The sequence below is a fragment of the Triturus cristatus genome, chromosome 7 (assembly GCF_964204655.1).
Source record: "Triturus cristatus chromosome 7, aTriCri1.1, whole genome shotgun sequence".
Taxonomy (NCBI): Eukaryota; Metazoa; Chordata; class Amphibia; order Caudata; family Salamandridae; genus Triturus; species Triturus cristatus.
Genome location: NC_140590.1, coordinates 1,217,420,418 through 1,217,708,775, shown reverse-complemented (window position 1 = coordinate 1,217,708,775; position 288,358 = coordinate 1,217,420,418). Strand labels below are relative to the sequence as shown.

The window sequence follows — 288,358 nt, the reverse complement described above, 5'->3', positions numbered from 1 at the left end:
CGCCAAGGGGCAATGCGTTGGTCCACTTCACTAGGAGTTACAGATTGCTGCCTTTTTATAAGGAGCACATCCACTTACAAAGTAGTCCTCTTCAGTGCACGGATTACTATTGTAATCTGTACTTTTTTGGAGACAAAAAAACATTTTTGCCTTAAACCAATTATTTTATAGAATTGATGAGGGCCCAGCAGCTTCCAGAAAAATAAAGTATTGCAAAAATAATGACAAAACAAAACAAGAATTGCAAAAAGGCGGCAGTCAACGCCAGACATAATGGCTTTGCAATGCTTGTTAATATGCTTTTTGCTGTACAAATTATAAATGTAATGTAAAAAATCTTGGCTTTTTTAATATTTCTCATTTTAAGCCTAGTTCAACAAACACTGACAAAGCCAATAAATATGGCTTTTTCATCAGTGCAACTGCTTCTCCACGTTTCAGATTTGCACTATCATTGCACTTAGCTGCAGGGCCTCATTGCATCACCTTTCATTAATCCTTAGCACATGTTCAGGTTTGCACAATCACTCATCACTCCTAGTTTGTGCTCGCATTAACCATATAAATTAGTTTTCATTAGACCACAGCAAAATGTCCACTGTCACCAAGTGCTTCTTTGTATTTGTACCAAGACTCAGAAATATTTAACGCATGCCCAAGTTATTACTGTTCATCTAAAATATTGACTGTTTGCTCTTTCTGTTGTGTTTCTGAAACTCCAGGGCCTTGCAGTGATGACTGTTGTATGACTAATGCACTATCATCATGAGTGTTTGGATTTTAGGGTGAGTAATAGCAAATCCCGTTGTTTCTCTCGGGGTTAATAATAACTGTGTTTCCTAGTATTACTCAGGATCACAAGTTGACCCCCTACAGCCTATGATGCATGGAGAATAATGCAGAAATTGGTGTTTCAGTATCAAATCCTGCATGTAAACCCTTATTTGTGGGCTTTTTCGAAGGGACATCCTCTAGGTAGGCACCACCCTACCTAGACACCCACAGGCAGCTGTAATAGCTTGTCAATGGCAATCCACAACACCACAGCAGCCCAAACACACAGCAGCAGTAGCAGGACAGCCTGTGGCAGATAGTACGGCTCAGAGTGGTGTCCCACCACAGCTGACTATGGGTAATGAAATGTGTTGGGTCCTCATCGAACTTGAGGAATTTGGGCCTCGAACATATATGTATAACAGTAACAAATTTAGGGGCACATGCATCAAAGGTAGGAATTGCGAATACTTAATAGCGATTATTAAGGAATCGCTATTAGGGAGTCATAATTACCTATGCATGTAGGTTTCGCAAAAAAAAATTGTGATTCCTACTTATTCCTTAATAGCGAATGTCAAATTGCGATTCGTTATTAAGGAATGCCTTCCCATTCCAGGCCCATAGGAATGAATGGGAAGTGTTAGAAATGGGGGTCTCTAGTTGGCAATGGCTGGCCACTGTCCAAGTGTGGGACCCTTCTTCCTAAGTCAGAGTAAGCGGGCTACACCCTTTGATAACCCCTGCTCAACCCTGTGGTAACGTAGCACGAGCAGCTAGGCTTATCTCAGAGGCAGTGTGTGAAGCATTTATGACCATACACAGTAACGCAGTGAGGAACACTACAGAGGGACACCACACAAGTAGTTAGAAAAAATAAGTATCTTTATATATGGACTTAACACAAGACCAATAACAGTAAAAATTCTCAATACTAATACTAGAAAAATAGGGTTACTCTTGAAAGGCTGCAAAAATAGTTCGAAGTGTGCAAAGAGGAGTTCAGTTCAAGGCAGTGGTCTCTGCGACCCTTTTACTCACAAAATACCTGGATTCTGTAGCAAAGCAACCAGAGGATGATGCGCCGAGCCTGTTGCGTGTGCGATCTTGTTGCGATGAAAAGAAATGGCTCTCCGCGAGGGAGCGACGATCCGGATGCGATGCGATGAAAGTGGCGGACGCTCAGCGTCCGCGCTGCGATGTCGTGAAGCGATGAACTCGAGGCAATGATCTCTGGTTAGCGAGCCTTTGGCAGCCCGCAAACAGGTGATGCGATAATCTTGAGGTCAGCGAGCATTTGGCAGCCCGCAGACATGTGATGCGATGATCTCTGGTTAGCGAGCCTTTGGCAGCCCGCAAACAGGTGATGCAATAATCTTAAGGTCAGCGAGCATTTGGCAGCCCGCAGACATGTGATGCGATGATCACCGGTAGCGAGCACTCAGCGACAGCAGCGTGATGATTTTTCGTACGCGCTTCAGCTGCAGCGGCTCGCAAACGGGCGTTAGTGACGATTTTCAGCACTCTCTTCTCCACAGTAGAACTAGAGGCCCTGGAACTCACAGGCGCCTCACCTGCAGATAGAAATCCTCGCGGGGAGGAAACAGGAGGCTGATGGTGGAGTCTGATGTGCCTGAGACTCCAACAGGAGTCTAGCTCTCTTCTAGCCCTTGGGTGATTGCTGTAGCAAGATAAAATAAAAGTTCCTTCAAAGTCCTTTTCCTCTTCTTCCAAGTCCAGTAGTAACCCCTGCAGGCCAGTCCAAGAAACATCACAAGCACAGGGACAGTCACCTCCTTCAGATTCCTTCAGTTACATGGACAGAGGTTTTTCTTGTTGTCCAGGAGCAATACAAATTGTAGGGGTTTCAGCACAGATATTTATACCCCAAAAGTCTTTGTTCGCAGAAGCTACAAGTCACTGAACCCACCCAGAACCAGTTCTGCCCCGCCCTGGAGCACTTTGTTTACCAGGCTGTATCCTTCCTTTCAGAAAGAGGGGGTCTGCCATCAGACGCACAGTGGGAGGTGGAGCAAGTATTCTCCTGGCCAGGCACAGCCCTATTCAGGTCAAGGAGCTACCCCTTCCTATACTCCAATGCAGATCTCTCTATTCAACCCAGGTCTGACTCAGCCTGCCTTGTCCCTCCAAAACCAGACAGCCAATACACATAACAGCAGAGCACACTGGAAGGCTTAGGCAAGAAAATACCTGCTTTCTAAAAGTGGTATTTTCAAACACAGAATATAAAAATAAACTTCACTAAAAGATGTATTTTAATATTCTGAGTCCAGGCAAACTAAATTCATTTTTCTACCATGTTCTTTGGGTCAGTTAGGACTATAGAATGTAATAGCCAAACCTCCCAATCTGGCCTATGGTGAACAGGTCGCCATAGAGTAGCGAAAAACGAAATTGGGTGTAGTTCACTACCAGGACATGCTACACACACCAGGGCATGTCCTACCTTACACATACAATGCACCCTACCAGAGGGGTGGCTTACATGATGCCAAGGGAAGGTTCAGGGGCTGGGAAGTGGGTGCACTTCACAGCCAAGATGGCAGTTCTGGACTGCACACAGACTCTGCAGTGGCAGGTCTGAGACACGCTTTACAAGCTGCTTCTGTGGGTGGCGCAAACCAGCGCTGCAGGCCCACCAGCAGCATTTGGTTTATCAGCCCTGGGACAACACAGGCCACGCTACTGGGGACTAACAGGTAAACCAAATATGCCAATCATGGATATGCCAATTCACATGTCATATTTACACAGGGAGCATTCGCGCTGTGGCACTGAATGGCAGTGGCACAGCGCCCAGAGCATCTATTACCAGCAAAAACAGAGGAGACAACAGCGAAAAATGGGAGGGAGACCCACGCCAATGGTGCCAGGTCTAACAGGAAGGCATTCGCAATTTGCGAGTACCTTTTGTGAATGCAATTTGATGGGTGATAAGGGGCCAAAAGGCCACCCTGATGCACCCCCAAAGCAGGTAAGTGTGCACATGTGGAGAACATACATGCTTGATTCATCCCAAATGGCAAAATACTGATCGGAAAGGGTCCGATTCTGCGAATCGCCCATTTGCGACCGGTATTTTCCTTGATGTATGTGCCCCTTAGCGCCCTTAATATTCTTAAATTAAAATGTTTTGAAGGCCTTTTTTATTACTCAGGAAATTTGAAAAACTGTAAGAGTAATTTTGGATTGAAAATGCCACATATTAAACGTCACACGTTTCTTTCAATTATTGCCAAAAGGTCAGACAAAAACCCCCCACAATTTAGCTTTTTCAAATCATCAAATTCAGTTCAAAAAGTGATAAGGGAAACCATGACCAGTGAATAAATCGCGAGTGTTTAATGTGAACAAACGTCATGTATATAAGAAATGATGTGAAAACAGAAGAAAGTGGAGCACATCCTCGGTAGCATCAGTAACTTACTTCAGAGGCGTGAGGAGAGGAAAACGATGGAAAACTCGTCTGGCGCAGAGACAAATTGAGGGCACATTTATGGCATTGTTATGCAGTGCAGTGCAACAACTCACCTTGCTGCAATGCAATGTGTGACAGGGAAAGGGCAGGAATGTGCTGTATTTAAAAAGATATAGCGTATTCCTGTCTTTTCCCCTGCCCTGGCACCATTTCAGCTGCTTAGCGCCAATGCAGGCACCCTTGCACCATGGTGCAAAGGTGCCTGTGTTGCATAAAGGATTGTTTTTGTGCAGGAAGCGGCACCTTCCTGCACAAAAACAATCCTTAGTGGCATATTCAGCACACATAGAAAGAGGAAGTAACAAAAGGCAATAAATGATATTTCTCCTTGTTACGCCTCGCCTGTGAAGTCATATCTATTTGGCGCATTCCTAAATCTGGGAATGCATCAAAAACCATGGGAGCTTCCTGAGTATACCCACGCAACACCCATGGACCGCTCCCTTTCGCAGAGTAAGTCAATGCAGCGATTTGTGCAATGCTGCTGTACTCGAGATTAATGGAGCCATTCAGGGCCTCGCAAAGTGGCTTTGTGTGGCATCATAAATCAAATTTTTTGGTTGTGGCGCTCTTGCACAATGTTGGGAGGTGCAAAAGCAATGCAACTGGGGTCATAATTATGGCTCTCATTTTGCACGATGTGTGTGACACTGTGGTTAAGTCATATGTTGCCCGTAACCTCATTCTATGCTATTCGCGTGGAGGTGAAAATATTCTGTATATCATTCAAAATGCTGGACTTGTGCATCTTTGAGGAATGTGCAACCTTCGGGAATAGGGAAAGGGGAAATTATCTGTATGTTTGAGAATATCTTGTAAACTCACTGACTCTTTTCGACTTTAAGGAAATGGTCCACTGCTCATTACAGTGATGGTCTTAGATTGGGACTTGAAGAATACGGGAAGGTTCCACCAGTAATGGCGGCTGGTGACTTTTGAAAGTGGTAGGACGTATAAGTAATTTGTGACTTCCACCCAGAGAGCAAAGTGAGTGACACCAACTGACTCAACAGTGTGTCTGGCTTCTGGCTGAAGGGCATTGTCTCCACATTAACTAGGAAGGCAAATGAATACCTATATGATCTACAGTAGCACAAGTACAACAAATGAACTCACACGTAGTAGAGACAAATTGGGAGTGTTATGTTAAGCAGCATAAAAAGATAAACGATGGAAAACATTTAGCACCTTCAAATAATTCACCCAGTTACTGCAAGGACATGTTACTATCCAGTCTATTACCTGCAAACTCATTGCATACCAGTCTGGCTACTGAAATCATGCTATATCCTGGTAGGGCCCTAGTATAGGACAGTTTCAGGTCAGGTGTACGACACAGATGCCTGTGAGTGACTAACTCGCCACTGAGAAAGAAGCCATTTTTTCATCAACAGAAAAGGGTAGTTAATGGCTCCTTCGTAGCAGTGATCAACTGCTTCAGACAGCGAACCAAAATGAGGAAAGGACATAGCTTCAATACCCTATAGCCCCCCTTACTCCCCCCACCACTTGCAAGCAACCCCTGGATTGAGAAACCTAGAAAAAGACAAGGACACCAGAATCTTGTTGGAGAAAACTTGTTGTAGGTTTATTATTGCATATGTAGGCAAGACACAATTTGGTTAACTTATAGGTGACCCAGGATGGCCAGCGGATGAGCAACCTATGCTGACCGCCCACCTGATTGGCCAAATAGCACCTGGACTACATACCAACTAACGCTATGCCTTTTGGGGTCCTCTACTCTGTGACCCCTAGACCTGAACTCATGTGCAGTAGGTGAGAAGTACTGGGCAAGCCCCCAGCTGCTAAATTTTACAACTGCCCATGGGACTAATGGGGCGCTGTCCCTTTTTTCTTAGGGTCCTGCCTTAAGAACTTGTGGGTAGTTGGCCTGGAGCCTACCCACTGTGCTCCGTCTTTAATTGCTTTCTGCACCAGAACCCCTTGGATTGCCCTGTAACTCCACCAAGCCCCTAGGGGAGTCAACCATTGACCCTAGCCCCCCCAATGCTGCTTTTCCAAAATTGTTGCCAAACTTTTACCTGCATCCTGCCATCTCCAGGATCTCCTGCAAGTCCAACAGAAATATATCGGTTTCCACATCCGAAAAGTGGACTCTGTCCTCTGCAAAGAAACCTTTGGTGTGCACATTTATCAGCCTGTGCCTTATGAAACCCCCTCCCCTTTGTTTTGTGAATTTCCGCATGATGCTGTTAGTATGTCTGCGGGACACCTTATTTGCCTTCTCAGATGGTGCCACCCTCCAAACCCTCACACGAACCCATGGACCTGCTGATATCTACCAATTTTTCTTTCATGGCCTGAACCAGGGAGTGTCTGCTTAATGTGGTCAAGTCATTACCACCCAGGTGAATTATTAACATGTCAGGCCCTTGGGGTCCCTAGAAAGCCTCTGGCACAGTTTATTCACGAAGTCTGCCCATCGCATGCCTGAAAAACCCTTCCATGTTATGTTGGTAAGGAAAAATCATGGTGCCAGTTCCTTGTCTTAGACGGTTGTACCGCTCCTTCGATGAAGGAGTGGCCGATGTCCCAGACTCTGACCTCTAGCAAGAAATAAAGCAAAGGGCACTGTGTCAAAATTGATTTGATAAATGGATGCAAACTGCATCACATTGTTAATACACACTGCAATCCACAACTCATCTGTCAAGTCAACCACAGAGCATAGCAACGACCTGTCAAATGATATCGGTGCCCAAGACCGACCACTGCAAGCAGAAACATGGCTGCATTGTGTAATCTAATACTGGTGCTCATGACAAACCACTGCAAACATATTTACATGTGTGTCGCATAGACTGCTCTGCGTGTGGCAACTTCCATTTAACATGCTCATCTGAAGTTCCCACACCTCAACTGGGATACCCCTCACAAGGCCTAATGTTTAGCATGTAGCGGTCGACTCCCATCGACCCAGTTTCTTGATGCTGTCAGAGTGGAGACCTGTTTTGTGTGCTGTGGTCGCTGCTCCTTTCCTAAAGTAATGGGTGTAACAATGTTTTGTTGTGTGGCCAGCCAGGAGCACGCAGGACACCATAAACTGGCTGAACTGGTGGCAGATGAGCGGGGTGCCATCCGCATGGCACAATAATTAGGATGTCTCCGTGGGGGGGCAAATGACCAAATACTCTCTAACCAGTGCCAACAAGCAGTAAGCCGAGTGACACCGGGTGGCCAGTCCAATGGTCCTGTCCAGCCCCTTTTGGTCAGTCCTGGATATGCAAACTTTTATCTCCAAGGACCCTTCCCTGGCTAAGATGTCATCCAGGGCCAAGGCATCCAAGCTGTTAGCTCCCTTTGGCATGGCAACCAGTTCCCTGCACCTGAATGCTCCAAAGAAAGCTAATGCAAAGGCTGGATAAAAGGGCAGCTTCGTAGCTAGAGTTTGTGGCACTGTGGACCCAATTTAGCTTGCCACCAGCAGGGGGCGCTACCGGTGCTGCTAGCCATTACCTTTGCGAATGTGCTGATGTAGTTCCTGTACCTAATTTGCGTTCCTAGGGCAAGCAATACCTCACCTAGGCTGGCAAGCCGTGGGTCCACTGCAGGGGGTGCCAGAGATGGGGCAGGAAAAGTACCATGAAGGGGTTCTCCTGCAGCCATGCAGCCCAGAAACATTGCCACTGGAATCGAGAAAGACCATCAGCGGCATTATTCTTGGTCCCTTCAATGTATCTTACCCTCAATTATGTATTCCTATACAAGAAACCTTTCACCAGCTACCACAACAGACTCAGTACCACTCTCACTAGATTGTGTTTCTGGGTGACCTTCGAGGTTGCCCGTGCCAATCACCCGACACAGACCCTTCCAGCCTGCATGATTCTAGCTGCGAGATTCAGTTTACCCAGCAGCCCATGGATGGCCCTTAGAGTTGCCTTCTCCTTTGCCAAAACATTTCTATTCTAGCCATCCTCTTTGTCCCCCGCTGGACGCGCTGTCTGGCGGGTCGCGTCCTCTGTTCTGGCAACTCCACGTGTGTCGGTATCCCTGCGGTGAATGCGGCAGCATTAACAGCACTTCCCCCCACACACCCTACTCCTCTCCCCTTCTACCCTGTGGCTCTGACCTCCCGGCTGGGGAGCCTGGTTCTGGGTGGGAGTTTGGGCCCCGACTCGGGAGCACTTTCACAGGCCTCGGGCTGTCCCAGGTCCCGACTTGTGATGTGAAGGGGGTATGTCTGCAGGATCTGTCCAGCCCAGCAATCATCCGGACGGCTGGGGTTGGGCGGGTGCATGTGGCCACCGGGTTCATGGTTGTGTCGTGATCAGGCCCCGTAGGTCACGAGACTGCCCACCGAGGCCTCTTTGTTCCCCACTGGACAGCGGTGTCCATGTCTCGCCATTGGTGACGTGTTGCACCTGAGCCCAGCGGAGGCTCTGATGCTATTTAGAGTCCATTCATGCGGTTTGAGTGGCTCGTTGGTTTGTACCACGGGCATTAGGTGTGTTAGGCCTATTGGTCCTGCCCGGATCGTATTGGGGCACCCCTGGTCCGGCGTTGTATGTGGGATAAGAGTGAGTGGTGCGACCCAGGAGCTGTAGCTTCAGGGCGTGGTTTGAGCACTTTAAGGCGCAGGCGCCTGGTCATTGCAGCACTCAACTTTGAGAGGGGGCAGCCTCACACATTGGCAACAGGATTCATTGGGATTGGTTTCCAAGTAGGGCCTTTATTGTACTCCGTCTGAGAACACACACTGCAGCGTGGTTGCTTTGAGCTTGGCACAGACGTGTTTCGGGCTCTGTGCGTCCCGTCAAATTCTGTTGTGGCCATCCCCTCATGTTGTTATTCAGGGTGCATTACCTAGGTGGAAGAGTGTGACGCCTGCTGGGGTGCTTGTGTGGGGCACCCAAAGCTCATTACTATTGTATTTCTGCCATTGCAGTGAGTGAGGATTGTGCTAAATTGTTGTCTACTGATGCAGCAGTAATTTCACGGTAATTTCTGAATACAAAACCTCTAATTCACCGCTGTAAAGGTACTGGATCCTTGCCACTGTATATTACCTTCAGGAGACTTTACATAAACATGAAAAATCAAAAATGCATTTAATATTTAAGCCAATAAAGAGAGTTGTGAGTATTTTAAAGGGTTTTATTTTCTTAGTTAAACGTGAAGTTTTTCTGACCCTTTATTCATTAGTCAAATATCAATCAGGTTACAGAATTTGGAAATTAGGAAAAATAGCATTAATACAGAACATATTACAGTCTGCATAAAAGCATCACATGTAGATAAGAAAATAAATGTGGCGCAAAATGTCAGTCAAAACTCTTAAAGAGTTTCTAAGAAAAGAGTGAGTCTCGAAAGGCTAATCAATAATTAATAAATGGCAAAAATCTCCCATAAAGAGAAATTAATGCATAGGATAAATACATCTTTTTAAAAGCAATTAGTCAAAGCATAAAATTTAAAGTTTAGCACCTAAAATCTAAACCTGTTCTGAACCTCTCAGCTCACTCTCTCTGCCTCACTGTGCTGGTCTGTCTGTCTCAGGAGCTGCAAAATAGCCCCCACAGATGCAGCTCCTCCTTCCCTCTCCTCCCCGTCTCTGTGTCCAGCACGGAAGCTGGGCCTGGCCCTCAGGAAAAAATGAGCAAAAAGCCACCCCTCCCACTTGTAAGCCATATTTCAAGCAAAAGTCCACGTGCTTGGTCCTCATAGCTGATCCAATCAGAACTTCAAGACACATCGTCTCCCCATGGGCTGACTGGATACGTCATTAATCAGGCGTGTTCCTCATTACATGACTTCACATCCTTTTACATTTTACAACAATTACATTTTCTGTAACAAAAAGTATTATTTATGAGGAAACAGAAAAATACATTTTATAAGAAAAATGTGTGCTCTGCAGTTTCTCTTCACTCCACTGTTTAAACAGGCTACAAAAAAAATAAAAAAAATATGCAACTTATTGAAGGTCGAAGAGACGGAAACAGGAGGGCGTGATTTATTAACAAAGCCCTTTCATTGAAAGTTGGTAGGGAAGAGGAGCACATTCCATTCTAATCTTCAAGAGCAAAAACTGCAGTAAGCTGAGTCCACTAAAGCAAACTGAAATCACATGGTTTTCTACAGTGCAAAACCACATTTCTACTCTTGCAAAAATACATGTTAATTCAGTATAATTATGTGCTATTTTAAAAGTACAAATATATTTTCTAAATTAATGTGCATTCTATAGTGAGATTACATATTGATTAATCACATTTAAACATGGCTGTTTAATCAATTGGTACAAAAGGGGGTGGTGACGGACGGAGCATCAGAACCAATCAAACACTCACACCCAGTCAAGAGATCTGGGTTTGATCCATCACCGTTCTTTAGCCCACTCTGCCACCCCAGTTCAGACATGGCCATATGCAAATCAGTCTGACCCTGTGCCTCATGGGAACAGTCCAGCCCGAACTGCCAAGCTATGCCTTCCCTGGACCGGAAACAAGCTTCCTAGGACCGTTTTCTGGCATTTCAGCCGTCTTCAGCCAGGCTTGCTTGAATCCAGTGGCAAAGTGAGCAAGGGACTCAACGTCTGAGCAGATCATTTGACTTGGGGTGAGTGCTTGCAATGTTTAACACTCCGTCCATCATTTCCTTTGGTTTCTGCTTTGTTTGCCATACGTTGGCAGGGTATGCTCAGACGTGAGTCCCTTGCTCACTTTGCCACTGGATTCAAGCAAGCCTGGCTGAAGACGGCTGAAATGCCAGAAACCGGTCCTAGGAATCTTGTTTCCGGTCCAGGGAAGACATGGCTTGGCAGTTCGGGCTGGACTGTTCCCATGAGGCACAGGGTCAGACTGATTTGCATATGGCCATGTCTGAATTGGGGTGGCAGAGTGGGCTAAAGAACGGTGATGGATTAAACCCAGATCAGTTGACTGGGGGTGAGTGCTTGCAATGTTCAACACTCTGTCCATCATTTCCTTTGGTTTCTGCTTTGTTTAATCAATTGAGCATGTTTTTTTTATTTTTATTTTTTACATGAAAGTACTTTTTAAACTGAAAGCATTCTGACTAGGCCTTATTTTATATTTTCACTTGTAGTTACCCTTTAAAAGCATCTAATTCATGTTTTCACTTTTCATGCACCAAAATCTGCCACTTAAAAAGAATACATTTGACCAGGCCTTATGTCACGTTTTCATTTTGCTTGTGCCATAATCTGCATCATTTTAAATGCAGTCTGTCTGAAGCACAAAAATAAAGCAATGCCTAATCTTGATGAAATCTAGCTCTATCAATCCTCCCTTTTGATGATATCAAACCTTGATATCTCAAATAATTTGTAAATCATCACACTTATTTAATTTCAAAGGTTACATTTTTATTGCAAAAGCTGAGCATACAACAATTTTACTTCTATTTCCAAGGCAAACACAAGTCTGGTCTGAAATCAGATAATATATATAGCCAAGCTCAAATGTTTAGTGCAGAGTTCTGTAAGTAGCTTCTTGGAACTGTTAGTCTTCTCTAAAATAAGTTACTAAAATAATAAAAGGAGAATTCAACAGAACAGTTCTCTTTTCTATTTTCTTTTCTTCTTTTTCTTTCATCATTCAAAGATTCTTTTTCTCTTCAGCTCTTGACAATTCTCAGTTATTGTTTCAGCCTTTCTTTTTCTCTTTGTCATCAGTTTGCCTTCAGGGTGGCTCAAAGAGTGTGGCATTCTGTACTTTTTCCATGCAATTTGACCACTCAGGTGCTGAAAAACTCTGACAGAGCACCATCAATTCCGTGCACTTTTCCAATCCAAGCCTTTCACTTTTATTTACACTTTGATCAGATTCAGATGTTTCAGCTATGGGTGCAAATGATTTTTCAAGGGACCACTGCAGATGTTTTAAATACCCTTTCATCCAGCTTATTCCTACCTTCACTCGTAGGCCCACAGCACTAATTTCTTCTTCAGAGGCTGCATCTGACTCTTTCACCCTTTGGACACCGCTTTAATCTGAGTCAGTTTCCACTTTTTGCTTTTCCAGTGCCACCTCAGTTTTCTCTAGTGCTGCTTCAGACTCTGTGTGTTCCCTTACAGCTTGACTGACCCTCTTGTGTGGACTTTTGACCACTGCTGGCATATCTTCTTGAAGAGGAGCTGTTTTATCAGGGGGACACAGGACCATACGTGTGTGAGAGGCATGCACCCAATTTAGAAGGCCGCCACATTTCACAACAGTCTTTGCCAGGATCCTTTGGAACAGGCCTTTCCATTTCACAGCATCTCTCAGATCAAAGTTTTGGCACCATTCATTATGTAGATCGTGTGTAGCAGCTGCAATCTGGTGAGAAACTACATGTTCCACATCAGTCAGACCTTCACAGCAATGGCTAGTCTTTTCATCTGTGTTTTTCACAAGTGCATTTGCATGTCCATCTTCAAGCCACTTTGGTGATGCTGAAACACAGTCTTTTGCAAAGTGTAACTCTGTACTGTCTTTGTGTTGCATTATTATGCTTGAAACTTCAGGCAGATAACTACAATTCAATCCTTGTTCAATCTGTGGTTCTGCACACATCATGTTTGAGACCTCATTATGATCTGATTTCAGAGAAACTGGCAATCTATACCTGGGCATCAGCTTTTGCAATAACACATTTGAGACTAACAGGATACAATATTGTGCAACGGAATTAGCATTTCTATTTCCCAGGACAACGGTGACTCCCAATTGAGAAATTAAATTGCATGTTATGGTAAGGGCAATCAATTTCGAATTTTGGGCTGAGGTAACTGCTGACAGCCATAAAACTTTGACAACATAATGTATAGGAAGCACAGCATGTGCTGCTCTTAATGTGTCATTGTTACCTTTCAAATATGGGCCATCTACAAAATGGTTGGGCTGAATCCGACATTCATCATTAAAGTCTAACTTTGGTTTCAGGCAGAAATTCATGATATTTAAACATTTAGGTTCAGTTTGATCACAAACAATTTCATTTGCTGGCAGTAAGCTAAATACATTTGAATTTAGACATTTCTTGGTCATAGTATTTTCCCAAAACAACTCCACAAAGGAAGCAACCATTACAATAATTGGAAATTCCATTATTATAAACTCACTCTTGTTATGACTGACATCTACCACAGCTACTAAATTAAGGCACCTGGGCATTTTTGTGACTTTGGGGTCAAGGGTCATTGGGAAATACGTCACAGACCTTTGAACACATTCATGTTTTTGAACAGGCACTGAGAGAGCGCAGCCCTCCCTCTCATTGCAAATTGGTGTATTTTCTTTTAAATAAACTTTCATTCCTAGTGCTGGGGCGCGACACCTTTTCTCTTTAAACTCTAGGAATGCTTTTTTGCAATTGTTGTCCAATGGAAGCGGATCAGACACACCCTTGTGTGTCAGCCTCAGTAAAGGCTTAGACACTAGGGAAAGGTTTGGTAACCACTCACTATAGCAACCGACCATTCCCCAAAACATCCTGACTTCTTTCTGAATTTGAGGTGGAATTATCTTGTGAATTATTTCCACTCTCTCTGGTGACACCTTTCTAGCTCCCTTTTCAATTATGTGTCCCAGGCATTCATTTTCTTTTTGACAGTACTCCTGACTATTCTCATGCAATGGCACTGTGACATGAACTTGACAAAAATCAATAACCGTAAGCCATTCTTCAGCACATGGAATGTGAAAAAATATATTGGCTGGATTCGGTACCACAGGACAACATGGAAAAGTTATGCTATTAATCTCCTGCACTAATCTGTTCTTTTCATTTAGTTTCTGTGAACCTGTGATCAGAAACTTACATAAACTTCCAATCAATTCCATACAAAAATCCTTTAATCAGTTTATCTCCAATTATGGGTAAAATTTCTGCAACTGATGGTGTTCTTGAATACATGTCATCTGATTCTAATTTGAATAAGACGTGCTCTGCACATTTTATTAATCTGACATCTTTCTCTGTGAACTCCTTTACTTCTGTTTTTATTATTTCTTTCAAATCATAAGGCAGTTTTTCAACTGTCTTTTCTGAAAACAATGCTACAGCTGTCTCTTGTTGGGCCATTTTAAAATGTGCATCCTCATCAGGAATCTGAAAATTAACATTATCTGGTGTACAGTAATCTGTGCTGTTTAATTTGCAAAACAATTGTTTTCCTGCCAGGCCTGAGTCACAAACAACAAATTGGTGACTTTCCTGGAATGGGCCTATTTTTGGTGCAAATTCTTCTAAAACTGGGTTTGTAATTTCTTTGTTTAAAACTCCAGCTAAGGCGTGACCTTCCACTGCTTTGACAATAGACTTGGTAAATTCAGAATTGTTAGGGTTAAAACTCTCATTTTAAAATACAGCAACCTGTTGAACAGGGTTCTGATTTTGTGTCTGTAAATAATTCACATTTACTCTGGACAACTTATTTAAATTAATTTTAGCATTTTCCATCTTTTGTGGGACCATTTGGGCTTGAAAAACTCCTGTCATTGGTACCTGTTTCTGAACTGACATTTGCATTTGCTTGGCTGACACATCTTGCACCTGCATTTCTCTCTGTTTTTGCACATTTCCAACTGCTGCATCATGTTTAAATCTAAATTTCTTCTTCCAATGCTCAAATCTGTTATAAAGATGGCAAAAGAATACTTTTTCCAGCAGTGCAACATCCATACCCGAATTTGCACAAAGCAAAACACCTTTACTTCCATCCTGTGGAATCTGTGCCCAATCAACATCCTTTGCTGGCACTCTGCCCTTCAGGAAAGTAATCACTGCTACTTTTTTCTCCATAACAACAGAAAATGATGGTGCATTCATGCAAACCCTTTTCATTGTCTCCTCACCTGGCAGTTGCACACCTTTAGATTCAAACCACAATTCAGCCTGCATGGCAATGTCAAAGAACATTTCCGAATTAATGCATAACTCTTTAAAAATTTCAACAAATCCATCAATTTGTGGGTACCACGGCATAAGTTTGTCTCTCAATTGTGGGAATGTGTTCAGAAATGCTGCAAGTTCACCTTTGTTCTGTGGCCCATGCACTTCTCCCCCCTTTTCTCTCAATGGGTAAGCAACAATTTCTCCCTCATTCTGCTTATTATTTTCCTCAACTAGATCTGGTGGTTTCTTTTTTTTATCCAGTTTCATTGCTAGGTCTGGTGGTTTCTTTTTCTTCTCATATTTTCTTGCCCACTTGTCTACTAATTTCTCAACCCCATTGCATTTGAAAATATATTTTAATTTGTTCTGCAATGTGCAACTGCATTCCTGAAGAATACATTTTCTCATTTGCTTCATCATTTATATGTACCCTAAAACTTTTCTGAAATGGAAAGCTTTCTGAAACATCAATTTAATACATTTGAGCCAAGTCAGTCAGTATAGCATGTGTAGTTACTGCACATGTTGCTGTTTCCTTACTCAGGGAAATTATTTATTTTTCCTGACACTGGTTCACATTTTCATGATTTAAACTGCAGGGACTGTTATTTTCTTCATGTTCAAATGTTGAATTTAAAACACTAAGCTGTTTCTCTTTTTCAGGCTCTGGGTTAATTTGTTCCCCCGTGCTTTTTATCTTTTTTATCACTGCTGCTTCCTCAAAGCAGGCTTGAAAAATCCCATCTTCAAATATATTCATTTTATCCTGGGCTGCAGATGTAAATACCATTTTCCCCCCACCTTACAGTGCTTGGACTGTCTGGGGTAATTTATGTTCAATAATCTGTGAATTCTGAATTTCTGAAATAAACCCTGCCATAATCACTCCTTCTGCAGCTCTTTGAACCTTTTGAATAGGGACCATATTAATTGGGACAGTCACAATGTTTCTAGGCACTGTCTGTGCATCTGCAGCTTGTAGTTTTTTCACTGAATCAGTCGCATTTAAAGCAGTAACACCTGGAGGTACTGAATCAACAGGTAGTGGGTCAATCTGAAATGTTTGCACAGTTCTCTCAATCTGTGTTTCTCTCTGTTCAAGTGAAGCAGTAGCCACTGTAGTACTTACTGGTACACTATTTTCAGTATTTTTAATGGGAACCACATGAAGTGGCGGACACTCAGTTAACAATGCATCCATTATTTCATCCCCTGAATCATTATTTATTTGAAGCTTTTTATCATCATTAATTCCCTTCTCCTGTATCTGGTGCTTTACCTTTTTATCCTCACTTGCTTTGTCTCGTGCTGTCTTTTCCCACATGCTTAAGGCCTCAAATTGTGCAGCTCTAGATGATGTCTTTATTTCACATAACACTTTCCTTAATTTGTCAATAACTTGCAATTCAAAAGTACCATCTTTTGGAAACCTCAAAGGACCCTCTTTTTCATTAATCTTGCACCATTGGCGAACCAACATACATGAATTTTGTCCCAAATTGGTAGACATAAAATGCACAGGTGTTCCTTCAGGAGTATCACCAATTAAAAACACATTTTTCACTTTACCTCCCAACAGTTTCTTTAAACCTTCAAATATTTTCATTTCTGCAATAGTTCAATGCAATTTCTTTTCTTCAATGCTGTCAGTTTCAATTTCAGTCAGTTTAACTCCTACCACTGACCCTCCACAACTCTCTTACTGAAATATTTTTCTGAGTTTTCTTAATCAAAATTCTGTTAATAACAACATAAAAACATTTGCTACTCTGTCTGTTCCACTAAACAAAGGATAGATTTCTTTTCACTGCATTCCGCTTACCCTTCACAAAGTAAGAACTTCCGTTTACTCTTCAAACACTGTGAGTAAATCCCTTCCGCTTACCGTTCACTCAAGTTCAGAAGACCCTGCTATTCCTTTGGTGTTACCCTTTCTAGGTGATATAACACCAAAGTTTCACCAGCGAACTCTTTGCTATCAATCACTCTCACTTTTACACAGAAAAAAGTCCCTAATTTAACACTGTCAGCCCTACCTAACTTCTCAGTGTTATTGCAACAGACGAGTAACCTCACTGCAGTGTGACTTCCAGTTACCACCCGCTATTCCTTCCCGGGATTCCACAGGTGTACATACCTGTTTTTCCAGACAACATAGAACAAGACACTAGGGGGCATATGTATCAACATCTCCATTTGCGATTCTCAAATAGCGATATTTTGAGAATCGCTATTTGAGAATTGCAAAACGGGTTGTATTTAAAAAATCGCACAAATTTTGCGATTTCTTAAAATTCCTTATTTGCGATTAGCAAAATGCGAAATCGCAATTAAGGAATACCTTCCCATTCATTCCTATGGGCCAGGAGGCCCATAGCAATGAATGGGAAGTCCTTCTCAATTTGCTATTTGCTAATCGCAAATTGAGAATATTTTCAAAGGTGCAAGGGTGTCATGATGACACCCTGATGTACCCCTGAAATCAGCATGTGTGCTCACATGGCACTTTGAAATATGTAAAAAAGTGCATATTTCAAAGAAATCGCAATTTACCACCAACTTGAAGTTGGTGGTAATTTGCGATTCTTTAAGGAGAAATCGCACAACTTGGGTGCGTGTTACATTGCATTTAAGAAATCGCAATTTGCGATTTCTTAAATGCTTTCGCAAACTTAAGAAATCGCAAATTTAGCGATTCATTAAGATTGCGAGGCAGAAATGCCTCATACATCTCCTTTTGCGATTTTGTATTCGCAAACCGCTGGTTTTTTGCGATTCCCAGCGTTTGCGAATACAAAATCGTTTGATACATATGCCCCTAACTTACTTAACATGAAGAGTTAAAACATGTAATAAATAACCAATAAATCCTGTACTATGAAATTACCAATATAATCAAATAAACCAAAATGAGCAAACTTTTCATCAACAGTCAGCACCCTTACTATTTTCAACCCTTCAAAAATACATCCTAGCACATTAACAACATTTCACAACCCTATTGATACTCATACCACTCCAGCAATCGCCTTCTTGCATCACCTTCCAGTACTGCTCTGCCAGTCTTCAGGTTCTGAGCATTGGAATCAGGAATCAGGACTTGGACATTTATCTAACTTGGGCAATTATTTTACTTCCCTCCTAAGGTCAATGATCCATTAGTTGAATAGTTGGTGGTGATACTAATAATAATCCTTAATCACCAAACTAATCAATAATGACCATCCTCTTGCTACCAGAAACTGATGCAGTGGTAATTTTATTGTAATTTCTGAATGCAAAGCCTCTAATTTACCGCTGTAAAGGTACTGGACCCTTGCCACTGTATATTACCTTCAGGAGACTTTACATAACCATGAAAAATCAAAAATGCATTTATAATTTAAGCCAATAAAGAGAGTTGTGAGTATTTTAAAGGGTTTTATTTTCTTGTTTAAAAGTGAAGTTTTTCTGACCCTTTATTCATTACTCAAATATCAATCAGGTTACAGAATTTGTAAATTAGGAAAAATACCATTAATACAGAACATATTACAGTCTGCATAATAACATCACATGTAGAAAAGAAAATGTGGCGCAAAATATCAGTCAAAACTCTTACAGAGTTTCTAAGAAAAGAGTGAGTCTTGAAAGGCTAATCAATAATTAATAAATGGCAAAAATCTCCCATAAAGAGAAATAAATGCATAGGACAAATACATCTTTTCAAAAGCAATTAGTCAAAGCATGAAATTTAAAGTTTAGCACCTAAAATCTAAACCTGTTCTGATCCTCTCAGCTCTCTCTCTCCGCCACGCTGTGCTGGTCTGTCTCTCTGTCTCAGGAGCTGCAAAATAGCCCCCACAGATGCAGCCCCTCCTTCTCTCTCCTCCCCATCTCTGTGCACAGCACAGAAGCTGGGCCTGGCCCTCAGGAAAAAATTAGCAAAAAGCCATCCCTCCCACTTGGAAGCCATATTTCAAGCAAAAGACCATGTGCTTGGTCCTCATAGCTGGTCCAATCAGAACTTCAAGACACATCGTCTCCCCATGGGCTGACTGGATACGTCATTAATCAGGTGTGTTCCTCATTACATGACTTCACATCCTTTTACATTTTAAAACAATTACATTTTCTGTAACAAAAAGTATTATTTATGAGGAAACACAAACGCCTTTCATTCCTTATATGCTGGCGTCTGAAGCGCTAACTGCCCTACTGACTGGCCGGAAGTGCAGTCTAATAGCCTTCCGGTGGGTGTTGCTCCCTCCACTCAATCGGAACGTTCCGTGGTGGACCGGGGAGACACCGACAGCGCTACGCGGCTATCGTCAGGTACAGTGCAATCAACAGCGTTTAATCAATGTTTGTGCAAGAGCGACTTGGATGTGATTAAAAATGAATTAAAATCACCATTAACCAAATGGCTGTGCAAAATTATTAGTGCTTAAAATCAATGTGCAAATAAGCAATTAGAGACAGATTAGGTTTCAAAAACATACACAGAAGCGGAGCCCTTTACCAGGCGCTCTCGTTATCGTCTCTGCCAAGGTCTGCCTGCTATGAATAACAGTCACAGGCGCGTCCGCTGCGTGTCGCGCCTTTCATTCCTTATATGCTGGCGTCTGAAGCGCTAACTGCCCTACTGACTGGCCGGAAGTGCAGTCTAATAGCCTTCCGGTGGGTGTTGCTCCCTCCACTCAATCGGAACGTTCCGTGGTGGACCGGGGAGACACCGACAGCGCTACGCGGCTATCGTCAGGTACAGTGCAATCAACAGCGTTTAATCAATGTTTGTGCAAGAGCGACTTGGATGTGATTAAAAATGAATTAAAATCACCATTAACCAAATGGCTGTGCAAAATTATTAGTGCTTAAAATCAATGTGCAAATAAGCAATTAGAGACAGATTAGGTTTCAAAAACATACACAGAAGCAGAGCCCTTTACCAGGCGCTCTCGTTATCGTCTCTGCCAAGGTCTGCCTGCTATGAATAACAGTCACAGGCGCGTCCGCTGCGCGTCGCGCCTTTCATTCCTTATATGCTGGCGTCTGAAGCGCTAACTGCCCTACTGACTGGCCGGAAGTGCAGTCTAATAGCCTTCCGGTGGGTGTTGCTCCCTCCACTCAATCGGAACGTTCCGTGGTGGACCGGGGAGACACCGACAGCGCTACGCGGCTATCGTCAGGTACAGTGCAATCAACAGCGTTTAATCAATGTTTGTGCAAGAGCGACTTGGATGTGATTAAAAATGAATTAAAATCACCATTAACCAAATGGCTGTGCAAAATTATTAGTGCTTAAAATCAATGTGCAAATAAGCAATTAGAGACAGATTAGGTTTCAAAAACATACACAGAAGCGGAGCCCTTTACCAGGCGCTCTCGTTATCGTCTCTGCCAAGGTCTGCCTGCTACGAATAACAGTCACAGGCGCGCCAAAGGCAAGCCCGTCTGCGCCCGTCCGCGCCAGGTCGCGGCCAGCGGCCAGTACCCCTAATAATGCAACTTCTGACCTCCATCCAAACATCCCGGTACTCATAAAATATTCCAAGACTGATCTCAAAACCATCGGACTTCAGTGCCTTCAAAGGAATCCTCATAGACTTTCATGTTCATTCCCAGCAGTCCTTGATGGTCCTGTCTCCTGCAGACACTGCAGATTCCAGTGCTCAGGTTATAATGAGATCACCACGAAGGTACTACCTTCCCAACTAAAGCCTCTAAAAGTGTTACATAAACCTACACTAACTTGGAATTGCTTCCTGGCCAACGTGCGCTCATTACCCAAACATGCTATCAACATTTGGGATCTGTTGGCCTCTACCCTTCCCCATATTGGGTTTTTAACTGAGACATGGACTAAGTCCCATTCTAATCCCGATATTGCTATCGCTCTACCCGAGGGCTATAGCATTCAAAGGCAAGACAGGCCTATCAGATCAGGCGGAGGTCTGGCAATAATATTTAAGGACCCTATTAAAGTAACAATCATTGAACAGCATTGCACTAACACGATGGAAATACTGATTTTCAGAATTGACATACATCCACAATTATGTTGGAAGGGTGCCTTGATTTATCGACCTCCGGGGCCTTTGTCCAACTTCTCATGTCGCCTACTGGAAGTAATTTCTCCGCATGTGATTTCCACTAATAATTTTCTACTACTCGGAGACTTTAACGTCCAGGGAGAAAATCTCAGCAATAAGGAAACTCATTCCTTAATAACAGACCTATCTACTTTAAATCTAAGTATAATAAACACCGATGTGACTCATCAGGCCGGGCACATGCTCGACCTTGTCTTTACCAACTCCCTGGATATCCGCTATAATGCGACGACCCCTCTTGAGTGGTCCGATCATTATCTGGTGGATTTTTCAGTCCTGAGTAAACAAGAATTAGGAGGTCATAAAACCAGACCCACCAGAGTATTCAGGCAGTGGCACAAAATCACTCCCCAAACTTTTCAGGATTCCTTCATCCCCCCACACTTTGATGGGTCGGAAGATATAGAGGACCAATTAACATCCTTGAATACCAACCTTATGGCAGCCATTAATCAGTTAGCTCCTTCTAAATCACAACCAAACCCCCTCAAACGTGCGCAGGCCCCATGGTACTCACCTGCTCTGAAAACAGAGAAATCTCGGTGTAGAAAGCTCGAACGCATCTGGCGCCTCTCACACAATCAAACTGACAAAGACTTATTTAAAAATGCTCTGACAACCTATCACAAAAATTTGAAGCTTGCTCGAAAAACGCATATTGCATCTGAGATTGACAACGCTGAAAATTCCTCCCGTACGCTCTACCAAATATTAAATACATTCACCAATCCCAAAGCTTGCAATACCGACGTTGCTCCCTCACAACTCCTCTGTGATAACATAGCAAACTATTTAGTTCAGAAAATAGAAAAAATATACCAAAAAATTACCTCGACCACGGGGCTCTGCCCTAGTCAACCCCTTAGCTCTATCCCCGCTAAGGAGACATTACAAACTCTAGATACCTTCCCTACATGCACAATATTGGAAGCTGACGCCCTTTTAAAAAGTACCAAATCTGGATCGCCTCTAGACCCCATGCCTGCCAAAATTGCAGCCACTCTGTCAACTTCTCTCGCTAGTCCTATTTGTGCAATCCTTAATAAATCCCTGGAGGAAGGTGTCCTTGCGGCCGAGTGGAAATCAGCCCAGGTCATTCCCATTAAGAAAAACATGAAGCTGCCACCAGAGGACTTTACCAATTACAGACCTATTTCTGTACTTCCCCTCATCAGTAAACTTCTCGAAAAACATATTAACAAACATCTCTCCGAGTTTATTGAATCTACCCACTGTCTAGATCAATCACAGTCTGGTTTCCGTCCGAAACATAGTACTGAGACTACACTAGTGGAGGTCACTGACAACATCAGAATGGCAGCAGATAAGGGTCAGGCAGTGATGTTGGTCCTGCTCGACCTGTCTGCTGCCTTCGACACCATATCCCATCAAGTTCTTATCACGCGCCTGGAGGAGATTGGTGTAAGAGGCAAAGCACTGAGTTGGTTAACTGACTTCCTGACCAACAGGACGCAAACTATCAATCTGGGCCCCTATCGTTCGTCAACCACCGATATCAGCAAGGGTGTCCCTCAGGGCTCCTGCTTAAGCCCTACATTATTCAATATTTATGTAGCCCCCTTAGCAGAACGCCTTAGACGGCTCGGGTTCTCACCCATATCCTATGCCGATGACACACAACTTCTGTTGTCATTCGACAAAGCAAATCCACTTACCCAAGACATTTTTTCTGAGGGCATGAAGGGCGTTGCGCATTGGATGAGGGAAAATTTTCTACAACTCAACACTGATAAATCAGAAATCATGCTGTTTGGAGAGGCAAAACTTAGATGGTCCCCTAGTTGGTGGCCAGAGGAATTGGGCTCTGCCCCGTCCCCTAAAGAGGTTGTAAAGGATTTGGGTGTGCGCTTGGACAACGATCTTACTCTTGAAGAACATGTAAACAGCACCGCTGTCACCTGCTTCCACACTCTCCGCATGCTGCGGAGGGTCTGTCCCTTTCTTCCTATTGCCACTCGTAAAACCCTGGTCCAAGCATTGATAATTAGCAGACTAGACTACTGCAATGCTCTATTAATTGCAGCCAAAGAAAAATCTTTAAACAAATTGCAGGTGGTCCAGAATACTGCAGCTCGCTTAGTCAACAACGCACTTCCCAGGACCCCTTCAGCCCCCTTGCTTCGTGACCTTCATTGGCTCCCCATAAAAAAGAGAGTCAGATTTAAAATCTGCTGTATGGTTTTCAAATCCCTACACAACCTGGGTCCTGGCTATCTAACACGGAAACTTGTAAGATATACTCCTACAAGACTGCTGAGATCCAGCCAACTTGCATACCTGCAAACCCCTCGCATTAAATTGGCGCGGATGGGAGGGAAGGCGTTCTCCCATCTGGCACCTCACTACTGGAATCTCCTCCCTCTACATCTACGTCAATGTACCAACCTAGTGGCCTTTAGGAAATTGTTGAAAACAGAACTTTTCTAATCGTACTCTCTTTATTGGTCAACCGGCAGTCCTAAGCGCTGAGATACCCCGTATGGGGTGATTCAGGCGCTATATAAAACCCATAAATAAATAAATAAATAAGAAAAATGTGTGCTCTGCAGTTTCTCTTCACTCCACTGTTTAAACAGACTAAAAAAAAAATTTATGCAACATGGTGAAAGTGAAGGTCAAAGAGACGGAAACAGGAGGGTGTGATTTATTAACAAGGCCCTTTCATTGGTAGGGAAGAGGAGCAGATTCCATTCTAATCTTCAAGGGCAAAAACTGCAGTAAGCTGAGTTCACTAAAGCAAACTGAAATCACGTGGTTTTCTACAGTGCAAAAACACATTTCAGCACATTTCTACTCTTGCAAAAATACATGTTAATTCAGTATAATTATGTGCTATTTTGAAAATACAAATATATTTTTTAAATTAATGTGCATTCTATAGTGAGATTATATATTGATTAATCACATTTAAACATGGCTGTTTAATCAATTGAGCATTTTTTTTATATGAAAGCACTTTTTAAACTGAAAGCATTCTGACTAGGCCTTATTTCATATTTTCACTTGTAGGTACCAAAAGTGTTACCCTTTAAAAGCATCTGATTCATGTTCTCACTTTTCATGCACCAAAATCTGCCACTTAAAAAGAATACATTTGACCAGGCCTTATGTCATGTTTTCATTTTGCTTGCGCCAAAATCTGCGTCATTTTAAATGCAGTCTGTCTGAAACACAAAAATAAAGCAATGCCTAATCTTGATGAAATCTAGCTCTATTACTACTGTTAATTGAGAATGTTCACGACCGTGTAGCGCCGTGCTGCATCACACTCTTTTGCCTGCAGGCAGCATCTGTGTTTTCTGGTGTAGAGTTTGGGGCCCGTTAAGGGAGTTTATTTAGCCTCATGGCACCGTGCACCCCAATCCTCCTTTTGGCGTGGACTGCGCCTGCCTCCAGGCATTTTCCCTGCATGCGTGACTGGCCGCATGGGGGGAACAATTGAGCTCTTTTCTTCCCACGAGCAGCAGCTCCAAGGCAAGGTTTTACGCTGGTCCACAGGAAGGGTTCAGGTCCCACTGCGGGCACAAATATGCGGGAGGGTTATCTTACTTCACTCGGGCAGCGGGGCACATGATATTCTGACTGCTCTATCACCATGGTGGTAAACTCAATCTAGAAAATAAATTGCAGCTCAAGGGATGAAATACTAACCCTTTCTTTCCCTAACACACTTGTATTCAATTTTCAGCCGTGGAAGCATGAACGTTGTTAGGATGTCTTATCTTTACCCTGGTCTCCTGAGCCTTATTATATATTCATTGGTGCTATAGCCTCCCTCCTCCCAGCTTGCTCTTCTTGGGTAGTTCTGGTTTTCTCCTACGTTTCGGGGTAATTCTTAAGGTTGTTACTACATGTATTTGGGTGACATTATGGTGCATTATTCAGCGGCAATGTACCTAAAGTACGGTACTGCACTCGCATCTCCATTTCGGAAAATATCTTGGGCCGCGTTACTTCTTTACCTCCCATCAACCCCAGAAGTCTTATTTTGCACTCTTCGTTTAGTAGATGCACCCTTGCATAACTAGTGTGGTATTTGGATGTCTCCACTGTGCCCTCCTGACCCCATGCAACATCCTCAGAGGAGACTGAAGAGCTTTCCATCACTTCTTGAACATTTCACGAGCGGTTTCGCGGTCTCTCTGCTGGGGGAAGTATATGTGGCCAGGAAGTGTAAGAAAGGAATTCATGACACATTGTGGTGTACATGCACTGTTTTCTGCACCTTGCAGAAGTAGGGGGTGGCAGACTTCTCCTGAGCGGCGGTGATTGTTCCAAACTGCCACTCGGGGCAAGGCGCAAGTAAGGGGGAAGGATAAACTTTGTCCTCCTGTGTTTTATTGCATGCTTTGCCATGCACTGCACATTGCCTCTTCAGTTGCTTACAGGACCCGTTCCTGGGGCAATGCACACTCGGCAGACTTATCGTAAGCATGAGCTGTAGCTCAGAGGCAAAGGCTTCTGCATTGGGTGTCACAGACTCCTGTAATGCGAGGCTTCAAGTCTTGCCAGTCCATAAAGGTTGGCAGAGTATGCGATGCTATGTAAAGAAAGACTTATTTGATGTTCTTTCTTAAAGCAAGAGCCTTTGGGGTGCCATAATGCGCTAGGCCACCTGGGTGCACTGCAAAGCGTTACTGTAAACGTGCAGGAGAACTATGGTAGTGATGCATGTTTACCATTCTTGAAGGCCTATCCTGCCTCAGTGAGAGGGGGCTATGTGCTAATAGTTGATACTGTTCTTTTAAGTCTCTTGGCTTGGTGTTCAGTTATATCTATCTTGTTTCAGATAAAAGGGATGAGTTGCCTAATATCTGATGCCCCCTTTTTAATATCCTTTGAGTTTGATACTCGGTCATGCCCAGTTTGTTGCAGTTAGCCGGGACGAGTTGCTGAATTCCCAGCCATCTATCCTTTGAAATGGATGTTTTACGACTCGGACAAATAGATGGGATTTGCAAGCTTTTATGGCCCCTTTATTGTAATAGATACACTGCATGCGTAAATGTGGATAGAATATTGGGCCACCAGGAGAACGGTGGTTTAGAGTTGGATACCATGGTTTATGATCAACTGTTTGCCTGTCCGGTCCTGGACCCGGTGAGTAGGGATTAATGTTTGCAGAGTCTGTCTTCGGCATGGCTGAATTACTCTATTTGGTGGCAATGTTGTTAAAACTAAGCGTATATCACGATGTGTGTGCCTCTTGCGCTTAGGAAGGCCAGATGGACAGGGTAAATTAGTTTGCCGTTAGGTCCACACACTTTGCCAGTTTAAAAACCCCTCAGTGGTAGTGACGTTATCCCATATGCATTATGACAGTGAGAGTTAAAGTTGTCATTTCACCACAACAAACTCACATCTGGCCACAGTTTCTGACACCTGAGTCCCGGTACCATTGAGAGTCGTAGGCCTCATGTTTTAAGAGTAGAGTGTTAAGGTAACAGTTAACACTGATTATGGTATCTTTGAGAGTTTATAAATCCTGTTGGGGCAAGGCCTGCACCAGTTCCACTGGAGCAATCCCTGCTACTTAGGGCCAAGGCCTCATCAGTAGTGGCCAACAGTTACGCTGTGTCGGCATGGAAGGTTCTGCACCACCCACATCAGGACTCCTGACAGCTTATTCGACAATACTGGTTCAGCGTATCAGTGTGAGGCTGGAGGTGCAGCCATTTCAGGGGGGCACCAATGTCACAGTTTCAGGAACTTTAAGAAATAATTACTCAAGCAGAATTTAGAGTGTTGGGATAACAACCCTGGTCTCCAGACCCCAGTAGTCTGCAGTTCCAGGAGCTTGATGTCATATGAAGTAGGCACAATTCTTTACAGCACCTGGGAATTTTCAACCCTTCCATTGGGTATCACAGACTCCACCCATCTGGACCCTGCCTTTACCCACAAGGTGTCTGGCATCTGGTAAAAGTCTTAACATGGGGTAGGCACATTAGGGGCTGTGCGGCACCCCAGCACCATCTAGTCATGTTTTCGAATGCAGGTATTAGTGCCACCCCTTTAGACATCTCTCCACAAATGTCCGAGTATACAGTCCCTCTTAATTAAAAAGTGTATTTCATTAACATGTGTTCATCCCTGGCAAGTTAGTTAACACAAGGAACCCTATGGATTGTTGGTTGTGATGATCGATGGACAACATTATAGTATAATAATTCAAACACAAAAGAAAGTTATACAGCGGATATCTTGACCACATGTATTTCAAGGTGCCTTTATGTCAAATAGAGGTACAAGTAAAAATTCAGACAATTGCCTAGGATCACACAATTTAGTCAAGCAGGGAAACCATGATTAACCCCAGTTTTATGGTTTTATATTACACAAGATGTCCCTCCTCAAACAAAGAAGTAACTGCACAGGAACTCTATAATAAGGCTCCAGGCCATCCAACTGCTTTTAGATACCTCTCTAGCACCAGCACGCCCAGTTGTTGCTAGTTTGTCTTGAGTTACATGCTAGTGCGTCAAGTGAGCAGATCTAAGTGTCTAGGTCACACACCGTGGGGTAGAGGGGTGCTAGCAGGATTCACACAAATGTGGGCTGCCCCAAAACATGAAACAGCAACTCTTAGATTCTGGCATAATGTCTCCAAACCACTCCTATCCTGTACAAAAGGAGGGACACATGGCAGTTACAGAAGGACTCTCTTTGCTTAATATCACAAATTTCTAAGCTCATCTAAAGTTTACCCGTCACACATGATGGTGGGATAGTCACCAATGTAGAACAGGCTGTTGGGTAGGCCTTGGCATGACAGTGACACAGACTTATACGAACTGGAGCCTCTATAGTGTATAAAATGCAAAAACAAGAACTTTTGCTCTGAACTGTTAATCAACACAGGTTTTACTGGCAGCCAATCAGGACCCAATTATCTGCTGGGTTTGTTGGCTCAGTGGTCTACAGCTTCCACAGCGGGGGCCTGGCTTCGACCTCTTGGTCATGGATCTAACCCTTGTGGGTTCTCTCTGCCTTTCATCCTTCTGAGGTCATTAAAATGAGTATCATTGAGTAGGGTATCAATAAACATCTGTTATTCAGCACCAACATGCCCAATGGTGTGCCCACCAGGTTCTTAGCCAAATGACCACTTGCGCTGGGAGGATAGATGGTGATTTCAAAGGGCACAGGACGGGGGTGGATGGCTACGCCGACACAAGACTGTCAGTCTTATGCTGGGTGAAATGTTTTGCATCATTAATTACAATGTTACTTGCAATGTTACTTGCAGAGGCCTTCAGTGACGGAAAGTCAAAGCAGTCCAGATCACACCACTGAGGGCAAATGTGAGGCTATGTACCCCGACAGAATAGGCACTGGGATTGGTGCTGGCTATCTTCTTCCATTTTACAGTCAGAAAAGGGAAATGGGAAGAAATACTGTGAGTGAACTGGGCACACTCAGCAGTCAAGAAAGCAAAAGCTTAGGCATATTTCTTGTATTGCTGAACTGTGACAGGAGCAACTATTTTAACACAGCCAAAACAAATCTGGGTACTTTCTGGCATATGCACAAAAGACAAACATTCACTGAAACCAGATTTGACACATTATTTATTTGTTCACCGTAGTTTGTCAATAAAGCTGTCTGTGCAAATGTATTGGTCATTGTAACAGAAAAGGTGCTCTCCGTAAATGAGTGCGTTTAACAGGATGCTTCAATTAAGCTAAAATGTGCCCGCCTTATCAAAATTGTAGCTAGGCGGGATGCGTATGTTTGCTGTCCTAAAAGTGTGGTTCCATAGTTTTGGGAAACACTGGGCTAGAGGGCAACAGCTACAATTATTAGAAGTCATTCAGCATTACCATAATTGAAAAAAGGGCAGGTGATCTGTACAGATTGTTTGCACCATCCCAGAAGCTTTTCCATCCACTTGTCTGCAGTCTGGTATACATTAGAAGAAGTCTGGCGCTGGGCTACTTACGGCAGGGTGGAAACATCAGCATTGCAAAACAGCATCTAATGATCGCAGCATGACGGTGACGGGCCTGCAGGTTTTCCTTTTGGCCATTTCTATAGAAGATGTGCTCTCTGTAAAGATGAGTGTGGGTAACAGGTTCTTGCATTCAAGCAAAAAAAAAAAAAACACATTCAGCCAGGTGGGTTGCGTTATTTGGCCATTCCAAAAAGTGTGCTGAGGCTCTAATGGTATTGAGGGTTCAGTGACTAAATATCGAGGGACAAAATATCGACTATACAAAAAATCGACACTAAAATATCGAGGGACAGAATATCGACTCCCTATCTACAAACAGGTAAGTACTAAAATATTGATTCCAAAATATAGACTGTCAAAATATGGTTAGCCAAAATATCGAATTTTTTAAATGTATTAAAAATATTATAAAAGTAATTAAATATTAAAAACAATTAAATAAAACATACATAATATAATATAAAATAGCTTAAAATGTAAACATAATATAAGTAATTTAAAAAAGTCGAGATTGTGTTGGATACTGAGAGCGTAAAAATTACTATTCCCACTCCAGTGAGTGCAACAGTAGGGAAAACGTTGGATAGCGTAGGGGTAAAAATTACTATTCCAACTCCAAACAGTGCAACAGTAGGGAAAGCGTTGGATAGCGTAGAGGTAAAAATTACTATTCCCACTCCAGAGAGTGCAATAGTAGGGAAAGCGTTGGATAGCGGGAGGGTAACAATTACTATTCCCACTCCAGAGAGTGCAACACTAGGGAAAGCGTTGGATAGCGCAGGGGTAAAAATTACTATTCCCACTCCAGTCAGTGCAACAGTAGGGAAAGTGTTAGATACTGAGAGCGTAAAAATTACTATTCCCACTCCAGTGAGTGCACCAGTAGGGAAAGTGTTGGATAGCGTAGGGGTAAAAATTACTATTCCCACTCCAGTTAGTGCAACAGTAGGGAAAACGTTGGATAGCGTAGGGGTAAAAATTACTATTCCAACTCCAAACAGTGCAACAGTAGGGAAAGCGTTGGATAGCGTAGAGGTAAAAATTACTATTCCCACTCCAGAGAGTGCAGCAGTAGGGAAAGCGTTGGATAGCGGGAGGGTAACAATTACTATTCCCACTCCAGAGAGTGCAACACTAGGGAAAGCGTTGGATAGCGCAGGGGTAAAAATTACTATTCCCACTCCAGTGAGTGCAACAGTAGGGAAAGCGTTGGATAGTGGGAGGGTAACAATTACTATTCCCACTCCAGAGAGTGCAACAGTAGGGAAAGTGTTGGATAGCGGTAGGGTAACAATTACTATTCCCACTGCAGAGAGTGCAACAGCAGGGAAAGGGTTGGATAGCGTAGGGGTAAAAATTACTATTCCCACTCCAGAGAGTGCAACAGTAGGGAAAGCGTTGGATAGCGTAGGGGTAAAAATTACTATTCCCACTCCAGTGAGTGCAACAGTAGGGAAAACGTTGGATAGCGTAGGGGTAAAAATTACTATTTCAATTCCAAACAGTGCAACAGTAGGGAAAGCGTTGGATAGCGTAGAAGTAAAAATTACTATTCCCACTCCAGAGAGTGCAACAGTAGGGAAAGCGTTGGATAGCGGGAGGGTAACAATTACTATTCCCACTCCAGAGAGTGCAACACTAGGGAAAGCGTTGGATAGCGCAGGGGTAAAAATTACTATTCCCACTCCAGTGAGTGCAACAGTAGGGAAAGCGTTGGATAGTGGGAGGGTAACAATTACTATTCCCACTCCAGAGAGTGCAACAGTAGGGAAAGTGTTGGATAGCGGTAGGGTAACAATTACTATTCCCACTGCAGAGAGTGCAACAGCAGGGAAAGGGTTGGATAGCGTAGGGGTAAAAATTACTATTCCCACTCCAGAGAGTGCAACAGTAGGGAAAGCGTTGGATAGCGTAGGGGTAAAAATTACTATTCCCACTCCAGTGAGTGCAAAAGTAGGGAAAGTAATGATTTAAATCAAATATAAGATGACATTAATTATCAATACCGATAAAAAGTTAATTAAAAATAATTACCAATTAATAACAATTAATTACCATTTAAAAATATTAATTATCAATTGATAAAAATGTATTAGCAATTAATAATAATTAATTACCAATTACAAATTAATTATCAATTATCAATACACATAAATAAAAAATTAATATTTACTTTATTACAATTAATTTACTTCCCACTCAATTCCCCTACAAACCCACAACCCACTCCCAATAATAACAAATACAATTCACATTATTATCAATTAATCAATTAATAAAAATATTTTTGCATATAATAAAAATTATTTAGCAATTCATACAAATTATTTACCCATTAATACAAATGTATTACCAATTATTAATTAATTATCAATTAATTATCAATACACATAAATAAAAAATTAATTGTTTACTTTATTACAATTAATTTACTTCCTACCCAATTCCCCTACAAACCCACAACCCGCTCCTATTATTAACAAATACAATTAACATAATTATCAATTAATCAATTAATATAAATTAATTACCAATTAATAAAAATAAATTACCAATTAATAATTAATTATCAATTAATTAATTATCAAAACATATACATATAATTAACATTTAATTAAATTACTTCCCACCCTATTCCCCTATAAACCCACAACCCGCTACGGAATTAAATTACGCAATAATTAAATTACATAACAGTCATTTCTTTAAATAAATTAAACATACATTACAACCATAATACATCATTTTAACACATATACTACCATACATAACACAATTTTTTTTTTTGATATTATGATAATCTATATTTTAAAATTCGATATTATGGTATTCGATATTTTTAAGGTCTATATTTTGGTAATCGATATTTTGTACCCCAATTTCGATATTCTGACCTATCTATATTTTGATGAGTCGATATTCTGTCCACTCTATATTTTAACTTCGATATTCTGGGCAGTCGATATTTTGGAATCGATATTTTGGGTGTTTACCGGTATTGAGATGTATGGGTATGGAGCACGAGTGTTGACAATTACTAGAACACATTTTGCATTCACATATTAAGAAGGTGCAGGTAAATTTGACCATATGTATATACTCCATGTTGTTACCAGTCAAAAACATTGTCATACTTTTCGGCACTTTGGTATACCTTTGCATAAGCCTGGCTATGGCTACACACACTAGGGTGGGAACACCAGCATGGTGACACAGCATCTGAAGAATGCAGTCATACCGATGGGTTTTGCAGGCAATAAGGACACAAAATGTAACAGAATATTTGGAGTACACTTAGGGGACCTCAGGCCTCAACCCCTGTTTTTAGATCCACCTTTGTCTTAGTTAAGTTGAGGCTCACCTGGCGTCCTCGAAAGGACATGACACAGCTTAAATTTGATACATGTCATATGATTCTATGAGTGAGAGGACCATGCTTAAGGTGCAAGCTCAAGCGGTTGGGGGGTACCATTGGTCACAAGACTCTACCCTGTCCCTGCCCAATGACCCTCTCCAGGCAGTCCATATTTCACTTGCAGGTGTGGCACATGGTTATCAGTTTGAACCCTCAAATTTGGGACTCGCCAAGTAGGGGGGTTAACAAGGGCTTAGTCAACCCCCAAATGTAAATGCACAAATTTGCACACAGTGCACATGGATTATATCGCACAGAACTGTGGTTTCGAAGAGAGCAGTAGTTTTAAATCCCCAAGGGGTCCTATTTCTTGCTGGCGCTGTACTCCCATACAAATGGAGGTCAGTGGGTATAGATAAGGGTATTGCGATGGCCACAAACATTAACTTATAAACAAACATACCTGGCCTTGAAGGCGAACTCCACGATTCTTCCAGCGACTCCTGAATTATTTTCTCTGGGCGGTGAGGGGTAAATACAGGGCTCAGCCAACCCCTAATAAGAAGTACTAAATTGGCACATAGGGCACCATACAGACATCATTCCGAACTGTGGTTAAAGAAGAGAACAGTAGTTCCCATCTTCTGGGAAGGCCATCGACCTTTCCTACAGAAGGTTAAATAATGCCATGTACAAGCCACCAAGCAGAGGGCTTGGTTCAACTCAATTTAAAAATTGAATAAAATAAGAAGGGCTTGGTAAATTAGGTGTGGCCTCATTAGTGCAAACACCACATGGTCCCGAATAAGGAGGGGGCAAACCTGCCAGAGGTAGATAGGGAATTGGTCCAGCTAGATGGACTGGTAACTGCAGGTTGCAGGAGGTTGTGGAGCCAGCCATGGTGGGGGGCCCAGGATATGACGGTGGCCACATCCTGGGTGATGGCAGAGTTACAGGGCGATCCGACGGCTGATTGGTACATAGAGGTACCCTCTTCAAGAGCACAATAGGGGTGCATTATGCCAAACCCCAGGAGTCTTTACGGTAGGACCCTGGATGAAATATTGGCACGCTGTTAGTCCTTCAGGTGGTTGTAAGCCTGAGCAACTGGGGGCTTGTTTTGAACCACTCCACCCCTAAAAAGGCATGAGTAAAGTTATGGACTGGTGGGCCACAGTATTTAAGGGGGATAATCCCCACATAAATGGCAGCTCCGATTGGGTTGGCCATGGTGCAGTTTGGATCATCAAGCGGGTAGTCACCGCTGCCTGCCCTTGGATCGCCGTAAGGTAACCCACCACTTTGGCATACTCCTTGTATGAAATAAACCTGCAGCAAACTGTTTCCCAACAAAATTTGTGTGGACTGATTATTTGTGCAGAGCAACCAATTACTGCTAAGCGGGGAAGGGTTGCAGATATCGGCACTCAAGTCCCCACATCCTTCATAGCCACGCCCATTCCTTCATCCACCTTCACCCCCTTTTACTCTCCTTTCCCTCTTTTACCATCCATCGATCGCACCTCCTCCTCACCCTCTTTCTTCCCTAGCTCTCTCTCACTGAGACCTACTCATCCCTTTCTCTCACCACCCTCCGTAATACTAACTTACAACACGCCCACCCATTCTTTCACTCATTCTGTGCCCTCAGTGTTGTACTTGTAGCATGTGCTCTGCGTTTAAATTATATTGTTTGTTTTACTCTGTGTACTCTCTTCTACTGGTACTTGATTTACATGTACTCAAATGTTTGTATGTCTGTTCGCCATTTTTGGAATGCATCAACACCACCTGAATGACCTTGCTGTATGTGTACTCTGTGCTGTGTATGTGCTTGTGCTTTGTGCTTGCCATGTTTTCTGTGCAATATACTACCATGTGTTTCATGGCCTACTGTGTTCTGGACATCTACTACCTACGTTTGCTGTGTTTTAGATGCACCCTTTTCTACCACACACTTTGCTTACACTAAGCTCTAAGTGTGTATTGCTACAACTGGGCCCTATGTGAACTCTGCTGTACGTATACTTTACAATATATTGCCACGTGCTCCATGTGTACTGCTCTGTGGTGTAAATTCTATTTTATACACGTACTCTGTGCTGTACACACATGCACTCTGCTCAACATACACTATGTTTCCTGGGTTTTACATGTATTTGTGCTCAATGTACTATGATCTACCTGTATTTGAATTTTTGCGCTTTACGTTTCTCTTTGTGCTTTTTGTGTAGACTGTGCGCTCTGCTCTTAGTTTTTTTTCTACATTTATTCTACACTTAGGGCATGATTGGGGCTCTTCATGTACTATCTGCACATTAAGAACTTAGCTTTGTAGTCATCATGCACTTCACTCTGGGTGTGCTCATGCATTCTGCTTTTTTTGCATTCTCTGCATGTGCTGTGCTTTATGCCCATTGTTATGCTCGCCATGTGTTCTTTGCTCTACCAGTAATATCTGCCCCAGGATAGCATCATTCTGCATACTCTACATGTACTCTCCACTCCGTGCACTCTATATTTCTCTTCCTCATGTACTCTGCCTTTCACCTACTCCTCTGCTCAATGTGCCTTACTGTTTTATCAGTCATCAATGCTCTATATGTAAGGAAGCCAGCCAAGACCCCTGTTCTCCGGTTTCCTGTTGTTTACATACATGGCTGCAGGCAGCCTTGTCTGATCAAGTGGACTCCTTGACGTCGAGACCACAGCAGAAGACGGACCCGGACTTAAAAGCTTTCTGGTTCCCCACCTGCCCATTTGGGTTAGATGTGGCTGTGTTTGGGAGTTTACTTGTGAGGCCTAGCTTGGGAAACTCTTTTAACTTCCAAGTGGCCTGGAGGTTCCATAGCGCCTCCGTGGCCTAATAAGATGCAAGAAGCGCGGAGTCAGAGATAGCGCGCTACGGGGACGTCATTTTGGGTGTTGGGTAAACATCAGGCAGCGGGCACGACTAGTTTCTCCAGTTGGAAATACAAGCACTGCTCCCTGGATTCTCATCATTAGGAAGGCATGTGATCAGTAGGGGTGAGCGCGAGTGCGCCTGTAAGATCTGCTCCACGGTGGTTGCCGGAATGTTTGCCAAACTTCACTGGCGGAGCGGGGTTAACAGCCCTCGCCTAACCTTGACACATCTCAGCCCTCTTGGGTTTGGGTGACTCTTGCTCTCGCTGGTGGCGCTGAGGGTTGGCTGGATCCACGTGATCCTTCGCTGGTGCCACCCTTCTATTTCCTGGGCCCTTATGATGGCCCCCGCCCAATCTAGGCACTTTGCTTGAGCTATCTCCATAAGCGCTGCCCAGGCCGCCACTGTAGAAGTGCCTTGTTGGGATTCATCCACTGATGTCAGCTGGGAAAAGAGGGGGGAGGGTGAGCCCTTGCTGTCCATTGTGTTGAAGCTTGGAAGCTTGGTAATGGTATACCTGTGGACATTGACTGGAAATCTCCCAAGAAAAAAATTGCCACTTGAAAGATAAAAATTGGTGAGACAAGCTGCCATTTGTGGCTGTCCGTGGACCCTGCAGGTGGCCATTCCAGCGGGTGGCCCGTTAGTGCCATTTGGGCACAAACGCCACCCACTGGCCAAGGGTTGTACTCAGGAAGGAGTTTTTCGCCTTGGCGCGCTAGGCACATCACTTCCGGCGGACAGAGGTCGGGGGAGGGTACGTATGCCTCCCCCCACCTTTCTGGAATCCTCTTTGCGCTACACACGCCATCCTCTCTCTCCTCACCCCTGATGCCGTTTAGACATGTCCCGTGGGAGCTGCCGAGATCTGTGCCACGGTGTGTGCACACCATATGGGCCCTACCCCCCCGCCCGGACTCCCCATAGGGGTTGCAACCAGGGCAGGGTGGCACGGGCATGCCCGCGAGCCACCTCTGGGGTGGGGAGGGTTTTTGGCAGCACCCTTGGGTTTTTCAACACAACGTCTCCTACCGGCTGCCCCGGGCACCGAGTGGTCCTAGGGGGCTGGGGTCGCACCTGTGGGGCTCCAGCTGTTCTACAGCACCCCGTGCCTTTGTCTGTCCCGGGGGCCTTTGCCTCGTGGTGTCTGCCATGGCAGCAGGGTCAGGGGTAGTCCTCAGCTGTGGCGGGAAGGAAGAGTGGGTCGAGGAACAATGCACGCCACCTGTGGGAGTGAACCCTGTGCCCAGGAGGCACACCGAGGCGCTACCCCCTCTCCCCATTTCAGGGGCAGTACCGCAGTACCGAGGTGGCGGAGGTGGGGGTAGGAAAGCTCCCGTGGGACACAGGCAAGCATTACCTCACCCCGGGTTAGGGCCGGCTCTTGACCCCAGGCCCACGTGGGCCCCTTGTTTGGGTGGGTGGGGGAAGGCCAGCTGTGGAGCTCCCTACGCTCTTGAGCGGGCTTTCGACATGAGCTCTATTTGGCAGTTCTTAATGGAAGGCTGGAAGTTCCAGTCTCCACCTGGTGAGCGTCAACCTTCCGATGCTCCTCAGGAGTGGGCGGCTGGGCAGGGCCTTTGCTGCACGGTCTCCGCTGAGCTTTATGGTTGGGGCCATGACACACAGGTGCAGGTTGCTCATGGGGGAGGGCTTTCACAGTACAGGTAGCAGCCGTGGCTTGCATGAGGGGGGAAACCTCAAGGCCTCGGCCCTCGAGGTTGTGGCGGCACGGTGAGGCCTCGGCGACCGCAAGTGGCATGACCGTTTGGGGCTCAGTACTTACCCATGGCTGGGGCGGGTGGGGCTCCTCCTGGTCCCGGCTGTTTTGTTTCCCGGGTCATCCGGCTTGCGCGAGTGGGGGGAGGGTCCGGTTTCCAAGATGTCCCTCGCGGGCCCCCCCCTTTCCTGAATTAGGGCGTGTGCAGAGGGGACACGGTTCGGAGCTGCCATGGAGACGGCCTGCTGCGGGGCCGAGGCTTAAAAAATTGGGTGAATTATGAGTGCTAGGGGGCGGGGGTGTGACTGGGAAGCCATTTCCCTCGGGCACGGGTCCTTTTGTGTTCTATTGGGAGAGGAGCACAGCACCGCTGGGCCTCCTCAGGACCCGTTGGCCACCTCCTGGTGGGCTCCCTCTGCTCCCAGTTAGCTTTGCCGCGGCAGGGAGAGGATGCGGCATGAGGCCTAGGCTGCCCAGGGTGGTGTCTCGTGTGGCTCCACAGCTTCTAGCGCCCCGGCAGGGTGTGGCTGCTGCACAGGTGAGCGCTTACAGCTCGTCACAGTCGAGTAGCGGGGATTTGCTGTGCAGGGACAGGTTCTGTTGAGTGTCCTTTCCCTCCACGGCGCTGGCTTCGGGGAGCTAGACTCCAAGCAGGTAGCTGTCCGTGGACCCCGCAGGTGGCCAATCCAACGGGTGGCCCGTTAGTGCCAATTGCGCACAAACGCCACCCACTGGCCAAGGGTTGGACTCAGGAAGGAGTCTTTCGCCTTGGCGCGCTAGGCACATCACTTCCGGCGGACAGAGGTCGGGGGAGGGTACGTATGCCTCCCCCCACCTTTCTGGCATCCTCTTTGCGCTAGACACAACGTCCTCTCTCTCCTCACCCCTGACGCCGTTTAGACGTGTCCCGTGGGAGCTGCCGAGAACTGTGGCACGGTGTGGGCACACCATATGGGCCCTACCCCCCCACCCGGCCCCCCCATACGGGTTGCAACCAGGGCAGGGTGGCACGGGCATGCCCGCGAGCCACCTCTGGGGTGGGGAGGGTTTTTGGCAGCACCCTTGGGTTTTTCAACACAACGTCTCCTACGGGCTGCCGCGGGCACCGAGTGGTCCTAGGGGGCAGGGTTCGCACCTGTGGGGCTCCAGCTGTTCTACAGCACCCCGTGCCTTTGTCCGTCCCGGGGGCCTTTGCCTCGTGGTGTCTGCCATGGCAGCAGGGTCGGGGGTAATCCTCAGCTGTGGCGGGAAGGAAGAGTGGGTCGACGAACAATGCACGCCACCTGTGGGAGTGAACCCTGTGCCCAGGGGGCACACCGAGGCGCTACCCCCTCTCCCCATTTCAGGGGAGGTACCGCAGTACCAAGGTGGCGGAGGTGGGGGTAGGAAAGCTCCCGTGGGACACAGGCCAGCATTACCTCACCCCTGGGTTAGGGCCGGCTCTTGACCCCAGGCCCACGTGGGCCCCTTGTTTGGGTGGGTGGGGGAAGGCCAGCTGTGGAGCTCCCTACGCTCTTGAGAGGGCTTTCGACATGAGCTCTATTTGGCAGTTCTTAATGGAAGGCTGGAAGTTCCAGTCTCCACCTGGCGAGCGTCAACCTTCCGATGCTCCTCAGGAGTGGGCGGCTGGGCAGGGCCTTTGCTGCACGGTCTCCGCTGAGCTTTATGGTTGGGGCCATGACACACAGGTGCAGGTTGCTCATGGGGTAGGGCTTTCACAGTACAGGTAGCAGCCGTGGCTTGCATGAGGGGGGAAACCTCAAGGCCTCGGCCCTCGAGGTTGTGGCGGCACGGTGAGGCCTCGGCGACCGCAAGTGGCATGACCGTTTGGGGCTCAGTACTTACCCATGGCTGGGGCGGGTGGCGCTCCTCCTGGGCCTGGCTGTTTTGTTTCCCTGGTGCTCTGGCTTGCGCGAGTGGGGGGAGGGTCCGGTTTCCAAAATGTCCCTCGCGGGCCCCCCCCTTTCCTGAATTAGGGCGTGTGCAGAGGGGACACGGTTCAGAGCTGCCATGGAGACGGCCTGCTGCGGGGCCGAGGCTTAAAAAATTGGGTGAATTATGAGTGCTAGGGGGCGGGGGTGTGACTGGGAAGCCATTTCCCTCGGGCACGGGTCCTTTTGTGTTCTATTGGGAGAGGAGCACAGCACCGCTGGGCCTCCTCAGGACCCGTTGGCCACCTCCTGGCGGGCTCCCTCTGCTCCCGGTTAGCTTTGCCGCGGCAGGGAGAGGATGCGGCATGAGGCCTAGGCTGCCCAGGGTGGTGTCTCGTGTGGCTCCACAGCTTCTAGCGCCCCGGCAGGGTGTGGCTGCTGCACAGGTGAGCGCTTACAGCTCGTCACAGTCGAGTAGAGGGGACTTGCTGTGCAGGGACAGGTTCTGTTGAGTGTCCTTTACCTCCACGGCGCTGGCTTCGGGGAGCTAGACTCCAAGCAGGTGGCTGTCCGTGGACCCCGCAGGTGGCCAATCCAACGGGTGGCCCGTTAGTGCCATTTGGGCACAAACGCCACCCACTGGCCAAGGGTTGGACTCAGGAAGGAGTCTTTTGCCTTGGCGCGCTAGGCACATCACTTCCGGCGGACAGAGGTCGGGGGAGGGTACGTATGCCTCCCCCCACCTTTCTGGCATCCTCTTTGCGCTAGACACGCTGTCCTCTCTCTCCTCACCCCTGACGCCGTTTAGACGTGTCCTGTGGGAGCTGCCGAGAGCTGTGGCACGGTGTGTGCACACCATATGGGCCCTACCCCCCCACCCGGCCTCCCCATAGGGGTTGCAGCCAGGGCAGGGTGGCACGGGCATGCCCGTGAGCCACCTCTGGGGTGGGGAGGGTTTTTGGCAGCACCCTTGGGTTTTTCAACACAACGTCTCCTACGGGCTGCCGCGGGCACCGAGTGGTCCTAGGGGGCAGGGGTCGCACCTGTGGGGCTCCAGCTGTTCTACAGCACCCCGTGCCTTTGTCCGTCCCGGGGGCCTTTGCCTCGTGATGTCTGCCATGGCAGCAGGGTCGGGGGTAGTCCTCAGCTGTGGCGGGAAGGAAGAGTGGGTCGAGGAACAATGCACGCCACCTGTGGGAGTGAACCCTGTGCCCAGGGGGCACACCGAGGCGCTACCCCCTCTCCCCATTTCAGGGGAGGTACCGCAGTACCGAGGTGGCGGAGGTGGGGGTAGGAAAGCTCCTGTGGGACACAGGCCAGCATTACCTCACCCCTGGGTTAGGGCCGGCTCTTGACCCCAGGCCCACGTGGGCCCCTTGTTTGGGTGGGTGGGGGAAGGCCAGCTGTGGAGCTCCCTACGCTCTTGAGAGGGCTTTCGACATGAGCTCTATTTGGCAGTTCTTAATGGAAGGCTGGAAGTTCCAGTCTCCACCTGGCGAGCGTCAACCTTCCGATGCTCCTCAGGAGTGGGCGGCTGGGCAGGGCCTTTGCTGCACGGTCTCCGCTGAGCTTTATGGTTGGGGCCATGACACACAGGTGCAGGTTGCTCATGGGGGAGGGCTTTCACAGTACAGGTAGCAGCCGTGGCTTGCATGAGGGGGGAAACCTCAAGGCCTCGGCCCTCGAGGTTGTGGCGGCACGGTGAGGCCTCGGCGACCGCAAGTGGCATGACCGTTTGGGGCTCAGTACTTACCCATGGCTGGGGCGGGTGGTGCTCCTCCTGGGCCCGGCTGTTTTGTTTCCCTGGTCCTCTGGCTTGCGCGAGTGGGGGGAGGGTCCGGTTTCCAAAATGTCCCTCGCGGGCCCCCCCTTTCCTGAATTAGGGCGTGTGCAGAGGGGACACGGTTCAGAGCTGCCATGGAGACGGCCTGCTGCGGGGCCGAGGCTTAAATGAGTGCTAGGGGGCGGGGGTGTGACTGGGAAGCCATTTCCCTTGGGCACGGGTCCTTTTGTGTTCTATTGGGAGAGGAGCACAGCACCGCTGGGCCTCCTCAGGACCCGTTGGCCACCTCCTGGCGGGCTCCCTCTGCTCCCGGTTAGCTTTGCCGCGGCAGGGAGAGGATGCGGCATGAGGCCTAGGCTGCCCAGGGTGGTGTCTCGTGTGGCTCCACAGCTTCTAGCGCCCCGGCAGGGTGTGGCTGCTGCACAGGTGAGCGCTTACAGCTCGTCACAGTCGAGTAGCGGGGACTTGCTGTGCAGGGACAGGTTCTGTTGAGTGTCCTTTCCCTTCACGGCACTGGCTTCGGGGAGCTAGACTCCAAGCAGGTGGCTGTCCGTGGACCCCGCAGGTGGCCAATCCAACGGGTGGCCCGTTAGTGCCATTTGGGCACAAACGCCACCCACTGGCCAAGGGTTGGACTCAGGAAGGAGTCTTTCGCCTTGGCGCGCTAGGCACATCACTTCCGGCGGGACAGAGGTCGGGGGAGGGTACGTATGCCTCCCCCCACCTTTCTGGCATCCTCTTTGCGCTAGACACGCCGTCCTCTCTCTCCTCACCCCTGACGCCGTTTAGACGTGTCCCGTGGGAGCTGCCGAGAACTGTGGCACGGTGTGTGCACACCATATGGGCCCTACCCCCCACCCGGCCCCCCCATAGGGGTTGCAACCAGGGCAGGGTGGCACGGGCATGCCCGCGAGCCACCTCTGGGGTGGGGAGGGTTTTTGGCAGCACCCTTGGGTTTTTCAACACAACGTCTCCTACGGGCTGCCGCGGGCACCGAGTGGTCCTAGGGGGCAGGGGTCGCACCTGTGGGGCTCCAGCTGTTCTACAGCACCCCGTGCCTTTGTCCGTCCCGGGGGCCTTTGCCTCGTGGTGTCTGCCATGGCAGCAGGGTCGGGGGTAGTCCTCAGCTGTGGCGGGAAGGAAGAGTGGGACGAGGAACAATGCACGCCACCTGGGGGAGTGATCCCTCTGCCCAGGGGGCACACCGAGGCGCTACCCCCTCTCCCCATTTCAGGGGCAGTACCGCAGTACCGAGGTGGCGGAGGTGGGGGTAGGAAAGCTCCCGTGGGACACATGCCAGCATTACCTCACCCCGGGTTAGGGCCGGCTCTTGACCCCAGGCCCACGTGGGCCCCTTGTTTGGGTGGGTGGGGGAAGGCCAGCTGTGGAGCTCCCTACGCTCTAGAGCGGGCTTTCGACATGAGCTCTATTTGGCAGTTCTTAATGGAAGGTTGGAAGTTCCAGTCTCCACCTGGCGACCGTCAACCTTCCGATGCTCCTCAGGAGTGGGCGGCTGGGCAGGGCCTTTGCTGCACGGTCTCCGCTGAGCTTTATGGTTGGGGCCATGACACACAGGTGCAGGTTGCTCATGGGGGAGGGCTTTCACAGTACAGGTAGCAGCCATGGCTTGCATGAGGGGGGAAACCTCAAGGCCTCGGCCCTCGAGGTTGTGGCGGCACGGTGAGGCCTCGGCGACCGCAAGTGGCGTGACCGTTTGGGGCTCAGTACTTACCCATGGCTGGGGCGGGTGGCGCTTCTCCTGGTCCCGGCTGTTTTGTTTCCCGGGGCCTCCGGCTTGCGCGAGTGGGGGGAGGGTCCGGTTTCCAAGATGTCCATCGCGGGCCCCCCCTTTCCTGAATTAGGGTGTGTGCAGAAGGGACACGGTTCGGAGCTGCCATGGAGACGTCCTGCTGCGGGGCCGAGGCTTAAAAAAGTGGGTGAATTATGAGTGCTAGGGGGTTGGGGTGTGACTGGGAAGCCATTTCCCTCGGGCACGGGTCCTTTTGTGTTCCATGGGGAGAGGAGCACAGCACCGCTGGGCCTCCTCAGGACCCGTTGGCCACCTCCTGGTGGGCTCCCTCTGCTCCCAGTTAGCTTTGCCGCGGCAGGGAGAGGATGCGGCATGAGGCCTGGGCTGCCCAGGGTGGTGTCTTGTGTGGCTCCACAGCTTCTAGCGTCCCAGCAGGGTGTAGCTGCTGCACAGGTGAGCACTTACAGCTCGTCACAGTCGAGTAGCAAGGACTTGCTGTGCAGGGACATGTTCTGTTGAGTGTCCTTTCCCTCCACAGCACTGGCTTCGGGGAGCTAGACTCCAAGCAGGTTCCAGCTAGGATGAGTCTAAGCACGCCCCATGCTGCGGGAAACAGACAGCAGAGGTGTGCGCGTGGTATGTGTCTGGCGTCATCAGGAGTCACTGGGGGGCCAGATCAGGGTCAGTCACAGCCGTGGTGGGATCGACTGACTTCTCGTCCTACACCGTTCCCGTGGCCACATATCAGGAACAATTACCACACACAGGGCTGAGGTGCGAACAAGTGTTGCACAAGTGAAGATACGGCAGTTGTTGTGAAATGTGTGAGTCTGGCAACTCCCCCTCCTCCCCCCCCTATTTTCGTGGCCAGTATTATTATCGCGACGTGCGGGAGGCGGGGCATAGCCAATTACAAGCCCCGGCTGCACGGGAGGGTGCGGTGCGCAGCCAATTTGTTAACTAACACAGGTGAGCGCCAGGCCTATTGGGGTAAGGAGCTTTCTCCTGGGTATGGTCTGGTGTGCCCCCGATCATCAGGGAAAGAGGCTGCGAACTGGAGCTCCTAAGGGGATAAAAGTTGCAGGGCAGGTCAGCTGCTCCAATGGCCTTTTAGGAATTTGTCAATAGTACTTGCCGCCCTATTAACACGTCGGCATGTTTGTGGGAGTACTTGTTATGCTTAGCTCTTTCACTGTTTGGGATTGGGTCCTTTCATAGCACAACACGTGCTACGGGGGCTGGAGACTGCAGGGTCAGGACCTTGGGGGAACCGGCCCAGTCCAGGGACTGCGGTCGTGCACACTGGGGCGGTAGCAGTCTGTGATGTTCTCCCTCCCGTCATCAGAGAGTGTGGAGGAAGTACTGGGCAGGTCATCAGCTAGTCAAGCCCACATCGCACTAATTTTATTTGCGAACGACGACCGGATGGGGCAGGGTCACTCCGCGGGGACACCTAAGGCTAATGGGATTCGGTATGTCCCTCTATCTTAGTTATCAAGCTACTCGGGTTATGTTTTCTTTCACACAACTACTTTCACTCATGATAAAAGGGGATGTGGTAGTTGAAAGTTTTAAGACGGTTCCATGTTTCTGCCAGAGTATTGAACTTGCATCCATTGTGACTCGTTCATAATTAATACCGCCATGAGTTAAATCAAGCTGTAATATTGGAAGTGTTGGAGGCATTTGGCGCGGCCGTCGTTTGCATTATTTTGGCTTGCCGTTGGAAGCAGCGTGTGACCTCAATCTTGCCACAGGAAATTGGCTTTTCTATTTGCCGGTGCATTTTGGCCCTCAGAGTTGGGGGCTCAGGTGCTGATATTTAAGTCACTGGCCCCCAAAGATGTCAAGATACACGATTGTGTAAGCTGCACGTTTTACCATATATAGAATGTGAAGGTGCTCTAGGGCAGGGGAACTTGGGTGCAGTTCCCTCTTTCCCCTGTGTCTCCAAGGTATGGCTCCTGTACTCACTGGAGGGACACCAGGGGCATTCACACTGGAGAGGTCACTGGGGGCAAGTATACACAAGGTGTTACGGTTTGCAAGTACACAGGAGGGGACCCCGTTGAAAGTACGCATGTTTAGACAGGGTGCAAGCACACATGAGGTGACTCGGTCCGCAAACGAGGATGGTCTGGGAACGGACCTCCAGTGGACGAGATTATTTCAAGCATTTCATCCAGCACCCTGAATACTTGAAGTAATTATGCTGCTGCTCAGACTGAGAAGAGCTTCCACGAGGGAGAAACAGCTACCCGTTTTACTATGTTTAGAATGTAGAGTGTGCTCTATGGCGGGGACAACAGAGTGCACCTGCCTCTATCTCCCTGTGTCTTAAAATGAATGCTCCCTCGGGTACACATGAGTTAACGCGATGTGCATTTATACATGAGGTGACGCTGTGTGCATTTACGCATGAGGTGACGTTGTGTGCATTTACGCATGAGGTGATGCTGTGTACATTTACACATGAGGTGACGCTGTGTGCTGTCACACATGAGGTGACGCTGTGTGCTGTTACACATGAGGTGACACTGTGTGCAGTTACACACGAGGTGCAAGTGCACATGAGGTGACACGGTGTGCAAAGTAAGGATGGACTGGGAGGTGGCATCCCGTGTGCCGGGATTATTACAAGCATTTCAACAACCTTGGCATGCTTGAAGGGAATATGCAGCCGCTCTAATGAGAAGAGCCTGACTCTGATTAAAAGTATAGTTGCTAAAACAGCTTGGGCCTCACATGTTATACGATGCAGGTGTCTGTGGGCACCCACACGTTATGAGCGGGGAAGGCATCACACGTTTCAAGGTATTAGGACCAGCAGTCCAGGGCATCTAAGTTCAGGGTAAATAGAGGGGCGTTCTAACTCTGTATTGGACTTGTCACGTTGCTGCGCTTCAAAGACAGAGGTTGAATGTCTCCTGACAAGTTCTGATTGCATTTTAGTTGTTTCAACATTGGAAATGGGGCCTACAATCTTCTTGCATTTTGCAGTTATAGAAAGAAAGAATTGTAAAGGAATAGCAGTGGAACCAGGCACATGGGTTCCTGCCTGGGCCTTTCCAAGTAAGGGTCCAAGTGCTAGATGCCGGCTCTGGGATACAATTTCACTGGCCTGGGGAGCGGGTGGACAGAGAGTGGCTTATTTCAACCCTTGGTCACAGGCTCAGATCCTGGTTGGCCCACCCAGCATTTCATCCTTCTGAGGTAGATAAAATGAGTATCGTGGAGCTGAGTAACAATAAACATGTTGTGCACCGCCAAGATACCATGGGGTGAACGTGTTCCCAATTACAGTCAGAAGCAGAAATTGTGAAGGAATTTGGTGGATACATTGGGCTCAGGCCGCAGTGTAGTAAGCAAGAGTTATGCACTATTTCCATGGGGATGTAGGGTGGCGCAGGTACCAAAGTTGACACAGCCTAAACGACGAAGTTTTTATTAGTGCCTGCAAGTGCAGTGACATGGGGGCCTCAGGAGTGTAACTAGCCCATCGCACCCTTACCAGGTACTGTGCAGCTTGATGGGAGGGGGGTAGTTTACTTGTGCATAATCGACTGTGAAGCCCAGTAGACATCGCAGGGCTCTGCTCAAACTAAAGGAGGCCAAGATCACACAAAGCATAGGTTGAGAGTGCATATATGGCGAATTATTAGAATTTACCAGAGGTAGCGAATATGACATCACAGACTTGATCAGTGATGATATAATGGTTCATCTTTTGTCCCCATATAGACAATAGTTACGGACAGGCTTTACCATTAAGGGCATGTTACCACTAAAAGTGCCCCAAAGTTTTGGGGTCAAACTGGGTGGGAGCAGTGAGTCAAGAAAGCACCAATAGGCTACAATGTAGTAAAGGCTACTTGGCACTCCCAGTATTTAAGAAAGGGCAGGCACTGACACACATTGTTCCCCTCCTGTCCCCACTGTCTTGTCTGCTCCCGGGTATAATAGCAAAAGTATGGGAGGGCCAGACTTCACCTAGGGTGGTTACTGGCTCAATTCGATGGACAAATCCGGACTGAAGTTTGAGGGACAAGCCCTAGGTGTCACATTTACTAAACGTCCAAAATGTTCTAGTATCTCGCAGGCTTGCACAAGCTGTGGTGCCGCGATTTGAGGCAGGTTAGCATCCCCACCATGCATCCAGCACTCCAACAGCCCAATAGTTGATAGAACATGGGATACGCCTTCCCTAATCCGTCACCAGAGCACAAGGTTAGTCAGGGCAAACTTGTTGTTGGGCGACTCGTGCAGGCGAAGGCTCACTACCCTTCTTGCACAGTCACACTAGTTCGGAATTGAAGCATCACCTTAGGTATCCCTGGGCATATAGGAAGGCCAGACAAGCAATTTCAATATGCTACGCAGCAAAGCCAGAATTGTGGCTTCAGTTATCTTATACAACTAACAAGCATTGTTAAAGCCAATGGTACTGGCGTGTTGTAGGTGTAGTGCGGTTTGGTAGTATATATCCGGAGGCAATGACAGAAGCCGCAAAATACCAGCCGGTGGCACACTAAGCTTAGCACTAAATGCCAGCGCGGGCTGCTCCGAGCAGAGCATTTGCAGGCGTAAGTAACAGTATCAGCCGCCAGATCAAACGTGCATCTTTCACTAATTTACTCAGATAACTGGGACGGGAAGTAAGGTGGGCTGGTTAACTCTTGCTTCTACCTGCATTGGCACATCTTGTCAGGAGTGTTTGTCAAAGGGATTGCACTTAAGCCGGGTAATGTTGGCACCCATCGACACCAAGCCGATTATTTAAGGTCACCCTGGGCCGCACTTACACAGCCCAGCAGTAGGCCCTTGTGGTTGTCAGTGCCATGAATTACTAAATTGAACTGAACAGGAGGCGTGTCCGTGGGTTACACCAGCAGAAGTTTGGGGAGAGCTAGACTCCACCCATGGTCAAGGAGTAGGTTTAAGCAGTTGGAGTTGCACTCTTAGTTGACCTGGGGTTCGATGCTACACGAGGGCATCGCCGCGTTGCAGACAGAGCACGGGCATTGGGTGTTTCCTTGGGGGCAGCAGGTGGAGGCAAGGCTCTTCCCAAATCTGGCACCAGAACAAAAGGTAGTCAGGACCAACAAGTCTGTTGGGGTATTTGTGTAGGCACCTGTGTAGTTGTCACTCCACAAAGGGGTGAGTTGTCTCCAATAGTGGGCACAATACATATATGTGTGTCTCTGGCCTTACAGCTGAGTGGAGCCTGTCTCATTTAGAGGTACGCCCAGGTGAAAATTGTGTATTTAAGGTTTGCATGACCAATGCGGTTTGTGATATCTCCTAGCGGACCCACTGAGGGTGTACTGCAGCTAAACAGGGAACTGGGAATCTTGTTTTCCGTCCCTTTGGCAGGTTTAAAGCATCCAGGGTCGGAGATGGACAATAGGTACTGTGCAGATGTGATCCGACGGCAGCTAGGCAAGCGGGGTGCGCTGCATAAGTGTCATTGCACGAAAGGGTGAGGTGCCTCCAATAGTGGGCACAAGACATATATTGTTTCAAACCAGCTTTGATACCATTAAGGTGTTCACCAGGGATTAGCAATCAAAGGGGTTTGTGCAACCGTCTGGTCAACAGGGGAAGTAAGTGCACCTCAGAACCAAGGGTAGGTGACAAGTTCCTGCAGTTAAGCTCAAATGCCTGCCCGGTTAGCTATGGTAGCCTCTCTGGGTGGTGAAGCTGTCAGCCAACATAGGGTGCTGCCGTCCCAAGAAATTAGGAAACAAGGTGTCAAGCACAAAAGGCTACTATGTAAAAGAACATTTGGCACGTCCAGTGATCAACAATGATCAAAATTTAACGGAGCAAGTAAAATTCCACCTATGTGGTTGCCCAAGGGTGGGCAGTGTGAACGCCCCTGCCCCCCTTTTCGGGAATATTCTAGGAGGGGGGTTAGGTAGGACTTAGTCAATCCTTAATGTTAGGCACCATATCGCTCAGTGCGCACTGTATTAAATCAGACAGATTCTCTTAGCTGGTATGCCTAGGGGGTTTCACTAGAGGGAGTTGAGCTGGTAAAATTCCCATAAGGAATAAGGAATGCATGGCAAGGGCAGAAGGGCACCCTTGCTCATTGTCACATACTTCTAGTTATGAACATTCCTGTGCATCATGATTTAGAAAGCAAAGGGACTGCATAGGTTAAGGATTATCCTCCTCGCCCGAATAGCCAAGTAGGCAGGCGGGGGTGGGAGCGGTTACCTAACAAGTGGGCTGCTGTCCCATAGATGGGGGACACAGGGGCTCAGGCACACACGGTGCTAGAAGGACGGCAGCTAGGTGGGATCAGCAAATAGATGGGGCAATGTGAGCCTTGGTGTCTGAAATCATCCCGCCCAGAGCTGGCACGGGGCTAGGTCATGTGAGGCAGTGGAACCTTCCAGCAGGAGGTTGAACAGTTCTTGGCACAGGTTCACAGGCCAGAAGGCTCTTTGGTTTCATCAGACACTAGCTGATCCAGGCTAACGTCAAGGGCTATTGTTATATAGATGGGGTTCATCCATCACCAGTAGGGAGGGATCTCTTCCCTTAGATTTGCAGGAGGCCTGGAAATGAGCAGTCGCTTGTGTGAAATGTGCTGTTTCGGTGAGATCAGCAACTACATGGGTCAATGTGAATTCTGGTGGTCTGTGAGGATCCCCCGCAGAGGTGGCACAGAGCTAAGTCAGAGGAGGCCGTTGAACATCCCTGTAAGAGGGAACTTTTCATGGCGTACGTTCGCAGACCAGAGGGGTCTGAGTTTCATCAGACACGAGCTGATTCAGTCTAATGGTAAAGGCTACTTTGCTAAAGATGGGGTCCATTGTCACCGTTGCCATCCAGGCGTACGCCTAGGTGAGGTTAACATACATGGGGTGCATTTGTCACAGGTGGGCATGGACACTTTCCACTGGACATGCACGAGGCCCTAGAAAGCAGGTTGCAGGTCAGAAATGAGCTGTTTTGGTGGGGGGGCTCTGGTGGCAATGGGGGCTGCCCCCAGAGCTGTGGCGGAGTCACAGGGTGATCTGGAAGCAGACGGGTACAGTAGGGGTACCTCTGCGGCAGACGTGTACAGTAAGGGTACCTCTGTGCGGCACAGTAAGGGTGCCAGAGCAAAAGACCAGGAGCCTCAGGGCAGGTTACTGGAAAACCGAGACGGCGCCCCATTAGTCCTTCGGGTAGTTGGGGGCCTGACCAACTGGGGGTTTGCCCTGCTATGCTCCACCCCGAAAAGGGCATGAGTAATAAGAGACCAACGTGTCACGTGATCCGAAAGAGGATCACCACAGGTGTAGCACTGTCTGGGTGTCCCACAGTGCTGGCTCATCAGTCGGGCAGGGGCAGCATAGGTTGGTACAGCTGCCCGCCCTTGGATCACCCGTAAGATAACCCACCATATTGCATACTTTGTATGGAATAAACCTGCAGCAATATTTCCCAGAACAAAAGTTGTCTTGGGTATTTATTTATTCATGCATGCTCAGACGGTGGGTGGAGGTAAGTTGCCTATAATGGTACTATGCCCTACCCCTACCAGAAAAACTCACTGTTGCTGCAGCGCCATCCCTCTGCCGCGGTTGACACTCTGTTGCGCGGTGACATGCCTGAATCTCTGCTGCCCTTGCGGCCCAACTTCTCCCTTCACTTACCCTATGCGAGGCAAATTCTACCCGGTTGTAGCTAGGATAACTGCTCTTGAATATGACCACTCAACGCCACCTTGGGGAGAAGAGGAAAGGGCACACATTACCAAAGCAGCAAACAATGTGTGGCAGCCCACCTAGGGCCATTATATCATCACCAGTGTCCCTTCAGGCAATTGCAAAGTAAGCAAGTTAGCAGGCTATTCCTGCACTGTGCCAGCCATGTCCCTGCAGAGACTACTTATCTTCCCGGGCGATACCCGGTGCCCACGAAACCCACTGTTACACTCCTGAGACCCTATTAGCTACACACTATATCCCTTAGCATAGGTGTTCATGCCATGCCGCCATGGCGCTGGCCACATTATTCATTACTGCTTGAGTTGCAGGCAGCCCTATTGGCCTACAGCAATGCAAAAGTACCACCATTGTGTATGCACAAAACATGAAAAAGACTGCAAAACATCCTTACATAGCCCCCCAAAACTCATTATATCTAATATTCCACGCCGTATTTTTGCCACACGATCATGCCTTCACTGGGGTAGCAAGTGCTACATACATTCAATTTACTCTAACTGATCGAAAATTGGTATCCCCTTGCGGCAGCGGGGCAGTGGGGAGTACTGCGTCCAGCCCATGCACGTGATGCTGGTCTCCCCTTAACTAAGGAACCTAGTCATCGATAAATAGATGGCGAGGGAGCAATAAAAAACAATTAGCCCCCAGTCCTATGTCTGGAAGTGGCCAGCCAATCACTTTCCTTGTGTGCCTTTTCTGCTGGCATGTCGGGAGCCCATGTCGACCTTCCTGTGACCACACTCATTGCCTTTGCATCATATTTAGTGGCTAGTTCCCAGAGGAAATTCAATTTGAATTATGCATCCAGAGCAGCATCCGAACCAGTGCATGGGTACAAAGGTGTCAGTTTAGTAGCCAAACCGCGACTGCTCTGAAGAACAGTTGCAGGTCAGGTAGATACCCAGGAGCCTTCCACCTCAGTCTGCACTGAAAAAGGGACATGTTTCATCCATTTTCTTGCCCTTCACTACATGTTCCTGTATCCAAATGCCCGTTGTAGGTCAGTCCTTGACATGCATTCGGCCAGATCGGTGTCACTAACCATTCTGTAATAGGGGCTGCACACATGTAATCGCACCTATACCCACAACTGCTGTTAACGCTGCCATGCAACAGCACCCGGCCAAATTACTTGCACCGATTGCTTCCACACCTCCGCTGATGCTGTTGTTCCCCTCGTTACAAAGGATATTGACAATCCTATTTATCTGTATAACCCCTATACCCCCTAGCCCTAGAAAAAAACCAACACAAATAAATTAGTCTAAACTACAACAATTAAAAGTCTGAGTTTATTAAACACAACTTAAATCTTGATGTATTACCTTCCTTATACATGTATACACTCCACGTACTTATGTATCTATATATTTATTACTTTACTCCTACCGCAAAATACAAAAAAATAATAATTAAAAACGTTTGAGTCTCTCCAAAGCACTACTCTATGTTTCACCCTATAGATCTCTCAATATATCCACTACCTCCACTCTTTGACTTATCCCAAACCTCACTCTACTACTAAGATCTCCAAAATAACCATTTCTAGACTTTTCACTCCTCTATCCCTCCTTGCATCACCCCAAACCTTATTGTACTACTGAGATCTCCCAAACAACCATTTCTAAATTCTTCCCTCGTGTATCCCTCCTTAGACTCATCCAAAACTTCATTTTACTACTATGATCTCCCTAATCCATTATAGAGTCTCTTCCCTCCTCCATCTCTCCTTTTCTCATCCCAGACCTCCTCCTACTACTATGATCTCATAATAAACACTTTCTAGACTCTTCCCTCATCTATCCCTCCATTAACCTTTTCAACCCAACTAACAGATTCAGATGTCCACCACTCAAATTAATTCATATTTCCCTATACTAATTAACCACTAATCCTTTGGGTTCCGGAGTAGCGTGCTACCCGCTGAAAAGTGCTTTGACTACTCGTCAGGGGTGGTAAGAAATATATAAATACAATTACAATGTAAAAGTGCTGTCCTTGTTTCTGATCACAATAATATGACCTTTTTTTCTTCCCTCTGCTGTAGTATTTCACAGTAAACTTGTTCGTTCAACATCGTGCCAATTCTTTTTCCTGACACATGACTGTAACATATTAAGCAAAGAAAGAAATCCTAAATGTGGGACAGCTATACACATCTCAGTGTTGATGTTGCATACATTGTGGCTTTATTTCAGTCTCTTGCGGCATTTAACATGCCCAGTTTTCAATCATTGGCCAATGCTATATCCATCTTTTAGACAGAAATTGGTGAAAACAATAAGCACGTTGATTTAAAAGGCATTTCTCAAGGTGTCTGTTTCACAGACTGTCTGTCATAAATATGGAAGGCAGACTCAGGACGTTTGTTATAATTAATACAGCCCCCAATTCAGCTCTCTTTAACTTTTAAAAAAAAGCACCTGCTTGCGCTCGTTTGTTACGTGGCTGCAGGCGCCTTTCTTTTCCCAACATCTGGTGCCTGTAGTGTCACTTTAGGAGCAGTTCAATGGTGTCTTTCCTGAACAATAAAGAGCCAACATGTGCACTCTAGCACATCTGGTGCATGCTGATTATTTCAGAAATAGGAGCTGCTGAACACTCCCACAGCCCACTCCCCTAGCTTCTATTATCCATTTAGGAGGCCTAAATAATGGTGCTGAGGCAAAGGGGGTGCTTTAATTGTTGCCAGCCACTGCACTGTGTTGATATAAGCCAGCCCTGCCCCTTACCCTTTGTGTGAATGGCGCTCTGCTGACCCAGCCCTGGTCCACAGCATAAGGGCCCCACTTCAAATCTGAGCATTGCCATTTTTGTGCGGTCACTCCCATCACTCGGACGTCCCTCTCCTCACTTGTGCCTCGTGGGCGAAGAGCACATGTGTAGAAGGACTCCGACCTCACCCCTTCCTCCCAATCAAGTATTTGCAATGCAATAGGTCTTGCACTTGCAAGAGTTTAAGCTATTGGCATTGTAAATGACAATGCCTTTCATTTATCTGTTTTGATAATTAACACATAAATAAAAGGCATTGTCATTTACAATGCCAATAGCTCAAACTCTTGTAAATGTGAGACCTATTTAACTTCAAAGAAGCGTCCGCCATTGTCCTGGACGGCTTGGAAAGTGAAAGCGTGCATGGCACGCTGAATGTTGCAGGAAAGCATGTCGTGTCTGCAGTAGGAGAAACTCATTAAAGAAAATAGTGCTTACAGACCAAATAAGACATACCGTTTAACAACAGAAGTAAAAGGGCCAGTCCTCATGGGAGTTTACAAATGAAGACAAGGAGGTACTAAGGAGGGACTAACACGCCTATTAATCAATCAGAAATCAGCATTTACAAAGGACAATGACACAAGCCAATGAAAAATATGGGCGGAGCTTAAAGTCCATACTCGAATACAGCATGCCTCGAAGAGTAGCACATGCGCTGCCCAGGCTCGACCCAAAAACAGTTTTTTTAATCAGTTTCACTGGGGAGCACCAAGCAGTGAGCATTTCTTATGAAGCTGCTCCATGGTGTTCATCCCTTCCCTCATGTCTCCTCCCTGACGATGGTAGGGCAACACGCCTTTCACTGTTAACACCAGCCGCCAGTGTAGCAGCTCATGGGCAGAGGGCAGCCTAATGAGCAGCATAGAGGGAGGCAGGGAGAGGATCGCCATGACACGGGATCAAGCCAACTACGACATCAGCCACATAGTCTTCATTTTTAAAATACAACAGCATAATGCTTCTGTCAGCTGATCTAAGGTGTGAAGGACACTTCTAACAAGCAATTCCTGATGTTGGGTGAACTCAAAGAAACTAAAACTTGAAAGGGGGCTGACCTAAAGCTTATCTGTGATCATGATTAATGACAATATGTTGTTGGCTGCGAATGGCGTAAAAACTATTGGATCAGAACATTTTAATTGGAACACCATGGTGCAAATTACCTCATTTATTAGATACTTTATCCATGAGCAACGTCTGTTGTTCTACCATTAAACACAATTACTGCTTTAAAAATAAAAAAAATATTATAAATTGTTGTGCATCATTTGAGAAGATTTGTTTTTGGGGGAAACTTGTAACTAAAGATGGGCAGGCTATTCATTACTCTAGACTTCCTCTAAATTTATAGATTAAAAAAAAACGAATTTTGCTTTTCTAGATATCCAAAATTCAAAACTCCCAGTAAAAAATAGCAGATATTCCAGAAATACAAACACTGAAATGAGACAGGCAGGAAGGTGCTAGGGTTAACATGGGCATGGCTGGGCGGAAAAAGCTGCCAAATAATTGTGTGATGTGAATAAGTGAGCGTGTGAGCATTGTGTTGCTCGTGTGAAATGTCAGAAAAGAAAATTAGACAGTTTCTGGCAGGTCTGAGATTTTGAGAGGCCAGCAGTGTTGAGCTAATCAAATACAGATGCCTGGTATCCTTGCAATGTATATGGTTCTTCCCTCAGTCTTCTGGTCATTTTAAATGTCTTGGTCTGTTGAGAGATCTCATGATTGTCTAGTTCATCAGCAATGTGATGAAGAGATGGCAATGTCAACTGAAGTTCTTGATGTCTCATGGACTGACTGCCAGTGTGATGTTGCACTTCTTCATAGGGCAGTGTGATGACTAACTCCAGTCCCTTCGTCCTCTCTCTCAACAACTCCTAAGTGGACATTACAATCAAAACTGGTAATTATGATGGTGTTTTAACTAGGTGGCAACTGGTCACTAGAATTGGGCGCTAACTAGAGATAATAAGGGTCTGATTTAGACACCTGCCACTTTTTAGCAAGTGTCCCTCATTTGCTAAACTCTAATTCAGGCCTCAAATAACAATAACATTGGACTTTAAAAGACTTCCAAAGAAGATGTCTTCAAGGCGAATTTCGCACTAACCCTGTGCCAGATTATTGATCCATCCTAGTGTTGTGGGATGGACAGTGCTCGCGTTAAAAAAACTGGAGGCTGTAGCCGTTGTTACACTGTGTGCTGTGATGGTCTCTGTGCTTGGGACAACTCCTGTTGGTAAGACTGAGAATGACGTAAAGTTCTCTGTTTTTGTTGCTGAGATGGTTTTGCTAGAGCTTGTGTTATAGAGCATTGTACTGAAAGGGATAGCACCAGTAGTCATAGATCTGGAACTCATGGTAGTCTCAGGTGTCAGTGCGGCAACTGAGTGTTGGGAAGAATTATCAAGTAGGGTGGTGTGGAATCCTATGGCAACAGATGCATTAATTATTGATGTGCTGTTTGGTGTTATGGTTGTATGAGAAGAAAACAAGCTGATTGATCTGGGATTAGCTGTAGTGGTCGCGTTCCGTGTTTGTGTAGGAACTAAGTTAGTGATTGTTCTTGTGGTTAAATTAAGGACTGAGGTGGACGCAGTGTGAGTGTCTAATGTGGATTCATTAGAAACAACTGTACTGGGGCTGTTATTTTTAGTGGCTAGAGTAGAAATGAGATTGGTAATAGTTTTGGAGTAAGCCATTGCAGAAAGGTTAGTAGTTAGTGTGGTGTGTGTACTGTGGGGTGTTTCAGCAGTTATTGTAGAGGCAGTTGTAACAGGTCCATGTGTGGTAGCTGATACGCTTGAGTGGTTGGCTGTAGTTTCTCTGGAAAAGAGGATCATGCTTAACAGTGAGGTAGTTGAAAGGGATATTTTAGTGGTATTGAGTTTAATGGCTGATGACACTGAGACCATTGTGGGAGAGTTGCTAAGTGCTGTGTGTTTGTCCAAAGTGGATACTGAGATCAGACTGGAAGAGGTTGTGTTAAGTAATTTAGTGACCGATGTAGGTATGGACATAGTGCTTGCGTTGGACAATGCGTTAGTGACAAATAATGAAGTTGCTGTTGAACCGCTGACGGCCATAGTTAGGTTGAGGTCATGGTTTGAGACATGCAGAAGGGATGCGGTGGAAGAGTTTGGTGTGTTTGGAGTGCTTAGTTTGGAGGTGGCAATGCTCGTTGAGTTGAGGGATGCACTTGAAGCAGTCGTGTTGGTAATTGTGGCAGGGACCGATGCCAGAGTACGTGAGACAGGCTTGGAAACAGTCACTGCTCTAGTTGATGTGTACAATGCACTGAGCGCAGTTATGGACTTAGACGTAGCCCTGGAGCTCCACACGGTTGTGGTAACAGGCTTAGGAGGCGTTGTGACGGTTGCACTTCCTACATTGCAGTTGACACCAGGTGTATATCCCTTAATCCAGCTAACGTATGACGTGATCAGGGTGTAGACTCCAGGCGCAAAGGGTGAGGCACATTTTGCGGCTTCCCAGCTCATCACTCCGGTCAGAAGCCAGGTGCCGCTGACACTGCACACCAAGGGTCCTCCAGAGTCTCCCTGGAAAATAAATTTCATGAGGTTAACTTTTTAACTGCCTGACCTCATTTAAAAGAATTAATACATGAATGAATGGATGGATGAATGGGTAACTTATTAATGATGGAATGAACAACTAAATCAATAGGCTTACAGTAAAAATCAAAGTCTGTTCACATATTTTATCATATATCGAGGTATGCCTGTGTAATAAAATGATTGTTCCTCCTTGCAGTGATCTAACCCCTCGTGCTTCAGCTTTACCTGATTGGTTAGTGATTCTCCAGCAAACCAAACGGAGAGAAATGCCAAGAGTAGGACCTTTCTTGGGGTGGGGGTAAACAGGACTTGCACAAGGATCGACATTCTAATGCAGGAATTACTGCATCGCCTGCATTTTTCCCCGGACAAATTTCAGCAACGCAAACCTGATGAAATGAATTGACTGATATTGTACTGTAAATACCATCACATGCACAGTTTGGGGAGAAAAAAACGGAATTTGCACTTAATTTTCCATTTGTGTCACCCCTGAATATCAATATTTACTGGATGCAGTAAATATTTTACCGGCTTCCTTGTAATCAGGGCTTTTGTCTTTATTGTAGAGTAAGTTTTTGTCTTTCATCACCATCTGGCATTTACACATTGTATCAGTACAAAGTCACCAAAAGTGACGCAAACTGGTGCAAAGTGTTGGGATCTTCATTCCATCGCAATCAAATTTGGACTGGAAAGTCGCCTAAAAGTAACGCAAAGTAGAAGTGCGCTACTTTCCTAAACTTTGCATCAGGAGGACATCTTAAGGATGCTGCATGGGTGTTTCTATGATAACTTTGTGACACAAACCCTAACTACTAACATTTGTAGGCAGGGCTTTGCACCCCGTAACATACACATCCTTGAGGCATGTGCAAAGAAGGAGAAACGTTTTCTGTACTCCAAACCTTTCTAACATAGCATGGGGCATATTAGCAACAACCGGCGATAATTATCGGTAAGCGCACTTAGCGCTAGGATAATTATCGCCGGCTAACATGGATTTTTATCGCTGAGATAGCGTGCTATCAGCAACGCTTATCTCAAAAGCGATAAAAATCCTAGCGTTAACTGCCTAATGTGACATTATCACTGGAAACCCAGCGATAATCTCACGAAATGTGGCGTTAGCTTGTTGATAGGGCCCCACAAACTTAGCCATGATATCCACCTTCCATAGGATATCATGGCTAAGTCAGTCCTGAAGCAGGCGTAAGGAAAGTAGCGATAACAGGGGTTATCCCTACTTTTCTTGCCGCTATGCTTCATAGCGTGGGGCTTAATGATAGGAGAAATGTCGCTTAGCGACATTTCTCCTGTAATGTCAGGTCAGGAACGCCCACTTTGCATCTCATTAGAGATGCAAAGCTGGGTGTTAAGAATTAGTGCATTAGCGTGACCTTGCTAATTAGGCGATAAAATTATCGCCACTTTTCGGCCGAAAACGGCAGCAAAAGCCGCGATAATTTTCTATCGCCGCCTAGTAAATATACCCCCATGTCTTATCATGTACTGCAGACAAAGTTGGAATAGTTTAAAAGTCTATGCATAGTATTTTGCATTGGGAAGGTACATTTCCAGTGTAAAACCTATGCTGGACTCACAGACACCTCGGCACCATAGTGCAAATATGGGTACATGGTGGAAGGCAGCTAGAAAGCGAAACAGAGCTTAGTAAGAGAACAGCATAAGCATTTCTTTGTAGATATTTACTGTCCTGCCTCTCACACAATGCAGCACATCAACATAGGTTACTGTGCCGCGTTATTGACTTTAGTGAAGCTGCATCATAAAATTTCTGTTTAATATGTTCCTCTTCGACACAGAGTGAAATTAAAATGTTGTTGTGGATTAACCACATAAATAGGTGTTGATAGCCACATAGTAGAAAAAACAACTGTGAGTACTTTAGAGTGTCCTACAAAAAGATTATAGCAATTAAAAGTTGCTGTTAATGTACAAGTGAATTTTTAAGATTGCAAGAGTTTTTAGTTTGAAAAGATTCGAGCCCTCATGTACTGGAATAGCAAATATATTTGGTGACCCAAACCAAACACAAGGAAAGCTGCCCTTACACTAACCGTTATCTATTGAAAGGAAAATATTTGGGGATCACAAACAAGGTTTGCTGATGCAAATGAAAACTGTTTATAGCAATATGTTTTGTTGTTGCTCCTTCTAAAGTGTTTTTTGGTATGTATTCATGCATATATTTGCATTTGTCTTTTATCATTTAGCTAGGCACCTATTGGTTCATTGGTTTTCCTGAACTTGGTAGCTCCTTTTGAGCTATGGTGACTCTTTCTTCGGGGCATTAGGCCTGCTCATCACATTCACCAGCTAGTAGTCATCAAATTCAATTTGTCTTCCAAGCAACATGCAATGCTGCCCGTGACTGGCTGCCTGACCCTCGCTCCGAACAAGCTAGAGTCAGGCAGTAAATCACTGACGGGCCACGTATTGCGCACATGCCCGTGGGTGGGAAGGTAGTAGGGCTAACCTCTCTCCAGGTCTTGGTTCTTATAAGAGAAGTGTTCACAACAATGACACTGATGGACTGTGCCTGCAGGAGCCCGTAACCAGTACAAGTTCAAGTCAGACCCCACATAGTCACCTATGCTCTTTTACTCTGTATAGGGGTGCCCCCCCCCACCTTGACGTTTGGTAAAGAGGGTCAAGGTTCGAATCCTTGTCTAACTGGCTCCACCAAAGCTCCTATTCCAGAAGGTAGGAAAGCAAAGCTAGGGATTATTCTAGACGCTGCTTCATTGGCTAGCAGCTTGGATTGGCTAATTCTCAGGTGTACTCCGGTAACACACAGAGTAATAGCACTGGGTCATTTCTATGTCAACCGAACACAGCTAGAGCACAGGTGAGTCTAGTGAATGACATTGCTGCTTTGCATGGGTGTCAGACAGCTGGAATTGGTAGAATGTATAAACAAGTTTTCAGTGGTGTTATGTGTATTACAGACTATGCTTGTAGGTGTGTGTGTGTGTGTGTGTGTGTATAGGTCTGATGTGTGTGTGTGCAAGACGTGTGTGTGGTTGTATGTGTCTGTGGGTGTATGTGTGTCTGTCTGTCTGGGTGTATGTGTGGATGTGATGTATACAGTACCTACCTGTGGTACCATGTTGTCCATGACATAATGGTGGTCATTCTTGGCATATCATTAGCATCCATTACCATTACTGAACTGCTGCTTGCTTTTTTTGTATTTTAAAACAGTTGGTTTTTAATGTGAATTTTGAAATTTCTTTTAAAGATATCTGTGTTATATCTAAATAAAGATTATTACCTACCATTAGCATCCATGGTATGATAGAGTCCACTCATGTTTTAGTGCTGATCCTAATAGAATGGTAGTATTCTCTGCATGTGTTAGACCTAGCAGCATCCTTAGGATTGTCTTCCTCAAGACTATTTGCCTGCTTACCTCCTCTTTTTTTTTTTTTATTTACCTTATAAGACTCTGAGGACTTTACCACTGCCAACCAGTGCTAAAGTGCACGTGCTTCTCCTCTAAAGCATGGTTTGTTTGATGTATCCACGTTTGCATATTTAATTTACCTGTAAATCCCTAGTACAGTGCACTACATGTGCTCAGGGCCTGTGCATTAAATCATACTAGTGGGCCTTCACCACTGATTGTGTCACCCACACAAGTAGCACTCTGAATCTGTCTCAGGACAGCCTTTGCAGAGCCTGTGTTTTCCGTTTACACTGCCACTTCGACTTGGCATTTAAAACACCTTGTCAAGCCTTAACTCCTCTTTTATTACATATACGTCACCCCTAAGGTAAGCCCTAGGTAGCCCTCATGGCAGGGTGCTGTGTAAATAAAAGGAAGGACATGTACTTTTATGTTTTGCATGGCCTGGTAGTGAAAAACTCCTAAACTCGTTTTTCACTACTGAGGGCTGAGTGTGAGTTACTGCTTCTTCCTGCGGGAAGGAGGGGAGGGGCTGGGCATAACCTCACACTTACACCTGAATAGGCTGTGCTCTGACCACACACAAAGATCTGCAACGCCCCCTGTAGTGAGTCCGAAACCAGGGCAGAATGAAGAGATTTGTGTGGAGTTCAAAGCCCTTCTTTGAAGTCACCCTACTTCAAAGGCACAATTGGATATAAGTACTAGACCTCTGACCCTCCCAACTCACTACACTGCTGGGTTTCAAACCACTTTTGACAAGAAGGACTGCTGTGCTGAGGATTGCTGCTTGCTGGACTGCTGCTCTGGAAGACTGCTGCCTTGCAGTGCTCTCTGCTGCCTTCTTGCTCCCTCTGACTCTCCCAGAATGTCTCCAAGGGCTAGCTGACTAGACTCCTGTTGCGAAAGACTCAGGGACTTTAAAGTCTTTAATCCAGCTCCTGTGCCTGGGTCATTGGAAGTGACTCTAGGTGCTTGCTCCAGTAAAAGTGATGCATCTTCCGCTGCGATGAGCAGAATGACGCTTTGCCACTGAAGGGGGAACAGAATTGGTGCATCGTACTTGGGGTCCGACCAGCATCACCAAAACTGACGCATCACCACCACCACTGAAGAATGATCGACTCATCCCTTCGAAAAAAATGTAGAAACCCTGCTCATCGGCTATGGGTGCAGCGTAGAGAGCATCACATCGCCGCCACCACTGAATTATGATCGACGCATCCCTTCGGCAAGCGTGGAGATACCCGGTGCATCAGCTACGGAATCAAAGCATCGTGGATCTGATGCTCATCTTCGGAAAACGAGACATCGCCATCAACGCGTGGAGAAAATCAACCCATCCCATTGACTGTGAGACTGACATCGATGCATCGATCGATGCATCCCGCATCTCATATTTGCGACCAAGGATTAAGGTACTTTTGCTCAGCGGGCCCTGCGTGGAGCCTACGCTCCATTGCAGTTGGCCTGAACTCTTGCCTTTGTCCTGGTCCAGCGCAACCAATTACCTCTAAAGCACTATGTGCTTCTAAGCGCTATTTTTGCATTTAGACTTTTTAAAATTCATATCTCTTCTTCTACTGATTGGATTTTTGTCATCTTAGACTTGTTTTATTTATAGAATCATAATCTATGTTTCTAAACCTGTTTTTCTAAACCTGTGTGGAGTCTTTATGTGGTGTTTTCACTGTTGTTCTATTGCACAAATACTTAACACGTTGCCTCTTATGTTAAGCCTGTCTGCACAGTGCCAAGCTACCAGAGGGTGAGCACAGGTTAATTTAAGGCGTCTATCTGACTTACCCTGACAAGATTTGTGGTTCCTGCATTGACAGGGTGCATACTCTGCAAACCAGAAAACCCATTGAGGCAACAGGCTGAAGCCAAGGCAGTAGGTGATGCCGCCGGCAATCAAAACATTTACTGGGAGGACAACCTCCTTTACAGTGAGCCTAAGGCAGCTGTGTATGGGGCAACAAGGGCCCTGGTGGGCCCTAATGCTATAGGGCCTTCATACTGGAGCTGGCTCATGAAATACCAGTTGCAGGACATCTGGGCCAAGACATGACTGTGCAAGACTTGCCCACCACTTTTATTGGTCTAAGATGAAGATTTCCTCATATGAATTCTGTAGGACTTGCTTAACCTGCCAGGCCTGCCGGAAGACAGGTCAGAGGCTAAAAGCTGCCCTTAATCCCTTGCCTGTCATCGGCACACCCTTTGACAGGGTGGGCATCGACATTGTTGGGCCTACGGATCCCCAGACAGCCTCTGGCTGCAGGTTTATCCTGGTGGACCATGCCACTAGGTAGCGCTAGGCCATACCTCTAAAGACCGCAATTGCACCTGCAGTAGTGAAGCCCCTAATGGGGATTTTCACCAGAGTGAATTTCCCCATGAAAGTGGTGTCTGACAGGGGCACCAACTTCATGCCTGCTTGCATGAAGTCAATGTGGATGGACTGTGGTTTGACTTACAAGTTCTCCACTCCCTACCATCCACAAACCAATGGGCTTCTTGAAAGGTTCAATAAGATGCTGAAAGGCATGATCAAGGGCCTGCCTGAGGCATACCTGGGACGTCCTCTTGCCATGCCATCACTTTGCTTACAGAGAGGTACCACAGAAGGGGGTTGTATTTATCCCCTTTGAACTTCTGTATTGTCATCCTGTAAGGGGACCTCTGAGTCTGATGAAAAAAGGATGGGCGCAAGCTCCCAATAATCCTCCCCAGGATGCAGTTTGCTACATGCTGGCCTTCAGATGCAGATGGCCAAGTTGTGGAAGCAAGTTTCTGAGAACTTAGACGCCATCCAGGAAGTGATAAAGCACTAGTAGGACCAAACCGCTACCCCTGTGGAATTGCAATCTGGACAGAAAGTGTGGGTGATGGAACCCTTGGAGCCCAGGGCACTCCCAGACCATTGGATTGGGCCATATGAGATAGTTGAGAAGAATGGTGAGGTCACCTACCTGGTAGATCACAAGACCCCTGACACCCCAGAGGGTTCTCCACATCAAACGTCTCTGGCCACACTTTGAGAGGTCTGAGGTCACCATGCTAATGATGACTGATGGAGAGGAAGAGGAGAGTTAACCTCTTCCTGATCTCTCAGCCCTCAAGAAGAAGGATGGGTCAGTGGAAGGTGTGATTCTCTCCACTACTCTGACAGCATAGGGACTGTCACCAGTTGCTGGGATAGTTTACTTCTCTGTTTTCTCTCACTCCTGGTACTACCCACTTGTGTACCCATGATGTGGACACAAGAGACAGCCTCCCTGTCAGAATAAATCTTATAGGCTGTCTGACAAAGTGAGGACTAGCATCAAAGTAGGTTTCTAAGATTTTGGAGATCAAGGCTGATAGAAATCTCCAGTTGTCCAGCCCTGTCCTGCTGATACCAAACGCTGCCCCACTGTTGGCTACATCTGAACTTAGGTTCTGTATAGACTATAGGGGGCTCAATTCTGTCAATGACACTGGTGCTCTTCCCATTCCCCTGGCTGATGAGCTTATTGATCAGCTGGGAGCTGCCCAGTACCTTAGTACTTTTGCTCCTACTTCAGGATACTGACAGATTGCCTTATCTGATGGAGCTAAGGAGAGGTCAGCCTTCTCTACTCCAGAGAGCCATTTTCAGTTTAGGGTAATGCCCTTTGACCTCAAGAATGCCCCAGCCATCTTCCAGAGGTTAGTCAACCAGGTCATATCTGGGATGGAGGCCTTCAGTGCTGCTTATCTGGATGACATAGTTGTCTTTAGTAGCAGTTGGAAGGGGGGAAGCACCCTTTCCCATGCAGTCTAAACCACACAGTGCCTTTACAACATGGGCACTACATTGAACGTGTCATTACCATGCGTTCCTTTAGCCGTTGTTACAATGCCTTGCTTTAGGGAACGCAGTGCTGGACTGGTGTTGGATTTATAGTCCAACATCTTTCCTACTGATACACCGAATGGAGTTGGAATAGTAAATTATAGTATTCCAAAGTCCTGCATCCCCCTAAGGCAAGTCGTTGTACCAACTTGAGTGCTAAAGGAACATGTGTTTACGACTTGTTCAATGTAGTGCCTGCATTGTAAAGGCATGCATGAGAAAGGCAAGCGTGGTTCTATCATACAAGCGCTGGAAGGACCACCTTTTCACCTTCAGGAAGTGTTTCAGGCTCTGCAACAGGCAGGCCTGGCTATCAAGGCCAGTGAGTGCCAGATAGGGCAGAGGTCTGTGGAGTACTTGGAACACCTGGTGGGGCGGGGTAAGATGCAGTTCCCCAAGGCCAAGAAAGAGAATATCATAGCCTGGTAATCCCCTAAAACCCAGACTGATGTAAGAGCCATCTTAGGTTTCACTGGGTACTATAGGCTTTTTGTGAAGAGCTATGGCACAATTGTGGCCCCTTGACAGTGCTGACTTCGAAGAAGAAGCCCAGAGATGTGATTTGGACAGAGGCATGCCAAAAACCTTTGGCTCCCTGAAGCAGTTCATGCGCGCAGCCTCTGTGCTCAAGGCTCCTGGCTTCTCCAAAGAATACATTGTTCAAACAGATGCCTCAGAACTTGGCAGAGCGGCAATTCTAGCACGCCTAAATGAAGAAGGCCTAGACCAACCTGTAGCCTTCATCGCAGAGGTTACTTCACGGGGAACAAAGGTGGACTGCTATTGAAAAGGAAGCCTTTGTTGTGGTCTGGGCTCTGAAGAAGTTGAGACTATACCTGTTTGGGACTCACTTCCTGGTTCAGACAGACCACAGACACTCAGGTGGCTAATGCACATGAGGGGCGAGAATCCAAAATTGTTGAGGTGGCCCACAGATAATGTACTTTATGGAGGAACACAGACCTGGGGTTCACCACGCCAATGCTAATGGTCTTTCCAGGTTCTTCTGCCTTAGTGATGAAAACTCCCAGGAGGTTGGGTAGCTCTTCTCACTTTCAGCTGGGGGGACACGTGTTAGGCCTGGCATCCTTAGGTTCATCTTCCTCGAGACATTTTCCCTGCTTACCTCCCCTTTTTGCTGATTCTTTTTGTTGCCCTCGCGACACTGAGCACTTTTTTCGCCCATGCTAAAGTGTATGTGCTTTTCCCCTAAAGCATGTTTTGTGTGATGTATCCAAATTTGGCACATTTAATTTACCTGTAAGTCCCCAGTACAGTGCACTACATGTGCCCAGGGCATGTAAATTAAAGTCTACTAGTGGGCCTGCGGGACTGATTGTGCCACCCACACAAGAAGCACTTTAAACTCAGGCCTGCCACTACAGAGCCTGTGTGTGCAGTTTACACTGCCACTTTGACTTGGCATTTATAACCCCTTGCCAAGCCTTAAACTCCCTTTTTATTACATATACATCACCACTAAGGTATGCCCTAGAATGCCCATAGGACAGGGTGCTATGTAACTAGAAGTAAGGACATGTACATTTAAGTTTTGCATGTCCTGGTAGTGAAAAACATCCAAACATGTTTTTTACTACCGAGAGGTCTACCCCTCCCACAGGTTAACATTAGGAATTCTTTATTACGCATAATAAGCTGAAATTCCTAATTGAGAAAAGGTAGAAATGTCATGTTTAGTACCTCTGGAAAGGTAACGACCTTCTTTGAAGTCACCTCCACTTCAAAGACACAACAGGGTATAAGTACTGGCCCTCTGGCCCTACCATCTCAGTACACTTCTGGACTTGACAAAACCTTTGACAGAAAGAAGGACTGTTGTGCTGAGGATTGCTGCTAGCTGGACTGCTACTCTGGAAGACTGCTACCTTGCTGTGCCCTCTGCTGAGTGTTTTCTCCCCCTGACTGTCCCAGAAAGTCCCGGGGATAGCTGACTAGCCTCCTCATGTTTCTAAATGTCATTGGAAGTGACTCCAAGTGCTTGTTTCAGTTAAATTGGCACATCCTCTGCTGCGATGTGCAGAATCAAAGCATCACCACTGAAGTGAGAACAGAATCGTCACATCGTACTTAGCGCCCAAGCAGTGTCAACTAAACCACTGCATCGACTGCCGCATCGCCGATGCCACCACTGAAGGAGGGTCAACACTTCCCTTCAACATGTGTAGAGAAACCTGGTGCATGGGCTACGGACGCAGTGCAGAGACCACCGCATCACCGCCACCACAGAAGGATGATCGATAGATCCCTTTGACAAGTGTGGAGAAACCCAGCGCATCAACTATAGATGCAGTGCAGAGACCACCACATCATCGGCACCACTGAAGGAAATCAACGCATTCCTTCAACAAGTATTGAGAAACCCAGTGCATCGGCTACGGATCAGCACATTGCGACAGCCACACACATCATTGGAAACAGGCGCTTTGCCATCAACTCGTGGAGAAAATTAATGCATCCCTTTGACTGTGGGACTTACATCGACGCATCGATCGACGCATAAGATACTTTTGCCCAGTGGGCCGTATGTGTGTCCTGTAGCCAACCTGCACTCCATCGCAGGTGGCATGAACATTTTACTTTGTCCCGGTCCAGCGCAACCAATTAACTCTAAAGTGCTATTTGCTTCGAAGTGCTATATGTGCATTTAAACATAAAAAATGTATATCTAAACTTCTGCTTTTTGGGTGTTTGTTGTTTTGGTTTTGTATTATTTATAAAATCATAATCTATTTTTCTAAACCTGTGTGGAGTCTTTCTGTGGTATTTTTCTTGTTTTACTGTTGTAGAATGCACAAATACTTAACACATTGCCTCTTAAGTTAAGCCTGACTGCTCTGGGCCAAGCTACCAGAAGGTGAGCACAGGTTAATTTAAAGTGTGTATCTGACTTACCCTGACTAGGATTGTGGTTTCTCCTTGGATAGGGTGCATGCTCTGCCAACGAGAAACCCAATTTCTAACCGCATGATTCTTGCCTTAACGTAATGGTGGTAATTTATGTCATATCTTGTTCAATATAGCATGAGGTGGGGAACCATTGACAGGCATGTGATCTGTAATTCTCCATAACCTGAACGACAGTACTTATGAAAAAGCCTGTAAAATCAGAAACTCTGTTGTTTATAGCCTGAGATTGCCAAATGTGTCTGGCTTGACAGAACAACTGTCTCAAGACTATGGGGCCGCTTACGATGTCATCAGGAAAGGCTACAAACGGCATTCGTTTAGTTTGAATCCAACTCGGAAGCCTTGTTTCTGACTGAATCCGTCACCTTTCCGGACGGCCGAGTACGATGCAAGGAAGCCGTCCGGGCTGTCCTAATTGGTTTCGAGTGGGATTCAGGCTGCCCGAGTCATTTGGAGCCAAATTGTACAGCCTAATGGAGACGGTTTCCGAATTAGCAAGTATGATGACCCATTCGGACAGCCATTCTGAATTGGTTTGGCCGAGACAAAACAACTGTGGGAATCAGACATCGGGGGCCCATAGCAGGCCCCCTTTCACCCGTGGCCCTCCGAATCAGGCCCGTGGGAGTACCCATGGGTGTCCCATACCCATGCATGTACAGTTTGGCAGGTACCATGGGTGCCAGCGACAGGTTTCCCGACTTTTCCCAACCATCCCTTTTTTCAACGGGAGCCTGTGTTTACGTTCGGAACACAGGCTCCCATTGAAGTCAATGGGATTCCGACCGAATCGTATCCGGATGCATCCAAATCGATCGGTCGGACTCCCTCGATATGAATCGTTTGGAAAGCATTACAGAACCGAGTCGGTGGGAATGCTTTCCTAACGACATCATAACCGGACCCTATATGTGACAACAGAAAAAGTGCTCTAAGAAGGACTGCTGAGATAAGGGTCTTTGACTGCCAGCATCTTGACATTCCTCACTATAGCATTTGATAGATTAGGGTAGATGTTGTGTGCTTCCACTGAAAATGAGTGCTTTTATTGCACATATTATGCTCCAAACAGGGGGCTTAAGTTGGTTAGGAGAGTAAGTCTATGATTTGTTCATTGGAATAAGTTAAGTCAGAGTTCATGGGCATGATTTGTTCAATATGAAAAGTTATGATAATGGCAGTAGGTTTGAATCATTATGAAAAGCATACGTTAAAGACAACAGGCATTTAAGGGTGGAATGCTATTACACTGTGCCAAAGCCACTGTGCCAAAGCTACATTGTAATATGGTTTCCCACAGGCAAATTGTTTGGTGTCGGTTCCCTAGTCTGCCAAACTTTGGGAGTGGAAATCTAGCACTCAGGTAATATTTCTTTGGCCCTCATTGGATTAATAATATATTGTTTTGAGAAATATATCATTGTATATTTCTGTAATTTTATGACTGAATGCCTGATGGCTAACATGTGAAAAAGCTTTTTCTTGATACAGAAGGCCTGAGTTGGTTACGGTGACACACCAATGATAAGGGTTTTGCCTGGTTGTTTCATTTTGCAGTGCTATATTTGATGACATAGGTCTGATGCGTTGTTTATGGAAACAAAGGAGGTAGTCCTAACTTATTTATTATGAAAAGCATATTTTAAAGCCAATAGGCGTCTAAGGGTACGAAGTTATTCCACTTTGTTAAAGCCTGAACACCACTATTTCAACACACGGAAGCATACAGATTACCATAGTAGGCAAGGGTTTAGGTGTTGAGAATCACTCTAATATATCCTTTTTTCCAGAATGTGATTGTTTTTTAAGCATGGCTTGAATGCACAGCTGTCTGCCAGGGTGTATCTGACCACCATTAAAAGAGCTGTAAAAAACAGTAGTAAGAGAGGTGGTCCCCACCCATATGTTGATCATATTTATTTTTACAAGCATTTGATTTGGTTTGATTAGAAACTAGTTGTGTTAGCCCATCTGAGAAGTGGTTCCATTGCTCATGACTAGTAAGAAAATTATTAACACACAAACACACCTTGTGTCAAATTCAATAGGAAGGGGCTTTGCATGGTGTAACCCTTTCACTAATACAGTTGGTTTGGGCTTCACATTGTAAACTGTCCAACAAACATTGGGAGGGGGTTTACGTTGAGCTGCTTACCAAGCACCATATGGAGGGGATTACATTGTTAATGCTCTGACAAATACCAAAGGAAGGGGTTTTAGATTTCGAACTAAAGGGTATTATCGTGTGAACTCCATGACAGCACCATAGCATGACAGTTTATATTTTGAACAATTTAATAAAAACAATAGGAATGATGTTTAGATTGTGAACTTTTTGACACAAGCAATAGTAAGTGGTTTAATAGATAGATCCAATTATAGATCTATCCACAGTAAATGATTGGTGTCTCCAGAGGGAGAGTTAATGTTCGATGTATACTTTGGGTATACATTGGGTCAATCTACATTGTTTGGTGGGTCTCTTCAGACAGATATAACATGGCCATATTTATATTAATTTTACAGTAAACAAACTCGCCTTATTGAATATTTATTTGGTGACAAAGACTGTAGACCCCTCATTCTACATTGTAAATGATTTGGTAATGTCTTTAGACTTTTTGTCTACAAAGTATATTACCAATATTACAGTTCTCATATGTATATGCCTAGGCATATTTGTTCAAGCAACATTACATATCAAATCTTACGAAGCATTGTATTATATTAGTTTACACTCATATGCACTTGTACTCAATTGCGACTAGTAAACAAACACTAATAAATTCAGTGGTTATGGGGCTGGGTGAGTAGAGTCTTCTAACGTGTTACCCTGCAGAAGTATGTGCATTTTACTTTCCCTTTTCTGGTGACATTCAAACCAGAGTTCAGGGTGTGATCGGGACCTTCTCAGTTTGTGGCAACTGAAGGCAAAGTGATCATGTGGGTTGTGATTGAGCTGTTTACACTAGGTGGTTCCACTCTACTCAGGAGTTCTAAGGAACTGAGGACATAGGGCTTGATTTAGAGTTTATCAAACTGGTTGCTCCGTCACAAACATGGTGGATATTCTTTGTGCCTAATTGTGTATTATATCCTACTCTAAATCAGGCCATAATTTTATTCCATGTGCAGAAATGTTAGGCAGTATTTGCAATTTCCAAGTTGTGATTGTCGTCCTCAGTATGCTCCATTTCAGAGTCAGTAGAACTGGATTATGATCTGACCAAGTCCTAGAACAACATTCAATGTAGTTTATTTTTGCATTAGTTTGTGGGAAACACACAAACTCATGTAGTCTGACATGTAGGTCATGTATTCTTGAATAACAAGAATAATCCCTAATGAAGGGGTGGTGAGCTCACCAGGAATGTGCAGAGCACTTTGAGTAGTCCTTATTGGAACTGAGGTGGGCAATGCTACATTTTTACACAATTAAAATCACCCTCATCACTGTTGCCTTGCCAATAGGATGAGTGGCAAGTATAGAGTTGCTAATCTAATAGCTCGATTTCATTGGTCACCGGAGCAGCTGGAATGTGCGATGATTGATCGATGAAGGTGAATGTAAGCACTACTGCTCACACATTCAGGCAATAATAGCTGGTAATTACCCTTGCCAGAGTTATGGGCCTGAGCCGCAAAGGAAGCAGTCTTCTTGGCTGGTCATCTCCCAACATTCCACTTTGAGTGCTAATTATCGTTCTGCCAATTGATCAAGGTATTCAGATAAAATATCGAGTCAGTAATATCGACTGACACAATTATCGAGTAAGAAATATTGTGACAAAAAAATATCGTGAGTTATTAGAGACAGCGGTCCCTTTCAAGAAGAATACATCCATATAGCCACAAGACTACAATCAGGATTGGGTGTATTCCTGTCCAAATGGACGGTATTAGGATTTATTAAACAAAAATAAAACATGGAAACAATACAATAACATAAAGTGAGCAGGACGTGATGGGGTTTCTGCAAATCGACAGATTTCCTTACCTCAAGCATGTAACTTAAAGTGTCTTTTAAGTGAATATAGTAAATAACACCAGTCACAATAAAAAGAACATCTTGTACTCTGTATAAATCATAAATGAAGGTAAGAGTTAAGACGTGGTTGTCGACGACGTTTCGATCCCCAACAACGGTTATGGGATCATCATCAAGACTAATGAATCAAAAAATGCCTGAGAAGTTGCTATAGATGCAGTGAGTGAGACACAATACAAGCAGAGAGTAACGGTGTCCTAAGCAAGGCTGATAGATCCAGCGTGGACTTCGAGGTTCCTGGTAGATTGTCAATTGAGAGTCACGTGGAGAGGATCAATGTCCCATCCAGGGCGATATCATGAGCAAGAATTCTCGTGGATAATAATATCAATTTGAGGGTAAGTAATATCGATGATAAAAATATTGTTGTTAATAATATCGCTTTGTGATTATTTTTGTGAATTTTAATATATATGTTAATTGTATCTGTTTTAAAATGTTTGTTGAAATACTTTTAGTTTTTTAATATCGTTTGTCTATTAATAGTAGCTTTTAAATGTAATGTAATAGTTTTTTGTTATTTTTAGTATCATAACGGGTTGGGGGGTTTTTAGGGAAATAGGGTGGGAAGTAAATTAATAAAAAATAATTAATACTTTTTTTTAAATTAATATTTAATTGATATTTATTTATGTTAATTGTATAATTAATGGGTTTTTTTAAAGTTTCAGGTGTGGGTTGTGGGATTTGTAGGGGTATAGGTTGGGAAGTAAATTAATTATAATTAATTAATATTTTAAAATTAATTGCAATTGTTTAATTGATAATTATTTATGTTAATTGTATAATTAATATTTTTGTATTTGAATTTTAGGTGGGGGTTGTGGCTTCTGTAGGACGATAAGGTGGGAGGTAAATTAATTATAATTAATATTTAATTAATTTGTAATTATAAATAATTATTTAAATTATTATTATTAATGTAAATAGTATATCTATATATATATTTTTTAAGTTTGAGTTGTAGGTTCTGTGTTTTGTAGAGTTATAGGGTGGGAAACTAATTAATTATAATTTAATAATAATTTATTTTAATTATTTATGTTCATTGTAGAAAAAAAAATACATTTAGGGGTCGATCCTGATCCTGTATTTTTTTTTTCCGTACGACTCGTATCCGTAATTTTTTCCTTACGAATCGTACAAGTCATGTCCGACCCGTGAAGTACGATTCGTACGGGAAAAATACATACGGATTGGCCCGATCCGTACGAATCGTATCGGGAAAAGTTGTACGAGATGGACCCGGACACTTTTCCGTACGAAGCATAAAAATACAGTCCGACCGTACAAGTACGATCTGGACCGGCATTCCGATTTACAAATTATGCGGAAAACGTCCCGTACACGGGGAATGACTTGTACATATGCAATGTCGGTGTACGCACCGTACATACGCAACGTTGTTGTACGCACCAATGTTGTAGTACGCACCGTACATACTCAATGGCGGTGTATGCACCGTACATACGCAATGGCGGTGTACGCACTGTACATAGCAATGTCGGTGTACGCACCGTACATAGCAATGTCGGTGTACGCACTGTACATACGCAATGGCGGTGTACGCACCGTACATACGCAATGGCGGTGTAAGCACCGTACATAGCAATGTCGTTGTACGCACCGTTCATAGCAATGTCGGTGTACGCACTGTACATAGCAATGTCTGTGTACGCACCGTACATATAAATGTCGGTGTACGCACAGTACATAGCAATGTTGGTGTACGCACCGTACATACACAACGCATGGGGGTGTGTGCCTGTATGCCTCGTACCCCTGTACCGTACTGAACCACGGACACTGTAAAACAGCACAAGGAGGGTCTATTCGACTCGCACAACACCACAAAACACGTCTACACTGCACAAAAAATGGAAATGACTAACCTGGACACATCCAAACAGGCAAACAGAGGGGCAAACTCACAACCACCCCTTATAACACACCCACCAAAAATTCAAACTGAGGCCCACCCACAAACTGACCAATAAAAAGGGCCCACACACACAAACCATGAGCCTTTGCAACAGACTCACTGCAGCTAGAGAGCACACCCCAACAACTGCACCCATCCACCTTAACATATACACCTTCACACAACCTCCTTCACACATACCCCCTCTTCACATTCAGACCCACACCTTCACATTCAGACCCACACACCCACAACCATCCACACCCTCACCCCACACCATGCCCACAGACAAGAATCCAAAGTTCACAAGGGAGGAGCTGGAGATCCTTGTCAATGAAGTCATCAGATTCGAGCCACAGCTGTTTGGAACATTGGTCAGACAGACCAGCATAGCCGAAAAATCACGCCTGTGGCAGAGGATCGTCGATAGGGTGAATGCTGTTGCACCCATCAGAAGGACCAGGACTCAATGCCAAGCCAGGTGGTACGATCTGCGGAGGGCGGTAAAGCGCAAAATGAATGATGACTACGCCCAGCGCAACATCACTGGAGGTGGTGGGCCCCACAGACCAGTACATTTCCATCCCTGGGAGGAGAAGGTGATGGCCCTGCTTCTGCCAGTGGGAGTACATGGACTTCAAGGACTTCCAGAGCCTGGTGAGTACACAAACAACTCATGTAACATGGGGGTAATGGCATCCACACCCCAACTACACCAAATGCACACAACTACCCCCAAGCCCTCACCGGCCAGAACCACAGTCAAAAACCACGCTAATGCAAATCACATGTGTATGCCCCATTGAGAAAGCAAGGCCATGCTATGTCACATGCTACACGAAGCACCAACCCAAGAATGGATGTCCGGTATGCTGGGAGGGTGGGTGGCACAAAACACATTGTTGAAGTCCAAATCAGACACAATTGCCCTCATCCCATATGGCCCAGGTGCATACCCATGCACCATGCGCAACGCACAGGGATTGGGAAAGTACTGACAAGATAGCTCACACTCGGCCCGGGTGTAGGCAGCACAAGGCCCTCCTGTGACCAGTGCAAACACAAACACCAAGACAACAAGGTCAGATATCTAGGACAGGAACTCACACTCACTGTCATGGCAGCATGCTCCATGGGGGGACAGCTACATCACCTGGGAGCCCCAGGGCCAAATCATGCTACACACACCAGCAGGCCCTACCACACACACCCCTTACACAAGCAGACACCCCCGGGACAGGCAATGGATTTACCCACTGTCACAATGGACATGTAACACAACAAGACCAATACATAGCCGAAGAAGCATCCAAGCCAAAAATCTACATGTCAAAGACTCAGGAGAACATATCAATCTGTCCCCCGCAACATACCCATCCACAAGTGAACAGTGAGGAGAATGCTAGGCACATACAACTACCTGGAGGAACAGTGCCAACTTGAATGTGTATGAAACATGCATGTTGCATGAAACAGCATTAACATTGTTTGTCTCTCACACACAGGGCAACATGATGATTCTTCCCCCAACAATGGGGGTGAAGAATCACAGTCCCAGGCTCGGGAGGAACCTGATCCCACCGGCAGCGATGCCTCAACACTCCGCGGATAACCCCAACCGACCTGGACCCTCTGGTGTCCAAGCCCCTGCAGAACCTGGTCCAGGAACATCTGTGCCAACCACCATCCACATTCCTGCCACATCCCAGGAGACACCGAGGAGCCCTGCCCGCAGTGAACAACTGAGCCAGTCTGAGCAGGAGGGACAAGGTGCAGCGGGCACCCAGGAGGAGGCAGACAATACCGTCACTGCCATCCCTCAGGGGTCCCGTAGACCTGATGTGCCCACAACGGCAGGCCAGGCTCGTGTGGGCAGGGGTGGTGGGAGTGGAGGCAGGTGGAGGTGAGAACCTGACCAGCCAGCTGAAGGGACCGGTATGTCACACATACACAACATCACGGATGCATACCGGCGTGACACCAGTGAGATCAGCCAGGTAGTGGTGACCCTCACAGAGATCAAGAACCAGCAGGCCGGGCAACACGCCAGTCAACAACAGTCCAAGGATGGATGGTCCATTCACTCCGTCGGATCACCGACAACATGGGCAACCCTTCCTGTGCCACCAGGCGAAGAACACCACCAGCCACAGGGAGGGAGGAGGAGGAGGATTCGTCCGACGGAGCGTCCCAAGCATCATCAAGGCCTGCATCCGAGGGTCCCCACGGAAAAGGCCGTGAGAGGCAGCGGCCCATCCACATCTCCCAGGTCACCTGGCCTGGCACCTGGCCTTCATGTGCAACAGCATCACCTCATTGACTGACATCATCTGCCACATGGACTTGCTGGTCACAGTCTGACCAATGATGCTAAACACTGTCATCTGGACTCTGATGACTTCAAATGCCAAGGATCCCATCTCCCCCTGTGAACTTTGGATTCTATGGTCCCTGCATTGCACCTTTTTCTGTGCACAATTGACGCCCCAGAGCTATAATTAAAAAATTAATACTTGAAATTTTATGTTGCACTCATTTAGCATGAGTCCACAACATATGTGTGGGGATATCTCAAAGTATGCCTGAGTGTGGAACTAACTCCAGCCATCCATACACTTGGATCTGAGTCCGGTCGAGGACACACATGGGTCACAATGTATCACCAAATACAGACATGGAGCCCAATACTCACCCGTGATGGCCCCAAGCTGCTGAGGGGTGGCTTGCAATACTGCTCAGACAGACCAATTTTGAAGAGTATCATGAAGGTGTAGAGGTCATGGGTCATGTTGATGTGCTCGGGGAGGGAGTCCCAGGTCTGTTTGGCGAGGTGGGAGAACTATCTCCTGCATGCAGTTTTTATGTGGATGTGATGAATGGTGGCCAGGGCAGGGTGGGCTGCATGGAGTTGGCCCAACGGGGTGTTGGATGACAGACATCCAAGGTCTGTTTTGGGTCTGGGGTTGTGGACTGCCTCCTGAGTGTGGTTGAGGAGTCTGAAGGTAATCCTGCAGCAGACAGTGAGCCATTGTAGCTATCTCAGGTGGACGGTGATGTGGCTGGGGCTGGGGATGTTGAAGATGAGGTGTGCGGATGCACCCTGGATGTGGACAAGTTCTCCTGCAGTTTTGCTGGTGCTCTACGTAGAGGCCGGTGTTGTAGTTGAGCCGGCTGGTGTCGTGGACCTGGGGGACGGTCTGTCTTGCCTTGGAGTGGATCTATCTGTGGATCATTTGCAGCATGCGGAGGGTGTTGCAGCATGAGGTACAGATGGTGGTGAGTTGCATGGTAATTGTGAGCGATGGGTCCATGATGAACACCAGCTTGCGTGCGTGGCCACTGGGTGCTGGTGCGGTGCCCAGGCCAGTGGGACACAAGGAGTTGAGCCAGCCGTAAGGGGACAATCCTCAGATGATGACCTCAGTCCTGTCCAAGTCCAGCCTCAGGCGGCTGATGTTCAGCCATTCGTCAACAGATCTCATGCCTTCTTGAAGTTTGGATCTGGCAATGGCTGGCTCTTTTGTGAGTTTGAGGAGCAGCTGGGTGTCAATGGCATACGAGATGTTGATGAGGTCGTGTGCGCATGTGATGGTGGAGAGGGGGGTCATGGAGACACTGAAGATCGTCACGCTGAGAGATGAGCCCTGGGGCATGTGCCACATGACCCCAGTGTACTACATGCTGCAGGGTAGAGGCAGACTCCCTGGGCCTTGCTGGTGAGCTACTTTCTGATTTAGTCCTGGGCCCTCCTCTGGATACCAGTGTTGGAGATGTGTGAGCTGACAGTGTGTTAGCACATGGTGTACAATGCCGTTGAGAGGTCAGGGGGGGTGGGCTCACCATTGTTGAACAGGGCAAAGTTGTTGTTGGTGGTGGCAATGATGACGGTTGCAGTGGTGTGATTACTGTGGAAGATGGTCTGGTGCCGGTTGCCTGGATGTGGTTGTGTGGAGGAAATTTGTCAGTTGCATGTTGAGTGTCTTCCTGATGACATTTGCTGGGTAGGGAAGCAGGGTGATGTACCAGGAGATCCAGCGGTACTGCCTTCCGTTGTTTAAGAAGGGCCTGGGTCTCTGCATGCCTCCAGCACCCATGGAATGTGGCAAACTCAAAGGAGACATTCATGACGCGCTGGACGTGGGCTTCAAGGATGGGGAATGATGTGGTTGAGATGTTGTGTGGGAAGGGGCCTGATGGAGAGCCAGAGTGGATGGTGCACATGAGCCAGGTGGTGTACTTGCTGCTGACGGGAGTCCAGGACCTGAGGGGGGTTTGTCCTGCGGATAATAGTGCTGTCTGCCTCTGTGTGCCAAGGCTGTTGTGTATGGCCATGAGCTTGCAGTGATACAAAGTTGCAAGGGATGTGATCTGCCTTGCAAGGGTGGGGTGTCTGGGATGGAGATCTGCTGTCAGTTCACTCACAATGCTGATGAGCTCCTTGATGTCGTGTGTTTTGGTGTCTCAGCACTATCTGAAGGATCTCCACTTGTCCTTGCTGATGATATGGTGATGTCTGTGTGTTGTGTTTTCCAGGCCTGTAAGGTAAATGATGGCTCTTTGTGTTGTAAGGTTTGCACAAGAGTCCGGCTAGGTCTGTAGGAGTCCAGTAGGTCGGCCTTGTCCCAGGTGCCTTAACTGTTGTTGTGCTTCACAGGAAAGTCCGTCAATGTGGCAAGATTTTTGGATCAGTTGCTGATCCAGTGCGTGAGGTTTCAGGGTGTGGCAGTGGTGTTGTCTCGAGTGTCCCACACAGCTTGTCTGTGGTGACTTACATCAAGCATCTTTGGGGTATCGTTAGCGGGGTGTGGGACAGTGTGTTGCTTGTCGGAGACGTGGATTAAAATGTTGATGGACCAATGATGGATGGTGGTGTGGTTCTCCTCCAGCAAGAAGTTACTGGCCCCCAGCCACATGTAGCCTGTGGAGGTGAGGGCGTGCATGCAGATGTACGTGTTGATGGCTTAGCGGAATTGTGGATGTAGGCCTGGAGATCTGTAGATGAGTGTTACTCTGAGGGTTGCCAGGGAGTTGCTCCAAACCCGGATTTGTGACTCTGAGGGTGTACTTGTGAATAAATTGCAATTCATCCTCCAGGATTGTTGTTGCCGTCCCTGCGGGTGATCTTGTATCCATCTGAGATGGCAAGGAAGAAGTCGTGTGATGAGGATGCTTTTGTCCAGGTTACTGTCATGAAGGTAATGTGTGGGGCTGTTGTGTTGAGGAGGTAACAGAGTCCAATGGCGTGCTGGTGGACGGAACGGGTGTGGAGTAGGAGGCACATGACCTGGTTGTTCTGACAGGGTCTGGTAGGCTGGGCAGCGCTGTGTAGGCAGTTGGAGTTGCACTCTCAGCATGCCAAGGTGTCGTGTGTGCGCTTAGGGGTTGCCTGATAGCAGGCGGATGATTGCCTGGAGGACATTGCTTGGAGGTTGGCTGCAGCATGAGCCTGTTGTGTGACGTGGGTCATTCAAAGACCAGAGGGTCGTGCACTGTGCACGTTGCAGGCGCAGACGGTCCTGCCTTTGGCACGGCGTTGGCGCAACAGTGGCACCGAAAAGCTGCTGGCTGCATTTAGAATGGGTGGAGGGGGAAGGGCTGAGCATTTTGGAGGCGTGTGGGTTGCAGAATCAGGGCACTCGGTGGGGCGGTGCCGCAGGTGAGGCAGCAGCAGGTGGAAGGGGTGAGAAATTAGGAAAAAAGTAGCACACAAAGAAGAGGAGGTCAGAAAGGCACACTGCAACAGGTGTATGTAAAGGAAGGAGTGTCAGGTTACTCATGGGTCACTCAGAGAAAATGTATGAACAATCAGCAAAAATGACGGCCACAGGATCAGGCAACAAAATGCGGAGCTGCGCACAGGAGACACACTGTCAACAGGCGTTCACGTCCCGTCATGGGGATCAACCTGCACAAATACATACACAACCAGGTACTTCATGCACAATAGATATTATTAGCCATGAAGAACTGCATGCATGTTGCCGAAGTATACTTACACACATATGCTCAATCTTTGACAACTATGCCATAGATGACGCATGCAAACTGGCAAGAGAGCTGCAGTGACAGAGATGAGGCACTTTGGATTGTGCTGAACACCTTTATTCCACATACACACACAAAGGGAAATGCATCCATATGAACAGACTCACAGGTCAGTTAACAGAACATGTGGGACATACGCTGGACCCCCCCTTCACAACACGGATGATGTAAATCCAAGTGAACTGGCACACAAGTTAAGGTGATGAGCCAAACACATCCTGCTGCACACGGAGAGGCTGCAATTCCCCATAGAGCCTGTTGTTGTGATGTCCCACACTATGTCCACCCGTAGCATCCGCAATGTTTCAGAGGCAAGGTTTACACACATTGATGCCTTCATCAGACGCCACACTCCACTACAGATGACTGTCAAGAAGGGTGACTATCATGTCATGGGAGTTATGCTACATGTTATATGCTCCATGGTGAAAAGACATGTATGCATGTTACCACAACATGCACAGAAGCAGGTCCACACATTCCCAACCTGTACCACCACCAAAAAGCCTTTCTGCAATCCTTACCCAAACTGACATTTCCACATGTCCGTGCATGGAACGCTGATTCAGCACACGTTGCAATCCTCATGAGGAATAGCAGGAGGCGAACGATGACACGAGCAGACAACATGCGCAAAAACCTGGGAATGACAGACACACAAGAAGTCACCTAAAACAATTCTCGCCGCACACATGGACATTTACAAAACATGAACAATGTTGGACACATGTAAATTTCAAAGAAAGTCTCTCCGCAAAACTGTGTGGCATGACATCATCACTCGAGTGACACATCAGAACACACATCAAAGTCACTTTGCATTCAGTCAGCTGGACACACACATTGCAACACATGCCACTCAATGCTACAAGCCTGCACACTCATACCCAGTGACTCACCATTATGAGAAGAAGTTGCGTATGAGCTGACTCCGGATATCATCCTCCTCCTCCTCCTCATCACTAGCCTCGTGAGCAAGCCCTTGATCCTCCACGGGTGGATGTTCCTGCTCATCCGGATCCAGGATGAGTGGCACTGCGTTCTGAACTGTCCTGTTGTGCAGCATGCAGCACACGAGGAAGATTTGGCAGACCTTCTCCGGGGCATAAGGGAGGGACCCGCCTGTCTTGTCCAGGCACCGGAATCAGCTCTTCAGGAGTCCAAACGTCCTCTCAATCACTCGCCTGGTCTGCCCGTGTGCATTGTTGTACCGGTGATCTGCAGCTGTTCTTGGGTTGCAGAGAGGTGTCAGCAGCCATGGCATGTTGGGATAGCCAGAGTCCCCTACATGGAAACATCATGTAAATAAGTGGGCCAGGAGATGCCGTAAGAGCCAAAGATACCGCAACACACAGGACAAACAGAGTATACCCACCAACAAGACATGCTCGTTCGTTGTGCAGCCGCAGCATCATTTGTGGCACCCTGCTACGCCTCATGATGTAGGCATCGTGTGCTGATCCTGGAAAACGTGCACAGACATGGGAAATCAGCATGTTAGCAAGACACACCAGAAGGGCATTTATCGAGTGGTAATGTTTTCTATTGCGAAAGGCTTGTTCCTGTGCCTGTGGTGGTACCAAAGCCACATGTGTACCATCAATGGACCCAATTACATGGGCCATCCCTCCCAGGGCATAGAAATCACCCTTGACATCTGTCAACTCCTCAGGAGTAGGAAATTTGATGAATTCATCTAGGTGCTCCAACATGGCTGCTAAAACATCACGCAGGACAAGGCTGAACATTGTCTGTGACATCCCACTAACATCAGCTATGGTCAATTGAAACGTACCTGTGGCAAAAAAATGTAGGGCTGCCATCACCTTCATCTAGGTGGTCAGCGCAGTAGGATACCTGTGTCGCGCTTGGAGGTGTGGTGCCAGCTTGTCTGTCAAGTCCCCAATCAACTGGGGAGTGAATCTGTAACGGCGGATGCAGGCACGTTCCCTCATGGCACCCAAGTCTGTCATTGTTCTTGGGACAGGCGGTGCCCTGCAAGACATTGTTTGTAAGAATGAAGATTGAGAGTCTGCCAACATCAATGTCAATGAACATAGCACATGCTACACTGCTAATACACATCAGGTAACTATGGAGTCGGGTGTGTGCAATACATACAGGACACATATTCCAGCTTGCTAGCACTCCTACAGAAAGCCAGATACACCTGTTGATTGTCAAATCTACATGACATGCCCTGAAATGAGCTGGGGGCCAGTCTGAGTGAAGAGCCACAGATATCACCGGAGTGATACACAAACACATAGCTGCATTGGAAGGATGTCATCTCATCCAGACAGCTGACTGCAAGGCACACGCACAGGTCACATGGAATGTCAAATGTACATATCAAACACATTATGATGAAGGGGTACACGTGACAAGAGAAAGGCACAGCCATTGAGACAACGCAGACATGTATGACTGGGAAAATATGATGTCCGATGCACACAGACCCTACAGCCGTGGGAATCCACATGTGGCATGGTGTGCGTAGATGTGTTCCATGCCCATCTCCACACAGACCCATGTTGGATGCACCAACAGCAGATGCAGTTGACGGAACACTGACAGCAAGCTCATGGGAACACATAACACACACCTGACATAGTCACAAAGGGGCACGCTGATCGTGACATGTCAGTTGATAGAGTGTCCCTGTCCCTGGCATCAGGAGACAGGTGCGGGTGTTGATGACTGTGCCATCCCACTGCTGCTGTGCATGACACAGTTGGACTACAGACACACATGTGGCAAGCGTCAAGGTGATGTGTGCCACATAGTGCCCCATCACACATGACATGTGTCCACAGGTCATCACACATCAATTGTGCAACTAGATGAGATGACCGGCATTATCACTGGCTGCCACACCTAGGGCCTGCACATGAAAGTATGCAATTACAAGTACTTGATGGACATTCTTGTGCGACTCGTAGCCCTCCATTCCTGGCATGTGTACGCCTGTATTACCATTGCAAGCGTGTGAAACGCACCTTAAAACTAGTGGGTAGCTGTACGTGTGAAGTAGTGCGTACCCGTATGTGTGAAACGCACTGTACAACTGGTGCGTACCCGTATGTGTGAAACGCACTGTACAACTGGTGCGTACCTGTACGTGTGAAGTAGTGCGTACCCGTACGTGTGAAACGCACTGTACAACTGGTGCGTACCCGTACTTGTGAAACGCACTGTACAACTGGTGCGTACCTGTACGTGTGAAGTAGTGCGTACCCATAGGTGTGACATGCACTGTACAACTGGTGCGTACCCGTATGTGTGAAACGCACTGTACAACTGGTGCGTACCTGTACGTGTGAAGTAGTGCGTACCCGTACGTGTGAAACGCACTGTACAACTGGTGCGTACCCGTACTTGTGAAACGCACTGTACAACTGGTGCGTACCTGTACGTGTGAAGTAGTGCGTACCCATACGTGTGAAATGCACTGTACAACTGGTGCGTACCCGTATGTGTGAAACGCACCGTACAACTATTGGCGTAGGTGTACGTTTGAGAAGCACCGTACAACTATGGGCGTAGGTGTACGTGTGAAACGCACCGTACAACTATGGGCGTAGGTGTACGTGTGAAACGCACCGTACAACTAGTGCCTACATGGACTTTTGAGAAGCACCGTACAACTATGGGCGTAGGTGCACGTGTGAAACGCACCGTACAACTATTGGCATAGGTGTACGTTTGAGAAGCGCCATACAACTAGTGCGTACATGTACGTTTGAGAAGCACCGTACAACTATGGGCGTAGGTGTACGTGTGAAATGCACCGTACAACTATGGGCGTAGGTGTACGTGTGAAACGCACCGTACAACTAGTGCGTACATGTACGTTTGAGAAGCACCGTACAACTATGGGCGTAGGTGTACGTGTGAAACGCACTGTACAACTATTGGCGTAGGTGTACGTGTGAAACGCACCGTACAACTAGTGCGTACATGTACATTTGAGAAGCACCGTACAACTATGGGCGTAGGTGTATGTGTGAAATGCACCGTACAACTATGGGCGTAGGTGTACGTGTGAAACGCACCGTACAACTAGTGCGTACATGTACATTTGAGAAGCACCGTACAACTATGGCCGTAGGTGTACGTGTGAAACGCACCGTACAACTATTGGCGTAGGTGTATGTTTGAGAAGCACCGTACAACTATGGGCGTAGGTATAAGTGTGAAACGCACCGTACAACTAGTGCGTACATGTACGTTTGAGAAGCACCGTACAACTATGGGCGTAGGTGTACATGTGAAACGCACCATACAACTATGGGCGTAGGTGTACGTGTGAAACGCACCGTACAACTAGTGCGTACATGTACGTTTGAGAAGCACCGTACAACTATGGGCGTAGGTGTACGTGTGAAATGCACCGTACAACTATTGGCGTAGGTGTACGTTTGAGAAGCACCGTATAACTATGGGTGTAGGTGTACGTGTGAAATGCACCGTACAACTATTGGGGTAGGTGTACGTTTGAGAAGCACCGTACAACTATGGGCGGGGCGTAGGTGTACGTGTGAAACGCACTGTACACCCGCAATCATTGTGTGTGTATGCTTCGTTTCACCATTGTACTGGTGCCGTAGGGGTACGTGTGAAACGCACCGTACCTGTGTGTGGATTTCAAAATTACATAGGGGACACATAAGGGACAAGTCTTAGGCCCTAAATGCATGCTGGTTGTCATCGAGACAGAGTTTTCAGTTGAAAAGTGTCGATCAGGTGTCCTGGAACAGTCAGTTGGCCACAAAATATAATGTTGCAAAGTGGTTGTTGACTTGACATGATGCTCAAAATTTGAACGATGCGAATGCTGTCATTGGTGTATGTTTAAAGGGATTGGAGTAAACGTACAATGCTAATGAGTCTGACCAATCACTATGTACTCCTCAAAATGAATGCCCCTCAGCAATACAGATATAAGGCAGCCAGAACCCATGAGAGGGCACTTGCCTGCACAACTTTCCAGTCGACCACACTGCTGCTGTCACTGCTTCCTCTGGATCATGTCACGTACTGTGGAGAGGACCCAGCCATTCAGCCAGGAGGAGAATGAGGCCTTGCTGGACTGCCTCCTCCCACAGTACACCAAGCTGTATGGGAGACCAGTGGAGCAGGTGAGTGCAGAGTCCACTACCTTTGTCTATGCACCTGTTGTGTGACTGTCAATATTGTGTCCAGGTGGGACAGGCATGCAATGTTGTTTAGAGTGGGTCCCGGGGGGGGACATGCTGATGTCTCTCATGCAGAGCATGATGTAGTTCCTGTGTGCACTCCTCACTTGCATTGTGCTTACTGTGACTTTCACTGCATAGTGCGTGACACATTCAGCCTGGCAAATCCTTGGTGGCTTTTTTTCCTAATGTCCTGAGGTGATTCAGTGGTCCCCCCGGTGTGACAGGTGACTGTACCCACAGATGTGTATGAGTTGAGTGGACCTGTGGTGAGAGTGTCCAAATGATGTGTATGAACTCATGGACATTGATGTGTGTGAATGTTCCTTTACATGTGGGCGATGTGAAGTGTTGCACCACGGCTGCATGGAGGAGGCAACAGATCAACCCATCTGATGTCACAAGTAAGCCGTGCTGTGTGTCTGACTTGCAGAGCTAGCATGACACCTGTGACACCCCACAGGCAAGTGGCACATGTGCAGAGTGAGGGTTGTATCCGCTGTTGTCAATGACAGGTGAGTGATCTGGGCTTGGGTGTGTCTGTCTAGTATGCTGAGGGTGCGTCAGTGTAGTGGGACATGTGACTGCTTGGCATGTGCTGGCCATCAGCCTGCTGTTGCATGTGCTGCTCAGTGTGTGGCATGATCAGTGAGTGTGTCGCGCCCCTCATGCCAACCTGTTGACTTTCAATGCCATGTAGTGCATTGGGGCTTGCACACAGGCCAATTTCTTATTGTGTATGATGTAATTCCTGTCTGCATCCTATGCCCTGTTCAACATTTCAAAGATGTTCAAATGTGTGTCTCTGGGACATGGAGCAGGTGTATTGATGTTGTGTCACTTTGTCATCCTGACAGGTAACTGCCTACGAGAAGGGGGTGATCTGGAACAACATCGTCAGGGCCGTGAGATCTGAGGGGGAGCGTAGTCGGCAGCTGCCACAGGTCCGCAAGAGGTGGCAGGACATCCGGTGCTGGACCTGGCGGATCGCCCGGGTCCAGCTGGGGCTCGACAGTCCTCGCCCCCACAGCGGCCGCCGGCGCCTGACCCCCACATGAGACGTATCCTGACGGTGGTCTTCCCTGACCTCGATAGGCAGTTACAGGAGAGACTGCAGCAAGGAGGGGGTAGGTACATGTCTGTTTTGGAAGTGCTCTGTAACCTGGATACACTCCCAGAGTGTATATGTGCAGTGCATTTTCTGTTCCCCAATGTCACCTGGTGCTCTTTTTCATCCCTTCCCCTCCTTGACATATGTCCCCTGGTCTGTGTGTAATCACATTTGCACATGGTCATCTAGGGTGCCAGTAAATCTAAGTGCACATTGCTTTCTGTATCATGTGGGAGGGTGGTCTGTGACTTGTGTTGGTACCTTGCCTGTGCCATGACCTGTTCACTATGTTGGGTGGCCATATTTGTTGTCACTGATGATGATTCTCAACATAGGAGTGTGAGGTTTCAACTGAACACCCTTGCAGCATGCATGACCAATGTTGTGGCCTCAGACATGATGTGCATGAGTGGAAGATATGCATAGTGCCATGACGGTTGAACATGGTACAGTCAGCTCATTCCAGGACAACAGAGCAGTGTGCCCACTACAGTCCCTGAGACATCCCTGGCCTACTAATCATGTGTGTCATCCAACACTGTGCACATTCTCTGTGGGTTCAGCATAGGTCTGCCTCTGTGGCATTGTTCCATGGCCTAGTTTGTATTTTTAAAATGTGTGCTACATGTGTCCACTGGACAGGGATACACCATTTTGCTTGTGCATACTCACACTGGGCAGTGCCTGTGTGGCTATTCACAACAATCTGTTGATGGTTGTTTGTCACAAATATGTGTTGCCAGCCCCACAAGGTGATGTTGTGTAAATGTAGCAATTTTTCCTGCACAGTTATTGTAACGCTGAATAAGAGGTGTCACTTCTTGATCTGTATCAATCACATTGACTCAGGTATGGGGGGTGTGTGGGAGAGGCATACATGTGCCACTCTGATTATTCCTTGCCAGGTCTGACCTGTGTGTGAGAATAGGCTGTACAAAGAAGCACCGTGCAGTGCCCTTGTGATGCTGGCCAGTGCTTAACGTTCGTGCTTTGCAGCCTGTGTTAGTTTTTTGAACACATGATTCCTGCTCATACATTTTTTGCACATGTGTGTGGTTGAGATGCAACGCAGTTTGGACTTTGTGTGCTGACATCTGTGTGTACATTCTGGCTTGCCATGAGGGTGTCTCCACAGTACAGCTATGCTTTTTTACAACCCAATTGCAGGCCCATTAGCTTATGCATTGTCCTGGGTGTGGACATGTGTGCCACTCCAGATGACAGGCAGAAGGTCATATGTGTAGCCAACTGTGTAATCAGGTGACGGATGGCCATGTGACAACTGACATAATTCAAGTTGTGTACCTTGGCACTCACAGCACTTGTCAACAGTTCTTCATGTTTTAAATGTGGTAATTTGATGATTTGTGTTAAGAACACTGATGTGCCTACATGAAAAAAGTCTGCCAAGGAAGTGCACACCAAACGACATTTTCACTTTCATGGAACACGCTGGCACCTTTTCAAAGAAGCCACTGTTAGAATTAAATGGTGTTGCAGATTCTCCATATACATGTTCCCACAGTGGTCTTGATTTTGGGAGACTCCTTTGTTGTTGGTGATACAAACTAACGAGTCTCAAGACATCAAGACCTCCGTGGGCCCATGTATACGTACTTTTGGCAACACCATTTATTTCTAACAGTGGCTTCTTAGAAAAGGTGCCAGCTTCTTCAATGACAGTGTACATGTAGTTTTGTGTGCACTGTCTTGTGAGACATATTTCACGCAGGCACATGAAATGGCGAATTGGCACATTCAAAACATGTCGATTGTGTAAAGTATTGTGAGTACCAAGGTAGCAAAAAATGTTCGTTTTGAGTTCCAAAGTACTTACGGGTCTCTGAGTGTGGTGACACCTTGAGTATTGAGGAGTGTTAGTTTACCATGGGTGCACCACTACTGTTTCTTTCAGGGTAAACAAGAGGTGGCATGACTTCATTGTATTGCTGTGCTCACCGGTTCACAGACACTAGATTCTCAGTGTATTTCTCATTCAAGTTGTGGCCTGGTGTGTTCCTTTTTTTCCTGGTGTCCAAGTGGCATAGTGGGTCTACCAACTGGGCAGTACAGGGCTTACATATGTGCGGAGTGATCTAGCTGTTCCTCATGATGCATTGCCTGATATGCACTGTGACCAATTGTTTTTGTGCTCATGTGTCAGATGTATACAGGTGACTGATGCATTTCTGTTTCTTCTCCTTGCCCACAGCATCATCATCCGCAACCGAGGGAGACACCTGCATGGACCTAGAGGAGGGACCCAGCGACAGTGCCACCAGTGCTGTGGAGTCAGCAGGAGCCAGTGTCACGGAGGGCGAGGGGAGTTAGTCGGAGGACCTGTCTGGAGGCGATAGCAGCTACGACGCCGGCAGGTCCGACGCTGACCTCCTTGAGGAGGCGGAGGCTGAAACACCAACTGGCAGCATCCCCACATCTGTCCCCGCCTCCTCCGTTACCAGCTCCGCCCTCCCAGTTGCTCCCGTCCCTTCTGTTCATGCAGAGTCCCACCATGTCTCCTTCGGCCCAGGCACCACACCCCCTGCCCCTGTCACCACTGCTGCCCTCAGTGAAGAGTCTGTGGACATACTGCGGCAGTTGCAGGTTGGGCAGGCATCGGTGCTGTATGTCCTCCATGAACACACTAAACTGCTCACACAGATGGTGTCGTTCATGGAGGGCATGTCAGCAACGATGTCTGACCAACGCAGGATTCTGCGGTCCATGGACTCTTCCCTGATTGCAGCAGTTACTCTCCAGCAGCACTCCGTCCCCCCCTACCCTGGAACCATCCGCACTGCCCTCTCCCATGCCTGCCCAACGCACACCCAGACAGTCACAGGCACGCACCCCACCAGACACAGGCAGCACACCCCCAAGTAAGGCAAGGCGCACACCACCTGGCATGCACACTCAGGGGGATGTAGGCACACCCACAGGGTCTGGGGGCAGACGACATACACGCAGCCACAGTCGCAGTCCGCAGTCCTCACAACCCTGTTCCTCCAAAACCACTCCCCTTAACTCCCCTGCCAAACTCTCACCCAAGGATATCTTTATGGGTGGGCTGGACCTCGCCCCCACTGAGCCACCACCCCACAAGCGGGCGAGGAAGTCCCCGGGCACGGGAGTTGAGTCCCCCACCATGTCCACCCCCTCCCCCAAGAGCGCTGCACCCCATCCCTTACCCACCACACCCTCCGTTGGCCCTGGGGAATTTTCAGGTGCAGGGGTTAGAATGGACGTCCTAGCAGCAGTGTGCAGCGCCGAGCTCGCATCCAACTTTGGCGCTGCCCTACCCCCTGTGGTGGAGACGTCCACCCCTGCACCCACCACACCTACCCATCCCACCCCCCGGTCGACAAACCTTGAGGTTCCATTGTGCAGGCAAGGTAGGGGTGGACGCGGTCCCCTACGTCCCCCATTGGACTTGAGAAATGGACTGGCCATTGGCCTTTGTAAATAGTCTATTTGTGGTTTTTGTTTTTGTGCTGAATAAAGCCTTTTCTTTTACTTTCAACACTATTGCATTTCAGGTACTTGATGTTGGTGATGAGGCTCCTGGAGTTGGTGTTCTGGTAATGTGTTAGGGTTCTGAGAAATGTTTTTGTATGATGGTCATGAGGTGGACCATGGTATCTGTGTGCCATCACAATGTCTCTGCTAAGAATCATTGGGAGTGTGTGTTCATTTTGTTTGGAGACATTGTCCCAAAGAGTGTTCCTTCCTCTGTGGCACCTGACATCTTCCCTGCAAACAGTTGCACAATTGTTGTGCTGACCTGTGTCAACATTTCCTTTTTTTTAAATACATTTTTTATTAGACAACTTCATTACGTAGATTTTACATAGAACAAAATTTCCATTATTTTAACTACAATTAGGAAATACATAATAGGTCCTTACTAAAGAATGAAAGAGCAAAGAATAATAATAATCTGTGGCTTAGGTATATCGCAGATACATATTACATTTTGATTATTCAGAACAGCAGGAAAAAAATCTGAAAAATAGGAAAATATAGGCTAGAACCTGTCTTTCCAAGAGGAAATTGGCAACCAAATTAGAGCACCACGTTGTCTAGCCTTCTTACCTTTGACTGCATAGATTGCCATTTCTTGATTAGCTATTCCCAAGAAACGGGTTATCCAAGCTTGGAAATTAGGGGGATCTATATCTTTCCATCGTGTAGCCAATATCAATCTATATACTGCCATACCCAGAAACAAGCATGTCTCTTCCTCCTTACTATGCCCAAGGGTGTTATCTTGCCCTAACAAAAAGAGAGTCGGAGACATTTGAACTTTATGCCCAAAAACCTCTTCCCAATAATCTGATATTTTAACTTTAAGAGTAGTCAATTTACTACATTCAGTGAACATGTGCATTAAATGGGCCTATCCCACACCTAGGACATTTATCATCTGTTCGTTTTCCCCATGAGAACAGTTTCTCCGGTGTATAATATAAGTTGTATATGGTCTTATAAAATTGTGCTTTAAGAGTTGCTGTTAGAAAAACTGTTGGAAAGGCGTTCGCCGGAGGGGGGTTCGATACACGTCTGGCCCACCCCTTTGACCCACCTCTCCCAAGTGAGCCGAACCAGGCGCGCACACCCTGAACGGCACTGCGGACAGAGGGACACCACACGTATGCTTTGTAGGACGATAGGTTCTTTATCGATGAGTTCACGGGATCTTTATGACCCAAAAAAGGCAAATGATACAGCAGTGGCACAACGTACCACAAGTTAGTCGTGGGGGATGGGGGTAGCGGGACAGTCTTTCAAGATAGTGTCTCTGCGAAATACCCTGCGGAAGCTCACAATCCTCGAGCTGGAGGGTGTCGTGTCTCTGGGCGATCTCTTACCGAGTCGTCCTCAAGGGGAGCGCCGCGAGTCTCTCAGCAGGCACAGGTGGTCGGAGTTCAGGAGCCGCGATTCCGTCAGCAGGGCTCAGATGGTTCAGTAGCTGGGGGCCGCGAGTCACTCAGCAGGCCTAGGTGGTTCTGTGCTCGGGAGCCGCGACCTCGTCCGCAGGGCTCAGATGGTTCAAAAAGCAGGAGGCCGCGAGTCACTCAGCAGGCCCAGGTGATTTCAGCGCTCAGGAGCCGCGACAGCGTCAGCAGGCTCAGACGGTTCCAGGTCTTCTCTACCTTCGTTCCTCCGGCACCCCTTGTTATACTCCGCTGGCTCTTTGAAGTCCGGAGTCCTCGCAGAGGGGGGACTGGGGTGACGGAGGGGGGTCGGCGGGATTTCCTGCCGCTCAGTCTCTTAGTCTTTTCAGGTGGGTCTGGGAGGGACCCCAGACGCTCAGCAGGGGAGGCGCCTGCTCCCCAGGGGCCTGGTGGCCGATCGAGTCCTTCCGGGGAAGGCGACCCGAGGTGTGACTGGGCTGGCGCCTCGGGGTCTGGCTCGAGGGTTCCCGCTCCCTCGGGTGGACATGCGTGGTAGGGTGTTTGAGTCTGTCAGGCCTCTGGCCGGCCCGCGGAGCGGGGGTGGCTGGGGCGTCCGGAGCCGGAGATGTCGTGTCTTGAGGGTGGTTGCAGGTTGGCTGGATGATGGAGAGGGCAACGCCGTGAGGCCGGTCTCACACGCGTCCCCCCCAGCTGAAAGGCGTGGAGAACTACCCATCCACTGGGGGGTTCTCCTCGCCGAAGCGGAAGAATCGGGACAGGCCGTCGGCGTTGGCATGATCCGCCCCGGGGCGATGCTCGACCGTGAAATCCATTCCTTGGAGGGAGATGGACCATCGTAGTAGTTTGGGGTTCTCCCCCCTCATCCGCATTAACCATTGCAAGGGCCGGTGGTCCGTCTGTACTCGAAAATGGGTTCCGAACAAGTAGGGCCGCAGTTTCTTGAGGGCCCAGACTACGGCAAAGGCCTCTCGCTCTATAGTACTCCAACGCTGCTCCCTCAGCAGCAGCCTTCGGCTGATGAAGGCTATGGGCCGATCAATGCCCTTGTCGTCGAACTGGGAGAGTACGGCCCCGATGCCGTGTTCGGATGCGTCTGTCTGGACCACGAACTCTTGGGAGTAGTCGGGGGCCTTGAGTACGGGAGCGGTGCACATGGCGGTTTTCAAGGCGTCGAACGCCTGCTGGCACTGGGTGGTCCACTGCACCTTCTTCGGAAGCTTTTTGGAGGTCAACTCTGTGAGGGGCCCTGCGATACTACCATAGTTTTTAATGAACCTCCGGTAGTATCCCGTAAGGCCCAGGAAGGCTCGAACCTCGGTCTGCGTGGTGGGGGGCTCCCAGAACTTGATGGCATCGATCTTCGGCTGGAGAGGAGCGACTTGGCCGCTGCCCACCTGATGCCCCAGGTAGACCACGGAGCCTTGCCCGAGCTGGCATTTGCTGGCTTTCACTGTTAGGCCTGCCTTGCGCAGGGCCATTAGTACTTGTCGGAGGTGCTGGAGATGCTCGTGCCATTGAGAGCTGAACACGGCGATGTCGTCAAGGTACGCTGCGCTGAACTCCTCGAGTCCGGCCAGGACCTTGTTCACCAACCGCTGGAACGTGGCGGGGGCGTTCTTCATTCCGAACGGCATGACCCTGAAGCGGTAGTGGCCATCTGGCGTGGAGAAGGCAGAGCGCTCTTTCGCTCCTTCCGTGAGAGCGATCTGCCAGTATCCGCAGGTCAGGTCGAAAGTGCTGAGGAACTGGGCGGCCCCCAGGCGGTCGATGAGCTCGTCGGCTCGGGGAATAGGGTGAGCGTCTGCGCGGGTGACCGCGTTGAGCCCCCGATAGTCTACACAGAATCTTAGTTCGGGGGCGGCCCCTGGGGAGGCCGCCTTCGGGACCAGAACCACCGGGCTGGCCCAGGGGCTGTCGGAGGGCTCGATGACTCCTAGGGTGAGCATTTTCTGTACTTCGGTCTGGATGCAGGTGCGGACTCGGTCAGGCACCCGGTAGGCTCGGTGTCTCACAGGCGGGCAGTCGCCAGTGTCCACGTCGTGGACACACCAGTCGGTCACCCTGGGAATGAGGGAGAAGAGGTCTGCGAATTGTCCGAGCAGCTGGCGGCAGTCGTCGGCCTGTCGGGGAGTGAGGGTGGCCGACAGTTTCACTCCCTCCACGGACCCGTCCAGTTCTTTCGTGCACAGGAGGTCGGGCAGGGGTTCGGTGTCTTCTTCTGCCCCCTCATCGGTGGCCAGTAGCAAACTCAATTCTGTCCGTACAAAGTGGGGCTTGAGACGGTTTACGTGGAGGACCCGGAGGGGGTTCCGTGGGGACTGTACGTCGACCAGATACGTGACCTGGCTCTTCCGTTCGACCACCTTGAAGGGACCAGTCCATTTGTCTTGCAGGGCGCAGGGTTTCACCGGAGCCATGACCCAAACCTGCTGGCCCGGCTGGAACTCGACCAGGGTTGCGTTTTGGTCATACCAGCGCTTCATTTCTTCTTGGCTGGCCTCGAGGTTAGCCTCTGCAAGTTCTCTAAACTTCCTCGTCTGGTTGCGGAGTGCCAGGATGTAGCGGAACACATCAGGGGGTGTCCCCCGGGGGCTTGTCTCCCAGCCCTCCTTGACCAGGCTCAGGGGCCCTCGGACGGGATGTCCGTACAGCAGTTCGAAGGGGCTGAACCCCAGAGACTTTTGGGGAACCTCCCGGTATGCGAACAGGAGGCAAGGGAGGAGGATGTCCCACTTCCGGCGTAGGGGCTCTTCGAGGCCCAGGATCATTCCCTTTAGAGTTCTGTTGAAGCGTTCCACCAGGCCGTTGCCCTGGGGGTGGTAGGGGGTCGTGAACTTATACGTGACTCCGCACTGCTGCCACAGGGACTTCATGTAGCGGGATATAAAGTTCGTGCCGTGATCACTCACAACCTCGCGGGGAAATCCGACACGGGAGAAGATCCCCATGAGAGCCCGGCCCACCACGGGGGCCGTCACGGTGCGGAGGGGGATGGCTTCGGGGTAGCGGGTGGCATGGTCCACCAGGACAAGGATGAATCTGTGGCCCTGGGCGGTCTTCGGGTCCAGGGGTCCCACTATGTCGATGCCGACCCGCTCGAACGGGGTACTCACAACGGGGAATGGTTGTAAGGGGGCTTTGCGCTTTCCGCCACTCTTCCCACTGCCCTGGCACGTGAGGCAGGACTTGCAGTGTGTTTCTACATTCGCCCGCATCTTGGGCCAATAGAAGTGGGTCACCAATCGCTGGTATGTCTTGTCTTGGCCTAAGTGTCCTGCCAAGGGTACATCGTGGGCCAGGCCCAGGAGGAGGCTCCGGAACCGCAGGGGTACCACCAGTACTCGTGCTGCGCCTAGCTCCGCGGACTTCTGCTCGCTGTAGAGGAGGCCATTGTCCCAATAGACCCAATGGGTTCCGGTTTGGTCACCGGCGACCTGGGCTGCGGCTTGTTGTCTAAGTCCCTCGAGGGAGGGGCAAGTGGTCTGTTCCTGGCAGAACTCTTCGCGGGAGGGCCCCCCTTCGCAGCGCCACTGGTCCAACTCGGGCAGTTCTTCGAGTTCCATCGGGGCCTCTGGGGCGGAAGGTTCCGGTCCTTCCCCTGGGTTAGTGTCTCCTTCCCCCTCGGAAGGAGGGTGGTCTGCTTCTGGTAGGGGGTCCCTGCTCTCGGGGACAGTGTTCGGTAAGAGGGCTTCCCCGCCCTTGGAGAGAGGCAATCGTGCGGTCATGGAGCGCGTGGTGGCGCAGACCCATTCTGGTAGGCCCATCATCTCCAGGTGGGCTCTTCGTTCTACCTGCCCCCACGGGGAACTCTCCAGGTCGTTGCCCAGGAGGCAGTCTACGGGCTGCGAGGTCCGGACCGCTACCTTCAGTTCTCCGGAGACCCCTCCCCACTCGAAGGGCACCAGGGCCATCTGGCAGAGGCTCTCAGAATTGTCGGAGGATATGACCGGACAGAGGGCCCCGGCCAGGATCTGGTCTTCTGAAATTAGGCTGCGGTGGACCGCGGTGACACTCGCCCCGGTGTCGCGGAGGCCCTCGACTCGGTGGCCGTTGATGGTCACCCGCTGTCGGTACTTTTCTGTGTTGGCGGGCAAGGGTGTCCCGGGGACCATTTCACGATCACCAAGGGAGACCAGGGCCATGGCCGCCGGCTCCCATTCCTCGGAGTCTTCCATTTCTTCCCCCAGAGCCACGGAGGCCATCTGCCGGGCCGTGGGGTTGGTCGTCGTGGTTCGCTGATACTGGGGACACTGGGGGTCATTGGCGTAGTGCCCGGGCTGCTGGCAGCGGAAGCAGGTGAGCCTAGCTCGTGGACCTGGTCGTCCCGGGGCTCCGGTGCTGGCGGGAGACTGGGCCAAACCCGCCGCTGGTGGGCTGCTGGGGGGGCTGGTGGAGGACCCCCCGGCAAAGTCTCTTGGTCGGCCGTGGTTCCCTCCGCCCCTCTGGCGGGGGGGACCCTGACTGTTGCGGCCGTAGTCCCCCACGGGGCCCCGGGTGGCCCGGGTGTTCACCCAACGATCAGCCTCAGCGGCCAGCTTCCGAGGGTCGGTAAGCTTACTGTCTAGGAGATGCTGGCGCAGTTCTACAAAGCAATTGGCCGCTAAATGCTCCCAGGCGATCAGATCGAACAGTTCTTCGAAGGTGGAGACCTTGCTGCCCTTGATCCAGCCGTCCAAGGCGCGGCTGTAAAAGTTCACGTATTCGACCCACGTGGTGCCCGGTATCTTTTTGCAATCCCGGAACCGTTGTCGGTACATTTCGGGGGTGAGTCCATACCGGCCCACGAGGGCTTCCTTCATGTGGCTGTAGGAGTTCATGACCGCGGAGGGCAGATCGAGCAGAGTGTCCCTTCCTTCGCTTAAGAACCGGCCCCATAGGCCAGCCCCCCAATCCTTCTGCGGGATTCGATGTGAGGTCATGGCGACTTCATAGGCCTTAAACCACTGCTGGATATCATCGTTCTTATAATACTCCTTTACCACATCCTTGGGGATGTGAACTTTGGTTTCCCCGGTGGGAGCGGGCGGTGGATTCCCGGGTGGCTGTGACTTTTCGTGTCTAGCCCGCCACTCAATCTCCTTCAGGCCGCGCTCATGTTCTAGCTGGAGTTTCTTTTCGTCGTGCTCCCTTTGGAGCCTCTTCTCTTCGAGTTCCCCTTGTAGCCGCAACTGCTCGACGGCTAACTTCTTCTCTGCCAGTTTTATTTCTCCCTCGATTTTTAGTTTTGCCAGTTCCAGTTCGTGGTTGCGGCTTCTCTCCCGGTCCGCTAGTTCCTCGGGGGACAGGTTCCCCTCTGGCCCGTTGTTTCTCGCCAGGGTGCTTGGTGGTTCATGGGTAGAGTCTCTTTCCGTTTGGGTCGGGGGCGCCCCCGTCTCGACCCAGGCTTTTAGTACTTTCTGGAAGTCTTCCTTTGTGCTTAGTCCGGTGGTAGCGATGCCAAGGTCTTTGCAAAACTGTTTTAGTTCCCTATGCGTGTAGTAGTCCAATTGATCCTCTCGGAACGGTGAGCTTATTTCGGTACCTGCGGCACCCATGGAGGTTTCTCCTTCCATCTCTGTTTGGTAGTGCGTCGGTCGTTCACTGCACGCTCTCTTTCGGTGTCGGCTCGGATCCCGTCGTCTGCCACCAAATGTTGGAAAGGCGTTCGCCGGAGGGGGGTTCGATACACGTCTGGCCCACCCCTTTGACCCACCTCTCCCAAGTGAGCCGAACCAGGCGCGCACACCCTGAACGGCACTGCGGACAGAGGGACACCACACGTATGCTTTGTAGGACGATAGGTTCTTTATCGATGAGTTCACGGGATCTTTATGACCCAAAAAAGGCAAATGATACAGCAGTGGCACAACGTACCACAAGTTAGTCGTGGGGGATGGGGGTAGCGGGACAGTCTTTCAAGATAGTGTCTCTGCGAAATACCCTGCGGAAGCTCACAATCCTCGAGCTGGAGGGTGTCGTGTCTCTGGGCGATCTCTTACCGAGTCGTCCTCAAGGGGAGCGCCGCGAGTCTCTCAGCAGGCACAGGTGGTCGGAGTTCAGGAGCCGCGATTCCGTCAGCAGGGCTCAGATGGTTCAGTAGCTGGGGGCCGCGAGTCACTCAGCAGGCCTAGGTGGTTCTGTGCTCGGGAGCCGCGACCTCGTCCGCAGGGCTCAGATGGTTCAAAAAGCAGGAGGCCGCGAGTCACTCAGCAGGCCCAGGTGATTTCAGCGCTCAGGAGCCGCGACAGCGTCAGCAGGCTCAGACGGTTCCAGGTCTTCTCTACCTTCGTTCCTCCGGCACCCCTTGTTATACTCCGCTGGCTCTTTGAAGTCCGGAGTCCTCGCAGAGGGGGGACTGGGGTGACGGAGGGGGGTCGGCGGGATTTCCTGCCGCTCAGTCTCTTAGTCTTTTCAGGTGGGTCTGGGAGGGACCCCAGACGCTCAGCAGGGGAGGCGCCTGCTCCCCAGGGGCCTGGTGGCCGATCGAGTCCTTCCGGGGAAGGCGACCCGAGGTGTGACTGGGCTGGCGCCTCGGGGTCTGGCTCGAGGGTTCCCGCTCCCTCGGGTGGACATGCGTGGTAGGGTGTTTGAGTCTGTCAGGCCTCTGGCCGGCCCGCGGAGCGGGGGTGGCTGGGGCGTCCGGAGCCGGAGATGTCGTGTCTTGAGGGTGGTTGCAGGTTGGCTGGATGATGGAGAGGGCAACGCCGTGAGGCCGGTCTCACAAAAACCTTATCAGCAAGGGAGAGCATCTTATCTAAATCGACGTTTGGGTTATTCAATTTGGATGCCCAGCGTGTCTCCGTTCTCTCCAAGTCATCCTGGTGTTGTTCCAGCAGTGAGTGATATAATATACTTATACTAGATTTTTTCTTACCCCCAATAAATTCAAAAATGGAAACATTCGTCATTGAAATGTTTGAAAATTTCGCGGAGAGAATAGAATTTATTTGAATATATTTGAAGAGATCAGAGATCGGGATATTAAATTTAAGTTGAAGATTGGAGAACCTCGTGCTGGGCGGAGCGTCTAGAAAGTCGCCCACTGATAACAGCCGAGGGCCTCCCACCTTTTAGCAATATCATCGTTGATTTGCCTAGAGAGAAGGAAAGAGTGCCATAATGGTGTACATCTATTGATTTTTGAGATATCAAAATGTTTGGCAATTTTCCTCCAAACCCTCCAAGCGTTATCTAACATTTTTAATTTAACCTTCTTATAGTACGATGGTTCAATTTGTCTTAGTAATAGCCCTTTTGCTTTCTCCCCTACAGCTAACTCATATATTGAAGGGATCCGTGTCCTAACTGTGTTACAGTATACTGGATTTATATTAAATAAGGGAAACATCCCTTGCAGAAGGCTAGCCCAAAAATATAGAGTTATGTTCGGAAGCCCAAGACCCCCTCTCTCCTGTGGAAGGGATAAGAATTTTAAGGATCTCCTGATTTTACCGTAGCCCCAGATAAATTTAGAGATTTGTATTTCTAGAGCTTTAATCATCTTATCCTCGACCAAAAAGGGAATCGCGCGGAAGAGGTACAGTATCCTCGGGAAAATATTCATTTTGACAAAATTAGTCTTGCCGATAATTGAGAGATTAAGGCTGTTGACCCTCAGTAGGTCCTTTTTTATATTTGCAAGCATGGGGTCATAATTAAGTTTGTTAATGTTTCCAATCTGTGAGGATATACAGACACCCAAATAAACTGCATTGGTTGCCTTCCTGGGATCATTGAATAAAATGTTTTCGGTACAGATAACAACTGTTTTTTCACTATTCAAAGAGTATCCGGACATAGTTCCAAAAGACTGGGTTACTTTCCCAATTTCTTCTAATGCCTCACTGGGATTAGATGTCACAACCGCCACGTCGTCGGCATAAGCCAATATTTTGGTTTCGTAAATGCCAGTTTTAATTGATGTTATCGCAGTACTTGCCAATAATTTCTCAATCAGAGGATTTATATATAGTGCAAATAATATTGGGGAGCAGGGGCACCCCTGTCTTGTGCCCCTTTGGATTGTAAATGATCTTGATTCTAGACCCATCGTCAGAACTTTCGCAGTCGGTTCTTGATACATAGCTTGAATTGCTTTAACATAGCCGGGACCAAAGTTGTTAGAGTCCATTATTGCCCACAGAAATCTCCAGGACACTCGGTCAAAGGCCTTCTCGGCATCAAGGAGGATCATGGACATCCGGCCCCCCGTCGCAGCCATAATGTCAAATAGTGAGATAACCCTACGGGTATGATCCGTGGTTCCCTTGTGAGGAATAAATCCATGCTGCCACGGGGAGACCAGATGCTCAACCACCCTCCTGAGCCGATTAGCCAAGACCTTTACATATATTTTTGCATCTGAATTAATTAGAGAGATAGGGCGATACGAGATAGGAAGTTCCGGAGCCTTACCCTTCTTGAGAAATATCATTATATTAGTCTCCCTCCAAGATACAGGCGTAATTCCATTTCCCTGTATCCCTATGCAGAGATCCAATATATATGGTATGATTACTGATCCCAGAATTTTATAGAGGTCTATGGGAATCTTGTCGGGGCCGGCGGCCTTACCAGACGCAAGATCCATCACCGCCACTTGTACCTCCGCAAGGGTAATGTCTTTATCTAATTCTTCTCTAGTACTTGCGGCAAGAATAGTGCTCCCTCCCCAATCCCGTAGCGATTCTTGCAAATCGTCTGGCTCGAGAGAGTCTTCATTCTTATAAAGGCTTTCGTAATATCCCTTAAAGACGTCTAATATTTTAGCAGGTTCTCTATATATCATACCATTTGCGTGGATGATACTGATTTTATTGAATGACTGTTTTTGTCAGGTACGAAGAGCTAATTGCTTTCCAACCCTATCCCCGTCCTCATATAATTTATTTCGGTTAGTTTGGAAGGTTTCTGCGGCTTTCTGATTAATCCTACTGTTAATTGCAGTTTTCAGAATTATCAATTTACGTAATGTGGCTTGGCTGTTATCACCATTGATTATAGTGGTTATGTGTTCCTGCTCTCCGTTTGCTAACTCCAACATCTGCTGCTGGTTAATCAGGGCTGCCTCTTTCCTTAGTTTAGCTACAAAACTCATAGTTTCCCCCCTGAGAGCAGCCTTGAAGCAATCCCATACCATGATCCTCGATGTACTATAGCGATTGCAGTCAAAATATCCCTGTACCCACTTCTTAATGTGTTCTGTATATTCTTTATTTGCCAGACGTTTTCTATCAAATGTCCAATTGAATCGGGGCTTATGCAAATTAGTCAGATTGATGGTTAGGATGAGCATATTGTGGTCCGAAAGTACCTTAGGGCTTTTCTCAATTTCAACACCGGATACCTGATCACTGACCACCCACATGTAATCAATTCTTACATATTTATTGTGTGGAAATGAAAAATACGTGAACCCAGGATCCGATTGATGTTTAAGAACCCAGATATCTATTAGATCCAAACTTCCCTTGAGTTGTGAGAACGCTCTATAGGCTTTAGGTTTTCTTCCTATATAGGTGGACATATACTGATTATGTGGCATTCCTACATGTTTAAAAGAGATATTAAGATCGCCGCATAGTATCAATAACTTGGGCCAGGAAGCAAGCTCAAGCTCTAAATCTTCAAATATCTTCGGGTCATCTAAGTTAGGGGCATAAACTGAGCAGATTGTAATTCCCGGATCTAGTTCAACGATGACCCACCTTCCAAAAGCATCTACTAACTTATGTTTAGCTTGTCCCAAGAAGCCTCTAGCAAAGATAGCCACACCACATGTTTTGGAGGTCTGTGAGGTGTTTGCTAGCAGATTGTACCCTGGAATTCTTAGTACGTCTCTATCCTCCCATGTAATATGGGTTTCTTGAAAGCAAAGAATATCATAGGGGGCTTGTTTAACTAATTCATAGATACAAGCTCTTTTAGCCCTATCGCTCAGGCTCGCCACATTCCAAGAGCATATTTTTAACTTCCCCATAACTTCAAGCACTTGATTCCGGAGATTCTCTCTTCATAATAATAGAAAGATAACATATTCTTTATTCCTTTAGAAAGCACTATACGTAAGAAGTTGTCTTTTTTCCCCCTGCTTATTTCTCCCTTCCAACTAACATCCCGCCTACCACCCCCGTGGTCAGGCCCCCGCCCCCCCACCCCCACCCCCTTGATGAGGCTATTAGACTCTATGAGAGTCTATGTGATGAATCTGCATTCGGGGGACCGGTGCTGGAGTTTCACGTCTACATGTTTAGCCTTTGCCCAAAAAAAGAAAAAAATGTCAATGTCTCATTATAATACTAAAAAAAAAACTGAAGTGACTGAAGTGTATACCTTTCACGTTACATCTAACAGCTTATTCTTAGATTTCTTTTCTACAATGGATGTTTTTTTTCCCTACTAGAAACTTAGATAAAGACCAAAACTAATCTTAGAAAAAAAAGAAATATAAATCATAAACCGTCCAAATATTCCTTGGCCTTAATCTCGGATGTAAAAAATTTAGTTATCCCCTTATTAATTACTTTGAGGCGAGCTGGGTTATTCAAATAGACCATCGCATTTTTCTCCTGGAAAGGTTTAATCAGCTGGCGAAGGTGCCATCTTCTTTCAACTGTGGCATGGCAAAAATCAGGATGCACAAAATAAGAAATATTGCCACTAACGCGCTTTGCCTCCGGCCTTGCTTTGTCCGAAATTGCCTGCCTCAGGAGAAAGTTACCAAAGTACACCAGAATTGCTCGAGGAAACCCCCAGGGCGTGTAGACTCTTTTAGATACATAGGCACCCGATGCGCCCGTTGTATTTCAATATCCCAATTCCATGAGGACAGTTCTGGTAGGGAGTCCCGAAGTAGTCTGATGATGAAAGAGCGAGCGTCCTCCCCTTCTAAGGACTCCGGGATTCCAAGCACGCGAAGATTGTTTCTACGTAGGCGATTTTCGCAATCCTCTAACTTCCATCTGACGTCAGTGAGCTCTGCTTCATGTGCCTTTGTTAATTCGTGGTTTGTAGCTATCCCAGTTTCATTGGTCATTATACGAGATTCTAACTCAGTCAGCCGATTACCAAATGTGCTAACAGTTTTATTTAATCTCCGTACAACCCCTTGTACTTTACGAAGAGTATTCTGAGCCTTGCGCCCATCCTGTGCTGTCTCTTCCCTATGTGCTGCAATAGCTTGCAGAACAGTCTCCATTACTGTATTCAGGGTCGCCGCTGATCCTGAGGGCTGATCGATAGAGCTAGGCGGAGCCGATTGAAGAGGGGGACACAGGGCACTAGTCGGAGTATTTTCTATAGTTTGTTGCGCCGTAGGATGTATGGTAGGTCCCATACCAAGTCAGTTGCACCATGATGGACTTTTCTTTTCCTGACTACTGTTTTTTGGGCTCCAGAGTCATCCTCATTATCGCTACACGTAGATATGGAGCTCGTCTCGTTCGATGTAGCGTAGTCGTCTGAAAACGAGTAAAAATCGCTAGGATCCTTTTCTACATCTAAATCTGCAGTTTTCCTATTGATTGTCCCAGCAGCACCATCCGGTTTATCATTAATTAATTTCTGGACACTAGCAGAGTGGCTCGTTCCCTCCAAACTGGGCATGATGTCCATTTGGTTTTGCTCAGTCAGATTGCTCCCATCAGAACTGGCAGCGGTCCCCTTGGGTAATACCCCGTGAACTGCTACAGGACTTGGTCCACACCCGGTTTTATCCTTAGTTTTAGCCGGGCTCAGTTGTTGCAAAATAGGCATAGAGGAGGCATTTTGTGACATTTCCTCTAGATACCCATTTGGGTCTGAGCTTAACTCGATTGCCTGATTTGGAATCACAGTAAGGGGGGCATCCTGAAAAGATTGACTAGCGTTTGGTAAGCCACTAGCTCTACATAAAAGATTATCCCCCTCAGCTCGATCGAAGCATGTTGCGCTTAGTTCGCCCAGCTCATTACCTACAGCTCCAAGAGTCTCCGAGCTCGCCCCAGAATCCCGAGACACAGCCTCCGCACTCACCAGCAGACTCTGCCTCGATTGACCTGGAAGCACTCCACTCGGGACACGGCGAAGAAGGAGGTCAGCTACTGTCGGAGCCGTCACGGCCCCCTTCCCCATAGATGCTGCCCCGCACTCGTAAGAGCCTTAGCGCCGACGCTGAGTCCCACGTCTGTTTCCTTAGCGGCTCGCCTTCCAATCGCGGCATCCTCACACTGTGCCTGTCTTACCGCCGCCGCTGCAGCCGCCCTTGCCTTAGCGGCGGCGATGGGACCAGCATCTTTTGGGGGCATCGCCAGATTCGGCTGTTTGTCGTTCTGTTGAGGAGGCTGCCCTGCGGCCCTAGCGACTGCTTTAGCTCGGGCACCATCGATCCCCTTCAGCCCCCCTGTGACCAGGAGCCGGCCACGACAAAGAGAGCGAATGATGGAGAGGCCGATGAGCGTTGCAAATGTCCTCAGGTAAGCTCCTGTGTGCCCGTTTGAGCCGGCATATAACGCAGTAGTAATTTGGAGTACCATCGGGGAAGTTTTCTAGTGGATATATTCGTTTTCAGACGTTTCCAGACGTTTCAGACGTTCATGTGATGATTCCTTACGACATCTCTGGGTTCTCCTCTGAATTATTACTCCACGCTCAGCACCAGCACCGGTCTGCTGCACTACGGTCTCAGTCGACCGCCATGTGTCAACATTTCCTTTGTTGGTGACGGATCCCTTCAACAATGGCCAAGCCTGCTCACCGATGTCTCCTGCTGAATCGCCTGTGCCATCCTTGCTAGTCACTGTACTTGTGTTTTGGGTATGTAGGGATGACTTCAGGGACAAATTGCCCCTTTTCAGCACTATACATGTGTGTAATCACGGCCTACCACACAAATAGTACTTGTTATGCAGGGTATTTGGGCACCTAACTCTCAATTGTGGGCATTGTATCTAGTGGAATTCAACCCTATTCCTTCCATGAGAGACAACATCTTGGTGGCTGGACCAGCACCTGAACATTCCTATCACTCCTGGGATGTGCGTGACAGTGTGTGTTCCTTTTGGCTATCTTAGTTTTGTATGCAGTTACATGACTATACAGTCCACTGCTGGTAGTCATATGCACCCACCCCTCATATATCTGTCCACTGCTGGTAGTCATATGCACCCACCACCCATTTGTCTGGACACTGCTGGGAGTCCTCTGCACCCACCCCCATATCTCTGTCCACTGCTGGGAGTCCTCTGCACCCAACACTCATATTGCAGGCCACTGCTGGTAGTCATATGCACCCACCCCTCATATGTCTGGACACTGCTGGGAGTCCTCTGCACCCACCCTCATATCTCTGTCCACTGCTGGGAGTCATATGCACCCACTCCTCATATTGCAGGCCACTGCTGGTAGTCATATGCACCCACCCCCATATCTCTGTGCACTGCTGGGAGTCCTCTGCACCCACCCCATATCTCTGTCCACTGCTGGGAGTCCTCTGCACCCACCCCCATATCTCTGTCCACTGCTGGGAGTCCTCTGCACCCAACACTCATATTGCAGGCCACTGCTGGTAGTCATATGCACCCACCCCTCATATGTCTGGACACTGCTGGGAGTCCTCTGCACCCACCCTCATATCTCTGTCCACTGCTGGGAGTCATATACACCCACTCCTCATATTGCAGGCCACTGCTGGTAGTCATATGCACCCACCCCCATATCTCTGTCCACTGCTGGGAGTCCTCTGCACCCACCCCCATGTCTCTGTCCACTGCTGGAAGTCCTCTGCACCCACCCCCATATCTCTGTTCACTGCTGGGAGTCATCTGCACCCACCCCTCATATTGCAGGCCACTGCTGGTAGTCATATGCACCCACCCCTCCTATGTCTGGACACTGCTGGGAGTCCTCTGCACCCACCCCCATATCTCTGTCCACTGCTGGGAGTCCTCTGCACCCACCCCATGTCTCTGTCCACTGCTGGGAGTCTTCTGCACCCACCCCCATATCTCTGTCCACTGCTGGGAGCCCTCTGCACCCACCCCCATACATCTGGACACTGCTGGGAGTCCTCTGCACCCACCCCTCATATATCTGTCCACTGCTGGTAGTCATATGCACCCACCCCCATATCTCTGTGCACTGCTGGGAGTCCTCTGCACCCACCCCCATATCTCTGTCCACTGCTGGGAGTCTTCTGCACCCACCCCCATATCTCTGTCCACTGCTGGGAGCCCTCTGCACCCACCCCCATACATCTGGACACTGCTGGGAGTCCTCTGCACCCACCCCTCATATATCTGTCCACTGCTGGTAGTCATATGCACCCACCCCCATATCTCTGTGCACTGCTGGGAGTCCTCTGCACCCACCCACATATATCTGTTCACTGCTGGGAGTCATCTGCACCCACCCCTCATATTGCAGGCCACTGCTGGTAGTCATATGCACCCACCCCTCCTATGTCTGGACACTGCTGGGAGTCCTTTGCACCCACCCCCATATCTCTGTCCACTGCTGGGAGTCATATGCACCCACCCCATGTCTCTGTCCACTGCTGGGAGTCTTCTGCACCCACCCCCATATCTCTGTCCACTGCTGGGAGCCCTCTGCACCCACCCCCATACGTCTGGACACTGCTGGGAGTCCTCTGCACCCACCCCTCATATATCTGTCCACTGCTGGTAGTCATATGCACCCACCCCCATATCTCTGTGCACTGCTGGGAGTCCTCTGCACCCACCCCCATATCTCTGTCCACTGCTGGGAGTGCTCTGCACCCACCCCCATGTCTCTGTCCACTGCTGGAAGTCCTCTGCACCCACCCCCATATCTCTGCTCACTTCTGGGAGTCATCTGCACCCACCCCTCATATTGCAGGCCACTGTTGGTAGTCATATGCACCCACCCCTCCTATGTCTGGACACTGCTGGGAGTCCTCTGCACCCACCCCCATATCTCTGTCCACTGCTGGGAGTCATATGCACCCACCCCTCATATTGCAGGCCACTGCTGGTAGTCATATGCACCCACCCCCATATCCCTGTGCACTGCTGGGAGTCCTCTGCACCCACCCCCATATCTCTGTCCACTGCTGGGAGTCCTCTGCATCCACCCCCATATCTCTGTCCACTGCTGGGAGTCCTCTGCACCCACCCCATGTCTCTGTCCACTGCTGGGATTCCTCTGCACCCACCCCCATATCTCTGTCCACTGCTGGGAGCCCTCTGCACCCACCCCCATACGTCTGGACACTGCTGGGAGTCCTCTGCACCCACCCCTCATATATCTGTCCACTGCTGGTAGTCATATGCACCCACCCCTCATATGTCTGGACACTGCTGGGAGTCCTCTGCACCCACCCCCATATCTCTGTCCACTGCTGGGAGTCCTCTGCACCAACCCTCATATTGCAGGCCACTGCTGGTAGTCATATGCACCTACCCCTCATATGTCTGGACACTGCTAGGAGTCCTCTGCACCCACCCACGCACCCCCTTGGAGCAGTACACTGCTGGCCTGGACCTACACACACACCAATATGAAGGTAACATGCAGGCCCAGTCCGTAAGCCCGCATTCCTGGCGAAGTATCCCAAATGTACTGCTGCCGTAACGAGGTACGTGTGACACGCACTGTACCAATGCATTCATTGCGTGTGTACGGTCCATATCACAGTTCTATTGTGCCGTAGGGGTACATGTGGTACGCACCGTACCCACGCATTCATTGCATGTGTACGGTCCGTATCACAGTTCTAATGGTGCTGTAGGGGTACGTGTGACACGCACCGTACCCACGCATTAATTGCGTGTGTACGGTCCGCATCACAGTTCTAATGGTGCCGTAGGGGTACGTGTGACATGCACTGTACGCACGCATTCATTGCATGTGTACGGTCCGTATCACTGTTCTAATGTGCCGTAGGGGTACGTGTGGTATGCACCAGACCCACGCATTCATTGCGTGTGTACGGTCCGTATCACAGTTCTAATGGTGCCGTAGGGGTACGTGTGACACGCACCGTACCCACGCATTCATTGCGTATGTACGGTCTGTATCACTGTTCTAATGTGCCGTAGGGGTACGTGTGGTACGCACCGTACCCATGCATTCATTGCGTGTGTACGGTCCGTATCACAGTTCTAATGTGCCATAGGGGTACGTGTGGTACGCACCGTACCCACGCATTCATTGCGTGTGTACGGTCCGTATCACAGTTCTAATGTGCCGTAGGGGTACGTGTGGTACGCACCGTACCCACGCATTCATTGCGTGTGTACGGTCCGTATCACAGTTCTAATGGTGCCGTAGGGGTACGTGTGACACGCACCGTACCCACGCATTCATTGCGTGTGTACGGTCCGTATCACAGTTCTAATGGTGCCGTAGGGGTACGTGTGACACGCACTGTACCCACGCATTCATTGCGTGTGTACGGTCCGTATCACAGTTCTAATGTGCCATAGTGGTACGTGTGGTACGCACCGTACCCACGCATTCATTGCATGTGTACAGTCCGTATCATTGTTCTAATGTGCCGTAGGGGTACGTGTGGTACGCACCGTACCCACGCATTCATTGCGTGTGTACGGTCCATATCACTGTTCTAATGTGCCGTAGGGGTACGTGTGACACGCACCGTACCCACGCATTCATTGCGTGTGTACGGTCCGTATCACAGTTCTAATGGTGCCGTAGGGGTACGTGTGACACGCACCGTACCCACGCATTCATTGCGTGTGTACGGTCCGTATCACAGTTCTAATGGTGCCGTAGGGGTACGTGTGACACGCACTGTACCCACGCATTCATTGCGTGTGTACGGTCCGTATCACAGTACTAATGTGCCATAGTGGTATGTGTGGTACGCACCGTACCCACGCATTCATTGCGTGTGTACAGTCCGTATCACTGTTCTAATGTGCCGTAGGGGTACGTGTGGTACGCACCGTACCCACGCATTCATTGCGTGTGTACGGTCCATATCACTGTTCTAATGTGCCGTAGGGGTACGTGTGACACGCACCGTACCCACGCATTCATTGCGTGTGTACGGTCCGTATCACTGTTCTAATGGTGCCGTAGGGGTACGTGTGACATGCACCGTACCCACGCATTCATTGCGTGTGTACGGTCCATATCACAGTTCTAATGTGCCGTAGGGGTACGTGTGGTACGCACCGTACACGTCCACTTCTGTTGTTGCGGTACGCAGGGGTTGCTGGACACGCCCCCCCAAGTGACCAGACCCTGGAGCTAATTTATGGCCTACATATTATAGGTTTGGCTTTGAGTATGGGGTATGTTTCCGGCCCCTCACCCCCACCCTGGCCCCTGGGTGTTGTTCTCACCTTCTGCAGCGTGTGCGTCGGGTGCGGTGCACCAGGTCGTAGGCCAAGAGGACCGGGATGACACGTACAACGGGGTTCATGGCGTGTACGTCGCGTACCGGGGCTCCGTTGCGTAGCGGTTCACGTAGGACTCTGCTTTTCCGGCTGTGTTTGGCTCCCGTAAAAAAAGAGCCATACAGAGTGACGTAGGGACGAATCGCACTAGCTGGGCCAGAAACCGCTGCCTGAATACGTCCAGACGTCGCGTACAAGCTGTTCCGGATCAGAATCGTAGGTTTTTTTCACACGTACGGGCTTTTGTACGAAACGTACGAAAATAGGCTTTCTGTACGAATCGTACTTCCTAGGTTGTACGGAAAGTTTACCGGGTACGAGTCGTACGGGGAAAACGCTCCATACAACGATTCGTACAGCCTTTTTCCATGATTGGAATCGGCCCCTTAATGTGTGGTTGTGTTTTTCGTATGGGTATTGGGTGGGAAGTAAATAATTATAATTATTTAAAAATGATTTATTATTATAAATAATTATTTAATTGATAATTAAGTATGTAAATTGTGTACTATATATTTTTGTTTGAGGGTGTTTTGTGTTTTTTGTATGGGTAAGTGATATGTAAGAAAATCTAATAATAATAAATATTGTTCATTTTTAATAATTGTTTAAATGATAATTAATTATGTAAATATGTAATTAAAACATTTTTAGGTTATATGTGTGAGTTGTATATGTAGGGTTAAAGGGTGGGAAGTTAATTAAATATAATTAATTTATTCTTAGCGGGCTAGCTTGGGGAGGCTCTACCACTACTTAACACGCATGCCAAAGGCAAGCCTCTCTGTGCCCGTCCGTGGCCATTCGGGGCCTGGGACCAGAACCCCTGCCTGTTTCGCAGTAATTCTAAACTATACTGTGGAACAACTACGTAAATTATGCCGACCTATCCTAGATCAATGTACACATAACATATCTATGTGGTCAGCTTCCCTGGAATGCAGTAATTGCCTATATAAAATGACTGCTTACATGAGAGGGCCGGGGGCAAGTCACAAGCTCAATTTAATACTTATCAATTGCAGATGCGTCAATAAACACAAATACGAAATCCATGATTATATTGTAGACAATCAGCCAGATGCTCTATTCCTGACCGATTCGTAGATCCTCAAAGCCCTCCCGCAGAATTAGGGCATTGTCAGATTGGACCGCCAAATTAAACGAGGAGGGGGAATAGCCATTATTCATAAACTATCCTTACATTGTACCTTAGAGATGGCTAACATTGATGCAAGTGAAGCAGCCTTTTTTCTCGATCCCGGCTGCCGTGATTTGCATCATAAATGGGTTCCTAATCTACCGGCCCCCGGGTCCTGCCACTCAGTTTGCATCCAGCCTAATGGAGCAGCTGATACAACCTGCACTTCGGTATAACATAGTGGTTGTTTTGGGGGATCTTAATCTACACCTCGATGATATGACTAATTCTGAAGCTCAATCTCTTTGTCAGGAATTGGCCGCTCTACAGTTAGTATTGAAATCGACTCTCCCGACCCACCAACTCGGCCACATATTAGACCCGATCTTCACCAACTGGTGTGATCTAGAAATTGAACCTCCAATCGCAGTCCCTTGGTCAGCCCATTTTCTTATTCCCTTCACGGTCCCTTTACCATCCCACCTACTGGCACTAAATGTTTAAGTAGGCCACAAACGAAATGGGTTAGATTTACATCTGCAAGCTTCAGTCACAACCTCCAGCAGTACTGCCCTCTCAGGGGTAACGATATCGAGGCAGCGTGCAGCTCAGTGGATGAATGGATTGCGGAAGCACTGGATAGAGTAGCCCCTTGGACCTCCAGTGCTCCAAGCAGACAGTTAAAATCTGCACTCCCTTATAAGAAGAACTCGCGCCACCTACTATAGTGACAGGATAGAGCAAGCTGTGAGCTCCTCCAAATAACTTTTTACGATTTATAAAGACATATCCTCACTTGCAAGAACTGTATCTCCCAATGCCAGCTTTGAGGATTCATGTAATCAAATGGCGGATTTCTTTGAGGAGAAGGTATGAAAAAATCTACACTAAATTTCTGCATGAGGCACGCAATGAGATCTCCTGCCAGGTGGAGAGGACCAACGTGGAGGAGGCAAACCGCCTCTCCAGATTTGATCCTCCCTCCTGTGAGGACCTCAAAGGCATAGCCTTAAGTATTAAATCCGGTTCTCTAAGAGACCACACTGCACCCAAAGTTATGAAAGATGGCTTGGAGATCCTAATACCCCACATCAGGCAGCTCCTTGAACTCTCCTTTGATGCTGGTGTGGTCCCAAAAAGATGGAAGCATGCAATTGTCCCCTCCATAAAAAAGAAGCTGGGTGCCAACTCGAGTCAGCTGAAGAACTTCCGCCCTGTCTCACTCCTGCCCTATTTTGCCAAAATAGCCGAAAAAGTGGTCAATACTCAATTAACCACCCACATTAACCGGCATAGTTTACTTCACCCCATGCAATCGGGTTTTAGGGCCACGTACTCCACAGAGTCTGCACTGCTCTTGTCAATGGAAACAATTCACAGACAGGTAGATGAGGGCCAGACAGTAGCTCTGGTCCTTTTGGACCTCAGTGCGGCCTTTGACACTGTATCTCATACACTGCTCCTACAGCATCTCAGTGAGGGCGGTCTGGATAAAATGGCACTAAATTGGATGGCTGCCTTTTTGCAAGACAGGAGCTTTCAGGTGGCCCAACAACCTTACTATTCCAAAAGTATTGCGCTCGCCCAAGGGGTCCCTCAGGGCTCCATATTGAGCCCCACTCTTTTTAATCTTCATATTGCCCCGCTGGCAGACATTATAGAAAGGCATGGAATCAACATCGTGTCGTATGCAGACGACACGCAATTGGTGGTCTCTCTGTCACAGTCCCCCAAGGCAGCAGCCACTTATTTTTCTACCTGTCTACAAGACCTAGCATCTTGGATGACAAATAATTGCCAAAAACTAAATGGCAGCAAAACAGAGGTTCTAGTGGTGGGAAAATCCCCCTTGATCTGGTCATCATCAGCATGGAGGCCACATATACTGAGACCCACCCCTTCCCCAAGCAATCAGGTTAAAAACTTGGGGATGTGGCTAGACTCCAATCTCTCCTTTGAGACTCATACCAGAATGGTGGCAGGGAAGTGCTTCGGAGTTCTGAGAGGGTTACGGAAGACTCTGGATGTGCTCCCCATCGCAGCCAGGAAAACCCTAGTCCATGCGTTAGTAACCTCTCACCTGGACTACGGTAATGCTCTATACCTAGGAGCAACTAGCAAATGCCTGCATAGGTTTTAATGCATTCAGAACGTGGCTGCCCACCTTGTTCTGATACTTCCTAGGAGAACCTCTTTCAGGAAAGCTCTCTCTGTTCTGACCTCACCCCCTGCACAGACCGCACAGCAGGAAGCATCCACCACCACGGCTGTCTCCCCGGACCCCCAATAACAACACATGGCCTTCCAACACCGTGTGTTAGGGTGCCAGGAGAAGATGGCTGATCAGGTGCGGGTGGGGTTCGACCGCATGGCAGCCAAACTAGATGCCATACGTGGGTGTCTAAGTCCCATCACGGACCACTTACAGTCCCTAATGGACACCCACAGTCCGCTCCATGCTCTCCAACGATCCATTGCTGACATCGCTGGAGTCCTGACTCTGAGACAAGAACAACTGTCTAGTCAGAGTGGCTCCAGCAATGTCATCCGGGAGCTGGGACACAAACGGAGGAACATGGAGAACATGGAGTGGATGCATGCGGAAAAAATGGCTGACCGCTGCACACCAGCGAGATGTAGCTGGGATCTTCCATGCCCTGCAGACCCTCATCATGGCATTGCTGCCACGAGGCCTGGCACCAATGAATGCTGCTGCTACTACTCCATCCACATCACTGCCCCCTGAAGTGTTAGTGCCTCACAGTGCGGCAGACAATCCACCTCCGGCCCCTGATGTGTTACTGCCACAGTGCTGCAGGCAAAACCCCACCACCCACATGTGAGGCACATGAGACATCAGAGGATAAAGATGCGGATGAATCTGCTTTAGTGGTAAGAAGGAAGCGGTAGCATTCATCTCCGCCATGCCTGTTTCTGCTTGGTTCTGCCCTCTGTATCATCACCTTCCACTGTCCCCCGATACACTCTGCGACACTCACCTTGGACCTCGACATGGACTACCATATTCTGTTTGGTTACCAATGACACAGCCATTAGACTGCAGACTGAACTCTTCCTCTTCTGATGAACTTGTCATTCCCTAAAGGACTCTGCCTGGCCCGTCAGAGGGCAACAATGTGAAGTGGGGTTTGCATGGCCCTGTACTGCTCCAGCTTCAACACTCCACTGAATGTGAATAAAACATTCAAATTCACACAGATGTGTCATGTCTATGATCATTCTAGTATGAAAGTATGAATGAATGTAGGGTCAGTGATTCCACCTTACGTCCATGTTGCTCATGTTGTGGGACTTGAGTCACAGGGTGCAACATTGCCGATTGCGGTCCGGGTGGCGCAAACACTACAACAGAGACACATGCATTTGTTACTTTCTTGCCCAGCCCAGAACTGCAACACGCCCAGAGCCCCAGGCTCATTGTTCACACCCCTACGCTGGACTGGCATACTCCAGGCCAGCCCACTCCGCTTACGCTTACACGGGACGACGACAATGCTACATGTCCCAGGTCTTCCCTGTAGTGATCTGCTGATCACTGGTCTAGTGTCAGCATGCCTCAGCCACTCCCTGAGGGCTGGTTTATACTCACACCACACCCATCCAGCACAGGCGTCACAGGACATGTGAGCCTGCTCATAAAAGGGGCCTATCACATCACATCCCCCACTGCCGGAGGTGACATGATGGCGTCCGCACCACTAGACTCAATCATAAAGGGTCCATGACTTGTGGCGCACAGAGTTAGTGGCACCCGATGCACTGCGCCCAGCACGGGCCTACCGCCACGGGACGATGACTTGCAGTGCACAGAGTTAGTGGCACCCGATGCACTGTGGCCGGCACGGGCCTACCGCCACGGGACAATGACTTGCGATGCACGGAGTTAGTGGCACCAGAACTGAGAGGGTGTGCAGCCAGCAATGATTTGTAGGCCTCGATATGCCGTCCTGCAAATCAAGATTCAATTGGAATTGTGAGCCCTGCTGGACCGCAGTGCACGCCGAAGGCAGCAGTCGGCACACACATGTCTCCACGGTGCGGTGTCGCAGGGTGCGCTGGGGGCCTGTGGCGCAGAATCCAGTGCTCGGCTGAGGAGGTTGCAGCGTCACGTGGTGGGCCCTCTTGGAGACATGTCGGTGGTGGCAGGTGAGCATTGAGGCCTGGGTGCGCAGAGGCGGCCAGTCATCGCTGGGGGGTGGACGGGTCTGGGGACCAGGGCTGGGGTGTAGCAGGTGCACAAGATCGTGCAGGCACCACCGGTCATGGCGGCGACCCCATGGCTGGGTGGGGGGCGCCACCTTGGCAGACACGACCCTGCATGCAATGACGAGATGTGCGCGAGTTAGCTTGAGATGTAGCCACCTCGTCTCCAGTGTCAATCTAGCCGTTTAAGGTGGTCGGCCACGTGTGTGTAGGCCTATAGACAGGATATGGCAGACACAGAGACACACGCAGTAGTTACTTTGGTGGCCATCCCGGAACTGAACCACGCCCAGAGCCCCGGGCTATTTATTCACGACATATGCCGGCCAAGGCCACTCTGCTCATGCTTACAGGGGGGGGACGACAAAGCTACATGTCCAAGGTCTTCCACACTGCCTGAGGTAACCTGTTTGCCTCCACTCTCCTACAAACACCAGCAGTATATGTCCACATGGACATGTCTGTGCTCTGCATACTGAAGTCTGTCCAGCACATCACCGCCACACTTGCCATTGTGCACATTCTCATTGATGGGTCACTTGCCTCCTTCACACATACTTGTTTCCACCTCTCCCCACATTCTGCAATTGTGTGACAGAGGTGCCATGCCATGGATGGTTTATCTGCATGCCTGGCCACGGTTGCCACAGTTACTTATGTTGTTGTGTCTGGTAGTTGGGCATGTTGATTGGCATGTTGTATGTGATTTTCTAACGTGTGCATTCCCACAGTTGTGAGTTGTATGATTGTGGAGTTGAGGTGTGTGGTGTGTTCAGTTGGTACTTACCGACGAGCAGTGCATTTCCATAGGTGCCACCCTCAAAAAAATGATTGGTGATGGACTTGCGGAAGATGTAGGAATCATGCACACTGCCTGGGAAGTTTGCGACGACATTGATGAACAGGCCCCTGTGGTCCACTTTTGCCTGCACATTGATGGAATGCGTGTGGTTTCTGTTGCGTTAATTGTGTGCAGTGTCGGCAGGGGGCATAAGTAGTACATGTGTGCAGTCAATTGCCCCTAACACGTGCGGGAAGACATCTATAGCGTAGTTCCCTTGCTTGGTCTCCAGCTGTTCCTGCACAGTGTGGGGGATGTGAAGGTGCAGGGGTATCAAGCTGATACAAACCGTGATGCTTACAAGTGTAATAAATCCTGCATAATAAGACTGTAACAGAAGTTTGTGTGGTCGTAACCTTCCTTTTCTTTCCTACGAAGGTTACGACCACATGAACTTCTGTTACGTTCTTTTTATGCAGGATTTATCATACCTGTGAGCATTACGGTTTGTACAAGTGCAATACACTGTACAAGATTACGTTTGTGACTATACGGACGCTTGACCATTGCCACCATTTATCCGACAGGTTTCTGAATACTGACTTTCGGACTATGGAATTGCATTGGGGAGTTCCCGCAGCATATGCAGTTAATTGAATCCACACGTTGCCCTGATGAAGTTCCCTGTTGAGAATAGAACGCGTTGGCTGAGCTTTTCGGATTGTTGATTTATGTATTTGTAATAAAGAAATGTTTTTACACTACTGTTGACTACTGGACTTCATGACCTGGCGAACCCCCATTTCAGTAACTACAATGTTGGATCTGGAGCACAGAGGCGTCAAGCAACGGCTGGCATTGGGGTTGGTTGCGCAGGAACACTACGAATTGGAACTAGCGTGTGGTGTGGATACAGGGGCCCGCCTTTGCTTTTGTGGACATGCATCCAAGACATGTGTGAGGAACATTGTTAGGGCTGGCTGAGAGACTCCTCTGACTCAGGCAGTTGTTGGTTGGAAGGTACCAGAGGCTAGCAGGTGCAGCACAGCCAGCAGCTTTGTCTGCGGAGGGATGTTGGTTCTCCGCTGTGTTGGTACCATCAGCCTGTGGGCAATGTGGGTTAGGATGCGGAGGATGGTTGTCCTTTTGGGTCTGTAGTGAGCAATGCCATCCTCTGGCGTTGAGTCTCTGAGGCTGGTGCATTTTGGGAACGTCCACTGTCTTGTTCTGTGCTACCTAGGTGGTAGTCCGGAGGGTGGGTCCGGGGGGCGGGCCTGGGGGTGGTGGCGGTGGGTGTTTTGGCCCTCTTGGGTCTCCGAGGTGCATGATTAGTAGCTCCATGACATGTGTTGGTCTTCAGATGTGGCTCTGGGCTGGGCTCCCTTTCATACTGCAGGTTGTCGTCCTGCTTAGCACCAGTAAAAGGCAGGTGTTAAATCCCTGCTGCTAATGCGCCTTATTGCTTGTTTTTGGATTGCTTCGCCGATCTGGCTGGTCGTTGAGACTATCCCAAAGTGGTGTTTTTGTGTGTTTTTGCACGGGAACACCTACTCTGCATATCATTAGCGTTAGTTGTCGCTCTCATCTGTGGCGATGTTTTTTGTGCCAGCTATTGCTGGAAAACTGGCGATATCAGCAGTTTGCACCAGCTTGAGAATGGGGCGATAAATCTATCGCCACTTTTGCGGCTCTAAAGTGCCAATAAATCAGCGATAAGTCCTTGAGAATATGCCCGTTATTCCCCATTTCTTTGCACTAAATACTACTTCTTTATATTATAAGCACTCCACAAAATTACCTTAGATGTGCTCGGACTTAAGCCTTTGAGACAGAGGTATCTGCATTCATGCACTTTGAGTTGGATGGAGTATATTTTTTGTTTAAAGAAAGGTTATAGAAGAGTTACTGAGAGGGGTAAAGATAACCTAAGCTTGTTTAATTAACCGCAGTCACCCGATCTTGCATAAGGAGCCTTGGTTACACTATTCTTTACTTACATAAATAATTGCTAGTTTCAAAACATCTTTTTACTCAGTTCACCATTTCTAAAGGTGGAGAACCATGCAATGCGCACATGATTATTTTGCTGTATTACACCAGATGAAAACTGAATATCGATCCCAGAATATCGACAAGACGCAATGTTGAGGACAAAATAATTAAAACAAATAGTGACAAGTAAGTTTAGATATTCTATAACTAACTCCACATTTATGTACCATGTGCAGTACATATATCTGTATAGGTATGTAGAAGGGGAATTTAGGGATAGTATTTCTATACTTTCCTATATTCATTTGCCCTTTGATATTTTGTCCCTCGATATTCTGTCCTCGATATTCTTGTATCACGATATTCTGGGGGTTCGTTATTCAGTAGTACAATCAACCCGTGAGTAGTCTAGAACTGCCTGTGTTAAAAAGCTCAGGCCATTAAATCCTGTCCCCATTCTTGCACGAGGAATACTAAGGGGCAGATTTATGAAAAAGTCAAGCAACGCAGCAAGCCACCCTGCTACGCTGCCCTGCATAACAGGGAAAGGGCTTTTTCTGTTGTGCTCAGAGGTGTAGCTTGGTCAGTAAGATTGGGGGGTGCGAGCTTCAGATTTCCAAATGGCTAGGCTGGTTAAAATATATTATACGAAAAGCAGGGGAGGAGGGAGGGCCTTACGGAGCAGTAGGAATGGAGAGGAGGGCATATTGTGAGGGGTACTTCTAACTCAATATTCTGTCAAATAAAATAGCCATTTTTAAGACCTTTAAAACATAGACAAGCGTGTGAGTGTTTGTCTGCATATGCATGTAAATATTCAAAGTCCTCACCATACCCGACTTAAAGCACTTGAAACCAACTATTTACTACAGAATACACTTATTAGGGGCTATAACACCCCGAACACCCCCGAAGCTAAGCCCCTGCCTGCACTGGTGTCCTTTGGCTGCCTAGTGCCAAGGCAGACACCCTTGCACCACAGTGCAAGGGTGCCTGTGTTGCCTCCAGGATTGTGTTGTGCAGGAAGGTGCCCCTTCCTGCACAAAACAATCCTGAGAGGCAAATTCCTTTTTCTATGTGTGCTACAGGATGCAGCACCCATAGAAAGAGGAAGTAACGCGGAGAAATAAAGGTATTTATCCTTGTTAAGGCATATCTTTTTGGCGCATTCTCAGGTTTACCAGCTCTTGTAAATCTGGGAATGTGTAAAAAAACATGGGATTTGCATGGGAACACCCACACAACGTCCAGGGAATGCTTCCCTAGTGTAGAGTAAGGCAAAGCAGCCATTTGCGGTGATTTGCTTCATTCCATATATATAGAGCCACTCAGGGCCAAGTAATGTGGCCTTGCGTGGCTTCATAAACCTCACTTACGACTTGTGTCACTCTTGCACCATCTCACAACACAACTCCACTCGTAAATACGCCCCTAAGTGTACTAACTCCTGCTCACTAAGGCAGCAATAATTTACTTGTTCTCCTTGAGGTGTTGAAAATGTATTGCTTAATGTAGTGTGTTACATTTCTACTGCTTATAAATAATTAGTACAGCACTAGAAGTTAGCTAGAATACATTAAAGCCCCCTCATATGTGGTACTGCCTCATGATCTCACATGCATTATGTCAGATGACTAAAATATTGCATCACCTACATTACCTAATCACTTCATTGCAAGTGAAGTATGTGAATATGTAAGTACCTAAGGGTAGTAAATAAATATTTACCCAGAGGATGTAGTGCTAGGTGATGTAGTGGCAGGGATATTTCTGTAGGTAAATATTAGCGACCTCAGTATAGTGTCATACAACCTCAAATGCACTGGCCATAACTTTACACATATTATTAAACATGACATCACAAGATACATCCATCACTGGTACTGGGGTGGCAAAGTGAGCTAAAGAACGATGATGGATTTGACCCAGATCTGTGACCGGGGTTGAGTGTCTGAAAAGTTTCAGTGCTCTACCCATCATCTCTATGTGTTTGTTTTGTTCACCCAAAGTTGGCAGGATAAGCCCAGACGTGGTTCTCTTGCTCACTTTGCCACTGGATTCAAGCTAGCCTGGCTGATGAGGGGTGTTACCCTGAAACCGGTCCCAGAATGCTTGTTTCCTGTCCAGGGATGACGTGACTTAGCAGTTCGGGCTGGACTGTTCTCATGAGGAACAGGGTCAAGACTGATTTGCATATGGCTGGATCTGAACTGGGGTGGCGAAGTGAGCTAAAGAACGATGATGGATTTAATCCAGATCTATGACTGGGGGTCAGTGTCTGAAATGTTTCAGCGCTCCATCCATCAACTCCTTGTGTTCACAAGTGATGGCACTGCATTTGACATCATTAATAATAAGTGATTATTTTAATGATGATATGAGCCGGATCATTAAACCTGACCAATCATATCAGGTCCCCACAGACCATATTTCTCTTTCGGGTCTATATTGGCACGCTCACCCATTCAAACAATCACACACTCAGTTAATGATGATCCATTCAATCATTCACTATATTCCCATTCGCTGAGCATATTTCCTATTGATACACACATTTACCCTCTTCTCTCACCACTCACCATACCAGCCACGTTTGCCCATGGCCTGTGCTCAAAACATGACAGGTTATCTTCCATAGCCTTCATCTTTTTACATAAGGCAAAAAACCTATTCCCTATGACCCCTATGAAATCGAGTACAACAATGATCTACCTACAGCTGTACCTTATGCACTGCCTATCACCTCATTCAAACTGAGGCAACTGATGTTTGTCATTAGTGATGTCATTGATGGTATTTGTGAGGTCAGTTGTACTTTCATTGCTAACCGTAACAGTGATTTTTTGGGAATCTTTTCGTTTTAGTCCAAAAATTCAATACCCTTTCGTCTGAAATATTTTTATGAAATTTCAATGCTTTATAAATAAAAATTTGAAACCTAAAGAAGGCTTGGGTCCTAAGCTAACTGGATGGGACCACCAATAGTTATATACTCAACAGTATCCAGTAGTACTGTTTATAGCTAATTCAAAAACCGAGCCAGTGGAATCAATTCATAGGCTTGTGTGATTTATTTCACAATTTTTTAGATTATACCATAGATTCATTAATATTCAAATCATGTCAAACATTACGGGCAACACAAAATAGTGACATTTTTCGACATGTGAATCACATAAACAAATAGCACATATAAACAATCATTACAAATGTGTGTAATACATCAGTGATTTATGTGCAATTACATAAACACACAAAAAAATAATTAGAGCACCAGTCCATAAATCAAAGGTAGCAATTAGGCGGAGTAGCAAGTCAAAACTTGCAACCCACTATACATTCTCCTGCCTGTATGCACAGTTCTGGGGATCATATGAATCAAGTTAAAGGTAACTGGGGAGGGAAATTAGTTGAACCTTCTCCCTAAATTATCAAGATTAACTTTTCCCAGATACTGTTGTCAACGCGTTTCCAACCCCATCAGCATTCAGGGGTTTTCATCAGGACTTGGACGTGGTGAAATCTATTAAAAGAAGTCAAAGAAAGACAAAGTGTGTGTTACTTACACCTATCAATCTAATGAAAGAGTGTTGATTCTCCATTGTTACGCTAAGCACATAGAGAAGAGTACCTTGTATTATGTTAACAGGATGCTCATAGTGTTCAGAAATATCTGGTACTGGATTAAATGATGAGGCCTGTAGGGGAATAATGTTATATGTAAATGATGTGTTTGATATGAAAAGGAGCGTTCCTATTTGTCTTTTGTAATCAAAAACGACTTGCCTGCGTCAATGGTGGTTCTTAATTATGCAGATTGAAGCCAACGGTTGCTGTGTCAGTTCAGTTTGAATACCTAATTGGGGGAATACAAATGTTTATCATCCCTTACACTCTTGCGCGATGGACTAACGCGCAGTGTGTACGACATGTTACTGAAAAATCTCATTGTCAGTTAGTCTTTATGAGATTTATTTAAAAAACAAAACACACATGGTGCTTTTAAAAGCGCAACGCTTACAACACTTTGGGGTCTGGCTGCCACGAACATTTCCGAGCCTTAGTCACACATCTAAAAATGGAGAGAATCCCCATACGAGTATTTTTAGAGGAGCAGCAGGCTTGTGAACGGATGCGCATCTCTAGGCTACGCGTCTAGATAGAACTTAATGTTAAGTACGTGCTGTAAAATCCAGCTTCCTGAGTCACGGGAGCGTTGCTCATTAAACATTTAACAAAATGTGAAACATATTGTTTTTTGATGGTAAGGTTAGATAGTTACCTGACCCGCAGCTCTAGGGAGGCATAAAAAGTGGTTATAAAAAAAATAGCACAGCTATTGCCCTTGGTGGAGATACATAAGATTTCTTAAATAAAATCTTTAAAAAAAAGTTATTGGACATTAGACATGACAAATTCTATCTGTTCACATTGTTCCATATATGCACCCAATATTGTATCACTGACTGTACTGTGAACCGGGTATAGTATATATGTGCTAAATAGCTAGGGAATCCCTTCAAATCAATTTGATCCCATCTGGATCCATGGATCTAGATTCAATGAACCACCTTTCCATCGACCATAAATGTGTCAGCATATTTCATAATTCACATTGCCTCATCAACTGGATCCATTGCTGGATCCATTAATTCAGTAATCAAATTTCCTCTCCTAAAACTCCTATCATTATCAGTGTTATTTTTGTGCTTAGTGCCAATTTTTCAACAAAAATGCCCACCAAACAAATCTGTGTATTCAATGTTAGGTCTACTGCTTCAGCATTATGGACAGACAGAATACATTCATTCAACTTTAACAAATCAGAAGTCTATACTGAAATTTAAATTGCAGATCTGGATCAATAAATACCAGATAACAGTCAATAATTACATTTCATATTTTATGCCCTTCCTCGTGAGCGATTTGTCAAAAATTTTAGCTGGGGTTATATCATTCTAAAAACACCTGTCTATAGACCAGCCTCTGGCTGCATGACAAATTTAGCATTGACCTATATATTTATGTGCCATTTTTTGTAATGTAACACCAAGAAATGTCCATATTACAGACTTCACGAACACACATCAAGCCAAATCTGCACATAACGGGTCCAATAAATAGGAGATTCAGTTATTTTAACCTCAAACTCGTGTCCCACCTTTCTCTCCTTGGAATTTGACACTTTATCCAGAAAAGATTAATAAATAATCACATATTGTACACTGGCAGCAGGGCATGAAAAGTAAGCTTTATTTTATTCTCCTTATATGTTAGGGAGAACTTAGGGGCGATTACGATGGCGGACAGACTTCAGTCCGTTCGGCATCTTATCGAGGAGTGGGACCACCCGCCTACAAGGCAGCGGTCCCACGAGGCTGATTACAATGCGACCGCCACCACTGCAGTCGCACTTCCTATATTTTACATTGCAGCGGGAGCTGCTGGCTGCAACACCCGCCGCAATGTAAAAATGGCACATTTCACATTTCCCTGCACTACATTGCAGGCACCATGGATAAGGGAAATGTTGAGGGGCACCATAGGTGCCTCCCACCTCCAAACGAAAGGGCCCAGGGTGAAGGGGGGCCCGCTACAGCCCCCCAATGTCCATCTCCGCCAGCCTTTCCATGGTGGTTGAAGCGCCATGGAAAGGCTAGCGGGGATGGATCATCGTAATGCCTAGGGCGGTGCCTGGATGGCACCACTGCTATTTCAGGGATTGGGAGGCCTCCGCAGCATCGGCGGGCTCATGGAGCCTGTCGGATGCATAGCGGTCTGAGTTTTTGACCACCACGGACCCATCCGCCATTATAATATGGTGGGCGGGAAATGGACTCATGATGGCGGTGAACCAGCCACCGACAGCCTGTAATCAGCCCCTTAATTCTTATGGGCGGAAGCGCGTATAGTTTTTATGTTCTGATTTAAGCTTTCAGAATGAAATAACACATTTCAAAGCTTTTCAGATTTATGACACTTATGGGATTTCTGGTGTGATATGTTATTGGTGCTGAGAAAACTTTGTTGTTGTGTAGTGCAAGGTAATGAATAGCTAGATGTGCATTTACTTCCGTCTTTGAGCATTGGTTGATCAACACATACCTGTGGATCTGGGCACAGAGGACAGAACACTCAGGTAGAGACCCTTGCTACAATTTCCCCGGTAAGAAAACAACAGCAGGCACAGGTATGGGGTCATCAACAATGCTAAGAACCATCTAAGCACTGCTTGTTGGGGAGCACTGGGGCTCTCAAACCCCCTTTCTTATACGGATTCCCTGATGTTATCTTTTACCGAGGGATCTTCCTTGTTTTGGACTAGCTCCACAGACAGAACCATGGACCAGGAAAAGTGGCAAGCATGGAGATAGGAAGAATTCACAGACCCTTAACAGGATGGTGATGTTTGCTGTAGGAAAATGCCAGAAAAGAAAAGTATTACTGAACATTTAATCATATAGAGTAAGTGCGTAGTCACGTGTAGTGGAGTTCTTTTGTTTTACCAGTGTTTTACTCGACAACACCCCAAATCTAATGCAGTGGTGAATGATTCGCAATGTTCCCTTTCCTTTCAGACATGAGCCTTGATTTTGACATTGTACTGGATCCATGTGATTTGTAGACAGTGAGGTTCAAGCGCTTACCCAATTTTCTGGTTCTTTGCCATAATAAGGGAATGAACCGGCATAATAGTGAATGCGGTACTCACGTTGCAGAAGCTCTTCTGACCAATGGTGTAGCCAGCACAGACCATGTCATCTCGAATGGGTTTGAAGAGGGAGCTCTGTCGTAAGTGTGTCTGAAACATGGCATTACAATCCTTGGTATCGATGAGGGGGGCTTGCCCCTCCTGAAGCATCTGTGGTGGTGGCAAAATTGCTGCAAGATGAAAGGATGAATGAATGAAAGCTGAATGACAAAAGAGGCATATCATTGTTTTCTTAGTGCTCCTTACCCATGTACCAAAAGGCACAGTTGAAGTGATATTTTATAAAAGGTTCTTTTACAGAAGAAATGTTTTTGAGAACCTCAGTGCTCGCATTTCTAAATTCCTTTTTCCTAAGTATTCAATGCTTCATCTTTTTATATTTAATCCTAATGTTGTAACATATCAGCATCCACTTATTGGAAAAGATGCCTTACAGTGGGTCCCACTAGCAAACAAGCACTGGCAAAGCCAATAGGTCTTATATTCACAAGACTGAGCTTTTGTCTTTAGAAATGTTTTTTGTTAATCCAAGGCATGTGACAAGAAACATGAAACTCACAAAAGGTGATGGAACGATGCTTGCAATAAGTCTAACCATTGGCAATTACTTGGTGTAGCATTCCAACCCATTGTTCTTTCACCCACCTTGCCACCTCAGATTATACCTAGCCAGATGCAACTCAGCCTTGACCCTGATGCAATAGGAACACTACCACTTGAGCTGCCAAGCCAGGTCCTCTCTGAACCGGATCACAAGCAACCCAAGACCTTCTTCACCCTGATTGGGGCTCTTCAGTTGGGTGTTGATTGGTCCAGTGGCACAGTGAGCAAGGATCGCATGTCTGAGCATACCCTTGGCCACTTAGGGCTGTACATCAAACACACAAAAGGTGAAGGGAGGATGCATGAAATATCCTAAACACTGGCAATTGCTAGGGGTAGGTTTCCAATCCATCGTTCCTTTTTCCCACCATGCCACCTCAGATTAGACCCAGCCATATTCAAATCAGCCTTGATCCTGTTCCAACAGGAACAGTCCAGCCCAAACCGCCATGCCAGGTCCTGTCTGGACTGGAACACAAGCAACCCAAGACCAGTTTTGCCCTGATTGATGCTTTTCAGTCTGGTGTGGCTTGACTCCAGAGGCACAGTGAGCAAGTGGCCTACGTCTGAGCAGACCCTTGGACATACATGACTAGCAGTCTTGCAATAGGTATTCAATTAAAGAAAACTCATTCCAAGATGGTCTTTGTGACTCATGCACATGTGTGTGTCATGCCATGCACACATGACAAAGACTTCATGATGGGTGCGCACACATGCATCACGTTTCATGAGTGCAGAAGTGTCATGACGCCTGGAGGCCATTTTTTATTTAGCTTTCTGAAGTGGCAGACATCCATGTTAGAACTGTAAATTGTAATGCAAAAAAAGTTTTAAAAAGCGCATGCGAAGTGCAAGAATGGTAGCAAGCAGCCCAGTGGGACTTTACTATTATTGGGCCCATGTAAAAAAAAAAAAAAATACAAATATTAACTGGCGTAGTGAGAGAGAGCAGGGCGTGGAGCATAGGGGAGCAGGGGAGTGAAGGGACTGCACCAGGGGTGAGGTGAAAGAGAAAAAAGCAGGGTGAGAGAGAAAGGGAACACATGTACTCCCATGAAGTGCTGAATACTAAATGAAAAAAGAGTCCCCTGGGGTATGCAGTAGAAGGATACAATGAATCCAATAAAAACACTGTGAGACAAACAAGAATAGGGAAGAAAGTCATGGACACAAGAGCAGGCAACTGAGAGAGACAACAAATCTATCCAGCCATGAGCAAGGGGCTGATGCAAAACCAATTTGTCTACATTGCCCACAGACAGTCCACAGACAGCAGAAGCGGTGCAGGTCCGGACAACGGCGGACACAATGATCGCACTTTCCTGCTTTGTTCCCTTTGTGTTAAGTTTTTCTATGATCATTCGGGTTGGGTGTGCATAAGTTACTCCAGCACCTGCCGTTGTTTGGTGCTAACTGCAAAGCAGAGAAATGTAAAACCAGAGAATGGAGTGGTGCACCACCCTTTTGTGTAGGAAAGTTCTTGTACAATAAGTCTTACAGTCTTTGTTGAGTTGTTTTTCAACAGTCTTTTATTTCAAAGAAAATCCAAGTTAAAGGAAAATTTGTCAGCCAACGCGTTTCGTTCATAACAATGAAATTCTTCAGGGCATGGAGTTACGTTGCGTCAAAATGTCAGTATGCTTGTACAGTGTGGCTGTGTGGGCCTCCGTGATAAGGGCTAGCAAGCAGTAGATCTGTAAAAGTAGAGAACTGCAGCCGTCTACTCCGTCAAAAGACTGTTGAAAAACAACTCAACAAAGACTATAAGACTTATTGTACAAGAACTTTCCTACACAAAAGGGTGGTACACCACTCCATTCTCTAGCCCACAGACAGCGGAAGCTAATGATATTTGTAGTCAGGGATGTACTGGCCTATAGAGCAATCAGGTAGTGACTGACAGGTTGACCGGAAACCTCAGTGTGAGACCCAGTTTTTGGGCTGTTTGTGGGACTGTTTTATGAACTGCTAGGCTGGTTTTTACTGTTGATTTCCCTATTTAAACAAACTGTGCATGTAGCAAGATCTATGTAGTCTTCCATACCTCAAAAAACCCTTACACGGCGTGCCTTTATGAGTTTAGAACTGCCTCAGTTTGTGAACATGGACTACTTATTTAGGTTTCTAATTCATTAATGGGGGGTCAGTTTTATTTTGGTTCCTAGACCTATTTTCTATTGTAGTCCAGCCTTGCTTGTAGTCAAGACCTAAAAAGAAAAGCTGCTTTGGCCGAGGACCTGATTGATTCATTTTTACAATTACTCCAAGTCTTGGATCATTTACACTGAAGTGCAAAGCAGGCCCTGTAAAAACCAGAGTATTGCTAACATTTGTGTTGGTTCTCACATTTTTATTAGCACCCTATTTACATCAAGATATAAAAAAAGTTAATAAGATGCACAAACTGTAAGTGCGTCTGTTTTGTAACATGCTTGTTTCAATTTGCCACTACTTACCCATAAAATTACCACCAAGGAGACCTAAGGGGAACTGGTGCTAATAAAGGTGAAATGCAATTTGTATCTGTCATTCACAGTACTTGTTTTTCTTGCACTATTTTTGGGCAGAAAATGCACCCTCAAATTGGTACGAGGACTCATTTCGTACTAAAATGTAGTCATATCGGCTACACATATGAAGTTTTTTTGAGATCGCAAATGGCCAGATTCACAGTATCGGGCCTTTTGCGACTGAAAAAAAGCCTCTTTTTGATGTACAAATACCAAACTGCAATTCTACAGAATCATAGTTTGGGTTTGCAAATCTGTAGTAGGAAGAGGTGTGTTAAGGGCAAAATACCGATTTGCTGGAGAGAAGAAAGAGGAGCTTTCTCACTGATTGTGGAAATGAGAAGTCGGATGAAGATGGCTGCGGGACTGCGCCGAGGAGCAGGGTTGGCTCCTCCATTAAGGCTGACGACACCACCCCACTAAAAAAATGCCTCCAGAGATGGAAAAATAAAATGGTAATAAAGTTAATTTATTACCATTTTCAAAACCCAGTCCCGAGCTCAGTGTCAGGACAGGGGCGGGGCTTTCTGCTGCTGCCAGTCAGGCAGCAGCAGAAAGCAGTGATAGGCAGGTTACTTTAAGTTTAAAGTGTGCATGTCTTTTTGGCTGGCCATCTTGCAATGGCCAGCCAGACATGCGCATTTTAAACTTTTCTAACTCAGCTGTCTAAGAGGGCTGGGTTAGAGACAGTATAGGGCACCAGTGTCCTCTGGAGCGGCAAGAGAGGCCACTCCCTCCAATCTTGGTGCTGCTCTCATACAGCATGAGAGCAGCATCAGGATTGGTTACTGCAGTTTCCTGGAACCTGCCTGCCTGGAAAGAAGACCAGAGGATGATATCGTGCCAGGAAGGTAAGTGGAAGGATTTTTTTTACTTATTGATTATTTTTGTCCTCCACGCCCCACCATTCTCCTTACATACCAGCTGCTACTGCCTAGAAGGTAATGCAGCTGATAGAACTATGCCTTACCTTGTATCTTGAGCACTGTGTGAAGCTATCCAGTAGGGGATGGCAACCACATTCTGTGGATCAATCGGTGTGTTTGGGGGGAGCTGCTGGTTCATATGCCACCCAGGACGCCTGTGGCGTGCATAAAGTCTCTATCGCACTGGACCTGCGCTGTGGGTGAGCTCTGTCACCTGAGGAGGGCTCTGGTGGCAGTCATGGTTAGGGCGAGCGCCAGCAGAGTCATCACTAGTGCAAGCTGTCCGAGGACGCTGGGATGGACAAGCCAGTAAGAGGAGTCAGTAGGAGGGGAGCAGCTGACAGACTTCCCCTGCTGCACTTTTCAGAGGAGTGAATGTAGTAGGAGGTAGTGCCTATAGCGAGCTTGTGGTTACAGCTGAGTGGGGTCAACTGGATGTATGGAGACAGTGAGTGGTGCATGCGCAACAACGAAAGCCTATGCATGCTGCAAACCTGTCAGCCTTAGGGTCTCTCTCCCCCTAACCTTTTGCCTGCTTCCCTCCAATTTTGCTGAGTTCATTTTTGTTGGCCTTAGGTCTCTGTGCACTTTACCAATTCTAACCTGTGCTAAAGTGCTTGTGCTCACTCCCCTAAACAAGGTTTCATTGACATATACCAAATTGGCATTTTTTATTTACTTGTAAGTCCCTTGTAGAGTGGTATACCACATATCCAGGGCCTGTAGATTAAATGAAATGAAATGAAAAAAGGTATTTGATAGAGCGCACTGTGGCCAAGCGGCTTCCTGGCGCTGGGGACCTGAGTCAGAACTCCCTGGATCAACTCGAAGGACTAGGAGGGGAACGCCTGGGAGAAAAGAAAAGTTTTGAGGGCCTTACGGAAGTGAGAATAGATGGGAATAGAACGAATAGAAAGGGGAAGACTATTCCAGAACTGAGGGGCCAGGACTGAGAACCGCATGCCACCCGATCTGGATTTGCGAAAGCGGGGGATGTGCAAAAGAGACATAGAGGAAGAACGAAGAGTGCGACAAGGGGCATAAGGGGAGATAAGAGAAGTGATGAAAAGCGGAGCAGAACGGGAGTGAGCTTGAAAGGCTAGGCAGGCCAATTTGAAAAAAGATCTAAAGCGGACAGGAAGCCAGTGAAGAGACTTGAGCGCAGGAGTGATGTGAGAGGATTTAGGGAGGGAAAGAATAAGTCGGGCAGCTTGATTTTGGATGGCCTGAAGTCTGCGGGATTCAGAGGCGGGAATACCCACATATAGGCCATTTCCATAGTCGAGGCGAGAGGTGACAAGGGCCACGACTATGGTTTTAAGAGCGTCAGTAGAGAAGAACCGTGAGATCTTCCGAATAAGACGGAGGGACAAGAAACAAGAAGAAACAACGGAGCTGATCTGGTTGTGCATTGAAAGGTCATGACTGACTTTGATGCCAAGAGTACGGACGGAGGCAACAGGAAGGGGGGGGATACCGAAGGAAGGGGGCCAATGAGCAGGGGACCAGGGGTTGGAGGGACCACCAGTGAGGACAAGCTCCGTCTTGTCCGGATTGAGTTTCAGGTGATTAGCACTCATCCACTCAGAAATAAAGACTAAAGTAGAACAGAACTTAGGAAGAGAATCAGGAGAAGAAGACAGATCGAAGATGAGTTGAAGGTCATCTGCGTAGTTGTACACAGAGACCCCCAGCTGAAGGAGAGATGTGATAAGAGGTTGAATATAGAGATTGAAAAGAAGGGGAGAAAGAGAAGAGCCCTGAGGAACCCCACAAGTGACCGGGCGGGAGGGGGTGGAAAAGCCGGAAAGATGAACCGCCTGGGATCTCTCATGGAGAAATGCTACCAATGGTCCTGCAGCACTTATTGTGCCTCTGTTAGAAACTGGGCTTCTGGTTGGCAGAGGTATCTGGCCTGTCCAAGCAGGAACAGCAATCCTAGCCAGGGTAAGTCAGATGCGCACCCTAAATAAACCTGTGTTCACCCTCTGGGAGCTTGGCACAGAGCCGTCAGGATGCAAGCCCTTTGAGTCACTTTGGTTCTGGGTTGGAGAGATGCAGGTCCAGTCCTTCTCACTCTCAGGCAAGAGGGCAGCGGGCAGCAGGTCAGCAGGAGTCCAGCAGAGAAGCACATGCACTTTAGCACTGGTTATAAGTGGTAAAGTGCCCAGAGCCCTACAACCTGCAAAAATGAAGTCAGCAAAAACAGGAGGTCTGAAGGCAAAAGGTCTGGGGAAACCACGCCAAGGATGCCAGGTCTAACACTCATTTCCCCCCCAGCTAAAAGTGGGGAGAGTTACCCAACCCCTTGGCAGTTCTCTTCACTAAGGCTAAAAAACCTGGAGAGACCATCAGCATTGATCTGGTCTTTTCTAGGGCAATGTTCCACCGTAAAGTCTCCCTGTAGGGAGATAGACCACCTCAACAGTTTGAGATTGTCAACCCTCATCTTCATTAACCATCTGAGAGGTCTGTGGTCTGTTAGAGCCCAGAAGTGAGTACTAAACAGGTATGGTCTCAGCTTTTCAATGCCCAGACCACAGCAAAGGCTTCCCTTTTGGAGTAAAAGGGAGTATTGAATCACTGACACAATATCGAGGAGATAAATATCGACCTACAAAAATGTCGGTGGCAAAATATCGAATACCAGAATATTGAATTCCTATCTACAAACAGGTAAGTGCAAAAATATCGAATCCTAAATATCGTTGTAAATAATATAGTTTGCTAAAATATCAACTTTTTTAAATGTCTTAAAAGTACTGAAATAATAAATATAATTAAGTAAAACATACTTAAAAATACTTAAATAGCCTTAAAATTAATAAATAATAAAAGTTAAAAATAAAAATAAATATGCATTTTTATTTTTATGAAATATATATTAACCTAATAATATAAAAAACATCAATATTTTTAATAATTAAATGTCAAAAACATAATTGTAAATATAATTACACATATATAAATACATCTTAAAATTAATTATATATAATAAGTTAAAACACTAAAATTATTTATTTTAAAATAATATTGTACACTACATTAAATATAACAATACTGAAAAGATTGCATAGCGTAAAAGATAAAATTACTATTTCCACTCCAACAAGTGGGACAGTAGGGAACGTGTTGGATAGCGGGAGGGTAAAAATAACTATTCCCACTCCAGTGAGTGCAACAGTAGGGAAAGCGTTGGATAGCGGGTGGGTAAAAATTACTATTCACACTCCAGTGAGTGCAACAGTAGGGAAAGCGTTGGATAGCGGTAGGGTAAAAATTACTATTCCCACTCCAATGAGTGCAACAGTAGCAAAAGTCTAGGATAGCGGGAGGGTAAAAATTACTATTCTCACTCCAGTGAGTGCAACAGTAGGGAAATTGTTGGATAGCTACTATTCACACTCCAGTGAGTGCAACAGTAGGGAAAGCGTTGGATAGTGGGAGGGTAAAAATTACTATTTCCACTCCAGTGAGTGCAACAGTAAGGAAAGTGTTGGGTAGCGTAGGGGAATAATTTAATATACCCACTCCTGCAATATAATTAACATTAATTAACAATTAATTTTTTTTTTTAATTAATTTACCTTCCACCATTTTACCCTATGAACATTACCTACAATATTGTAACATATTAAAAAAATAATGAATTAACAATTCATTAACTAATTACAATTAACAATATAATTAATAACAATCAAATCTAAATTAATTCACACAATTAACACTATAAAACAACTTAAAAAAATTATAATATTACAAATAATAAAAATTACATTCAAAATAAAGTACTTCCTACCATACTCCCCTATCAACCCTCAACCTACTGATAAAAAAGTACACAAATAACATATTTACAAATTAATTGTTAATAATTAATATGTAATTAATTACTCATTAATAAAAACAAATACACAATTAACATAATTACCAAGTAGTATTAATTGGTATTAATTAATTTATAATCAATTAGTAATAAATTAACTAACTTAATTAACAATATAAATTATTAAATATTAAATTATTAAGTAATACATAATAAATTAATTCATTTCAATTAAATTACTTCCCATCCTACCCCCTATAAACCCACAACCCGCTACAGACTTAAATTACGCAAAAAATAACTAACATATAATTAATTAATTCTAAACAATGCTAAAAATATATATAATAATTAAATTACTTCCCACCCTATTCCCCTATAAACCCACAACCTGCTATGGAATTAAATTACACAAAAATTAATTAACATAAAATTCATTACTGTTAGAAAATTCAAACATACATTACAGAAATAATACATACTTTTAACACATATACTAACACTAAAAACACTAAAAAAAAATGATATTACTAACTTCAATATTATGGAAATCGATATTTCTTACCTGCATTTCGATATTCTGCACCACTATATTTTTGCAATTAGATATAATAAACTCGATATTCTGTCCAGTCGATATTTTTTTTCCAATATTATGATTAGTTACTGGGAGTATTATGTGGTAGGGGGTTTAGTCCTCACCATAAACTACTATCACAATACCTCAAATGTGGTCCATGGATTCACCTTAATAAATCCTTAGCTCAGTTGTGGTAGAGTAGCAAAGTGCATTAAACTTTACTAGAGGAACATGTGTTAAGCATTTCAGAGTACCAACAAGGACGAAAGGTCATTAACACAACTCTAGAGAAATTTGACACCAATTTATAAAAATAAAATGCATTGTTATCTTAATTTAGGCACTGAGAATAATGGAATAGCATCCATATAACCGGAGTCATAGATTTCTGAAGCAATATATCAGTGTAGAATAATACATGAAAAAGATAACATTGCAGTCAATGAGAAAAACCACAAGTGGCAATCGGTCACTTGCAGGGTGTTATGTTGTTGTTATGTTATTTTAACTTAATAACACACTCGAATCAGCCCCTAAGGAGGGTGACTAAAATAGGTGAGTTTTAATTGAATTCCTAAAAAGAAAATGGTTTTCACAGAGACGAAGCTGCATGGGCAGACTATTCCAAAAATGGGGAGCAAGGACCGTGAAAGATCTGCAACCAGCCCTGGCCTTCTTAAACCTAGGGACTTTAAGTAAAGCCTTGTCACTAGATCTAAGGAGTCTCGCTGGGGTGTAAGGCAGAACCTTGGCTGCTAGAAAATAGGGCCCTTGGCCATCAAAAGGCACGGTGGGTTAGGCAGCATATTCTGAAAATGATTCTTTTTTTTCACTGGAAGGTAGTGTAAAGGGCGTAGAAGAGGGACTGAAGATGAACGCGAAGGGCGGTTGCAGACAAGTCGTGCCGCAGTATTTTGGACCACCTGGAGTTTGGATAATAGATTCTTGTTGATGGATGCCAAAAGTGAGTTGCCATAATAGAGGCGGCTTATTACCAGAGCTTGAACCAGAGTTTTTCTTGAGGCGAGAGGTAATAGGGGAAAGACTCTTCTCAGCAGACGCAGCATGTAGAAACAGGTCGCTGTGGTAGCAGCAATGTGTTCCTTCATAGAAAGAGATTGATCTATGCGAACACCAGGGTTTTTTATTACCAATTTAGGTGAAAGGCTGGGGCCTAATTCAACTGTCCTCAAATCCGGGGTCCAGACAAGTTGAGCATGTCCGAATAGCATAAATTAGGTTTTAGTAGGGTTAAGTTGCAGCCGGTTATCCAACATCCCGGTGGCTATAGCGAATTACATTGAATTCTTACAGGGTTAAGGCCATGTGTGCCCCCAGACCAGTCCACGACATTCAGATACATTTTACCTAGCCCATGGAGTTTATCCAAGAATCGCTGGCCATCTGGCCCTCTGTTGGATTGCCCAAATCCAGGTGGCCCAGTGCATTGTGGGAGATGTAGTCTCACCTGCCCTAAAGTTTCAGACTGCTACCTGACTCCCTCAGATCCAGTGAAGTTCCAGTACCTTTTCGCTATGTTTACCGCTGCCAAGGCTACTTGGTCACCAATCCGGTAACCGACCCCCACACTCAACTCTGCATGTACAGGGCACACCATGCAACCATCATCCAACATCAGCAACTGTGTATCTGTTGTGTTTTTGCATTGTTTCTTCCAGCGATGTGTAAGTGGTAAAATCAGCACCACCGCAGCTTCCATTCAGCACCAAGGACAGCCAGGACAACTCTGCACCCAGACTTCATGGGCTAGGTAAAATTGATCTGACTGTTGTCACTTAGTACAGGGGGCTGCACGACCTTAAACCTGTAAGGGTCCCACATAACTTTACCTGCAAGTGATCAATTATCACTAGTGTTTGTTCCCATTGATCGCAATGTTATTTTTACCATGTATTATTCTGCACTGATTTAATATTGCTTCAAAAATCCATAACTCTGGTCATTTGTATGCTATGGTGTCTAAATTAAGATAACAATACACTCTATTTATATAAATTGGTTTCGGATTTCTCTCAAGTCATGTCAATTACTTATCGTCCATGTTGGTACTTTGAAAAGCTTAACATGTTCCTCTACTAAAGCCGAACTGCTCTTTGCCACTTTCCAGGACTGATGTAAGGATTTATTAGTGTGAACCCAAGGCCCATCTTTGGGGTATTGTGATAGTATTACAAGGTGAAGACTAACCCCCACACAACATAATACCACACTTTCTTACACCTTTCTATTGTGCTCAACCTTTGTTCCCTGGGAAGTAGCCTCCTACTGATGAAGGCTACAGTCTGATCCAGGCTCTCCTCATTTATCTGTGAGAGCGCAGCCCCTATACCATGCTCTGAGCCGTCTTTCTGTAGAATAAAATAATGGGAAATGTCAGGAGCCTTGAGCATGGGTGCTCTGTGGACATGGCCTCCTTCAAGGTGTCAAAAACTTTTTGGCAATCTTCTGTCCAAATCACCTGATGTGGCTGCTTCCAGGAAGTCAGCTCTGTCAAGGGGGCAACAATGGTGTCATATTCCTTGAGAAATCTCCTGTTGTAGACAGTGAGGCCTAAGAAGAATCTCACCTCTGTCTGGGTGTTGGGGGATTCCCAAGCCAGAATGGTTTCAATTTTGACCTGAAGGGGCTACACCTTGCCACCTCCCACTTGGTGACCCAAGTAGGCCACTGAACCCTGCCCTATCTGGCACTTACTAAACTTGATAGTCGGGCCTGCACTCTGCAGATCCTGAGGTGGCACAGGTGGTACTCCTAGTTAGAAATGAAGACTGCAATGTCGTCTAGGTAGGTGGCACTGAAATTCTCCAACCCAGCATAGACCTGGTTGACCAACAGCTGGAAGGTGGCAGGGCGTTCTTCAACCCGAAAGGCATGAATCAGACTGGAAGTGCCCTTCTGGGGTTCAAGAACACAGACCTCTTCTTAGCCCCCTCGTTTAAGGCAATCGGCTAATACCCAGACATTAAGTCAAACTTGCTGAGCAACTTGGCAGCTCCAAGCCGATCTATGAGCTTTTCAAGCTCCAAGAATGGGGTGAGCGTCAGTCTTGGTGACTGCATTAGTCCCACGGTAGTCCACACAGAACCTGAGTTCAGGTATGACACCTAAAGGGCAGCCTTGGGGATCAACACCAATGGGCTGGACCAAGGGCTGTTTGAGGGCTCAATAACCCCTAACACCAGCATCTTGGAGACCTCCTCCTTAATGCTGGCTCTTACCTTGTCAGACAACCTGAAAATTTCGTTCTTCACAGGTGTACTGTCCCCAGTATCAATATCATGGATACACCATTTAGTGAGTCCTGGTGTAAGTGAGAACAAAGAGTCAAACACCCCTAGCAACTGGCAGCAGTCTCTTTGATGGTCTAGGGTCAGTGGAGGGGAGAGGCTGACACCCTACACCAATCCATCCTGCTTCTAGGAAAATATGTGCTTGGGGAGAGGTTCACATTCCTCCTCCACCCCATCATCATTAACCAGGAGCAAGGCAAGTTCAGAACTCACAAAGTGGGGCTTGAGACGGTTGACATGAAGGATCCTTAATGGGTTCTTGGGATTCTTGAGGGCCACTGAGTAGGTGACCTCCCTCTTGGGCTCCTTCACCTCACAAGGTCCAGACCAGTGGCCTTGCAGGGTCATGGGCTCCACGGGCTCCATCACCCACACTTTTTGGCCAGGCTGACACTCCACCAGAGTGCTGTTCTGGTAATACCAGCATTTCATGTCCTCCTGGCTGGTTTACAGATTCTCCTGGGTGAGCTTCTGGAAGCACGATGTTTAGTTGTGGAGTGCCAGCATATAGCTGACTATATCCTGATGGTGCTCCCGGGAGCTTGCTCCCAGCCATCCTTCACCAAACTGAGAGGTTCTCACAGGGCGCCCATACAAAAGCTCAGAGGGACTATAGCCAACCCCATTCTACGGTACCTCCCTGCTGGTAAAAAACAGGCATGGAAGGAGGATTTTCCACCTCCATCTTATAGGTACTTCATCATCCTCCTCCTCTTCCTCTGAGGTTACATTTAAGCAGCACAAGCTTCTGCCCAGGCACTCAGCGCCTTTTGAAGCTTTGCGTTCCTGGTGGAGGTCTTTGCAGCAAGCCCAATTCCCTTGCAGAAATCCTTGTGTTGGGCCACAGTATAACCCTCCAGGTTGGCCAGTACAAGGTTAGTTTTATCAGGTGCAAGTGCAGATGTAGAACCACCAGTCAGAGACATGACTTTAGGAAAAACATAGAAAATGCCAATCAAGGAGAACTGAACAGAGATTACGAACCACACAATGGCTTTGATGCGTGGGTGTCTACTGGAGCAGTATACCCACTTACAAGGGCCCAGAACTAGATTGCCACCACTTGGCAGGCAAGACACAGATTGCCGAGTGCAGGTGCTGTTGTAGGTGAGTTAGAAGTCTTTTATGTCTCAGAGACTTCAATTAAAAGGTAAGCCAGCAAGCCCTTGGAGTAATTTTAGTTCTGGGTTGGAGAGATATAGGACTAGACCTTCTCACTCACAGGCTAGAGGGCAGCAGGTCCGCACAGAAAAGCAAGAGTCCAGTAGAATAGCACATGCACTTTAGCACTGACTAGCAGTGGTAAAGTGCCCAGAGTCCTAAGGCCAGCAAAAATTAAGTCTGTAAAAACAGGTCTGAAGGCAAAAAGACAGGGGAACCCATGCCAAGGATACCAAGTCTAACAGCCATTCACCTAAGTAGCACTCTTAAATTTGTCCCAGGCCTGCCATTGCAGCTTGAATGCAGTGTTACACTGACAGGTTGACCTGCAATTTAAAACCCCTGGCCAAGCCTCAAACCCCACTGTTATTACATATACATCATACCTAAGGTAGGCCCTAGGTAGCTCATGGGGCAATGTGCCATGTAATTAAAAGGTAGGACATGTGCTTTTAAGTTTTACCTGTCCCGGTAGTGGAACACTCCCAAATATGCTTCTCATGACTGTGAGGCTTACCCCTCTCATAGGATAACATTGGGATTCCTTATTACATTTAATAAGCTGTAATTCCTAATTGAGAGGAGGTGGATCTGTCATGTTTAGTACTTATGGAATTGTAATGATAAATCCTCTTTAATGGCAAAGTCGGATTTATGGTTACAAAAAATACTACTTTTAGAAAGTTGGCTTTTTCCTGCTCATAGACTTGTGTGCCTGCAGCCTGCCTCTGATACATGTCTGGAGAGTGTGACAGCTGGGCTTTGTATATTCCCTCTAGACAGCCACACATAATGGGAGCTCAGGTATGACTTGATGGGCCATCCTGGGAGGATGGGAAGGAGGAGCTGGGCACAGTTTCACACCCACACCGGAATAGGCTGTGTGCTGTTCGCACACAAAGGGCTGCATACCCCCCTCCCCCCCTGTAGTGAGTCTGTAGCCAGGGTAGATAAGGGAGAACCTCTGTGAACTTCAAAGACCCTTCCCAAATTTCAAAGGCACCACTGGGTATAAGAACTGGACCTCAGACCCTATCACTTCAGTACACTTCTGGACCTATGGATGTCCTGCCAGGAAGAAGGACTGCTGAGCTGCTAAAGGACTGCCACTATGCTGGACTGCTGCTCTGGAAGAACTGCTTTCTTGCTGTGCTGACCTGCTGCCTTCCTGGTCTGTGTGAGAAGGACTGGACCAGCATCACTTAACCCCCAGAACCTGGAGTGTCTCCAACGGCTAGTTGGTTGGCCTCATGATCTGAAGTGTCAAGGATATAAAAGATTTCAAACTATCCTGCTTCTGCACCTGGACTCTGCCATCTGTGAGTCTGCTCTGCCAAGTGGTGCCACCCCAGTCCTGGACCACTGGAAGAGGGCCTAAGGTGATTGCTTCAGCCAAACCCACGCATCTTCTTTTGAACCAATGCATAAGCACTGTTACATGGCTAGAACTGGCGCATCACCCCTGGTGCAGGACCAGAACTGGCGCATCACCTCTGTTGCGTGATCGACCCGGTGCATCGCCTTCGGAACCACCACAGCGCAACGCTCTCCTGGATCGAGGTCTTTGCATCTCAGTCGAGGGCAGCTTCGATGGCGATGCTGAAAATTCTGCATCACAGTCCCTGCCCTCATCGGAGCCAAAGCACTGTTGCATGGATGAGGACCAGTGCATCGCTGCCACTGCGAGGATCAACACAGACACATCGCTTCGACATTGAAGTATCGCTTCTATTACATCCCGCATCCGCCTTGCCAACAGGATCTTCGGCATCAAAGCAACCACGACTTGGGAACGTTTGCTCACGGGGCCAAGCCTGGTCCCTGTTGCCCGGCCGTGCTCCATCAGGGTCTGCCTGAACTTTTGACTTTGTCCAGGTCTAGTGCAACCAGATAACCCTTGTTGGCGCTTTACGCTTTGGTGCTATTTTCGCTTTCTTTAATAATCAATATGTCTGGTTTTACTCATTGGATTCTTGTCATTTTGGTGTCAAATAATTTATTAAATTTAATCTATTTTTCTAATTTGAAATGGGATTTTTATTTTCTTGTGTTTTAACTATATTAACGTTTGTGTGCTGCATAAATAATTTTGACATTGCCTGACTGCTTGTTTGTCAAACTACCCAGCGTTAAGCACAGGTTAATTTAGTGACTTTTTCTAGTTCACTCTGCAAGGGATTGTGACTGTTCCTTGTCCAGCGCTTACACACTTGTCAACCAACAACTCCATTTCTCACAATTGAAGTGGCCACAGAGAATATACCTTAAGATCCCGAGCGTAGGTGGGATCTTACCAAAGAGCATAAGTGGGGGATTGTGAGGAGAGCCTCAATAGTCTCTCCAACTGAGATGGGGTTGGGGTCTTGAACCTAGGAGGCAGGCGAGGTTCGTCCCAGAAAGCAGCTGCAGGCTTTATTCAAATTACCCTGTATCAGAGAAGGGCCACAGTGCTCGAGGAGGCAGAGGACACCTTCAAAGAACCAAGGCCATGAAGCACTCTCAGTCAATGTTAACTGATGCCCCAATAAAACCCAAAGTTAGTACCTCAATAAATTCCTTCTTTGTAAATCATGGTCATCCTTGGAGTTTAAGCAGCAGCCCACAGAAGAGAACATCGCAGGCTATAATGACCCTTCAATAAATCGGTCGGGGCAAATAATATATCATCCCCTACTGCCTCAGGTGTCTACGTGGAGAGATCCTTCTTTGGCCACTAGAGGAGGGAGTCAGGACCATGAGGTAACATTTGGAGTCCCAGTGGAGAATAGATATCAGTTTTTATGTAGTTCAGCTGACCGGGTCCCTCATTTGCATAGTTCTAGAGGTCAGCCTGAAGCATCATCAATGCAGGTAGAGAGAATCTCTCCTGACCCAGCAGGGCCCCTAATGGGTTCAAATACGGTTGAGCAGAAGCCTATGAACCTTCGTCAGGAGATGCAGAAGGGATTCACAATCTCATAGTCAAATCAGAAGGGCATTCAGAAAGTCTTTCATGCCCTAGAGGTCAAGTTAGATGATGTCTGTGAGAGGACTAAGGCACTAAAGGCAGGTATGGCGAATGTGAACCAAGAGGTAAGGAAAAATATAGCTGATTTGAAGACTCCTAAATTACCGCACCACTGTGCTCTCCATGCCACTGGAGTCAAGCTGTCCTGGCTGATGAGGGGTGAAACCCCAAAACCGGTCCTAGGATGTCTGTTTCCAGTCCAGGGACGACCTGGCCTAGCAGTTCGGGCTGGACTGTTCCCATTGGGCGCAGGGTCAAGACTGATTTGCATATGGCTGGGTCCAAACTGGAATGGCATGGTGAGCAAAAAAACAATGGCTTTAGGCCCAGATCTCTGTACTGGGTTGAATGTATTATATTGTTCTGCATTCTGTCTATCAATTGTTCTTTTTGCTATTTTTATTATGGGCAGAGAAGTGGTAAGATTTTAGCTTGGAATGCAAAAGCAAAAGAGTGCAAAATTATATAAAGAGTCTGATAGTAGATGACGGTGGTCAGGAGTCAGAAGATATGGCCAGGATAGAAGAGTTTCCCTTAACTGGTTTGGTGACCTGTATTCTGGAGTGGGCAGCTCCAGTAGATCACACGCAAGAGAGTGGTTAACGGGGATAAGGCTCCCGGTGCTATTGTGTGCAGCACAAGAGCTTCTGGGGGAAATCACTGAAGAGGCACTTATCTCACAAATCACCAGAACCCATAGTGGGAGGGCAGCAGGCACGGCTGTACTACCAATTGAATTCTATAGGGCTATGAAAGAGGTAATAGTCCCAGTATGGAAGGAGTTGTTCTTCACATTGCTGGCAGGAGGATCAATCGTCCCTCCATTCTCGAACAAAGCAGTAATAACCGTAATTATGAACCTAATAAAAACCCTAAGAAGGTGGACTCCTATAGGCCCATCTCCCCACTAAAATATGATTATACAGTCTTTGCAGGGATTTTGTAGCCAGGAGACACTCTTCGGTAATAAGTAGTATAGTACATCTAGACCAGAAGGCATTTGTGCCTGGGAGACAGCTGCATAATCTTACCCATCAATTGATATTGTCTATCAACTTGGCCATTGCAAATTCTGATCCTTTGGCTATTGTGACTATTAACACAGCTAAGGCCTTCAACAGGGTGAGCTGGCTATACTTATAAGAGGTCTTAGACATATTTGGCCTTTTCTCTGGGTTTATTGAACAAGAAGAATTAAAAGAGAGGGACACAGCAGGGCTATCCGCTTTCAACGTTGCTATTCGATCTGTATATAGAGCCCTTAACGTAGGTAATCAAGGTAGATGATGAGATTGTGCCTTTTGATTATGGGAACCACATGATTAAGGTCGGTCACCATGCTGACGATATTATCCTGTATACGAAGAACCCACGGAAAATAGTGAGCATATCAAGGATATTACTGGTTTATTTGGGGCCTTCTCGGGTTATGCCATAAATAAGGAAAAGACAGAGGTAATGGCACTATATTTAGGCAGCATAGAGAGGAGTTATGAGACAAAGATAAGATGCTTGGGCATTACAGTCACACATAAACAAAAGAGATGCCAAAATAGAGTTCTAGGTTAAGTTGAAAGAAACTAATAAGAAAGTTAGAAAAGGGAGGTGTAGCCCTTCCAGCTGTTTACCTCTATTGCCTCTCCTTTCAATTTAGGAATTGTAGAGAGCCGCGATGACTCCAGTAGGGGTATACTGTATGCAGCGATGTTAAACCTGATGGGGCAGAATGGTTTGGGGATCCCAGATGTTTCAAGAAGGTACGGTTGAAGGTATTATGGGCTTTCTTGGAAGTGTGGTATTGTGTCAGGAAAATCTTATGAATAGATTACTATTATGAGTTTGCTCCTATCTGGATATCCCCTGGCACGCCTACTTTTTTAAAGGATAAGTTGAATGACCCACTGATCAATGCCGGTATAAAGTACTGGAGGCAGCTGCATGCAGTTCCAGATATAATCTCTTGGGAGGCTTTATAGGAGGAAACCAAAGGTACTATCTCTAAGTATAAATACTGGCCAGTAGACCTCCTGTGGGTCAGGGCAAAAATGTAGGGCAGGTTGGGACTTTGAGGATAGACTTCAAGACATTAAGCCAATAAACAAGGAAGTATTCATGTGGTACTGGAAGTTAGTTAAGGAAAATAAGGAACAATTTAAGGTCCAGACAATTCGTGGGAGGATACAAGCTGGCAGAGGAACAACTGAACATCTGGCAGACTACACTGTGTCTCCTTTACTCTATAGCTACATTGGCTCCCCTCGGGAAAAATCACTTATGTACGCTCCGCAGAATCTAAGTGACTCAGAGGAAGTTGCAACTACACTAAAGGTGTCACCCCTTGCTACCCTAGGTGTGGGGAGGAAAAGGCTAATGACATACACGCTTGTTTCCTGCTACAGGCTGCTTAGTGTTTGGGATGGCGTAAATAGAGCAGTTTCCGAGATTGTCTGCATCTATACAACGGTAAGCTATGTCTTGATTTTGTATGGAACTGATGCTAAGAATGATGTGTACACATCTTACTGTCAGAAAAGATTACTTCTTTATTTGATCTTGCTGGTCAAGAGGGAGATTTGTGTAAATTGGTTGAAGCCTTTTCTAAGTAACTGCATAAAGGTGGTGGGCAGGACATGCAAATTGGAATTGGACTGTAAGAGAAGTGTTAAGAGTCAGTGTAAAGGACTCTGCGAAATACAAAGCGTGGCGAGATTGCAATCCTCATTCTTTTTTGGCCCGTGAGTAAGCCAAATTTGAAAGTATGAGGAGGTTTAAGGTGGTTTCTGTTTAACTCCTCAAGTGGGCTAAAATCATTTCAGATGGTCAACGGACAACACTCAGGTTGAAGCCCATTGTCTCTGAAGGTGTATGAAGACAAAACAATAAATAATTTCAATTTGCAGTAGTATATATTAATATTTTGCTACCAAAGTACAGTCACAAAACATTGAGATGAAGGACAGAACAGGGGAACCCTACTCACTGAGGAACCAGGGTAAGTAAGTCTAAAGGAAAAACAGTGGTTCCTGTGGAATAATACAATCAATATTTGTAATAATATGCACAATCACAATAAAGAGGGTTTCACTAAGGTCAGAGGGAGAAGAAACCACATAGACTGATGATTCAGTATAACACAATGTGTAAGTTTCAAACAGGGGGGAAGAAAAGAAAGGGATATATACAATGTTACGGATTCATTGAAAAACATTTGTTGTGCATAGTGTCCCAAGTGAACAGAGGAAGCTAAAGCATAAGTGAAAGTGTGCTAATTATATACAAGGCTTCCACATTTTTGTACAAGTCGACCATTATCAATTATATTCAGTGTGAACAGCAGCTGTATACAGTGATACGCGCTGAGTAATGGCTCGCTTATTCTATGTGTCGATGACATTTCGACCCTCTAATCAGTGTAAGGTCTCATCAGGACTGACTGATGTTGGGACATCTGTTGGTTCAACTGCACAGCCTAGTGAAGACGATGTGCCACAAGTGGTAAAATAAAAAGAAAAAATGCTACTCACATGAGGACCCAGCCGGGTACCCAATGTGAGTGGGGGAGGGCTGGCAGTCGATGGATGAAACAGCCTTTATGGCTGGTAGATGACTCACTACAGCCATAGTGGTCTGGTGATTCCTTAAGGACTGTAAAAGGACGATGTGGGGAGCGGAGATGCCTTATAGTATTGTCAGTGTCGGTCCACTGACCTGCATACAAAGCTGACTTACGCAGCTTTGTGGATGCCCACGCGTAGCACCGTCATGCTAGTTGGGACGATTCGACGATCCTGGACATAATCTCAGTGGACCGACACTGACTATACTATAATCGTGCATGGCCCTGCATGGCTTGATAAATCTGTAGTAATGCAATGCAGCGCAAATCTCAGCCCCAGGGAGGTGTTCCCACACATCCACCCATGGATTTTGGCACATTGCCAAATTTACCAACACTGGAAAATCTGTGAATGCATCAAAATGCTACGCCTCCCAGGGGAGGTGCAACAAGTAGAAATATCTTTATTTCTCCTCGCTGTTTCCTTTTCCGTTGCACACTTAGAAATAGGAAAATGCCTCTGAGGACTGTTTTTGTGCAGGAAGATGTCTCTTCCTTTTCAAAAACAATCCTGCCTACAATGCAGGCACCCTTGCACCACGCAGCAAGGGTGCCTGCATTGGTGCTAGGCAGCCAAAAGGGCATCAGCACAAGGAAAGGACAGGAATGGCAGTATCATGTTAAATACAGTGCATGCTTGCCCTTTCACACAGCACAACAAACTGCCTTGCTGTGCTGTGTGAAATAGTGGCAAATATGCCCCTACTTTTTTACTGACTAGTGAACTGTAGTGGTAATTATTTGTAAATGAGAAGGGGCCCCTTGATAATGTAAAAAATGATGTTTTAAGAGCAGTCAGAGGTCCTGCAAACCACTCTCTACTCTTTAAAAATACATTTTAAACATTTAAATTTTTTATTTAAATGCATCCTGTTTTCCTTTCAGGAGAAAGTGCTACATTTAAAAGAAGAAAGATTGCTTTATTTAATAGAACCACAGACATGGTGGTCTGCTGACCCCAGCAGACCACCATCACTGTGATGGCTGTCATTCCTAATGGGTCGCAAACTGCGATCTACCTCATTAATATTCATGAGTTAGGTCGATTTGCGACCCGCTAGGTATCTCTAATTTTAATTTAAAACTTTGACATATTAGAAATAGCAATTCCCTAATAGTGAGTCACAGAAAATTGCAATTAGGAAATCGCTATTCTTAATGTTAGTATATCTGGCCCTAAATGCTGAATTTGCATTTTGCATAATTACACATAATTTTGCATAATTTCTCAAAATGTTCGTAATTACATAAAAACAAATTATGCAATTTCCTCTCACCTCCATCTGTAGCTAGAGGGAAGATGAACTACCTGCCACTAACTTCAGGTCATCCGAAAATAATTATGCAGTAAATCAGCTTGTAATAAAAACATAGGTGGCAATTAGAAAAAAATTAGTTAGGGGCGTGTGACGAAGAATAAATAAAAAAAGTATCAGGGTTCTCTTTATCACTTCAGATGAAAGATCCTCACACAGGTTTGTCTGACTCCTAACACCTTCAGCATGCATAACTGAGCGAGAAGTGTGAGAACCACCAGCCAGTTATGCTTTTCTCTAAAAAAAGTTGCAAATTGCATTTGGGACTTAGGGGCATATCAGTAAGGGCCGGCGATAATTATCGCTAAGCTCGCTTAGCGCGAAGATAATTATCGCTGAATTTTATCGGTGAGATAGCGTGCTATCAGCAACATTTATCTCCAAAGCGATAAAATTTCAAGCGCAAGCTGCCAAATGTGCGATTATCGCTGGAAATCCAGCGATAATCGCACAACGTTTGGCGATAGCTTGATGATAGGGCAGGGCAGACTTAGCCATTATATCCACCTTCCATTGGATATACTGGCTAAGTCAGACTGAAAGCAGGTGTAAGGAAAGTAGCGATAACCGCGGTTAGCGCTACGTTTCTTATCGCTACGCAGGTTAGCGTGTAGCTTGCTGATAGGAGAAATGTCTGTTAGCGACATTTTTCACGTTCTTTTGGGACAGAACGCCCACTTTGTATCTCATTAGCGATGCAAAGATGGGCATTGCGGAAACAGGCGCAAAGGCATTGAAACACGCGCTAGCGTGTCTTTGCTGATAGGGCGATAAAATTATCGCCGCTTTTCGCCTGAAAACGGACGCTAAAGCGCCGATAATTTTATCACGTGCCTTGATGATATGCCCCTATGTAAGTCTACCAGGTGTTACCCAATAATTTCATGAAACACAGCAACAGCACACCTTGGCAAACTTATGCGGACAAATCACCCAGCAAACACAAAGACAGCCCCAACAATGCCCAGGGAGGTTGAAGCACCTTTTCTTTTCTGCTTCCTAGCCTGATGCCTGGGCCTATGATACATGTTGGGCACAGCAACCTGCACTGGTTTATGAAATATCAGAAATCAGTAATATCTTGAACATTTGGACTTTCGATGAAAAGTACAAGGTGACAATCTGTGATATACTGATAACGAGTATGACGTAAAACTGCCTACAACTGAACTTAAAAAATCCATACTACATTGTATACTCCATGTCACTTGGCTCATGGGGCAGTAACACTGGAATGAGAAGGGCCTTTTTTGGGATAATCATTGTGAAGTACACCCGTGGGAGAAGGTTGAAGGGTCAGATGTACGACCCTTTTTTGCGCTCGCAAACAGGAAATCGGCCTGTTTGCAACCGAAAAAAAAGGGTAATGGGTAATGGCATGTTCAAACGCTATTTTGCACTGATTCGCAAAATAGCGTTTGAGACTCTCACTATTTGGAAGGGACGTCCCTTCCTAATAGCGAGACTCACTGCCATGTACTGTTGTTTTGCGGCCGCATTTGTAGGCGCAAACCACTCGAAGTATACCACCTACTTTAAGTAGGTGGTAAACCACTTGCAAACGGGAAGGGTTCCCCAGCCGACGCTTTCCCCTTTGTGATAAAATATTTTTTAAGAGCAGGCAGTGGTCCCAGGGACCTCTGCCTGCCCTTAAAACATGAAGCTGAAAAGTTTATTTTTCTTTTTTAAATGCATCCCGTTTTCCTTCAAAGAAAACGGGCTGCATTTAAAAATTAAAGACTACTGACCCCAGCAGGCCACCATCCCTGGGAGTGCTAGCCATTCCCAATGGGCTCGCAAATTGCGCTTGCCTCATGAATATTGATGAGGCATGCAATTTGAGACCCCATTGGGAATTGCTAACAGTGTCTGTTACACTATTGTACATTGCATTTTGCGAGTCACAAAGCGACGCAATTTGCGAGTTGCAAAATGTAAGGGTCCTATATCTGGCCCAAAGAGTATTAATCGCTCCATTATTCATGTTTTCCCCCATTTTATAGTTGATTCATGCAAGTTCAGTTCTAGGAGGCTTTTAAAGTTGTTTCAGGAATACTAATACACTTTAAAACCTAATATTCCAGCACGGTTTTGAGGGACAAAAGCAGACGGGCAAAGTTGTGTTTTGGTTTTGTCTTCACTGTCACTCTTTACAAGATCTGTAGAATTCATGTCTAATTTAGAGCATTGCACAAAAGGTTGTAAAAGAGCCAATTACCTATGTTCTGGATGCTGCCCCAGCCAGTTACAGAGCAGTTCAGTCCTGACTTCAGCTGGGCTGAGGCCGGTGGCAGGCAGACAGGGTAGATGAATTTCGTGAAGTTCACACGTGTCTGCAGCTCCACCAGGGCGATATCTCCACTCGATGTCGAGAATCCTGCGTATGTGTCATGGACGACCACTTGCTTCACGCTCACGATCAGCACATTGGGGCTGGTGAGATTGGAGAGGTCTTGCACCCCGAGGCGCACCAAGTACAGGAAAGCATTGATAGGCCTGAAAGACAGGACGGGACACACAAAAGAGTTTGATTTAGAGAGGCAGCTTTGTGATCCAAGCCTTTCTGTTTTATTGCCAAGTTCAAAAAACTGTTGCTTAGGTCTAACAAATGGAAACAATAATTAAAGGCACAGGGCATGATAAGAAAATGCACTGCTTTTCTAGTTAAAGTATCTTTCTTGTGCCATATAAATTACTCCTTTTTAGATCCTGCATAGATAGTGTTTGGTTATGGTCAGCTTGTCTGCTTGGGTTCAATTTGTTCCCTTTGGAACCTGCCATTTGATTTGATTTGATTTGGGGATTTATAAAGTGCCTGGCTGCCCTAAGGCTTCCCAGCGCTAGAGGATCGGTACGAGGCATATTAATGGTCTAAGGGAAACAACCATGTTTTAAGCTTTTTCCTAAATTATAGTTCATTTTGCGTTGCTCTTGGGCCAAGAGGGAGCTCGTTCCACAATTTGGGTATGAAGTGTGCAAAGGACTTACCTCCCCATCGGGATTTTTTGATTTTAGTGGTGCGGAGGAGGTGTAGATGGGAAGACCTTAGTGGTCTGAGGGGAACGTGAGCGCCTATCAGATTTCAAGGTTTTTCCGGGCCTTTATGATTCACTGCCCTATGAGCAATGCACAGGGATTTAAACTTGATTCTTGCTGCAATTGGTAGCCAATGTAGCTCTTTTAAGGATTCCCTTACCGAGATGTGTCTAGGCAGTTTAAGCAGACCTTGCTGCCGCGTTTTGCACCGTCTGGATTCTCTTGATCACATACTTTGGTGATCCCAGGAAAAGTGAGTTCCCATAGTCCAGGCGAAGGACTATGAGGGACTGCAAAACTGTTTTCCTTAACTGCTCTGGGATAAGCTCTAGAACCTTTCTGAGTGAATTCTGAGGAGCCCGAAACAGATGCCCAACAGTTTGTTGGCCTGTTCGTTCATTGAGAGGGTGCTATCTAGCCATATGCCAAAGATTCTTCAAATCGAGGCTGTTTTTCATGGTTTTAGTTTTCGTTGTGTCAGATTGAATTTCTTTATATTTGACAATCATCCGTCACTCTTCATAGAGAAACTAGGTGCTGGCGATCATAACTCTACAAATCGATGGCAGCTACCTGTCGATCACTGCTGGATAGGAGATAAACAAGCATTGGCAAAGTCAATAGTTCTCGCCAATGTATGAGCCTATGTGAGATCTATTGGCTCTTGTTGAGTGGAGTGACATTCAGTGATGTGGGGTGGGATAGCGTGGAGTGGAGTGGAGTGGAATGGAGTGGAGTGTGTGGCGTGGCATTGAGTGAAGCGGTGTGGCATAGAGTGGAGTGGAAAGAAGTGTCATTGAGTGCAGTAGAGTGGAGAGGCATTAAGTTCAGTGGCATGGAGTGGAGTGGCATTGAGTGGGTGGCAATGAGTGGAGTGGCATGGAGTGGAGTGGAGTTAAGTGGAGTGGAGTGGCATTGATTGGAGTGGCATTGACTGCAGTGGATTGGAAATGAGTAGAAGCAGTGGCATTGAGTAGAGTGGATTGGAGTGGAGTGGCATTAAGAGGAGTGGCGTGAAGTGAAGTGCAGAGGAGTGGAGTGGCATGGCAAGGAGTGGAGTGGTACTGAGTGGAGTGGAATGGGAAGTTGCCCAAGTTGACAATAAATTACCCTATAGAGCTTCAAAGTCTTGTGCTATATAAATGCAATTATAATGCAATATGCTACCAACTATCTTGACCTACTATCTATATAAACATCTGAATTTGATCCTATGCAGGAGTGTGTTAGTAAGTACAACTCTTCGGCAAGGACTGGTTTATTTACAAATAAATGCATTTTAGACCAGGAGCAGCTACTGGACAAGGGAGCAACATATATTGTACTGGTTAGGTATAAAGGGGATGGAGCTTAGTGGTGGCAGTGTTATGGAGCTAGATGTTTGAGGGTGGGGTAGGGTGGTATGGGAAGGGAAGGGAAGGGAAGGGGAGAAGGCATACGGAGAAAGGAACTGAGAGGAACAGAAGGAATAGTACCCCAATCGCAGCAAGAGCAGTGGACAGACATTAATTAGGAAGCATTAATCTGTACTTGGTCCATGCGCCCCAGAAAGAAAACGAAGTGGCAACTAGGAGGCAGCAAAGAAGAGTGACCATGATGACAACAAATGGTAAGCAATGGGTGAGCTTCAAGTCCTTTATTGTAAACAATACCCCTCCTAGCAGACAGCACATGTGCTGTCAGTCGGCAAGACCCGAAAAGTAATGAATGGATTGTATGTATTAATCTCAGTGAATGGCAACTACTGTAGGCCATTTTAGAGCCCATCGCTTATTTTATTTTTGCTCTCTGTGCCACCGCAGACAGGGACCACCCTATGCAAATCAAAATTGGCCTTGTTCTAAAAGGGGAGTTCAGGCCGAACTGCTAGATTGAGCCTCCTCTGCCTGGTAACACAAGCAAGTCTAAGAATGGGAGTGTTATCTTGTTCAGGCGTGATAGCATGCTCACCCCATACTAATGCACTATAACCAGCACTCCGTAACTCTAACTGCATAACACAACAATTTCACACTAATGTGAAACCACACCACAACACTGTAACACGCACTACCACTTTAACTCAATGTAACAACATCACACAATAATACTATTATCAAAAGTGCAGTAACAATACAACCACCACCATATCAGAATGCAGAACTCCTCAACCACCGCACCACTAACTACCACATTTTCATTTTTACTTCACAGCATAATACTAGCAATCCACTACCATGCTATCACCCTTGCCCCAAGGCACAGTCTCCTAACACTGCTAAACACCACCAAACAACCACTCCAGATAACTGCACTGCTACTCCACAACGCTACTACCATTATACTACCGCTTCTGTCAAAACAGTGCCACCAACCCACACTGCAATACATTCGCCATCCACTGCAATACAGCCCCTCACAGCATTGCAGTGACTTCTGCCAAGGCATTGCAGTATTTCTTCACAACACTATTATCTCTTACCACAAAAGTAAAACTTTCAAGGAATAATCTACTGTAATGAAGGTCTGGCCAACAGCAATTAGCACTCACTATCACACAGTGTTACAGCAGTAGGACATCTCAACACAACACTATCAAACTAAAATACAGTACCATCGCATCAGGATAACATTTGTACCCCCAAGAATGGTCCTTTCACCCGAGCACAGCACTACTACCCCACAGCATGACACTACCACTCTCATACAATAAATAAATGCTGAATCCCACTGGAACTGTTTTCGTTCAATATTAGGTCAAACAAGCTCTGTGGGCTGACTATAAAACGACCTGATACATTCAAATTATACTCATTACAACATTTGCATTCATCTATTGCTTTTTTTGCAAACTTTTTTTAACACATCTTTTATATGAAAAAACATGTTCTACACAAAGACAATTCTACTACAATATGTTTTTACTTTGTTTATATCATATCCTTGTTATAAAACATGATTTTCATATCAAACACGAGCCTTTAAAACCTTTAAAACCGGCAAACTGTACAAGTATTATGTAAATATCATAATTTGATCCCCAAACACACACTATTCTCACTCTCTCCTTGCACACTGAAGCATTCATTCACACACCTATACCATTCATACCTATCCCAACCACATGTTACACACGCTATTTAACACAATGGGGAGATAGCTTGGATTTTAGCCATTGTTGTGTTGCAAAATTGCAATTTGTAACCCATCTTTTTGTAATGAAACGGTGGGTATTGCAAACAAGTTGGGCAACTATTGCCGGCATTGCTACAGCAAAGTTGGGTGAGGTTTTAAGACTTCTGACTTTGTTGAGGAAAAGTATTCTTAGACATGACCCATTGAAAGTCAGAACAACCTGTGACTGGACAACAGATGTCAAGGTATGACTGGCAGGGCTTTGGGTAGGGGCTGTAGCTACGGAATGGTAAACAGGGGCTTGCCCTAGGAGACTTTGGAGGGTGTTCTGACATGTGGCAGAAGACAATGTGAGGGTTGGAAGTGGAGCAAGAGATATGCCCTGCACTGGGGTTCTGCAGCAGACCATCGACTCTCCCTCACAGTGCAAGGAACACATTTCTTTTGGCACAAAGGGCCACTTGAGCTGCTCATTGTGCAATTTTTTTTTATAAAGTGAGCAAAGTTGGCAGCTACCAAAGTATTATATGTTTTAATAGACTTTAATGTAGCTTCATTTGTGATAACAACCTAGGCCACATATAGGGTACATTTAAGAAATGACTTGCCTCTTGGTTTACGGATGGCATTGTCATTCTAATGAATACTCGTGTTTTATTTGTTCTTGTTTATCTTCATAAGTTATGTATTTCTTTAACATTCTTGCATGGCACCTGCCTGCTGTGGAATTTTAGTACTAGCCTTTTCTGATCAGTTGCTAGTGTGGCATTGTAAAAATACTGTGGTACACTAAAGCTGTGCGACAATATTATTGAGGGAAATAATATCATAGATAGACTACCATGCCTGCTTTGAAAAAAAATACATAAAAGTATTTAATATTGTTTATGTAATGTTGCTGCTTATAAAATATATTTATAATTTTTTGTAGAATTTTATTAGTTTTAGTATCATAACAAATTTTGTTTTAATAATATTTATTTCTAATTGATTTTTCGCAAAGTAAATCTTTTGTTCGGTAATGCAATCAAAAAGTTATATTTTATTATTTTTATAGTTATTGAAGGATTGTTTGTAGGAGTAAGTAGTGTTTTAAAATATTTATTCTATATCTTTTTAATGTATTAATGTACTTATTAAAGTTAAATTGGTTTATTGGAATATTACATATTTTAATTAATTAAATATTTGTATATGCACGTTCTGTGTATTTGTTAATGTAGTCAATAAAAGTTTTATTAGTTAATATTTTAGTGTAATGTTTGTGTGTATTCAACAAAGCATACATTTGTTGATTTTAAAAAATGCTTTTTTCTGTAGGGATTTTAAGGTGTTAGGTTCCTCGGAGAGTAGCGCAGAATATATATATACAACAAATCCACCAATGCCTGCCAAACTGACGGCGGGTGCCCCCATTGCGTTAAGGTAGGATTCACGTTGTAAACATCAAGCTCTAAGAAAAGAGAGGCACTCACAAGGTATCACTACTATTCTTTATTTTAGGCAGATGCGTTTTGGCATTCAATGGGATGTAATGATGCATTGCGACACTCTTTCTAATATCAAGTGTATATGGTGCACAGGGTGTTTCTACACCATCATGGTGACCAAAACTCACAGGTATCGTGTAGAGAGACTGTAGTCCTCTGCTCATTATGAATAGCAATTGACGAACGATTATGGTTCACGTGAGGTATATAAATGAATTATATACCTGGTGCTGTTTTATTTTGCGAGGCATTGAGAAAGGCATCGTGCCAAAACATGTCTGCACAAAATTTAGGGGCAGATTTGCAAGCCCCTTGTGACACTTTTACTCCGCCGTTGCATCACTTTTGTGACGCAGCGGCGGCGTAAACCATGCGCCACGTTGCGACTTATTTACAACGTGACGCATCTAGACAGATGCGTCACGTTGTAAAGCCCTGCGCCACATGAAACCTGCGTCAGGTTTCATGTGGGCGTTCTGTCGCAGCCCAATAAAACTGACGCAGTGAAATCTACAAGATTTCACTAAGTCAGTTTTACGACGCTGCTGCGTCAAATCCTTATGCCTGCTTGAGGCAGGCGTAAGGAGTGACGCACCGCGTTAAGTATGGGCAGCCCCTGTGCAGTGTAGGAGTTGCTGGAGTTGCAACTCCAGCAATGCGCCACCCGTATGCCACAAGATGCATCACGCATCTTCCCCTCCTTGCACCATGGTGCTCCGCATTGTAAATGCGGCGCATCCGTGGTGGTGCAAGGGGGGGATTACATGACGCATCTGTTCTGGTGCATACCTGCTGATTATGCAGAGATGCGCCAGAAGTTGTAAATCTGCCCCAATGGTTTTAAGTGATACGTCGTGAGGGCCCCGCATTTCTTGGAGCTTGAAATATCTAATATATATTCACTGAAAAAAACAAAGGTTACAGAGACGCTATAGTTAGGCTCAGATTTCACTTGTACAAAACCAGAGAAATTCAGCCGTTATAGTTAGCTCACTAACTATAACTCACGCCCCTGCAATGCACTAATTTTGACCTCACATATTACATCACTCATGACATGGTCAGTGACATCATTGATGACATCTTAAATGACATCACTGATGACATCACTGATGACATCATCCACAGAATCTCTGATGCACCCACTCACACCCCCAATGACCTTTCATACACCCTACATATATATTACTTACTGGTGGTTGTCAATAGGTAGCTATAGTTAGGACCTAGTTTCCATGGATGATGCGTTTTTTGTTTTGCTAATAACTTTGGCGCCATTTGACGAATCTTATGGAGTCTGGGAAGTTCTGGGGTAATCCGCCAAGCTGGGGCAGAGAAAAGGGGAAGGTCCCAAAATGTGTTTTCTCCATGCAATGGTCCATGGGAATTTTAGACACGACTATAGCCCGACCGCTAAATGGGATTACATCAAATTTAGCAGAAAGGTAGATCTCAGTCCAGAAAGAGCCTTTTTTGTAATTTGGTGTGAACCCATTCAGTAGTTTTTGAGATATTAAAAAATAAAATTTAAAGATATCTAGAGACGCAGAGGGTCTGCGGATCCAACCGATCCAATGGTGAGATCTGATTGTCTGCCGACACTTCAACCAGGAAGTGTTGGCAGCCATTTTCTGACTCAGACTCAGCCAAATCTCAAGAAAAATGCACAAGAAAAAACAGACGGGGCAGGAGGACCCCTAGGCCTAGTTCTGGGGCCAGAAATTGTTTTTTTTAAATGTAACCCACATATTCAAAGAGGATCCACGAATCCACAAGAAAATTTAAAAAGAAAAGCTAGCGTGGTTACACGCTCTTGCTTTCATTCCCCCCCCCCCCAATGGACCAGGTCCAGAGGGGAATTCACATTTTTTTATTTGGGGGCGATGCGCCCCTGGCCCCCTTCCCGAGGCTGATTAGAGCCTCTGAGGCCTGAATGAAATGGAGATCAGGGAGAGGGGCTGCGCGGCCCCCTCCAGGGCCATTTTTGGCCCCAGGGACCCCATTTCCTGGGGTCTATTTTTCAGGTTTTGGGAGAGGGGTGCACGCAGCCCCCTCCCTGGGCCTATTTTGGCCCTGGGACCCCATCCCCCCAGGCCTGGCCATATTATAAATGGGGAGAGAGGCATGCAGCTACCCTTCCCAGGCTGAATATGCCCCGGGAACCCCATCTCCCAGGGCCCAACCCTACATTATGAATGAGGAGGAGGGCATGTAACTCTCCTCCCTGGACCAATACCAGTCCCGATGACCCCATCTCCTGGGGCCCTGCCATATAATAATTGGGGGTGGCACACAAGGTCTGGTTGCCTTTGGTGGGGTTGGACACAGGGCCTGGGTCAATGTCCCTCTGTGCACGACCGACACTGCCAATTTAGCACCCGGAGGTGCTCTATATATTGCACCTGAGGCTCCAGCTGCACGGGACGTGCCGGGGCAAAGATGGGGCCAAGAACGGGCCCATCTGCGCCTGTCAGCTGCAGTAAGAGGTGGGTGGAGCCACCCCCTTGGCTTACATCTCTGATTGCAGTGGAGAAGAGGCTGACTGTCTTATGGAATTGAATGCCCGGTTTCAGTGTGTATGACAAGGTACTTTTGAAGCCCTACTTGTCTTTGAGTGATAGGAATGCCTGCCTTAGCTGGTCACCTAATTTGTGACTCTTTTGTGCCTCTTTTAAACACAGTTTAGAGTCCAACCTGCTCAGGGGGGTCAATGGTACTTAAAGGCGCCACGAACATGGGGAAAAAGACAGGGCCTTCCTCTAAAATCAGACCCCTACCTGCTGCCCATCAAGTCTCCACCATAGAAGGTTTTCTTATTGTTCGGTAGGGGTTGTATTAATGGAAATAGAGCTGGCCAAAAGGAGGCTTTCTCTGAATAGGGATGGTCTCTTCTCACTCTCCCATGGGTCAACAGCCTGTAATAGAATGGGGTGTCACCTCACGGCCTACGTTTGCAGGGTAGTCAGGGAGAAGATCATGGGGCAAGATATGTCTGACAATGGTTGTTCTTAAATTTTTTTCAACACCAATTTTTTTCCGAGGCGCAAGAGGAAGAGAAAAGCTTTTGTCTCAGCCCAGCCCTCTGAGGTGGCTAGGCTGGTAGGTCAACCCACTATTAAGCCGATGGTGAAGAGGGGTCTCTTTCTCTAGGAATGTTTCTCTAAGGGATCTTGAGACATTGTTAAATAACAAACTGGATCCAATACTGATGAGGCTCTCCCTCAATGCAAGGGGAGGGGGGATCGCCAGGAGCAGGGTTCATGACATGAATATCGGAGACCCATTGATTCAATTTGCTCTGGTATGGACCCCACTTTAAATCATGTTACTGCTGCTGCAGGCCCTCCCCCAGTTGCCCCAAGGTCAGGGCATGCAACAGAAGCACATCAAGTAGTTGCTCCCTTCCGCCCGTAGTTGATAAAGGGGATAGCCTGCAGCCCATGTCCCCTCCCGACCCTGGGGTAGGACTTAATTTGCCACCTGAAGCTACCCCTATGTCATTGTTCTGGTGAATGGTCTCTCTCACTCTAATTCTACTGCTGAATCATTTCAGGAGCTTAAGAATCAGGTGGTGCATTGGTTTAGTTTACATTCGTCTTGAAGTGGGGGAGGGGGTTAGTGGCCCATAGAGTAAGTTTGATAGGCAAGGACAGGAAACCACTGGCTGGTGATGCGTGGTGGTTAATTTCAATAATCATGTGGCTAAACTCATTGCAGCTGCTCCCCGGGATACTTGCCCTCCCTCTGGGTTTCTTTTATAGACTGGGAAGATCAGCTCATTCATTAGAATTACAAGGCCTTTTTACGTGGTTTTGCCCACTTAACGAGTGCCCTGTATTTAGTCCACCCCCCCCCCCCTTTGCCCTACTGTAACAGATTTCTCCACTTGAGTGATTTGGAGTCCTTTGATTAACTGGACCTATGACTCCTCTCAGGTTTCCGTGGCCCCATTTGCCCCTGCCCCTGTGGTAACCCTTCCCCACTCTTCAGAAGGCTATACTTTACTGTCATGGAATATCGTGGGTCTTACCTCTAAGTTCACTGATCCCAGATGGTTGCAATTTATTAAATCTTTCCACATAATTTGCCTCCAAGCAACATTGGAAACCAAAAACAGTTTTTTCCTGGAGGGTTAAACTACCTATTTTGAACCTGCAGGACCTTCAATGGCAAGTAGGGCGAAGAGGGGCTTAATTATGTTCATTACAGTGGAACTAAGGTGTTATATTTGCGATCTTCACTGGCAGGTGTACACTATGCAGGGGTTACGGCTATCATTGCCGGGTTGCTCACCGTTGGTTTTGATGACCTTTTATAACACAAAGGGGACAGTGTTAAGGTCTGTTGTGTCTCTCGCCTGGACCAAGTTCTGAGTTCGTTGTCTGATAAGGGTTATGGGCGAGATCTAATTGTGCTTGGTGGGAATTTTAACTGCCATTTTCGTGACCCCCCTCAGGATTGCGATGTTTTAAATCATAGCTGTTTGCTCAAAGAAGGGTTAAATTTGACTGAGGGCCAGGAACTCAATGAGCTTTTAGAGTCTCACAGTTTGTTTTTTACCCTGGAGAAACTGGTGAACAATCATAATCTAATTCTGCCCACCTAAATCAGGTGGGCAGAATTAGAGGTCTGCCACCAACGGCCCTTACTCTGTGGGGCTATCGGAGTAGTTTAATCAAGGCAGAGAGGGATTAGTCTCTGTCATGATTAAACCTAAGGTCCGCTCACATATAAATTTGGTGAGCGCACTCTTATCTTGGTGGTACAGATACTCCATTGTCATTGTGGTAGAGTATCTATACTGCCAAGATATTAATCAGCCATTAAGTGAGTCCTTGTCTGTAGTGGCATAGTGAGCAAAAAAACAATGGACTGGAATAAGGCCCATGACTGTGATTAATTCAATCTTCCACCAATCACTTTTATTGTTTTCCTTGCCTTTACTTTGTGGGCACAATCAAACCATGTTTTGGATTGGAAACAGAGAGCAGAACCAACTGGAAATCCCTAGAAGTGTGATGGCATAAGCTCAAAGTATGAAGAGCAAGTGGCACAGCTAAAGACTGTTCACTCCGAATAATGGCTTTCTGGCTTGAGAGTGGCTATTCCTCACCACTCTTGCATTTTGTACCCTTGTTCTACTGTTTTCCTCTCCCCTAATTCTTATTTATTACCACATTGGTTTCCCTTCTCTCTCATTTTCCCACTAGTTTCCCTTCACTTTCCATTCATATCTATTTCTGGCACTTCCTTTTTCTGCTCCTACTTTTCTCCCTTATCCTACCATCCCCATTTACTTCCCCTGCTGAAAGGTCTTTGCCAACCTCACTTTCCTCCTGATTCACCCTCTTTCATGATCACACCTTGTTTTGAAGCTCCTTCCTGGAATTTACAAATCTTTGACTGCCTCTGTTGATATCTTCCTTTTTATCTTCCTTTACTTTTCCTCAGCTCTCCTTCACTTCTCCTGGCAGGATATATTTCCGTTCCTATTTTCCTCTTGACTGAAGACACTTTTTGTCTCAAGCTTTATGTAAATGTCTCCTTTTTCTCTTTCTGACGCTCCATGTGGGATTTGAACATAACGTTTAGGACTTCTATTGAGGGGTGAGAACTATAGAAGATATAAGGTGGGCTTTGTTTTTGCTGCAGAGGATTTTAGATATGTGCCAAATAGGACAAGTCAGACGGAAGATTGTCCAACTTGGGGTGCATCTGAATTTCCTGGGATGCATACCTCAGATGAAATTCAGCTTCTCAACGCTGGAGGGTGCCTTAACTCTTCTTCTGGAAAGAGTGGTTTCTGTTCCAATTGCTTGCTTAGAGTAAATGCACAGTTGTTGGAACGATCCATCCCTTTTCAATGTTGCAAATGTTCTGCTCATCCCACCATATGGATTATGGCATGGCCTACTCTGATTGTGCTGTTTTGGCATAAAGACACAGTCTTATGTTACCTATCTAGCTAGACATTTGCCATGGCGATCTATATATGAAAGCACCAGACGTCTAGGATATGTCTGGACACGGGTTTGGTCTATGTCCAGGGTCATAAAACGTGTCACAAAACCAAATATAAGTCTCGGTTTTTGGGAGATGATTAGGTAAACTAACTCTCACTGCAATTATGTGGCAGGGGAAGGCCACATTATAAAACAGGGGAAGGCCAAATTAAGCAGCAAGAAATGGCAAATTATGATAGTATTACTATATCAGTATGACAATTTTACACGTAAACACCATCTGGGAAAATATTTCACATTATTAGTATCAGTTTACCACCCAACGTTTGCGAAGGGCCTGCCACTACGCAGGAATATATGTCACCATGGTCCAGATTAACAACCAAGCCACGCAACGCAGCATGATACCTTGCTGTGCAGCGTTGCTTCAGAGGAGGAGAGCAAGAATGCACCATATCAGCTAAGATATGGCACAGTGAGTGTAGCCCAGGGCCAACACTCACACCCTTGCACCATGGTGCAAGGGTGCCTGCGTTAAAGGCAGGATTGTTTTATGCAGGAAGGGACACCTTCCTCCAGAAAAACAATTCTCTGAAGCTTTTTCCTCTTTCGATGTGTTCTGAAGAATGCAGCACATGTAGAGATATGACAAAACAAGGTAAATAAACATATTTCTCCTCATTACGCCTAACTTTGGAAGGTGTATCATTATGACACATTCCAAGGTTTACTAGTCTTAGTAAACCTGGGAATGCTTAAAAAAACACGGGTGGGGACATGCAGCTCCACCCATGGAACGCTTTCCTTGGGAAGAGTAATGCAAGGCAGCAACTTGCGCTGCCTTGCGTTACTCTAGATTTACTAAGCCACGCAGAGCCACGTAAGATGGCTTTGAGTGGCATAGTAAATCTCACTAAAGGGCTTGCGTCACATTGCATGCCTATGAGCCCTTGATAAATCTCAATTTTTACTTTTGGTGCCTACTACCACAGAAAAAAAGTATATCTAGCTAATATTTGGAATGTTTAAAAGTGAAGTGCATAAAATGTGTACAAAGTGAGGGTTTTATTAACTGTCTATGTTCAAAGCTACCCCCAAACAGTAGTCCAACCTCTATATCCACTGCTTGTCCCTGTTTTTCCGTTTGAAAATCTGTTCACCCCAAAGTTTTTCCCTCAACATCACTGGCCACAATAATAAACCTTGCACAAACATCCAACACGATGCACTGGAAGCAAACGGCCTGCTGCTTGTAAATGTGACACTTTGAAATGGGAGAAAAGGAAAATAGAAAGTTTTTTTTTTTTTTTTTTTTTTTGAAACCGTTTATTGCATTCGTAAAAAGGGTACAGTTATGGGCCTACAACCGCACGGCCGGCCGCTAGAGCATAACAAACATAGTACAAACAGAAGTAAAGGTCTCTCAGCGGTGCACAGTAGGAACACAGGAGTAATCAATGGTGCAGGCCTCACGGCGTCATTCCGCAGAGTACGGTTTCATTTTAAAAACTAAACAACATTGAAAAACCACAACCGCAAGGCAACCTGTGATTCAAGGTGACAACTCTTGCTCCATAGTGGGGGATCCAGACTGGCAGGAAAAATTCTGAGGAGGGGGGGATGGGAGGAGATCAAGGACTGGGGGGCCGCGTGCCCGCGGCCGAGCAAGAGGGTCCAGTTAGGGAGACGGAGCAGGCGAAGCAGCCGGCAGCTGTGGCGGCTCACAAATGCCCCCACGGTAGGCGTTCCAGGGGCCCCAGATTTTCACCCACGCCCCAGGCTTACCCCTCGCCACATACACCACCTTTTCATGGAACATACACCAATCCATGTGCTCCTTCCAGGCCGACACCGCAGGGGGCCTCTGGGATCCCCACAATTGAGCAATATCACGTTTCGCTATCATGTATCCCAGAGTCACCCACCGCGTCTGCGGAACCGAGTAGTCATTCGGTTCCCATACATTCAACAAGCACCTCCTCGCTTCAGGCAGCAGCGCTACACGCGTAACCACACGCAGGACCTCGTGCACACCACGCCAGAATCGCTCCACCTTCGGGCACTCCCACAGTATATGCATAAAGGTCGCCAACGCACCACAGCCACGCTTACACAATCCGTCACCGGCAAAACCCATACGTAGAAGCCTTGGCCCCGTCACGTAAACCCGGTGAAGGATCTTGAGCTGGACGAAACGAAGGCGCGCCGGGATGGCCACCTCTTTCGGAGAGGCCACCGCGGACATCCAATCCTCGTCGTCCAGCTCCAGCCCGTCGGCCACCCAAGCCTCGCGTAGACTAGTTAACAGGCACGATCTATCATTAATCAGCTTCTTATATATGAGGGAGATCGTGCTGTCCGGGACATGGCCATCCAGCACTCTGTCCTCCAGGGGGGAAGACTCCGGAATGGATGCAACATCCGGGAAGACGGAGCCCAGCGCATGGCGGACCTGTAGGTACCGAAAGTACTCACTGCCCTGCAGCTGGAACTCCGCCTGCAGCGTCTCAAAAGTTTTGAGTCCCCCCCTCGTCCAGAGATCCCCCACCGTGCTGATTCCGATAGTGTCCCACTTCTCGAAGCCCTTCGATGTCCACAGGGAGCCCAACCTCTCCGATGCGTACAGCGGAGACGCCCGGGTCAAACGGTCCTTCCACCCCATAGCTGCATTAGCCGCGTGCCAAACCCGCACCATGACACGCGTCGGTCCCGTCAGACGGGAGTCGGGCGCGCCAGAGTACAGCGCTCGATTGTAATCGCCACCGGGCAGGAGCATCTTGTCCATCTCAAATGCCGGGTTCAGGGCGGGCCCGTAAAGGCCATGATTAATTGCAGCTAGTTGGGAGGCCCAGTAATACCGTTTAATATCCGGAAGGGCAACCCCTCCGTCGTACCACGGGAGCGTCAGTTTAGCCAGAGCAATACGCGGCCGCCCGTCCCAGAACAGGCGCCGCTGAAGGCCCTCCACCTCGCGGAAGTAGCGTGCCGGGACCATGTCCATGGTGTTCTGGAGGGCGTAGAGGAAGCGCGGCAAGGACATCATTTTAAACAAGGCCGCTCGGCCGAGCGGTGAGAGCGGGAGACGCCGCCAGCGCACCACATCCTCCTTCAAACGCTGGAGAGGGGGCAGCAGATTCCGCTCGTAGCGGGCCTCCGGGTCAAGAGTGATATATATACCCAAGTACCGGAAACCCTGGGAGGCAATCTGGATCGGGCAGTCCCGCGGCAGGACCGGAGCGTCCCCGGAAAGCACGTAGACACAGGATTTCGCCCAGTTAATGACTAGGCCTGAGTTGCGCCCGAAGGAGCGCAAAACATCAACTAGGACGATCAGGGACTTGCGCGGGGAGGCAAGATACAAAAGGATATCGTCCGCGTAGAGGGACACGCGGTCCTCGTGCTCGGGGGTCCAGCGGAGACCACGGATGGAAGGGTGCCACCGCAGCCACTCCGCCAGGGGCTCCAGGGCCAGGGCAAACAAAAGAGGCGACAGGGGACAACCCTGCCGCGTGCCCCGCCCCAGCGCGAACGGGGCCGACACACGCCCGTTCACCACCACCTGCGCCATCGGGCCCGAGTACAGTAATTTGACCCAGCTGATGAAACCCGGGCCAAACCCAAACTTCGCCAGCATCGCCCAGAGATATGGCCATTCGAGCGTATCAAACGCCATGGTGGCGTCCAAGGACGCCAAGATGGCTGGCTCCCGCACAAATGGGACACGCGCAAGCACCCCGTGCAAGCGCCGTAGATTGAGCGCCGTGTTGCGGTGTGGGATAAAGCCCGATTGGTCTTGGTGGACCAAATCGCCCACCACGCCAACCAACCGGTTGGCCAACACCTTGGCGAGGATTTTGGGCTCCGCGTTCAAAAGCGAAATCGGCCTATAGGATGTGACCCGTTCACGGGGCTTCCCCTCCTTGTGGATTACCACAATTGTGGCCAGACGCTGGTCCGGTGGGAGGGAGCCCCGCGAGTGGGCCGCGAGGAACATCGCACGCAGGTGGGGTGCCAGCACATCCGGGCGTAGCTTATATAGCTCAATGGGAATGCCATTGGGGCCCATGGCCTTGCCGGATGCAACCGAGCGAATAGCCGAGGCAATTTCGTCCGAGGTGGGAGGGACGTCAAGCGAGTCCCTGTCTTCCGCCGTAAGGGAGGGCAGTGCAATGTCTCGAAGCAGGGCATGGGAATCCGCCTCCGAACAGGGAGAAACGGGGGAGTAGACTCCGCGGAAATAATCCGCGAAGCAGGAGACAATGGCTTCCGGCCCCGTGGCACACACACCATCCACACTCTCAATCAAAGGCACCACGCGGCTCGCTCTCTCTCTCTTATCCAACCACGCAATCAATTTGCCGGCCTTGTCACCCACATCATACAGGCGCCCCTGCTGCTCTCTACCAAGGCCCCTGGCCGCCTCCGTGACGAGGGCCCGGTAGGCCGCCTGTTTTAATTGCAGAACATGTAACTTGGCATCTGTTACCCCGCTCCCCAGGTCGCCCTCCAATTCCTCAATCTCGGCCTCCACCCGGGTCACCTCCTCCCGCTCGCGCCGCCGGGCATTAGCAATAAGGGAGAGGGCCTCCCCTCTAAGGACCACTTTGAAAGCCTCCCACAGGGAGATGGCAGATGGAACCGACCCCACATTCTCCTCAAAATAGCGCTGCAAGGAGTTGATCAAGTCGGCACGAATGGTGGGGTCGCGCAGATACCAGGCGTTAATCGGGGCCACCCTGCCATCCCCCCTTGGGAAGACATCGAAATGCAACAACAATGGGGAGTGGTCTGAAATACCCCGTGCCAGATGGCGCACCTCCCCCACCCTCCCCGCATGGGCCGCCGGGACAAGGATGTAATCAAGCCGTGAAAGACTACCATGGGCCCCCGAGTGGAAGGTGTATTGTTGCAATACGGGATGCTTTAGGCGCCAACAGTCCACCAGGCCCAGTGTGTCTAAAAGGCCAGGTAGCCACGCCTGTGCCCGGGGGAGGTCCCTAGGGGGATGGCGATCCATAGACCCAGATGCTACCGCGTTAAAGTCCCCTCCAACCACCAACAGGCCACTCGGAAGTTCCAGAAGGAGGCGCCCCAGGTCCGCAAATGTAGTGGCCTGCAGCCCAGGTGGGACGTACACTGACACAAAACAGAACACTCTACCCTCCATACGTCCCACCAGAGCGGTGTAACGCCCCCTTTCATCATGGCGCACCTCATCAATCGCCAACGGGAGCGAGTTCTTAATCATAATACCCACCCCCCGCGAGCCCGAGGTGAAGCCAGAGTGGGCCGCCAAACGATATCCCCTCCGATTCATTGCATGAAAGGTGTTACCTATAAGGTGCGTCTCCTGCAGAAAGACAACATCTGGGGAAATACGTTTTAAGTACTGCAGGACCACACCACGCTTAATCCTGTCCCCCAGGCCGTTAACATTCCAGGACAACACAGTCAAGTCCCTACCCCCCATCATACGTCGAAACAATCGGTCGTCCCCCACCGAGCAGTCTAAAGACAACAAAACAATTGCAGGTCTGCCTTGCGGTACAAACAAACAACAACACACCCCCCCCACCCCCCGGTCCCAACAAAACTCCCCCCTCCCTGCACCCCTGCATGAGCCCAGACAGCCCCCCCAAAGTGCAGTGTGCCTGTCGCCCCATAGTTAAATACTAACTAGTCCCCCAGAGGAGGAGGGAAGCCCCCAGCAGACCCCACACGACCTCCATGAGAGGGGAACATACCGAAGCAGTATATGGTGAAGGAACAATGTCCCAAGCAAGGCAATACAGTCACCCCTCAATTCTGATCCAGCGGGCCCTCCTCGCCAGCCGCGCTCCCTCCGCCCCCCGGGCCCCGATCTCCGGGCAAGGTGTCCAGCCAGTCCCCAGCCGCCTCGGGCCGGTCGAAGAAGTGCGTGCGACCATCCACCTCCACCCGCAGCTTAGCCGGGAAGAGCATCGAATACTTAAGATTTAGGTCCCTTAAACGACGTTTGATGCCAATAAAGCTCTGCCGCTGCTTCTGGACCGCCGGGGTAAAGTCTGGGTAGAAGTTTACGTCCATGTTGTCCAACCTGACCGGTCCCTGTTGCCTGGAGGTCTGGAGGATGGCATCTCGGTCCCGAAAATTAAAAATTCGGGCAATAAGGGGCCGCGGCGGGGCACCGGTCTTAGGGCGGCCCCCGGGGACCCGGTGGGCACGTTCCACCGCAAAAAGCTTACTCAGCCCCCGGGGCTTGAGATGGGTCAGGATCAAGTCTTCCACGAAGAGATCCGCCGCCTCCGCCTCACGTCCCTCCGGCACACCAATAATGCGAACATTATTCCTCCGGGCCCGACCCTCGGAATCCTCCAGTCGCCGGTCCATCAGGGCGCTCGCCTGGCCAAGCCGGCGCACCTCCTTCTGGAGGGCCACCACGTCGGTCGTGAGGGCCGTTGTGGTGTGGGTCAGGGAGTCGACTCGGTCGTTCGTTTTAGACAAGTCCGCCCTCACAAGGCCCACATCCACCAGGACCGAGTCAATTTTTTGCGCCAAGGTATCAAAGCGCTGGTCCACTGAGGCCTTCAGTTCAGCGATGGCGCCCATGACGTCCCGTAGGGTTAGATCCACCGGATGGGCAGATGCCTCCACCGGGCCCACCGGGGATGACCGCGATGTCTCCGGAGAACCCTTTTGGAGCGTGTATCGGTCCATACTATTGGCCTGGTGCGCCGTGCCACGGCGGGTCGTCTTCACCTTCGCCCGGTCGCCATCTTGTTTGGTGGCCATGCTGGCCCTTCCACCGTCGTGCCAAGATCTCCAAACGGGCCGCCACACCAAATCACGGGTGTCAAGGGGGGGGGCCGGGGGCGACCACCGAGCCGCGGGTCAACCCACCGCCGGCGGGTCCGCTGGGCACATGGACAAGGCCACACCACCGCACCCCGCTCCGCCGCCCGATCTCGCCAGAGAGCAAGGAGGGCGCAAAAGCGAAAGTGAAAGCGCGGGGTACGCGAGTCGCCCAGCCCCGCTCGCCGCTGTTATTCACCTTGTCCCCGGATCGCCCCACTACTCCAATCCGGGGGGCCGGCGAGGAGAAGGCCGCAACCTTCAGTCGATGCTCCCACCGGTATTTGGGGTCCGATTCGAGCCCAAAAAACGGGTAGCGCCTCAGCTCGGGTTCCCCGACACAGTCCCCTTAACAAGGACAGGATATTTCCAGGATTTATTCAGGAGGTCGCGGAGGTCCTCGGGAGCCTCGCACCTACGCGGCCATCTTGGTTGCGCGCTAGGCTCCTCCCCCCGGAAAATAGAAAGTTAATCATTAAAGTAACTTTAGATTTTAATTTCCTCCCATTCAAAAGCATTCAGAAACATCATTTGTTCCCACACACCAATACTGAGTCAACAAGGACTTTCAATTAAGAGTTAAAAACGACAGTGCTTCACTTCTTCATCTCTGTGCCCCATCCTGGCCCATAAATGTGACTGAGCACTGCTCATTATCAGGCCTTGCTCACTGCAGCCTGATGATAATAATGTAAGGTAAACACAGCTTTTCTCAAATTAACTTAAGGCTTACACTTTGAAGGTGTCTGGGAGCTACTGGTAGCCTGCGATCCCATGTTTAGAGTCACCTGCCCTAAAGAACTAAGGACCATATGTACTAAGGCATTTTACATTTTCTAACAATGATAATTGCAATTTCAGGGCGTTGGGAAATGCAAAATGCCATTTCTGAATGTACTAAAGGCATTTTTAGTGGTGCAAAATGTGATTTCTATTTAGTAGAAATGGTATTTTGGAAATCACTAAATAGGAAATCGCAAATATAAATTTCTAAATAGCAATTCGCTATCACCAGGTACAAATGATTTCAAAATTGTGAATAGTCGCAAAATGACCATTTTGGAAATGTAATTACCATCGATCTGTATAAGGTAGTAACCAGGTGTAAACTATAACAGGCATTGGCATAGCCAATAGGTCTCACTTTTGGGACTTTCTAAGTATCTAGTTATGCAGCACAATATCCTTGGTGCAACCACATCAACGGTTGCATGGCTAAACGATTATAAGGTCCCAAAGGCAAGACCTATTGGCTATGCCAATGCTTGGTGTGGTTGTGTGTGTGGTTGTGTGTGTGTGGTTGTGTGTGTGTGGTTGTGTGTGTGTGTGGTTGTGTGTGTGTGGTTGTGTGGTTGTGTGTGGTTGTGTGTGTGGTTGTGTGTGGGTGGGGTTGTGGATGTGGGTGCAGTTGTCGGTGCGGGTGTAGTTGTGGGTGTGTGTGGATGTGTGGTTGGGTGTGGTTGTGTGTGGGGTTGTGTGTGTGTGGTTGTGTGTGTGTGGTTGTGGTTGTGTGTGTGGTTGTGTGTGTGGTTATGTGTGTGGCTGTGTGTGTATGTGTGGTTGTGTGTGTGTGGTTGTGTGTGTGGTTGTGTGAGTGGTTGTGTGTGTGTGTGTGTGTGTGGTTGTGTGTGTGTGGGTGTGTGTGTGTGTGGTTGTGTGTGTGTGGTTGTGTGTGTGGTTGTGTGGTTTTGTGTGTGGTTGTGTGAGTGGATGTGTGTGTGGTTGTGTGTGTGTGGTTGTGTGTGTGGTTGTGTGTGTGTGTGTGGTTGTGTGTGTGGTTGTGTGTGGTTGTGTGTGGTTGTGTGTGTGGTTGTGTGTGTGTGGTTGAGTGTGTGTGTGTGGTTGTGTGTGGTTGTGTGTGTGGTTGTATGTGTGGTTGTGTGTGTGGTTGTGTGTGTGGTTGTGTGTGGGTGTGGTTGTGGGTGTGGGTGCAGTTGTGGGTGAGGGTACAGTTGTGGGTGTGGTTTTGTGTGTGGGGTTGTGTATGTGGTTGTGTGTGTGTGTGGTTGTGTGTGTGTGGTTGTGTGTGTGGTTGTGTGAGTGGATGTGTGTGTGGTTGTGTGTGTGTGGTTGTGTGTGTGGTTGTGTGTGTGTGTGTGGTTGTGTGTGTGGTTGTGTGTGTGGTTGTGTGGTTGTGTGTGGTTGTGTGTGTGGTTGTGTGTGTGTGGTTGAGTGTGGTTGTGTGTGTGGTTGTATGTGTGGTTGTGTGTGTGGTTGTGTGTGTGGTTGTGTGTGTGGTTCTGGTTGTGTGTGTGGTTGTGTTTGTGGTTGTGTGTGTGGTTGTGTGGGCGGTTGTGTTGGTGGTTGTGTATGTGTGGTTGTGTGGTTGTGTGTGTGGTTGTGTGTGTGGTGTGTGTGGTTGTGTGTGTGGTTGTGTGGTTGTGTCAGTGTGGTTGTATGTGTGTGGTTGTGTGTGTGGTTTTGTGTGTGGTTGTGTTGTTGTGTCTGTGGTTATGTGTGTGTGGTTGTGTGTATGTGTGGTTGGGTGTGTGGTGTGTGTGGTTGTGTGGTTGTGTGGGTGTGGTTGTGTGTGTGGTTGTGTGGGTGTGGTTGTGTGTGTGGTTGTGTGTGTGGTTGTGTGTGTGGTTGTATGTGTGGTTGTATGTGTGGTTGTGTGTATGGTTGTGGTTGCCTGTGTGGTTGTGTGTGTGTTTGTGTGTGTGTTTGTGTGTGTGTGGTTGTGGGTGTGTGTGTGTAGTTGTGTGTGTGGTTGTGTGTGTGTGGTTGTGGTGTGTGTGTTTGTGTGTGTGTGGTTGTGGGTGTGTGGGTGTAGTTGTGTATGTGGTTGTGTGTGTGGTTGTGGTTGTGTGTGTGGTTGTGTGTGTGTGTGTGGTTGTGTGTGTGTGTGTGTGGTTGTGTGTGTGGTTGTGTGTGTGTTTGTGTGTGTGGTTGTGTATGTGGTTGTGTGTGTGTGTGGTTGTGTGTGTGTGTGTGTGTGTTTGTGTGTGTGTGGTTGTGGGTGTGTAGTTGTGTGTGTGGTTGTGTGTGTGGTTGTGGTGTGTGTGTTTGTGTGTATGTGGTTGTGGGTGTGTGGGTGTAGTTGTGTGTGTGGTTGTGTGTGTGGTTGTGGTTGTGTGTGTGGTTGTGTGTGTGTGTGTGGTTGTGTGTGTGTGTGTGTGGTTGTGTGTGTGGTTGTGTGTGTGTTTGTGTGTGTGGTTGTGTATGTGGTTGTGTGTGGTTGTGTGTGTGTGTGTGGTTGTGTGTGTGCGTGTGTGGTTGTGTTATGTTATGTTATAATAGTTTATAGAGCGCACGATTACCTGGCGGTGTCCTGGCGCTAAGCACTGAAAGCCTGTGCTGACGTGAAGAATTAGAACTCGGAAAAGAACCAGGTTTTGAGAGTCTTCCTAAAGGAGGTGAGATCTGAAGCATTTCTCAGTGTGAACGGCAATCCATTCCAGACTTTAGCGGCTGCATAGGTAAAGCCCCTTCCTCCCCAATTTACCTTTTTTATGTAAGGAACTTTTACCCGCTTGGCTCCAGATGATCTGAGCGTTCTACCTGGTCTATACCAGGAGAACTTATTTTTGAGAAATTCGGGAGCTGTCCCGTTCAAGGCTCTGAACACAATACACGAGGCCTTGAACCTGGCTCTAATATGGATGGGGAGCCAGTGCAGTTTTTTCAACTCGTCTTTAACTGATACCCATCTAGGGGTTCGAGTCAGGAGTCTGGCTGCGGCATTTTGGATGACCTGCAGCCTGTTTTGATATTGTAACTGCATATTCAAATAAAGACTGTTACAATAGTCAAGTCGGGATAGTATGAGTGCGGTCACTACAGTACGAAGGCATCCTTCAGTCAGATAGGGCCTGATTTTCCTAATCATTTTAAGTACAAAGGAGCAGCCTGAAGTGACACTGCTCACCTGGTCGCCCATGTTGAGTTTATCGTCAATCATCACTCCCAGGTTTTTTGCCTTCCTACAGGGAATGGGGCAGAGGCCTAGTGAGTCAGGCCACCAGTCAGGAGTCCACATCCGGAGGTTATTGCCAAACCTCACCACTTCTGTTTTAGCCGAGTTCAGCTTAAGACAGTTAGCTGACATCCACCTGGAAATGGATAGCATACAATTCGAGAAGCGATTGCCTGTTTCGTTCTCAGCCCCCTCCCTTACCGATAGCACAATTTGCGTGTCATCGTCGTAGGAGGTAAGCTGGAAGCCGAATGACCTGATGATACCGGCTAAGGAGGCCACATAAACATTAAAGACGGTGGGGCTTAGTGAGGAGCCTTGCGTGTGGTTGTGTGTGTGGTTGTGGTTGTGTGTGGTTGTGTGTGGTTGTGTGTGTCGTTGTGTGTGGTTATGTGTGTGTGTGGCTGTGTGTGTGGTTGTGTGTGTGGTTGTGGGCGGTAGTGTGCGTGGTTGTGGGTGTGGTTGTGTGTATGGTTGTGTGTGGTTGTGTGTGTGTGTGGTTGTGGGTGGGTGTGGTTGTGTGTGGGTGGTTGTGTGTGTGGTTGTGTGTGTGGTTTTGTGTGTGGCTGTGGTTGTGTGTGTGGTTGTGGGTGCATGTGTGGATGTGTGGTTGTGTGTGGTTGTGTGTGGTTGTGTGTGGTTGTGTGTGGTTGTGTGTGTGGTTGTGGTTGTGTGTGTGGTTGTGTGTGTGTGTGGTTATGTGTGTAGTTGTGATTGTGTGTGTGTGTGGTTGTGTATGTGGTTGTGTGTGTGGTTGTGAGTGGTTGTGTGTGTGGTTGTGTGTGTGGTTGTGTGTGGGTGGTTGTGTGTGGGTGTGTGGTTGTGTGTGTATGTGGTTGTGTGTGTAGTTTTGTGTGTGGTTGTGTGTGTGCTTGTGTGTGTGGTTTTAGTTGTGTGTGTGTGGTTGTGTGTGTGTTTGTGGTTGTGTGTGTGTGGTTGTGTGTGTTGTGTGTGTGGTTGTGTGTGTGGTTGTGGTTGTGTGTGGTTGTGTTTGTGGTTGTGTGTGTGGTTGTGGTTGTGTGTGGGTGTGGTTGCGGGTATGGTTGTGGGTGGGTGTGGATGTGTGGTTGGGTGTGGTTGTATGTGTGGTTGTGTGTGTGGTTGTGGTGTGTGTATGTGGTTGTGTGTGTGTGTGGTTGTGTGTGGTTGTGTGTGTGTGGTTGTGTGTGTGTGGTTGTGTGTGTGTGGTTGTGTGTAGTTGTGTGTGGTTGTGTGTGTGGTTGTGTGTGGTTGTGTGTGTGGTTGTGTGTGGTTATGTGTGTGGTTGTGTGTGTGGTTTTGTGTGTGTGTGGCTGTGTGTGGTTGTGGTTGTGTGTGTATGTGGTTGTATGTGTGGTTGTGTGTGTGGTTGTGGGTGGTTGTGTGTGTGGTTGTGTGTGGTTGTGTGTGTGGTGTGTGGTTGTGTGTGTGGTTTTGGCTGTGTGTGTGGTTCTGTGTGTGGTTGTGTGTGTGGTTGTGGTTGTGTGTACGGTTGTGTGTGTGGTTGTGGTTGTGTGTGTGTGGTTATGGTTGTGTGTGTGGTTGTTGTTGTGTATGTGGTTGTGGTTGTGTGTGTTTGTTATGTGTGTGTTTGTGTGTGTGGTTGTGTGTGTGTGTGGTTGTGAGTATGGATGTGGTTGTGTGTGGTTTGTGTGTGTGTGTGTGTGTGGTTGTGGTTGTGTGTGGGTGCGGTTGTGGGTGCCGGTGTGGTTGTGGGTGTGGATGTGTGGTTGGGTGTGGTTGGGTATGGTTGGGTGTGGTGTGTGTGGTTGTGTGTGTGGTTGTGTGTGTATGTGGTTGTGTGTGTGGTTGTGTGTGTGTGGTTGTGTGTGTGTAGTTGTGTGTTTGTGGTTGTGTGCTGTTGTGTGCGTATGGTTGTGGTTGCATGTGTGTGGTTGTGTGTGGTTGTGGTTGTGTGTGTGTGTGTGGTTGTGTGTGTGTGTGTATTTATGGGTGTTGTTGTGTGGTTGGGTGTGGGTGTGGTTGTGTGTGTGTGGTTCTGCTTGTGTGTGTGGTTGAGTGTGGTTGTGTGTGTGTGGTTGTGTGTGGTTGTGTGTGGTTGTGTGTGTGGTTGTGATTATGTGTGTGGTTGTGTGTGTGGTTGTGTATGTGTGGTTGTGTGTGTGGTTGTGTGTGTGTGTGTAGTTGTGTGTGCGTGTGCGGTCGGGTGTGGTTGTGTGTGTTGTGTGTGTGGTTGTGGTTGTCTGTGTGGTTGTGTGTGTGTGGTTGTAGTTGTGTGTGTGTGGTTGGGTGTGGTTGTGGTTGTGGGTGTGGTTGCATGTGTGTGGTTGTGTGTGTGGTTGTGTTTGTATGTGTGTTTGTGTGTGTGTTTGTGTGTGGTTGTGTGTGGTTGTGTGTGTGGTTGTGTGGTTGAGTGTGGTCGTTGTGTGTGTGTGGTTGTGGGTGCGTGTGTGGATGTGTGGTTGTGTGTGGTTGTGTGTGGTTGTGTGTGTGGTTGTGGGTGTGTGTGTGGTTGTGTGTGTGTGGTTGTGTGTGTGTGTGTGGTTATGTGTGTAGCTGTGGTTGTGTGTGTGGTTGTGGGAGGTTGTGTGTGTGGTTGTGTGTGTGGTTGTGTGTGTGGTTGTATGCGGGTGGTTGTGTGTGGGTGTGTGGTTGTGTGTGTGTGGTTGTGTGTGCGGTTGTGTGTGTGGTTGTGTGTGTGGTTTTGTGTGTGGTTATGGTTGTGTGTGTGCTTGTGTGTGTGGTTTTGGTTGTGTGTGTGGTTGTGGTTGTGTGTTTATGTGTGGTTGTGGTTGTGTGTGTGGGGTTGTGTGTGTGTGTTTGTGGTTGTGTGTGTGTGGTTGTGTGTGGTTGTGTTTGTGGTTGTGTGTGTGGTTGTGGTTGTGTGTGGGTGTGGTTGCGGGTGTGGTTGTGGGTGGGTGTGGATGTGTGGTTGGGTGTGGTTGGGTGTGGTTGTATGTGTGGTTGTGTGTGTGGTTGTGGTGTGTGTATGTGGTTGGGTGTGTGGTTGTATGTGTGTGTGTGGTTGTGTGTGGTTGTGTGTGTGGTTGTGTGTGTGTGGTTGTGTGTGTGTGTGGTTGTGTGTAGTTGTGTGTGGTTGTGTGTGTGGTTGTGTGTGGTTGTGTGTGTGGTTGTGTGTGGTTATGTGTGTGGTTGTGTGTGTGTGGTTGTGTGTGTGTGTGGCTGTGTGTGGTTGTGGTTGTGTGTGTATGTGGTTGTATGTGTGGTTGTGTGTGCAGTTGTGGGTGGTTGTGTGTGTGGTTGTGTGTGGTTGTGTGTGTGGTTGTGTGTGTGTGGTTGTGTGTGTGGTTTTGGCTGTGTGTGGTTCTGTGTGTGGTTGTGTGTGTGGTTGTGGTTGTGTGTGCAGTTGTGTGTGTGGTTGTGGTTGTGTGTGTGTGGTTATGGTTGTGTGTGTGGTTGTTGTTGTGTATGTGGTTGTGTGTGTTTGTTGTGTGTGTTTGTGTGTGTGGTTGTGTGTGTGTGGTTGTGAGTATGGATGTGGTTGTGTGTGGTTGTGGTTGTGTGTGGGTGCGGTTGTGGGTGCCGGTATGGTTGTGGGTGTGGATATGTGGTTGGGTGTGGTTGGGTGTGGTTGGGTGTGGTGTGTGTGGTTGTGTGTGTGGTTGTGTGTGTGTGTGTGTGGTTGTGTGTGTGGTTGTGTGTGTGTGGTTGTATGTGTAGTTGTGTGTTTGTGGTTGTGTGTGTGGTTGTGGTTGTGTGCGTATGGTTGTGGTTGTGTGTGTGTGGTTGTGTGTGTGGTTGTGGTTTTGTGTGTGTGTGTGTGTGGTTGTGTGTGTGTGGTTTTGTGTGTGTGTGTTTATGGGTGTGGTTGTGTGGTTGGGTGTGGATGTGGTTGTGTATGTGTGGTTCTGCTTGTGTGTGTGGTTGTGTGTGGTTGTGTGTGTGTGGTTGTGTGTGGTTGTGTGTGTGATTGTGTGTGTGTGATTATGTGTGTGGTTATGTGTGTGGCTGTGTGTGTGGTTGTGTGTGTGTGGTTGTGTGTGTGTGGTTGTGTGTATGTGTAGTTGTGTGTGCGTGTGTGGTCGGGTGTGTGTTTGTGTGTGTTGTATGTGTGGTTGTGGTTGTCTGTGTGGTTGTGTGTGTGGTTGTGGTTGTGTGTGTGGTGTTGGGTGTGGTTGTGGTTGTGGGTGTGGTTGCATGTGTATGGTTGTGGTTGTGTGTGTGGTTGTGTGTCTGGTTGTGTTTGTATGTGTGTTTGTGTGTGTGGTTGTGTGTGGTTGTGTGTGTGGTTGTGTGGTTGTGTGTGGTTGTGTGTGTGTGTGGTTGTGTGTGTGTGTGGTTGTGTGTGTGGTTGTGTGTGTGGTTGTGGTTGTGTGTGTGGTTGTGTGTGTGGTTTTGGCTATGTGTGTGGTTGTGGTTGTGTGTTTGTGTGTGGTTGTGGTTGTGTGTGTGTGGTTGTATGTGTGTTTGTGGTTGTGTGTGTGTGTGTGGTTGTGGTTGTGTGTGTTGTGTGTGTGGTTGTGTGTGTGGTTGTGAGTGGTTGTGTTTGTGGTTGTGGTTGTGTGTGTGGTTGTGGTTGTGGGTGGGTGTGGTTGCGGGTGTGGGTGTGTGTGGGTGTGTGGTTGGGTATGGTTGGGTGTGGTTGTATGTGTGGTTGTGTGTGTGGTTGTGGTGTATGTATGTGGTTGTGTGTGTGGGTGTGTGTGTGTGTGGTTGTGTGTGGTTGTGTGTGTGGTTGTGTGTGTGTGTGTATGGTTGTGTGTAGTTGTGTGTGGTTGTGTGTGTGTGGTTGTGTGTGTGGTTGTGTATGGTTATGTGTGTGTTTATGTGTGTGTGGTTGTGTGTGTGTGTGTGGCTGTGTGTAGTTGTGGTTGTGTGTGTATGTGGTTGTATGTGTGGTTGTGTGTGTGGTTGTGGATGGTTGTGTGTGTGGTTGTGTGTGTGGTTGTGTGTGTGGTTGAGGTTGTGTGTGTGGTTCTGTGCGTGGTTGTGTGTGTGGCTGTGGTTGTGTGTGCGGTTGTTTGTATGATTGTGGTTGTGTGTGTGGTTATGGTTGTGTGTGTGGTTGTTGTTGTGTGTGTGGTTGTGGTTGTGTGTGTTGTGTGTTTCTTGTGTGTGTGTGTGTGTGTGTGTGGTTGTGTGTGTGTGGTTGTGAGTGGTTGTGTGTGTGTGTGGTTGTGGGTGCGTGTGTGGATGTGTGGTTGTGTGTGGTTGTGTGTGGTTGTGTGTGTGGTTGTGGGTGTGTGTGTGGTTGTGTGTGGTTGTGTGTGTGTGGTTGTGTGTGTGTGTGGTTATGTGTGTAGTTGTGGTTGTGTGTGTGTGTGGTTGTGTGTGTGGTTGTGTGTGTGGTTGTGGGGGGTTGTGTGTGTGGTTGTGTGTGTGATTGTGTGTGTGGCTGTGGTTGTGTGTGCGGTTGTTTGTGTGATTGTGGTTGTGTGTGTGGTTATGGTTGTGTGTGTGGTTGTTGTTGTGTATGTGGTTGTGGTTGTGTTTGTTGTGTGTTTGTTGTGTGTGTGTTTGTGTGTGTGGTTGTGTGTGTGTGGTTGTGAGTGGTTGTGTGTGTGTGTGTGTGTGGTTGTGTGTATGGCTGTGGTTGTGTGTGGTTTGTGTGTGTGTGTGGTTGCGGTTGTATGTGTGTGTGGTTGTTTATGTGTAGTTGTGTGTTTGTGGTTGTGTGTGTGGTTGTGGTTGTGTGCGTATGGTTGTGGTTGCGTGTGTGTGGTTGTGTGTGTGGTTGTGGTTGTGTGTGTGTGTGTGTGTGGTTGTGTGGGTTTGTGTTACTATCCTTGTGGGGACTTGGGTGTGATAACACACTCACGCTGTGGGGACTTGATTGCACTGTGGGGACCTGAACCCAGGTCCCCACAAGGCAATGTCCTTTAAATGATAGAAAATGGCTTCAGGAACATCTGTGTCAATTTTTACAACTTTTTAAAAAATTGCCTTGTGGGGACCTGTGTTTCATAAAGTGTGTTTATATTTCTGCTCAGCTCTGCCCCTGTAGACAGGAGGCGGTACTGCAGTCTTAAACACACTTTGTTCACCAGGAACACAAGTTAGCAGCAGAAAGCACAGATATTTCAAAGGTAAAGCTGCAAAATCCTGTGTTAAAAAATATTTTTCATGCAAAGTAACATTTTCCCCATTTAATAAAGTAAAACTTTATTTACATGAAAATTTTGAATTTAAACTATTTGAGTTTAAAAATTGTTAGTGGTTGTATAAACATTGCTAAAAGCAATTTGGGTGCATTTTAAATCCCAGATTACGTCACTATTGCAGTTTGATCCTTATCTGCAATTAAAGAATGATGGTGCATTAAAACATGATACAATATAAACTGATCTGATCATTTTTTGCAAATTTGATTCCATATTAATATTCACTTTGGAATATGTTCTTCAGATGATGGCTAGATGAGTGGGTTCCTAGAGTTGCATTGTGCTAACAGCTGCGCTCTCTCAGACGCCGAACTGTAGTAATGTCATAGAAGTTTAATTTTAATAGAAAAAGCATGTTCTTAGAACATTAGCTACATTCTTCGAAAATATATTCAAATGTTGCCATAAGATGAAGTTACATTTAAATCCTTTGAATTGCTTAATTTCCAAACTATTCCCAATGCTTTACAAATTAAAGCAGCTTCATTCCTAAAGATGGGTGAAGAACAGTCATATAACAAGCATTGGCAAAGCCAACAGGTGTCACCTACGAGACAGCTACTGGCTTTGACAGAGTTTTTTTGACCTGCTGTACAGCAGCGTCCCTGCTCTGCCGCATGGATGCAATTGAAATTAAAACAAATTAAAAGCACTATGATGCAGCCAAAACAGACCACATCATGACACTTATTTTTATTGCTGGCAGGAGGGTGGGGTGTGTGAGGGCTCAACACTATCAACAGTGGAGGTGGGGAAAAGAAAAATCACTGATGCTGCCACTACTGATCACAGTATATAAAGAAGTTGTCAGAGCCTCCTTGGCCTTATTCAATTATAAAATGCAGACTCTGATATATATGAACCTTAACAAAGTAGGTGCAGAGACACAGGGTCCTGGTTCACCCTAATTAGTGGCTATGTTTTAAAAGCCAACACAGGGGAGGTGGATAGGAGACCAAATCCCTATCTTGCATTAGGGCTCACTGTGCCCTTACTACTGCGTTGGCACCCACACTTATTACAGTTTGGACTTAGTGCTTCAGTTAAGGTGCAAAGTTCTGCTGTAAAATGGGCCATCTCATGTTGGTGTCCACTTCAATTTGCCCTTCCTGTGTATTTAAATATAGTTTGCCTTCCAAGATCCTACTAGTTTAACTACAACATACTGCAGTAGCATAGGCTGTGCTCAACCACCTGCCTTATGACTGAGAAGGTCTTCAAGCCGAAAGTGTGGAGAGGATGTGGCGTTATGCTAGAGCTGCAAACTTGGAACTCGATTCTTGACATTGGCTTGACATCCTGTGATTCTGGTAAAATCACTTTATCTCCCTGTGCCTAAAGAAATTGTACATGACTTAACTGGTGCTCATGTAAAGTGCTTCAAAGATGAATGACACAAGCACAGCACTGGTGGGAATGAGGGATTTACAGAAGTATATGAGAAGTGGCTTTTATTGCTTCACCATAAGAACTTTTGTGTGGGTCAAGCCTACTAATGCATTCACAGCCATGGGTGAGGGTGATCTAGACTACAGCTCATACTCCACCCAAGAGAAGAAAGGCTTTCACCGCAGACATAGTGTGCATAAAGAATGGAAAAGTATATCACATTAAGGGGGTGAAAAATCTCTTGTTTAGAAGTGAATTTTTTTTGGGCATAATATGTTGTCTATGATCATATTGGTCAGCAGTTGGGAGCAGAGACTGTGGGATTCGCTTAACTGCAGACTATAAAGAGTGTTTATAACATTTGGAAGCCTACCTTTAGCAAGGAATCTACCATACTTATATTGGAATTGAAGCATGAATGTTGCTGTAAATAGACTGTCATTTAAGGAGGGCAGCACTTCTTAAAATGAGGCACTACACCTAATATTTTGGGTAAACCTAGAAAATTATTGGTATACATCTAAGAAGAAAGAGCCATAGCATGGATATGAGTGCAGGCAGAAAACAGTAGATGTGTGTCTGTTTTGGAATGAAATTGCACTACTTTACCTACAGCTCATACCCTAGCATGGAAATAGTCTAAGTTAGTGGCTAAGCTGTAGACAGTATATTCTATAACTACAACCATGATTTATTCACATTTTGATCATGTACTCATGTGGCATTGAGAGGGATTCAATCAACTTTGCCACATAAAATGATTTTTGTGTCAAACGTTGACGTGAGTGCAGCACCAAATTCTCTGCTCTGTGGTGCACAAACCCACTATCAGGGTGGGAACAGTTCAAAGACAACTGGAATACGCACAAAGCCAGATCTACTCATCTAATGTGTCCTGCCTTTGCATGAAGTTATACCACCAAATGAAACCAGGAGCAAGCAATGGGTATACGGAAAAGCCTAGGATATTTCCTGACACACATGTAATTTCTGCAAAAATATCCACTTGACACAGCTTACTTGACATTGTGTTAAAATTTGTACTGGAGAGCTTCATCATATATAAATTTCACAAAAGGCACTACTAGCTTTCCTTATCACTGTCATGCAATGCTTAGAATCACACAAAACAGACATCATTGGAAATATGGTGCTGTACTATTTTTACTGTTTGTCCAAGGGAGTGCAATGGAATATTACAAATGTTTATATAGCACTGTCCCATGTTTAGTTTATCTAGATCACTGGGTGGCACCACAGCTCCATGTTTCTGAACTAGAGAGTAGCCAGAAAATGAACATACTTCCCGATTTTGAACTAGAGCTTTGATGGCATCAAGTAAGTGAGACCAACCCGCCCTAGCTGAGCTCCCTTGTCTCCTCCATCCAAGCATCCTTTCACCCTACCACCTTTTGATATCCACTATTTCACCTTTACAATGTGTCAGTCATTCATTTTTTCATCCGTCATTCATTCTTCCCCATTCCATCCATCAAGCCATCCATCTATCCAGTCTGCCATGCATCCATCCACTTTGCTATCCATCCACTCTGCCATGCATCCATCCATCCATCCATCCACCCACTCTGTCATCTCTCTCTCCATTCTGCCATCCATCCATCATCCACTCTGCCATCCATCCATTATCCACTTTACCATCCACCCATCCACTCTACCATCTATATACTCACTCAGCCATCCATCTAGCCATCCATCGCCATCCATCATCATCCATCCATCCATCCACTGTGCCATTCATCTACCCACTCAACCATCATCATCCATCCATCCATCTATCCACTCTGCCATCCATCCACTCTGTCATCCATTCACTCATTCATCCACTCTGCCTTACATTAACTAATTTCATCCACTCAGCGATCAATCTATCCATCCATCCATCACTTTGATCTGTCATCCTTTCATGGAGAGGTGTGGCTCACTAGTTAGAGGCGGCAGACCCGTAAGCAGAGAATCGGCCAGGGACCAGGGTTCAATTCCCGATGCGGCAGGGTCGTGGACCAGGGTCAAAACGGACTCGATAATTCTCGCCTCGGTACCTACTCTAACTAGGAACACACTCGGCAACTCTGGGCATTAAGCTTGCCTCATCTCTACAACGGCCCCCCACAGACGCTGGGGATGCCTGGTTTCACCTTGGAGATACCCAGTAAGGGACCATCTCACAGGGATAGCCAGGACGGGTTCCCCAGCAGTCTACAGCGCCGGGACGCCCCGTTGCTGGGGCAGCTGTGCGCTTTACAAGTCTACAACATTTACATTTCACCTGCCCAACCACCTATTCATTCATCCATCCAGCAATACCTTTACTCTGCCATCCTTTCAGATGTTCATTCACCTATCCATTCACTCTCTCATCCATCCAGCTATTTACTCTGCCATTCTTTCACCTATCCTTCCATTTATCTATCCATCCATCACTTTGCCATCCATCCATGTCTTACCTCTGCCATCCTTTCACATGTTCATCCACCTATTAATGTGCTCTCTCATCCATCCAGCCATTTACTCTGCCATCCTTTCACCTGTCCATCCAACTATCCATTCATTTCATGCATCCTTTCACCCGCTCATCCATCAACGCACTCATTCATCCACCTACTCATACACCCATCTTCCTTCCTTTCACCCATCCTTCCTTTAAATATTCCTTCTTTCTTTCCTTTTCCTTTTTTACTCATCTTTTGTTCTTCCTTTCTCCTGTTTGCTTTTCTGTTGAGGCAGAATTCCTTTATTGCATTAATTACGACATTTAGTCTGCTCAGGTGCAGACAGAATAGGAGCAAAAGAACTACAGCTCCCACTGTAGCTGCTGAAGCAACACAACACCCCTGTTTCTGAGCTGTGCTAGCTCCAGCTTATTCACTAACTTGTACTTATCAAGTTATTGCATGCCCACATAGACGTTCTGGGTTAATTCAAAGCAGGTATACTGCTCCCTTCAGCATGAAATGCTTTCTGGACTCTTTAAGCATGTAACTTGAGTAAGAAGAGTCTTAGACTGTCCACTGAACTGTGATCATCCACAACAGGTGTGTTTGTGGATTTGCAGCCAGTCAGGGAAGACTTCTCAAGAGTGGCTGAACTTCCCAATAACTACACCTTATCTCTGTGGGGACTTGAACATGTTAGGAACTACACTTTATTTATGGGGAGAGTTGAACATTATATTCACACACTTTCTTTGTGGGGACTTGAATAAGACACAATCTGTGTGAGCTCTTGAACAGTCCTATAATCACACACTATTTGTGTGGGCACTTAAACATCATAATCTTCACACACAATCGTTGAGGTGACTCGAACATGATTACCTTCACACACAATCTCTTTGTGATCTTAAACATTCCTATAATCACACACTATCCTCATTACGATGTCGGTTTGAAAGCGTCTGACCGACAGTCGGATTCACCTAGACCGTGTTGGGACCCATCCGTCCAGCTCAGTCAGAAACAATTCTGACGGACCGTTTATGATTGTCGCGGTCGGAAGGTGACTTCTGAATCTGTTCCGACCAGCATTTGGAGAATCCGAGTGGGTCGGAACTGATTCTTACAGTTCAACTGTCAGCGTTTCTGCCTGACCAATTATAATGTCAGATTCCAACAGCCTTTCCGACTAGGTCTGTCCGACCCAAAAAGGCTGTTGGAAACTGACTTTGGGGGGCCCTAGCATGCCTCCCTTTATCCTGAGTCCTCCGGTTTGGGCTAGAGGGGATATCCAAGGGACCCCCTGAGAAACCATGCACAGTGTGGCAGGCACCATGGGGTGCCCGCAACAGGGAGCAAGGTCTTCCACAGACACCCATTTTCCCAATAGGAGCCTGTGTTGTCAGTCGGAACACAGGCTCTCATTGAAGCCAATGGGATTCCTTCCGAACGGTGTCTGGAAGCATCGTAATTGGTCGGGCAGAACCACCGACCACGAGTTAGTTAGAACCGAATCCGACAAGGAGTCGGGTAGTGTAGTTTCCGACCAACATCGTAATGAGGCCCTAAGTATGTGCGGGGTTGAACATGCCTGTAATGCATGAACATGAACAATTGTACCTTCACATGCTATCTATGTAAGGACATGAAAATCATCTTTAAACACTGTCACTGTGGGGACTCGAAGACTACTTTTGTTGCACACTATCTCTGTAGGGACTTGAACATAATAATAAACACACACTATCTTTGTGGCTGCTTGAACACCCAGTAACCACATACTATCTCTGTGGGGAGATTTGACTATTATATTCACACACTATCTTTGTGGGGACTTGAATATGATTAACTTCACACACAATCTGTGGGAGGCCTTGAACATTCCCATAATCACACATGTCCTGATTCACAAAGGTAAACTTACATTTTTGTGTATGTTTATGACATTTTGCAATTCACAAAGCAATTTTACAAGTAGTATCTTTACAACTCCTTATCTTTTAATGTGCAGAGTCCCTGCCACGAGTTTAGAGGCTCTGCAGCCGTAAAGATACTACTCGTAAAATGCCTTTGTGAATTGCAAAAATTTGTAAGCTTAAACAAAAGTTTAATTTGACCTTTATGAATCAGGACCACAGTATCTCAATGATACTAGAACAGCATTTTAGTGGAGACTTGAGCATGATCATCAACCACTATCTTTGTGGCGACTTGAACATGATCACCTTCACACACAATGGCTGTGAGGTCTTGAACTTTCATGTAATCGCTTCATTTCTTTGTGGACTTATACATCATTATCTACACACAGTATTTTCATGCTCTTTTTTTGTGGGAATTTGATCATCATTACCTTCTCACACCGTCTCTTTGAGGTCTTGATCGTACCTATAAGCAGACACAATCTTTGGAAAACTTGAACATCCCTATAATCACACACTATGTATATGCAGATTTGAGGTTCACTGATGAAATATCGATGTACAAAATATCGATATACAAAAATATCGATGCAAAAATATAGGGGCCAATTAGCATGGCGGGTGGATCGTCCCCGCCGGGCCCGTCATCTATACCTGAAAGACCCCCGCCATATTAGACCGGCGGAAAAGGAGCATAACATGGTGGCCGTGTCTGCAAGACACTGCCATCCCTATTACGATGCTGGCAGAGAGCAGCCTTTCCCGCCATGGAAAGGCAGGCCGTTCCTGCTGTTGAGGGCCCATTGCGGGCCCCCAGGGTGTTGGGGGGTGCACATGGGGGGTACCTATGGTACTCCCCTACATTTGCATGCACAAGGTGGCAGGCACCGCGCGGTGCCTGTCACATTGTGCATGCAAATGCACAACATGCCTTTTTTACATTGCGGCGGGTGGCGCTTACAGCACCGCCCGCCGCAAAGTAAAAAATGCGGGATGCGCCCGCCACTGTGGCGGGCGCATCCTAATTTGGATGGCGGGACCGCTGCAACATCGGCGGTCAGTCCTGTGCCCCGATGCGGTGGCGGGCGAACATAGTCCGTCCGCCATCGTAATAGGCCCCATAGAGCACAAAAATATCGACTCCCTATATTTAAACAGGTAAGTACAAGAATATCAAAGAAAAAATATTGAAGTAAAAAATATAGATGTACAAAATATCGACTTAAATATATATATTACATAAAATAAATATATCAAATATTATTTTTAACAAAATAAATTAAATTTAATATACATTTTAACTAAATATAACAAATAAACGTAATTAAAAATATATAAACACACAAACATAAAAATGTCTACATATACATATATTTACTTAAATATAATTTATTAACTATTATCATTATTTCATTTTTTAACTTTTAAATATAAAAAAATATATACATATATCAATACTTTAAAATAAAAAAATAACCATTTTACAATGAATTCAAACAGTTAACTTAAAATTACTATTCCCACTCCAGTGAGTGCAACAGTAAGGAAAGTACTGGATGGCGGAGGGGTAAAAATTACTATTCCCACTCCAGTGAGTGCAACAGTAGGGAAAGAGCTGGCTAGCGGGTGAGTGAAAATTACTGGTCCCACTCCAGTGAGTGCAACAGTAGGGAAAGTGCTGGATGACGGAGGGTTAAAAATTACTATTCCACCCCAGTGAGTGCAACAGTAGGGAAAGAGCTAGATAGCAGATAAGTAAAAATTACTATTCCCGTCTCCAGTAAGTGCAACAGTAGGGAAAGTGCTGGATGGCAGAGGAATAAAAATTACTATTCCCACTCCAGTGAGTGCAACAGTAAGGAAAGTGCTGGATGGCGAAGGGGTAAAATTTACTATTCCCACTCCAGTGAGTGCAACAGTAAGGAAAGTGCTGGATAGCGTATGAGTAAAAATTACTATTCCCACTCCAGTGAGTGCAACAGTAGGGTAAGTGCTGGATGGAGGAGGAGTAAAAATTACTATTCCCACTCCATTGAGTGCAACAGTAGGGAAAATACTGGATAGCGAATGAGTAAAAATTACTATTCCCACTCTGGTAAGTGCAACAGTAGGGAAAGTGCTGAATGGCGGAGGAGTAAAAATTACTATTCCCACTCCAGTGAGTGCAACAGTAAGGAAAGTGCTGGATGGCGGAGGGGTAAAAATTACTATTCCCACTCCAGTGAGTGCAACAGTAGGAAAAGAGCTGGATAGCGTATGAGTAAATATTACTGTTACCACTCTGGTAAGTGCAACAGTAGAGAAAGTGCTGGATGGCGGAGGAGTAAAAATTACTATTCCCTCTCCAGTGAGTGCAACAGTAAGGAAAGTGTTGGATAGCAGAGAAACAAATTAATAATATTTAAATATTTTTAAAAATGTAAATATAAAAAATAAACAATATTTAAAAAACTGATTAAATTTATTTAACATTAACGTTAAATATATTCATTACAGATATCAAAAAGGTAGAACTATTTTCTAAAATAAATACATTTATAAACAATACTTATTTAAAATAAGCAAATATGGAACATACCACATGATTTTGATTGCGGATTCGCTAAGACTTTTACATTTGACCATTTAATTGGACTTTATTGACTATTGTGCTCAAATCACTTGATGAACTTTCATTGAAACATTTATCATGTGCATAGGACTCCAGTTCACAGCATTGTGCAGGATTCTTTCCTTCACCTACTCAGGGGTTATAGGGTGTTTCCCCTACCTTTTTACACCCTACTTATTAGATATCCAGCACACTACACGCTGAAGCAGCTAGGCGCCATCACTTCCTATACCACTAACACCCAACATTAGAGAAGTAATGTGAATAGTTTGTACATACACAATGATTATTTTTTCCAAAATGAACTGACGTATCACAATTGAAGATAAATTGTAAATAAAAAGGAATTGTGGTTGACATAATAACACAGAGGAAATGAAATGTTATGAGACGTGAAATGCATAACCTCTAAAACTGTGCAAAGATAGCTGTCGTATATTTACCATTAGTAAAAGAATGATCCGTTTCCTATTTTGCTTATATACATTGCCAACCAATTGAAATGGCAAGTATAGGTTGAGTATGTTATGAATGCCGGTTAACCCGACAATGACAAAGGCTTGTAGCCGAAACACGTTTGTCGGAGCGATTTTCATCAAGTTGCTTATTAAAGAATATTGCAACGATTTCCCTCGATTGTGTGATTCTTTTAAGGTTAAACGAAGATAGCATGAAACTCCGCCTTCACGAATCACTGTACCATCCGTGTCAAGTGGTATATATGTATCTCAAGCTGTGGAGGATCTGTGGATCCAACAGATAAAAAGATATGTCCTGATTGGCTGCCACCACATCAACAAAGTCTCCCAAGGCCTGGTTGTGGGGTCCCAGAGGGACCAATCTGGGACCAAGAGCTTAAATGATTAGTGTGAATTTGTGGATGATCCGTGGTAGCTTTTGTTTAAAAAAGGGCTGACTTTTTGAGAAAAAAAACCCACCGGGATGGGCTAGGGCAGATTTTTCAAAATAGTTAAGAGCATGCGACGTCCCTCTCCGAGCTGCTTTCTGCCCCTGGGCCCCAGGAGCCTGACATTTATTTGGATGGCGAAGCATTGGGGGGGCGCTGTACTGGACCGCTGTGTGTAGGTGACCTTTCATGTTTAATGAATGAGATGTGTGTGACCAAGCCCCTACAGTGCACAGCCTTCACTTTGTACAGAAGTCTTCATGGATCACCAACTCCCTCCAGACACTCTAGTCCCATTTGTTGTCCAAAACCCTACTAATCACAGTCTTTGCCCTGTACCAGACCCTTTTTACGTAGACAATCTCTTGTTTATAATCAATGAGACATGGCTGGCCAACCCTCGCTACAACACACAGCCTTTGCTTTTTGTGCGTAGGGGATCTTTCATGCGCAATCTATGAGATGTGGTTTGCCTAGCCCGTAGAACGTAAAACCTTTGCTTTGTTCAAAGGTCTTCACAGAGTCCACTCTCTCCAGACACCCAGACCCCATTAGGTGGCAAATTCCAAATGGGCCCTGTCTTCACCCTAAAGTGAACCATTTGTAGGTAGATGACCTCAATGAGAAGTAAGTGGTCATGCCCCTACAAAACTGGCTCCCCACTGCAAAAATATACTTTTGTAAGCTGTTGCATCACTCACAGAGCAATAAAAAGCAAAGAAATGAAATTCCTCTGATCAAAATACACCAAATATTTCCATCCAGGGAGCTTACATCATAAGCTGGTACTGTGTTTACTACTGCCTGCCCAGAAGAGAAGTGTAGGTGATGCTACCTTCTCCATTCAAGCCACCAAACTATGGAACTCCCTTCATGAAATGATTAGAGCTGCTGAGAATCACATAGACTTCCAAAGAGTGGTTAAGATTGAGGTTTTCCCAACATAATAAATCAGAGAAACTATATGATCTTTTTCACAACGAGTACTCTCATACATTCTGACCACTCTGCCTATAAACAGGCGACACTGCAAGACCCTTTAAGATCAAGGGAGAACTAAAGCACAATACCTTTATAAACACCCCCCTTAGTAACATCAGGGGAGAACCAGATCACCCCACAAATATATCAGTCATGTGTCCGTCTCAAAAATGCATAAAGAACAATAGTTACAAATCACAGAGATGATCCACTCCTCCAAATCTCACCTGACAAACCCAAGGTATAAAAATCAGGCATAACACAGTACCTCACATTAGAAAAAGGGAAGCATAAAATTGTAAACAAAGGAAATATTCATTCCGCTTTCCATTAACATGAACTCACATTATTGATCACACCTCCCTCCTAATAACTTAATCTACCACAAAACACTGGAGGAAACGCATGCAAGAGTTTCTTGAGCACAACACTAGCCCCACTAATCAAAAATAACTAACAATCCCTAATGACCACCAGAATAACCACAGACCTTGAGCACTGAAATAGTGTGCTACCTACACAAAACACTTAAATATCGCGTCAGTGGTAGTAAGAGCTATATAAAGCAATTGAAATACAATAAACTGGCTCCTTTATGGTGTGCTAAATTCCATACTACAGATTTCATTGTAATACATCATGTTTGCAAGCAGATTATCTTTTATTTGAAAGAGCAAGATAACGAGAATTTAAGTGGTTTGTGAGACGAGTGATGGTGTGACCATGTATTATAAGCCATAAAGTCCTCTCTGCTGTATGTTAAAAGGATATTGCAAATCACCTTGGAATTTGAATGGCCTACAAAGAAATTTGGATTTTAGCCATATTCTGCTAAACAGGATCACGGAACTCCTTACTGATTTCCAATATCCTCTCCATGTACAGCAGCAGTGACTTTAACCCCTTTAAAAAGATTTTTGGTGTTCCCGCCCGACCAAATAAAATACTATCTCCTTTTATCTTTCATTGCTTATCTTATTTATTTCTGTTCTATTTATATACCAGTTAAATAAAGTCCTTTTCTTTTAACAACATAAAGTACAGACTGGCTATTGATGTTAAGTGCTGTTCACTGCTACATACTATGGGGCCGATTCCGGGCCGGAAGGGCACCGAACGCGATCCAGACGGAAAAACTACGAGCCGTACACGTGTTTTCCTTCCGACTCATACAGCTGTATTAGCGAGCAAGTACGATGCGAGCTACATGAAATTCACCGACCGAGTCATTTCCGGGTCCGAACCACTCCGTACGTCTCGGTCGGAAGCTAACCGTGGCGTGCAATGGATGCGATTCATGACTGAGCCAGGACGATGCACGCGTTGGACAGCCTGTGTGAGCCGGAGTGTCCGGCTCGCAAATTGTCCGGGTGGTTGCCTTTGAGGGGTCCGCGTCGGACTCCCTGTCACCCGCAGCCCTACGACTCGGACACAGGGGGAGACCCATGGGTCTCCCCCAACACAGGCATGTATGGTGCGGATGGCACCGACGCGTACCCACTGTAGGGGGCGCACTTGTCCGCGACGTACCCATTCAGTCAATGGGAGCCCATGTACGCGTCGTAAGACCGGCTCCCATTGACTTCTTTGGGAGTCCGACCGAACCGAGTCCAGCAGCATACGGCCGCATCGTACTTGCTCGGTCGGACTGCAGGACTCCGGCTCAGTAGGAAAACACTCCGGATCCGGCTCAGTCGGAGTGCTTTCTGACCCGGATCGGAATCGGCCCATGAGTCTAAATTATAAAGAATGGAAAGTCTATCTCCAGTGGTAAGACTTAATTCGATTCAGGTGCTTTGCACAAATGAGCCTCTAGATTTACCCTGAGGTAAATTGAGAGAAGGTGCCCTGTGCCCTCTTTTGAATGAAACATATGTGACAGCCCTTCAGGCATTTTACTTTATAGCAATATCTATTTAAATCACTCTAGGTGGTGTCCCAAAGCCATTTCTGGTATATCAACAGTTCCTACATATCCCTTCCAAAAGGCTTTTCAGTGCTGTCTGCTCTGAGGGTATTGGAGCACTTTACATGAGCACCTGTTACATTATACAAAGTTGTGGGTCCCATACACACTGCATCACTGGAACCAAGCTATACCTGTCTGATGAGCCCTTACTAAAGCGAAAACCGGTCCTGGGTTGCTTGTGTTGCGGGTCAGGAAGGGTCTGGGCCTAGCAGTTTGGGATAGACTGTTCCCATTGGAGCAGGGTCGAGACTGATTTGCATATGGATGTGTCCAAGGTGGCATAGTGTACAAAAAATCAATAGACTGGGATGCAGCCAGAGTCATTACCAGTGGCTGAGATGAATTCAAATATTCCATTCATAATATTTTTGTATACGCTAGTGTGTTGCCCTAAAACTAGTCATAGTATGGAATATGGGATTATTTTCATTTGGCAACAGAGTCTTGGAAAACTCTATACATATTAAGTCAGTAACTGAGCCTTAAGTTACTCAAAGAATACCCATTACGGGAAAATATGCATTATTCCACCACCTCTACCCTCTTCCCACCCAGAGAAATGCAAATTGAATCGTATCTTGTCTTGATAGTTTTCATTTGCTTGTGCTACTTTAAGGGTCTCATGTACAAAAAGTAATTTTTCCAGTATTTAGAAATAGCAAAATGTTATGTACTATGGGTCCAGAGTCTTAAATAGAAACTTTTATGATTCGTTATTTAAGAATACTTGGGGGTATATTTACTAAGATTTAGAGCTGTGTTTGCATCTCAAAAGTGATGCAAATCAATGCTTTTTATTTTTTTTTACTAATTTACTTTCCAGGGCAAATCTTGTTTTGCACTGGAAAATCACTTTAAATTAGTGCAAAGCAGCTTATTTATTGTCAAGGGAGCGTTCCATTGGTGGTGCATGGGTGTTCCCATGCAACCACCCAAGGTTTCTGACACAAAACCCTATTCACTTAAAAAAGTAGAGAGGGTTTTGCGTAAAAAAATAGTGGCCACATCAACAAGGTGCTATCACTGTGAAATGCTTTTATTTCTTTTTTTTCCGACTTTGCATGTTTGCTGCACTGTACAGCAAACATACAAGGTGAAAAAAGTTTTAAAGTTAGTCTAAGCATAGTATTTCGTACTAAAAGGGTATCTTTCTAGTACAAAACCTATGCTAGACTCACGCAGACACCCTTGCACTATGGTGCAAAGGTGTATGCATGGTGCACAGAAGCATATTTCTGTGCTGGTGCTAGGGAGAGTGCCATATTTCTGTAAATGTGGTGCTCTCCTGCTCGCTCCTGCACGCTCCTTCTCACGCAATGCAGCATTTGCAGCTGCTGCACTGCGCGGCTTGATAATTTATTAAATCTGGTAAAAGGGGTTGCAGTGTGCACATTGAATTTCACCGAATGCATCTGTATTTTGCGAACCAACCAACGTACTAATAGGTCAGTTCACATCATACAGAATCACAGTGGGTTGGAATCTGACCTACCTTATTAGTATGCATGAGCTAGGTCGCAAATTGCAACCCATTATGATTGGCTACAATCACAGAGATGGTGGCCTGCATGTGCATTTAAAAATGTTGTATGTAATGCGCCTCTTACCCATTTCACATCATCCCAAATCTATCCATCTGAACTTCCCTACATATTCATCACACCATTCCTGTAATTCTCTTCCTTCTCTAAAGTTCCACTAAAGCCTTATACATATTTCTCTAATCTTAGACAGTTCTGCACACTTTCTACATTTTATCCTTCTTCAAAAAGCAATCCCCAAACAGTCCGTGTCCTTTTTACGTCATGCCTCTCCGTGGTCTCCCCTTTATATGTTTTATTTTGTAGCTCTGTCACTTTCTCCTTCCCCACATCTCTCCATTTCCATTAAACGAACAACTTGACAAAACACAACTCCAAGCGTTCACTTTGTGAAGGGCTCGAGATATGAGGCCCTTTCCTCCTTCACAAAGTCATGGCAGAGATGCAGCTATTTAATTACAAATAAAATAAAGTACACTTTAAAGTTAGTTCTTCCCTTTAAAATAATAAACGCTGCGTGATTGTTACAATTGCAAATTTATTTGGGGATTGAGTTTCTGCTCACAGACAGGCTTTGTCTGCACGCCTCAGCCCCATCCTTTCTGCAATACCGGCCGCATATCAGAGCTTTCCCATGCTGCTTACTTGATGGCAGGTGTGTGAGGAGCAAACCCATCCCCCAGTCTGGGAAGGTAGCAGACTTCAGGGGTTTCCGGCCGCACGGGTCTCTTGCGATGCTAATGACCCTTTTGTTATGCACAGAGACGCGCATTTGCAACTCTGCCAGTCTGAAGTCCTGCCTTGAGTTTCTGTCCAAGGCAGAGAGTATTCCACTTGATGTCTGGAAGGAAGGACTTTCTTTTATCCTCTTCAGGATGCAACACAACATGAAACACTTTCATGCCTTTCACTAAAGGCGCGAAAAGCGTGTTCTTTGTCATGAACCTGTTTGGTTTTAAATCGACAAGCATTCTCATGTTTGCATTACAAGCAATTTACCTGAAATTAGGGGTATTTCACTGCCACTGTTCTAAACACAGTACTTTTTTCAACAGGTCTCATGTTTTAGAATAACCGCACAAGATATCTCATATGTATTCAGCGCCTGAGTGCTACATTGAGACAGGTTAATAATAATAATTACATTTTTGTACGGATTGTCAGGGCTTTTTTCTGATGGAAGGAGGTGCTTCCAGAGGCTCAATAATGTGAACACTTAGACACCCAAAATTGAAAACACAGTTTAAAACAAAAAACAAGTTTATGTTTATGTTTATGTTTATGTTTATGTTTGTTTATTTATATAGCGCATATATACCGGCAGGTCTCTTAGCGCTTGACAGAAGGAGGTTGCATCAGAGGGTACAGACAATCCTTGTAGCGAGCACAGTTAAAGAGTGTCTTCAAATAGCAGGGTTTTTAACAGCTTTCGGAATGGAAACAGACCCGTTTCTTTACGCAAAGAGTCAGGTAATTGGTTCCAGAGACGTGGCAGAACAACTGAAAAAGCTCGGCCACCCTTGGTGGCCAGATTACTCCGAGGGCAGGCTAGCTGGAAGGCCTCTGTAGAGCGAAGTACGCGCCCTGGCACGTATTTAGCTAGGCGATCCCGAATATAGCCAGGGGCATGGCCATAAAGAGTTTTATGGGCGATGCACAGGCCCTTGAATTTTACCCGCTGTCTGACAGGTAGCCAATGTAGTTTATGCAGCAACGGGGAGGCATGGGTCCTCCTCGGAAGGTTAAAAATCAGCCTGGCGGCGTCATTCTGCACAACCTGTAGGCGGTTCATCAATTTCAAAGGGAGTCCTAAATAGAGTGCATTACCATAATCGAGGCGCGATAGCACAGTAGCTGAGACTATTGAATTTAAAGAGGAAACTGATAAGAGAGGGACCAGTTTCCTCAGTTGTCTCAGGACGCCGGTACAGGTGCCCACTACTGAGTGGACCTGATGACTCAAGGAAAGTTCCGAATCGATTTTAATTCCCAGACTTTTCACGAATGGTGACGGACATGGGGGGGCCCCAAGTTCTTTGGGCCAGAACAGGCCACTCCAGAAGTTGTTTTTAGCTGGAATGACAAGGACCTCTGTCTTGTCAGGGTTAATTTTCAGAGAATTAACAGTCATCCAATTCGTGGTAAATCGTAGGATATTTTGAACAGTTTCTTGAGCTTGGGCTGAGTTGTCAATGCTCAGGATGAATTGAGTGTCATCTGCATAGTTGAACACTCGGCAGTCCAATTTGGATAGTGCAGTTACTAAGGGCTGCAGATATATATTGAAGAGCAGAGGGGACAAAGCCGAGCCCTGGGGCACGCCACAGGGGATATCTCCCCTGATCGAGGTGTAGCTGCCGAGTTCAACCCTTTGCGACCGTCCCGACAAAAAGGACTGTAGCCAGCTATAGACAGCACCCCTGAAACCCAGATCCGCCAATCGAGTCAGTAGAATGGAGTGGTTAACCGTGTCGAAGGCCGCAGAAAGATCTAAAAGTATCAGGGCGCTCGGGGCTTTGTTGTCAGCCTTTAGCCTGAGATCGTCGAGAACAGATAACATAACAAGCTCCGTGCTATGGTGGGCTCTGAAGCCAGCCTGGCGGGGATGGAGAAGCTCTGAGTTTTCGAGGAAGCTGGATAAAGTTTTCAGAACATGCTGCTCCATAACCTTAGCTAAAAAAGGAAGTTGCGAAATAGGCCGGTAATTTTTCAGCTCAGCCTTATCTGCACCAGGCTTTTTCAGTAGGGGAATAACTCTAGCTTCTTTCAGATTAGATGGTACCTGGCCAATGGCCAGGGAATTATTTAGAAGTGAGAGGATCTGACCATCCAAGGCTGGAAGGGCCATCTGGAAGATCTTCGGAGGACCGGGATCGGCCGGTGAACCAGATTTGGTCTTATTGATTAGAAAGGCCAAAGCTTCGGGGTCCAAAGGAGGGAAGTCTGTAAGGAAGTGAACTGGCGAGGGGGAGGACAACGCCAGTTCCTCGGAACTTAAAGCAACAGGGGATCTATTGATCTCACAGAGGATGTCTGTCACTTTCTGCAGAAAGAAGGTCTGCAGGGTATTGACATTGAAAGGGATTGAGATTGAGTTGACATCACCTTTTTTACTAAGTTCCTTTAGGATCTTAAAGGTTTCCTTCTGTTTATTAGGGGCGTCTAAGATCCGAGCCTCATAGTATTCGGCTTTCCTCGAGATGATGGATTTCTTATATAAGGTCAGAGCTGCTTTATAGAGGGTCAGATCAGTGGAGTTGTAGGTTTTCCTCCACTGTCTCTCCACTTTCCTCAAACTCTGCCTTTTTACCCGCAGAGCTTCGTTGAACCAAGGAGCCCCCTTACGTTTGGGCTTAATTCTTTCCCGATGTTCTGGAGCTAGATGGTCAATAGCTGATTGGAGGGTATTGCTAATGGTCAGGCTGGCTGTGTCGATATTGGTATAACCTTCCTCTGGCCTGCAGGGAGGAGTTCTCCGGAGGGTATCAATGAGGTTTCCCGACTGGATCTTATGCCAACTTCGCACTCTCCTCCATTCCACGCGAAGTTGAGTGGGAGGGCTATCCAAGGGGACCCAGCAAGTGATTAGAAAATGGTCGGACCAGGCACATGGCAGGATGTTAACAAGCCTAGCTTGCTGGCTAGATGACCAAACCAGATCAAGGGTGTGCCCCTTGATGTGGGTGGGGCGGGTCACCAATTGACAGAGTCCTAGATTTGACATTGTCAGATCGATTAGATTAGCTTGTGGCTCTCGTGGGAAATTTTCCCAATGAAAGTTGAAATCACCTACGACCATGAGCTTTTGATACCGAGTGCTGAGGTCAGACAAGATTTCACCAAGGTGATCACAAAAGCCAGGTGCTGCATCCGGGGGGCGATAGACTGTCAGGAGAGTGAAACAAGAGGAATCGAGGGAGAACTTAATTCCTAAAATGTCGGAGTTATCGAAACTTTCGGATATTAACATAGTGGCTGAGAGATTCGATTTAAAAAAAGTAGCCACCCCTCCCCCTCTTCTGCCATCTTGCCTGTTGTGCCAGATAGCGTCGAAGTTTCCTGGAAGGGACGAGATGATGTCAGGGGCTGATGCGTCCCCCAACCAGGTTTCTATCAGGGAAAGAATATCAATATCCCCCTCCTGCAGCAGAGTAAAGATCTCCAGATGGTGTTTTTGCAGGGATCTGGTATTCAGAACTGCCACAGACAGGCCTAACGGGTTCTCTGTTTTGGACGGGAGATGGATAGGGAGCCCATCTGGAGGTTCAGGAGCTGTCCCTGGGTTCCTTAGGAGATTTTCGGCTTTTAGTATTGAGCGGGTGAGGGGGTTCAAGGCGTACTTGCCAGTAGCAAAGGACAGCAGAGCATCCGCTGAATACAGGAGGTGTGGGCCAGGGTTTGTGGCCCCTGGTCCCGGCAGGGCGCAGACGGGCTTGCCTTAGGCGCGCCTTCGGCGCGCCCGCGGCGCGCCCGCTGCGCGCGTCCGCTGCGCGTCGGCTCCAGCGTCCTATTAAGGCAGTCCCCTTCCGCCCAACCACCCAATCAGCTCTGCTGTGCAGCAGCTGAGACTCCCTCCAGCACTAGACCGCGTAGCTGAAAGCGGAAGTGCAAATCAAAGCGTGATAGTAGCGGCAGAGTGCCTACAGTGTAAATACGGCATAAAATGTTTAAAACAACAGTTAAAACAAGTAAAATGCGGCAATAGTTGCAGGATACTGAGCGCACACACAAGGACCACCTGAGAGTCTTAGCACACCTCTCAATCTGTCCGCTGCGCGTCGGCTCCAGCGTCCTATTAAGGCAGTCCCCTTCCGCCCAACCACCCAATCAGCTCTGCTGTGCAGCAGCTGAGACTCCCTCCAGCACTAGACCGCGTAGCTGAAAGCGGAAGTGCAAATCAAAGCATGATAGTAGCGGCAGAGTGCCTACAGTGTAAATACGGCATAAAATGTTTAATACAACAGTTAAAACAAGTAAAATGCGGCAATAGTTGCAGGATACTGAGCGCACACACAAGGACCACCTGAGAGTCTTAGCACACCTCTCAATCTAGTACACTTGTGCTTTTGTGCTTTTATTTTCTTTTTAATTCAACATTTGTTTTACACTAGCTCCTTTAATGGGGAGGATGTGGCCTATGGCCAGAGCTGCTAACGTTGGAACTGGAGATCGTGGTTTGAGTCTCAGCGTCAGATCCAGTGATTCTAGGCAAATCACCTAATCTCCCAGTGCTTGAAAAAAAAATATCCTTGTGTAAAGTAAGTGCTGCTCATGTAATGCGCTCCAATACCTTTGGGTCGATTTTGCGCTGTATAAAAGTTGCCAAAATAAATGTAAGAGCTTCAATGAACAGCATTCATAAAATGGTGTTCTGGGGCATCCATGCACAAAATACACACTATTATGCTGGTAAATAACAATTTTATTATCACTTACTGAACTCGTAGTTGCGTTTCTTAAACCACTGCACCTTCTGCAACATTGTAATTTGTATCAATGCATGTTAAATGGTAAAAATACTAGAAATAAAGCCTCAGAATCTGATGCAAAATTTCACTTTAGATGCATAGTTCACACATATTTTGTACTTATGTGTGCATAATTTGCTTTTTTAATTTCGTGAAGGCGGATATTATTTCATAGACTGTGAGTATGCCATTTACAATGTATTCGCTTAATTCTGCAAAGTACACACATTCAATACTGATGTGGTATGAGTTACAAGAGGCGTTACACACTCTCATTAAGGGGCACATTGATCAACACATCATGCGATGCAACGCAGCAAGCCACCTTGCTGCGCTGCACTGCTTGATAGGAAAAGGGCAGGAATGCGCTGTACTTAACATTATACAGGGCATTCCTGCCATTTCCCAGCGCTGGCGCACGATGGACTGCCTAGCACAAGCGAAGGCACCCATGCACCATCGTGCAAGGGTGCCTGCATTGTAAGCAGGATTGCTTTTGTGCAGGAAGAGGCACCTTCCTGCACAAAAGCAATCCTGAGAGTTGTTAGAAAGAAGAAAAAACAAGGAGAAATAAATATATTTCCCCTCATTGCGCCTCACCTGGGGAGAAGTAGAATTTTGACGCATTCCAATGTTTATCAGTGTTAGTAACTCCTGGAAAGTGCCAAAAGCCATGGGTGAAACCTCTGGAAACAGGTTTCGTTCAATTAACAGACTTGACACTTTGAAGCCTCAACTTCCTTCTACACCCACCGATCCTGTCAGGGCTCAAGAAACGTTCTGTGTATATATGCCCAGAAAAGACATAGACCTTACCCACACCCCTCCTCGTTGAGTGTGCATCTCAGGTATCTACATATAGTTATTAGGGTCAGACTTCGATTCCTGGAAAGTTATGAGATTTCCCTCTGCGAAGAGCACATCTTTTTTTGCAACATCTATTGGCATGTAAAGTCATTGTTCCTTTTGAATATTCCCAAATTTTGAGCCAGTATGTGTGAAGGGCTGTACAAAACCATAGAATATGTACAATGCCGCAGTCTATTGGTTACAAAAACTGGGGGGGGGTAGGGACCAGAGCCAGGTAGGGCCGTACTAAATTGAATACAAAAAAAGGGGGAACCTGGCTCGGTTTGACGTTCTGCTCTTATTATTTTTGAGCAGCAAACAGACCACTATCTTTTCTGCTTGAATGGAATTTTTATTAAACCATTCCTATTCTTTGCAATTGTTTGTTTATCAAAAAGATTTTGATTGCATGAGAAGTGACACACATTTTTCAAATTAACATACAAAACATGAAAAATACTTATAACAATTCACAATAGACAACGCATGAAATGCTTATATATAAACACATATATATACAATAATGGACTTTTGCATCATAACATACGAGTGATCCTATCGCTATCTTGCTTTTGGAGCAAATGGAACGGTAAACAACCTTTACAACGCAACTTTTACAACGCACTACCATTACAACGAAACTTTTACAACGAACGCGATGTAACCACGCGATGCCATTACAACGCAAGTCTTTACATCGACTTGCGCTAGATGGCGTGCTAACATTACAAAAAGTGTAGTTTACAATCCCAACACCTTCCCTACTGTTAAGTTGACTGGAGTTGGAATAGTAAATTACGCTTTTCTAATGTTAGCACGCCCTCTAGCGCAAGTCGATGTAAAGACTTGCGTTGTAATGGCATAGCGTAGTAACATCGCAGTCGTTGTAACGACCGCGATGTAACTGCACGCGTTGTAATGACATGCGTTGTTACGTCATACATCCAAATGGAACATGTGCCAAACATGGGAAAATATTTAGAGTGTGGGCGTACGATTTAATGCAAAACCCTCACGTCAAAAGTTTATTCAAATTCCTCTGTGTTGAAAAAAAGTGCCGACGCATTTCAAGACCCAGTCCTCTGGTACCGGGACTCTCATCAGGGCTTCATGTTAGTGGTCAGCGATTTCTGATTGCCTGATTCTCAGATAGAGCTGCTGCTCTTGCTCCTATCTTCGTGATGACCAGGGACGGAAATTACCGCAGTGCGCTTCATAGTTAATGCCGGGGGAATTTCTTTCAAACTTTCACGGGTCCCTCAGAGAAAGGGATATTGCCACCACAACGTAACTTTCAGTGACGTTGTGATGGCGATAGGGATCTGGCCTTATAAATAAGGTACCCTTTCACGCTGTATTTAGCGTGACAGGGGAGGGTAATGGGTGTTACTGTGGGCATTCTACCGCAACACTTAATTGATTTTGATGCTGGCCCCATTTACAGGGATAGCATAAATTTGAGGCAGCATCAAAATTAAGATCAGGGAAAACCTGGTCTTAAACAGGCAAAATGAGGAGAAGTTATTTATTTCTCCTAGTATTTGCGGTTTCTAAGTGTGCTGTTTTGTGCAGCACACATAGAAACGGTGAACTGCCTATGATTGTTTATGTGCAGGAAGACCCCCCTTCCTGCAAGTAAACGATCAAAAAAAATGCTGTTTTGCAACTTCAATATGTTCTGCATTAAGCAGCACGCATAGAAGTTGCAAAAAGGCATTTAACGATTGTTTAAGTGCAGGAACGGGGACCTTCTTGCACATAAACATCTTCCCCCTCAACACAGGCTCCCTTGCACTAGGATGCAAGGGTGCCTGCGTTGGCACTAGGCATCTAATGTTAGCACAGGGGGCAAATGCAGGGCTGCACCATATTCTAGTAAATATGGTGCAGCCCTGCGTTTCTAAACTGATGAAGATTGTCATTAGCCTTCTTGACTAACACACTTCGCCACTTTATTGTAAATATGCCCCCGCAAGTCAACAAAATGCAACTAGCATTCAGTAGACCGGCTCCTGGCATTTCATTTTTACCTCCATCTGGATTTATTGATTTGGGACTTAACTATTTAGCCTTCTGCCTGCTCTGAGGTTTTTAGGATTTAAACCCAGCAAGTAGCACTGCATCTCAGTCAAACATATTTATGTGTGTTGACATCCAGCATGGCTATTTTCCCTTGACGTTTTCCACTATCTCTTTCAACATTTATTCCATGGTATAAGTTGAGTGTAATTTTACTCAAACTGTGTATTTTTTAATCACAAATCAAGAAACAGTACGTTTTTTCTCCATTCAGCCATTTTGAATCCACAAAGAAAGTTAGAGGATCCGAAAGGATTTGTTTGGCTGCCACAAAGTAAAAGAAAATATTGTGGCTGCCGTTAGAGGACTCAGGGCAGATGCATCAAAGGGTTTTACCCATTCTAAGTCCATGGGAAAATGCTCTAGTACAATCAATCCATAAAGTGCGCTCCTTCATTCCCCCTGAAGCAGTAAAAACGCCAGTGACTGTCCTGACCTTGGCTAAACTGGACTATGGAACTATACTTAGGCCTTCAGAAACAACATATGATTCAACTTCAGCAAGCACAGAACGCTGCCGCCAGATTGCTGCTAGATGTTCCTAAATTCCAAACCATCTCCGAAGGTTTGGAAAAACTCCACTGGCTTGCTGTCTAGAAAAGGATAGACTTTAAAGCACTATGTCTAGCATACAAAGCTGTCCACGGAAATGGGCTAACGTTCATGAAGCAACACTTCACCTGATACCATCCATCAAGGCACCTAAGCTCAGCACAGAGAAAACTACTCCAAACACCAATATTCAAGAAAGTAAGCTGGGGAGGAAGAAGCTTTGTCCTGGGTACTGTGAGGCTGTGGAACTCGCTTCTGTTAAATATCAAAAGCTGCCCAACACTGCTTGGTTTCAGAAAATTGCTATAGACATGGCTTTTTTCAAATTAATGCACCATCTCCGACAATCTCCTCCGCAAAGCGCCTAGACGCTCCCGGGCAATCGTGCGCTATATAAATTACAGAATCAAATCCAGAATCAAATCATACATATGGCATTCAATGACTTGTCCCCAAATCACTGGAAACTTTCAAAAGGCAATTTATAACATGCACACATTTTTAGAATGTGTCTCTACCCCTCAACAAAACTGTAGTACCACTGCCAAGCTAACTTTCTCTGTACTTGCACATTGTGACATTAGCCACAGTCAAGACAATTGGGGCCTCATTATGATGAGACTCGAAAAGCTTTCCAAGTCTCATCGCGAGTTTAACTTTCGACTGCCGCATTACGATGAAGGCAGTCGAAAGTGAAACTGGACAGTCATTACAGCTGGATTCTGATGGGCTTAAGGAGCCTATCGGCCAGTCGGAGGCCTGAGCGTAATCCCTATGGATGATGTTTCCGCCGTAGGTATTGCGATATCAGTTTCTGACAGGCTTTCCACGTGTGGCTTTCTGACATGGAAAGCCAGCTAGAAAGTAACTTTGGGGGGGCCCTAGCAGGACCCCCCCATTAACACTGCGGCCTCAGGTTGGGGGCTGAGGTGCCCCCTGTCAATATCTGCACCATGTGGCAACCACCTTATAGCCCCTTCACGACCACGCTGATCACCTCTTTCAATGCGAGTTTCTCTAGTCTAAAGGCTGACCTGATTTATACTAAATAAAGAAAAGCAAGCTTTCACTGTAAAGTTCTAACTTTTTTGCCGAATTTGGTGTAATTCAATTCAGCTGTTTTTTTCTGTATCAATTCCTAAAACATCCTATAGGAATTTACATGTTTTAGGACACTTCATTTCTTGGCCAAATGTTTGTGATCATTTATCAGCAAACTCCAAAGTTAGTTTCAAAACAAGCAAGCATTAGCAAAGACAATAGGCTGCTAGCCTTTTTGCCATTGCAGTTCTTATGATTTATGATTTGTGAAGCGCACACATACCCGGAGGCGTCTTGGCGCTAGTCAGAACTGTAGCAAGCAAACAAAAGCTAAATGCGCGAGAATCATTTATTAAATAACCAGATTTTAAGGCTTTTCCTTAAAACCATGAGTGAGGGTGCCATTTTCAGAGTGGCAAACAATTCCACTGACGGGCTGTAAGCCTGAAGAAGCTTTTGCCCCCCATGCAGCACGCTTAAAGGAGGCAACCTTGAACAGGTTGGTGGAGCCAGAGCGCAGTGCTCTGCCGGGAATATACTGATCAAAATTCTTCGTAAAGAAGGCAGGGCTTTTCCATAAAGAGTTTTATAGGCTAAACAAAGAGCCTTAAAAGTGATCTGATGGCAGACCGGAAGCCAATGAAGTTGTCTAATAGAGGCCCTGGCTGATGTTTAGGGATTCCCAGAAGAAATCGGGCTGCTGCATTCTGAATGGTCTGCAATTTTTTAAGCAGACCTTTTGAGAGGCTAATATAGAGGCTTTAGCAGTAGTCTAGTTGCGATGACCACTTCTTTCAGTAAATCAGGCGGAAAACATTTTCTTTAAAATTTAGAGACAACAAAAACAAGGTGAGGTGATTTGGTTGATTAGATCTTTGTATTTTAGTTCACTGTCTAAGATGAAACCTGAGGTTTTTACTTTGGGAATTGGCTGGGGTGCAATACCCATATCGGATGGCCACCAGAGGGGAGACCAAATGACTGAATCGTTCCCAAATTGGATTACTTCGGTTTTGGAAGAATTAAGCCTCAAGCAATGAAGGGCCATCCATTTGCTCACTGCACTCATACAGTTGGTAAATGTGGCGCCAGCAGCACATCTTTAGCCAGGGACACTATAATCAGAGTGTCATCGGCATAGGACGCCGATGACAGCCCAAAATATTTAATCAAAGTGGCGAGTAGGATGAAGTAAAGATTAAACAAGGTGGGGAACAGGGAAGATCCCTGAGGGACCCCACATGGTAGGCAAAAAGATCCTGAGTCAGAATCACCAAGTGGCGCAACTTGTTGCCATCCTTAAAGGAAGGATTTAAGCAGCGCCAATGTTAGGTCTCCCAGCCCTAATTCCCTCATATGGTCAATCAGTAATTCATGGTTGACCGTATCAAAGGCTGCAGAAAAATCCAACAGAATCAGAACTGCATTGCCTCCGAGGTCGAGAGATGAGCAAATTTCCTCAGTGGCTGTAAGCAGGGCAGATTCAGTGCTATGATTTGCCCCAAAACCAAACTGTGTGTCACCAAGGAGATGATTCTCCTCCAAAGAGGAGGAGAGTTGGCGGTTCAAGACTTTTTCTGCTACTTTTGGTTACAGTTCTTGCTTTGTTCTGTCATGGTTGGTGCTGAACTTTATTATTGGGGAAGCAGCGGGGCTCTCATCAATAATCATCATTGGCTCAAGGCAACCATTTTTGGGGGTTTTAAAAAAACACAAATTACTATAGTAGCCCCTGACACAGAAGGGGACTGCTTTGTGTGTTCATCTGTTCCTCATGAAAGGGCAGCATGCTGTATCTCAGAGTAAAGTCAGCCCAGCCAGTAGCTGAAGTGTGCTGGCCAATTGCAACATGATGCATAATTTAACAGTGGATGAAAATGTAAATGACACAACAATAGACTAATGGCTGAAGTCTGGTTGAAACCTCCTATAAGTAGCTATGTTATACATAAACTTTTAGAAACACCAAAAGGTTTTTTGAAACATTCTTCAAATAGAGAGGCTTATAAAGACAGACAGATAAGGATGCTTGCAAAGCCAAATATATAGACAGGCTTGCAAAGACAGATACATAGGGTTTGATAGATAGATAGAGTTGTATAGATGTGTATTGTTAGCTAGAGTTGTATAGAAAGAGTTGTGTATATATAGATAGGGTTGTATAGAGAGAGAGTTGTACGGACAGGGTGGTATAGATAGAGATAGATAGATAGATAGATAGATAGATAGATAGATAGATAGATAGATAGATAGATAGATAGATAGATAGATAGATAGATAGATAGATAGATAGATAGATAGATAGATAGATAGATAGATAGATAGATAGATAGATAGATAGATAGATAGATAGATAGATAGATAGATAGATAGATAGATAGATAGATGGAGTTGCATAGATAAATAGAGTTAGATAGATGGACAGAGATGTTTACATCAAGTTTTATAGCGAGAAAGAGTTATAAAGATATAGGGCCAGATGTACGACCATTTTATTTTGCGCCTCGCAATTCGCGACTAATTACAAGTCACAAATTGCGAGGTGCAAAATAAAATGTACAACAGTGTGTTTAACACTATTTGCGATTCCCAATGGGGTCGCAAATTGAGAGGCTCATTAATATTAATGATATTCTCGCAATCTGCGAGCCCATTGTGAATGACAGGCCCTCCCATGGTGGTGGCCTGCTGGGCTCAGCAGACCACCATGTCTGGGACTGCTTTTAAATAAAGCAGTTCTTTTTCAAAATGCAGCCTGTTTTCCTTAAAGGAAAACAGGATGCATTTTTTAAAAAATGAAACGTTTTCGGTTGATTTTTTAAGGGCAGGCAGTGGTCACTGGGACCACTGCCTACCCTTAAAAAATATTTTTGCATGCATTTGCAAAGGGGAAGGGGTCCCCTTCCCATTTGCGAAAATTACAACCTACTTGAAGTAGGTGGTAATTCGAGTAGGTGGTAATTCGAGTGTTTTGCGACCGCAATTGCGGTAGCAAAACATTAGTACATGGTTTTGAGACTTGCTATTTGGAAGGGAACGCACCTTCCAAATAGGCTTTGTACATGCCCATGATGTTTTTGCATGAGCAAACGGGTTCGCAAACCCATTTGCGCATGCAAAAATGGGTCGTACATCTGGCCCATAGTTGTATAGGTAGATAGAGTTGTATAGATACAAATGGTTGTATAGATAGAAAGAGTTGTATAGATAGAGTTTTATAGATAGAGTTGCATAGATAAATAGACAGAAATAATTGTATAGATAGATAGGGTTGTATAGATGGATCAATCCATAGATAGATTTGCATAGGTAGTTAGGGTTATATAATTAGATAGGGTTATACAGGTAGATAGATAGGGTTCTACAGATAGACAAATAGAGCTGTATAGATTTGTATTTAGGTACACAGATAGAGTTGTGATAGTGTTGTACAGCTAGAGTTGTATAGATAGAGTTGTATAGATAGATAGAGTTGTATAGATAGATAGAGTTGTATAAATAGATAGAGTTGTATAAATAGATAGAGTTGTATAGATAGATAGGAATGTATAGATAGATAGGATTGTATAGATAGATAGGGTTGTATAGATAGGGATAGCTAGATAGCTAGATAGATATTCATAGATTTATTTAGATTGAGTTGTGTAGACAGAGTTGTATATATAGATTGGATTGTATAGATAAATGGAATTGTAAAGATAGAGTTGTGAATATACAGATAGAGTTGTATAGATAGAGAGTTTTATGGATAGAATTGTATAGCTGTATAAAGTTCTATAGATAGAGTTGTATAAATAGAGGTGTACAGGTACAGTTATATAGAACAATAGAATGGTATATATAGAGTAGTAAAGTTAGAGTTTGATAGATGAATAGAAAGATAGATGGATAGATAGATAGATTTGTATGCAAAGAGTTGTATAGATAGAGAGCTTTTAAAAATAGGGTTGTATTGGTAGTTAGAGTTGTGTAGATAAAAAGAGTCGTATAGGTAGAAAGCTGTATAGATAGAGTTGTATGTATAGAGTTACATATATAGATATAAAGAGTTGTATAAATAGATTGAGTTGTACAGACAGATTGCTAGATAGGGCTGTATAGATAGATCAATATATAGGAGGAGTTGTATAGGAAGATAAGATTACATACTTAGATAGGGTTATACAGGTAAATAGATAAGGTTGTGCAGATAGATAGATTTCCAAAGACAGATAGATAGATAGATAGACATACGGACAGCTAGATCGCTGAGCAGCCCCCCCAGGCTGATTTTGGCCCGGGGACCCTATCCCCAGGGCCCGGCCTTTATATTTAAAAAAAAAAAGAATAAGGGGAGGAGAGGCCTCCCGGGGAACACATCCCTCAGGGCCTAACCTCTAGTGTGAGTGCCCTGGTCCCCCCACTGTCCCTGCCAGCTACCTGCCTCCTGCGGGGAGCCGGCATTGCTTTTACTGCTAACATGAAACTCCCTCTCTGTAAAAGCAATTGTGCTCCACTTTGAGCAAGCGACCACTGAAATCCACCTGTTACTGTTTTAGTTATCTCAAGTTACTAAAACTCATGACCTAAAGTAACTATGACTTGAACCCTCGTCATGCACAGTTTTGTTATCAAGTAGGTCATTTCAGATATCATTAGGGATGTTATCAATGCAGTCATTGAAAATGTAATCAGTGATGCAATATGGAAGGGTAGAAGGAGTGTATGAAGGTGTCATGAGTTATAGTTAATTTAGGGTAAAAGTTACAGTTACTTTAGATAACTGCAACTAGTTGATTACTGTATCCACTCTGTAGTTATAGGAAGGGTTACTAGAGATAGGATTTCCCTGGATTTTGAACATTAATAATTGCTCCCATTTGATGAATCTCCATGAAAATATGCAGACCTTTCCTCTTTCTCAATTGGTGGAGTATGAAACGTTTTGCAGAGATTCATCAATCACGTGCGAAGAAAAAAGGAGGGTCTTGAAACGTGCTTGTGCACCAATGCATTTTCCATAGACTCGTGCATATAGTGAAGACGGCTGGACGGATTTGAATTACATTTGTCAGAATTACACATTATTGTGCACAGATGATTCTTTTGGGGACTATAGGTATTTATGGGAAGTATGTTTTAAGTTGTAAGCTATTTTAACTCAGTGATATCTGTAGTTGTGGTATTTTTGAAAACATTTTGCAGTATTTTGTAGAAGTACTGCAGTATATAATGATGAAAAATCATTATATGATTGGCTAATGATTGTCTTTACAAAAGTTAAAAGATGCCATATTGTTTTTAGGTACACTTTGGCTGTGTTCTGCATTACACCATCTGATATAGGCAAGTATTAGGTTTGATATTTTCCCCTACCTATTACCACTTTATGAAAGTGGCCATAGGTAGGGAAAAATATTTATATATTAAAAAAAATATTTAAAAAGTTACCATGGTACTGTCTCAGGAGTGCAGCAGTGCTTAAAATAAATTTACAAAAATATAAAATACACTGTACTACACTGTATTTTACAAATGTAGTGTATTACAGTTTATTTTATATTGTTAAAATATTTAAATATGTGCAAAAACGTCTACCCAGTACTGTTGTAATACCTACAAATTACTGCATTGTAAAAAAAAAAAAAGTAAAACAATGTGCAGTGCGCCCTTAACCGTTTGGGCGCGGTCGGAATTCCCCCGCGGTGCGGGTGAATTCCACACGTGCGTGGTTCGGACGGCCCCCGGCCGTCCGACGCTCATGCCCACCGTGACGTCGGACGGGCCGGCCGACACATGCAAGGGGTTAATGCCTAGAAAAATATATAGAAATGTAAATAAAAGGGGTAATAGGTAGTGAACAACAATAAAACCTACTACTTACCTATATCTAAGACTGTAACCCAGAACACAGTGAAACACAGAATGCAGCCAAACTGTGCTAAAACCTACATAGCTGCCTTTTATTTGGTAAACACAGGCATTAGCCAATCACATACTGACTTCTCATCCGCATGTACCATGGTATGTCTCAAACTTACCTCGGTAAACCGCAAACTTACCACGGTGTACCCTCGGTAAATATATAACTAATTTTTAGAAAACTTATAACTTTAACACTACTTACACTATTCATACATATTACCAAAATTTACCATTTACACCTCACAAAGTGTATTCCACACACATTAAATCTACATCTGTTTTCACACTTTCATGCTATGTCTGTTTCAGTTACCAAACTCCACTCTATGCCACTCCAATGTACATCACTCCACCCTACACTCTACGCTAATCCAGTGTACGCCACTCTACTCCACCCTATGCCACTCCACTCTACACCACTGTATGCTCTTACACTCTACTCTACACCACTCCATTCTATCGCACCCCAGTCTATACCACTCCACTGTATGCCCCTCCACTCTACACTACTCCACTATACTATATTTCACTGTACATATTGCCACTCTACAATACTACAGTCTATGCTGTTGTACTCAATGGCACTTCACTGTGCGCCACTGCACTATACACCACTGTACTGTATGCTATTCCAGTGGACGTCACTCCACTTTATGCCACTCCACTGTCCGCCACTTCACTCTATGACAATCCACTGTATGATGTTACATTGTAAACAACTCCATTCTACATCACTCTACTCTATGCCACTCCACTCTATGCCACTCTACTACACTCTATGCTATTTCACTGTACGACACAACAATCCACTCTACGCCATTCTACTTATTCACTATATGCCACTCCACTGTCACTACACTGTATGCCAGTAAACTCTAAATTGTTCTACTCTACACCACTCCACTGTACACTTCTCCATTGTATGTCACTCCATGTCACTGTTCTCTACGTCACTGCACTCTATGCTATTTTATTGTATGTATGTATGTATGTGTGTTCTTAAATAGCGCTCGACTTACCCTTGGGCATCTAGGCGCTTGCATTGGGAACCCGTCCTCGCTTTTTTCCCTGTGAGATAACCCGTACTGGGCATCCCCAAGGTGAAAGCTAGGCATCCCGCCGCGGGGGGGGGGGGGGGCCGCAGTGGAGATTAAGCAAGCTATTGCCCAGAGTTGCAGAGTGTGAACCCATGATTCGAGTAGGCACTGAAGAGAGAATTATCGAGTCCGTGGACACTTGGGCTCAGAACCTGCCGCGTCGGGAATTGAACCCTGGTCCCGGGTCTGACCTCTGCTTCAGGGTATGCCTCCTCTAACCAGTGAGCCACACTGTACAACACTCCACTCTACCGCACTTCACTCTAAGCCACTCCACAGTATGGCATAGCACTGTATGCCACTACAATCTACCCCACTGCACTTTACCTCACTCCACTCAACTGATTTCCACTCTACAACACTCCACTCCGTCACTCATCTATATGGCTGTTCCCAGTGCTAGGAACCCTGGTACAAACACCTCCCGCAGCTACACTGCTGGCAAACTTCACCTTCTCAACCGTGTACGCTACAACGAATGCTGCTGCTGAGCTGCATCCCAGGCCACAGGGGGCCCCTTTGCCTGCTTGCATCACCACTTCACCTGCCTCCACACACCCGCTACCACCGCCACACACATACTGCACCCCTTACCAAGTCAGAACAAAACAAAGTAAGTTAAGTCCTATTTGGGACGTGGATTGAGAGCAAATGCATCATAGATGGGAGGATAGCCCATGCTCTTGATGGTAAAGCAGAAATGTAAAGGTGTGAGCGTGACCTAGAGGGTGTATCGAGCTTCTGAAGTTGTGACCCTATGGGTGGGTGTCTGAGACCCCAACTGGGACCCTAGGGTGGTGAGGATAAGCACTGGGCCTGTCAGAGGAGGTTGTCGGCTGTTTAGGATGTAACCCTGGGATGCGACTCCATCTCCTGTAGGGGCATATTTACAAGCCCCTATCGCCACCAGAAAGTCACTTTTAGTGACGTTATGGTGGTGATACAGGCTTCGCCTTATTTACAAGGCAGCATTAAGCCACTTAATGTGGTTTAACGCTGCCTTGTAAATAAGGCACCGGTTCACGCTATGCTTAGCGTGAAAGAAGCGGGCAATGGGTGTTGTGGTGGGCATACCACTGTAACACCCATTGATTTTGACGCTGCCCCATATTTACAAGGGTGGCATAAATATGTGGCTGCGCCAAAATTAAGACGAAAAAACCTGGTCTTTGCCTGGCAAAACAAGGAAAACTGCTTTATTTCTCCTTGTTTTTGCTATTTCCATGTGAGCTGTGTTGTGCAGCACACATAGACACAGTAAAATGCCATTGATTGTTTATGTGCAGGAAGGTGTCCCTTCCTGCACATAAACAATCATAAAAAAACTGACTAGTTGCAACTTCTATGTGTGCTGCCTTAAGCAGCATACATAGAAGTTACAAACCACAAATTAAAGATTGTTTATGTGCAGGAAGGGACACCTTCCTACACAGAAATAATCATTGCCCTCAGTATACCATTTCAGTGAGAACATTAACATTCCTCTAATTACGTACAACCTGTGTGTGGACTTGAACACCATTTCTTTTAATACTCTCTGTAATGAGATTTAAGCTTTGACTTTACACATTATGACGGTGGGAACTTAAAAACAATCATCTTCACACTCTATCTTGGTGGGGACTTAAGCAACACAATAGTAGCACACTGTCTTTGTGGGGATATGATCATCCCTATAATAGCATGCCATCTCTGTGGAAACTTGAGGATTACTGTAATTACACACAACCTCTGTTTTGACATGAAAATCATTAGCTTCACATTTTCTGTATGGGGATTTAAGCTTTGTCTTTACACACTATTTTAGTGGGGACTAAAACCCAATCATCTTTACACACTATCTATGTGGGGACCTGAACATCACTATAATAACACACTATCTCTGTGGGGACTTGTACATCACAATAATAACTTACCATCTCTGTGGGGACTTGAACACTTCTCTAATTACACACAACCTCTGCGTGTACTTGAACATCATTGGTTCACACTCTTTATAATGGGATTTAAGCTTTGAACTCACACACTATTTCAGTGGGAACTTAAACACAATCGTCTTCACACACCATCTCTGTGGAGATCTGAACATTACGATAATAACACAGTATCTCTGTGGAGATCCGAACATTACTATAATAACACACTATCTTTGTGGGGACTTGAACAACACTATAATAACACACTATCTGTGTGGGGACTTGAATATCAATATAATAACACACCATCTCTGTGGGGACTTGAACATCACTATAATAACATACCATCTCTGTGGGGACTTGAGCACTCCTCTAATTACACATAACCTCTGTGTGGACGTGAACATCATCATGTTCACACTCTTTACAATGGGATTTAAGCTTTGAATTTGCACACTATTTCAGTGGGGACTTAAACACAATCGTCTTCACACACTATCTTTGTGGGGACTTGAACAACACTATAATAACACACTATCTTTGTGGGGACTTGAACAACACTATAATAACACACTATCTTTGTGGGGACTTGAACATCATATTCCTTGGTCCCATATGTTAATTTAGTTATGTGTTAGTTCCCTTGTCTCCTAATTTTTTAAGCACTAATAAATGAGTTAAATACAGTCTTAATTGTCCTTGGGTAATCATGATGTGATATATTCTGACACATTAACATAATCTGTCTTTTGTGTCTACCCCTAGTATACATGCAGAGATTCATATATGAATAGATTATAATGTTGTTTGTGTATTATGTTGATAAATTAAACATTTAGCCATGTGCCATTAACTGTATTCAATCACAAATGGTGGTATGGACTAGGTCCTCACAAGGATGGTAGCACGTGTTCAGGTCCCCACAAGGATGGTTCTGTGCGCGCGATTAAATAACAATATATTTTCAAATTTGAAGCAGGATCCTATATCATGAATTTTTTCTTGATATTTTTCTGTTCTTAGTATGTTTTAAAAACATTGGGAAAGGTTAGTCCCCACAAGGCAGGTATCCACACATAGTCCCCACAAGGATGGTAACACGTGTATGTGTGTGTGTGGTTGTGTGTGTGTTTATGGGTGTGGTTGTGTGTGTGTAGTGTGGTTGTGTGTGTGTGGTTCTGCTTGTGTGTGTGGTTGTGTGTGTGTGGTTGTGTGTGTGGTTGTGTGTGGTTGTGTGTGTGGTTGTGTGTGTGTGGTTATGTGTGTGGTTGTGTGCGTGGTTGTGTGTGTGGTTGTGTGTGGTTGTGTGTGTGTGGCTGTGTGTGTGTGTAGTTGTGTGTGTGTGTGTGGTCGGGTGTGTGGTTGTGTGTGTTGTGTGTGTGGTTGTGGTTGTGTGTGGGCGTGTGTGTGTGGTTGTGGTTGTGTGTGTGTGGTTGTGTGTGGTTGTGGTTGTGGGTGTGGTTGCATGTGTGTGGTTGTGTGTGTGGTTGTGTGTATGGTTGTGTGTGTGTGTGTGTGTGTGGTTGTGTGTGTTTGTGTGTGTTGTTGTGTGTGGTTGTGTGTGGTTGTGTGTGTGGTTGTGTGTGGTTGTTGTGTGTGTGTGTGTGGTTGTGTGAATGTGTGTGGTTGTGTGTGTGGTTGTGTGTGTGTGGCTCTGTGTATATTTGTATGTGTGGTTGTGTGTGTGGTTGTGGTTGTATGTGTGTGTATGTGGTTGTGTGGGTGTGTGAGTGGTTGTGGTTGTGTGTGTGTGGTTTTGGTTGTGTGTGTGGTTGTGCATGTGGTTGTGGTTGTGTGTGTGGTCGTGTGTGTGTGTGTGGTTGTGTGTGTGGTTGTGGTTGTGTGTGTGGTTGTGTGTATGGTTGTGGGTGTGTGTGTGACAGTAATACTAAAAGCATATCAAAATAAAGGAACACAAACATCGAGTTTGTGGAAAGAGAAAGCACATTGTAAGTCAAACGGGCGCAGCAAAGCATTAACACAACATGTTCTTTGATGTTTGATGTTCTTTGAACGAGAACATTAAAGGGGCGCCGCGAAAGTGATCACGGGCAAAACTGAAAGTGATCGCGGGCGCTTAGAGAGCATGATGAGGTTTGCCATATGGTGCTTCTGCTCCTAAGCGCGCGCCCGCGCACATGCACTGTAGCTCCAGGCTGGCCATGGTAGCATTTTTTGAGCCCTCACTAAAAGTTTCACCAGGGCAGCGCATGCGCTGGGTCAGGCGAGACCTAAAAAGGACCCAAAAATGCATCTGGCTCTTTCAGGATGGCGGCTCTGTATGTCTTGGCGAGGAGGATCAGGATTTTGGCTGCCAGGAAGAGAAGGGGGAGGGGCAGGAGAGGATATTTAGGGTGAGAGTCACCATGTTTGAACAGACAGAGGAGGAGATATATGAAAAGTACAGTCTCAAAAGTGAAGTAATTCTTTGATAAATTGCCTAGTTACAACCTCATCTCCAGACCTCAACTCTCAGAAGCAATGCAATCCCACCACATGTGTAGGTATTGTGTTGTCTAGCTTCTGGCAATCACCAGGGGGTCATGGCAGTGACAGGGGGTGACACAACGTGCTTTTTTCAGGTTCTTTCACAAGTTTCTGGACATCATGGTTAGCAAAGCTAACCAATACATATCTTTTACAAATATCCACCAATATTTGCAAAATACCAAATTAATGTTTTACGGGGTAGCACAGCTCCCCAATGTTATTGGCTGTGTTGATAGCACACATATTGCCATATGTCCTCCCTCAACAAATGTATACATATACAGAAATGGGAATAGCTCATACTCACTCGATGTACAGGTAGTGTGTGATGCCACATAACAGACCTTGTGGCCAGATTCCCAGGCAGCACCCATGACTCCAACATGTTCTGCCACAGTTGAATAATATCCAACTGTCTCAGGGTGAATTACAAATGCCTTTTTACTTGGTAAGAACTCTTGACTTGAGCACATGGTATAGTTGGAGAATTATACCTGAAGACTTTATTGCGTTCTTTTGAAAATAAATAGGTAGTGCACTCTTGTGTTTTGATACTACTGTCTCCAGGTCTGACATTTTTACCTAAGAATCATTGTTTTCAAATTAGTTAATCTAACTAGTTCAATTGAAGCAAATCAAGACTACCACAACCAGAATGCATTAGGTAATCACATGAAAATCATGCACTGAAAACAGTGCTTAGAATGACCTGAAGGAGGGTGGTCACCCTACTCCCTTCTGAGATGGCTCTACGTTACTCTACTTGGGAAATGTCCAGCAATATGTCTGTGAGCTTGCTCATGTTGCTGTCTGAGAATATCATGCTGACCTCTGGGCTCTGTACATTTGCCTGAGCATGTTTTTATGGCTTGTTCCTCCCCGTCGAGCAAGCTCTGAAATGAACTACTGATACCCATCACCACTAAAAGCGCAATCTCAAGCGCTCTTCCAATAATGAAGGTTTCTTTGAGAGTGCACTCAGCATTCGTTCACCCTGAGATACCACCGACTCACTCATTTAGATTTGAATGATAAATTAGCAGGGAAAAGCCTGCAGCTGTAATAACCTTATTGCTGAGTATTACCTCAAGGTTTAGAGGGCAACTTAAATTGTATTGTATTGTACTGAAAATGTATAAAGCTCGAACTTTCACCCTACGGGTATCCTGGCGCTGAGACTTAAAAAAATGGACCCCCGCGGACATCGACCAGTTTATCAATGGGAGGCAATATGTTCAGCCTTTGGGAAGAGCCAGGTTTTCAGACACTTCCTAAAACATGTCAAAGACTCGGCCTGTCTGATGTTCTGAGGTAGCTCATTCCACAGGCGTGCGGCCGCAACACCAATACCTCTGCCTCCCGACCTGGACCGCTTAAATATGGTAGTAACTATCCAGATTTGCGCTGGAGGAGCGGAGCTGCCTCTTGGGCTTCTACCAATTAAATTTCTCCTGCATCGGTACAGGGCCCAGTCCATGTACTGCTCTAAACACAATACAAAGAGATTTAAAGCAGACTCTTTCCTTAATCGGCAACCAGTGAAGATCCCTCAAGGCCATCGCCGTAGAGGACCTGCGCTGTCTATTTAGCGCCAATTTTTCTGCTGTAGACTGGACTCTCTGCAACACCTGCAAGATGTATTGTGGTGCTCCCAGAAACAGGGAGTTGCTGTATGGGGAATAACTTGCTGTAACATTGTTATTGCCCATTTTATGCATTCATTTGGCCTATTCTGGGGCAAACTGTTTACTGTTTTTGCGTACTGTGCTGCAGAAATAAATGTTTATTCTAAAGCGCCTGAATCCTAGATGTTATTCTTTTAAGCATTCAAATCAAGACATTCTGTAGCTAATGCATGAGAAACTACCATTCAAGTTCTGAATGATCATGAGAGAAGAATGGTGCAAATTTTAGTATATCTACAACTGACCAATAATGCCCTTCCAGACACAACACAAATCAACAAGCATACAACAACGTATTCAAAAGCACAAGAAAAAAAGCTCCTACTGTTCCTCTAGTTGAATTCCTGTCTGTAAAAAAGCTAAAGCTGTCTTCACCAAGCACCAAGAATAGTTCTGCAATACTCTGAAGATGAACAAGTGTAATATACATAAATCCACATGACATTAAATGATGACACAAAAACTCACTTTGGGAAGCAATGGGCAGCTGAGACCACCCAGCGATCTGATATGAGTGTCCCTCCGCAGGTGTGGTAGCCTTGGGGCCCGATGCTCACCTGCCAGGGCCAACGTCCAGGAAGAGCATCCCGCCACCCCACTGGTGTGCTTGACGCCTGCTGTGCAATGCAGACTGTGAACAAGAAAAATGGTCATTGTCATTGATAAAACAACAGTGGGTCCATTTGGGAGACAGAGGTAACTCATCAAAGACTCAGAGCTCCCTTTAGACTGTACAGCTGTTAGTAAGAACATATGTCTTAGGATCTCTTTATAGGTGCCCAGGAGAAATCTTATATTACCAGAATTTTGATTACTGGGGTCCCGATAATTCCACGGGTGAGTGAAGAAATTATGGGTATTACACGTTTTTGGGGAATAACAAGAAGGAATCGACTTACTGTGTCAATGGCTGCAAGTGGCATCTCCAGGTGGGCTACCAGTCACCAGGAGTGTTCCTGCTAAACCTATCATTCCAGTGTGCCTGGTCATTTGAGTTTCCTGTCCCTTGAGAATTAGGAGGCTGCTCTCAATTTGGGCCTTTAAAGCCACAAATCATGTCGCTTGTAAATGCTGCTACAGCTAATGCATTATGCAGAATACCTAGACACATGCATGGCTCTTACTTTCAGATTATTAACTAGAAAATGTAGAATTCGCTTTTCCATGGAGTTACATAATTCTGTAATAACCAGCTCTCTTCTTGAAACATGTTTTCAAGCCTCATTTGTCTAAAAAACACATTTTCATACTTAAGGGGGGTATAAAAAGTATCATTTTAAACATCACAAATGATGTCTTATCACTCACCAGACGGAAGGAGAAACAGGAGTCGAAGATAGTTAGCATCCACCATGTCTCAATCGTTCACGGTGCCTTAGACCAAAGGCAATACCAGAGTACCTGCAGACAACACAGGAAAAGGAATAAAGGTTTCATATTCCTTTGAATGACTGGTTAATGTAGGCACCGGAGATCCAACTAAGTCATTCTAAGGCAATGGATCAGGAATACAGAATTATTCATCTTTATGAACGAATATGTTAAAGAATAGCACAGGGGTGCAAAGATGTTCATCTTCATGGCAGGTGTGCGACAGCTATGCCCAGGTAATAATTTGTAAAAGAATGGATTCCAGGGTCCAAAGTTTCTCTCATAAGCCCACCCGTACCACTACTGAATGTAATGTCAACGAACCGAATACCTAGGCGGCTTAGTCTTGATTTCACTTCATGCCTCGTCCATCCATCACGCTACTGTCCCTACCCAGTTTTCGACCCCTTGAAGGTTCTCTTTCAACCCTGCTTTCTCCCTTTGTCACTGTTTTCCCATCTTTCTCTTCCTCCTTCTTTCGCCCTTCGCTCTCTTTCTCTGTCTTGTGCTGGGTCAAAGGCTGATGATGAAAAATAACTCCTGGTCTCTTAAAAAAGAGTGCCAGTGGGACTCACCTGCAACTAACATATCAAATTAAGCCCTAACTATGCAAATACATAAAGAGTTGTTCATTTCCACACCCATCTCCTTTTCACCTTCAAAATATGCCAATGATTCCATTAGTCTTTAGGGATTCACTAAACCCTGCAAATCTTCTGCAACTTCCACAAACTTTTTAGCATTCATAAATTTCATTGGCATCACCTACCAAAAACACCTAACGTTACTGTCCTTGGTGACTCAGTAGATTGGGAGGTATGCATTTCTGTAGCTTAGTGTCTTGTAAACTGTCACATGGTAAGGGAAGACTTCTAAACACAAAAATGTAGGGCACAGAGACAGTCCGGAACAGAAAACCTGGATATGGTTTCATAGCCTAGGAAAGCCAACAAGGAACAAAACTTATAATTCCGTATTGTCACTGTTCCCTTACCTTGGTGTTTGAATGTGTTAACTATTGGATGTGTTAACTATTGGAGGATGTATGGTGTGCCACCTGTTCCTCTTTATCTCTCACTGTGATTATAAGGGAAGTATACATACATACATACATATATATATATATATCCTCCTAGCAACACTCAGCATTAGCAAAGTATACAGCGCACTCCGAAGTCCATTTTAAATTCTTTATTCTACCCAAACCATCATGCTGACAAACGCGTTTCGGCCTTGAGAGCCTTCGTCAATGTCAGCCCAACACCCTTTAAAAAGCACTTTTATACTCCATTGTAAAGTTTACATAAACATAAAAAACGGACTATCGTATCACATGCGTTCCAAATTGATGGCGGCCATATTTAAATATCAAAATGGCACTATTGTGGGAAATCCCTTGCTTTTTACACTCGATGGGATACTGGTTAAATTGCAAGTCTCTATATACATTTTTCTTCTGTAATTTAATTTCGTATATACAGATCTAGAATCCTCCTTTTTGCCCTGTATGAGCTTGAGACGGTTCTTATCTCCCTTATACGATATAAAGATGTAACAGTCATATTCGAAACATAGAGAGAATAAATATATATACAGATATACATGGTATTCATGAGAAAAAATCATCATCAGATTAAATAACCACAAGATTGCGACATTTCATATCTGTGAATATTTGACCGCAAACTCATCCTGTATCTTTATCTCTCTAATTCATTTTATTTCGCCCTGAATGGGCTTCACTATGCTTCTAACATTTTTCTTATTGAAATCATGGTGACTGATGATCTGCCACATCAACCTTTGCCATTAATTCCCTCAACGTTAATTATTTACACATTGGTTTCCTCTCACGACACCCAGGATGTATAAATGTCATTATCCATAATGCTACATTGTATCTCCTTTCATTTTTATTTCATTTTATATATATACATACATATGGCCCCTAAGTGGACAACATTATATATTTTTTTTTTTTTAGCTCATCGGGGATCCTGAAGGAGCAAGCATGGGCCCTCTCCTCCAGCAGGAGTCCAGAAGGATAGACTAAAAAAAATAAAAAAGAACAATGCAGGGTAGAGTTCCATGGGCAGTAGTCGAAGGATTGGCGGCCTACTAGCAACCCTGCGTGCAAATGGCCAAGGGAATAGATGTGAAGTGAAAGGCTTTTCTAGAAAGCTAATGGTTGGATGGTGAAACAAACAGTACTCTCTGTGGGCCGGCTTTCCAGACAGGAACATCTGGGAGAGTATGTTAGGCATCCCCATTCCCTAACTGGAATCCAGTGGTGCTGTATTATATGTGGAGAACAGTGTTCCTTTCGAGTCAGTGGATTGTCTGCTAGAAGCATTTCAGACTTTCTGCAGTTTGCCTGCCCCTGATAGCATTAAAGGAGGCTACTCTACTGGGGTTTGGTGAAACGGCTTGAGAATAAGTTATGCACCCCAGTACTGGTGTGCCAAGGAGACCAGGTGACACTAACTTTATATCTCCCACATTGTACATTTGTTAGCTTCTTTGCACAGGTATATGGTCCTTAGGACATCCATGTCCTTGGCAGTTGGTAGTTTTAGCTCACAGCCAAGGTTAGCACTGATTTGTTTATTAAGTGGCTAAAAGGTTAGCAGCATGTTGGAGAATCCGTGAGTGTGTATGTGTATGTGTGCTTGTATTTGTGTATGTGTGTATCTGTCTGTGTAGAGGATGTTAATGTTTATTAGGAGGTTCATGTGGCGTTCCTTTGAGCACAGGTTGAAGTGCATAATTCAATTTGATGTCAGAGGATAGTCTAACATACTGTATCTATGTGTATGTGATTACGTGAGTTAGGGTTTCTGATTATGGGAACATATAAACGGAGGGCCTGACACCTAATAAAAATAAGCATTGGCATAGCCAATAGGTCTCACCTTTGGGACTTTATGTGTTTAGGCCTCACTTTTGGCTATGTTGTAAAGTAGTGTTGCTGCTGTGCATTATGTTGAAAAGTTATAATAGGAAGTGTTAATTATTTTTGTTATTTTTATAGAAATGAAGATGACATTATACATAACTGTAAATCTTTACCAAAAAAAGATTTTAATCGAAAAAATGTCTTCTATTTTTTTGTACTTGTACGTGGTGTGTAATTATGTGGTATTTTGTGGTATTATTTGTAGTGTATGTTGCATTGAATGTAGTGTATTTATGTAGCATACAATTATGTGTCACTGAGTGGTATTGTTTGGAGTGTATGTTGCATTGAGTGTAGTGTAATTATGTTGTATATAATTATGTGGTACTAAGTGGTATTGTGTGGTGTGTATGTTGAATTTAATAGTGTTTAATTATGTGGTGGGTAATTATGTGGCATTTAGTGTTGTTTGGAGTTTATGTTGCATTGAGTGCAGTTTAATTATGTAGCACTTAATTACGTGGCAGTGTGTGGTATTATGTGGTGTGTATTAATTTTGCATTTAGTAGAGTGTAAGTATGTGGCATGTAATTATATGGTACTTAGTGGTATTATGTGTAGTGTATGTATGTTGCATTGAGTAGAGTGTAAATATGTGGTGTGTAATTATGTGGCGCTGAGTGTTATTATATTGAGTGTGTTTATGTTGTGTTGTTTAGAGTTTAATTATGTGCTGTGTAAATATGTGGCAGTGAGTGGTAATATGTGGAGTGTATTTAAGTTACATTGATTAGAGTGTAATTATGTGTCTTGTAATTATGTGTTATTTAGTGGTATGTGCAGTATGTTGAAGGTGCATTGAGTAGATTGTAATTATGTGCCTTGTAATTATGTGGTACTGAGTGGTAATTTGTGGAGTGTATTTATGTTGTTTGAGTATAGTGTAATTATATGGCTTGTAATTATGTAGTATTTAGTGGTATGTGTAGTGTACTCACATTCAACTACAATAATGGCTTGCTATACCTGGAATTTACTGCGGCTGTCCGAGGAGGAAATTCCTGCCAGTCAAACTCCTCCTCCTCAAAGCCAACAACCAATACTCCATGCTGTACTCAGAGAGTCTTGCATGACGGCAAGCAACATATATTCCAGACCCCCAAGCAAGCATCCAATTTCATTAAGAAGCACCTATGAAGCGAGAAACCAAGCCCTGGCATGAGGAACCAGCCGCGATACCAAAATGATTCCGAATAGGGATGTGCTGGCATCCCGCAAGAGGACGGCTGGGAAGCTTCACCCTAGCGCCTCACCACTATGTTACAATGGAAGTGCTAGAACACCACTCATGGCGCGTCATTGTTTAATCTATAGAAGAGAGAGAATTGTTATTTATTTGAGCGATGGACAAAGCAAAAGAGATGAACTTAAAATTCTTTGGTGTCCTTGCGATTGGTAGTGGGCCTGCAGAGAATATAGTAACAGTCAGTCCATGCAACTTGACTGAGCACCCCCATCTCCTTATTCTGACTGCCTCGCACCGCTTAGCGCTGCGACTTGAGCCACTGTCAGCACGGCGCACTGTTCAGTCACACGTGAAACAAAAGCGCTTCTCTCGTGGATTCACGTCAAGTACAGCCAAGCACTCATTACAAAACGGCCTTCAGTGCTCGTATTGGTGTTCGAATTGCTATCTTAATGCAGTTACAATGCACTTGTAATCTCGGCCACGAGTGTATTAACAACAGAACGATCATGCAAAAAGTAACATCCATCAACAACAAAGAGCTGCTTCATAAATGCAACGCTGCCAGTTCCTTTCCTGCTCGGTGTTAATTGCCTGGCTCCTCAGCGTTAGGATGAACAGCACGGTAGTCCCGCTTTCGCTACACCTCCAGCGAAATTTAAGGAGAGGGCGTGGTGGAGCATTTTTTACCCAACAGAGGCATCCAGGACCAAGTAATCCAATTTTAACGCTAGTCCTGCAGCACATGTGCCACTATTGGAGATGACCACCCCCACACATTGCTCCATATAGCGCCCAGCTCCAAAACCACGTGCAATGCGACGGCGGAACCTCACTATCTGCCCTGATCATTAAGAGGGAGTGTGCATCGCTGCTGCACCAAGGTGACGCAGCAAAGGCAAGAACAGTCTGTGATTGTTGGCGCCTGTATCCTCAGAGCATGATGCGCAACAACGGCCAACATCATCTGCCCTCTGTAAACGGGGGCCGATGAGGAGCAGCATGGCTGAACAAGCAGTGGAACCACAGCTTCTGCATGTCACACCATCCGGCAGAGACCAGGAGGGGCGACTTTGGCAGGCCAGCAGCACACATGCCTCAGCAAGAGGCATTCTGGGCACTTTAAGCAGAGGAGAGATAAGGGCCTATTGGCACAATGGGCTTAACAGTAGAGCCCCCTTCTGTGCAACAGCAAGCCACAAGAGCCCCCACACACCCCTGTTTGAGATCTCAAGCGGCACTCTGGGGCACGGCCGGACTGCACACGGAGGTGCCAAATAAGCCACTTGGTGCTGCCCATCCCGCGGGCAGTGAAGAGCAAAGCCCACGCCATAGATAGTGACAGCAATGTTCCGCGAGTCACAAGAACAACACTCTCCAACCATCGCCTGACATCTCTAGTGGTGGCGGAGAGCACAAAAAGCTCACATTATTTCTTCCATTGTCTCTTGTAAATTACCGCTGCGGCCCAGAAGCGAAACAAGGTGCCTGACTGTGAGAAAGGTTATCATAAGACACATGACGGCTGTTTTGTAACAGTATGGTGATAGACACACTGAAGCGGCAGAGAAACCACCCCCTCCGAGGCACTGTTTATAGCTACCACGAGGTTAAGGAAAACAAAAAAAGCACCATCTATTTCCAATTACCGCCAACGCGATAATTGGAGACAGATGGGATTGAAGCTCGCGCCCGAGGACCCTAGGCCATCGAACAAACAAGGCGGGACAATCACCCACCTTGCACCAATTGCGTGCTGTGTTTTAAGAAAAAAAACATGCACAGGGCTAAGAAAAAAAAAGCACACGCACGAACGTGTGTTCAGAGCTCAAAAGCCCTTACTTAATGCCTTTCAGTGCAGTGTATGCACACTGGCTCAGGCGAGACCTAAAAATGCATATGTGATTAAACCTCAGTTCAGTACCCTAACACGTGTAGTATGATGCCTCACAAATGTATTCCGAACAGAGTTTGAATGGAAGGGTGGGACACAACCCACACAGCACTTTCACTTAAGTCACTTAAAGCCACTAATTGTCTGCCCATATGAAACTACTAACACTCCTTCAAGCCATTTAATGTCAGTAGGAGTAACATCAAAGAACATGATAACACTGACATGCAGACTTCCTCCCAACAGTACGCTGCTGGCACAAATCGCATCCCTTATCTCCACCTATGTACTTTGGTAAGTCAACATTTTACTGCTGCTGACCTACAATCAGAATGCTAACAATCCATCTAGAGAAGAGTACATACATGGAAATAGAGTGAATGCACACAGAAGAACAATTGAAACCCATGCTCTTATAAAACTTTGAAAATATAACAGTGGATGGTTTGTTATTTTCTAGGGATCTGATGTCCAAACAGCAAAGGTTGATGGAGAGTTCTTACTTGAAGTAGGTGGTGTAGTGTGGTGGGTTTGTGGGTTTGCGGCATGTTGTGAGTAGTTGGATTTTAAAATTATCAATGTGCTATGGTTGACATGGATGGTGAGGTGAACTATATTTATGTTAAGGTTGAGTGCCAACTCCTAGGATTGTCAAGTGGACATAGGATCCCGGGATGGGATGTGGATGCAAGTGGTGTTGTTGGAAGTTATGTGATGTGCTATGTTGTGCAGTTGGTGGTGTTGTGTTTGGGGTGTGATGAGCAGAGGTCAGTTGTGGAACACGGTGGTTTGTAATATGATGAGCTAATGGATGAAATAGTGTGGTAGGACAAGGTGGTGTGTTTAATGTGTGGTTTAAGGTAGTCTATATAGTGTGATATGAGAAGGTGTGGGCCAGCACTAGGTAGTACAGAGGGTATGGAGTTTATGGAGAGAAATGGTGTAGTGGATTGTGATGGAAGGATGGTGTAGCGCGATGCAATTTGAGTTTTTGGCAAGCGATGTATCTTGTTAGGTTAGTGATGTGCTGAACATTGTGGTATGATAGTGTTGGGACAGGTAATATAAGTGGGAGCTACCCTCCAGCTCACTGAACATCATCCTGAAGCCAGATCATCACGGATTGGGTTGCTACTGATGCTTCGAACTCTGGAGCTGAGGGCTTCATATTTCATCCTGGTCAAGTGAAAGTTCAAAGAAGCTACTGAAGTTATGCTGGTCTACCTTGCTGTTCCTGACCATGTTTGCCTGGCAGCCCTACAGCCATGCATAGGAGTACACATACACAGACACCACACCTCGAACCCCTTTCTATCCTTCAGTAGAGACCAGAAGAGGTCTGACACAATAAAGAATGTTTACAAGTGTAGGTCAGCATGCCAGTGATCCTGCTGGTGAGCTCACTTGCTCCCTGCTGTCACTGCTGCTTTGTTGGTAGACCTGGCTCACTTGGGAGAGAGACTGGGAGGGACCTACATGATCCAGGCCGAGCCCTTGTGCCTGTGGACTTGAACCCATTCAAGAGGTCAGCCTGTGGGCTGCATTTCCCCATTAGAAATGCTGGTCCCTCCTGACTGATGAGTCACTGACCTGGAGAATCTGTGCCCTCCTAACCCCCATCCCTGTCCCAAGAAATCTGACACCACCAAGCCCCTAACAGGGACAAAGACTTAGCTCTCCAAACACTTTAACTCAATTACCAAAATTCTGCAACACTTATTTCACTTGCAAGTTACTGTTGCCCTGAGTTTTGAGTGTCACTGTATTTTGCACTCTATCTGCCTTTCTGCATTTTTAGGTATTTGTTATCAATAGGATCACACATGGCAGACGCATGCGAACCCCAAATAAAATAACTCAGCTTTGACTGGAGGATTCTTATTCTACATTTTACATTATGAGCTCTTGATTGAGTAATAATCATGAACGGTACGTTTGTAAACACTTCTTTAACCCTTGCATTATTATAGTAAACTATGTGGTTTTGTGTCAAACCTTATCTTTTCTTTGTGATCATTTTGTAATTTTGAATGGTAATATGAATGAAATCCAAAGGCCACCGTTTTTTCACTGCATTGTGTTGCTTTACAGTTTTATTGTGGATTGCATTTTGAGTACTTATTTTTACTTGGTCTGCTTTGTTATGTAAATATATATTACATAGTTTGACGTTATTTGTTTAGTTACTTATTTTATTATTTATTGTGTCAGCCAGTCTTAGACAAGCCATGCAATATACATATCAAAATATACATACTTTTAAAACTTTGTAACAAGCTACTATAATTAAAACATATACAATAAGACATACTGATATTTAGCAAACAGCCAAATCTAAAAATAATAATAATTAAAAAATTAATTTGCTGAGGCAGATCAAAGTGACATGAATTGAAAAGCTGCATAAATCATTACAGATTACCAGATCAGATCCAATAGCTAATAACGATACTTTTCAAAAGGCCCTATTCATATGAAAGCAGTAGTGTCTGGCCAATGATCAGATCTGGAAAATTGGCCAATGTAGGACCACATTATTATATCTAGCCTGAAAGACATCAATAGCTGGGCCACATAGACTATTTTCGAACCAACCAACAAGCTAGCTCACTATTAGAGTGGGTCCTCGAGTGGCCATAACATTACACAAAAGTGCTCGGACGTAGTCATCAACCTGTTCTAATATGTTAATACCTATAAAATCAAATCTTCATCTGAATCCTCATACGGGGGACAAACTGATTAAATTAAACATGAAGCTCAGGGACGCTTTCCCTGAATTTCATATTTGCTCTCCTGCCAGGAAACTCGCACTAAGGCAACATTGCAAGGGAACACATGATCTAAAAATCATGTATTTAAACACAAGCTCCCTAGTTACACACAAACTGGATATTTTCCATCTTCTAGGCTCTACAAAGCCTACTCTACTCATTGAAACTTGGCTTATCCCCGAATCTACTCCAGACATTTTGACTGCTCTTCCAAATACTTATTACATCCTGCAGACAAATCGATCAGTCAATAAAAAAGGTGGTGGGGTAGCCACCATAATCTGTAAAGATTTTTACTTTACCAGACTTACCACCTTAAATGTATCCCTAGTAGACAGTCTAGTTATCAAACTAGATTAAGCTTCTGCAACTTTAGATTGCGTGCAGCTCTATAGGCCCTCCCAGAAAATGCCGCTCTTCCCTCAAAAACTGGGCAAACACATGGCCCATTTAACCATTAATCACTCAAAAACCTTGCTCATTGGTGATTTTAATTATTGGGCCAATGACATGGAGGGCGGACTGCATTCTGCTGAAATGTCGGACCTACTTAACGGGCTGAATTGTATCCAGCTTGTTAACTCCCCTACACACATTAAGGGAAATACCCTGGACCAAATCTGAACTTCCAATCTTGCAATTACCGATCTGACAGTGTCTCCATGTACTTGGTCTGACCATTTCTTAATAGAATTTGTGACTAGTAATGTAATCACAACTAAACCCCCAGCCAAAGGAGGCTTGAAGGCAAGTAAATGGAACAATGTCAATATTGATGCCTTTTGTAAAACACTGGCAGTTACTGATCGATCCCATCGATCAGCCATCCATTGACATCGACCTGAGTACTGAAGCTATGACCAATTGGCTAACTGTAGCCAGTAACAAATATGCCCCGCTCAGGAAAATTAAAGTTGCAAGGCGCAATAAGGCACAGAGATGGTTCTCCAACAACTTAAAGACCCAAAAACTGACCTTGCGCCAAATAGAAAGAAGATGGAGATGGAACTATTCTCCAGATAAGAAAATCCCCTACTTAGCTCAACTCAAGGAGTATAAGAAAGCGATTCAAACCACTAAGGCTGGTTACTTTTCTGTGAAAATGATGAATTACACTAACAAATACAAAGATATATTTACTATTGTCAATGAACTATCCAATCCTGATACAATCACAATAAAACCAGAGCCATCTCAGTCACTTTGTAACTCACTGAATACTTTTTTCACTGATAAAATTGCAAAGTTCAAATCCAGTATCAACGTAAGTTCTGCATGCAATGCCTTGCCTTCTGCCTCTAGGAACCCTTCCTCCTTACATCAATTCCCACCGATCAGTAGCAAAGGATTCCAGGAACATCTGGGAAGGTTAAATCTAGTTCCCCCACAAACAGTTGTCCACCTCACATTCTAAGGAAGTATTCACCGTTAATCCTGCCCCTGCCCTTCATCTTCTGAATGAATCTTTGATGCAGGGCCATGTCCCTAGAGCTTTTAAAAAAGCTACCATAGTTTCCCTTTTGAAAAAACCTGGGACAGACCCCTCGGACCCACTCAACTATCACCCCATATCTCTGCTTCCTTATCTGACTAAAATATTGGAATCTCACGTAGTAAAATGTTTATGTTCATTTATTGAACAATCACAGTTTCTTGATCCCAATCAAGCGGTATTTCGTCCATCCCACTCTACGGAGACAGTCATTTAGTCGGTACTGGACGAATTGAGAATGGAAGCCGATAAGATCAAAATCCCTGGAGCTCCCATTTTTGGCCTATGGAGCTGGGTTGCCCTCCAGTGCCACCACGCTCAGCTAAGAGCCTCTGGGTCACAATAATTAATGATCTATCTAAGTCCCAGGTCGGAAATGTGGTCTCTACCGGATTATTTCAGTTAAGTAGGATCAGAAAGATTGGTTGATTCCTTACTATGGATGCACTGGTGCAAGTTGTCCTAGCGCTGGTCTTCTCTCACCTAGATTACGCAAACTCCTTATATCTTGGGTTACCTACGTATCTAGTTAGGAAACTGCAGCTGGTGCAGAACCAGGCTGCCAGACTCATCGTTCAACAGTCAAGATGGCAACGCGTCACCCCTCTTATGCGGCAGCTCCACTGGCTCCTAATATCTCAACGTTGCACCTTCAAAATTGGGTTCCTTATTTTTAAATCCTTACAGAATGCGGGCAATATATTCTTCTCTAAACTGATCGAGAGACATGTACCCACACACAATTTGAGATCAGCCCACTTGAACTTACTGGCCATCCCTCCCTATCAACGGAAGAGACTAGCTGGCAGTAGGTTTGCTGTGCTGGCTCCATATCTCTGGAATACTTTTCCTTATAAGATTAGATCCTGCACAGCTCTACCTGTTTTTAGGAAACTCCTTAACACATGGCTCTTTGTCCAAGCGTACAAATAGATCTAGCAGGGCTCATCTAATCCCTATACTAGCGCCAAGAAACCAACTGGTGCACGTGCGCTGAATAAATAATTTTAACATAACATAAAAAATAGGTTAATTGCACCTACTCAAGAGGACCTTTAATTGGATAATCACAGAAATGTTTAAAAACCATTCAAGCAAGGTTGCATCAGTTAAATATCCCCTCAGTTTCCCACAGCAAGTATAAGCGACTGTAGGCCAGTCAACAATATGTGCAGGTAAAATTAATAAGTATGAAAAAATTCCTTAAACAACAGCATTAGTGCAATTGTCTTGTTACTTTCCAAGCAGCAGATGTGTATGAAGATACTTGATTAATAATCTGGTCGCAATCCTTACAATTTCTTATTGCATATGCCATAAAAAGTGAACGAAGATATTCTCTTCAAGCTTTTAACCTAAAAGTACAAAGCAACATAAAGTGCATTACAGACTCTGCCCCCCAAAGTCACAACCACAAGCAGATTGATTGCTTTCAAACTTTTTCCATGAGCTATTGTATTGCTTCAGAGGCAAAGTACCAAGGCTGAAATTAATATACAATGAATTTTTGAAAGAGGGATTCAGTTTGTCCAGGTATGGTTCAAAGATAGGATAGGGCTTTATGATATGGAGTGGATCTTTCTTCTGTACCGACATTAATAAACATATATTGCCAAAACCTTTCCTTTACAGTTATTCGGCTGTCCTTCGTCACTTTTTCTGGCTCAAATCAGCAGACAGCCCAACCTATGGTTTGCAAAACGTTAGACACATGACTAAAACAGGGTAATTTAACTTGTTGAGCTTGCACCCATACCTCTCGTAAGATGTTCAGATAAGGTTTCAGCTTTTGTTTTTTCTAGATTCGCACCCAAGATTATGCGGGAGGCAACACTGCGAACGGCTCAACTGGTTTAACACCCAGCTCATGTCTCAATGCATCCATGGGGTCCCAAGCCCAAGCAGAAGTAAGCATCAAAAAAGATGGTTCTCTGCCTCAGCCAGCCCTGTTTTTTATGGCCCCCCAGCTCTGCACTGTACACGCCTGCTGCAAGTGCTTGCACTTTATAGGTTTCAATGGTGGTATCCTGGCTTTTGAAAAAGCTGAGCACACCGCCCATATATTGACTCGATGTCACCTCACCTTTAAGTAGCTGAGCTGACCACACCAATAAAACCTGACTCCTAAGTACGGGGTCCAACAGAGCTCCGTAGATTTTAAAGGAATACCTCAATTTTGGGCTGCCCTTTAAGATCACATATTTTGTTTTTACAGTGTTAATCTGCAATTCAAAGCATTGAAGAACTTATGCACAGTTAATTCTGTACATGACAGAAGCACAGCGTTATCCGCAAAGAACAAAATTGGCATTTTTGGGCCCCACAAACCAGTACATCAAGATTTAGGGACCTCAGATAGTTGACAACATCATTGATGAAAATACTGAAATAGGCTGGTGCCCAGACGCAACCGTGTCTGACCACAAGATTTGTGCTAAAGTGTTTAACCTTTTGGACTGTACCTGACTGAAGAAGCATTGTTGATTGATAGCAGACGCTAGTTTTGTTGGGCAACCCAAGTCTAATAATGTTTGCCATAGAAGCTCGCTGCTAACAGTATCAAAAGCTATTTTTTAATCTATAAAAGTTAGGCTTAATTTTGACTTTTTGATTTTGGTATGCTTGAAGACGATGTTAAGTAGCTGCACTGCTTGATCAATTGTTCCCTGGCCCTTCTGGAAACCTGCCTGTGATACGCTGATGATGCCCTTGTCACTTAGTCAGTGGTGGCTCCTCCTCTTAGGCCGAGGGGCGTCACCCCACTGCTCGTTGAGCAGTGGAAAATAAAAATAAAATGATAATAACAAGAAGGTATTATCATTTTATTTTTCTTTGTGGGACTCCAGCCAGGTCAGAAGAGACGGGGCTAGGCTCAGAGGGAGCAGGAGTGGTTTGCACTCCCTGCCTAAGTGTTCATGACGACGTGGTCAGCTCTCTGAGGCCATCCAGACAGTCATGCGCCCTTGGCATGTTCTCCACCGGGCTGTTTTGCACAGCCCACTGGAGAACATGCCCAGCCTCCCAGGTACTACCTGAGCAGCCAAACATGCCACCCAGATCAATCAGGGGGGGGGGGGGCTTACGGTGTTTAGGAGAATGGAGGAGAGACGTACGGTGGCAGTTGCGGCAGTGATAAAGAAGGTAAGTTGTTTTTTTTTTAATACCTCTCTCCCTCCCCACCCCAACACCTAGTATACAGAAGCTTAGCCTATATTTTCCCCACTACGTAGAGTAGGGAGATTGTTTGATAATTATTAGGGTCGTCCTGAGGTCCCATCTTGTGTATGGGGACAATTATTGCAGATATCCATGATGCTAAACCCTCTCCTGAAACCATATCGCATTATAAACTGTGGTTTAAAATAGGTACTCATGAAGAAAGCTCAAATCTGTACCTGTCCATTGGGATCTGGTCGACACCTGGGGCCTTGTTTTATTTCTGGCTAAGAATCGCTAACTGAACTTTGCTTAGTTGTTAATTTGCTTTCTGGTGTGCCCAGTGGTATAACGCCTTGGGTCTCCTCAGTGAAACATTTTTTATTTATTTGTCATTCATTCCACTGAGTTATTCCCCTGCTGCACTGGTTTCTTTGATTTGAAAGACTATACAATGATTGAAAAATAGTTGAAGCATGAGGCAGGTTTAATAGTACTCTCCAAATGTCTTGGGATACCTTGTGATCCCCACTTTTCTAGCTCCCAGAAGTGCCTAGTGTTTTTACTTATGACGGTATCTATGAGAGTCTGACAGGCCTTTGCTTATACTTGACTTTTTATATTTAACAAGACACTTAGGGCCAGATGTATCACAGGGTTTTGCCCATTCTGTGTCTATGGGGAAATGTGTTGCTACATATGGCCCTTATACTTTTACCTTAGTTCTTTTATATTGTTTTCTCCGTCAGAAGTGTCATGCTGTGCTTTCAATGCCAATGAAAGAGTAGATTTCAACTTGATGCACTCCTGGTCAAACCATTCTATATATATAGGGCGTTGAAATTACTGGCATTACTACAATCCGGACCAATTGTCAGCCTTCTTGCCTCTGAGTCAGATTGATTAGGGCTTCAAATCTAGGAACAATCTTTGGTTCATTGAAATCTCTTAATTCCTGGGATTAATTGAGTACTTTTGGCCCAAAGTATAGGACTCTGTCAAGGCCCATGTTTGGCCTCTTATGCCATTTAATGGACTTACTGTTTGTTGGTATTTGCAGTGCGCTTTTATGCAACTCCGGGGCAAACGTAATGTTTGGTTTTGTTCTAGTTGGCACATTTAAGCATCAGTGGATCATGATCACTCTCATATCTTTGCTCGACTACAAAGTCGTCAACCAGCTGCCATGAGTCCAAATTAATAAAAATATAATCCATCAAGCTAGTATGCCCGCCTGAGCAAAACATGTGCTGAGTTAGTGACTCCAAAGGCATAAAACCATTTGAGTGGAGGTTATTTTTGTGCACAAGGCTCATAAGAAAATCTGCTCTCCTTGAGCGATGACTTAACAAGGTTCATGGATAGGTTGGCCTATGGATATCATTATTATGGAATACATCTAGATTGGTTATGGTGTCATCTGATTTGGTGTTAACGTCTCAGCAGCTCATTCATGAGGGTTAGCTCCCAAAAGGTGCCAGAAATTACCAACATTTGGAAGTTCTTTTTAATTTGGGAGAACACTTGGGCGACTGTATCCAGACGGGTAGATACAAAGATGGTGAGACCACCTCTCAGTCTCCCTTTAGATTCTTTTGTTGCTTTGGTACGCAGTAAATCCATCCACAACAGTCTCATCCAGACCCCAGGTCTCATAGAAGCAACACATAGCATTTGATTGCACAAATGTTACCCAGTCTGAGTCATCTCATTTTGATTTCAGGCCAGCTATGTTCCAGCTAAGGACTTTCAGCTTAGTACCCATATTTTTAAAGTGTTGAACATATTATTAAAGTATTTCCCTTTATAAAAATGTCACAACTGGCTGGACAGTTACACCTTCATCTCAACTCTGGGAATTGTGATGCCCTTACAACCAATCAGAATTAGTCCATGGGTAAAGGCTATTCTGATTTGTTGATGGTCATTGAACCTGAAAAGCTGAATGTTAGACCTAGCAATCCTTGGTGTGATTTCCCCAGTCTTTTTGCCTCTACCTCCTGTAGTTCTGACTGTATGCTGAACTTCGTTTTTGCTGGTTTTTGTACTCTGGGCACTTTACCACCACTAGTTAGTGCTAAAGTGCAAGTGCTCCCTGTGTAAATTGTAATTATGATTGGTTGTCCGTGATTGGCAAATTTGATTTACCAGTAAGTCCCTAGTAAAGAGCACTGTGTGTGCCCTGGGCCTGCAAATCAAATGCTACTAGTGGGCCTGTAGCACTGATTGTGCCATTCACACGAGTAGCCTTGTAACCATGTCTCAGGGCTGCCACTGCAGGGTGTGCCAGTGCAGTTTTAAACTGCCATTCCGACATGGCAAGTGCAACCACTTGGCAGGCCCAACCCTTCCCTCTTACTACATGGAAGGCACCCCTAAGGCAGGTCCAAGGTAGCCCCATGGGCAGGGTGCAGTGTATGTAAAAGGCAAGACATGTACTGGTGTGTTTTACATGTCCAGATAGTGAAATACTGCTAATTATATTTTTCACTATTGCAAGGACTATCTAGCCCATAGGTTATCATTGGAGCTGCATTGTAACATCTTACAAGTGTTACTTTCAATTGGGGAGGGATGTAGATTTGGAGATTGGGCTCCCTGAACTCAGAATTACAAAATACATCTTTTAGTGAAGTTGGTTTTTAAATTGTTAGTTTGAAAATGCCACTTTTAGAAAGGGGAACATGTTTTGCTTTCACATTCTGTGTCTCTGCCTACCTGTGGAATCAATGTCTGGTTTAAACTAACAGGGGCAGTTTGTGCATTCACTCTAGATAGTCACACTAAAGGAGCTGAGTTGTGCCCTGCACATCCTGATGGTTCATCACTAGGTTGATGGGCCTTCCTTATTTAGAATGATGGGAGGAGTTGTCACTGACACCTGACTAGGGCTGTGCCTCTCCTCTCACAATTCTGTCTCCACCCCCTGTAGTGCGACTGGTGCCAGGCAGGGAAAGGCAGGATATTGTGTACAACAAAGACTTTCTTTTGAAGTATGCCTACATCAGAGGCCAAAAGGGGTATAAGTATTGGACTAGTAACCCCATATTTTTAAAACATTTCTGGAACTGATGACGAGCTGTCAGGAGGAGTACTGCCCCTTTGCTGTGTTGCGTTCCTGGGTTGGCCTGCAGTTGCTACTTCTGTCTGTGAGCAGTCAAATGACTGGACTTTACTTTCTTGAATCTTATTTTCCAAGTTTTCCAAGGCTTGTCTTGCTTGCCTCCTGTTGGAAGTCTCATGGCCCTTAAAGACTTCATCTGCTGCCCCCCTGAACTCCTGTGCTTGGAGTTCTGACCTGCCAAGTGGTGCCAACTCCAGTTCTGGGCCTTTGGAATTGGTTTGGTTGCTTCAAAAGCTTAAAAAAATCCATGCACCATCCCTTCAGCACCATTTTCCCTACTGAAAGCTTGCCGTGCATTTGAAAAAAACAACATATTGCACCGGTGCGGCTGAAACATCTACTCATTGCCTGTTCACAGCTGGAGGATCCGCTACAGCCCAAGTCCAGAGCAACGAGTTTCCGGCGTCTGAGAACCCTGCTCCGACTTTAGTGCAGGCCCTGCTATGCAGCTGAAGGAATCTACGCATCACCTCTCAGCACCTGTGGAAATCGATGCAGTGCCTGGATTTTCCACGTATTGCACCTGTGCACCAAGTTTCCACTGCATCACCCGCGGTGAGGAGCCACCTCTGGAAATCAACGCATCGCTTCTCCTCACAGTAAGGAACCAACACAACACTTCTCCTGCATGCAGCAGAACTGGTGCCTCTATTTCCCCGGGATTCAAGAATTGATGTATCGCTTTTGTTTTCTGAAGCTTCCCTCATTTGTGGCCGTTTTCATCTTGGATTTTGGCGCATCAAAGGGACTTTGTGCTGAAATCAACGCATCTATAGAGTTCTATGGACAAACTTGCTTAAACCTTTAAAAGTCATATCTTGAGTTGTGTATGTTGGATTCTTGTCTTTTTAGTCTTGTTTTGTTAAGATAAAGATTAGATATTTTTCTAAACTGACGTGGTGTCCATTTGTAGTGTTTTCATTGTCTTACTGTGTGTTGTATGTATGAATGCTTTACTCATTGCCTCTGAGATAAGCTGGACTGCTCGTGCCAAGCTAACAATGGGGTGAGCCGAGGTTACCTTGGGTGTGTAATTCTCTTCCTTTGACTAGAATAAGGGTCCCTACTTGGACAGGGTTCAAGTCACTGCCAACTAGAGACCCCCATTTATAAAACTGGACCATTCTGTGCCTTCTTAGACTACTTTCAAGTACAGAAAGGTGCAGGTTTTCCCACAATGGAGGGTGGGACCAGCACAAAACTATGTAGCTCACAGTTGTCTTAACAGACAGCAGGGCTCACTCCTCCATTTTCTATGTAGATAATAAATATTATACCAGAAATAGCAGCTCTGGCCAGGAATCCACATCTCCCATCTATGAATTCAGAAAAGCGAGTTCCTTCCGCCCCTATTTACGATCCGGCCAGGAGGCATAGAAACACTCCTCTGGGTGGAGTCAATGCCAGTGTCAGGGGGCTATAATGGCTTTTTATTTATTGGTGACTATGCTGTACATGGCATGCACTGAGGCTTACATGGTGAAACACGTATAGAGCACTGATTCAGTCGGAACACAGCGGATTGTTGAAAAGCAGATGAGGTCAAAATGAACAGAAGTAGCAGCATATATTGGTCTGTGAGAAGATTAGGTAGTTAATTATGTATACAATGCAAGGTATCTTTCTTGATGCCTGGCACTCTGGTAATGGGGAAAGGTTTGATTTTGGAGTCTAAGTGCTTCTCATGGAGGGCTGGTTCACCGACGCACGGTTTCAGAAAGCCATGGATAACTTGGAAGCACAACATAAGTTTGTGGATTGTTGTGGCCTTCATATATAGGGTTTGAGATAGCTTATGAGCAATGTGGTTGTAGTTGGATCTTGATTGCTTTGGTTTAGAAAGGCCTGTGTGTAAACAAGTTGATCATAAGGGAGGCGTGGTGTGTGATCAGCGGGGGGCTCTGTCAGCTCCCATGCGCAACACTCTTTGACAGTGCGGACTAGACTGCATCATACAAGATTTGTAGAGAAGAGGGAGGATGAGTTAATGTGCTGTGTTTGCGAATGGTTTGTTCATGAGTTTCAACCTCAATTGCAAATGTTTTTTTATTTGCCTCTTATTTGGAGGTGGATTATGGACATGAGAAAGAATATCATATAGTGTTCAGTTCAGGTTTTGGTGATGTAACCTGGACAGAAGGTGTGGATGTTTCAGTGGAAGATGCATATTAGACAATTACCTTTAATCATTAAATGGGGAATCAGAAATATAGAGTTTTGGAATGTGACTATGCTATGGAATTTAGAGGTGGATTGATTGGCTGCAGTGTTTACCTAGGTTTTGAAACTGCATAGCACTAGGAATATGTCTATCGAAAGGGTACATGTGCTGAGAAGATTCACAATAGATTTGAGGAGACTTAGTGGCCGTAAACAAGTGTTGGTACAAGAGTATTTTTGGGAGGCAGTTAAAGCTGATGGTAATATTCACGATGAGTAATTCTGCATATGCCATGTCATTGGGATTATGAAAATTGAAATGGCTTTCATGAGAGTGACAGTAATTACATTTGCTTTGGTGGAGGTTCCATTCAGCATTTAAATGCAGTAGTGGAGAACACTAAATTGGCAATGTGAAATTGGATTCTGGAAATCAAGCTGAGCTGGCACTGTCAGCAGGGGGACATTGCATGAACTATGGCTGAAGGCTAAATTCTGTGTGGAACACCCACTGACAATGGTCGATTTGTGTGCCCAACTGCTGGGTGAGGTCGCCCCTTTCTCTAATGTATTGTTTTCATGGTGAAATGTTCATTGATGCTCTGCTTTCTTGGCCCTAGTGACTCGCTCTAAGTTATATTAATGGGCAATAATAAACCATCACTTAGAGAATAGCTTACTGTTACTGTAACTTTGAAATAGACTGAAGAGCTTAATTCACAATAATTTATTTCCAAAGAACCTGCAACAAAAACTTTGTATTACAGCATGAAAATGTGGCAGCACGCAAGTAATGGTAGTGTTTTTTCTAACAAGTCTGTGTGGATCAACATCTGAGGAAATCAACAGGATTGCAGCAGAGTTTGACCAACAGGATGTAAGTAAATTCGTGAATTGAGAGGGTCACATGAATTGGACACATTTTTAATTGAATGCTATTCTATGCTGTGCTATGCAATGCTTTGTTAGCACATGTACACTGAAGCTTCATTGTGCCGTAGAAAACAATATGACAACTGTATAAGAAATCAAAAGAAATCACGCAGATGAAGGGTAGTTTGGGGCTGTGGTGTAGATTTTGTTTTCTTGTTATAATTTCTAATTTCACATACATAGACACTGAAAAAAAACAAAGGTTAAAGGGACGTTATAGTAATTTAGCAGTTATATTTAGTGAGCTAACTATAACTCGTACCCCTACAATGCACTGCTTATGACCTCACATATTACATCACTCATGACATGGTCAGTGACATCACTCAGGACATCACTGATGACATCTCAAATGACATCACTGTTGACATCATCCAATGACTGTGAGTGTTTTTTAAATGTTTATGAGTGTTAAATATGTTTACCAATGTATATTGGTGAATCAGTGAGTGTATGAGTGCCTGTATGGATCATTCAGTGAGTGCGTGGCTGACTGCATAAGTGAGTGAATAGGTGTCTCAGTGAATGTATGGGTGAATAACTGGTTGTGTGACTGTCTGTATCAGTCTGTCAGTTGGTGTCCAAGTTGTATGGGTGTGTTAGTGGATTCGTGAGCAGCTGTATGGGTTATTGATTGGTTGACTAAGTAGCTGTATGGGTGTGTGAGTGTCTGTGTGGGTGGGTGAGGGGTGTGTGATCATCTGTGTGGATGAATGAGTGGGTGAATCAATGGCTGTATGGGTAAGGGAAAGTGTGTGTGATGGGCTGTATGGGTGAGTGTGTGAGTATGGCTTTGTGGGTGAGTGAGTAGATGTGTCTGTGGTATATGGGTGAGTAACTGGGTATGTGGAAGGCAGGATAGGAGAGTGATGGGGTATATGAGAGACTGTATGGGTGAGTGAGTGAATTGGAGAGTGGCTGCATGGGTGAGAGTGTGCTTCTTTCAGTGACTGTATAGGTGAGTGAGTATGTGTTAGTACTCTGTATGAATAAGTAAGTGGGTGTGCCTCTAACTCTATGGGTCAGTAGGTGGCTGTGTGATTGACTGTATGGGTGAGTAGGTGTGTGAGTAGCTCTGACTAACTCAGTGAGTGAATGGCTGTATGAGTGGATATATCAGTGGCTGTATTAGTGAGTGAGTGGGTGAATACGTGGCTCCATGGGTGAGTGAGTGGATGTGTGTGTTAATCTATGAATCAGTGAGTGGCTGTGTAAGTACTGGCATGGGTGTGGTAATGGGTTTGAGAATGGTAGTGTGGGTGTATGAATGGGTATATGGAGGTATGAGTGGGTGTGTTGGAGATTCTGTGTATGATCCATCAGTGATGTCATTTGAGATGTCATCAGTGATGTCACTGACCATGTCATGAGTGATGCAATATGTGAGGTCATAAGCAGTGCATTGCGGGGCGCAAGTTATAGTTAGCTCACTAACTATAATGGCTGAATTTCACTGGTTTTGTTACAAGTGAAACTTGAGCCTAACTATGATGACCCTGTAACCTTTGTTTTTTTTGCAGTGAATTTTGTACGTTTTTTTAATTCCATTTCATAACTATAACGTTCCTGTAACCTTTGGTTTTTTCAGTGAATTTCCAAGATTTTTTAAATGCTAATTCCTGACTATAATGTCCCTGTAACCTTTGGTTTTGGCTTTTTTAAGTAGTAGTCACTTGTGGCAAGTGGTGAAGAAAGGGGGCGGGACCTCCGACTAGCTCTCAGGAATCCCACTGTGTAGGACTTACAGGAGGGCTTCTTGGCCCCAAGGTCCCTTAGGAGTAAAGTGGACTTCATCCCCCAGCTATTATTCTGCAGGAACCGTGTTCGCAGAGTGGTGGAGAAAGGGGGCGTGGCCTCCAAAGACCTCTTAGCAATCCTGCTGTGAGGGACTTAGTAAAGGTAACAAGAGGGGTATTTGGCTCCCAATTTTGGGTGACATTTTCGGTCCCAGGGACCCCATCTCCTGAGCCTGCCCCTTATTTTTTTTTTAAAGGGAGGGGGCCACTGGGTTTTGGGCTTATTTCTCCATCCCCCGGGACCTGGCCTGTAGTGTGGGTGCCCTGGTCCCACTCAAGGCACCCACTTTTTAAACATCAGGGACTGCGGGGGGAGCCTGAAGTCCCCCACGGTCCCTGCCGGCTCCCCGCATCCTGCAGGAGCCAGCATTAATTTTACACATAGGGAGCTGCTTACATACAGCTCCTTGTTTGCAAAAGCAATGTTGCTCCTCTTCTAGTAAGCAAGAGCATGTTCTGCTCTTGCTTGCAGGAAGTGGAGCAGAGTTTGCTATGGCTTGGTGGGAGCAGTGCTCCCACAAGCCCTAGCAAACATCAATGTTTCAAGGGAGGGCAGCCCAGGACATTGCAGGAGCTGGCCCCTGGGGGTGGTGGTCCCTGGGGCTATCTTTGGCTCCAGGAGGGGGGCCGTGCACCCCCTCCTTTGTTTGTGGTTGCCCCGGGGGGTGGTCCCCTGGGCTGCGGGGGTGGCTGCTTGGCCACCCTCATTTTTTTATTGAAAAGCGGCAGAAGGTGATGGTCCCCAGGGCTGAGAGGGATCCAAGAGGCCTCCCATTTATTAAAGAAATAAGCCTTGGGGAGGTGGTAGTCCCCGGGGCTGTGGGGGGGCCACATGACCCCTGCATTCAATGTATGTAAAGCTCCAGGGAGGTGGGGGTCTCCAGGGCCTGGCGGGGTCTGTACGGCCCTCCCCCCTAAGGACAATTAAAGCCCAAAGATGTGGTTGCCCAGGGGGCTGTGTGGGTTTCTGCATGGCCCCAGCATTTTTTTCTTGAAAAGCGCTGGGTAGGTGGCAGTTCTCGGGGCTCGAGGGGTCCAAGAGGCCCCCCATTTATTAAAGAAATAAGCCCTGGAGAGGTGGTGGTCCCTGGGGCATGGGGGTGCTGTGCGGACCCCCCCCCCATAATACAATTGAAAAACTCCGGGAGGTGGTGGTCCCTGGGGTTTAATTAAACCCTAGGAGGGGGGTCCCATTTACCTCCCTCCTATATTTTTAGCACAGCAGCCCCTATAAATCCATCCGCAAATTCTCCGTAGTCAAAGAATAATCCAGGACACCCAAGGCTGCTTCAAAAATTTTATTGGCAAGATCTGCTCAAACACCGACGCATTTCGCCTTTCAGCTTTATCACAGTATGAATAGCCTTGGGTGTCCTGGATTATTCTTTGACTACAGAGAATTTGCGGATGGAAATATATATAAATATATATATATATGTATATATATAGAAACAGTCCTTCTCTGCTCTTCACTCAGCAGAAATGAAGGTACGGACCTCTCGCCTCCAGGAGTCGGATGACAAAATCCCACAACAACAAGGAGTGGGTGAAGCAGGTGGTTTAATTCCCCAAAATTGTCAGTAAATCACAGGACCAGTGTCCTCCATGACGCGTTTCGCTCCACGCAGGGAGCTTGATCACATGATGCGTCTCCGTGTGATGACGATATAAATAGAGACATTGAACACCAAAATGCAGCGATATAGAAAACAGACTAAAAAAATCAAAACATTGAGTCTCCTAATGTCCGAAAACCCGGTAATACTGGTATTGACATCCGGTGCAAAGAACGTAAATACAAAAAACAAATCGCACTGACAGTAAAGCATAAATATTATCGAAATTACAAGTAGGTAACAAACGGGCGGTAGTCAAATGAATACATAGTGCATCTATACCGCCTCTAAAGTTACCTATAATGTAAATGAGGAGAACTGTCTAAAGAATGGAGGACAAGTGTCCATACATAACAACCCCACAATACTGTCATCTTAAATAAATGTATAAAAGGAGAATATCAGTAAAGTGCAAAATGCGGACATTTGATAATGAGACAGAAGAAAAAAGTAAACTGCATAGAGTGATAGCTGAATACGAAAGTACCTGAGGAGATTCTAACACATCAAAATATTTAGTCTGGCAATGCAAGTGTCTCACTCAAATGCAGATATACTAGTATACTGAACTTGTCACTAATAAAAAATCCAAAATCTAAAATCTAAAAAGACATGAGATAAAACTAGTGACAAGAAATAGACCAAACAGAAACGGCAAACAACCATGATAATTAAATTGGCAGTATGTATGAAAAATTATAAAAATGTCGTACGTCATAAATAGCTAGAATCTCCTATTATAAAAATGCATGGAAAAAATAGTCACACTCTATACACGAAATTACCCCGATAATAAATAGTCTGTAAAAATCTAAAACCTAAAGTGCTGTGAAAAAACAGTGCAAAATAGTGCTCTATAATAACCATAAAAACAATAGCAGCAAGTCAAGAAGATCTAATGGGAGGAGATTGCAGGTAGATACAGCTTATGTGTGTAACTCTCTTATTGATAATGTACAGAAAAATGATAAAAATGATAAAAACATGGTAAATCAATCATAGAAAATTGTGCAGATCTTCATTAATGTTCAGGCCATTGGGGACTCTTGTGTCGAGAGCTAGAATAAAATGAGACTCCCGTTGTCTCAGTAGCTTATCTCGATTGCCACCCCGTCCGGGGTTTGCAACTGACCCAATGACAGTATACTCCAAATCCTTTAATTTATTATCATGAATGGATTTGAAGTGCCTAGCAACCGGATAGTTGTGGTCTGAATTGACAATTGCTCTCACGTGTTGAAGAATACGCTTATGCACAGGAAGTTTGGTACTACCAATATATTCCAAATCGCATGTGCACTTAAGTTTGTAAATAGCATATTCTGTGCGACAAGATAAATGCCCTTGGATAGCTATCTCTTTATCACTAAAAGCTGTTTTGTAGTGTGTGCTATTAGTAGCAAAAGTGCAAGCACGGCAAGAGTTACATTTGAAAAATCCTGTCCTAGTTAACCAAGTGCCCTTAGTAGTAACCGCAGGCATGGGTCTCACAAGAGAATCCCTCATCGAAGAAGCCTTTCTGAAGGTAATGGACGGTAGGTTAGGAAGGATGGGGCCAAGAATGTTATCAGTTAAGACGATAGGCCATTCTGAATAAATGATCTTGCGGATGGCATTTTCTTGAGAACAAAATGTTGTAATCAAACGTATCGACTATACCTCAGGCTCTGAAATTTTGATTACATTTTTGGTGCTAGGCTGAAGTAAATTAACTCTTGGTACACTATTTGCCTTATTGAGGGCGTATTTTGATAAATTATCATTCATGCTGCCCTGTGCAGAAATGATGGGGCGACCAGGGACAGGAGTCATTTTCTTATGGACCTTTGGTAAAAAATATAGCATAGGAGTGACTGGTTGGTCAATGTTCAAAAAGTTAATCTCTTCTTTAGATATTAGACCCATTCTCTTCCAGTGAAAGATTTTTTTGCGTGTTGTCTCTTCCGCAGATCTCATTTCAAATTTGGCCGTATGTCTGTAACAGGAGGTGTCAGAGAGATGTCGATCAGCCTCTGCCAAATAATCAGTTCGGGACCATAACACTGTGTTGCCTCCCTTGTCTGACTTATTGATGATGAGATTGTGATTTCTCTGCAGTTTGGAAATCAAAGTGTGGTATTGTCTGTTACGGTAATCATTCTTTCGAGATTGAAAAGGTACTGTCCTGTTTAAAGCTTTAAGCTCTATAATCACGCGGTCACTGAAGACATCAACTGCGTCTTTTGGCATAAGGGGAAGAAAAGTGGAGGTTGGACGAAAAGGACTGAGAGCTGTCTTATTGTGGCCAACATTTTGAATAGCCATAGATGGATCCCCATCTTCAGCATCACATGCCAAGTCGAATAGTGTCTGTAAATTGGGAATGTCTTTGACCTGTAATGACCCCCCCCCCATAATACAATTGAAAAACCCCGGGTGGTGGTTGTCCCTGGGGTTTAATTAAACCCTAGGAGGGGGATCCCATTTACCTCCCTCCTATATTTTTAGCACAGCAGCCCCTATAAATCCATCCGCAAATTCTCTGTAGTCAAAGAATAATCCTGGACACCCAAGGCTGCTCCAAAAATTTTATTGGCAAGATCTGCTCAAAAACCGACGCATTTCACCTTTCAGCTTTATCACAGTATGAATAGCCTTGGGTGTCCTGGATTATTCTTTGACTTCAGAGAATTTGTGGATGGAAATATATATAAATATATATATATGTATATATATATATTATATATATATATATATATATATATATATATATATATATATATATATATATATATATATATATATATATATATATATATATATATATATATATATATATATATATATATATATATATTAAAAAAGTATATGAATTTAGCATGGTACATTAGAAACCCTATTTGGCAAAACACTTGTTGGTCGGTTTCCTCATACCTAATTGTTAAATCATTTTACACATGTACATAAACTGTGGTTCGTTGATGCACTGATATACCATACCATTAACCTATGTAGATCCGAACTCCCACACAGTATATATAACATTACTGAAGCATATTGGTGTTTTTCATCTATGACCTATTGTTTTTCATTTTCACAGTCTTTGAATTCGTGCTAATTGTATCTTGCTTAAATTGTCGCAGTTATATTTTTCTTTACACTGTTAAGACATACCTGATATTTCTTTTATGTCTGGGGTGAGAGTTGCTGTGACAACCAAGGTGCTTTGTGCCTCGCATTTGTAAATAAAAGTAAACACTATAGAGGGACCAGATGTAGTGAACAAGGCGGTTTCACCCGCCGAAACGCGTCTGGGCTTTCTCCTTTTGATATAAACATTTCTCTTTGATGCATCGTCCCACGGTGTCAGCGCCTGTCTTTGCATGCCTTAAATTCAGGATTGGTATAATATATATATATATATATTCACTGAAAAAACCATAGGTTTCACACATGTTATAGTTAGCGGAAATTTTACTGATAAAAAACCAATGAAATTCCCCCGTTATAGTTAGTGCAGGCAACTATAACTCACGCGACCGCAATCCTCTGCTGATGCTAATACTGTATTTAGACACTTATTTGCCCATGTCTTCTTCCATACATTTTTTAGCTATACATATATTACAAATATTTTTTTTTCATAAAGACACATATGTCATCAGCAGAAGATTGCGGTCGCGTGAGTTATAGTTGCCTGCACTAACTATAACGGGGGAATTTCATTGGTTTTTTATCAGTAAAATTTCCGCTAACTATAACATGTGTGAAACCTATGGTTTTTTCAGTGAATTTGCAAGGTTTTTTAAATGCTAATTCCTAACTATAACGTGTGTGAAACCTATGGTTTTTTCTGTGAATTTGTACGGTTTTTTAAATGCTAAGTTACTTTACGCCATTCGTGGCGTGCGCGCCCACTTAACGCAGTTCGTTCCGTGCGCGCACGGTGCGCTTCGCGCACCGTGCGCGCACAGTGAGCACGCGGTGCGCTTCGCGCACCGCGCGCCCACTTTACGCAGTTAGTGCCGTGCACGCACGGTGGGCACGCGGTGCGCTACGCGCACCGCGTGCCCACGTTACGCTAGATGGGCCGTGTACGCACGATGCGCTTCTTGGAGTTTATATATTTGGAGTTATAAGTTAAAGAGTGCAAAGAAAAAAGCAGCGTCCCAAAACATGCTTTACCACCAATGCATTTTCTATAGACTTTTACTGAGACGTACCAACGAATATAGCATGTTACATCTCATGCTATCACAACGCGTACTTTTACAAGGCGGTCGTTACAACAACCGCGTTGTTAGTACGCAATACCAGTACATCGCAAGTCATTACAACGACTTGCTGTAGGGGGCGCACTGGACTTAGGAATAGTATTATTTACTATTCCTTCTCCAGTTTGCCCAACAGTAGGGAAGGTGTTGGATTTTATATCCAATACCTTGACGCCCCCTACAGCAAGTTGTTCTAGTGACTTGCGATGTAAATGTATTGCTTTCCAACAACTCGGTCATTGTAACAACCATGTTGTAATGATACTTTGTTGTAAAAACAGCATTGTAAACGCTGTTTCCCGTACCAACAAATGGCTGAACTGATTTACATAAAATTTGGTAGGAATGTAGATTGTGGAGTGGAACGGCTCTTTTTTGCTATTTAATCTGAATTGGGTCAGTAGCTATTAAGGTATATGGGACACAAATGTGGTGATATATTGGGCTGTGGTATACCATGGTACCTTCATGGTAAAACGTGGTACATGACAATGACAAAACACAATATTATTAGTTAAACTGAGCCCTTGAAAAATAAAAAGGCAGCCATATTGTTTAAACCACACTTTAACTTTGTTCGTTTCAATGTGAAATCTACATTATTACTCTTCTTATAATGTATAGGAAGACAGGAAGCCCTTTAGCAAACTCTGTAGATTTACCGAAAAGTAGTTTTATTAATCTTTATATTTTTTATAAAGTTTACTGAGTACCACGGTTCCCTCTCTGCCAAGAAAGTATGGCAGAACAAAAGAAATGTGAAAAAATATATATATGAAAGCGCCACTGCACTTTGCGTCACTCTATTCTGCACCACTCTACTGTGCACCACTCTACTCTACGCCTCTGTACTGTACATCTCTGCACTGGGCACCACTGCACTGTACTCTGCACCACTCTACACCATTCTACTCTACTGCAATTATATCTACTCTGTGCCACTCTACTCTACAGCACGCCACTCTGCACCACTGCACTGCATGCAACTGCACTCTACTCTCCACATCTGCACTCTATGCCACTCCACTCTACTCTGCACTCTATGCCACTGCACAGTATACCACTGCATTCTACGAAACTCTACTCTCCTTGACACCACTCTACTTTACGCCACTACACTCTACAACACTGTACTCTACTGTACAGCGTTGCACTCTATGCCACTCTACTCTATGCTGCACCACTTTGTGCCACTCCCCTCCATGCCACTTCAATCTTCTCTGCACCACTGCACTCTGTGCCTTTGCACTGTATGCCATGCATTCTATGGCACTCTACTCTACTCTAAACTACTCCACACTACTGCACTCTATGCCACTGCTTCTACATATTTGCACTCTGGACCACTCTACTCTGCACCACCCTACTTTATGCCTACGCCATTGTACTTTACGCCATTGCACTCCACTCCACAACATTGCACAGTGGCGTAGCTAGAGCATTTGCCGCCCGGGGCGCCCCTGAATTCGCTGCCCAAGGGTGGGGGTGCTGGCGATTCCTGTCTTTGCCGCCCACGATGGCGGCCGCAGGTAAGAGCGGGGGAAGCCCGCCGGCCCCAAAACTCGTGCCCCGCATGCTACGCCACTGACAATGCATCATTTTATGCCAATCCACTCTATGCCACAACACGGTACACCACAACGCTCTATGCCACAGCACTCTATGAGACAATACTCTACTCCACAAATTATGAAAAAAGCACCATGCTACTATTAAAATGCCAATTGATCATGCAAATTTAAAAAAAACCTAATTCTATCAGTCTGAGTACATGGATCCCTCACTACCAGTTAAAAAGGGCACGTTAAAGATCGATCTTAAAATCAGTGGTGATTTACATGTAAAATGATGATCATTTAAGTATATTTTTGAGTTCTCGAACAATAAAATGACAAAGGTCTGTGAGAGGCTCTGAGACAGGTAACCTTGGGTGAATCAGAAACATCATTATAGGAGTCACATAGTCAAAGCCCCCCTCCTCCCCACTTACCAATGCACGTCATCGGAAGCTTCAAATCAAATGTACCAGGAATGAGGTTAGTTGCCCTGCAGTATATATAATACACAAATAGTAAACTCACTTTCCTATTTAGAGTTCGAGCCACTATTCACAAAGAGGTGGTGAAAAGTCCACTTTCCGGTCCACGCGTCGCATGCCCTTCCATCCAGCCTGGAGAAGGAAGTTCTCCCCCTAGATAATTGCAAGAGGTAGTCAGTCGGGGATCATCAAAGCCTCCTAGTACTGGGACACTCCCAGCATCCTTTGGAGCCTCGTGAAAGGGAGGCCTCCCATTACCCACGCAGGCCGAACATGGCGTCCCTGCCCCTTAACAACTCTCCGGAGACCCGGGCCTCACAATGTCGTCTGCAATGAATGGGCAGAGATGGGAGGCACAGAGGCCGGCACCCGGTATCAGTTTCAGTCAGTGAAGTAATAAACAGGAAGAAGGAGATTCATTCATTAAAAAGCATTGTTGCGTTCCATCAAAAAAAAATTATTTTAAATATATTATGCCACCAACTTGTGGTTTAAAAATACCACAAGTATAAAAAGCTGAGTCTACCTCTGTGTCCCTTTGCTGATATATAATCATTCAGCTCACGATGCACTAGGTGCCAGATACGTGCTATGTAGCGACCACATTGTTTTTAATTGTTCATCTTATTAAACCCATGAGTATTTCCAAAAGCGATTCTGTAACATACACAATTACACAAAAATATGCCTTGTTTAAATAAAAAGACTGGTAACAACTACATTATTCTGCTTGTTTTGTAGGAACTGAGGTGTACCACTTTTCGGCAAACTTGTCTTTGTATTCAAAGGTTCAAATCACAAAAATCTGCTGCTGGAAACTTCCCGGTCCACAAAATTAGTGTCAGTGGGCATTCACGTCTCAGATTTATTCCTGAGGAAATCCACCAGTTTTGTGAATTGTTCATTAAAGTAAATTTTAAAGGGATACTCCTTGTCTATTTTATAAATAGTAAAAAAATAAAAAAAGACATTTATGCGTTTTTACGAATGGTGCTGGTCCTTTGCAAACCTGTAAAATTACTCGTCTGCAGAGCAGGGATAAGTCCTTTTCAGGGTAAAAACGAAAGGGGGCCACTGCATATTTCATGGGGGGTACGGAAACAAATTTTTCTCTGGGCAGAAATGTTTGCCTTTGGATAACACACGGTAAAAAATGTGGTAAAGAATATTTCTGGGATCCGGGCAATTCACGGCAATGTGCATGGTGGACATTGAGCATGATTAGAACTAACCACATTAATTACTGCTAAACTTTATCACTCAAAGTTGAGTTATCACTTGTCACAATCCTCACTGCCTAAACAGGAACCTCATCCTTGAAAATCTTATTGCCCTATTATTGAACACATGCTGCTAACAAAAAGTAAAAAATACATAGAAACACCAGAAAGACTTCCAGGGTGGTCTGCTGTGCATTACCCAATTGTTTGATACCTCAAAAGACTTCCCCTTGAAGCCCCAGAGAACGAGAGCCGTATCACAAAATGTGATGGCGAATGAACATCGAGACACCTCTGTGGAAAACTTTAGAGAAATCGCCCAGTCAGTTCTTCCAAAGAAGACAAAGAACTTCCAGGGTCCATACATGCCTTAATAACTGCCCATAAGAGTGGAAAACCCCCCAAATCCTTAAGAAATCACCCTCAGAGAAAATCTAGCACAGTAAAGGAGTCACAGAAGGCTTTGAATCTCTGTTCACGGTGTAATTCAGAAAATGGCAAGAAATATCCAGCCGAGAAAGCACAGTAGCAGTACAATAGCTTACAGGAATGCAGGAAAAGCCGGCCTACCTAGTGTCTGCATTGCTAGTCCGTAAACCTCTATGGGGCATATTATCAAGGACGGCGTTAAAAATTATCGCCGGTTTAGCGGCAGAAAACTGCCGCTAAACCGGCGATAATAATGGGCTTGATAATATGCTCTATGGAATTCCCATAGAAGCCCATGTTCTGGTGTGAACATGGGCTTCTATGGGAATTCCATAGAGCATATTATCAAGCCCATTATCGCCGGTTTAGCGGCAGTTTTCTACCGCTAAACCGGCGATGATGTTAACGCTGTCCTTGATAATATGCCCCCAAGGGGCATATCAGCAACACCCGGCGATAATTATCGCTCAGCGCTCTTAGCGTGAGGATAATTATCGCCGGGTAACGTGGATTTTTATCGCTGAGATAACGTGCTATTAGCAACGCTTATCTCCTCAGCGATAAAAATCCTCACGCTAACTGCCTAACGTGAGATTATCGCTGGAAACCCAGCGATAATCTCACGCTATGTGGCGTTAGCTTGTTGATAGGGACTCACAGACTTAGCCATGATATCCACCTTCCATAGGATATCATGGCTAAGTCAGTCCTGAAGCAGGCGTAAGGAAAGTAGCGATAACAGGGGTTATCGCTACTTTTCCTGCCGCTATGCTTCATAGCGTGGGGCTTGATGATAGGAGAAATGTCGCTTAGCGACATTTCTCCTGTCATGCCAGGTCAGGAACGCCCACTTTGCATCTCATTAGAGATGCAAAGCTGGGCGTTAGGAATCCCCATGCTAAAGCAAGGTTTCACGCGTTAGCGTGGACTTGCTAATTAGGCGATAAAATTATCGCCGCTTTTCGGCCGAAAACGGCTGCAAAAGCGGCGATAATTTTTTAGCGCCCGCTTGTAAATATGCCCCTAAATTCGTAGTCAGAGGTGAACAAAACAGAGAGACGCCCCCAACATTCCGGGACAGAGAGGGAGCTGGGTAATCCCTGAAGCCACTTCAGCAGAGCACGAGGCAAGTGACACAGCAGCAGAAACTATGATCTCCAGGGCCTAATGGGAGCAACAGAAGAACATGACTCATTTTACCAAATGTCTAAATTTTCTTTCACCTTGAATGTAAAAGAATGGTGGATATCTAGAGTTTAGAGCCAGAGATGCTGAGCAATTTACCGCCAATCCTACAAAATGTCCTATTTACAGTAATCGATGTTGCATCACTATAAAAGTCTAGCTCTCATGTGCAATTTATAACTGGAAAACGGCGTTTTTAATATCTGGGTCCTCTACCTTGAAATGCCTTCCAAATGAATTTCAAAACCTTGGATTGAACCTGATGCTTATACGGGAGTAAGCCAAGAACTATGGGGCATATTCTCAAGAACGTGTGATAACCATCGCAAAACTTACTTAACGCAACCTCCAACATCGCAGTCCATCGCGGGAAATTTACGCTGTGTTAACCAAGTATTCACAACACAGTGGCACCATGCGATAGTCCCCAGATAACACGTCAAATGAACGTGATAAAATCAACGCCACGCCGCAAAAATGCCAAACACGAACACCAAAAAAGTTGCGATGAGGCCAAGCGCGTTATATAAAGCAGCGAAAACCAGCAACAGGCCTGCAATTCACAAGCGTTTGGTGGGAAAATGCACCATAAAAGCAGACCAAACAAACGGGGAGATGACAACATACGAGCACAACCCCACAGCTGTGACGCAGAACAAATGTCCTTTGTCCAAATCAGATAGTCAGTTCCCCACAAACAGCCACAATGTACATTGACATGCATTCAGTATGTAAACTGCGCCAATGCGGAAACAAACACGGAACACACTGTGAAACCGCATCTCCTCTTCACATAGCAGAGGGACAAACAACACCCCCTGCACACTAACGTGCCATGTCCATGACCATGACCATACAATAATGAAAGCAAGGACCAATGTAGGGGCAGTGACTCCCCCCCACGTACATGTCACCCATGTCACGGGACTTGAGTCACAGGATGCATCCCTGCATCATGGCGGCACATATCATAGCCCAAAAGAAGCCCTGTTGTCACTTGTAGGCCACAAATGACAGTCAAAATGGAATGAATTGGGACACATGTGAAACGCGGAAGAGTGGGATACCGTAACAACTGTGACACACAGAGCTGGCAGTTCGAATACGTGACACCCTAAACAGCCTCACTGCACAGAGGTGACATACCCACCATCCATTAACAAATCCCAAAATTTCCAGCACAACATGTCGCACCCACACTTGTCTGAGTGAAGTGCCTCTACAGATGAGTGACATGCATCCAGGGAATGTGTTTCGGAATGCATTTATTAGCACATGCTTTGCCTGTGGTCAGTCATCTTACTGTGCCATTACTGCTAAGGACCCTCACCATGTAACGTCAACCAGAGAAGAAATTGTCAATGATGTAGTCCCTACGGGCAATTCCTACTGCGGCTGCAGTGGGGTGTGGTCCACCTGCCTCATCTTCATCATCATCGTCCGGTGCATCTGGCACTCGCATCCATGGGGCTCTGTGGGGTAAACATATGTTGTGCAGCACACAACATGCAACAATCATCTTGCACACCAGGCCTGGGCTGTACAGGAGCTTTCCACCTGTGACATCCAGGCACCTGAAATGTGACTTAAACATGCCAAAAAAGGCCGGAGTCAGCAAGGGCCCACAGACACGTTTGGTGGGAGTCCTATGCACAAACTTGGTGGCACCACATCGGAGGGAGTATACTGACATGAACTCAGCCTTAAATCATGTACTCTGCCATGGTGTAATCAAGACTCAGTTCCAAATGTGTGTCCTACTTGTTCGCTGTGTATGCCGGTGGAGTACTTCAATGAGAAAGGAGCTCCGCGGGCCTGTGTCACGGAGGCCGTGAAGGTCTGAGGAGTCTGTCAAGGTCATGGCCCTCGGGCTTGGAGCTTGCACCGGCACGTGATGGGCCCTCTTTGACACACGCCGGTGTCAGCAGGTGAGCAGTGATGCCTGGATGCGCAGGGGCGGCCATGATGGCTTCGGGGACCAGCGGCACAGGGTGCAGCAGGCGTACAGTATCCCAGGCAACACCGATCACGGCGTAGGCCTCGTGGCAGGGTGAGAGGCGCCACCCTGTCAGGGACATTGGGCATTCCGGAGGAGCACCACGCCAGGGCTACATGCTTTTCATTCACAACCATACGCTGACCTGGCATACGCCGGGCCAGCCCATTCCTCTCACGCTTACAGGGGGGATGTAACAAGCTGCATTTCCTTGATCTCCCCCACTGGCTGGGGTGACCTGGTTGCGTCCACTGTCCACTACACCAAACACCAGAGGTGTATGTCGATATGGATATGTGTGTGGTCTGCATACTGCAGTCTGTCCAACACATCCATGCCACACTTGGCATTGTGCGCAGTCCCATTTATCGGTCACATTGCCTCCTTCGCACATGTCTGGTTCCCGCCTCTTCCCACATTCTGCTAATGTGTGGCTGAGGTGCCATGCCATTCATGGCTCATGAACATGGCTAGGCCGGGTTCCCATGGTAGGTTGTGCTGTCGTGTCTGGTGGGTCGGCATGTTGTTTGGCATGTTTTATGTGGGTTTGTAACGTGTGCATTGCCAGAGTTGTGAGTTGTATGATTGTGAAGTTGAGGTGTGTGGTGTGTTCAGTTGGTACTTACCAGCGAGCAGGGCAATTCCGCAGGTGCCATCCTGGAAGCGCTGGTTGATGATGAACTGTTGGAAGATGAAGGAATCATGCACACTGCCTGGGTAGTTGGCGACAACATTGGTGAAGAATCCCCGGTGGTCCACTATTGCCTGCACATTGATGGAATGCGTGTGCTTTCTGTTGCGGTAATTGTGTGCAGTGTCGGCAGGGGGCACAAGTAGGACATGTGTGCAGTCTTTTGCCCCCAACACGTGCGGGAATACAGCTATGGCGTAGAAGCCTTGCTTGGTCTCCAGATGTTCCTGCGCAGTGTGTGGGAAGTATAGGTACTGGGGTACCAAGCTGATGATGGCATCCAAGACAGGTGTGAGGAACTTTGATAGGGCTGGCTGTGAGACTCCTCCGACTCTGGCGGTTGTTGGTTGGAATGTCCCAGAGGCCAACAGGTGCAGCACAGCCAACAGCTTTGTCTGCGGAGGGATGTTGGTTGTCCACTGTGTTGGTACAGTCAGCCTGTGGGCAATGATGTTCAGATGCGGAGGATGGTTGTCCTTTTGAGCCTGTAGTGGGCAATGATATACTCTGGGATAATGTCTGTGAGGCTGGTGCGTTTTCTGAAGGTCCGTGGTCTGTGTCTTTGTCCGCTGCCTCTGTGGTGGTCCGGGGGGGTTGTGCGGGGGGGTTCGGTGGTGGTGGTGGGCCTGGGGGTGTTGGCGGTGGGTGTTGTGGCCCTGTTGGGGCCCTGTTGGGGCTCGGAGCTGCATGATGAGTAGCTCCATGGCATTTGTTGTCCTTCAGGTGTGGCTGTGGGCTGGGCTCCCTTTTCTGGTGCCGGCTGCCATCCGACTTTACACCAGGTCAGACCAGGTGTTAGTTTCCCGCTGCTAATGCGCCATATCGCATGTTTTGTGGACTTATCGCCTATCTGGCTGGTTGTTGAGAATGTTGCGGTGTGGTGTTGACGAGGCTTTTGGCACAGGAACGCCTACTCTGCATCTCATTAGTGATAGTTGCCGGGGTCATCTGTGGCGCTGTTTTTTGCGGCTGCTATCGTGGGTAAACTGGTGCTATGGGCTGTTAGCACCAGCTTGTGAATGGGGTGATAAATTTATCGCGACTTTGGCTGCGATAAAGTGCCGTTAACTCTGCGATAGCTTCTTGAGAATATACCCTTATGAGTCTCTGATAGTTGATTAGATTTTCATGCACCTAAAACATTCCTGATTGCACGATTCTGAATTGCTTGCTACCTATGTTTTTTGTAGTGGATCACATTCAAATAGATATAATACAATGAAAATACTACTTTCTAAGTTAGGCATAAAAAATGAGAGGCCTTCAAGATGGGCAACATGAGATACATTACAAATTTGGACATGCGCTGCTATAAAGACAGCAGCGAGGTTGCGGCTCAAGCAACTGTGTTTAGTCAACCACAACTCCTGGATTCCTTACTGTTTGTAAAGGTAGGGGCAGCTTGCCAAGTTCGTTTGGCCAACAACTGGGATCCAGTTAGGTGTTGTCTGATAGCAGAATCTCGGTTTCATTCACATTAAGACACAAGGTAATGGGCATCTATTCTCTCATATATATTTGCCTGCAGGTCTGACAAGATTTAATTGACATACATTTGTAATCGCAGCCCAAGTGCAGAAGAAAGACGATGGAGGACGGGAATATGGGGCCCAAAGACTTTCCTCTCACATTCTCTGAACACCACTGGATACATGGGTGCCACTGATACTAGTTGCGCTTCAGCCCCAAGGCGTGAGTCACCTGTGCTGGGCTTTATGACCGTGTTCTCTCTGCCTTTCTGGTTGTTGTTTGTCTTTTACTGCAGGTTCTATATGAGGACCAACTTTTTATTCCCTTGAAGAGGCTCAACCGCTTTTATTACTAGAAAAACAGCAGACAGTACCCACCATTTTGAGGAATGGCAAGCCTCTACTGGAGACCACCTATCCTGCATCACGTTGACCGCCAGTGTGGATGCATCCCAGGGCACTGACATCTGTGATTAGCATTAAGGAGAGCGGAGGTGCCAGAGGAACCCCTATCAACAAGTGGAAATACATCAACCACCATGCCATCTCCTACTGAAGCTTAACAGTACCAGTATCACAACTCCCAGCATCCAAGAAGCCCACAGATGTTGCACATAAATTTGCCACCTAGCCATGTTTCTTTACCAGCCTGTCCTGTATTTTTAAATGCAGGGCAGTAAGAAAGGTGTCAAATGCCATTGCATGGGTGGCTTCAGATGTAATGGAGCCCAGGTCACCACAGCTGTGGTGTCTGGCATGTACCCCTGCACCCTCAGAAAGTTCTCTGTAGTCAATACCTCTACCCTCTAATGGACCTCTGGATGAGACTGAAGAGATGCCAGATGCTCCCTTGGCAGTAATACCCTCCCCGGGTAAATAAAAAAAGTGGGCCCCATTAAACAGACAATTATGAGCTGGAATGGGATGGCAGTTACCCAGATTTAGAAGGAAGCCAAACTCCTGGAGAGTTCTGCACAATAATACTTTTCCTTTAGCAAAGAAGGAGCACACATTATTCATTCATCCTGATATGAAGACTAGTGAACACCCTTTACCTGAATAAAAGCCACCACTGGTGCCAATACCTGTATAGATATAGTAAGGGTACTTATGTGAGGAAGGACACATACTTTGGTTAAGTGTTTTGGCTGTATTCTGCCAGATCTGAGGCTTTATCCCCATGAACAGCAAGTGAGAAGTGAGGGACCTCTGGGCAGCATATAATTTCCATGGGCTAATGCAATTGTATCACCACAAGAAATGGCCACGGCACACACACTAGGATACCCTCCCGGGTGGTGGTGTTCTCTACAAATCTGCATTGCATAACATGGCTCCAATTCTGGGTACACTGTCACTCTTCCATGCTCATAATAGTACAAGCAATTGCTTTCTACTGCTGGCCATTTAGACATTGGATGTTTGGAGTGGAAGCCCTGCTCTCCTGCAAGACTGCCACCAAGAAAAGGCCTGAGGTCTACTGGCCAACTCCCTTAGGGGCGTTCTTGATAAATGCTAACCGTCATTAATGAAGCGGTCGCACTGATCTTTCATATGCTCCGGTCAGGATTCAAGACAAATATAGGCAGTCTGGAACACCTGGGGGGGGGGGGGGTAGAAAAGATGAAATATAGGTCAATGGAAACCCAGAGGACCAGGAAAATTAAACAACTACATGGTCATGAAATCACTCACTTTCTGGGGGAAAGATCATGTCCAGGTTAATGGTGGCAGATACCTATTCCAGACCATTCAGGGCAAGTCATTAGTGCGCCACACATTTGTATTCAAACCTCAAGTTTGTTGTTTTTTCCCTTTCAATTCCCTTGGTTTCCTCCTTAGTCTCTACTTTTGCCTTACCTCCTTGTGTTGGTGTGTTTTGCCTCCTTGTTGTTCTGTTGGTCTATCTGGTGGGTTGGTGGTAGTGTCCTGGAACTCTCAGTTGGATTCCAGGTGAGCCAAAGGGTCAAAACTCCAACAACAGCTGCTGCAACCGGTAAGCTTTATAAACACATTTGAATGTTACATTTCTAACCCAGCTGGTTAATATACTCACCTGTTTTCCAATTTGTACAGTTTGACCTATTCCCACATCATGGAGGTAGCATTGTGCCACTCATCAACTGAATTCATTCTGCACCAGGGAGCGTCCTCCATTAATGTTTCTCTCTTACTCCCTTTTCCATTTCCCCCCAGATTCCTATCACCAGCAGCAAATCCTTCCTTGACTGCCCAGGATAGATTTTCAGGGACGGCAGGAGCTTTCAGTGGGTGTACAACCTTCAAATCTGACATCTCCATAAGATCTGCTTTCCCAAGCACCATACGGCCCAGCCAGATGTCCTGGCAATTGAAACAAGGCAGACAGAGGGAAGCAGAGCAGAATACAATGATCACTGTAGAGAGGCCAGCAACATATCAAACATGGCATTCACATACTTTAAAGAGGAGAGGTCTAAGGGTAACTCACCTTGGCAAACAAGTTAAAGCAGAAGCCACCTTCAGTCTAGGAAGTGGGACAGGTAAAAACAGGTCTCCCTGCATTGCAGCAAGGATTTACAGGTAGAGGTGATGACGCCCATCAGTAAGAAACACTATAATCGGACTATTATTTCAAGATTAAAGAAAGTATTCAGTTATATGTATCGGACAACAAGCTAGCCTGCCTCGAAGGCGGGGTTCACCCTTATTGTGAAAGGACAGTGATGAGGAAACAGGATGCAGCAGTATTGTACATGTCTACATTTCCAGGCTTATCGTATACACTAGGGAGGGTTCCATCCCAAGAAACCTGGAACACATCCTCCTTGAGAGATACCTATCGAACAAATACATGACTCACATTCAGAGACATGAAACTACTCTCTCTAGTTGAAACCTATTGTAAATGGCATCAAAAGGATCATTCTTAGCTACATCTTCCTGTTTGTCTGTGGCAGGTTAGTCTCATACTGAGAACATTGAAACTGCATTTTATGTAAATAGGTTTATTTTGGGTCACACAAATATTAGCGCACTGTGAGCCCCACAACCACAAACTCCTTGGAGAAGTAGTATATATAAATCACAACTCAGCTCCTTAAGACATTTAACGTAATAGTTCTCTAATGAGCACAGAGGCCTCCTGGGATGGCCAATCACCCTGCATGGCTCTAAAGCCCAAGCTATGGATTCAGAAGGTGGGAGGCAGTCAACATTGGTTGATGGAGGAGGCTACCATCTGACTCACCCAATGTCCTTAACCTCATGAGGTTAAATCAAAGTCATGTTCATCACTCCAATTAGCAGCTTTGGTGTTCTCAGCCACAGCCAGCAAAGGAGGGCAGGTCTGGAGGGTGGTCATGGCACAAAGATGAAGGTTGGTTAGGGCAATAGTATCATAAAGATTCCCCCTGGAACAAAGGACAATGTATCAACATAATACATGCCTTCTAAAGTGTACTTAAAACTCCTATAAACAAATTTTGCACATCAAATACATGTGATGCACATTCTTTATACAAACTCCAACAAACAAGTATTTTGAAATATCTTCATTTATTTCATTAATATATTTGATTAATATAATATATCATTTTATTGAGAAATATATAAACCATGTTTACAAAAAGGAAAATATAGAGGGTTATTAACATTTGAAGGGCACAAATCCCCATACCATGGAAAACTAATGGGTCTGAAGCCACCAATCACAAAATAATAAAACAGCAATGGAGGATAGCACCATCCAGGTAATGGAAGTGCTTTTTTTAAATAACATCTGTTTCTTGAAAGATGACAGGATACAGAGCAATTTACACAGAACCAGTTACAATTTCAGATACATGATGTACAGTCATGAGTGCATCACCCCTCTGCCACTTGCTTTTTTGTGTGTATGCCTTTAAGCCGCGATCTCAGGGGGGTTCATCTAGACGGTCTGTCCCCCGCTGCATTCCCCTCCTCAGGTTTTCACATAGTATCCCACTATAGCTATTCCACTTGTTCCAGACCTGCTCCCACTTTCTTTGGCAACTCTTTCTTTCATATACTTTTTTTTCCTCTATCATACACCAATCAAGATCTCCCATTCAGTCTCGCTAATTTGGTGTAGCTGGCGCCCCCCCCCAATTTCTGGCTATATTGCGCTTTGCAATTACCAGTACCGTTGTGACCCAGATTTTTTCTTTCTGACTCAGGTCTGTTGGCTTCCATACATTTAAGAGGCACCAACTCGGGTGGGGTTATTTGCACCCCTATAATCTCACACAGTTTTCGAACAATGGTCGCACAGTACTGTTGTATGTAGGGGCAGTCCCATAGTATGTGGTAGTATGTTCCCTCTTGGTCACACCCCCTCCAACAGGTAGGGTCATCTCTTCTACCCATTTTTGATAGACTGTTATGTGAGTAGTATATTCAATGGAGTATTTTCAGTTGTATTAAACTGAATTTGCTCGATATGGCTACTTCTTTCGGGGATGACAAAGCGTCTTTCCATTCCTCGTCATCCAGATCGCCTATGTTTGACTGCCACCGCTCTCAGAGCTTGGTGAGGGGGTCTAGGAAATTATTAACCAGTTTTTGGTATGTCTGGGATATGGTTTTACAGTTCATGTGGTCTATGAAGATTCTGTCCTCTAGTGGGTAAGACTCTGGGAGTTCCGTTCCTTTGGGGATTAGTGCTTGTAGTGCGTGTTCAATCTGCAGATAGCAGAATGCTTCAGCATTGGACAATTCATATTCTTGCTGGAGGGCTGCAAAAGATCTCACATCTCCCCTTGCCCACAGGTCACCTACATGGGATATACCTATTAGGTCCCATTTGTCAAAGCCCTGAAATTTGCCCATAGCACCTATTTTTTCAGCATTCCACAGTGGGGTGTTTTGTGTTATTTTGTTGTCTCATCCCATCAGTTTCTGAACCATATGCCACAGGTGGACTGTGATTTCAGTTGGGCCCATCATGGATGAGTGCCGGGGTGGGGTGTAGAGTGCTTTAGTGTATCCCCTCTTGTCTAGTACATATCTATCCATTCAATACGCGGGCTCGTCTGGTGATTGGTATACCCATTGGTTGATAGCTACCAGTTGTGATGCCCAATAGTATTTACGTATATCGGGCAGTGAGATACCCCCATTGTACCACCCCCGGACTAGTTTCTAGTGTACGATTCTCAGGGGCTTCCCATCCCATAATAGTAATCTTTGTTCACTTTCAATTGTTTGGAAATACTTGGAAGGCACATTATATGGTGTGTTTTGTAGGATATATAGAAACCAGTGGAGAGTCATCATCTTAAAGAGAACACAAAGAGATTATGGACAGAGTGCTGAAACTTTTCAAACACTCACCCCCAATCACAGATCTGGTTTGAATCCATCATCATTCTTTAGCTCACTTTGCCACCCCAGTCCAGACCGAACTGCCAAGCCATGTCTTCCCTGGACGGAAACAAGCATCCTGGGACCGGTTTCGGGCTAACAGCCAGGCTAGCTTGAATCTAGTGGCAAAGTGAGCAAGAGGGCTGTTAGCCCAAAACCGGTCCCAGGATGCTTGTTTCCGGTCCAGGGAAGACATGGCTTGGCAGTTCGGGCTGGACTGTTCCCATGAGGCACAGGGTCAAGATTTATTTGTATATAGCTGTGTCTGAACCGGGGTGGCAAAGTGAGCTAAAGAATGATGAAGGTTTCAATCCAGATCTGTGACTGAGGGAGAGAGTTTGAAAAGTTTCAGCAATCCGTCCATCATCTCCTTGTGTTTTGTTTGCCCTAAGTTGGCAGGGTATGCCCAGACGTGGGTCCCTTGCTCACTTTGCCACTGGATTCAAGCTAGCCTGGCTGAAAAGGGCAGTTAGCCCGAAACCGGTCCCAGGATGCTTGTTTCCTGTCCAGCGAAGACATGGCTTGGCAGTTCGGGCTGGACTGTTCCCATGAGACACAGGGTCAAGACTGATTTGCATATAGCTGTGTCTGAACTGGGGTGGCAAAGTGAGCTAAAGAATGATGATGGATTCAACCCAGATCTTTGACTGGGGGTGAGTGTTTGAAAAGTTTCAGCACTCCGTCCATCATCTCCTTGTGTTTGCATCATCTTAAAGAGGGCAGCTCTCCGGAGCATGTCCTCCATTGACATACATCTCCCTGCAGGGGTTGTAGGGGGCAACAAATTGCATCTATAGAAGAGATCAGGGACTACAGTTATAAAAAAAAAACAGATATCAGAACCCCTCCATTACCACCTCCACCGCACATTCCTTGGGAAGTGTGGGATACGCTCCATGTAGTATATAGATGGTGGACTTAGTCCAGTTAATGTTATAGCCTGAGTATCTGCCAAAGTTGGTAAATATGTTCAACACCCTGTGGATTGAGGTTTTGGGGGATGCTAATCATAGGAGAATGTCATCCGCATATAGAGATATTCTTTCTTCCCATCCTTCGGTCCATCGTAAGCCCCATATCAATGGATCCCTCCGGACCCAGTAAGCCAAAGGTTCCAACATTAAGGCGATAATTAGCGGTGATTGGGGGCAGCCCTGCCTTGCCCCACTTCTCAGGGGAAATCTACAAGACACTGTATTGTTAACCACAACTTGTGCTATGGGTTCAGCATAGAGAAGTCTAAGCCAAGCCATAACGTTGGGACCAAATCCCATTTTGTCTAATACTGCGAACATGTATGGCCCTTCCACAGTGTCAAAGGCCATACGGGCATCAAGTGACATGACTACTGCCTCCTCTATCAATGTGTATAATCCCTCCGCACCACTCCATGAAGTCTTCATAGGTTAAGAGCTGTATTTCGTCCATGCATAAAGCCAGATTGGTCAGAATGAACCAATTGTGGATGATTTGGACCAAGCATTCAGCGAGTAGCTTGGCTAGGATTTTGGCTTCAGCATTAATTAGTGAAATGGGATGATAGGATGCACAATTGTCCTTTGGTTTTCCCTCCTTGTGAATCACTACTATGGAAGCAATTTGTTGGTCTTCTGGAAGCCTACCCTTGGCACGGCTTTGCAGATACATGTTTTTAAGATGGGGGACCACCGTATTTGCTGCAAGTTTGTACAGCACAATCAGAAGGCCGTTGGACCCCGATGCTTTCCCCGAATGTATACTTTGGATTGCTTGCGCTATCTCTTCCTCTTTTAGTTCGTCCTCTGTTAGTGCCGAAGCCTCTGAACTGAGGCTTTGAAGGGGAATGTCTGACAACAGTTGTCGATTCTCCCGTGGGTAAATATATGGCACGGTAGTAAGTGGCAAAGGCGTCTGAAATCTGCTGCAGGTCTCTAAGCATCTCTCCTTCTCTTGAGGCACCTGTAGTAACTAGTCTGCTGGCTTGCTCTCACCAGTTGAGCCAAGAGAACAGTTTCCTTGTCTTATCTTATCTCCCACTTCGTATAATTTGTGCCTGGTTGCCATATAGTGGGCCTATGCTGCATCTGTGGCCAGCTCTTGGTATTCTTTTTCTTGAGATTCGGGGTGTGTCTGGTCTCTTCAGTGTTGCTGTCCGTAAGGGCTGCCTCAAGCTCCTGGAGCTCATGCTCAAGCCTTTTTGTCTTTTCTGAGTCCCGCTATCAGAGAGATGGCTTACCCTCATACCACAGGCTTGTATGCCTCCCATAGAGTCTGCGCAGATTGGACCGACCCCATGTTTGCTGCGAAATAGTTTTTTCCCGTTTGAAGCAGCCCTTGCTTTACCCGGGAGACTTTAAACTACCATGGGTCGATTTCTGTCCTCCCTCCCGGGCGAGGTGTACCCTCCAAATAGACTGCCCAAAGCAGTGAGTGGTTCGACATTCCCCTTGCTAGGTGGTGCACCTCTCAAAACCATCCCACAAGATCCTCCAATGTAATCACATAGTCTATTCTGAAGAGACTACTATATGCTCCCGAGTGGAACGTGTATTGCTGTGCTATTAGATTGTGAGTTTGCCACACATCCACCAGCCGTATGGCGTTCAGAAAATCAAATAGTCACAAGTTGGCCTGCTGCGAGGCCCACAGTGGATATCTATCTCTGTGAGCTGATAGTGCAACGTTGAAATCTCCCCCAATAAGTAGTTACCCTGCCGGAAGATCCAACAGTATGTCGCCTATATCTTGAAAGTCTTGTGTACGTAGTGTTGGGAGGACATAGACCATCACCATGTTTATCGATCTCCCCTTCCACGTCCCCAACCCTGCCACATATCGTCCCAGAGCATCCGCCCAGGTACGGTGCACTGCAAGGGGAAAGGTCTTCCTCTGTAGTATCCCCACCCCTCTTTACCCTGTAGCGAATCCCATATGCACAATCAATTTGTACCCCCAACGGTCAAGGGCTTTGCAGGAGTTACCGATCAGGTGTGTCTCCTGTAGTAGTATAATGTCAGGAGAGTGACACTTGATGTATTGGAATACAATTCCTCTCTTGAATCTATCTCCCAGCCCATTTACGTTCCAGGAGAGGAGTCTCAATCCTGGGCCCTTGTCAGTATGGAGCATTTTTATTGTGGCTTTTTCCCTTCCCCCGTTCCTCTATATCGGGCGTAGTTTTACACTCGGCTTGATATGTGGTGTGACACTCATACTCTTTCTTACTATATCTGGCTTAACATGTTCAACACATTTCACTCTTCCTGTCAAACTCCGAGAATTCCTGTCAACTAACAAGGAGTAACAGTTCTTCCCTTTCCCTCTCGTACCCTTCCTATAATAAACATTACTGCAAAACAACTTGTTACACGAAATACTCCCCTCCCTAACTCCCTGCAATCCGGGTCTAGAACTGCCCGAGGCCCAAACTATGCAGAGTGCCTGTCACCCTTTCCCAGTCTGTGTCATGGGGGACCGGGGCCAATCCCCTGCGTCCATTACCCAACCCCTATATCATTAGGGAAGCAGTTTATAACCATCTCTTACTAGGTAAGTGTCTGTGTCTCTCTGTGTGTTACCCAGTGTTTCTTCCTGTTGCAACGTCAGGCTCACCTGTTACCAGCCCATTCAGCAGTGTCTGTAGCGTCTTTTTAACCAGTGTAAGTCATATTCATTGTTCCGGTTCTGCAGTCTGATCGCTCCTGATGGGCCTGACGCATCTGTTCCATAGGCGCCTGCAGTGTTTGTCTTTGGTTTTCCTGCCGTTGTTTCGGGCTTCTGCCTCCCACCACCCTCAACCCCTCCAACCACTCTCTTCCCATTTCTGGCTTCTCAAAGAACCATGCCTTGCCTTCCGCCTCAAATCTCAATTTTGCTGGGAAGAACATGGAATAGTTGATTCCTCGGTTTTGCAGTTCCAGTTTGACCTAGTTGAAAGATCGTCGCTATTGTTGGACTCTAACCGTAAAGTTGGGGAAGAAGGTGATCATTAGGCCTGGGCTAAAATTTTGTTCCGTTTGCGGAAATTGCGATAATTTGACATTTTCGCGTTCCGCGGAAAGCGCGAAAATGTCAAAATTTCCGCATTCCGCAGCTTGGCGATAATTTGTTTCTTGCTCGCGCTGTAAAATAATACATTCTCGCGCGATCGCCTTACCTGAATCCCTGCGTTCGCTGACAAGTTTTCTTGATCCGGTCGCGTTCTCCATGAGATGTTGTATTGTTTTTAGCCATTTGCGCTGTCTCACGACAGTTCGCTCCCGCAGTGACGTCATGCGTCGCGCGATCACGTCTTTCTTCTCGCGATCATGCACCGCAAGACAACTGAAAACAAGACGGCCGCGCTCGCGAGCAACCACATTGGTAAGTTGGCGAGCCGCAACCATGCAGAAAATCTCGCGAACATGCGGGGAAAACAATTCCGCATCTTCGCGATATTTCCGCGTGATTGCGATCATTTTTTACATTTTCGCGATAATTTGCAAAAGTGGATTTCGCAAATTCCGCCCACCCCTAGTGATCATGCTGTTTTCATGGTGCACCAGTGGTCCAATTCTTGCTGTCTGCAGGATAACATCCCTGTCTCGGAAGTTAAACAGGCGGGCCAGGATAGGTCTAGATGAGGCTCCAGGTTTGGGCCTGCCCCCTGGGACCTGGTGTGCCCTTTCCACTGAGAAGAATTTGGAGAGGCCTTGTGGTTGCAGTTGTTTGGTTATTAGTTCTTCCATTAATAAATTGTTGTTGGCCCTTCTGCGCGCTCCGGAATTACAATTATACGGATATTACTACGCAGCGACCTTCCCTCATAGTCATCTAACTTCGCTTCTAAGTTACAACAAATGGTTTGGAGCTATTTAATTTGCTTTTGTGTGGTTTTCAAATCGCTCTGGAGCCTGGTCACCGTAATCTCGACCGTGGTTACTTTATCTCTCATCTTTCCCAGGTCTGCTCTAAATAGTGAAACCTCAGTCATGATGGTGTCCATTCTGTGCTCCAGGGATGTGCGTACTGCTGTGATTGTTTTCATAATTTCCTTGAGGGAAGGATCATCGGTCTCTGAATGTAACTGGGTAGCTGTAGTAGGTGGAGGGGGTATATCCGTTTCCATCATATGGCTTTTATTTGTAGCAAATTTATCAAGCTTTGTTTGATGCCTTCCTTTCGGCCCTTCCCCCCATCATCCGCACAAGTGAGCAGAGTTTGTTGATTCACTGAGATTCAGGAAAATGGGAGTCAATCCCTGCCGCCTGCCTGTCAGTGCGCCTTCCTCTCTGGCCTGTTGGGTTTCTTCCCACCTTAAATTCCACGGTCCTTGTTGGGGTTCCAACTAGGCGAGTCTTCCTGGAATTAGTGCGCGTTTCCTCTAGTATGGACTTAACATTGTCTTATCTCAAACGGGGGAACCAACGTCTCCGATCACTGGCTACATGAGTTGGGAATCCGGGGCAGGGGCTTTTCATTCACTGAGCCTGTAGATTTGCCCCCCTCCAACCTTTGGTGGTCCGTTTCTGGCAGAAACTTTGTTGCTCCTTCAGGAGAGCTTAACTATGTTCCCCTTCCCCTTCCTCGCTGTCAGTCACAACTTGCTGGTTATGTTGCCTTACTTATGTGGTATGCCAACCCACTGTGTTGCTTCGGCTACGAGCTTCTGACACCCTGGATTTCCACCTGGCGCCTTCGCAGTGTGTCAGGGTGTGGACTTCTCAACTATTGTCCTCACTGATTCCCTACTGCTCGTTATATCCAATGGGGCTGTCCCCTGACACTTCTGGTTTCTGTGGAGTACGCTGGTGTGTTTTATTAACCTTAGCGCAATGTTTGAGGCAGGATTGTGGTATTCTGTACCCCCCTTCCGGAGTCCAGTACTTGTATTAAACCCTCTCGTCTTTTTGGCCCCCGGTGTGCCTCTTCTTGCACTATGGCTGTGGTCTCCAATTAGGGTTTCTATGGTCTGTGCGGCCATTTCTTTCCCTGTTTGTGGTCTGCTCCAGAGGCCTTCCTGCTCCCTCCGGCTCACTGAATTTTACGCCGCAGTCAAGGGGGGAGTGGGGAGGAGGGCGGTGCGCCGTACCCAGCGAGCCGCTCTTCTTTAGCCCCACAACTCGCCTCTTTCGCCCTCTCTCCTAGGTTGGCGCTCCGCCTCCAAACAGTCACGTTAGTCCCTGGCTCTCCGTGGTGTGCATGCCGCTATCCTCGACCATGTCCGTTACAGCCCTCAGGTTGGAGAAGTGGATCCCCGCGGGTGAGACTCCAGCGAGAGGGTTCTGCTGCTAAGTCTGTTACCAATGTCCGGATTAGTCGGTCAGATTTTGGGGGGTTTAGGTGATAGAAAAACATTGACATTTAGGGACATGTGGTCCAGTGATAGACAATAGGAGTTTGGTGAAAACTTTCGATGGGGAGGGCAGTAGCTACCTAAAATAGTTTCTGATTCATGATAATGGATCTAAAATTAGAGGGAAACAGGCAAAGCAAGACAAACAACAGGATGTAAGGGCACATTCTATATGCAACATTCAGAGGGGGAATATGGGAAACTGAAAGTCAAAAGTCCAAATATAAGGTGCAAATACAGGTCAATATTTCCAAAACCAAATCCAATGGAAATAAATGTCCAACAAAAATATAAAGCCATTCCCCCAATCCTGACATGGTGTGCTCCTAGCTATCCTTGTTTGGGGCAGAAACTACTGACCATCTGTTGTGTTTAACAAGTTGTCCTACCGAGGACACCTGAGGAGCGGCCTTGTGCTCATTTTCCTGCTACCTAAAGTTAATCTTCTGGCACTCACCCATGGCTGATGCTGACTCTTTTCTTCACCGCAACATTTTGGTGACAAGGATTTGCCACAGATGAGCCCACCGACCGGCTAATTTTCGTTGACGAAGTCTCGTTGTCCTCTTCCTCCCATGTTGCTCGCCAAAGCCGGCTTACTCCTTCTTTCTGGGTTGCTGAGCAACTCTACGGGACTTCCTGGCGCAAAGGAGAGGTTTCCTGCTCATTTGGAAGAACGTGCACCTCCACGTGCTCATCTTCAGCTTCACGTGCCTTGGTTGCTAGACCCCATCAGTGACAGTACAATGAGCATTGCTCCTGGAGGCCATCTAGGATTGGGGAGACGCCACATTTGAAAGTAGGTATTTAGTACTGTTTACCTGCACGTTCGCTGACAGCCACACCTTGTTTAGGACCATTTCTTTTGCTCAAGACTTCAACCTTCACAATCTGCAACAAGCACACCCTGTCAGTTGCTGATTCATAAATCCTTGTTTCATTATTCTCACGCCAGCCCCACTCATTTAATTTTGCAATAGCTGCTATTTCTAGTTGCTATTTTAGAATTAGGAGTTATTTACCGTTTTAATACAGTTTAAATCGTTATGGCATCCAACACTCAACTTCTTCAGATCTCGCATTTTCTTACTGTTCCTGGCAAACCAGTGATGCAATGGAAACACTTGTTTAAATCATTTTAAAATTACTTGGCTGCTAATTATGCCATAGAATTTGGCGCTAAAAGGAAATTTGCACTCCTATATGGTCACAAATAGGACTTCGTTAACATGCCTTAATTTGCTTCATTCGCACTGCATCGCTAGGCGAGACCTAAAAAAAGGATCACTTCAGGTGAGAAGCCAGTGACTGCTTCCCTGGGCACATTGGAGATACTGATAGGGACTGGGGACGCGAGCACAAGTCAATTTCACTTGCCGTGAGGGGAACGGCTGTTTCCAGGTCCATTTGCTGCACTCTCTCACCTACCTGGCACCATTGTCTTCGAAGCCATGAGGGGAATGGCATTGCACCCACGACCAAACCGAACTACGACTCCCAGCGGCCCTAGCGCGACCAGTGCGCACAGCTGAGGGCAGGAAGCCCTCATAAGCCAGGGGCGCCTCCCGCAGTGCGGGACGCGAGCACAAGTCAATTTCACTTGCCGTGAGGGGAACGGCTGTTTCCAGGGCCATTTGCTGCACTCTCTCACCTGCCTGGCATCATTGTCTTCGAAGCCGTGAGGGGAACGGCATTGCACCCACGACCAAACCGAACTACGACTCCCAGCGGCCCTAGCGCGACCAGTGCGCACAGCTGAGGGCAGGAAGCCCTCATAAGCCAGGGGCGCATCCCGCAGCGCGGGACGCGAGCACAAGTCAATTTCACTTGCCGTGAGGGGAACGGCTGTTTCCAGGTCCATTTGCTGCACTTTCTCACCTGCCTGGCATCATTGTCTTCGAAGCCGTGAGGGGAACGGCATTGCACCCACGACCAAACCGAACTACGACTCCCAGCGGCCCTAGCGCGACCAGTGCGCACAGCTGAGGGCAGGAAGCCCTCATAAGCCAGGGGCGCCTCCCGCAGCGCGGGACGCGAGCACAAGTCAATTTCACTTGCCGTGAGGGGAACGGCTGTTTCCAGGTCCATTTGCTGCACTCTCTCACCTGCCTGGCATCATTGTCTTCGAAGCCGTGAGGGGAACGGCATTGCACCCACGACCAAACCGAACTACGACTCCCAGCGGCCCTAGCGCGACCAGTGCGCACAGCTGAGGGCAGGAAGCCCTCATAAGCCAGGGGCGCCTCCCGCAGCGCGGGACGCGAGCACAAGTCAATTTCACTTGCCGTGAGGGGAACGGCTGTTTCCAGGTCCATTTGCTGCACTCTCTCACCTGCCTGGCATCATTGTCTTCGAAGCCGTGAGGGGAACGGCATTGCACCCACGACCAAACCGAACTACGACTCCCAGCGGCCCTAGCGCGACCAGTGCGCACAGCTGAGGGCAGGAAGGCCTCATAAGCCAGGGGCGCCTCCCGCAGCGCGGGACGCGAGCACAAGTCAATTTCGCTTGCCGTGAGGGGAACGGCTGTTTCCAGGTCCATTTGCTGCACTCTCTCACCTGCCTGGCATCATTGTCTTCGAAGCCGTGAGGGGAACAGCATTGCACCCACGACCAAACCGAACTACGACTCCCAGCGGCCCTAGCGCGACCAGTGTGCACAGCTGAGGGCAGGAAGCCCTCATAAGCCAGGGGTGCCTCCCGCTACGCGGGACTCGCGCGGGCAGCGCCTGGGCGAAGCCCGGGCCAAGGGCGGGCCCGTCCGTCCTTGCCCGTCAAAGGCCGAAGGAGGCCGGGCTGGGCCACCCCTCTTTATTGGTACTATCGGGTTAGTTGGGTCTTGTGTTCTCTATTTGTCCACCCATTTTATTGTTTATTTTTGCCTTAAATAATCAGTCTGAAGCTGCTATTATAGTGTTTTTATCTTTATGTAACTTACCTGTCTTTAGGTATTTAGTCAATACCTCTAAGGTTGATTTGTTTTTATGTGATTTCTGTTTTAATTATGGGGAAACATTGTAAACATCCGACTGCTCGACCAATGACCAGGCAACTCGCTAATTCGAATCAACCGCTCCCGAGCCTCACTGCTATTGACAAAATGTTACAGCAAACCATTGGGGTGGTAGCCACGGCAATTGAAAACACCGAAAGGCAGTTGTCAATTACCCCCGCTTTTCCATCTGCACCCCCATTGGATGATGGTTCGGTAGATTCCCTTAACCAGGCAGAGGAGGAAGCCTTGTCTTTTATGTTGCCTTCTTTTACACATTTACCCTGTGCCCAGCCTATTCCAGCGGAAATGGTGCGAGAAGAAGTTGGTCCTACTCTTCCTCTCCGGTATCTTCCGTGGCACCCAAAAGGAGGGTGAAGGCAAAGAAAAGAAAGAAAGCTAAAAAAATGGTTAAAAATTCTGTTTCTTCCACCACAAATCCTGACTACTTGGACACTGTTAGTCATCTACCAACCTCAAGCCCGCCGGTGTGGGTTACTAATATATTAACAGATTTGCAGTCTCATATAGACCAAACCCTAAATGCCTTATTTAAAAGCCTGTCGTCTAGGATCGACTGACTATTATCCTTGATTAATACAAAAGGTGCTGGGAAAAAACAGTCAAATTCCGTTCTACATGTTCCTGGTAGCATGGAGGGTTCGGGATTATCATCCTTGACCAGTAAACCTACCTCACAGGTTCCTTCTATCTCCCCCCAACCTACATTACCTGGTTTAGTCCAAATGCCTTTAGTGATGCCAGTGATACCCCCACCTGTTGTTGGCCCTTCTATTTCCTCTAACATCTCTCAGGTCCCCACTGGCGCAGTCCTTCGTGATCAACCTTCTAGCATTAAGACCTGTGCTCCATGGAGCCTGGGGGCGGGTAGGTTGCTACCTATTCCGGCTGTGAATTCAGGCACATCAGGTTTGGTCAATTCTCCTCCCCTACCGCAGCTCCCACCTGAGGCTTCACCCTATGTGGTGGTGCTCACGGGAGTACCTCCCTTATTAAGTGATAGGGGGGAAACATATTTTGAATTAAAAAATAAAGTCGTTCACTGGTTATCTAAACATAGACCACTGGATGGAGTAGGACGGGGGGAGATTCTTTTTGTACGTAGAGTTTGCTGGCTGGGGACCAGACCTAAAGATATAGGTGGCGACTGTGTCTTAATTAATTTTAGGGACCCGAGAGTCGTTGGCCACATACTGGATTTTGGTGAGAAGACTAAAATGGGCACTATTGATACCTGCCACCTGGGGTATTTCTACATGCACCCTTGTGTCCCAAGCTCTAGGGGTTACCCTATTTTCATCAAGCCACTCACCAATCTCACTTTAATATTCCGATTGCCAATCCTTTTGATGTACTTAGCTCTGTGGACTGACCATCGCCTTTGAGGGACACTGAAGGAAGGCACAGGTACGCCAAAGGGGGTTTGGTTCAGGATATCTGTAATATGGAGGTGGCTGTACCTAATACAGCCTATGTAACTGGGATAGGAGTAATTTCTACTCCTTTATCCCCCCAAAGCAATAGTTCCATGCAAGGGTCTCCTGAGTCTGGTCTCCTAGACCGGATAGCTTCCTCCCGCCTCCTTGATTGTGACTCCCTAGGGGATTGCCCACCCCAGGTAGCTACATGCAGACCCCTAGTTGGGTCCTGGAATGTGGCTGGCCTGGGGTCCAAACTTCCTAATCCTGAGTGGGGAGAGTTAATGGACAAATTTGACATTTGCTTATTCCAAGAAACGTGGTTACGGACCATACCAGTGCGGGTGGGTTATGCGTCCTTTTTTGTCCCTGCGGTCCAAGGAGCTAGGGGTAGACCTTCAGGGGGGTTAGTTGTATGGCTTGCCACTCACTTGGGCTGCACAGTTAAGACCATAGACTCACGGTGCCCTGATATTCTAGGCTTGTTACTCACTTTCCCCGCAGGATATTCGCTGGCAGTACTCAATGTCTACTTGCGTCCCTATCCTCTACACCTTGGTTTATCGATTTTGGGAGCCCTTGATGTCATTTTACAGTATCTTCCCCCCTTTTATTATTAGGGGCCGACTTTAATTGCCACTTTGAACCCCTTTTTGGGATTCCCTCAGCTACTCTTGATGAGGATGAAATTTTTAAAATCCCAGATTGCACTATGTACCCTGAAAAACGGCTATTGCCCCTGGCCCTCGAGATTAACAAGATAGTTATTCTTCATCGCCTGAGGGCTTGTAATGGCAGACTTCTTCCCGACGTCCCGGGTTCTCATACGTTTAATAGACCCGGGAAATGCACAACTATTGATTATATCCTGGTGAACGTCGAATTCTGGGGCTATCTGGGAGCTTTTTCTGTCATACCTAGGGTTGACAGCGACCACAATTTATTGTCACTAGAACTGGTGACTATTATTGGTGGTCGTAAAGTTCCTGGGGGTATAGTTATACCAAGCAGCGAGAATTTGGTTTTAGCTGCAGGTGGTATACGCATTAGGTGGGCAAGGATTGTGACTGAGGAAGCGAAACTGGCGGAACTATACCACAGCATCTCCTGCTCTTTGGCGGAGGTTTCCCACCTTCTGTGTCCTAATGGAGATATTCTACAGCATCATCTTTCAGACCTGCAGGACATTCACACTAAACTTCTGGGTAGCTTGGCTGGTTACTTTTATAGCTCCACCATACAGAGGCCCAGGACCCCAAAGAATGACCACTGGTACAACAAAAGTTGTAGGTTGGCAAAGTCTGTTCTAATTAAGGAAGTGAAAGAGGGTTCTCTGGCAACCGTCAGAGCCGCGAGGGTTCATTATAAAAACCTGATAAAAGTGGCTAAATCTGAGTGGGAGGACTCAAATTGGTTAAGTATGAAGTCAGCATTAGAAGCTCGTGACTTAAGGGCATTTTGGAATCTTGTCCGAACGGGTTCGGCTGAAAGTCCGTCTGCTATCGTTCCCAATCTCAGCGAGGAGGTTTGGCTTGAGTACTTCAAGCCTCTCTATTCGCTCAGTAATACTGATAGTAGATTAGATTCAGTAATCCGGCCAAATGATGTTGTTGTGGCGCATCCGGAACATGTGGATTTGGAGAGCCGACCCTTCACCCTTTCGGAAATTGAGTTGGCTCTTAGTACCATATCTGTGGGGAAAGCCCCGGGCCTCGATAGGATTCCGGGTGATCGATATCGAAGCGAAACAAAAATCTGGGCTCCCTACATTCGGGTATACTTCAATGCAATCTTGCAGGGCCTTGAAATTCCCCATACATGGTTAGGAGCCAAAATCATACCCATTCACAAAAAATCCTCGCCCCTGGACCCGGCCAATTATCGCCCCATAAGCCTGATCGATGTTTTACAGAAGCTGTTCGCTTGTGTGCTCTTAACAAGATTACTGACTTGGATGGAGGAAAATGAAATTTTAACCTCTCTCCAAGCGGGCTTTCGAGCAAAAGTTTCCACCATTGATCAACTGTTCAGGCTACAGCTGATCTACTGGAAGACAGTTTCTATGGGGGCTGGCAATTTGTATTTGATCTTCGTGGATCTTCGGTCCACGTTTGATATGGTCCAAAGAGAGAAATTATGGGTTTTATTAACCGAGATGGGTGCTCCCCCTTATCTCTGCCATTTACTTAAACGTATGCATGAGGGTACCTATGCAAGGGTGAGATATGGGAGATGTGGGCAAATTTCGGGCCCATTTCCGGTTGAAAAGGGTGTGAGGCAGGGATGTGTTCTGGCTCCAACACTATTTTCCCTCTTTATTAACGGGTTGATTGAGTACTTATTGTGTGCTAATAATTTGGATTCCCCAATATTAGCGGGGCGTAAGATACCTGCCCTAATGTTCGCGGATGATACGCTTTTATTGTCAAAATCATTTATGGGCATCCAGCGTTCCTTAGAGGCTTTTTGCTCCTTTTGTAAAATCAGGGGTCTGGAATTGAATTTATCTAAAACTAAATTCATGGTTTTCAGCGCTAGCCCAGCCAATTGTCCTCACCCCCAGATGGATGGTATAGAGTTGGATCGTGTATCCACAGTCGATTATCTGGGGGTTGCTCTTAACGACAAAATGAAATGGGGTTCTCACATGGCGAAGGCCAATTTGAAGCTAGCACAAACTGTGGGGGGTATTCTGAAGGTTTTTAATAATACCTCATCCAAACCCCTGGGCCCTCCTATGGAAATTTATAAATCTCAAGCTAGAGGGGGTGCGCTTTATGGCGTCGAGCTATGGGGACATTGCAGTATTGCCCCTCTAACTTCAACTGAGAAGTCTTTCATTAGGCGACTCCTGAAATTACCTATCAGTACCCCCTTAATCCCCTTAAGATGGGATCTGGGTTTAGTCCCTATTGAAGAGATTGCCCTGATCCGCCCGCTCCTGTACTGGAGACGACTCTGGTCTACACCCGAGCTTGTGAGTTATAGGCAGGATCTTGGTGATATTTTGTCAAGAGGGAATTTGGGGAAAATCTCATGGCTAATGCACGTTAAGAACCTTTGTTACCGTATAGAAAAGGGGGTTTTGTGGTCGGCTCCTGAAGACTCTTGCTGTATGCTAACCAAGAAATCATTGATTGTGGCCTTGCAGCAGTATCGAAAGGAAATTCTACTACACTCTTCCTTGAGTAGGCTTTCTAACACCTTCTTGGACATTAAGACAAGTCCCCATTTTGAAGCATTTCTGGACATTATTCAGCCCCCATTGGCTAAGAAACTTTACATTCAGTTTAGACATGGCTCACTTCCACTAAGGGCTTTTACCCATAGATGGTCTAATGCGCCTTGTCTCACGAGCTCCTGTCCAGAATGCATTGCTACCTGTGAGTCAGAGTTGCATGTTGTCCTCTTCTGCCCCCTTTACGCTATGGCAAGAAAAAAATGGATTATTCAACTCTGTAAGTCCAGGGGCCTTAGGGACTATCAGGAGGTGTTTAGAATCCTCAAATACGACACCACCCATATGATAGTTTTTGCAACGGCTAGATTCTTCCTTTCCATGTGGTTCTCTAGGTGTAAAAAATTACAAAATGTGAGGTATTAACCTGTTTCTATTGATGATCTCCTTGGGATGTAGCGAAAGTTTTTTTTTTTTATATGAGACTACTCAAGGACTGAATATTGTTCTATTTTGTCCTTACTAACAATGTTTGCAATTGTGTTTTAATGGGATTCTCAATTTTAAAATAAGGTGTTTATGATGGATTATATTTAATGCAATTGATTCCTATCAATTTTATTGTAAATAGTTATTTATATCTTTTTATGGTATTATACCGAAATAAAAGCTTTTTGACTGACTGCCTCTTTCACATAAATGTTTTTCCAGTGTTATTTCAGTGAGAAGTATTGTGTTGCGCAAGGGTACAACCCATGACCACAGACCTGCCCTCTTTTTTCTACCTCTTTTTCACCAGTTTCGTACCCTGCTATGTAGTAATACATAGTGGTGGCAGAGTGCTCATGAAGGTCACTTGGGGATTACAGCTACTATTCGCATTTGAAAGCAATATTATTGGTGGCCCGGACTTGATGCTCAGGATGTAGTACTTGTTTGGTTTCTGACAAACATTGGAAGTCAACCGAATCCAATTTACTTATGGTTCCTTTACCAGGTGCACCATGGGATAAAGTTGCACTTGACTTTGCCTTTTCCTTTTTGAACTTCTTCCAAGCAATAAGAGGTATATGATAGTTCTGGTAGACTATCTTTCCAAATGGATTTATTTTAGTTTTGTCTCGTTACCTGACTCAACATCTGTCATTACTTTTCTGAACAAAGTTTTTGAAATTGAAGGACCGCCTAATGAACTTGTAACTGATAATGGTACTCAGTCCAAGTCCCATCAAATGCTACAATTTATTAGCAGTCTAGGCATTAAACATTTGCAGGTGGCTTTGAACTCTCCAACTTCTAATGGTTTGGTAGAACGTGTCAACAAAGTTTTGACGGAAGTGGTGCAAACTGCCTTATCAGCTGGCCTGCAAGTTGAACATTTTCTGGGAGAAAAGGTTTAGAACTATCACACTACACCACACAGTACCACCGGTGTATCTCCATTCAAATTTTTATGAGATGCAAGTTCTGTCCTGGTTGGGTCAGAGAGTGTTCCTATACCTCCGAAGTAAAGGCTAACTCTGGTAATACGAGAAACTAAGTGGCTAAGAAACATGAAGCAATTACTAGATATTTTTGTAATAAGAAAAATACTAAGATGATTGAGTATTAAGTTGGTGCCTGGGTTCTCATTAAAAAAACCAATAGGGTTAGAAAAGGAGAATTGAAGTTTACACTGCCTTTTAAGGTGGTTAGGGTCTCTAAAGGTGCCCTTCTTTTGGAAGGTACAGGGTGGTGGAGCAGGAGGAGCCTGGTGAAAGTTACTCAGGAACAAGCTTCAAAGATTACAGCTACCAAAAATGAAGGTATTGATTTTACTGAGCATGGTGAGGGAAGTTCCTGGTGGGTTCCCTCTCAGGGGAAGAATGCACATCATTTCACTCTGGGTACTTACTCTGCTGAGTCTGTCAGTTGTTCTTCCAATGAGGTTTCTCATGCGTCTGATTATTCATATTTGTATTTGTCCTCTATCAAAGAAATTCTTCCTTCTAATGTGGAGGATTTGAGCACGAGGTCCTCAATTTCAAGGTCTTCCTGCAGGTTATCTCGCAATGCTTCATTTCCTCTGAAATTTAAAGATTATTATTTAGTGTGATTTTGTTTTTATTGTGCATTTTTGCCTGATGTAGTTTCTTGTTACCAAGTGTTTAACTTGTATTTGTTTGTTTTAAAAAAAAAAAGGGGATGATGTTGTGTTTAACAAGTTGTCCTTCCTCAGTATTAAGGACAATGTGTTATTGTCCCATGCTCCAGCTCGGGATACTTTATGTTGATGTTTAACTGAGGCCTGCGTTCTGCTTCCTCTGTCCTGGGTTTTCTGCTCGAACTTCTGTCTGTTGGAGCAGTAGCACCGCAACAGCATGCTTAATGTTGAAAACTATGTTCACATCAACCACCTCCTCTGGCACACTCATGGAGAATAGGACCAGATATCATCTGAGGAATGAGACACCCTGGGTGTGACAATGGAATGGAGGCAGTAGACAAACTGGGTCTCAGAAACAGCAGGGGAGGTGGTGGGTTGAGCTTTACTAGTCATCCGTTTTCAGGGCAAACAGGACAATTATAGCAACAAGATCAGGTGGATTGTGTTCAAGTGAACTGATGGATCATCAAAAGGCTGTTCCAGCTTTTTGCTTGGTAGCTTCTTGTGTGTCATGGCTGGAAAAAATCTGCCACCACTATGTATTACTACATAGCAGGGCGAGAAACTGGTGAAAAAGAGGTAGAAAAAAGAGGGCAGGTCTGTGGTCATGGGTTGCACCTTAGTACAACACAATACTTCACACTGAATAACACTGGAAGAACATGTATGTGAAAGAAGCAAACTAAGGCATGTTGACAAAGTCCTATTTGTGATAAGTGTATTTTACTACAAACAAAACGTGGGCTCGATTACATTGGCCTGGTTTTACAACTCAGTACCTGGCACAAGGACAAGGACTGGCTTACTTGGGAGATGCCCAGTGTGAGAAGTTGGCCTGGCAAATGCTGTTCACTAGTTATAGTGGCCACCTTGCACCAGTCCAATTCGACTCTTATGGTAGATAGGTTTAAGACAACCTTTTAAAGAAAGCTATCCTAGTGGTAGCTGTGGAGAGCAGCCTTCATGCTAAGTCTGAGAGGAATGTAAAGCAGCTTGTTTTACCTTATAATCTCTTGAATTACCAAATGAAAGGACACCACACAGGTATATATATCAAATATATATGTATTTATTTCTAGGCACACTATACTAATCTCTTTATGAGATTAGAAGCCAGGAACACTAAGTTAAGCACAAATATGGCTGGGGCCCTAGGGGCGTACCAGGCCATATACTAAAAAAGAGGTTAAGGAAAGTCGACTTGCAGAATGACAAGGCCTAGGGCCTGTAGAATTGCTGGGGCTTCACTACTGCAGTGAAAGCAGGTAAGTAACAGACCCACGGGAGACGCATGCAGTGTGTGAACACAGCCGCGAGGTTCCCTATTGATTACAATGGAGCAAGTCGCGGTTTGATTTTTAAAGTTTTAGGGTACTTCGAGGAAGTCTACAAGCAAGCCACTTACAAGGTAAGTAATTCGAGGGCCAACACACACTAGGGCACCGGAGTGCACGAGTTACCTCACCCAGGGAAGCCGGGTGCATAGGTGTCTTTTGGTGTCGGGTCGCGTCGCTGTTTTCTATGGAGACCAAAGAACACTTGCTGCTTGCGGCGACTGAAGAAGTGTCCGGTGGAATCCAAGGGTGGATTCGAGATACTGAAGACCTGAAAATTGAAGGGACAGTGTTCACAGTCACTTGCCAGTGACCCGGGGCCAGGAAGATGGATGCCCACGGATGTCGGGTGATTTCAGGTGTTCAAGGGTGTTTTGACTCTTCGCTCACGAGGTCCAGGAGAGATCGACGATGAGATAAGGTAGGCCTCTGATTTTCGCTGCAAAACCTGCTGGAGGCTTTGTGTTTGTTATTCTTAAAAGGCTTACATTTAAACGCAGATGTATATGCACACTAAATGATTACAGCTGTTACAAATCTCATTGGAATTATATGCCTCTTACTTTGCATTTGGTTACAATGCGGCCAAAAACAAGGAACTAACAAGGAAATTAAATCCAGTGTTGCCAATTCCCCCAATGATACCTGATTTCTTAGGTCCAACTCATAATGGGCCCTACATTCTTCACGCTTGGAGTGTTACAGGTACCTCCAGAAGCAGTAACTCTGACGGTGGGGAAAATCTGACCTATTTCCCTGGCCAGTCGTAATGAGGGCGTTAGCAACAGACTCGGCCCTAAGACGTGGTGGAATTATACGCTGCTGCCCCATTAAACACCAAAACAAAAACAAACAATAGAATAACACAAGGTGAAAACGTACTTTATCTTAGACAAGTAAAATACATAAAGAGGCCTTTTTTCTTTTGGGATCATATTTTCTCACACCTTTTCTGGCAGCAACAGGTAAATAAGACAATGACCATAAGGAAGTAAACAGGTAGGGCGTGAACCAGTCCAGACAGAACATGCAGTCCCCATCTTTGCAGCTCTCTGAGGACGTGGGCCTCGGAATATTAGAAAGAGATTTGAAGGGCAGGGCTGAAAGACACAGTCACGGGCAGCTGGTATCTGTTTCTAGTTATGTCAAAGTAACTACCAGATGAAAAGGAACCACATTTCAAAATCCACACCTGTATGAAAAAAACATTGCTTTAAAGACCACCTGTTTGAGCTGTGATGTCTACTAGTATTAGACTGGAATTTCGTGCGGTCTGGTGGTCTCACACTGCCAGATGGACCAGCAGTAAATGGCAACTGTTTGACCTTTTTGTTTGGTCCAGTCCCGTCCCTTTCTAGGTGTCATACTTGGCAGTGGCAGACTGCCCATAATACCAGTCTAATACTGGCATGAGCTCTAGACTGGGCTGCACTGTTCCCATGAGGAAGAGGGTCAAGGCTGATTTGCATATGGCTGGGTCCAAACTGGGGTGGCACAGTGATCAAAAGAAAGATGCATTAAACCAAGATCTGTGACTGGAGGTGAGTGGTTGAAAATGTTCAGCACTCCGTCCATCATCTTGTTATTTTTGCTAGGTTTGCCCTAAGTGGCCAAGGGTATGCCCAGACTGGGTCGCTTGCTCACTTTGCCACTGAATTCAAGCCGGCCTGGCTGATGAGGGGTAATACCCTGAGATCGGTCCCAGGATGCTTGTTTCCGGTCCAGGGAGGACCTTGGCCTGGCAGTTCGGGCTGGACTGTTCCTATTAGGAACATGGTCAAGACTGATTTGCTTATGGCTGGGTCCAAAGTGGGGTGGCACAGTGATAAAAAGAAAGATGCATTAAACCGTGATCTGGGATTGGGGGTGAGTGGTTGAAAAGGTTCAGCACTCCGTCCATCATCTTGTTGTGTTTGCTATGTTTGCCCTAAGTGGCTAATGGTATGCTCAGATGTGGGGCCCTTGCTCACTTTGCCACTGAATTCAAGCCGGCCTGGCTGATGAGGGGTAATACCCTGAGATTGGTCCCAGGATGCTTGTTTACGGTCCAGGGAGGACCTTGGCCTGGCAGTTTGGGCTGGACTGTTCCCATTAGGAACAGGGTCAAGACTGATTTGCTTATGGCTGGGTCCAAACTGGGGTGGCATAGTGAACAAAAGAACAATGGATTAAACCCAGATCTGTGACTGGGGGTGAGTTGTTGAAAAGTTTCAGCACTCTGTCCATAATCTTGTTGTGTTTGCTATGAGCTCTAGACAGCACAGCTCAAAAAGATTGGTTGATGCAGTACCTTTGAGAATTACAGGCCATATTTAAGAAAAATTGGTGCAGTGCAGCAGGTCATATTTAAGGCGATACAGCACATTCCACTGCGCTAGGGCACAATGGGCTGCCTAGCACCAACACAGGCACCCTTGTACCACAGTGCAAAGGTGCCTGTGTTGCATGTGATGGAGCGGGTAATACAACATTTTGTATACCCCCCCATTCTGCATGTTTCTATTAATCAGAATAATCAACTAATAGTAATATTATTAATTTGTTTGAAGTGGAAAACTTACCAATTATATTAACAAAAGAATTACACGTGGGATTTGCATTTTGCATGGCTAAACTAATTGTATACTAATATATGTACGCATACTAATGGTAGAAAATTAGAATATTGCATGATATATGTTGCTTTTGTGATGTAATTGTAAGTTGCGCATCACTGGGTGAGTATAAACGCTTTGAATGTTGCTATTCTGCTAGATAATTACTTACACATAGGGGAATTAGTGCGGGTTTAACATTTTATTAGCCATTTCAATGTTTTAATTACGTTTTTGTGTTTGTTTTGCTTAAGTTGACCATTTGGGCCTTCGTTAAGATGGCTGACTGAAACGTACGACGTGACTGCTGCTGTCTCACGAGGTTCTGGGTGAAGTGCGCATGCACCACCGCCAGCAACAATGGCCTCGTCCTGACCCCATGAGAAGATGTTCCCACCAAGGACACCCTGGAAGGTTCGCCAGGACCACAACAATAGACTGTCTTTAAAAACCGGAACCAGCAAGTGCGATGACGTAATCTTGCGGACTACGTGAGAACTTTACTGGGTGACCCCAAATCCACCAATGAGGACTGTCTAAAAACTCAATCTTGATACATTTTGACATTAGTTTCATTATAAAAGTAGGTAGAAAAAGCAAATTAGAAATCTTTTCTCCTTCTTTGAACAAACGTTAATTTCCTGACGTTATGCTGATGGAGAGGACGGTGACACTGCTGGACAGCTGTTATCCTGAATCTTTGAGAGACTGAATTGCGGCCTGACTTTGATGAATTCAAAGATTTTCCACGACTTGACTGACTTAGAGGACGACTAATAGCCAGATTAGGTAAATATGATGTTCTGCGGTTTGGACGATGATTTTCTAACAATTTGCAATTTAATTAGATAAATGATGTTTTGATTAATTGATAAATGTGTTGTGTCGATTATTTGAGGAAACTAGAATAAGAGACGAGTATAGATAAATGAATTGAATCACTAAATCATATATACAACTAACTGATTCATCACCCAATGAGGGGAATATCATAAGGTTGGAGTTAATAAAAGTATTCAATGTGCGTTAGGGTTTAAGTGAAAAGATATTCCTTTCATGTCAGCGTTTGGAAACTTAACTCTCTAGGGAAGCAGATCAATGAAGTGTGAGTGTTGGTGTTATGGGCCCTATTAATGAATGTATTTGAGTGAATGTGTTATTACGATATTTGGTCTGTGACGAAGGGGGAATTAGACATTCCATGGTGCAGCACATGCAGGATTGTGTTTGTGCAGGAAGGTGCACCTTCCTGCACAAAAATAATCATGGGAGGCTTTTCCTCTTTCTTTGTGTGCTGCAAAATAAATATACTAGAAAGAGGAAAAAACTAGGAGAAATAAAGATATTTCTCCTCACTCTCTTGGGGAGGCGTATCTTTTTGGCTCATTCCCAGGTTTACAAGTTCTTGTAAATCTGGGACTGAGTTAAAATCCATGGATGTTGCTTAGAAACACTCACTCAACACCCATAGAAACACCACCCTGGTGCAGAGTAATGCAGCGCATCCATTTGAACTACATTACATTACTCACGATTTATGAAGCCATGCAGGGCCTTGCATAGCTCCATAAATCTCATTTTGCATTTGCGTTGCTTTTGCACCACTGTGCATGGTGCAAGTCTGACGCAAAGGTGCTCATAAATTTGGCCCTAAGTGTAGATGCTTTAGACAGGGCAATGTCTTATAAACAGGTGTAAAGCTATGCTCTGCGCCAGCGCACCTGCTCATGATATAGAGTTGGACTGTGTATCTAAATGTCTTGAGAACCTTGCAATGTGCAAAGAGGCACCCTCAAGGGTAGATGTTTAAAACTCAGAAAATGAATGGTAATGATGAAGATACAATCTTGTGATTGGTAAAGGAGAGCCATGGCAGAAAACAAAAAATGATTTATGGTTTGCCAGGGTCCTCTTTGTATTTATGGTGAGAGTTATCTTTAATAGTTTTCACCCTCTATAGAATTCCGTCCTTCTAAAGTGTTCTCTCTAATTTGGCCCCGATTACATTTGAGTGGGAATCCAGTTTTGGGATTGCAAATCAAGAGCAAATTGTGTCTGACATAGAAGTATCCCAGAAATGGTTTGCATTTGGTAAAATCTGCAGCGATTTGCAGATACAAGTTGCAGTTCTGATGTGCATTTCCCTTCGCCTGAACCAGGAGTCATCTGGCACAAATTGCACACAAAACCCTGCAATAACAAGCAGGTTCACAATGTGCAGACACAATTTGCATGAGCATTGTTATCAGGCTGTTACATAATTTTGTAATATAGATCAAAGTGGGAGCACACAGACCACTCTCAGAAATGTTTGTGTGCACAGTAGTAAAACTCTCATACTTAGGGACAAATTCACGAATCTTTAACGCAACGCATGGCAGCAAGCAAAGTTGCTGCGCTGCGTGAAAGGGAGAGAGCAGAAATGATCCATATTTACAAAGATATTGAGCATTTCTGCTCTCTCCTTGCACTGGCCCGCTGTGTTTAGCCTAGCGCCAATGCAGGCACATTTGTAATGCAGGTAGGATTTTTAATGAATTGTATTTGTCTGTTTGTAATTTTATGTGATGCCCATTGCTTTTATGATTTTAATTAATCGAAATAAAGTGCTTTGACTGACTGGCAGGTAGGATTGTTTTTGTGCAGGAAGGTGTTCCTCATGAATCTATAGCTAGACGATGCAATTTCGGGTGTTTTCCAGATACAGCAGAATTAAAATGAATGGGTACTTTCCATACCCATTAATACTGCACCTGGTAATCCAGTTGCGGAGTTACAACACCGGTTAATACTGCATTTGTTAATCTTGGAGTTCTGGTGACATGTACAAATCACTCTGCCTTTGGCATTATATTTTATGATGTCACCAGAACCCCTCAGTGGCAATATTGGATCATATTACACGGTTACCCATTATCTATGCTGTGTGTAGACATATATCTCTGTAACACAAAAAAGAGAGAATTCCCTTTTCAATAAGATCAGATTTTAAACAAGATGAAAATACAAGTGGTTATAAAAACCTACCTCCAACTTGGACCATGTGATATAGATGTTGGTATTAACACAAATAAAAACGTCATGTATTATAACAACAAAAAAGGGACAGAGAAAAACTACTACCCACAGGTTATTATCAACGTTGCTAGAATATGTTGCAGTAATGGCTAAAAATACAATCACTGCAGAAAACAATCAACGATCATGTACTCATTCACAAGTTATTTATTTAAAACCATAATACATACATACAAAAACCAAAAATGGCTTATTTCAAAAAACCATCCATTTGTAAAATACAAATTCATGTATCTATCAGTGCGTTTATAAGAAGAAAAACAAAATCTTGATTACGTGAATTAAATCTATATTTATTTTGTTGTTCCAAAACAAACTATCAAATACAAATAAAATTGTTCCAAAGAATACAAAATTATGTCGACACGGTGTTTCGGCACAAAGTTTCTTCACCTTCTTCAGGACAGAAAATATTTCAATCTTATCGGATAAAATTCAGAGACCCAGAAGAAAGTTGTCTCTTGCTTAAATGGCATTAATAAGTGGAGGGGAGCTGTATTTTTCTCCCGTAGTCAACTAACCATAGGAATCTATGTGGTCGTCTCTCAGTTGTAGTCGACTCACACTTTTGGCATCGTTGTTAAATTTCCTTTATTTAGATGTTAGACATATATCTCTGTAACAGCCAGTACGGTCAACTTCAATGCTGTTATATCTCAAGGTGCTTTCAATGTACATCGCACTGTGTTCTTCGTGTGATTCAGAAAGTGATCAATTCCATTAAAGGATTGCTCAAGTATTTTTCGGACTGCTGATAATGCAATAGTCAATATACCAGGTTGGCATTGGTACTGGTACTGGAGGAATGGTCCAGGTCAGGGCTTCCATTGTTGGTTCCAGGATCTCTCCAGTTTACCTACTACCCTTCAGGTACTGCTCCTACAGACTCAGGCATTAGACAGTTTATGGAGGACCACAGTATTTCAGACCAAAATAAATGAATGGCTACCCATTTATTTTCCTTTTTTTAACTTTTATAAGTACAGCTTTTTTGATGTACTGTGGAAATCTGAAAGCTTTTTATGTACATATATTTTTAACTGTTCTTAATCTAATGTAAGATTATTCTTCATTGTTTTATGAGATTATGGATGTGCGGAACACTTTTTATGTACTTTTATGGTCTATTTTTAATCAGACTGAATAAAGATGCTGTATTGAACTGAATAGCTACACATTTATTTATTTATTTATTTATTTATTTATTTATTTACTTAGTATGGTATTTCCATAACAAAAATCTGGCATCATAGGCAGTGGAGTGCTTCACATGTTACAACAGAGTCCATCAAACTAGGGAACATAAAAATAGAGAAGCGAGCCACAAAGGCAGTGGTATGCTACACATGTAACATCACAGTACATCAAACAAAACCATAGGAAAGGGGCAACATTTATTTCAGAGTTTAGGCAGAGTCTGAACAGGGTCATTTTTAGCACCTTTCAGATGGCGATAAAAGTTGTATTGAGTTCTTCCAGAAGGAGATTCCAGGTTCTGAGTGGTTGATAGAAAAGGCCTAATTGTGAGTTTTTGATTTTATGATCCTGAGGATTTTAGAAGGAGGCTAGATGTCTCTCTGGTGCTTCTATGTCTTACCATAATGCGTAGTTGGATTCTCAGGTAGGTGATCAGACCTGGGTGTAATGCCTTGTGTTTGAGGCAGGCTATTTTGAAGTAATTTCTGACCTCAAGTGGAAGTCAGTGTTGGTGAATAAGTTAATAATATATTTTTGTAGCCCAAAACCATGACCTCGAAATGAGGCATCCGGGTGCCACAAGATATCCGGGCGCTTAGTTTTTTAGATTACCCCATCAGGGGAGATGACAGTCGAGTCCTGAAGATGGAACATGAGATTGTTCTTTTACTTTTAAAATAAAGAACTACTAGTTTAGCTGTTACACAACTTGGAGGGATTAGATTGCGTCCTGATTTTCCAAGGGCATGGTATTTCACGTTCTGAACGTTATCACTGAGAGCGATCTTCCACGTATCCTCTGTTTCTTGTATCTAGAGACTGTGATCAGATTTTGGGTTGTTCACCTCAACATTCTATTGGGCTAATAATAAGAGGAAATTGAGATATGCAGTTTTCCTTCCTCTTGTCATGAAGTGTCATATGACAGGCATAATGCCTTAAAAACCAGTGAAGTGGTTGTTAGATGATTAGAGATAGGGGGTTTGACATCCCAGCCAAGAACCTTTCTTGCTGCCGTATTTTGGATGCTCTGGAGTCTGTTTTCAGATACCTGGGGAGGATTACAGTAAGGAATTGCAGTAGTCCAATGGAGAAAGTAATAAGGCCTGGACTACTGTAATTCTGGAGGAGGGAGGTAGCACCAGAAGGACCTTTTTAATAATTTTCAGCAGATTCATGCATGGTGGAAATACACTTGAGAATGTGAGGTTTAAATGGTTGATCAGAGTCAAAGATAATGAGCAGATTTCTTGCTTGATTAACCAATATTGAGGGGAGATTGGGGGCAAATTTAGGTGGGGACTGTTACATATGTTCATTGTTGTTATGCTCAGTGTTGTCACGAGCGTCTTCTTCTAAGCGCTCGTGACTATATTACTGTGGAGTGTTTACTTTTGGAATGGACTGTTGGTTCGGGGAATTACGTTGTGGGGGTTCGAGACTTAACTGGAGAGCCTGGAACTGAGAAGAGGGAATAAACTTTACTCCTCGACATTACTCTAAGTTTACGATGTATTATTACTGAAGCGTTCCAGATTTGCTTATCTTACACCGGCGACGAGCGGGCACGGATTCACCTAAAGAAAGGACTGCTTTTAGACCGGATATATTTCATGCTATTCTTATGAACGGAAATCATCGTATGTGCCTGTGAAAATTACTACGTTCCAATGGATTTTGAATGACAGCCACATGAACAGAGGATCCGTTGTGGTCGTAAGTGTTTTTCTTTTAACCCGTTCCCCGCTCATGACGGAACCCCTCCGTCATGAGCCACGGGCGCCGAGTGCTCATGACGGAGTGGTTCCGTCAAGCTGCGGCCGTTGGCGGGCGCTCCTCCCACGCGGCGCTAATTCCCCGCCTGTGCGGGCGATTAGCGCAGTGGGTGGAGTCATGACGGAACCACGCCGTCATGAGCACAGCTCACCCGTGACTCATGACGGCGTGGTTCCATCATGAGCACAGCGGCGCCGTCAAGCCCCCAAACCCCCCCAGTGCTGCGGCGGAATTCGCGCCACAGCGAAGGGGTTAAAGAAGAAGACTATAAGAAATAACTATAAATATTTTCTTCTACCTACCACTTGGATTTCTCGCACTTCCTGGCTACAACTGACAGTTTTTTAACACGATATTTCCAACGAGACATTCAACAAGTGATGTCATCACATTTCTCAGAAAAGCATTTCATTCAAAGCAGTGTGTCTATAAGATACTATACTATTTTAACCCCTTCCTGGCCACACTCGCTTTGGATGTTTTATCGGTGATGCACACACCGTGTGCACACAATGTCATTTAAATTCTCATTAACATATTATTGATACTTCAGCACAGTGTGTTAACTAGTTTATTATTAATATTTAGTACTTTACATCACATTCAAATATTCTTTCACTGTAAATGTATTTATTCCTCATTACTTTTCTCTCTGAATTTTTTGGGGTGTTTATCAATATAATTATCACACATTCTGGTATTACTCCCACTATGTCTGGAATCGTCCCTCCACCTTCTTTCCTTTCATCAAAAGGGGAGCCTCCAATGCCATGGGATATTTGGGAACCTGTATTTCTTGCTTATGTGGAGGTTTTAGAAGGAGATGACTGCGAACCTGAAAGGAAGTTATCACTATTGAAACACTGCTTGGGAGGTTTTGGTTTAAAGGAATTCAAAACGTTACCTGCATTAATCAGCCCAGGAAGAATTAATGTGTATCAATACTCTTCCTCTCAACTTAATATTCGTTTTGGTAAAAAAAAGACCATCGGCATGGAAAGATTCATATTTTATTCACGCAAACAACAAGCAGAAGAATCTATTGAAGATTATCTATCGGCACTTAGGTCGTTAGCTGTCTCCTGTGATTTTGAACATATTTTTACGAGCAAGTATTGAGAGATCAGATTTTAATGAGAACAAATAGTAAGAAAGTACAAGAGAAACTGTGGTCTACCTCTGATTTATCATTGAATGCTGCTATAGATATTGCGAAATCTATTGAACATTCAGAAAAATTTGTTAAAGAGATTAGAGGCAATGACAAAGGAGACGTTTTCAGTGTAAACAAAGAAACTAAGGACACTGAGACTAATCCACAATTACTTTGTTTCAGATGTGGCAGCAACACTCATTTAGCAAACTATAAAGGATGTCCAGCTTTGGATAAAGTATGCTCAAAATGTAACAAGAAAGGGCATTTCAGCAGACTTTGTAAGAGCGTACCAAAGAGTGTAAATTACATTGAATGTTCTGAAAGTGATGATGTTCCATGTGATTACAGTGAAAATGAGATCAACACAGTCATTAATATCTGTGATGATAATAGTTGTTCAAAATTCCCTTCATGCTTCATTAATGTAGATGGTGTAGAGATGAATTTCTTAGTTGACTCATGTGCATAGTACTCTATCATTTCTGCAAGAACTTTTTATGAAACATGGCCAAATAGGCAACTTTCATCTCCTGATGTTTCTCCTGGGGGTTACACAGGACACAAAATTGACTTGATATGTTTTTTTTCAGCCAACTTACAATTTTCAGGGCGTCAGGCGTCTGGAAAAATTTACGTAGCAAAGTCTGGGAAGTCACTTTTGGGTTGGCCTCACCAAGAACAACTGGGCATTAAACTTGACCCAAGGGCTATTCCACCAGTTTTTGTGGTTGATTCTCCTGACGGGTCAAGTTCAAACTTCATTAATAAATTGAGATATGAGTTTCCTAATGTGTTCAGTGATAAACTTGGGAAATATCAAGGGTTTGAGCATGTTATAAAACTACAGGAGAATTCCATTCCCATACGGCACAGAGTGAGAAATGTCCCTATTTCATATAGAGGGAAGTTGAAAGAGATGCTAAAAAAATTATGTGAGGAGGGTATCAGTGAGCCCATAGAGTCTTCTCCATGGGTTTCTCCGATTGTAATTTCGGTCAAATCTTCAGGGGAACTTAGGTTATGTATTGACTTACGCAGTTTAAATCGTGCAATTTGGGTAGATGCTCATCCTCTTCCTAATCTGCATGAAATGGTGTCTACCTTAGCTGATGCGCACGTTTTCTCTTGTAATGACTTGGCAAGTGCGTACCACCAAGTTGTCCTTGCAGAAGATTCAAGGAATTTAACTGCATTTATAACACCCGAAGGTTTATTTAGGTATTGTCGTAAGCCTTTTGGCCTCGCAAGTGCCGCTTCAGTATTCCAAAGGTTGATGAAAGAGACGCTTGAGGAACTTCCGTGTGCCATAGCATTCCAGGATGATATTTTAGTCTATGGAAAAAATGAGGAAGAGCACGATGCTAATTTGCATAGGGTATTAGCCGCCTTATCTGATAAAGGTCTCACTCTCCGATTGGACAAATGCAAAATAAAAGCCAAGGAGGTAGAATATCTAGGACACACCATCAGTGGAGAAGGTATTAAACCCAAACGTAAACACATTGATAGTATAATTAACGCACCTATTCCATCTTCAAAAGAACAACTAGTTGCCTTCTTAGGATTGATGGAATTATATGCGAAATTTATTCCCAATTACTCAACTAAAGTGGATTGTTTTAGATGTTTATTGAAGAAAAACGCAAAGTTTGTCTGTTCAAATGACATGTCCGTTGCTTTTGAGGAGCTAAAAAAATTCATTGTAAATGCTCCATGTTTAAAACCATTTGTGTCTGGTAAAAAATGTATTATTATGGTAGATGTTAGCAATCAGGGATTGGGAGGTGTGTTAATGCAAAAGGAAAATGAGAAAGATTGGATTGTAGGGTATGCTTCAAGGACACTAAGGGAAGCTGAAAAAAACTATTTAGTAATAGAGAGAGAACTCCTTGCGTGTGTATGGGGTGCTGAGCATTTCAGGAGTTTTATTTGGGGCACAGAATTTATCATCCAAACCGACCACAAACCATTTGTATTCTTAATGTCCCCTGGTGGAGGTCAATCTATGTCTGCGAGATTAGCTAGACTTTCTTCAAGATTACAATCTTTCCGTTTCCGCATTGAATATGTACAAGGTAAGGCAAATATGCATGCTGATTGCATGTCTAGGCTTCCCATTGTCTGTGACGAAATTTTTCAGGAGGATGATTGTGAGGTAGCCTTCTCTTCTCGTGATGTTAACTTGATCCATGGTGAAAAATCCAATTTCTGCGAGGATGTGTGGTTGTCAGAAATGAGAAAAGATGTTGAATTAAATACTGTAAAGGAGTACATTCTGCAAGGATGGCCTGAACAAAGGAAGTTGTCTGGCGACATGATGAGTTTTTCTAAGATTCAGAATGAATTAGCTATTGAAAATGGACTAGTCATGAGAGATGACAAAATCATTCCCCCTTTTGCTTTAAGGGATACAATTATAGGTATTGCCCATGAAGGACATTTAGGCATTTCTTTCACTAGAAGATGAATCAGGGAGTCATTTTGGTGGCCCGGAATAGATTCTTCAGTTGAACATTTTGTTAGATTGTGTCCTCAATGTTCTATCAGTGACAAGTCAGCTGACCCTTGCGCGCTGAACCACATCCTGTTAGACTCCCGGTTGGCCCTTGGAGAAAATTAGGTTTGGACATCATTGGTCCATTTCATGTTTTACCGAATAGTGAAAGTTTTGGAATCGTCCTCATAGACTATTTTTCAAAATGGCCTGAGGTAAAAATGGTTAATGAAGTAACTTCACATAAAGTCATTGAGTTTCTGGATCATATATTTTGTAGAGAAGGGATTCCACAAGAAATTGTCACAGACAATGGTCCACAATTTACTAGTAAGGAAATGGAATCCTTTATGATGAAATGTGGAATAACTCATAGAAGAATAGCCGTATTCCATCCTGAGGCTAATGGTCAGATTGAACGCTTTAACCGTGTGGTGAAGGAGGCTATACAATTATCTACCAATAGTGGCTTAAATTGGCGAAATTCTTTGCAATCTATGCTCTTAATTTACAGGACATCTCCTAATTCTGTCACTCTCGTTAGTCCGATTGAACTTCTAAGGGGACGTAAACCGAGTACCAGGTTAGTGCCTTGGTGGCTTAAAAATAATTTAAATGAGAATGATAATAGAACCGTTGTAGACTATAACCTGGTTAAACACAGAGTTAATGAGTATAAGGAGAAGATGAGACTTGTCATGGAAAAAAAAAGAGGGATTGCGTCTAAGGCTAAGGTGGTTGTTGGTGATTTAGTTTGTTTAAGGAAAAAAGAGGGTGTGTCTAAGGGTTCTCAATCCTGGTCAGACCCCAAGAAGGTAATTGAAGTCTTCTATAATGCTGTCAGAATTGAGGGTGGTAGTGTTTGGAATTTCAACAGAATTTCTATTTTTAAAGGGCATTTTCAGACACTTAAGGATCCTAATCAGAATATTTCTCGTGATGTTGTCAATGGGGGTACTACCAACAAACAGAAATGTCTTCATCCTATGAAGAGCACTGATTCCACCAGAAGTGTGCGTGAAAGCCATGTTCCTCAGAAATTTAAAGATTATGTTGTAGGATGAATATGTAAAAAAAAAAAAAAAAAAAAATTAAGGGGGAAGTTGTGTTACATATGTTCATTGTTGTTATGCTCAGTGTTGTCACGAGCGTCTTCTTCTAAGCGCTCGTGACTATATTACTGTGGAGTGTTTACTTTTGGAATGGACTGTTGGTTCGGGGATTTACGTTGTGGGAGTTCGAGACTTAACTGGAGAGCCTGGAACTGAGAAGAGGGAATAAACTTTACTTCTCGACATTACTCTAAGTTTCCGATGTATTATTACTGAAGCGTTCCAGATTTGCTTATCTTACAGGGACCATGACAGTAACAATAGTGATTGGTTACCAAATATCATAACTTCCGTTTTATCCCCATTCAAGGTGAGATCGTTGTTCCTTATACAATCTGCCACCTGCCCCATACACAATGCAACTATTTCTGGTTCTCTATTTAATCTATGTATGATCTGGGTATTATCAGCGTGTGCTTAAAGGTTTTGTCTATAAGAATCTATCAGTGCTTAACTCCTACCTAAAGCCTAATTGTGCAGAGTGCAGTAATTGCTTCTTCACCACATATTCAGCTGTTCGATCACACTTTGCTGGGTAATTTTGCCAACAATGGAAGGAGAGAGATGTAAAGGTACTTCGTCATTACTAGATGGTCTGGTGTGTTTTTTAAGAATTGTGTAATTATTGCTTCCTTCCATGCTAAAGGAACAATCTTTGCTTGAAGGGAGGAATTACATAATTCCCTAAACAGTGAAATCAAAATCTTAGAGATTTTTTTAAGGTGATGGACGGAGCAGCTGTCAAGCGGTGATGATGATTTTATCTTAACAAATATCTTGATGATGGCATCTCCTGAGGCGTTGCCTTAACGTCACATAGTGCTTTCTCGCTCAGTGTATGGGAGGGACAATCGTTTGTTTTGTGTAGTCTTAAATTATTCAACAATGCCTCTGCTTTCTCTTGGAAGAAATTTTTTGATGGAGGCGTATTGCTGATGTGCCTGAGGGTCATCTAGAGACTTATAAATTTTAAAAACCTCTTTTGTCGGGTTGTTAAATGTTTGGTTGAGATAGAATTCTTCCTTTTATTTCTTTATGAGATTCTTATACATTCTCATTTGAAATTGATAATTTGCCTTTATTCATTACTGTAATGTGTTTCCTTTATTCCAATTCGGCTTTTTTACAAGAAAGGTGGTCTATTAAGATAGGCAGAATGTGGTCTGACTATGTATAGCGATACGAAAAATGGCCTTGAGAGGTACGCAGGAAACTACGCACAGCACCCCTCAGATATAAATCAGCGTCATGATGTAAGAAACTAGGGCTTGTACTGCTGCTCTGATGCCGGCGACAAAGCTATTAGGCAGTTTTGAGACTGGCTTGAGTTTTTTGGAAGTGCGATAGTTAAGACTGGGGGCGTAGGGCAGCACCACAAGCCTCCCTGCTGCGCTGACCCTATGTCAAAAGAAAAGGGTACAAATGAGCCGTACCTATCAGATACAAAGCATTCCTGTTCTTTTCCCCGGCGATGGAGCACAGATGACTGCCATGAGACTATGCAGGCACCCTTGCGCCATGGTGCAAGGGTTTCTGTGTTTCAGGGGGTAATGCTTTTGTGCAGGAAGGGGCACCTTCCTGCACAAAAACACTGAATGGAGGTGATTTCCTTTGAGTTTATGAAATCTCATAAATCTGGGACTGTGTCAAATGCCATGGGTGTTAGGTGGGAACACCCACCGCAAAGCCCATGGCATGCCAGCCTATTGCAGGGTAAGGCAACGCAGCGACTTGCACTGCATTTCCTCAGTCCATATCTACAAGGCCATGAAAAACCACGCAGGGTGGCTTTACATGGCCGTATTGATATGGCCCTGCAGTGTGGGCCGCTGGTTCGTCACTAAAAGTGACATTCTGGCGGGGCAGGGGCCATGTAAATGAGGCCCTGGGTTTAGTGAGAAGGAGAGTGATATGACAATATTTTAGTGATGAGGGGAAGGTGTATAGGTGCTGGATGTAGGGGTGCAAGGGCTGAGGGAGCACCCACAAAGTAGCCATGCTAGAATTCAGAAGGTGAATAAGCAATAAAAATACCTTTACATTTTGTTTTTATCTTGTCATATTTGCTGTGTTTTTAATGACAGAGGTCAAATGTCAGGCTTTCTCTTCTGACAGTGTGCTATTTATTGTTTTAACATGGATCGTAGTATTTTGTTTTCTTTCTCTGACGGAAAAGTTAGAGAATTTTGAAAAAAAAGATAGCTGACAATCTTGCTGAGGTAAAGGGAGTGTGAAAGGAAAGACTGAAGGATGTCAGTTTTTTTTCTAACACAACATTATTTAAATGTCTTTAAATGAAATCTATAAATATTTCAAACTATTTCAGTAGTTAGGAAAACACAAAGGAAGCACATATTGTTTTTAATTCTCAAGTGTGATGTAAACAAAACTCTTAATAGGATCAAAAGAAATCAAAACACTTTATTTGGCGCTGCGCAAATGGTAAATATTTACTTAAACATAATTTTCACACATTATCATTTGTGAGCTATATAGTTTAATCACTAAAACTGCATGTCAGTCGGATGTTTGTGAATATTTCAGAAGGAAATGTGCTGTCTGTAAATGACAGTGCATTACCATAAAAGTGTTCCATGGCCACTGGGAAAGTGCCTTCTTCAAGGGATTAATTTACGATTTTGAGGATTAATTGCAAATGTATTGAGCTCAAACGTTTATCATGCTAGCTGGAAAAGAGTCATCTACATATCATGAAGGCTTTAAACCTGCGAATATTCAGAGTAGGAATTAGATTTGTCAGAGTGAATTTAGAATTAACAATTTATGTGTGTTTAGTTAAAATGGATATGTCATAAACAATATAATTGAGCTGAAGTTAATATTACAAAGCTTTTAAAGTTGACATGACTGGGCCTCAAATTCACACTTTCAGTTGTTAATCTTTGCACATCTTAAAATGAACATGATTTCTCATTTTCTGTCTATGCACCAAGAGTTGCAAAGTGTCTTTCAGTATTTTAGAAAAATAATTACAGTTCGAATAGTATTTTGGTCTTGGTTATATTGTTTTTTAAAATATATTATTCTTTGTGTTCCTGATGATCCTGAAGGAAGGAGCAGAGCTCGGCTGTATCTTTACAAGAGTAACGGAGGTTGTGTATGTCATCTTAAATGTGCCTTTTTCTCTTGTGAGGCATAATACAGGATTATTCATTAGTATTAGAGCAAAAGCCATTTTTCATCTGATGTGTTTTCTGTGTTACTTTTGGATAATGTGATGTAATATCTCTTTCACACCATGTCGACAACGTGATTTCTCTGTTTGAGCAGTTGTTTGTGCTATGCTTGCCAGAGCCTCTTGCTTATGTATTCTTTAGACTTCATGTCAGTCTTATTATACTTAGAGTATTTTGAGAGTTTCCCCCTTAGTCTTATTGAGCAGTCTCTATGACAGACTGTATGTTGACTCAATACTTAGGGGCATACAAGCCCCTATCGCCACGGGACGTCACTTTTGTGACATTCCCGTGGTGATAGGGGCCTTGCCTACAATTCAGCGTTAAGCGACACAACGTGGCTTAACGCTGCCTTGTACATAAGGCACCCTTCCACGCTATGTTTAGCGTGAAAGGGGCATGAAGTGGGTGTTGCGTGGACATTCCACCGCAACACCAATTGTATTTGACGCTGCCCCCTATGTACAAGGATGGCGTACATAGGAGGCAGGGCCAAAATTAAGACCAGGAAAATCCTGGTCTTAAGTTGGCGAAACGAGGAGAAATGCATTATTTCTCCTTGTTTTTGCTTTTTCTATGTGTGCATCCTTGTGCAGCGCACATGGAAAAAGCAAAATGCCATGGTTTGTTTTTGTACAGGAAGGTGTCCCTTCCTGTACATGTACAAACCTTTTAAACAAATACAATTTTGTAACTTTCATGTGTGCTGCATGAAGCAGCACAAATGAAAGTTACAAAATGGCCTTTTAGGATTGTTC

At 45.6% G+C, this 288,358-nt stretch overlaps 1 protein-coding gene across 1 annotated transcript; it reads right to left on the bottom strand.

Moving 5' to 3' along the window:
- Nucleotides 1-54,199: 54,199 nt before the first annotated feature.
- LOC146811651 (uncharacterized) lies at nt 54,200-241,372 on the bottom strand. Its single transcript, XM_085618622.1, has 6 exons — nt 241,284-241,372; nt 211,800-211,892; nt 210,960-211,122; nt 145,444-145,721; nt 122,367-122,536; nt 54,200-56,658 (listed from the first exon to the last, which is right to left on the bottom strand). Exons 2-6 carry the CDS (start codon nt 211,843-211,845, stop codon nt 55,204-55,206), a joined length of 2,112 nt encoding a protein of 703 aa, XP_085474748.1. The 5' UTR covers nt 211,846-211,892; nt 241,284-241,372; the 3' UTR covers nt 54,200-55,203.
- Nucleotides 241,373-288,358: the final 46,986 nt, after the last annotated feature.

Bases quoted from the DNA above. Each gene is read 5' to 3' on its own strand.
- LOC146811651 (XM_085618622.1), bottom strand. From the start codon at position 211,845: ATGGTGGATGCTAACTATCTTCGACTCCTGTTTCTCCTTCCGTCTG. The intron at 211,123-211,799 runs GTGAGTGATAAG...TCTTGTTCACAG, and splicing joins CCTGTTTCTCCTTCCGTCTG to TCTGCATTGCACAGCAGGCG. The intron at 122,537-145,443 runs GTAATTGGCTCT...TTCATCTTGCAG, and splicing joins GGGCAGCATCCAGAACATAG to CAATTTTGCCACCACCACAG.